General features: G+C 41.1%; 9 protein-coding genes across 14 annotated transcripts; 5 read left to right on the top strand and 4 right to left on the bottom strand.

Moving 5' to 3' along the window:
- Nucleotides 1-43,294: 43,294 nt before the first annotated feature.
- LOC139450486 (uncharacterized) lies at nucleotides 43,295-73,709 on the bottom strand. 2 transcript variants are annotated; one of them, XM_071232198.1, is made up of 4 exons: nucleotides 73,533-73,709; nucleotides 48,335-48,535; nucleotides 47,714-47,839; nucleotides 43,295-46,534 (listed from the first exon to the last, which is right to left on the bottom strand). In XM_071232198.1, exons 1-4 carry the CDS (start codon nucleotides 73,702-73,704, stop codon nucleotides 46,332-46,334), a joined length of 702 nt encoding a protein of 233 aa, XP_071088299.1. In that variant the 5' UTR covers nucleotides 73,705-73,709; the 3' UTR covers nucleotides 43,295-46,331. The 2 variants fall into 2 exon arrangements, with proteins under 2 accessions (XP_071088299.1, XP_071088300.1); XM_071232199.1 differs by lacking the exon at nucleotides 73,533-73,709 and adding an exon at nucleotides 55,196-55,635.
- A 259-nt stretch (nucleotides 73,710-73,968) lies between these two features.
- LOC139450071 (ubiquitin-fold modifier 1) lies at nucleotides 73,969-79,161 on the top strand. Its single transcript, XM_071231711.1, has 5 exons — nucleotides 73,969-74,007; nucleotides 74,091-74,147; nucleotides 75,242-75,299; nucleotides 76,126-76,198; nucleotides 77,857-79,161. Coding segments are annotated over exons 1-5 (258 nt in total). The 5' UTR covers nucleotides 73,969-74,005; the 3' UTR covers nucleotides 77,925-79,161.
- A 1,564-nt stretch (nucleotides 79,162-80,725) lies between these two features.
- Nucleotides 80,726-108,824, bottom strand: LOC139449451 (coronin-7-like). 3 transcript variants are annotated; one of them, XM_071230851.1, is made up of 27 exons: nucleotides 108,733-108,824; nucleotides 108,020-108,092; nucleotides 107,175-107,274; nucleotides 106,167-106,247; nucleotides 104,682-104,752; nucleotides 104,016-104,202; nucleotides 101,776-101,900; nucleotides 100,156-100,242; nucleotides 99,333-99,415; nucleotides 98,490-98,544; nucleotides 97,433-97,490; nucleotides 96,555-96,697; nucleotides 95,735-95,830; nucleotides 95,471-95,626; nucleotides 94,915-95,170; nucleotides 93,977-94,155; nucleotides 93,312-93,420; nucleotides 92,043-92,129; nucleotides 91,702-91,844; nucleotides 90,764-90,868; nucleotides 89,868-89,953; nucleotides 89,200-89,338; nucleotides 88,835-89,041; nucleotides 87,402-87,537; nucleotides 87,184-87,275; nucleotides 86,299-86,385; nucleotides 80,726-85,842 (listed from the first exon to the last, which is right to left on the bottom strand). In XM_071230851.1, the coding sequence occupies exons 2-27, from the start codon at nucleotides 108,080-108,082 to the stop codon at nucleotides 85,834-85,836; spliced, it is 2,940 nt and encodes a 979-aa protein (XP_071086952.1). In that variant the 5' UTR covers nucleotides 108,083-108,092; nucleotides 108,733-108,824; the 3' UTR covers nucleotides 80,726-85,833. The 3 variants fall into 3 exon arrangements, with proteins under 3 accessions (XP_071086952.1, XP_071086953.1, XP_071086954.1); XM_071230852.1 differs by lacking the exon at nucleotides 108,733-108,824 and adding an exon at nucleotides 108,563-108,619; XM_071230853.1 differs by lacking the exon at nucleotides 108,733-108,824 and adding an exon at nucleotides 108,422-108,455.
- Nucleotides 108,825-109,073: 249 nt separating this feature from the next.
- Nucleotides 109,074-139,868, top strand: LOC139449817 (protein tumorous imaginal discs, mitochondrial-like). 3 transcript variants are annotated; one of them, XM_071231358.1, is made up of 12 exons: nucleotides 109,074-109,244; nucleotides 111,164-111,312; nucleotides 112,474-112,557; nucleotides 124,027-124,126; nucleotides 124,929-125,068; nucleotides 126,516-126,668; nucleotides 128,692-128,904; nucleotides 133,786-133,914; nucleotides 134,851-134,966; nucleotides 136,337-136,434; nucleotides 136,671-136,783; nucleotides 137,690-137,778. In XM_071231358.1, the coding sequence occupies exons 1-11, from the start codon at nucleotides 109,079-109,081 to the stop codon at nucleotides 136,766-136,768; spliced, it is 1,446 nt and encodes a 481-aa protein (XP_071087459.1). In that variant the 5' UTR covers nucleotides 109,074-109,078; the 3' UTR covers nucleotides 136,769-136,783; nucleotides 137,690-137,778. The 3 variants fall into 3 exon arrangements, with proteins under 3 accessions (XP_071087459.1, XP_071087458.1, XP_071087457.1); XM_071231357.1 differs by having other exon boundaries at nucleotides 136,668-136,783; XM_071231356.1 differs by lacking the exon at nucleotides 136,671-136,783 and having other exon boundaries at nucleotides 137,690-139,868.
- Nucleotides 139,869-168,012: 28,144 nt separating this feature from the next.
- LOC139449818 (uncharacterized) lies at nucleotides 168,013-231,545 on the top strand. The gene is made up of 26 exons (XM_071231359.1): nucleotides 168,013-168,079; nucleotides 197,787-197,930; nucleotides 198,331-198,387; nucleotides 208,267-208,425; nucleotides 208,666-208,863; nucleotides 214,431-214,574; nucleotides 215,165-215,308; nucleotides 215,586-215,723; nucleotides 220,390-220,489; nucleotides 220,763-220,830; nucleotides 221,077-221,372; nucleotides 221,738-221,825; nucleotides 221,910-221,986; nucleotides 222,227-222,263; nucleotides 222,518-222,618; nucleotides 222,843-222,971; nucleotides 223,460-223,605; nucleotides 224,029-224,164; nucleotides 225,140-225,286; nucleotides 225,451-225,472; nucleotides 226,172-226,206; nucleotides 226,456-226,575; nucleotides 227,636-227,752; nucleotides 228,017-228,153; nucleotides 228,276-228,408; nucleotides 228,886-231,545. The coding sequence occupies exons 1-26, from the start codon at nucleotides 168,013-168,015 to the stop codon at nucleotides 228,955-228,957; spliced, it is 3,012 nt and encodes a 1,003-aa protein (XP_071087460.1). The 3' UTR covers nucleotides 228,958-231,545.
- LOC139450212 (fucolectin-6-like) lies at nucleotides 198,981-202,355 on the bottom strand. The gene is made up of 4 exons (XM_071231885.1): nucleotides 202,274-202,355; nucleotides 201,081-201,224; nucleotides 199,471-199,686; nucleotides 198,981-199,198 (listed from the first exon to the last, which is right to left on the bottom strand). The coding sequence occupies exons 1-4, from the start codon at nucleotides 202,353-202,355 to the stop codon at nucleotides 198,981-198,983; spliced, it is 660 nt and encodes a 219-aa protein (XP_071087986.1).
- Nucleotides 231,546-237,642: 6,097 nt separating the features above from the next.
- On the bottom strand, nucleotides 237,643-246,088 carry LOC139449718 (carbonyl reductase [NADPH] 1-like). The gene is made up of 8 exons (XM_071231231.1): nucleotides 246,033-246,088; nucleotides 244,265-244,346; nucleotides 243,729-243,907; nucleotides 243,385-243,497; nucleotides 242,516-242,644; nucleotides 241,418-241,559; nucleotides 240,774-240,837; nucleotides 237,643-238,174 (listed from the first exon to the last, which is right to left on the bottom strand). The coding sequence occupies exons 1-8, from the start codon at nucleotides 246,054-246,056 to the stop codon at nucleotides 238,080-238,082; spliced, it is 828 nt and encodes a 275-aa protein (XP_071087332.1). The 5' UTR covers nucleotides 246,057-246,088; the 3' UTR covers nucleotides 237,643-238,079.
- Nucleotides 246,089-251,636: 5,548 nt separating this feature from the next.
- LOC139449623 (carbonyl reductase [NADPH] 3-like) lies at nucleotides 251,637-259,612 on the top strand. Its single transcript, XM_071231099.1, has 8 exons — nucleotides 251,637-251,797; nucleotides 252,831-252,912; nucleotides 253,614-253,792; nucleotides 255,828-255,940; nucleotides 256,590-256,718; nucleotides 257,695-257,839; nucleotides 258,497-258,560; nucleotides 259,163-259,612. Exons 1-8 carry the CDS (start codon nucleotides 251,756-251,758, stop codon nucleotides 259,258-259,260), a joined length of 852 nt encoding a protein of 283 aa, XP_071087200.1. The 5' UTR covers nucleotides 251,637-251,755; the 3' UTR covers nucleotides 259,261-259,612.
- Nucleotides 259,613-261,649: 2,037 nt separating this feature from the next.
- LOC139449624 (carbonyl reductase [NADPH] 1-like) lies at nucleotides 261,650-274,673 on the top strand. The gene is made up of 8 exons (XM_071231100.1): nucleotides 261,650-261,784; nucleotides 264,100-264,181; nucleotides 265,928-266,106; nucleotides 267,466-267,578; nucleotides 269,802-269,930; nucleotides 270,357-270,498; nucleotides 270,963-271,026; nucleotides 272,273-274,673. The coding sequence occupies exons 1-8, from the start codon at nucleotides 261,758-261,760 to the stop codon at nucleotides 272,368-272,370; spliced, it is 834 nt and encodes a 277-aa protein (XP_071087201.1). The 5' UTR covers nucleotides 261,650-261,757; the 3' UTR covers nucleotides 272,371-274,673.
- The last annotated feature ends 384 nt before the right edge of the window (nucleotides 274,674-275,057 follow it).

Raw genomic sequence — 275,057 nt, 5'->3', positions numbered from 1 at the left:
CCAAACAATTGTCAAGAAACCCGTAGTTAAAAGTCAATTATCAACCCCCCTCAAACCCTCATGATGATACCACTTATCACCAAACAGCTATCGACGCGTTTTGCAGGCATCTGGCCCGTTTTAATGGTTCACACTTTAATATCTCTGAATGAAATGGCAATTCATCATCCAGCCACTAGAAACCTAAATCACATGTTAACAAGTGGTGATTACTTTGCGGCTTTGTTTTGAAACGGCTGCTGAAACAATTCCGTAAACCGGTTCGAGCAGGTCTTTTCACATCTTTGACTGAAGCTTTATAAGGAAATATATATTTGAAATACTTTTAATTTAAAACTATGGTGCATTTGATTAAAGGCCCAAACGTATCAAGAAATTAAATCATTCTACTCTGTTTATAAACAAAGTAGTTGATTTATATTTAATTTGTAAGTCAACCAATATTCACTCGCCCCGTTTAAAAACATCGAATTTCACGAAAATTGTACTTCTATTAAGGGACTGCCACCTTGTTTGGGGGGGGGGGGGGGGGGGGGAGGAGAGTGTAGGGGTGGTGAGATTGGTCTTAGGACTGTATCATATTTTGACACACACACACACACACACCCCACCCCCACCGCCACTCCCCTTTTTTGGTAACATTTTCTTTTTTTACATGCCCCCAACCTTCCCCCCATACACGTGCCTTTTTTTCATGACGTTCCTTCCCTATAACAAATGGCCAGTCCCTAAATAATGTTTAAATTTGTAAAGTAATAATTGTTCTTGAAAAACAATACATGCGTATTTTTTTCATAGCCATCCCACCCACGCCCACCCATAAATTTAAGACCCCCGTCCTTCAGCGAGTCATTTTTTTGTGGTCCCCGTCCCCCGTAATGAATTACCAGTCCCTAAAAAGATATTTCCAATTGCTGATACATTGACGATGTGACATACATACCATTTACCCCAATGACGACAATCTTTGCCCCAAATTAGCTTTTTGTTTTCAGAGGTCGTGTTATTTGTTTACATGTGTAAATGTGAAACTGGTGGCATATTTACTTTAATGCATCCGTAAAAGGTTGTGTCATGTTGTGGACATTGATTTATGGTCATCAGATTGTGGACTGACATTTTCGTAATAATGAAAAGTCGACAGTCTGTGTGATATCACAATATTTATTTCACATGGGACGCGAGGCCGGGTTGACGTTTATGTACTGGAATACCCAGACTGGGACATGTCGATGATGTCAATATAGATTCTAAAATTTTGATATTTATCCAAAAAAATATTTCATCTCTGTAGATGTTACAAATATCTGATGATCGATAATGCGTCAGTGCAATGGCGCGGAACAGAACGCTGATTGTCCATACACACGTATAGAGTTCTTTGATGAATTGATGTTGTTAAATAGTAACGCATTCCTCCAAAGTTTTATCATTATTGAGAGAAACTGTTTGAACAATCGCGTAAAAAAACGCTTTCCTAAAACATCAAACTCACAACAAATTACTACTTCAAACAAACTTATGATGCCTTTCAAGTTAGTGTTTTTGTGCTGTAATACCACGGCTAATATTATTAACAGAATTTTAAAAAAGTGATTTATTTTTATCAAAAATATCCCCGACATTAAAGGGTAAGGAATATCTCTCAACTTAATGACCTCAAACAATCCGATTTATGTGATGCTCTGAAGTGCGCCATCTTGAAACGGCGCCTGGCAGTCTCTGAAGGTTTTACTACTGTATTTAGTTGTGTTAATCCCGCGACGTCGTCGTGACGTTGTTGACGTAGCTGTCAATGGTTGTTCTCCAGGGTGGAGGCACATATATCACTTTGAGGTGACAGGTGGATTTCACGGCAGGGTTAAGAACAGGTTTAAATTGGTTTAGTGTGTCAGCTGCATGGATAAACGTGTTGTACCAAAGTTTGTTCTGTTGTTCCGTGATGCACGATAAACTTTGCCTTGTTCCACTTGTAGGTGGTCATTCCCCACGTTGTACATTGTTTCACATCCATTTATCGTGTCCCTGTGGTGCTATTGCTGGTGTACTGCTAAAAACCGCGTCAAACCAACTTGTAGGTGACGTGCTGGTTGGCTTGTTGTTTTACGCCACACTCAGCAATATTCCAGCTATATGACGGCAGTCTGTAAATAATCGAGTCTGGACCAGACAATCCAGTGATGGATATCATGAGAATCGATCCACGCAATTGGGAGCGACGACAAGGTGACATGTAAATAGCTTACACGGGTATCATATAATACTTCGGACCTTAAGTTTGCAGTGTTTCGGTGACTGTTTTCAGCCTAGTGACGTTGTAATAACGTTTCTAATTTTTTTATCAAATCCAATTTTATAGTGTATGCTTTCTTTTGTAATTGTAGGGCATTGTGTCTAAATGGCGATCTGCTTTCCCTCGTTCTGATATTGCTGGAATCATGCTAGAAGCGGCGTAAGACCATACTCATTCACTCTAAATGACGAAATGTACGATACAAAAGTGTGCAGAGTTGAGAAAACACGAGTTGATAGAACACACGAGTTGATACAGTGACGTGACGATATGTATAGTGACGTGACAATGTGTACGATATGTATACAGTGACGTGACGATATATATAGTGACGTGACAATATGTGCGATATGTATACAGTGACGTGACAATGAGTACGGTATGTATACAGTGACGTGACGATATATACGATATGTATACAGTGGCGTGGCAATTTGTATAGTGACGTGACAATATGTGCGATATGTATACAGTGGCGTGACGATATGTATAGTGACGTGACAATATATACGATATGTATACAGTGACGTGACAATTAGTACGGTATGTATACAGTGACGTGACGATATGTATAGTGACGTGACAATATGTGCGATATGTATACAGTGACGTTACAATGAGTACGGTATGTATACACTGGTGTGACGATATATACGATATGTATACAGTGGCGTGGCAATGTGTACGACAGCAGAGCTCCAGATAAGCTGCGTATATGCGTAAAATACGCATCAGAAATGCAGAAATACGCAGTAAAACAAAATCCAAGCGTATCAAATACGCAACGAACATTACAGATACGCTACAAAAATATAACTTGTGCGTATCATCAAAATATTGTGAAGTAACTCTGCGTATCGATTAGCAAATCAACAACTTATTTTGAAATTATAAACCGGCATTCCGTCAACCTTGCCAAACTCCACGATGACAGTTACATCATGATCGTTTGCCATCACACTTTCTTGTGGAAGTATCGTGGTATTTTTGAGTCCTATAAAGCTCTCGAACCCACACAACACCAGTTTGCAGGGACTAGATGAATAGTGTTTTTAAATATTGAACTTAAATACCCACATGTGTAAAAACTAGTGGGTAACAGAAATTTGAATACCCAGATAGAATTACTGATACCCAATGATTTTAAAATGCATGGGTAAAATACCCACAACACCAAAAGCTTATCTGGAGCTCTGCGACAGTGACGCGGAAATATATACGATATGGATACAGTGACGTCACAATAGGTATTCAGTGACGTGACAATATGTACAGTTTATATACAGTGACGTCACAATATGTACGAAATGTAAAGAGTGACGAGACGATAGGTGTTTATTAAGTTAATGTAAGTTACTGTGGTGTACTATGTAGGACGTGTGCTGCTAAGTGATCAACACACCCGACCGACCCGCTGGTGCAAAGTTCCGATCTTAGACAAGCAGCATCCAACTCTTATTTCCATCACAGTTGTTAACCTCATCACCTGACCGAAAAGTCAATCGTTCCTAGCGCCCTCAAGCGACTCCTTGCAGACGCGCCAACTACCAGCAGGATCATACAACGTACACAATGCTGAATCAGTCACTGACACATATATGATTAATTCCCCCAGCGCCTCGCCGTCTTTCCAAGTTTGCTTTTATGAGACATCGGTTCAACATGGTCAATCGGCACGAATCGGATGTTTTCGGAACTTATTAAGTTTATCCAACGTCTCGTCCCTCATCTTGTGCACAGCGATAGCTTGTCACGGAGAACAACAAAATGTTCCATTTCTCTCAGCCTTGGTTGAAGTACTCAGGCCCAGGGTGAGTGAGTGAGTGTGGGAATTCTGTTGCACGGCGGCCTTGAGGTGGCAGCAGGCATGTTAGGCCGAGAGTCACCAACCCGGATTCTTAACGTACAAACCACTTACGACATTCGTCACCACTCGCCTTTTTTCCGTAACCCGCATTCGGCTTGTCCCGGAATAACACGAGTTGGTCACGAACGCACTTACGAAAGCTTGTTAATACATCTACATACTATAAGGCTTGTCACAGTGACTATCAAAAAATAGTTAAGATGCATTTGACACGTGTAATGACTAACGACACGCTTTTAAATCATTACAGATGAATAACTTTTCCATCGACATTTATATTTCGGCTAAATTTCAAGACTGCTTGAATGTGATGGAATATATATCTGTCATAAAATAGTGCGTCGCTTTGTGAAACATTAGTCAGTAACCGAACAGTGTAGCACAAACGTTCATTGTACCAATGTCCTTGAGAACCAAACTCGACCGAGGTGTTCCGAATGCATCGACCGACACAATTTGCTCAAAGATTATGTTAGTTCCGACGTGAGGGATCGGTCGATCTCAATTAATGAAGCCAAACAACTCCGGGTGAGTTTATTAGATTACTCCTTTTCAGTATCGTTATTATGTGTTTCTTAGCTGAACCGTTGGCTTAGTCTTGTCACGTAGAATGTTCCTGGATAGCAGGAACAGATGAACTGAAGGGCGAATGGACAACGTCTGGCGTGAAGTTTTATTTATAGATAACATGGAATGAAAAAAGCATTTTCTCAATGATAAGAACGTTGTTCTGACAGATTACTTCACATACTGATGCTAGTTCCTTCTCTTCTGTTCGCTGCGATCGACTGAAACCACGTAGACATACGCTTGCTTGATAGATATTCCCGGAGACGTCAGTCTTGGCGTTGAGGGGCGGTTGGGTAGTCTAGTGGTAAAAGCGTTCACTAGTCGAAGCCGAAGAACCAGGTTCATTTCCCATGTGGGTATATTGTGTGAAGGCCATATCTGGTCTTTCCCGCCGTGATGTTGCTGAAATATTACGGAAATCGGCGTAAAACCATACTCACTCACTCACTTGGCTTGAATCCCATAGTTGTTTTGATTATGATCTTTGGAGTAAGCACCATACCCGTGCTCACGCAAAATGTTGAAACTCACTGATATGATATTTACATGTTTTAATCCATTTTACTCACTCACTCACTCAAATGAAGAAACAAACACATTAGAATAAAATACTTAGCCAAAGATACAGGAATTGGGTTTGGTTTTCAATGTATACAATCCATAGATTTACTTCTGATAGAGATATCCATGTGTCCTTGCTTGATGTATTTGCGATTGCTGGTCATACAAGAAGTGGGCCAACGATGGTGTTCGACCTTTGTATTGCTATCAAACTGATACCTTACTTAGGAACTTTACTAAGCAGCCAGACCCGTTATTCCCTGTTACAGGGAATAATATATTCTCATTATTTTGTAACTATCTATCTTTAAACCCCAGCATCGCAGGTCTCAAATAATTCAATATATTAAATTAATCATTTAAGAAGCTTCCCAGGATAACCAGAACCCGTATCAGTTGCACATCTTACAAGATGATAAACCTCGAACTGTAACTAATGAGAAAGGTGAACGACCTCTCCCAAACACCACATAAACATGTGCTTTAAACAGGTGTGGAATGTTACTACAGATTCGTATTGCTGGACACAATCGAACGCTCTTTAACATTTTCGTGTCCGATAGATCCCCCAAATGCGCCCTCCTATTCCTCAACAAGGCTTCCCCTCCAAATAAAGACGCTCTTTGAAGTGTGTTGACACGAAACGCTACACCCTGGTCTAAAACAGGCGACCATCGATCTCAAATACCTGTTCCGCTTTGGTCCTTGTATAATCTAAGTTCTGTTCCCTTTTTCTAAATTTGTCATAAAATACTTCACCTCCTCCAAGATGTGAAGAAAGCTTTCCGATTCTATTCTCTACACCGTTACATAACTCAGACATATTAACAAGGTGCTGCAAATCTCGCGTTGGCGTAAGTTCAGACGAGACTTTGTTCTCTTCCGGAGGTGCGTCAGTTTATCTCCATTTGTGACACCAACCAGTGACGCTGATGCTTAGATGTCGGTTCTGCCAGTTTTATTGTAGCATGCCTCATTCATTGTTGTCTGCGACATTCTGTTTCGTCTGTTACTTTTATTGTGTGCCGGGGTGAGCAATGTCGTCACATGCAGTTAGTGTCACATGTAGTCAGTGTCGTCTTCTGTATGTCATCTACATTCTGCCGTTCATCACTTAGAGTGTCGTCTGCTGTCTGTCACCTGTATTTTGTACTCTGCCAGCATTGACAGTGTCGCCATCAGCAGTTAGTGTCGTCTGCCTTCTACATTCTGTCGTCCATCACTTTTGGTGTCGGCTGCTGTCACACGTAGTTTGCATTCTGCCAGCATGGACACTGTCGTCATCAGCAGTCGAGGGGCCATCACTCTCCTATGTCATGACACCAGAAATGGACAGCTGGGTCATCGAACCCGAGACAGGCGTGACGATGCAACACTTAAACCACAGGGCTACTCCACCAACACTAAGTCAAGGATCACTTGATTCAGGATATGTCTTACTCGTGTGTAGAATGAAACATCTGATAATGCAATACACGATTTGCCATCACGTTACTAGGTCAAGCTGACTAACCGCCCTCTACGACGAACATTCAATATATTACCGATAATCATCATGATTTCTTTCCTCGCATGTAAATCACGACGTATCGCTAGATTTCTTTGCACCATTGTCGTTACAACGTCAAAGTGTATTGATCCAACAATCTCAAGTACCCATCATATAACAGTTAACCAAGAACAATCGAGCCAAGTCGTCGCGGAAGTTTAATAACTCGGATGTTGAACACTGTCGAACGTACACCAGTACACGTATGCTTTATTCGTCGACGATCGAGCAATGTGTTCCCTTTCTTCTTTCAGTTTCAACGCTGGTGCATGTTTTATACAACACAGGTCCTTGATTTCAATCCGAGCGTATCTAGCCCAGAGACAGCTATGGGTCTGAGCGAGAGCTGTTATCTGGAGTGCGGTCTAGAGCGTATAATCGGCCCTATTCACAGGGTCCCAGATGCCAGGACTGGGAGGGGGGTAGAACTTGTTAGTCACCAATTGTTGAAAATCGTGGCAGAAGTTTGCAGATGTAAGCTCGTTTACTTTGTTCCGTTTGAAAAAACTATATTACCACACACCAAACTAAGGGCTGGTTTTTAATATCTGTGAACACTCGGCAACCTGAATACAGACTAATGATCACACGCTTCTAGCTGCAGTAAACCTTCACGCCACAATGCCACATTGCACTTAGCCTTAGAGATTTTGTACAAGGCCATAGCTCTCAGGAGCCTCAATCTTTCCCCAAAAAATCATTCCCGCTCCATATGGTTCTTCCTATCTCTTCGTCTCTCAAACCCAATAAGCTCAACTCCGCTCCTCTCAAATCAACACCGCTCAAATCAAGTCCTCTCAAATCAACACTGCTCGAACCCGCCATATTCAAGCCTATAACACTTACATCCATCCTGTTCAAATACAAGTCACTACGCTCAAATCCAAATCTCTCCGAACAATCCCCTTAATTAAACTTCTCCACTCACATCCATTCGATCCTACTCCAATCCGCTCGGGGGTAAGGGTGGCCCAGTCGTCTAAGGCGCCGCAATTCTCTGTGCAGAGATACGCGAGCCAGAATACCACATTCACCATGATTTTGTTTCTAGGTATGTCAACACTATGTATCCGTGCTAGTGGGTTTCACGTCCAAGACCCGCATCATTTCGGAACCCATGCTTGTCGTAAGAGGCGACTAACGGGATCGGGTGGTCAGGCTCGCTGACTCGGTTGATGTATGTCATCGTATCCCCATTGCGTAGATCGATGCTCATGATGACAATCACTGGATTGTCTGGCCCAGACTCGATTATTTACAGACCACCGTCATATAGCTGGAATATTGCTGGATGCAACGTTAAACAACAAACAAACAAACAAACAAAGATGCATAAAATACACATTGTTTCAGAAAAGTGAAGCAAATTTCGTCCGATACTCCTCACTTACACACCATGGACGCTCTACAAACAGCGTTATCGGCACCCACCTGCCCCCGTATCAGGTGCCCCACCCCCCTGCCTACACACGGAGATATCTCACTTATAGGTGCAACAAACCACTAGTCGGATATCCATCACACCAGATCACGTAACAGCGAGCATCTCACACCCGCGCGGCCGTGGCGTGAAGGAGGTGCGCAAGTTGATAACAGGATCGGCTGATAGTGCCGGCTAGACCCACAGAATGGACGGGGAAAACCTGAGGAACACATTCATCAGATGTAACCCCAATCGGTACAGACTGCACCATGGTGAAGAATTCTTTGACTTCGACTGAAACTAGGAATCTGGACAATGTCAGCTTATGAGGCTGTCCTCGTTTGGCATCGAAGGTCGATGACGTAATGGGCAATTATTTTATTCGGATACATTTTCCAGGAAACGTACCATGAAACTTTGGAACTCCCCTGTGTACATATTAACTCTGCCGTTGATTCGGAGACATGTAGTTTTTGTTCAAATAGTATAGAATCTGTTTCCCATGTACTGGCAGAATGTAGCAAAGTGAAACCCATATGGCAAAAACTGGAAGAGTGGCTATCGGATGAGATTCAGGTTAAACCCACATTAACAAGAAAAAACATTCTGCTTGGATCTCATCAGCGACACAACGATCCTATAAATGTAATTATTTTACTTTGCAAATTCGTAATTTTTAATGCAAAATATAGATATTCAAGACAGGTACCGAACTTCCAGTTTCTTAAAAATGAGATTTACAAATAGTACATGCTTACAAAATACACAGCTCTCATAAGTAATAGTATCGATAAATTCTACAAATTTTGGTTATCTTGTCATCTTTTTTTTCCCACACAATAATTCTGTTCTCAACTTTTGTTTACTGCCTATGTTTACTAAGCCTATTACATTGTATAGCCCATGTGTAAAAATGCAACAGAAATAAAGTTAAAAAAACAAACTCTGCCGTTTACCACCTTTTGCATTAATAAGTCGAAAATGCGTAATTGTTTTTTAAATCTGCAAAATCATCAATTCTTCATACGAAGATCTTGATGTTAAAGCACCCATCAGCGAAACCACTATGATAAGAAACACATTTCTTCATGTTATTAAAAAGGAGCAACGGGTTTGTTTTCAAGGAAGGTTGTATAAGCTCTAACTGAATGATTTAATTGGGGTTATTTTTGGCCCACAAATTCAGGTCCGTAGGTCGAAATAATTGGGGGTCCTCAAAATGGTATGCAGGTACATTTTTTAATGAAGTAGGGGCGGAAGTATTTTAGATAAATTTTCAACAAGTTTAATTGTAGTATTTTAATCAATTTAATTTTATTGATATTGACAATTAATGAGTTTTTGTTAAACATTTTACATATTTCTGGAATAAGAAACCCACTGCTTTCCATTTTTTATGTGTTTCCACATTTTAGTTTTTGAGCTCGGCGAATTTGTAAACCAAGTTTGTTTTAAAAGCCTGCCCTTACGCGACAATGCAAACCTGTAAACAGAGGCTTGCTCCCACTCTCGTCGGAATGGAATCGTTCCGAAGAAAAACGACCCGCCGAAACAATGGACATAGCGCATTTTATTTTTAGGTATCAAGTTATATACAGACAAAGTCGTCCTCAAAATAGCATGCATCCCCTGAAGTTATTCTATAAGAGAGCACTCGAGTATTAAGGAATTTATTAATTTCAGCCTCGAGCTGTAAAGGGCATAGGTATTTGTTTTATGATATATATGCTCTGTGTGTACTGGCGAACAGTTTGTTTGTTTTCCTTTCAATAGAAAAGTCTGTTTTCTAAGAATAATGATAAGATTGAAGACTTACATCGAGTCTCGTGTTTCCTTGCAGCAGTAATTTGCTAGCCTGTCGTTGTCACTTATACAAAAGTCAAATACCACATATTGCACGAAATTACCGCGAAGCACCTGCTGGTATGAATTTTTGGACTGTCTGCAGTAAATACACCGAGCTGTGAAATACACACGTGATCAAATGACGGCCTCTCATTGGACAATAGCCTCCAGTCGCGGTTTTCAAGGATCGTTAGTTTCAGAGTAAGATTAGGAGTTAATGTCCAGCGGATCAGTCATCCGTGAATTCCGGCCATACTGACCGCTGTGTTTATGAAGTTTGAATGTGAGAAGATGGCTGTCGGCTGGCTGTGAGTGATACACTCTTACGTTACAGCTGTGATAACAGAAAGAGCCCATCTGCCATGACGCCCAGATGGTCAGTCCTTTCATCAACTGACCATCAGCAGCCGGAATCTGACCGGTAGCGTCGTCAACTCGCTGGTGAGTCGCATCCGTTATCTCCTGAGTGGTCAGTTACAATTACTGAACAATACGGGGTGTGGGGAAATCCTTTGTAGAGCAGCGAGCGTTCGTCATACCAAGAAGCGTAGACACGGATATGTTTCAGAGTCAATATTGTCTGGTTCTACACAAACATACAGGCATACACATATACTGACCACTGGCACATCAGTATGTGTCCATACAGGGGGTGCACACATAGAGGTAGTCCTGCACCATGACCGTGGAATATATTTATTTTATGAAAAAATAATAATCTAGATATGCATACAAAAGCAAGTCTAGCCAGCTCAAGCTAGCTCTATTCCACATCAGCATAGGGAATTTTGTTTATTTTTAGAGTCAAGAGTGAGTGAGTGAGTGAGTTGGGTTTAACGCCGCTTTTAACAATATTCCAGTTATATCACGGCGTGTCAGCTTAATGTGGGAGGAAAGCCCGAAGTGATGCAGGTCTCAGACGTTTACCACTTCGGTGAAACCCACGAGCACGGGTATGGTGCTGACAAACCTAGAAACATAATTGGGGCGAACCGGGATTCGAACCCTCAATCATAGGTTTCTGGCGTGCCCAAGGGACGCAACTCTGCACAGCGAATCGCGGCGCCTTAGACGACTGGGCCACCCGTGCCCCCTTTAGAGTCAAGAAGAATATTGTGTAATATAAGATTTCAGAGACTAAATGTTAGTCTAACATAAAGGATATTATTTGAGTGTTCATTCTATGTTTACGACACGAGTATCGTTAACATAGTATGACATGAACACGAATATAATGTTCTGTTTATTACGGAAGACTATGTCTACATGTATACAGAGACGGATGTTAGTGTTTACCTATAAGCACAGCAAGTGGCAACAGCAGCGGAACGACAAATTGTCGCATCACGTCAACAATCTTCAGCTATGACGTCGTTTCTAATGTGACGTCATTCCGATCTGACGTCACAATAAGATTCGAATGACGTCAACAATGCAATCCGCTTGACGGAAACAATTCGCTGTTGTCTCGTGACGTCATATGACCCAAGGGAACATGGTGTTTTTATGAACCCCGATATGTTTGAGCTCGTAGACAATAATTCTCTTTCAGACGTATTCCGTGGTAAAAAAAAACATGCCTTCGAACATGTATGGTCGAACACACAGAATTCGGTAGACTAACGCTTAGCCTACTGAACTATTACAGTTTTTGAAAGAAACAAAAACTTTCATAGTTTCATAGAAACAAACAATTCCATTTAAATTGAAAAGGAACCCGACTGAGATGGGAGATTCAGAACCTGTGGAAAATCTAGACTTGCTTCATTGCTGACTAGCATGGCAGTATGGGCTGGACGGAAAGGAGTCAGTGAGTGAGTGAGTTGGGTTTAACGCCGCTTTTAACAGTATTCCAGTTATATCACGGCGTGTCAGCTTAATGTGGGAGGAAAGCCCGAAGTGATGCAGGTCTCGGACGTTTACCACTTCGGTGAAACCCACGAGCACGGGTATGGTGCTGACAAACCTAGAAACATAATCGGGGCGAACCGGGATTCGAACCCACAATCATAGGTTTGCACAGCGAATCGCAGCGCCTTAGACGACTGGGCCACCCGTGCCCCCTGGACGGAAGGGAATATACTATGGGTCAAGGACAATTGGACTCAGCATTCCATATATATACAGACATATTCGGACACACAGGGATATATGGACGTTCATGAAACAGATATGTACGAATGTTCTTGGACACGCAAAGAAATATACAGAGTCGCACAAGGATACACGAACATTTTCGGACACATGAGATTCACAAAATTTGCGGCGTTGAATGGCATCACTGAAATTAGAACTTACTTCAGGCAATGTAAGTGAGCTTCTGGGCTTTGACATGCTATTACAAATGTTTGTCTTGTTTTGTTTTATGTGTAAATCACATGGCCTATTCATATGAAAACATTTGGAATTATTCCATCTTCGCTGGATGTACAACTACGTGGTGGTACTGCTTGGACGAGGAGAGGGTACCGGGCTCCGTTCCACAATCCGATCCTAGCGTAACTCGTAAGTCTATGTTAAAGTATGGAAGTTACAACTATAATTTATGCTCCAGGCTGGAGTCGAGTCCGACTCACTGACCGACACTGACTCCGAAAGAATAACTTTCTCTATTGTTTGTACTTCCCCCAACGAGCAGAAGTCTGGCGATTCATCTTCATTTTAAACATCAAAACACATATATTTTGCTCTTAAAAAAAGGACCCAAGCACGCAAACCCTTTCTTCTTTTCTCTTTATTTATTAAACAGAAAATTTACGTATAGTTTTAGAATTGTTCACCTCCATCATAACTAAAATTCATATTCGTTTTTTCTCCAATCAGGAGTCGCAGTGCCCCAGACGCCATCATGGATTCCGATCGTTGACAAAACAATAAAAACTAAACTCGCTGTCCGCATTTGTGTGAGATTTCGGCTTTGATGAATGAAATGATTTGTTTGTGTGGACATTTTATTTGAGTAAACGCCACGTTGAGTGGTCTTTATCCCGCAGTCTATTGATTGCGGCGTCATGATATCAATGATATAGTCTACCGATTTGACATGGGAATATTTCTGGTTTTATATACGACAGTAGGTTTCGAAATGGCAAATGCGTGTGATTATATTTCGATATAGGATCTACTTTGGCTGCTCTGAGAATGATTCAATCTTATTATACAATTTTCCGGGCTGCTCTGAGAATGATTCAATCTTATTATACAATTTTCCGGGCTGAAAGGTCGCGCAAGGCAACCATGAGTGGGTGTTTTATCAACCAGCGGAAAAAGAAACCTGCTTTCAAGAATTTGTTGCTACTGGATATATATATATATATATATATATATATATATATATATATATTTGAGTGAATGTGTTGGGTTTTAACGCCGCTTTGAACAGTATTCCAATTATATCACGATGTGTCAGCTTTATGTGGGAGGAAAGAAAGCCCAAAGTGATGCAGGTCTCAGACGTTTACCAGTCCTGTTTTGTGAAACCCACGAGCACGGGTATGGTGCTGACATACCTAAAAATCAGGGCGAACCGGGATTCGAACCCGCCTTCATAGGTTTCTGTCGTGCCCAAGGGCCGCAGCGAATTGCGGCGTCTTAGAGGACTGGGCTAGCCGTGCCCCGTAAATATTTTTGTCTAGTATATTGATGGGCAGTGGGGTAGTCTATTCGCTAAAGCGTTCAAAGATCCGGAATCTATTCCCGAACTGGTTCAATGTGTGAAGAATATCTGTGTCCGCCCATATCACTTGATATGGAATGTTGCCAAATCATATTCACTCACTTATGCATGGTGATAATGATATGGACTATGTGTCCGGCTTGTAGAGTGGTCATTCCTCCAGCTATGACCATCACAAACCGCTTGTCAAGATAGTCATTGGTGTAGTGAAGTTTGCACCATGACGGTGGAATTTATAGTTTTTAGGCATTTATTTTTACTAAAAGCATAGGCAAGTCTAGATCAAACTAACCAAGTCTAGTTTGCTTGAAAACGGCAGATGAGGAAAGGTTCTTTCGAAAAAAGAAAAGAAACAATTTTAAGACATGTTTTCATTGACTAAGTGTTAGTCTATAGTGAGATTGGCTGTACCATTTACAGTGTGAAACAAAAGTTACTTTCTTTTTCCATAGCAGAGTAGCCAATCGTGATGGTATAACCATCTTTGTATATTATACAGGTATTTGATTTGGAACATTTTTCTTGTTCAAATTGAATTGTGTATTCCGTACTCTTCATGGACCGATAACTTGATGGAGAAGCTGTTTATATTTAGCTCCACCTTAAAACTGTTTCAGGGCAAAAAACGTTTAACAAAACATGTTTACATGTGTGGGCTTACTGCGTGTATCTCTGCGTACACCACTGGTGTGTCACAGACTGTAGTGGTGGAGTTTAACGGCGTAAAACAACACTCAGTTATCCAATTTTCGAGTGTATACTTTCTTTTCCCCGGGAGTATAGCTGGTCCGTGTCCAACAGCTTTAGCCAGATGCACTCAGTTACACGCTCCGTTCGCAGCCGGTGCATTTAACTCATGGCTTTTTAAGTTTCTGATTGGACAATAGTTCTGTCACTGGCGAGATACTCTCAACAATGACAGAAGGTCGTTTCCCAAAACCTTTGTTTCACAACCACTGTCTCAAGGTCACCTGACCAGCGTTACATGGCTGCAAGATAGCTGACAAATGCGGTAACCGAAATATACATTCATTCATGTTGCAGTTCTAATCAATACCTTACAACCTTACCCTAACAAGAAATGTTTTTTTTATTGTATAATCGCGATTACCCAGTACACTGCGACCATAAACCCATTCGTGCTTCTACCCAATTCTAATGAAGCTTGTCAAATGTGTTTTTTATGTTTTTTTCTCCTCTTTACCGCTTACTCAAGAGATTCAAGACGCCATTTATCGCTTGAATCGGAACTCGGAGTGATGTCCTCATTTTTGTCCGTTTTATTGGCTAGGTGTCTGTAGTCCATTACTCCTGTAAGAGAAGCTATAACCGTAGTTTATGGTCTTCATAAGAGAGAATGTAGGACAATTCTGATCTTATCAAAGAAATGGGTTTGTTGGAATTAATGAATTAGTCAAAGTACCTTGCGACTGACGTAAATCGGTTCCTGAGTTCAAGGGTGATAGTGATTTAAAAAAAATTAAATTCTTTAGGGGTATTCTCCCTAAGACAATAAAGACCTGCACATTATTTAACTGAATATATGAATTATGAGCAGGGCCTCGTTCCACAAAATGATCTTAGCGCTAAGGCCGCCATAAGCCTATGTTACAGGGGGCGGTTTGGTAGCCTAGTGGTTAAAGCGTTCGCCCGTCAAGCCGAAGACCCGGGCTCGATTCCCGACATTGGTACAATGTGTGAAGCCCATTTCTGGAGTCCCCCCGCCGTGATATTGCGGGAATATTGCTAGCAACGGTAAAACAATACACACTCGCTCACTATGTTACAGTATAGGGATTATGATCGTCTTAGCGCTACGACTGTCGTAGGTCTATGTTAAAGTATTGGAGTTACGATCGTCTTGGCGCTACGATTGTCGTAGGTCTATGTTAAAGCATGGAAGTTACAATCGTCTTAGCGCTAAGATCGCTTTATGGAGCGACCCCAGGTTCTTGTTGTGAAGTTCTTTTATGCTTTAATATCGGTATAAGGTACAAGTATCTCGTCGACATCATTGTCCTATGATCAAATGTATGTTGCAGTTACATATTGCACGTGTTCATCTCTGATTTGTCATAATCCACTTTTCTGAAACAATTTGCATTGATTACATATATTTCATGTCACGAGTTGATCGCAGCATCTGATTAAATATCTGGCTAATAATGTCGGTATCTAAGAACACCATTTGCCATTATTTTGTTATAATGGCTCTCATATCTTGTAATCGGAGAGAATCCTAGAATCGAAACCATGGAATCCAACCTCCAACCTCCTGGCCATGTGACATGCCGACCTGTGGAATTTCCTGCCAGTGGATATGGAGCGTGCTACATCAAACACATCTTTTCGGGCATATTGACTAAAGACTGTGCATCATCATCATCATCATCATCATCATCATCATCACCATTATTATTATTATAAAATTTAATCAGTTTAATCAAAGGCAAGTGTTAAAGGAAGGAGACATACATACACTTCTCCAATATGTGTATAAAGTTGCAAACACACGAAGACTCATGCCGCATACAGAACATCGAAAACACTAACGATACCCTTAGAACATCGAAAATCATAGATCACAGCAAAAAACGGCTCAGAAACACTAAAGATATCCTTTGAATATCGAAAATCATAGATAACAGAAACAAAATGACCCAGAAACACAAAGGGTTATCTTAGGATATCGAAAATCACACATTACAGCTAAAAAAGGCATAGAAACTATAAAGGAATCATTAGAACATCGAAAATCAAAGATTACAGCAAAACACGACAGAGAAACAATAATGGTATTCTTAGATTATCTATAATCACACATTACAGCCAAAAAACGGCACAGAAACTTTTTACGGTAAAATGTAGACACAATTCTCAAAAAGCAGCTCTGAGACATGGTCTCGTAGGCGTGTTCCATACAGCCATCCATAGCCACTCCCCCTCGCGTCTAGCCCGGGGGAAGAGGCTGAGGGGGATATGATGGGGGTGACGGTGAGGACGTACCAGCCAAAGTCAACAGATGCCAGGTATGCAACAATTCTCCCATGCTGTCGCTAAATACCTCCCGGTCAGCCCCGGGTTTAGAACTGTTTTGAAAAGTGGTTTGGGTCGCGGTAGTACGGAGTTAATTATTTGAAGGGGCGTTTACCTTAATTCTCTATTGTTTTCTGTGGTCTTCCCTCCAATGTGAAGAAGTGCTATTTTAAGCTGCGCTTGGATTGATTAATACCCACTGCGGTACCAAATCGCGTTGTGTGTAGCTGTATTTTGTCCACATCAGTTTTACGCCCTTTTTGTATTTTAAAGTGTTCGATCATCATGAAATGGACATTATTTTATTCAATGATATTATTTTCAAATTTTCAAATTGGTTTCACGGTTAATAATCCCCCGGGAATATAATGCGGGCGATATATTCATCATCAGTTGGCATCTTCTGATGTGTAATCACGATATCAATACACAGAGCTGAATAGTAATGTACACGAAATAAACTGAGTGTGCGTGAGTGTGAGTGTGAGTGTGAGTGTGTGTGTGTGTGTGTGTGTGTGAGTATGTGTGTGCGTGAGTGTGTGTGTGCCTGTGTGTGAGTGTTTGTGTGTGTGGCTGCTTGTACTAGTCCAAATTTCTACTGGTTTTATGGTGCCAGCCCACTGATATACCATGTCGCACTTCAACATGGACACCCTACTCAGACACATACTGACTCCGAGCAGACCAGTCCTGGTTTTATCCCCAGGGTAACAAAAAGTACTTCCGTTAATTTCTTCTGGTTAGACGCTGTCTGGGATCGGACCACCGACCTCCCGCTCTCCGGGCAGACTATCCTCTAGACCATGGGTCTTACAATCTCAGTGAAAAAACATGTTTCAACAACATGAATCAATCTTGTGGGAGTGCCTATTGGTCCGGTCGTAGTGCCCCTTTAACTCAGTATTAGCGTGAAGTTGTCCGACTCCTGTGCCTCTGTGGCCACGTATTGATTTCAGCGATGTAACATGAATAATCACTTGTTGGAACTTAATTCCCCAGTTTTCGCCAAGCCATATTATCCACTACCGCTCTTCAAACGAAATATTTATCCTAAATACCCTCTCGGCGATGCTTGCTGTGAAGCCTTTCTTGTAGAGGAGGAATTCAATCACCGTATCATCCGTTCATATATCAGCCACATTGATAATTGCTACAGCGTTTGAAGGTCACGTTACGCAAGTCCTCTATTCAAGCGTCTATTATCAAAATCATAAAAAACTTTCCAAATGAATGCCAAGACTGACAACTTGAGTATTCTCAGTCAAACTGGTTTGTTGTTGCTACGCGCAGCCATCTTTGCGCTACAGTAGTTTGTAGACGGGTATCCAGTCAAGTTTTCAGCATCCGTGAGCCGTCATTTCATTCTGAATCAGTGACATGCCCAGGCGGAGAGTGTTGATGACGGAATCAGATTGAATCGACATCCTATCGAGTAACTGTGTGATTTTAACTTAAGGGATTATACTTACTTTAAATAGATACGCATTTCCATAAATCTATCACATTTTAATAATCGAATAAGCTCAGAGCCTTTTACGCGAAAGCCTCGGGAGTGTTTCAGATTAGATTGTCTGGCAGGTTTATCGTTCAGTATTCACATTTGTGTCTTAATCTTTCACAAATTATCTACCCCAGACATTAACGCGTCACCGGCCATTTAAATATGAAATATTGCTGTCAAAGGTGTCTTTATCTACGACTATTGATCAAAGACTCGTTTAGGAATGATTTATTTACTCAAGAGTGACATGTATTTCACTCTATGGTGTTCCGCCCGTCACCATCACGAGGCAGTTTCCATTATAAAAACGTGTACATTTCAATATTGCTGAAATTGACAACCCTGAGTAGACAAATTTGAACAAAACGTGAAGTTTGACGCGTTGTTATCTTTGACCAGATGGATCCTGGTCCACGTGTGCCAAATTATGAGTTGGTGGTTGTTGATATCATCACACTAGCCTCGTTCTGGATCCTGAATCAGCTGTTTTCAAGCCCTGGTCTGACTTGACGCTTTTTGTGAGACATCCATGATCTGATATTGTTTGTGTGTTTCAATGATAACCCATTCTCTCATTTCACTAATCAGCACAGTGTGGAAATCTGTGTTGATAAGGTCTCTATACTGCGCATGTACAATTTAAGCAGATGCCATGTTTTGTGCAGGTTGGATCACGCCCATATTGATAGTTTACCTCCAAATCACAGCCTTTCTATTGCTGGTTTACGTTCACAGCACTGTTAAAGCAATACATTTTAAAGTATCACGATGTGAACAGTTAGTTGCTTTGTAGCGTAAGCTATCATTTTTGCATTATTAGTTTAACAGATATATAATGTTAGCAAAAAAAAATCTCGTCAGATCAAGTAATCACAGCGTTGCATTAGCAAGAGAGAACCTTTCACACATGACCTTCACCTTAATACTTATAATCAAATATGAATTTTGATTAACCTATCTTACTTTCAGAATCTGAGCGATAACGTATCTCTTTTCTTCAAACGTTCATTAATGACAATCTTGCTGGTGTTGAGTCGACTCTCCACAACCTCATTTGGAATGCTAACAGAAACTTTCATTTCAAGAGATACTTTAAGACAGCACGTATTTCTTAATGAAAGTGTAGAGAACTTGACCTTTGCCTCGAGCGATAACCCAGGCGCAGATAACTCCACGTACCCCAGTTAGTATGTGAGTGAGTGAGTGAGTTGGGTTTAACACAGTACATCACTATTCCTGTTAGTTATATATGAGTGCTTGTAAATGGATCAGTTTGTGGACATCTAGTACTACCCCTTTAGTTTTTCCTGGTTTGGTGTGGACAGACCGAGGATCATGAAGACTAACAATAAACGGATTCGTGTACGTTAGCTCAAACTAACATTCTCAAAATGGTATCCTCCCAGGGAGCTGATAATTAAATTCGAGAGATCACTGATCCATTGACCAGGGTAATAATAGTGTAGCGCTTTGAGCATCCACTTGGTGAATGGAATCTGGCGCATTATACTTGCACTTATTAATATTTACAGATTAAAATAAAAAATGCAGCAAAGAGGGTTTGGGTGATCCTGGCACAGTCAGCTCAGGGCCCTTGCCCCCTCTACACGCAGCCCAGACAGCGAATAGGACTTCTCCCAGAAAGCGCTGCCTAGTCAAACCAACCCAGAACCTTTCGGAGAATGTGAAGACTCCCCAACACCGCAGCCTGCTATATTACCCAGATTGTCAGAAGGGCTGTATTCCTGATAGCAAACGCGGGTACTCTCCCAGTGTCAGTCAACAGACTGGGAGGTACCAAACCTAAGGCACCGGGAACAATTGGGAGTCGGACAACTTGGTACTTGCAAGCGTGACATTTCGAAAGCGAGGTCTGCATATTTGCCATGTTTTCTGAATCTTGTTAATCACATTGCTGTCAAAAGGGACAGAAAAATCAATGATATAAATGATTTCATTGGATTTATCAAAAAGGACAAGATCAGGTTTGTTGGCCTGGATATGTCCGAGGCTGTATACAGGCCTATTCCAAAGGATTTTGTATTCATCATTTTCCATGACGCCCTCTACATATTCCGGGTCGTACCATGGGTGGACCTCTGTGTCAAAACCACAAGCATTGCGAAGACGGTAGTAAAATGATAGAGCCACCCCATCATGTCGCTTAAGATACTGTGTTTGTGCCAAAGCTGGGCATCCACTGACAATGTGTTGGGCAGTCTCATTAAATTCATTACATAATCTACATTTTGATGCAAAATCACACATTGACGGTATCGAGTGGGAAGTGACTGGTCCTGAGCAGCAAACAGAAAGCCCTCAGTTTCACTTTTCAGGCCAGACGAATTCATCCAGGCGAAGGACTCTGCAGGATTGCTGATCTTCTCAACACACTGCACATAAACCGTCCAGCAGTACAGAACCATCAACAATATCAACACCGACATTGAGATTATGTCCCACATCCTTGTTCGTTTTAGAAAACTGTGGAATGCCTTGTTTTCATTATGAGTCTTAACATGCTTCACAAGAGAATCATCAGACAAATAGATGTGTGCAAAACTGCACAAAACAATTCTATCATGAAAAGCCTCCACATTAATCAAACCACGCCCTCCCATCACAATTGGTAATTATAAGTGTTTGGGGGAAGAGTGGGGGTGGTGGGATCTATTGTCTGACATGATTCTTCGTGTGAGGGTGTCAATACCCTGAATTTCTTGTTTCGTCCAATCAACAACACCCAAAGAATACGAAATGCAGGGCACAGGATAAGTATTTGTGGCTTTGTATAAATTAACGAATATGATTATTATTTCAATAAGTTCAAAACGAAATGCCTTTCAGTTGCTTACAGTGTGTGGCGTGGGGATTCCGGACTAGAATAGGCCCTCAGCAACAGAGAGGTGGGTTAATGGATCGGGTGGTCAGACACGTTGACTTGATTGTGTGTCAACGTTCCGCGACGGCGTGAATCGTACATCATATTATCCATCAGTGGATTATCTGGTCCAGATTTTTTTACTTTCCGTTGTCGTATAGCTAGCATCTTACTGAGTTCAGCGTTAAGTGCAAAGGTAGGTTTAATTGAGGGCCCCGGAGAGAAGATATGAAGTCACCATACGATACAACAGTAATGATACGAAGCTAAGAACGTGTGAGTATTGTTTAACATGGGAATATTCCAAGTGTTATAAGTAAAATTAGAAAGGACAAATGCATGAGACAAAATATGGATATTGTTTTTTTCCATCTATTAAAATTTGATTTTATATTACTATTTTAAGGGGCCGAAAGGTCGTACATGAATGGTCGTATTAATAATAATTATGATAAAATAATTCGCATTTTCCAGTGTGAAGAGTAACATGATATTAAGAATTCATTATGACTGAAAATAGTCAATGTGATGATATGAAGGGGCAGTTGAGTAACAAAGTGGTTCAAGCGTTAGCAGAACCCGCCGAAGACCCGTGTTCGTTTCCCATGTTTACAATGTGAGAAAGCGTCCCTTCCTGATATTGCTGTAATGTGAAAAGCGACGTAAAACCATATAACTCACGTGAGAATCTCAGCATTCCGAATAATCTATATTATACAACTTATAATAATTATTATCACATCGCACAGAGTCTCTGGCATTGTGAGCCTATCCGCAAAATACCTAGAAAATAGCTGCGGTTTTTTTCTGTTTGTATAAGCGACCCAACATAAAACAACAAATATCGGCTTGGCGCCTAAATCTAACATTTCTGCAACGGCGGCATGTATCTCACAATTGTGTTTTATTTGTAAAAGAAATGCTGCATCCCAACAGAGACTAGCGGTGTCTAATGAGATGTCAGAGGTCATCAGAGGTCGCCACAAGACAATTGACTCAACATCCCATTCAACAGAGCTGCACGATGTTTAATGCATGAAGCAGTTTCTTCAAAGCTTTGAGGCGACGACCTTTGAATAAGAATGGGAGGTTTGCTTATGTGGGATCCAGTGGCTCGTCATATGGCATTAAAAGGACGCTAATTCGCCGAGAACAAACGTTCGGAGCCGGAAACCAATACGATATCTCCAACTGCAAACCATTTCCGGAATTCCGTCGTCATTCACACTTCACGCGCATCTGTCTCGCGCATCGTCTGCTTGCTGTCCGCCATATTTGCTGCACATGCTTAGACTCTCATTTTGATTGAAACATGTCAAATTGTTTGTTCTCTTTTGTTAGCGATGACCATTCAGTTTGGAAACAGCTGTGCACGGACAGTGGTCAGTGTTTGGCCAGGCTCGATTGGTCATCTGTATTGTTCCCGCCTCGCTTACCCGTAACCCCTGACCTTTGAGTCACTGGCGCCGAAGAAAATGCACTTGTATCAAGTGTTTACCCTCTAAGTGTCCCTGCCCCTGTCTGTCTGCATCTCACTAACAGCTAAGTGCATCTCTTGGCTTTCCCCCCGACATGCAACTTGTTCAGCTACTCTGTATTGATACATTCTAATCACAAACACGTCTATTTTTTTGTTATTTAAGGTAAATAAGTCAGCGAGTAACGACGTTTTAAAACAATTAAAATAAATCCGAACTTTATGACATCCGGTGAAAAGTGGACCGCGGATTATGACCGGCACGTGTCAAACGTAGTCCGATACATCCGCTAAAACAAATAGTTCCATGGTCAGTTAATATGCTTGGCCATCAGACACGCATTCTTAAAATGCCGGACAATATTCCGCACAAACCGATGCCTGAGATAATGGCGACTGGTGGCTGATTTATGAGTCAGGCGATGAGCAACATATACATTAACGATTCCTGTTTCCCCAGAGGACCGGACACATGCCTCAAACAAAAAGGGAAACTTTATCGTCTCACAAAGCTTACAGCTATGCAATACACAGAACCTCTTGTGTGGAGGACAGGAGGCCTGACTATAAGTAGATTCAGAGTCCGTATGAGAGTCATATGGGAGACCCCAAGACGAACACCTTGTCTCTGAAAATATAAATATTTTTTAGAAACAAATAACTCCATTTAATTTGAAAAGGGGACCCTGGAAATGGGAGATTCAGAATCTGAGAAAATATACATTTGCTTCATTTAGGGCTTTTGCATTACAGAAAGGGTTTGGTGGAGAGGAAAATAATATGGTTTATGGACTGTGAGACAGACGAGGAGTTGGACTGAAACCCCTTGTCCTACACAATTACTACAGAACATCCGCCTTTAATTTAATAAAGGCCAGTCTCAATTAATAGCAAATAGGCAAATACAGCTAAATATGAAATCAGCGTTTGAAAAAATGTTTTTAAAATAGACATGTATTGTGTAATAAAATATTTCATACGAATGTAGGTTTAGGAAACCCCTGGTCTTTGTTACCCCTAGGTATGACATAAATATAATTGTCTTTGTTCCTGAGATGCGTACGTCGTAAGTAACATTGGAGTCTGTTTATTTAATATAACTGCTATCGGCTATGTTGGCACGGCGTCTTCTGCAGTGGCATCTACGGGCAGAGCTGACCTGTTTTCTCCACGCTCGCCGTGAGATGACCCATGATAAAACATTTCTGTGTGTCAGGGCAACACTATTAATATTACAGCAATACTATTACATTGGCCATTCTATCAAATATGTCATGAGGACTTATCGGTTGATTCTCAAGAGACCGGAGTCGGACATTAAATGTTACAGTCAGTTTGTAGTGTATACACAGAGGAACGGCGGCCATGTCGTTACCGACGCCGCAATTCCTTGTGCTGGGTGTATTTCATGCGCAAGATCTGCTGATTTCAGATTTCATCGAATATGATATTTGGTCTGTCTGCACCAAACCGGTTATCGTGAGCAACACCCAAGTTTGTTTGTTCGTTGTTTAACGCTGCAATCAGCATTATTCCAGCTATGTGACGGCGGTCTGTAAATACTCGAGTTTGGAACAGACAATCCAGTGATTGACATACGCAGTTGGGATACGATGACATGCATCAACAAAGTCAACAAGCCTGACCACCCTGTCCCGTTAGTCGCCTCTTACGACAAGTATAGTTGCCTTTTACGGCAAGCATGTGTTGCTGAAGACCTATTCTAACCATGATCTTCACGGGTCTCATTGCAGTGAGTATGCCTCGTACCATGACGAAATACTGATCCATGCAGCATGACATTTAACTCACTCACTCACCGTCGATGAGTGTGTATATATACCTGTACAAACTATGCTATTCCTTTAACAATGTTATATGCATGAGAAAGAACATACACTCACATTGGATTTTAATATTGGTTAATATCTGTAATATTGCTAAAAACGTCGTAAAAACCGTATTCACTCACTCACTTACTGAAGGTCTTAACAGAGGACTTGAGCGTTAATCTTAAAACGAGAACAGGGATGTACAATAAATGTCATCTTCATCTTATAGCGTATACACCATGGAACGATGGCTCTGTCGTTACAGAGGCTACAATTCAAAACCATATGTCCGTTCTCGTGGTTGCATCAAAATGGTCCGCGACCAAGTACTATTCAATGAAGCATAGAGTGTAACTCCCTCACTCACTCACCGCTTACGGCAATGTGAATTAGTGGCTCATGCTGTGTCCTTTATGTTTCTTATAATAATCCAATCAATGTATGTTCGTCGGTGGGGAAGCCTAGCGGTTAAAGCGTTCGTTCGTCTCGCCGAAGGCCGATTCGATTCCCCGCATGAGTACACTGTGTGACGTCCATTTTGGCAGTCTCCCCCTTCGTGATATTGCTGGAATATGGCTAAAGCGGCGTGAAACAATACTAATATATGTATGTCTGCCACAGATGAAATAATACCTTTTCATTCTGAATCCACATGTGCTGAGATTAAATATCACTGTGATGAAGATGTGAGCAATTGTTTTTTCCACCAAAACGGAGCTTCAGTAAACGCTTACTAAAGCTATCATACATTTGTTCAAATACACACTTAAGTCGGGTAGCCTTGTTCGCTCCTCACGCCGAAGACCCGGGTTCGATTCCCGACACGGCGTAAAACCATACCATAAGGCACAATTCACAACGCAGTCCACCTTTCCATGTACTAACATGAACTCTGTAAGGCGCCATTTACTCCGAAGAGTGAAGTCCCTTGGTTGAATCCCAGTGTCGCCACCTTTATAAAGCTTAGTTTGTCGGCGCCCGTGTCTGTGTGGTCTCATGCGGTGATGTCGGCATCAATTTTGACTTTCTTCCCGAATCAAGCCAACACAACACATGCACAAAAGTAATCTTAGCGCTTCAATTATGATAAAACCATACAGATTGCAGTATAAGATCATTGTGAGCTACAAACTTGGGGTAGCCTAGTGGTTAAAGTGTTCGCTCTTCACATCGAAGACGCGGGTTCGATTCAAATATAGGTGCATATTTGTGTGTCCCCAACCTCGCACTCATCATATGCTGAAACTAGTGTGAAACAACATACAATCGGCTTAGTCTGCGGATATGTTGGTATAGAATATTAGTTATATACGATGTTGTTTTTTGTACACACCATACATGTGCGTTTTTCTATCATCCAAAACAGGAGATATGGCTTGGGAGAGATCAACCCATATCTACATCGTAGATATCGCTGCAATGAAATTGCACCACAATGCTTTGGAGACCACACTCGTTGATATATTTGATATCAAAAGACACTGAGGTGAGATTCTCTGCATCCTTAAGTAAGTTTTTTGTTCTAGTTATGTTACTCATGAATATGCAGTTACCTATGCGTGAATGCCTGTACAAGTCGCGGTAAATAACCAACTACCATGTTCCCTCATTTGTAAGGTAACGGGGGCACGGGTGGCCCAGTCGATTAGGCACGCCAGAAACCTATGGTTGTGGGTTCGAATCCCGATTATGTTCCTAGGTTTGTCAGCACCATACCCGTGCTCGTGGGTTTCACCCAAGTGGTAAACGTCTGAGATCTGCATCACTTCGGGCTTTCCTCCCACATTAAGCACCCCGCGATATAACTGGAATATTGTTAAAAGCGGCGTTAGACCCAACTCACCTTTAATTGTGACAGAATTATGAAAATGGTATTGAGTACGCATACATTGCACTAACGCCATGTGTGCCTGTGGGAGGCTTTGACTTAACGATCCTCAAAAAACTATCTACCTGAGCAATAAATGATTAGAGACAGATTTGTGAGTTCCGGTAAAGGTTATCTCCCTTGTCTACATGTAAACGGCCTTTAAAATGACATGCTTTCCGAGATCTGCGTACAAACGCAAGCTCTTGTAACTCGCTGACAGGTTAAGATAATTACGATAGGAAAGCTTCCCCCAAGTCAGCGAAATTGATTACTACATATTTAGCGATTGCAGTACAGTTGCAAATTGCACATCCGTCATCTTTAACATTCAAACTGTTTCCACAGTATTTATAACCAGATCTGCGATAAGTTACTCGACAAGTGAAACTATTATCCAGAAAGCATATAATTAGTTTACACAACGGGTAAACAGTCTGTTGTCGAACATATAGGAACCTCCTAGTCAGAGATGTACATTTCATCACGTGATAGTTGTATATATCTACATGACTTGAAATCGACACGTCGTAAAGCATGTGTGAGCTGTTGACGGGATTGTTACGCATGTGGTTGTGAGTGTTAGACATGACTGTCAATTGCGTTTTGATTACATACGTGGGAAAGACATGTTGTTTATGTTGTCTTCATGTCAAAAAGTTATTTCAAGTACGCTGCGTCTCTGGCGTACAAGATTTAAGTTAATTAAACAGTTAATTCTTTCTCCGACGGTGCTAGTGATTAATGACATACACCTTGCATTTAAACAACTGATGAAAATATACACGGGAAAGACATTATCTAATGTAAGGAGATAGAAATAAAAATATATCAAAACATTTTAAGTATTTACATATGAGCCAAACTCTTCGCTTAATGACAATTAGGCAGTGGGAAACTTCAAAATGTCTTTGCATCAGTCAGTATCCTAGACTAAACAACGAGAGGCGCGCACAGCTTTTTGAAGCATACTTAACATTGAGACATTTGGAAATTTTATAGGTGAACGGGTATGCGAAGTGTAAACTTGTTGCAGCATAACTAACTCATATCGTGATGAAGAAATCACGACTACCAAACGCGATGCGTTTCGCGGATCATTCACGTTCGTACAGCATTCATCTTATGAGATAAAAATGCACCCCTTCCGTCTGTTACAGTGTACTGTATTGGCGCTCAACGTGAACATTCCTAGATCAGTTTTCCCCAACTAAACCCGACCAATCTTTAAAGTAACAGTCCTTACCTTTTCGATATGTCGAACGACCTTTTAACCTTGTGCGTGTGTGTGTGTGTGTGTGTGTGTGTGTGTGTGTGTGTGTGTGTGTGTGTGTGTGTCCGTGCGTGCGCCTGTGTGTGTTTGCGTGTGAGTGATTGAGAGGGTTGGTTTGGGGAGGTTTTTTGTGTGATACAAAATATGCTTGTGTAACTGCTTTAAGACACGCTACAGGATATCTTCGCTTGAAATTTGTTTTTCTAAATCTAAGCCTAATTATTTTTCAAATGTTGCCTTATTTATTAAAAGAAATTACCCCCAACTGGCATGTTGATGGATCAGCAAAAATCAGTGGATAGTCAGATACAAAACAGAAATTGCTATAATAACCAGCTTCAAATTTAAACGAAGTACATCGAGCAGTACACTAAGACCTATGCAGTAAACTACGTTTATAACGAACACGCTTATAACGAACTAAAATTCGTGGCCCCTTTGAGTTCGTTATAGCCGTAGTTTACTGTATTATTGTAATTTGATACCTCTGACTCACTGTTATCTTGTACGATTCAAACTAGAATTGTGTGCCATTTCTTTTCAAAACATTTTCAGATATCTCAAACTATGCCACATATTTTACATGCAATGTACACCTACATGCATCGTCCCTGACTTTGCATCATATCACAAGATGCTTCTTCTGTAATCGAAACATAAATCCTACCACGTCTCTAATTAAATCGTCAAGTCTGAAAAGAAGGCAGACACTTAAACAGACATATCAGACACCAGACACTGAATACAGACCTGGGGTATTCGCACCGACACGATAAGATGCCTCTATCTTTAAACATCTTCTGATATACAATCAAGTTTGCGTTAAATTTAAAAAAAAGAAATTTTTAAACATGTCCTCTGTTCTGCCCCCATCCCGTGAGATTCAGCACGTTCCACGGGCCTGCATCTCTGCATTTCAGGTTTTTCTTGGTCATTGTTTACTCTCCATCTCGCTGTTGCTAACACATGCTGTATATACAGGTATATTCCTGGCAGCTTCGGCTTTATTCACAACTAAACGTTCGGTGCTGATAAATGCCATATTTTAATGAAAGAATGGTAGCATGTCGGTCACCGACCTGTCGTCGTAACAACGTTGTTCGTGCGAGAGTCATCGCTCCAATTGGTTTCTGGTTATAGACGATATGTTTCAAGAACAACTGCAGTTCGGTGCGTTTGTTGTTTAACGCCACAGTCAGTAATATTCCAGATATATAATGTCGGTCTGTAATAATCGAGTCTGGACCAGACAAGCCTGTGTTTGATTTTGTGAGCAACGGTCCGCGTGTTGGGGTACAAGGACACGCTACCCATGAAGATCTGGGTTAGAACAGGTCTTCAGCAGCCCATGCTTGTGGTAAGAGGCGACTAACGGGATCGGTTGGTCAGGCTCGTTCAGGTTGGTGCATATCATCGTATCCCAATTGTCTAGATCGATGCTTATGATGTCAATCACTGGATTGTCTGGTCGCAGACTTGATAATTAACAGACAACCGTCATATAGCTGGAATGTTGTGGCGTTAAACAACAAACAAAAAAGACACGCTATCAACCAGGCCACAGAGCCTGACTGCCCGATCCATGGAGTCGCCTCTTGAGACAAGCATGTGTTCCTGGGGACCAGTTCTAAACCTGTATATCTCAGGAGTATCAGCAACTGGGCACGGGCGGCCACGGACTCTCAATCGTGCGACTATCTGATTGCAAATTACAGACTACCAAGCTACTTCTGATTAGGGACAAATGGAGTGCCGATACGTGGAACTAGTCCCGAGGGCGAGGAAATTGGCCTTGAGGGTACAGTTGACATCTCCTTACAATATGTTTCAAGCAACGAAGTCAAGGCAAAAAAACATTACATATCTCCCACAAGTGTCTCCCACAAAAAGTCTGCTATTTCGATGTCTTTAGTCTTAATACATATTTCAAATTTCTTGAAGTGAATGGATACAACGTTTTTGTCATTGCGTCTACTGTAAACAACCGTTTTATCGAACTCATAGGGAGCACTAATTTTAGTTCGTCATAACAGTAGTTTGTTATGAGCATATATAGAGCATACATACAGCACATGGCCGGCACCAAAGCATAGTTCGTTATATCCGTCAGTTCGTTATAAGCGTGTCCGTTATAAACATATTTTACTGTAATTAGGTGTTGCTTCTTATTATTGTAATTACTTTCGCCAACATATTTGACAAGTTAATAATTAATTGCCATTCGCATTAGTACTTATCACTTCACAGTTATCCCATGGTAACCCCGGACTAGCGCAGTTGATCCAACTCAGCCCATGCTCATACCACTGGTGTATGTCTGGTCCAGACTCGATTATTAACAGACCACAGTGATATAGACGACATGTCACTGACTAACACAACACTCACTCACTCACTCCATAATATGGAATGGAGCAGTATCCACATGTAAGGGATGTCTCACATAACGCTAAACAAGCAAATATACAAAATGCAACAACAAAATATAATGATTGAGACATTGTGAAAATACATTTCTAAGCAGGAGTTTGTTTGCACTCGAGACACATCAGAGACGAAGAATAAAATTGATGTCAGATTTTTTTATATATTTGAAGTATCCAGTTTATTCATAATTCAAAATTTAACATCTCCTTCATAATGAAATTGTACATTTGTGCTTCTTTAATAATATGTGCAACAGAAAGCCACACGTCTTCATGTCAATATCGTGTCAACAAATGCCGAGACTAATATAACTCTTGAGCATTACCTCTCCACAAAATTCTACGAGAATGGTAAAAACGTTTTTATCTTTACAAGAAGCATATCAGCCACTCAAAGCAAACATCTCTTCTTGTCCAAATTGCCAGAAGCATTAAGCATTCCATCCTCGAAACCAGTTGGACGGAGTTCTCATGAAATTCAATTCTTAAATTCGTACAAGACATCAACTGGATCATTTCAATAGCTGGTAATTAAAATCCGATTAACAGCGGAAATCCGGACGCTGAGAAAACTAAATCGGTTGAAAACTTAAAAAATAATACCCTCAAATTCCGTGCGCTTGAGCTTCTTCCGAGCAGATTTTGACCGACATATTGCTCCCGCGGAGCAAGCCAAGCAGCACTGCCCATCAACGTGATAGTGAACATGTCGAATATCCTTATCTCCGGTGATGAAATAATTGTCTAAACATTTGCGGTTAAGTTCAAACAATTTTCATATGTAGGCTACGCTTTTATAAAAAAATGTCTGTGATGCTTACACAATAAAAGGAGTCAACATAAATCATGAGTTAATGCTACGATGACAGAGCGCATCACGGGGGAGAAGTAGCCACACTGAAGGGCATATTTCAAGTACAGGGCCCCTTCTTTTTATTTTAAATGTTAAAGAACTGTGTTTTATTTCAACAAGATTGAAGATCTTAGGTTACGGATTTTGAAAACAAGAAGATAACCTTTTCCAAACAAACATTACATAAAAAATATTAATGTCTAAACGAACGTCCCCAAAACGTGGTAAGTGAAGTATGTTTGAAAGATTATTACGGTTTCGACAAGGTTTGGCTTGGCAAGAATGTAGAGGTGAGTTATGATACATTGGAAGATACATGGATGTCACACGGGATTCACACACCACCGACAATACATACGTCATCATGACCACACACACCGGTATAGGACAACACTATTCTTAAAATACCACACACAACAATTTTAGAAATCAGTTACAAAATAAACTTTCAAAAAATCTAAGTTGAAAGTTTTTATATGTCTGTGATATGTATTGTGTTTATACGTGTTTCATGCAGGTCCGCTCTGTTTCTAAACTCGCTGTGGACACGTCCTGTTCCTTGTCTTGTGTGCGCACGGGTGGCCCAGTCGTCCACGGCGCCGCGATTAGCTGTGCAGAGTTGCGTCCCGTGGGCGCCCCCGAAACCTATGATTGTGGGTTCGAATCCCGGTTCGCTCTGATTATGTTTCTAGGTTTGTCAGCACCATACACGTGCTCATGGTTTTCACCGAAGTGGTAAACGCCTGATGCCTACATCACTTCGGGCTTTTCTCCCACATTAAGCTGACACGCCGTGATATAACTGGAATAATGTTAAAAGCTCACCCACTCTAAACTCGCGGTGGACACATTCTGTTCCTTGTCTTGCTGTGAACCCGTACTGCGTCTATGTTTGTTGCGAGTCCTTTCAGTATATATCTAAACTTTCAGCAGGTACACCTTGGTTTAACGTTTCCTGGTTCCCGTACTGGATGTGAGGTTGTCCTGGACACGCTCTGTTCCCACTCCTGCTGTGTATCCGTACTACGTCTAGGTTTGAACCACAATGCCTTTTAGAAAGTGGTCGAATGTAACAATTGTTACATTTGGGATAACATTTTCCTAGTAAAGTAGAAATTCTAGTACTTGTTTCTGGTCCACTCGTCCACTAATGGATTAGATTGCTGACTTTGTGTGCGACTATAGGTGCCTCACTCTCTGAGAGAAGGGGTTCGAATTTGTACTTTACTAAGAAAGTGTTATCCCAAAGTTTACATTTATTACATGCATCTTGGTTTGCTGCGGATCCGTACTGCATCTTTACTTGTTGCGGATCCGTACTGCATCTTTACTTGTTTCGGATCCGTACTGCATCTTTACTTGTTGCGGATCCGTACTGCATCTTTACTTGTTGCGGATCCGTACTGCATCTTTACTTTTGCGGATCCGTACTGCATCTTTACTTGTTGTGCATCCGTACTGCATCTTTACTTGTTGCGGATCCGTACTGCATCTTTACTTGTTGCGGACCCGTACTGCATCTTTACTTGTTGCGGATCCGTACTGCATCTTTACTTGATGCGGATCCGTACTGCATCTTTACTTGTTGCGGATCCGTACTGCATCTTTACTTGTTGCGGACCCGTACTGTATCTTTACTTGTTGCGGATCCGTACTGCATCTTTACTTGTTGCGGATCCGTACTGCATCTTTACTTGTTGCGCATCCGTACTGCATCTTTACTTGTTGCGCATCCGTACTGCATCTTTACTTGTTGCGGATCCGTACTGCATCTTTACTTGTTGCAGATCCGTACTGCATCTTTACTTGTTGCGGATCCGTACTGCATCTTTACTTGTTGCGGATCCGTACTGCATCTTTACTTGTTGCGGACCCGTACTGTATCTTTACTTGTTGCGGATCCGTACTGTTTCTAAACTTGGCGCTGGTCCTTCTGCATCAAAACTTGCTGAGGACCCATAAAACATCTAAACTTGCTGCAGTCGAATACTACACCACAATGTGATGCGTACTACACCATAATGCGTTGCGTACTACACCATAATGTGCTGCCTCCTACGTCATAATGTGCTGCGTACTGCACCATAACCTCTCGCGTAATGCGATGCGGACCAACGGTCGGCCAAGATGGCTGATGTAGATATGCGAGTTTAGCAGAATGTTAAAAGTTCTGACGAAACGAACAAGCAAGTGACACAACCTGCAGTCGGGGGGATACGCAGCACACCCTTCCACAGAACCACGACAGCGTTTCCCAGACGCAGTTACACCGACACTCAACTGAAGCACCCATTGCGCAAGACGAAATTGTTTCAATGCACAGAGAGACGTTAATGTTACTTCCCCGCCTTTATCACCGACAACTAGCAGGTTGTAATACGACGTCCCCCATGTTTCTCCGAGCTTTGCTTTCATCTTATCTTTTCCTAAACGTGCGCCAAACTGTACAACGCATATTCCCGCCATTCAGTTGCCACGTTCATGTTACGCGATAGACTTTGCGTCAGACTACACAGATGGGACGATAGCTAATAGTACACAGGGAAGCCGATATGAAATGTTTAATTACAAACACGGGAACAATTATTGTTAACCTGCTTCTCCCAACCCAGGGTCAAGGACGAACCGCAACCTTCGCCAGGCAGTCGTAGTTGAATAAAGAACCAGTTCATCATACAAACTTACTTTTTAACCTTCGAAATGGTAAGTGGTTAAGTTAATTTAAAATAAAACATTTGAGTCGGAATCGTGGATGCCGCCTTTATTAGAAGTCGGGGGCGTTTGAAGTCGCCTCATTTTGGAGGCAAAGCGGCGTCAGGATAATACTACAGGGGGGGCTTTTTAAAAATTAAATTTGTATTTCCATGTTAATATCACACGTTACATCTGTCTTGGATACTGCATATCGTGTAAAGGGAGGGCGTGAGCGAGTATGGTTTTACACCATTTTAAGCAATATTCCAGGAATATCACGACGTGGGACACAAGGAATGAGCTTCACATATTGTACCCTAGACTAACATCTAGTCTCTGAAATGAACATATGGTACAGAAAAAAACAGTTGTTCAGTTATCGTAATAAAAATATAGTAAAAGGAGCCCAGTGACTCTCTTCATTTTCAGATTTTCTGATACTGCAGTGATCTAGACTTGCCAAACATTATAGATTTGCATGGGCTGTATTTGATATATTTGTATCAGGGTCTGTAAGACAGACTAATTGTACCCATGTGGGGAATCGAGCCCGGGCCTTCGGCGTGACGAGCGAACGCTTTAAAAACTAGGCTACCCGACCGCCCCTTTTGACAATAAAGTGATATTGAGCTCCGTTCCATTAAATCTTAATATAGATATGTTTTAACGTTGTAGCCAAGTAGTAAAACTATCATCAACAGAACAGTATGTACTCGAAGCCGAACATTGTGTTGGTCAGGACATACATTTCCACAGATACCAAGCCTTTCAGACACAGCATCAGCACTGTGTTTCAAGACAACCAGTGATTAGTACGTTTTGGAGTACCGACGGGGCAAAATATTTCTTTCGGGTATTTTCTATAAAAAAATGTTGTTGTGTTAAATATAACTGGCGTTCGATTGGTGTTGTAATGTAACACAATAACATAATATTCACATCATGACATATGCAATTAAGTTTTTCGATTTTGAAAGTTGAAAACTCCAATCAAATATTAGATAAATATATTATTTTAATTGCTCGGCCGTTTTCTCTTTAGAGGATAAGAAAAGAAATAGAAATTGATCAAATGCACAACAAACCAGACAGTCCATTGATTGCAGAAGTAAATACGTATACAGATGTACACGTGACTGTAAACAAAGATCCTACACTTTAAACATGAACATCTATTTTTTACGTTTATGCTAAACAATATAAAACAACATTGAGCTTGGCAAATGTACCTGTATTATTGTTTGGCCCCACCCTTGATGATTGGATAACAAAACATCCGAAAGCCATTACATGGAACAAAAAGGCTTTTGGTGAGACACCAACTGGCCCTCACACATCCCATGATCTCCCAAGAAGCTGCAGGCTGCAGGTCTTCAGAAACTACCACTAAACACAAGGCAATTTAAGCACCCCTTATGCGGTGCTTAAAATAATCTGACACTCAGAAATTGAGAAAATTCATCAATTCTTGCATAAACGCAGGGCTGTAACGTTGTTTGCGTTGCGGAACGCTGTTAGTTTATTTAAAAGTTGAATCCAGTTTAGAAGTTTTTTTGCATGCCAGATGTGAGGAAGCGGTTTTTTTCTTTTATTTTTCCCGCGGAAAAGAATGCTGAGCCTTGTGTTTTTGATCACGTAACAAGATCGTCAGAACAATGAATATAAGGATCTCTCGAGGGTCTGTTGATTGAGGCGTCAGGTTTTAGCACGTACGCCATAGAGTGTTGTAACACACTGAATGTAGACAACGAGTATTGCAAAATATGTAGATACAAGTCTGAATGAAGATACGCATGTATTTCTGTATGTGAGGTAGGCAGGTGAATGTATGCATGTTGGTTCGTGTGTCTGTGCATGTAGGTGACTATATATGTATTCCTATATGGCAGTGCAGATTGTTATAAGCTTACATGTTGTGATTGTCAGTGGCAGTAAATGACTGAACCGTCCGTACAATATCGAGCGCAGCAGTGGCAAGATTGTAAAAAAGGTGTGAGTTAGAGTTACTTCCCTTTGGTGGTTGACAAACACATGGCAGACGTGATCGATCGAGAGGTTTCAGAATGGACAGTTTCTAGAGTGTTGGCTGTACCTATATAAGTGTGACACAAGACCCTTTTCGTGTATTTTCGTGCATGTGTGTGTATGTAGGAGCCTAGGAGGTAGGAGGGTGTTGGGTAGACAGATAGGTAAGTAGTACGATGTGGGTAGATAGATAGGTAGGATGGCGTGCGTGTAGATAGATAGATAGGAGGGTGTGGGTAGATAGACAGGTAGGAGGGTGTGGGTAGATAGATAGGTAGGAGGGTGTGGGTAGATAGACAGGTAGGAGGGTGTGGGTAGATAGATAGGTAGGAGGGTGTGGGTAGATAGACAGGTAGGAGGGTGTGGGTAGATAGACAGGTAGGAGGGTGTGGGTAGATAGATAGGTAGGAGGGTGTGGGTAGATAGACAGGTAGGAAGGTGTGGGGTAGATAGATAGGTAGGAGAGGGTGTGGGATAGATAGATAAGTAGGAGAGTGTGGGTAGATAGATAGGTAGGAGGGTGTGGGGTAGATAGATAGGGTGGAGGGTGTGGTTAGATAGATAGGTAGGAGAGGGTTTGGGATAGATAGATAGGTAGGGGGTGTGGGGTTGATAGATAGGGTGGAAGGTGTGGGTTGATAGATAGGTAGGAGAGGGTGTGGGGTAGATAGATAGGTAGGGGGTGTGGGTAGATAGATAGGTAGATGGGTGTGGCGTAGATAGATAAGTAGGAGGGTGTGGATAGAAAGCTAGGTAGGAAGGTGTGGGTAGATAGATAGGTAGGAGGGTGTTGGGTAGATAGATAGGTAGGAGTGTGTGGTTAGATAGATAGTTAGGAGAGGGTGTGGGTAGATAGATAGGTAGAAGGGTGTGGGTAGAAAGATAGGTAGGAGGGTGTGGGTAGATAGATAGGTAGGAAGGTGTGGGTAGGTAGATAGGTAAGTGGTAGGACGTGGGTAGATAGATAGGTAGGAGGGTGTTGGGTAGATAGATAGGTAGAAGGGTGTTGGGTAGATAGATAGGTAGGAGGGTGTTGGGTAGATAGATAGGTAGGAAGGTGTTGGGTAGGTAGATAGGTAGGAGAGGGTGTGGGGTAGATAGATAGGTAGATGGGTGTGGCGTAGATAGATAAGTAGGTTGGTGTGGGTAGAAAGACAGGTAGGAAGGTGTGGGTAGATAGATAGGTAGGTGGGTGTGGGTAGAAAGATAGGTAGGAGGGTGTGGGTAGATAGATAGGTAGGAAGGTGTGGGTAGATAGATAGGTAGGTGGTAGGACGTGGGTAGATAGATAGGTAGGAAGGTGTTGGGTAGGTAGATAGGTAGGAGAGGGTGTGGGGTAGATAGATAGGTAGATGGGTGTGGCGTAGATAGATAAGTAGGTTGGTGTGGGTAGAAAGACAGGTAGGAAGGTGTGGGTAGATAGATAGGTAGGTGGGTGTGGGTAGAAAGATAGGTAGGAGGGTGTGGGTAGATAGATAGGTAGGAAGGTGTGGGTAGATAGATAGGTAGGTGGTAGGACGTGGGTAGATAGATAGGTAGGAAGGTGTTGGGTAGGTAGATAGGTAGGAGAGGGTGTGGGGTAGATAGATAGGTAGATGGGTGTGGCGTAGATAGATAAGTAGGTTGGTGTGGGTAGAAAGACAGGTAGGAAGGTGTGGGTAGATAGACAGGTAGGAAGGTGTGGGTAGAAAGATAGGTAGGAGGGTGTGGGTAGATAGATAGGTAGGAAGGTGTGGGTAGATAGATAGGTAGGTGGTAGGACGTGGGTAGATAGATGGGTAAGTAGGAGGGTGTGGGTAGATAGATAGGTAGGAAGGTGTGGGTAGATAGATAGGTAGGTGGTAGGACGTGGGTAGATAGATGGGTAAGTAGTAGGGTGTGGGTAGATAGATAAGTAGGAGGGTGTGGGTAGAAAGACAGGTAGGATAGAGGGTGTGGGGTAGATAGATAGGTAAGAGGGTGTTGGGTAGATAGATAGGTAGGAAGGTGTTGGTAGATAGATAGGTAGGATTGTGTGGTTTAGATAGATAGGTAGGAGAGGGTGTGGGTAGATAGATAGGTAGGAAGGTGTTGGGTAGATATAGAGGTAGGAGGATGTGGGTAGATAGATAGGTAGGAGGGTGTTGGTAGATAGATTGGTAGGATGGTGTTGGGTAGATAGATAGGTAGGAGGGTGTGGATATATAGATGGGTAGGAGGATGTGTGTAGATAGATGGGTAGGAGGATGTGGGTAGATAGATAGATAGGATGGTGTTGGGTAGATAGATAGGTAGGATGGTGTTGGGTAGATAGATGGGTAGGAGGATGTGGGTAGATAGATTGGTAGGAAGGTGTGGGTAGATAGATAGGTAGGAGGGTGTGGGGTTGTTATATAGGTAGGAGGATATGGGGGTAGATAGATTGGTAGGAGGATGTGTGGTTAGATAGATAGGTAGTATGAGGGTGCTGGGTAGATAGGTAGTAGGATGGTGTTGGGTAGATAGATAAGTAGAAGCGTGTTGGGTAGATAGATAGGTAGGAGGATGTTTGGTTAGATAGATATGTAGTAGGATGGTGTTGGGTCGATAGATAGGTAGTAGGAGGGTGTTGGGTAGATAGATTGGTAGGGGATATAGGTAGATAGATAGGTAGGAGGGTGTTGGGTAGATAGATAGGTAGGAGGGTGTTGGGTAGATAGATAGGTAGGAGGGTATGGGGTTGTTATAAAGGTAGGATGGTGTTGGGTAGATAGATAGGTAGTAGGATGGTGTTGGGTAGATAGATAGGTAGTATGAGGGTGTTGGGTAGATAGATTGGTAGGAGGATGTGGGTAGATAGATAGGTTGGAGGATGTGTGGTTAGATAGATAAGTTGGTGGGTGGGAGATAGATCGGACGATGACTGACTAGGTATGGTTTAATACCAATTTTAGCAATATCCCAGCAATATCACGACGGGGGACACTAGAACAGTGCAGTGGGGAATCGAACCCGGGACTTCGGTGTGATGAGTGAACGCTTTTTTATACCCCACCGCCCCGGTAGACTGGTAGATAGATAGTTAGGCAGATAGATAGGCAGTGTGTCGGAGGGTGGATGGGTAGATGGTAGGTCGGGAGACGGGAGGGTTGAAAGGTAGAGTGGTAGGAGGGTGGATGGGTAGATGGTAGGTCGGGAGACGGGAGGGTTGAAAGGTAGAGGGGTAGGAGGGTGGATGGGTAGATGGTAGGTCGGGAGACGGGAGGGTTGAAAGGTAGAGAGGTAGTAGGGTGGATGGGTAGATGGTAGGTCGGGAGACGGGAGGGTTGAAAGGTAGAGTGGTAGGAGGGTGGATGGGTAGATGGTAGGTCGGGAGACGGGAGGTTTGAAAGGTAGAGTGGTAGGATGATGGATGGGTAGATGGTAGGTCGGGAGACGGGAGGGTTGAAAGGTAGAGAGGTAGTAGGGTGGATGGGTAGATGGTAGGTCGGGAGACGGGAGGGTTGAAAGGTAGAGAGGTAGTAGGGTGGATGGGTAGATGGTAGGACGGGAGTGTTGAAATGTAGAGAGGTAGTAGGGTGGATGGGTAGATGGTAGGTCGGGAGACGGGAGGGTTGAAAGGTAGAGAGGTAGGAAGGTGGGTCGGTAGATGGTAGGTAGAAGGATGGTTGGGGTTGGTGAGGTGAAATTGACTACATGACTACCCACTCAGACACAGAAAACTGACTCCGAGCATTATACAAAATCCTTGTTTCAGCCCCGTAGGAAGGAGTGAGGGTAGATGGTAGGAAGGAGAGAGGGTAGATAGGAGATAGGACGGGTTCAGTAGGTAGTCCGGTAGGGAGGTTTGTTTGTTTGTTTGTTGTTTAACGCCGCACTCAGCGATATTCCAGCTCTATGGCGGCGGTCTGTAAGTAATCGAGTCTGGACAAGACAATCCAGTGATTGATAACATGAGCATCGATCCACGCAATTGGGATCGATGACATGCATCAACCAAGTCAGCGAGTCTGACCACCCGGTCCCGTTAGTCGCCTCTTACGACAAGCATTGTCGCCTTGGTTGCTGAAGATCTCTACCCCGGATCTTCACGGGCCGACAAGGAGGTAGCAGGGTGGGTGGTAATGGGTGGCAGGTAGGTAGATGGAAGGGGGAGGGGGAGTGTATAGGTGGTTGAATTGGTAATTGTTTGGAAGAGTATAATTCTTCACTTTAAGATGAATTTCCACAAACAAGGGTTGTCTCAAGTGGTCATCACAAGATTTGTCAAAGATTAACTTGCACGTGTTTTTATTAAGTGTGAAAATGAAGCTCCACTACGCTACTTATCGCTATAATGAGCCTTCTGTAAAATACGCCCACCGATTCCACACAGCCCATAAATCTATTAGATAAAAAAACGTAAACAAAAGCGATTTAGAGCCTGATTATATCCAGAAGTAACAGCCTCGCCAATAACCACAGGCGATGAAGCAGCAGATCTGGCCGTGGTGCACAGCCCAAGTGTAGTGGATGTTTAAGTCCCTAGTTACCTCCCCTGGTGAGATACATTCGCTCACTTCCCGTAAGTCTCCGATAAATATCGACGATGTCCGAGCACTGGTAGTTCGGATGTTCGGTAAATGAGTGAATGAATGGAGGGATGGGTGAATGTGGTGGCGTGTGATCCTGTATACCTCGCAGAGGTCATTAGTCAGGCAAGGTTGAGCTATGGATTGTTGAATGTAAATGGGTACATGCATGGGTTGTTGATCGAGTGAATACTGTGGGTGAATGCATTTGTGGGTAAATGAGTACACGAATAGATGGATGAGAGGGTGGATGTGGGTAAATGGAGAGTGAATGAGTGTATGTGTTTGAGTGTATGTGTGGGTAAATGAGTGAGTGAATGGGATGGGTGTGGGTAAATGAGTGAGTGGATGGAATGGGTGTGGGTAAATGAGTGAGTGAATGGGGTTGGTGTGGGTAAATGAGTGAGTGAATGGGGTGGGTGTGGGTAAATGAGTGAGTTAATGGGATGGGTGTGGGTAAATGAGTGAGTGAATGGGGTGGGTGTGGGTAAATGAGAGTGAATGGGATGCGTGTGGGTAAATGAGTGAGTGAGTGTATGTGTTTGAGCGTATGTGTGGGTAAATGAGTGAGTGAATGGGATGGGTGTGGGTAAATGAGTGAGTGAATGGGATTGGTGTTGGTAAATGAGTGAGTGAATGTATGTGTTTGAGCGTATTTGTGGGTAAATGAGAGACTGAATGGGGCGGGTGTGGGTAAATGAGTGAGTGAATGGGATGGGTATGGGTAAATGAGTGAGTGAATGGGATGGGTATGGGTAAATGAGTGAGTGAATGGGGTGGGTGTGGGTAAATGAGTGAGTGAATGGGGTGGGTGTGGGTAAATGAGTGAGTGAATGGGATGGGTATGGGTAAATGAGTGAGTGAATGGGATGGGTATGGGTAAATGAGTGAGTGAATGGGGTGGGTGTGGGTAAATGAGTGAGTGAATGGGGTGGGTGTGGGTAAATGAGTGAAAGAATGTATGTGTGAGAGTGTATGTGTGGGTAAATGAGTGAGTGAATGGGATGGGTATGGTTAAATGAGTGAGTGAATGGGATGGGTGTGGGTAAATGAGTGAGTGAATGGGGTGGGTGTGGGTAAATGAGTGAGTGAATAGGATGGATGTGGGTAAATGAGTGAGTTAATGGGATGGGTGGGGGTAAATGAGTGAATGAATGGGATGGGTGTGGGTAAATGAGTGAATGAATGGGGTGGGTGTGGGTAAATGAGTGAATGAATGTATGTGTGAGAGTGTATGTGTGGGTAAATGAGTGACTGAATGGGATGGGTGTGGGTAAATGAATGAGTGAATGGGATGGGTGTGGGTAAATGAGTGAGTGAATGGCGTGGGTGTGGGTAAATGAGTGAGTGAATGGAATGGATGTGGGTAAATGAGTAAGTGAATGGGGTGGGCGGGGTTAAATGAGTGAGTGAATGGGGTGGGTGTTGGTAAATGAGTGAGTGAATGGGATGGGTGTGGGTAAATGAGTGAGTGAATGGAATGGATGTGGGTAAATGAGTGAGTGAATGGGGTGGGCGGGGTTAAATGAGTAAGTGAATGGGGTGGGCGGGGTTAAATGAGTGAGTGAATGGGGTGGGTGTGGGTAAATGAGTGAGTGAATGGGATGGGTGTGGGTAAATGAGTGAGTGAATGGAATGGATGTGGATGTCACTTATTGTATTACCGTGTATTTTTCCAACGAACAATTTCAGCCAAATGGCTAAAACTCCTATCACTATGAACTAATCTCTTATCACTGCGCATCCCCGAGTTATTCGTTCTCCAGTTGCAGCAAGTTTTATTTCAACACACTTGTAGTTGGTTGTGTTTGTGTGTTGACTCCTTGTCATTGTAGCAAGTATATGACATCAGCTGATGTGTAAACGCGAGAGGGCTGTTAATATTTTACGCCTACCAACGTTCAATCTGAGTCCCTATGTTCGACCCAGAAAGACCTCCGTGTTAGTTGTGAACACCAAACCTCACTCAACATTACAATTGCATCAAAACATAGGCCGCTTTGTAGGTCCATTTGAAGCGCCAGTAAAATACACTTTGCCAGGGCGTATCTGTCTAGGTTCGGTTTTCAGAGAAGCAAAGTGTGCAGTTTGTGTCCCGCACAGACCTGGTATTCGGACGTATGAATATTATATATTGTCAAAAATGGAAAAATGGATCCGAAAAGATAACATATGTCGCAATTCGGTTACAAACCTATATTTCAAATTTACCGCAATAAGTACATTTAAGGATGAAATTGTTACGGCTAAATTGGATAAAACAAGAATTTATCATAGACCGCTAATTCATTGAAATTGATATTGCGTGGTGTATATAAGACACTTATCACCAGTAGTCTCCTGGGATTGTTTTGTAACATCTCTTTCAACAAAGACAATTGTGTTTTTTTTTGCTGAAGCTATAAAGAATTCAAAGAGGTCTTTACTCGTGGAGATCCGGGTTAGACATGATCTTCAGCAACCCATGCTTGTTGTAAGAGGCGACTAACGGGATCGGGTGGTCAGGCTCGGCGACTTGGTTGATGCATGTCATTGTATCCCAACTGCGTAGATGCCAATCACTGGATTGTCTGGTCAAGATTCGATATTTACAGACTTCATACGGTTGTTATATTGCGCTAAAGTCCACTGTATCCCATTGGGCTAACATTGTGTGTCATCGTGTCCTAACCAAGTAGATAGTTGATCTTGAAACCTGCAACTGATTCCAATACTTTAAAGCTTACGCGATAAAGCTGTAATATTACCGACAACGGAGTAAAACCTCGTTCATGTTCATGAAAAGCATATACAGTGGATGGTTAATATTGTTTTGTTAACTGATATCTCTGGAGTTGGATTGAATGAAGCGTCAATGTAAATCACTCGCTGTATTATGACTTACGTTTGTTTTGCTTGTTTGTTGTTTAACGCCGCACTCGGCAATAAGTCTATAAGTAATAGAGTCTGGACCAGACAATCCAGTGACTGACATCATGAGCATCGATCTACGCAATTGGGATATGCATCAACCAAGTCATGACGTATGAGAGTGAATATATGAGATACACGTTCGAGTAACATTATGACTTTACTTTCAATAAAATGAGAAGACGTAATTTTGCAGCGACACATCATATAATTAAATAATATTTTAATATTCATCTGTACATAAACAATGACATATAGACAATGTACACTTACAGGCGATGAATACACAACGTATACACAATGGTCACGAGTAATCAAATATACATCAATGTACATACTTTGGCACCATGGAAATATTGGATAACATTATTGCATTTTGATTTCGGTGATAACACTTATATCTATTTACACGCAGAACTTATAAGATAGCTTATTATAACATACATATTTCAACATTCGGGGTAAATGCTGAAACCGCTTGTCTTAAACCTTTCAACAGCAGCAACGCACAGAAACCAGCACAGGAGTGTGAGGCGTTCAACGTGTGAAATGACTATCCATACCATTCTATCATTCTGGGCATAACACAGTATCATTTCATATACTGGTATGTAAGAAACATTGTTATCTAAATACCACAATACACGTCCATCATAAATATTTTCGAAGTGCATAAGGAACTTTATTATTTCAGGTTGAATAATCATTTTCATCCAATAATGGTTTCCACAGGAGATATTCAAAGTCGGGTATGTTTGCATATCTTCAGTAGGAGATACATATTTATACCACCGTTATGATACTGTCATTAACAGTTCATTTGTCATAAAAAACTGTTAATGATAATTAGGATCTCCACTCGTGTCATTTGATATCAACCATATCAGCACACGGCAAAACAATAAGTAGAATCCTAGCCTTAGCTATGTGGGCTGACTTATTTAATATGAGTAGGCAATTATAGCTGAACGACCCTCTACAAACTATCCTAACAGGGGTCACCACGAATGGGCGTCACACGGTGTACCCACGGGGAAAATCAAACCCGGGTCTTCGACGTGACGAGCCAACGCCTTAACCTTAAAGATAGCCCCCTCCCTTTCTCGACGTGAAAGACACAGGCGGAGATCCTATATATGATCGTAAAGTTGTTTTCCATGATGGCGTGTAACGTGACAACACGGGGACACGGGTGGGCGTGACGGTAACGGGCCTGATGTTTTACATGTGACCAGTCAGCTCAACACCTTAGAAACTGACGTCATCACTGACAGAATTACTCCCACCACAACCACTACACGATGTTCTGATACAAAATACAATTTTGCAATGACTACGAATATTTTGCGTTTAGTTCAATATATGGTTGAGAATAGTATGATAAAATGATAGATTACAAGAAATTAAATACATAATAGCTACTTGCTATCTACAATTCAAATACATTTTATGCATATTAAAAGACAACACAGTTATGACAGCAGGTCAGCAGTAAGGTCTTCGTAATACAGAGGCTGGACGATGATGATCAGATTAATTCAATTATATGGCAATGGATCGATCAAAATGTTCTTGACATAGAAGTGTATTGGAAATAATATTTATCTGCGTTTCGCCTATGTGATTAATGGACTTGGAACAAACTAATGATAGATGAGAAAAACAGTTTGTACATTACATTGGTTCAATATGTTGAGGCCAATAAATCATAGTCTGAAATAAAATTACTTTTAAACATGGACCCACACCTCTGTTGTTACTACTAGCTCGCCTCTAGTCACACGACTGCCCTCTTGAACATGGTCATGGAAAGCAATTCTTTTCTTGACTGCTGGTATACACGCTAGATAAGCCATAACGATAAGCTACTTCCACTCATCTCGAAATCTCGTATCTCGAAATATCTGGAATTAACCACTGTGTACCAACTGGTTCTTCATAAAATTCCTCTGCCTAGGACTTCGGTTATGTCGAAGCTTAATCTGCCTTGTCAACGTTCTCGTTCAGCGACAATTTGACGCTGGTCCAGACATTGCCCTGTTGTGAGCACATCGTGAAGACGAGTCTGCTTTAAGTGACCACACAATACACGTGGCAGTGACGGCCCATCACAACTACTACAGCATCATACCTCAATATTATGGCCTGTGTTACAAACCCGTGTCTTACAAACAGCTCTTATATACATTCACCATTCACACACAAGCTCCATGGCAAAAACTATGTGAATACAAAAAGGGTTAAACGTTGAAACCGTCATTTCCCATAGCATTACAAATGCATTTCTCCTATTGCAGTAAGCAAGACCAAGATGTCGGACTTGAGAAAATATGCCTTTTCCGTCTGGATTTGATTCTGTGCTAGATAAACGCTGATAGCGGTTGTTTGCCAACATAAAAGACTAGTGTAACGGTCCTAATTACCAGAAGGATAAATCATCACAATCTTATTAATAGCAGGTCTTCGTGATCACTACCGCTTTCAACCTTTGTTTAGAGGTAGCGAGAACTAAGATTTGATTTTAATGAGATTGGCATAACCACGAATCTACACAAAATGTCCGGAAATGCATAAGGGATAGAATGCACATGTACGTATAGTATATCTGACGCACAGGTTTGGGGGCTGTCTGAAACGTTTTCATGTGTTTGAGTGAAATATTTGGTAGTTAATAGTTTATGATCTGCGTATGTTTGTTTATTGTTCAACGCCGCACTCAGCAATATTTCAGCAATAGGACCTAGACCTGTCAATAATCGAATCTAGGTCCGACAAGCCAGTGATTGGTATTAGGAGCAACTATCCAATCATCAAGCTTGTTTGTTGAACGCCACATTCAGCAATATTCCATTTATATGACGGCGGGATCCATTAAGATGCCTCTTACGCCACACAAAGGTTGCCGGGGCACATAACAACCTAGAATCCTCTGAGGGATCTGCTTATGTCGCTGTGAACATATCAGCTTACAGAAAATATGGAAACAGTCTTCAGACAGCCTCCATGTACACAACAAAATGAAAGGACACGTCCATATCCATTCTCACATCACAGAATTTGCATGCACATTTACGTCACAACACGTATGACGTCATCGTACACGTGATGACCATATATCAAAATTGCACGTGTGACTGCACGTGAGTGCATGAATACATTATCACCCGATTCTAAACCATTACTTATTCAAATAATGTCTCTTTGGTATAACTGGTCGTATTATCACCTGTGGAAGTTATAGGCCTATGCGTTATTTACTGAACAATAACGCTGGCATTCTTCGAAAGTTTTGAAATTGTTGCTGTTTCCATCACAGCCGCCATAAATGAACCTGCCACACTCCATCGTCTCCACATTGAAATAATACCTCGGAAATGCAGCTCGGCATGTTCCGACAATCTTCGGTAATGTACACCGCTCGTCTAAACCTTCAGGACCAGGTGTAACTGAAAACACAAGGAGCGGTGTGAAAGAATATATCATAACTGTTCAGTCATACGGAACATGATCACGGCCATGTTTGTTTAGAACACTCAACATAGACAGCGTATGCCTTGACATTCAAATCTGCTCAACTGACTTCTCTGTTGTGAAGTTAATACGACTGAATAAATGACTTGTTTTGTGGGTGGGTGGGGCAGCCTAGTGGCTAAAGCGTCCGCTCGTCACGCCATGGCCCTGGTTCGATTCCCCACATGGGTATAGGGTGTCCATTTAGGGTGTCGCCCGTCATGATATTTCTGGAATATTGCCAGAAGCGGCGCAAAACCATACTTATTCACTTGTTGTTTTGTCAGCATTATTCAAGCTTTACTCGGCGTCATGAAAACAATAGAGTGACCGAAATCTTGCGCGAAGATCCACACCGATAGGGGTCCGATGGCATGCAATCTGCAAAGTCACAGAGCGTGACCCCATGATACACATTAATTACTTGACTTATGTGACAAGCATTATGCTACAGCATAGGGACATTTCTACCTAGCGATCGCAACGGTCATGTCTCTATCACGATATATAAGATAGCGAAAAAGCGCAAAGAACAATGAAGGAGTGTTAGATTACTTGTAAATAGTGAGTGAGTTCGGTTTAACGCCGCTTTTAACAGTATTGCAGTATCGCGGTGTGTCAGGTTAGTGTGGGAGGAAAGCCCGAAGTGATGCAGGTTTCAGACGGTTACCACTTCGGTGAAACCCAGGAGCACGGGTCTGGTGCTGACAAACCTAGACACATAATCGGAGCGAACCGGGATTCGAACCCACAATCACAGGTTTCCATGTGCCCAAGAGACGCAACTCTGCAGAGACGCAAAATCGCGGTGCCTTAGACGACTCGGCCACCCTTGCTCCTTACTTGTAAATAAATACCATCGATAAATGTACACATGGGCTACCTCATAGTCTGTCATACAGACCCTGAAACAAATATATCCAATATAGACCATGCAAGTCTAGATTACTGCAGTATCATCTGAAAATGAAGAACGTCTCTAGACTCCTTTTTATTATATTTTGAAACTATAATTTAACAACTGTTTTTTCAGTAAAATATGTTCATTTCAGAGACTAGATGTTAGTCTAGCTGCCTATATGTCAGCAGCGATTGGTCTGTCATGAATGTCTCACCTTTTGTGTCACTATAAGGACCGGATCCGAGCTGACCATATTTGGGTTCATAGTCATCGAGGGCGACAGCTTGCTCGGGAATAAATTTATACTGTAATTCGTTCTCACTCTCCATTCGTTTCCTCGCTGAAACATCACAGTGTAAAAAATCCATTGGTGTATAATCTGCCACCTTAGTCTTATCTCTTCACAACATGACACAAAAAAACACACAACAACCCAAATGTACAAATGTCGGATGAAATGTTTACAGGTGGAGACAATTATTTACATATCAGCAGATATAAATGCGAATCCTAGTTACATATCTTATCTAAATTTTGTCCAGACCACAGTCTTAATGAATCGCCATAATAAATATGATAGACGGCTCCTGTCAAAGTAACAGTACCTATTTAAAGAATAACCAACGAGCTACTAAAACATTATGAATGTCTGTCCCACGTGAAAGGTTAGTGTGATCCCTGATTGTATTTCTGAGTTTCCGGTTGGTTATCACATATCTTACATTTTTCATGTCGCTTCAATTGACCAATCAACATTGAGAATATCTAAAATGCACATGTTCAAATAAAGGGAAGTTATTCCACTCCTTTCTTTCCTCAAAGGAAAATTGCTTACGTTGGCATTCCCGTTGTCCTATGGGGTCCCACTGCACTTGTTTATGAAAAGGGTCCGGTACAGCCAAACACGTGATCACCGACGCACCAACCAAATAGTAGCCATTATCACATCGCACATGCACAGTGGCGCCGAGGCTGAAGTCAGTGCCGTCAATGAAGCCGTGGTCAGGTGGTTTTGGAGCATCGCACTTCCATGTATCTGAAACAAAATGCGCCCACTTAATGAACACATATCAACTGGAACGGACTTTCCACGAGTTTTACCCAAAACAAATCGTTCACTGGTCATGCTCGGATGTTCTGAAATACATGTATTCTGTCCTTTCAAGGAAACCACAATCTGACTGATACAACATTCTGCCTCGAACATAATTGCCAGCACCCCGCCCCAAATTCCCCAAACTATACTATATTACAAGGTCGCCCAATAAGAGGAGTCTCGTGATGTACATAATGAAGCACAATCAGTATTGCTGATACAAAAACTAAAACAACGCTCATTTAGTATAGACTAATAACTTTAGCAATCGGTTTTACACACATGCAGAAAATCAAGATAATTATTTTCATCCTCAGTTTTTGGTATCGCCCAATACCCGCCCTTGCATCAGCGGTAATACATGTACCGCATCGCCATTGAACATTATTGGTAACTACCCGGGTGCGCCACAACCCCTCTCCGTAATACTGCACTTGAATTGTCCAGCGTTACAACTGCTGCTGGCGGCAAGCTCCGCCAGGGTGAGAGATGTATGCAGGGTCGAAGGTCATGTCTCCAGCAGGTGTCTGAGTAAATACATAACGACCACACTACGCAAACACGAAATCGCGATGGGAAGAACCAACGACAAGCGCCACGAGGGGAGAAAGTGGCAAAATGTTGTCTTAACTGGCTTGTTAAAATTGACAGCACGTAACTCATTTGGGGGTTTGTTGTTGGAGAGTTTGTAATCCCGTCAGTCACGATGTATTAGCATCAGCGACGAACAGACGGTGTGACGTCACGCCAAGGTAACGTCAAGGTCACGGCGTGACACAAGTCTGTGCTACTAGGACTTGACAGGGCCGTGTTAAGTGACCTTTGCGGACTTCTCTGCACTGTCTCCGGTTGGCCGCAATGGACGGCCAACACAGCTGTGCAGAGTCCAGAAGCAACGACGCATGTTGCAGTCACTCCGGCATTCCTTCCTCAGCGGAAATGCCCTGGACATTTCAATTCCGACAAGACACAAAATGATTCACACGAAACATATGTCCCTAACCACCTCGAGACACTATCACGTTAACAGACTGCGCTACTTCCTAAAAAATAACGACCGACGTTTAAACTGTTAAATGAAGTAAAACGTTTTCCCTGCTTGTCTAAAATGATATAAGATTTTGATCCAGTCACTGCTGAGACGTGCATTGTTCCTTCCCCTGAGTGGCTTTAAACAATCTATTATTAACCCATGTTGGGGGCGATTCTTCACATGGGTACAATGAGTGAAGCCCATTTCTGGTGTGTCCCCGACGTGATGTTGTTGGGATATTACTCAAAGCGCTGAAAAAACATACTCAGTCACTTCCAACAGTAGATTAATTTGCTGTATTTGTATATATAGAATACCCTGCCCCATACTGTCACTTCCAACGATACATTAATCTGCTGTCTCTGTATATATATGGGACACGGGTGGCCCAGTCGTCTAAGGCGCGGCGATTCGCTGTGCAGAGTTGCGTCCCCTGGACACGCCAGAAACCTATGATTGTGGGTTCGAATCCCGGTTCACCCTGATTATGTTTCTAGGTTTGTCAGCACCATACCCGTGCTCGTGGGTTTCACCGAAGTGGTAAACGTCTAAGACCTGCGTCACTTTGGGCTTTCCTCCCACATTAAGCTGACACGCCGTGATATAACTGGAATAATGTTAAAAGCGGCGTTAAACCCAACTCACTCACTCACTTTCTGTATATATAGAAATGCCCTGCCCCTGAGACTCGAACTCGAATATTATAGCGATTCTGTCTCCGGCCTCGAACCCGCAAATATATCATTGCCGGTACTGGAACCCGAATATGAAGCCATGGACTGTTCGCAGGGATCGATCACGCATATGCTCTGAATTCTGCAATTCTGTCTCAGGACTCGAAACCGCTAATATATCATTGCTCTGTCCCCGGGACTGAAATCCGAATATATAGCAATTCTGTCTCAGGACTCGAAACCGCTAATATATCATTGCTCTGTCCCCTGGACCGAAACCCGAATATATAGCAATTCTGTCTCAGGACTCGAAACCGCTATTATGTCATTGCTCTGTCCCCGGGACTGAAACCCGAAAATATATAAATTCTGTCTCAGGACTCGAAACCGCTAATATGTCATTGCTCTGTCCCCGGGACCAAAACCCGAATATTTAGCAATTCTGTCTCAGGACTCGAAACCGCTAATATGTCAATGCTCTGTCCCCGGGACTGAAACCCGAATATATAGCAATTCTGTCTCAGGACTCGAAACCGCTATTATGTCATTGCTCTGTCCCCGGGACTGAAACCCGAAAATATATAAATTCTGTCTCAGGACTCGAAACCGCTAATATGTCATTGCTCTGTCCCCGGGACCAAAACCCGAATATTTAGCAATTCTGTCTCGGGACTCGAAACCGCTAATATGTCAATGCTCTGTCCCCGGGACTGAAACCCGAATATATATAAATTCTGTCTCAGGACTCGAACCCGCTAATATGACATTGCTCTGTCCCCGGGACTGAAACCCGAATATATATCAATGCTCTGCCCCAAGGATTCGAACCCGCATGCCGCAGTGCAATTTAGTACCCACTATAGAATAGCCTAGAGTTCGGCCACTATAGATACTTCTACAACGTGTGACACGTTTGGAAAGTCAAGCTTCGGAACGCAACAAAATATAATTGGGATCATAAAAGTAATATGTCTTTAACTTTGTTAGAAATAAGTACACACTTATAAATGTGTAATAGCTTTTGAATTTTTCAAACGATACAAATCAGGCGCCGGTCGAGTAAACTCGTATGTGGAACGAACAACAGACATACTTGATATGTGATATCTTTCACAAACAAATATCACTCCGGATATTTCAACCGTCAGAAAGAGAGCTTGTGTACGTATGTCTCACGAAAACAAGATGGAACTTTGTTACTGATGTAAATATATACATACCACAAATTGGTTAGTTATAAGTTAGGAGTGAAGCAAACATTGTCTTTCAGTGCTCTAACGGTGTTTTAACTGTTGCAACAATCTAGAATTGACGCACTTTGATCGGAGGAGCTGCCAGCATGCCCGGAATGTGATGTGTGTACGGAAGTGTCTACCTCCGTCCCTGTCCCCCCAAAATAGAGCAGCATGTTGCGTTGATGAGACGCTTGTTTGGCCCGTGTCTCTGATTGTGTTCGTGATGTATTTTGTTTTTGTTCTTCAAAGACTTCCTACAAATCCACAAATAACGCTGTAAACACCTAGAAAGAAAAATGTGTCTGCAGGTGACGAGTGTGAAAGAACTTGCACTTTCTCCTGGCACACAAAGCCTTTCAGTATAGAGTACATGACGATGCTCGCAAAACTCGGTCTGTGTGATTTGATTTTACAACCAATTCTCATCAAAATTTGTCGAAGTGAGTGTGAGAGTGTGTATGGATTCACGCCGATTTTAGCAACATTCCAGCAATATCATGGCGGGGATAGCAGAAATCACGTTCAGTGACGAACAAACGCTGTAATTACTGGACTTCCCCATCGCACCATATCCCCATTAGAGCATCTTCCCGAGGCAAGGGGGTTAACTGACAGTAAGAGTCCAGTTTCCACCCTTGCCGAACTAGGATGGAATTTCCAGGCTCGATTGACCCGTGAAGATCCGGAGTAGAATAGATCTTCAGCAACCCATGCTTGCCGTAAAAGGCGTCTACGCTTGTCGTCAGAGGCGACTAACGGGATCGGGTGGTCAGGCTCGCTGACTTGGTTGATGCGTGTTATCGATCCCAATTGCGTTGATCGATGCTCATGATGTCCATCAGTGGTGTCCAGACTCGATTATTTACAGACCGCCGTTATATAGCTTGAATGTTGCTGAATGCGGCGTTAAACAACAAACCAACCAACCAGGCTCGATTGAAGCGTCACTAGTGGTTATTACCAGTTTTGTCCCTTCTATATCCCGCCTACTGACCAATCAGATTCCATCTCTCGTATCACCTATATTGTAATAAAGCGAGTCTTAATTCTCGAAGTACATCTAATCACGTGAGCACCTTGATTAAAAACATGGATTTGGTAAATAGCTGTTGACGCCGAGTTGGCGGTATACATGTCTTACAAATCCTGCAATCGACCGAAATCTGCACGGGAGTTGACGAACCTGATGTCGATTTCGTTACGTGATTTTTATTGGACTATGCAAAGACTCGTTAGTCCACCCAAAAAATAACTCCATAATTCCAGCCTAGTTCGGCAAGTGTGGAAACCGGACTTTAATAGTCAAAGAACTCCCTTGCTTCGGGAAGATGCATAAACGCGCCTGTTGTTCATCTCATATGTGGTATAGGAATAGAATAGTTTCTTACTTACGCTGGCTGTGTGAGAGAATAACGACGGCAGAAGGTATGTTTACATTATCGTGGTCATCGCTGGAAATTGATAATAATGCTTCCTTACAATATCAATAAATGGAGTTTTATGCTATTGAAATGTTGCATATAAGTCGTGACCGAAAATCACTGGTTAAGACACTATGGACATGGCACCTTTAGGATGCAACACAACCAGTGAGTCCTTGTACAAACATATACCAAAACTGAGGTACATATTACGTGTGATGGAGTTCTTTGATATATAATTATGTACTAGGGAGTGTCGATGAAAGCACAAACTGAGCTTGTCCAACTCTTGTGAAAGTAGTCAGGTATACAGAGCAGGTGCGTGAGTGTGTGGTCAGATGTAAAAACGCAAGCCGCATTAGAGGCCATTTGTCATCCACTCTAAACGTCAGTAAATTACACACTAAAAAGCATTACATGAAAACCCCAGTACAACAGCAAGTGGTGACGGCGTTCATTATCAAGACTCTTGAGTTGTAATGCGTATCAAATGGCCCTTCACATCCACGTTACCCGTGAACCAATAGGTGACAGGATCCCATTGTTCCCGCAGATCGGGAGATATGCAAAATAATGCATATGTTCCCATAGTGCGTTTTAAAGTATACTATGTATGAATTCATTTACAATAGAAGGTATTTCATGAACCATCCTTTCTAGTTTAGTCATAGAAAAGGAAGCCAATATGATAAAAGCATTGATTGCATCATAATAACTATCTATAGTACCCTAATGTTGAGAACACCTGACGTAGATAACGGGACAATTAACAAGGAAATACTACCCCATGAAGAAAACCACCTTGCGGTAGATCACATATCCCGGACCATATGGTGAGGGAACGCCAGTATCTGACTTTCTAAATTGGTGTCTATGAGGGCAATTGAGTGCGCTGGGTGTTAATACGACATCGGCAATGTCGGGGTATACAAGTGAGTAAGTGAGTGAGTGAGTTTGGCTTTAGGCCGCCCTTAGCAATATTCCAGCATTATCAAGGCGGGGGACACTACAAATGGGCTTCACACATTGTACCCATGTCGGGAATCGAACCCTGGTCCTCGGCGTGTACAAGTGAGTAAACGAGGGAGTGACTGAAAGAATGATATTTAACGTCGCAGTCAGTAACAATCCCAAGTATGTTACTGCGGTCTGTGTCATTCAAAACAGGTTTTTTATGACATGAGCATCGATAATTCACAAGTCAGGTCAAGTATTGTACTTACTCAAATAACCGCCTGTAAATAACAGCGTCTGGACCAGGCAAACCAGTGACTAAAAGCATGATCCACGCAAGACTGGGATATAAACACTGTACCAAAGTGGAATCGACCCCGGATTCTTAAGAGGCAAAAAAGGCCACTAACCACTAGTTTATGTGTGCACTGCTTTCATCGACCATTTCCAAAAGTTGGGCTGTTCTTGCCACATGTGTGAAATGAAGTACACTGGTCTAATAGTCAGCGCCACAAATCCCAACGAACTCTAGGATGACTTCACTTCTGTCAGGGGGACGAAGGGACGGGTTCAATTCCCCAAATGTGTGAGGCCCATTATTGGTGTCCCATTGTGATATTTCTGGTAAATCGATAAACGTGGTTTCAAACTCACGACTCGCCTCCGTTTCATGTTTGTTCAGAGATTGGACGTACCAAACATGACATAAATACTTTTACTCTGCTTTTAGCCCCTGAATTGAAATAAGGCGCTCGTTTTCAAAGACAATGTGGCATTTAAAATTGCGTTGTAATGGCAAGTGTGGGTGGAATATTTGAATTTTTCAGATAAAGGGCCCATGTCAGTAAATGCCTGGAGTGAACCCTGTGTGTGTATATATATATATATATAAAATGTCGTCCAAGGACAGTTAAACAATGTGTCTCATATACCCGATGTGTGTCTACTAAAGTGATATATATTGATTAAAAGGACGAAAACGTGTGCGTGACAAGTAGCTAATGGATTTGCCGACCCCATTTGTCGCGGAATTACGTGAAGTTGTCCAATTTTAGAACGTGTCAAATGCACCAAAACAAGCAGTCTTCATACACAAAATCAAAACGGTAACCCAGCATTGTCGATATCCATACCGTCTATCATTTCAAATATGCCAAGTAGGCAAAATTCACAAAGTAAATACGATGGGTAGGAGGCAGCATAACTAAACAGAGACTACTGGGTGTAATAGCCGTGTCAACACGTTTACCTGAGCGTAATCAGCACAGCCGTGTCAAACTTACGTATTGGCGTCGGCGAAGCCATACACACCATCAACATGGCACACATATAGGTAAGGTCTCGCATGGTTCTTCTCTATCAGATCTCAGTGTGGGTCACGATTTCACAACTCTTCTCCAGATTGCCTGCCAATACTGCGTCCCCTCGTCTTAGTTGAGAATTTTCACCTCTTTATAATTGAATATATCCTAAACGCGCACAGATGAAAGGTGTTTTTTTCTTACACGAATTAAACTTGTAACTATCTGTTGAAATAGATCCAGTTCTAAATAAACCCGGTGCGGTTTTAGCAGTTGGAATATCCACGCAGAAATTCCGCACTAGTGTATACAAGACTGTCCGATGATGATGTCAAGCTGTCTCTCAATGAGGATGGTTTACAAGGTTCGAACAAGGCGGAGTTTGTTCGGTGACAACTGCAGTGGTCCCGCCAGCTGCTACGTTCACTGTTAACTGTAAGGTAGAATGGTTGTGTATAGATAGTGCGACGACAATGTCTTATCTGCATTCAGGTGATAGTATGAGAAACCACAGCTTGCTTCAACCACGTGATATCGGCCGACCAGACTATCATAACCCCATATTTAGTCACCTGGGATGTCTCAATAACCGTTGGGGCGGTCGGGTAGCCTAGTGGTTACAGCGTTCGCGCGTCACGTTGAAGACCCGGGTTCGTTTCCCGACATGGGTACAATGTGTGAAGCCCATTTGTGGTGTCCCCCCGCCGTGATATTGCTGGAATATTGCTAAAAGCGGCGTAAAACCATGCTCACTCACTGACCGTTAACAAGGTATGCATCCTGTTAGGCGGTTCGACGACAATACCGTCGATTCTTTTGGACCGATTTCAAGACATCAGTATATCCAGCAACAATGTTGGTTTGGAAAATATAACTTAGCAAAATTGTGTTTTTCAAGTTTTCTGTCACAATTTATAATCTTTTTACAAATTCCAGACCCTTGTAACGTATCCAACAGTCGGCCCTTGTTAACACGGTACGATCATCTGACCAGCACGGTACCCCGAAGGAGTCCCATCTGGGGAATCCCGTCACCAGCAAACTAAGCTGGTCGTAAGAGGCGATTAAAGGAATCGGGTGGGCAGAACCGGAGACTTGTTTTCTTGCGTGTCAGATCTGGGGAAGAATTGGTCTTCAGCAACCCATGCTTGACGTAGGAGGCGACTGTGCTTGTCGTAAGAGGCGACTTACGGGACCGGGTGGTCAGGCTCGCTGACTTGGTTGATGCATATCATCATAATCCAACTGCGTGGATCGATGCTCATGATGTCAATCACTGAACGGCCTGGTCCAGACTCGATTATTTACAGACCGCAGTTATATAGCTGGAATATTGCTGAGATCGACGTTACACAACAAACAAACATACACATCACAAATGTATATCGCACTTATTCTGCTGTCCGTAGGGCGGTCGGGTAGCCTAGTGGTTAAAGCGTTCGCTCCTCACGCCGAAGACCCGGGTTCGATTCCCGACATGGGTACAATGTGTGAAGCCCATTTCTGGTGTGCCCCGCCGTGATATTGCTGGAATATTGCTAAAAGCGGCGTAAAATCAAACTCACTCACTCACTCACTGCTGTCCGTAAGGTGAGGCAAGGGAGGGCAAGGACAAGTAGGTTGATAACACGGGCGACTCTGGACAAGATCACAGCTACCTTTGGACTGTCGGGCAATATATCACATGTGATATCAGTGCATTACATTCAACAGATCATAACGTTCTTTAGTGTTGTTGCATATTACCTACACGCATCACTGACACATGTATGTTCAGTAAAGTACAGGTCTATCCTACTTGATGCATTTAGCAAGAGTTTGAAAGTCGGTTACATGTAATGGTACATATGGTTATTTATCTATCCAATTCGCATGGACTGGACAAGCGACCACTCCTTGCAGTGTGGTATATTCAGGTGGGATTTAATACGTATGGTCAGGTGACCCACTACCTGTGAAAACGTGAGGCCTGAATTGAGAACTTTAAGACCAGGGGGCCATATTTTCAGAAGTTGAGTGTCATATTTGTGTTTACGGATCACTGATCAGGACCCGCTTAGCAATGCATTTATCATTAAAACACATCATGTAGAGTGGGTATCGACGGAACTCTTCACTGGGCACAAATATGTGTATCTTTTTTAAATAGGTTGTACGGAACAGACGTATCTGTCATCATAATCAAGTCAAGTGCTTCAGTATTAAATTACAGTTTGAGATCCTTTGTTGTGATAGCAAACACAATCCCGACACACTTTTAAAACCAATGTGCTGGTGCACAAATGATTTTGTAGCCTAATATACAGGTGTGTAATTCAACCTTCGTATTTACCTTAAGCACATTATAACTTGCGATTGTTTGCATTGAACATACGGACGTACTTTCTTAAATAGAGTTGGGAAGAGCGCTTCCTTGACTTACGGTCAACTCAGCGACAGATTTGGTGTCGAACATGGTACAGAAAAAAACAGCTTTTACCGTACAGATAACATGTAAGCAATCCATCTTGCCATTGATAGTCTATTTCAGCTTATAATTGCTTTTTGACTATTGGTCTAAGGAGCGTGATTAAATCAGGACTTCCTAATTGTTAATCACATTACACCATTTCTGATCAGATTTAGGGTCAATAACCCGTCGAAATTATGAACCCGACACGTCATCGGCATTGTCCTGGCGCGGATTCCGACGACGGTGTACAATATCCCTCCAGTCTGCACAGAGTAAACAGAGAGGTAGCTGATATACCTCTGCGCTGATTAAACCCACATACCCAGCCTTGAAATATTCATAGGATACCTATTGGTACATGGAAACTCGCATTATGAATAGCGATGCGGTATTTAGGGTACTAAGGTGTGGCAAATGGAGCCCTTCAGGCACGGGTTGGGTAATATCCCTTTGCTCTAAGGATAATGCTGGTATGTGGCTTACCGAGATGGCGTTGACACCACCCTCTGCCCATGTCACGTCGAGGGCGTACACCGTGCGATACCTGTATGTAGCGGCGTTAGGCTCACGGTGAGCCATAGGTAAGCTCTGCCGCTGCGACATTGTAGACGTTGGGAATTTACAAGTAAAAGTTGGACGAAATAAGTTGGCGAGAAAAGACGAAATTGTTATCTTATCTCGGAGTTCATAAGATCTAATAACATCGTAATCGACATCGTAAGACTTAAGTGGAAAGAGAATCGGTTACGTACAGGATAACATACTCGTTTAATTGTATACTCTGCAACGTGGCGTGGGTCTGTTGCTTAAACAAAATGGTGAACAAAATATTATTATTAAAAAAAAGTCTATAAAAAAATGAGAAACAGGTGACGATGAATTTCGAATCCGCGGAATACTCTGGCTAGTTGTGTAAGCCAGTTCTACTATTAAGCAAGTTTATTTGGAAACAACAAGCTGATGCCCCCAAATTGGTTCAACCGACCTTCCCCGATGCTAAGTCACACCCTTCATCTCGGTTAGAAACTGTAAATGTCCAATTCATATGCATCTGTACATCTTCGATTTTGTTCTGCTAAAGAATAGAATGGAGATATAACACACTGGATTATCGAGGAGGATGCACACATAGCACACACTCAAACTGTTCGATGCTTTAATAGGAGTGAGGAATTAAGAGGGATCTATTTGTCGTACGTTTTACATGTCCACCATGATGTGACATATATACACATTCCAACAAATAAAAAATCATTTGAACTAATAAACAAAAAAAAATAAAAGTTTGATTATCAAACAAAAGTAAGTCGGCTATTAACTATACGAACATTCAAATTCAACAGACGTCCTTGGCCAAAGCTAACAAACATGTAAACATTTTTTTATATCTTGAATCATTTACTGATAAGTTTCTTTATACACTGATAATTGGAATTGGTTTGTAGTTTAACGCCGCACTCAGCAATATTCCAGCTATATGACGCCGGTCTGTAAATAATCGAGACTGGACCAGACAATCCAGTGATTAATATCATGAGCATCGATCCACGCAATTGGGATCGATGACATGCATCAACCAAGTCAGCGAGTCTGACCACCCGATCCCGTTAGTCGCCTTTTACGACAAGCATAGTCACCTTTTACGGCAAGCATGGGTTGCTGAAGACCTATTCTATCCCGGAATCTTCACGGGTCACCTCTTACAGCAAGCATGGGTTGCTGAAGACCTATTCTACCCCGGAATCTTCACGGGTCTAATTGGAATGTACGGACTTGATATGTAACGATAGCTTGGACATGTTTCTGAATCCACCCCTAACTACTGAATACAGTCATGGGGAGTATACTGATTAACGGAATGTATAGCAACCCAGTAAGTAATCACAAACTAGTATACAGTCATGGTTATCAGATAATTCAATGTATCAGTCAGTGCGTGGAGGTGTCTCCTACAGCCCGGCGGCCCTGTCTGATATGATTACCGCTACTCTACAGCGGTACACAGTCAGTGCCAGCACCCCCATCGCCGCCATCCCGTCCCTCCACGGACCCCAACACACTATCACAATCCTACAGATTACACGGACTGTCTTGTGTTACACATCATATGCATTAATTCGATTCGTTTTTAATCTTTAGCTAAAATTAATTTTTATTCTGATGGGACTGACTTATTCAAAATACACACAAATTCAGACACGATCCCAAGTCCGTTTTTTCCGAAACTTGTAAACCTCTTAAAGGATTACAGAAAACACTTGTTGGAAGTGAGCTGTGGACGAATTGGTCAAGTCACGGTGTCTATCCGGAAACAGTGAAAACCCGCCTTCCGAACCAATGGTGTTGGTAACCTTCATTTAATGAACACTATTTCATTAACATGATTCGTTAATCTGGAAATTAGTCATTCAATATTGTTTTCAACAATATCCCATCATCATGACAACAGCTTGTTAATAATCAAGTGAGTGAGCATGGTTTTACGCCGCTTTTAGCAATATTCCAGCAATAGCACGGCGGGGGACACCAGAAATGGGCTTCACACATTGTACCCTTGTCGGGAATCGAACCCGGGTCTTCGGCGTGAGGAGCGAACGCTTTAACCACTAGGCTACCCGACCGCCCCGTTAATAATCAAGCCTGGAGCAGACAATCCTGTGATAGATATTATGATAAAAATAACGATAGCACCACGACATCCCATTTAGGCGCCTCTTACGACAAGCATAATTGTAAGTTGTTGGGTCCCATTCTAACGCCGACTCCCCGTGGGGGTGTTGTCCGCTGTATGTAAGGGGGCAATATAGTCTGAACATATAAAGGTAATTATAACAGACAATGATATGCCTTTAATGTCCTAAACTGTGAAGGGTCTTGGATCAGTACTAATATCCCGAGACTAGCACGACTTACACCTCCGTTGTAAGTGGCTTACAGAATATAATAACAACAATAACCATAATAATAATATTCAGTCTGACTGTGCCAGGATAACCCAAACCCTCTTTGTTGCACTCATTTATTTTAATCTGAAAATAATAATAATAATAATAGTAGTAGTATTATATATTAAAAAAATAATAATAAAATGGCTTGATTCTCATTCGATTCCGTGCTCGACACTAGACCTACTCAACAGTGAAGGGGACAGACTTGATAAGTAAAACTACTGTATGTTCCAGCGGTGTCAAACCATTTACATTTGACACAACTGAAAGGAGAGAATATTATACAGCAGCCACAGAAAGTACATGACAACAAAGATATAATCTAAAAATATTCAAATAACATAAAATACTTAAAGGAAATTCAGCAAAATACAAGGCTCCAATTGATACATATAAAAAACACGTAGTTCTAAAGGGCATTCATCGCCATTCATTTTATACGAATAATCCATATTAAATTCCTGTTCCTTTTTTTTAATAATAATCTTTCACCTGTCGTAATTGTACAGCCATGCACTCCATGCGACCCAGTGGTAGTACTCGGTGCTTGAAAGGATATTCAGAAACTCGTATACAAATTGGATCTCATTTTGACGGCTAAAATTTAATTTAAAACTGTTCCATAATATGAATAGCATAGCCTCACCTCGCACTGCTCATTCTGTTTTTCACACTATTAAAGTCCTTCTTCTCCCACAAGGCGAATGTTTGTTTAAAAACTTCTCATCACCGCCTTACGTGTTTTTCAACAGCAAAAATAAAACAAAAATATTTGCATAACCTCTTAAAAGCAGGATAGGATATTTTTCATCCCGTGTTTGTTAGTTAAGTACTCTTGTCAAATCCGGCGATAAACCACTTAAAGGACATATGCTCGAAGACATTCGTCATTCTTAAACAGCGTTATATATTCATGGCCACAGCAGATAATTCACACCGCCACGGAAGGACGTAGGTAACTGATGTGAAACACGCCGACAACAGACGCCGTACATTCAATTGCTTAGTTCCTGAGTGCATACACATATTATACGTGTACACACGCTGTTTCTCTTCAAATAAATATAGTGATCACTCTAGACTGACTTGTTCAGTGACATAGAGTATGAGATTTCATCTGCAATACTGTGAGGACGATTTTTTATTTGGATCCCCCCTGTTTATGTATGAAATGTGAACCTTATGATAATCAATAATTCGGGTCTCCGGTAGACCGTACTTCCTCGATTAAACGCCCTGATGTTTATTTGTCTCGCAAAGTAATCGCAAAGATAATAATTGGGAGAAATCCGAGCTTAAAACCTACCCGGCGTTTTTTCAAGCCAATACGGTAATACCAATTAGATCCCGTATCACTGCACGGTGTTCTTCTCGGTAAGCTGGTATTCGGTATCATTCGTGTCGTAAAATTCACCCATGGTTTCTGTAGCAGCCAATCAAAGAGCAATATAAGTTTTCCAACACTAACGTTTCCAACATAAGTGTTGTTGTTCTGGGTCTTTCTCTTCCAATCAAAGGGGCGGTCGGGTAGCCCAGTATTTAAGGCTGCGCTCGCCACGCTGAAGACCGGGTGCGATTTCCGACATGGGTACAATGTGTGAAGCCCATATCTGGTGTCCACCGCCGTGATATTGCTGGGATATTGCTAAAGACGGCGTAAAACCATTCTCACTCACTCTTCCAATCAAAACCACAATCTTTATCTCTATTTACCAGGCACATATCATGTTACACGTGGCGACTGGAGTACATCGAAATGCTCAAGGCGTGAAGAGTTCAACTGACAGTAATATTACTTAATAGAACGCCTTTGTTCTTGGCTGAGATTAATGTGGGACTAGTCCTAACCTGCACCACAATAGGCCCGTCCCATGTAATTATTCACCACCATTCCAGATATCAGTGTTCTAGGTTAGCGTGGGTTTTTTTTACCGGCTGTCAATCTTAACAAGGACATTCTGCCCGGCACATGTGACCTATCAGAGCTGTCCTTTCGATACTGGTGCTTTAATCCAGGTATTACGGCAGAGGAACGTCCATGATACGCGGCAGCATGGTCGACAATTACGACGACGTGTTTTCCGTTTCAAAAGACTCAGTGTTTTACATGTTACCTGTACGTATGCCCATTACATTCAGTTCCTGTGTAATACGGTCATGTATCTCCCAGTCTGTCAGTGTTTTAATCTACGTACTACGGATAAAATGCACGTTCCTGTTGATGCAAGGGAGGGATCTAGAAAGACAAGGTCGATAAGGATCGGAGCCTGAAGTGGACAGATGTAACACTGCCTGACTCTAAGACCCGTTACTAATCACCGGATCGGATCAATGCCACAGGCCTTCCCCTAAATCTTGCCCAAGGGATCAAACTCTCAAGGGGTTTAGTAACTGGACGCGACTTTGAACGGTCAGCAAATAACCCGTCAATTTGGTAGCCAATACCCAGACGAATGGCTTCGTATCTTTGAGCCACAGTAAACGGACCGTCTTTTCGGCGTGGATTGTATAACTCGATCTCAAGGTCATCTTAGTGACCATTTTATCATATTATAAAAAATCATTGTTGTACTACATAAATGAAACTAAAGTCGATGGGGTCGAGCGTGTTAAGATTTACTCGTTTGAGCTTGAATATTGAATCATAAAAATTCCCCCCAAAAATAACTGAACCTGTGTTCCTGGCAATATTGTCACGAAAACTGTAATGTAATTGGTATTTAAGATTGTTTTGTTTTGTCTGTTGTTTAACGCCGCACTCAGCAATATTCAAACTATATGACGGCGGTCTGTAAATAATCGAGCCAGGACCAGAAAATCCAGTGATTGACATCATGAGCTTCGATCCACGCAATTCGGATACGATGACATGCATCAAAACCAAGACAGCGAGCCTGACCACCCGATCCTGTTAGTCGCCTCTTACAAGCAGAGTCTCCATTTGAGCAAGCATAGGTTGCTGAAGACCTATTCTACCACGGATTTTCATGGGTCTGGTCGTAAAGAAAAGCCCGTGTAACAGTTTATGAAAATAGTTAAAATAGAGACAAATTGCAATTGGTGAGTCAATGTTGTGTGACGCTATTTTTCTTTATCTGTAGGTTATCATATTATTGCGTCCTAACAGCCCCCTGCTTATCGTGGCTTATCATCGGATCAAGAAAACAAATCACCGTTGAAGCGACATTAATCAGACTTCCCATTATATCATGAATTAATTTGAAACGTAAACAGTCCGACAAAATACCTTAGCAAAACATCAGCTCGGATGTCACAAGACACGTGAAAGCACCCTCCCCATGGAAGACCCTGCTATTAATGTATGACTCAGAAGCACACTGGTCACTGTCGGTGCCGGGGTGTTGTGAATGGGTGGCGACTCGAGGCTGTTAAATGGAGAGTGGCATGTCATGGTCTTTTGACCCCGGGGACAGGGGGTCGGTAAACTGATACCCTGGTATACAGACATGGGAGGTGTCACCTGAACGGGTAGACAACTGCTCGTCCCGTGCGTGGGAAATCAGTTCTCAATGAATACCTTATAAACAAGTACATGAACGAATAGAAATCATACTTGTGAAACGATTTTGGTGTTCAATTTGAAAATGTTGTTCGTTTAGAATAAGAAACAACTACCATTATTGTCTAGATGCTCAGTCAGTGATACTCAATAACAATACACGTCAATCATAATATGTGGTCCACATCTTTGTGGAGCGTCTCCGTGGTCTACTGGTAGAGCGTCCTCCCGGGGGGCGGAAGGTCCGGGGCTCGACAACCGGCCGCGTCCTGCCAAAATACGTTAAAAGATGGTACTTGTTGTTACCAACCCGTGAAGATCCGGGAAAGAATAGGTCTCCAGCAACCCATGCTTGCCGAAAATGGCGACTATGCTCGTCGTGAGAGTAAGAGCCTACTAACGGGATCGGGTGGTGAGGCTCGCTGACATCGTATCCCAATTGCGTGAATCGATGCGCATGTTGTTAATCACTGGATTATGTGGTTCAGACTCGATTATTTACTTACCGCCGTCATATAGCTGGAATATTGCTGAGTGCGGCGTTAAACAACAAACAAATAAACTTGTTGTTACCCTGTCTGGCTCAGCATTATGGGGCTGAAATAGCGACTGGTCGGCTCGGAGTCGGTGTACTGTGCCTGAGTGGAGTGCTCATGTTTTACTGCAGCAATGTATCTCAGTGGGCTAGCACTATAAAAATCGGCATTAGCCCGGACTAGTACAAGCAGACACACACGTGCATGCAGGTCGCTACATAAGTGCAATAATCTTGGACGCAATGTTAAACCCCATTTCACCTCACCTCACCGCATCTTTTTGTGTGATGAATGAACTCCATGTAGATAGGAATAAGTTGTTTTTTGGGCTGTGGCTCTTAGCTATCCGTTGAGGGTGGGTTTCATTCACTGTAAGTACATTGGCTTGTCTGCACCCAAACTGTCTCAAGGATTTCACCACAATGGTAAACCTCCAAGAGCCGTGTTACAAGATTCTCTCCGCAAATAGTGGCTGAATTGATATGATTGAAATACTGTGAAAAGCAGCGTAAAATTGATCATTTAAAATCTATTTCTCACGTACACTCATTGTTTTCAGATGTCACGGTTACGAAATAACTATAAATGTACATTTTAGACACACAAACAGAGGAAAGCAAATGAAACGCCCTTTTAAAATTAATTAGCAAATGTCAGTGTACTTGTGACAACATTACATTGTCAGAATACATATTGGACGTGAAAGTATTTAACACCAAACGTGTGGACAAATGCCATTTATTAGATAGTCTGAAGAGGATAACTAATGTAATTGAGAACCTAATCCAAATTTGTATCAATATAATGAATTATCGATAAAGAAATATCGTATTGCCTACTATTACCTCGTTGAACATCTGTTAAAGTTAGGGGCGGTCGGGTAGCCTAGTGGTTAAAGCGTTCGCTCGTCACGCCGAAGACCCGGGTTCGATTCCCGACATGGGTACAATGTGTGAAGCCCATTTCTGGTGTACCCCGCCGTGATATTGCTGGAATATTGCTAAAAGCGGCGTAAAACCATACTCACTCACTCTGTTAAAGTTATCTTCCAAAGACTAATGAACTCGATCTGTTTCCATGCATTTCCTTTGAGTTGAACAGCGGACTCTTAATGGAAATAACACACAATTGTGTTTCCAATCATATATGATTCTCCTTGACTTGCTCCTTGTAAATTCCGTTTGCACATTTGGCTTGTGCGTTTCTACATGGAGATCACATAACGTATACCATTCGAGGTTTGACCATGTCTTCTGTGAACCAAGCAACCTTCATTCAAAACAGACCCAGTAGATCATGGTACATCTGAAGTGTTTGTGAAGTAAGCACTCGACGGTCAGGGTATCCTTCCATCACAGTCTCTTTCCGTTATTTCGAGTGCCCATCTCTATGCACCAGTCACACCTGGGTCTATATTCTAACATGCAAAAACATAGTGTGGTGTTATATTTAGAGACAAGTCCACCTAGTACACATGTGTATGTAAATGATCTCTCTATTTAAGAACGCGATAGCAACGCTTGTTGTTGACCATATTGCACTGGGGTTATTGCGTACACACACACACACACACACACACACACACACACACACACTATATATATATATATATATATATATATATATATATATATATATATATATATGGAAACACGCTTATCCTGGAAATTCCTGTTCTTAGATGTTCACGAGTAAGTAAAAGACAGTGAAGAGGAATGTTTTAACGCTGCTTTCAGCAATATTAAAGCTTTATCACAGCGACCTGTAAATAATCGAGCCTAGTCCATGGAAACCAGTGAGTGAAAGCATGAGCATCATCCCACACAGTCGGCGAACGATCTGCTAACCGACCGAGCCAGATAAACCGTCCCACACATTCGGCGAACGATCTGCTAACTGACCCAGCCAGACCACGCAACCTTTACGACGTCAGAACATACATGTTCTAGAGTTGAATTCTGACCCGGAATGCTTACGGTAAAAGTATAATACGATAAGATACGCATTATAGCTGAAATAGAGTTCGCACACAAAAGTACTATCTATGTCCGTCATGAGACAACCAAACACTCTGGTGTGTCGAAAAAGATGCAAGTGTCTCTTTGCCGGATGCGTGGTCATCTAGTAACGGCTTGTGTGCGATCTCCATGTTCATTTCAGCTATTCTGGTATTCATGTGTACAAATTCAACTAATAAAATATACAACGGTTTATATCCATGTTACCGTTTTTACACCGTTTCATTGGTAGACCTGATCGAATTGAATTGATGTGCATTACGTGAGAACATGTATACTTCAATACCAGGTTGTTAGTGTATGACACCCGTGAGGATCAGGACGAGGATAGGTCTTCAGCAACCCATGCTTGTCGTAAGAGGCGACTAACGGGATCGGGTGGTCAGTCTCGCTGACTTGGTTGATGTATGTCATCGTATCCAAATTGCGTGGATCGATGCTCATGATGTCAATCACTATATTGTCTGGTCCAGACTCGATGATTTACAGACCGCCGTCATAGAGCTGGAATATTGCTGAGTGCGGCGTTAAACAACAAACAATCAATGTTACTCTATTCGATTAGTGCATGTGTGTACTGTGTGAAGTCTTTCGGAAATAAGTCTCACACAATTAATAATGTCTTGCATGTATGGGTAATGCATAATAACTGTCAATCAGTACAGACAACACAACCACCTGCATTTGCACCATTATCACAAATGATATAAACTGTGTGGACTAATTCGACATAGCTTGAGCGTTTCAGTTTTGAGAAGAAGTCTGTGATTCCATTACTCGTTCAAGTCGGCTGCGACCAAGGTGTAAAGGGTCAGACTTCCCAATTTGGGTCTTATATGTATGTACAAAAATATCAAGTTCATTACCACGAAAGTGAGAAGGTATTCCCAAACCCAAATGTTCTTCAGATGAGATCGCGAACAGAATCAGTCCGTATGTGTTAAGGTTACGCAACGCAAGATAAGCGAAGAACCATACTCTATCAAAAGAACGTCATTGCTGGTCTGGCACACCTGTAACGATGCCTCTAAATGAAACGAGATATGGCTGTTTTGAGATTGAATATTAAACATTTACACACAAAACAGTGACGTCGAGATTGGTGGCGCTGGTAAAGGAATGAAGAAAGTCAACAATGATTGGATGGTTACTCTGTGCGGCATCGTATCGAATGGGTACTCTGCGTGTCGTATTCCAACAGATCATTGCTCATGCTGTTATCGCTGGTTGGCATGATCAAGACATATTTGTACAAGATATGTCCTGGTAGTGCTAACAATTGCGTAAAACAACATTCACTCACACGCATTTTCTAAAATGTGAAAACGTAAGTTATTACATTGGTGTAAGAACAGCTTGAAATCTGATCTCTGTAAACTGTAACTTAAATCTAGTTTATATGTAGAATTTGTTGTATTTGTTGTATTTTGAGTCCGAAACGGACGTGTGCCGATAAAACATATTTTGTTCGAAATACTAAAGGCAATAAAGAGACTTAAGAAATTCAACTCCAATTACATTAATTCAATAGCAAAGCAAAAATAAGAACGTACCTGTAATGACATACATGGTCTACTAGTCCAAACCAAGGCCCTGTGAAATACTATTGGCTAATTTGGAATCAGGAATTCACATTTTTTAACATAATGCTCACAAACAAACAATATTCCTGCTACATAATATTAAGTATTAGTTCATTCCATGCTTTATGTTAACACGTGGTGATACAGTGTTCTAAAACAACAACAAACAAAAAAAACACATTATTATACATTTGCCGTGTTCATAGATTGGGAAAATAACATTACCCTAAACAATATTACTTTTAAAAAAGTGAAGTTGGGATTGGATCATAATACAAAGTTTAAGGGGATGTCTGAACGGTGTCATCTATCGATCGTGTACAGAATAGTTGGGCCACGAATTGTCTTTACACATCATGTGACTCAAACACTGCCTATAACTATGAACCTGCAAGATATGGTTACTTGGCATGCCGTATTTCTAAAAGGTAATTCAATTAACAGCCTGTGACATAATAACATGTTTCCACATCTAGTATGAATTGCTACGTGTACGTTCTATACTGTTGAGTACGCTGCCAGTCCGAGACAAAGGCATCTCAGTGATGCAACAGGTACCCCTGTATGTCTTTCCTCACCGAGAATACCAAATGCAGTTTGATCTTCAGCAGTCATGGTAATTACATTCGTAAGAATATAACATGTTTTAAACAAAGGAATCTGTTGAGGAAAACAAATTGAATGAAAACAGAAGTATAGAAGTATCGAGCCGTTTGTTATTGCATCACATGTAAATGCAAAGCATACAGAAAGATGGAACCGTTCGTTGAGCACCATCTTATACGGCGGTGCTATATATAGGTAGTACTATCAGACATGAGTCGACTGTATATGGTAGCATGTGCATCCATATATATTCACCCAACGTCGCTTCATTCGTGTCTTGTTTTCATTTTAACATTTGATCCGAGAGCAACTAAATTTAAAGGATTTTTAAATGAATATTAGATAGAAACAACAATAAACAAAAAGTAAAGCGAGCGGTACGTTAATACGGAATGTGTCGGACTTCACTTGCTTGATACTGCAGGGGCTTCATTTTGCATGTCAGGATATAAATAAGAATATACAACACTCTGGTTAAAATCAATTGTATGTATAAATACATTGTCAAAGGCTTTTGCCTATACAAGCAAAACAATTGGGCTTGCAGAAAACCTAATATGCTTTTCCTGAAACACATAAACAGGAAAAGTCCGCACATGTCAGTTGTCCACATTAATTTCTATATGCACACTATTTCTTTTCATAGAATGCTTTATTTTAAAGAAAGGCTGCCTCATAGATTATACGAATGGGCGTTCTTTCTTCTGGTTTTGCCTCTTATTTGCAATACATTATGTACACAGCGACATGATTTTGACAATGATATCATTTTATATGGCATTACATTTCCGACTTGAGTTGTGATGTGTAAACATATATAGGTTTTGCAATAATTATAAATGTTTATGAAACTCCAGCCTAGTTGTGTATGTGTGCTATCATTGCACTCGTGGTCAGAAGTGGTCCAGTTTGATAAGGACCGATACTGCCTGCCTCTTACACGAGCAGTGCCTTGCTCTGCCTGGAACGATGCTGTTATCAGGCAAGCTGGATACGATTGTTATCATCGATTAGACAGATATACAACTTACATACGCTACCAAGAAAACTGGTGAGCCTAAAGTGCACCCTCTAACTTGTGCTTGCTATGGGACACAGCCGGGATACAGATAAAATAAATATATTTGTCAATTAACATTACTACGTGAATATTTTACTGTTATACTAGTAGGAATGGTTCATAAAAGATATACGGAGAATAGTTCAAGGGAGAGAATAGTTCGAGATTGGTGATATACTTTTGAAGAATTGCCATTTTGTGCAATTTTATAAAGAAAATCTTCCGTATTTGCAAAACGATATCATTTGACAATTGTTTCAGGATTTTTGTCTTGAAAAAAAGATATTAACGAAGCGTAATTCCATGTTTCAAGGAGTGGTATTAAGTTCAGGTTTACGTTTTTAGCTCGTTATGCGACAATGCCGATTCGTTGTATGTATCTTAATCCACTGAGTTAATATGTACAGAAAATAAGTAAATATATTCACTGTCAAATATAATGTAGTTTCTTGAAGTCGTTTGTATAATGTTTAATAATCTTTGACAGGTATATAGAAATAGTTACACAAGAATCACGTTTTATGTATGACAATTATTTTAACAGGCACATAGCGTTTCAGAGTGTGTTCTTTTTACCTTTCCTCGAGTGCACTATTCCACTGATGAAGGAGACATTCTGAAACACTGTGTGCCTATCAACAATCTTAAAAAGTTGACATCCATAATATTGGTTCTCAAAATGTTTAATGTTTTCAGGTTATAGTTCGCCCAACTGATAAGAATATGTTCATCAATATATACTCAGTGCATATATATCGCTGAATTTTGTTGGTGTTGAAATTGTAAAAAAAACCCTTCTTTTTCAAATCTATGGAATTATGTCAAAATAAACCTGTCGCTATATTAACGTCTTCTTGACATCTGTGATCAGTGTACAAATGCAATACAAACTGAATCCACATATTTAAAGAACTATTTAAAATAACATATCCAGGAAACCTATAACCACTGATTAATGGTCATGATCATGAAGTATTAGATTAGTGTTAACTTCGTTACAATTTAGGCAACCCTTACGCATATCCACGCTCAATACATTACAATGTATACTTAAAAATGGTGTAAATAATTTCAGAACTAGGTTTTTATACTTTCGTGCTATTTACACACTATTCGTAAACTATTGAAATAGTTAACGAATACCACGAAGACGCTCAAGCCAACAAAATCGAGTACGTGTGAGAGATCAATTGTGATTTAAATCTTGTAACGTTTCGTCATCTTTAACAAATAACGTAGTGTATTCAACTGAAAACGGACGAAATTCAGTATAATGAAACATTATGACAAGCATAACTTATATTAAATGTCAATGTGTGGTGTAAAGATAAGGACCAACATCATTTGTCAAAATATTCAATCGGTATGAAAGGTCCTTGTCACCATTTATACCACGCGTTTAATGAATATAACCTTTGAATATTATACCTATAACCCGTCGGTTTATTTTAAATTTCCTATTTTCTCTTTTGAATCTACGAGCGATATTTATGCATAGAATGTGTACGATTCATGCTACAGTGAATAGAGGGCTGAAACCAGTTCTTTGCTCTAGAAATATAACCTCGCTCTCGTTTGTTTTTTACATGTAACCTCCACTCTCAACTCCGAAGAGATTTATGAACGAAAAGTTTACTAACCTAGAAATAAATAATACCCATGTACTTCACTTATCCGTGTGTTGGTATAATATAGAATATGTACGTGCCCGGTCTATAATCATATCTTATAGAACGTAGTGTTCCCCAAGAGTTGAACGGGGTCTTTCATTGATGAATTCTCATCTCACTGTGAAACTGATGACAGGTGCAGTTTCGACATCCATGAATAAGGAAGGTATGAACAACTATATTTTTCTGTGGAGTTATGTGTATGAAGGCAACTGACGATATTGACGGGCCAGTTGCCTGTCTCATAAGCGTGAATAAGATATATATCAATATACACAAAAAGTCCTTTCAGTGTCTATATCCACAAGTAAATAGAAGAACTCATCAATTGCGGTGTGGGTATGAGAGCCGTGAACGCTGGACTAGTGACAGGCACGGAGTGGCTCAGGCGGAGTTAGGTTGTGGTACACACTGCTCCGATCCTTGTCAGAATAAACGGATAAATTAGTCGCTAATAAGAGGCATGTTGATCATGCTTGTTAGGATTTGGGGAGTGGGTAGGATTCACCCCAAGGGAATGAGAGAATGTTGATCCATGCGGTGCAGGTGAGCTACGCAATCATGTGAAGAAAATGAGAGCGTGGAATAGTGACATGCTCTCCGCGCGTTTAAGACCCCCCTCTTTTCATAGTCACCAACCGTCGCAAGGGAAAACTAACAGTACCCGGTACATGGCATTACCTTACTTACGAAGCCCGAAAAAACGAGAACACGAAAAAAAGTGACGGGGACACCTGTGGGTATAGTTTCAAACGGGGACACCTGTGGATATAGTTTTAATCGTGGGAAATGAGCTTAATAGAAGCTATCATCATATCGCAAATGTAACATTATCAAGTCCCCGCAAATTTCTGTCTGCTCGTAACAATTATTTTAATACTCTTGCATCATGCAGTAACAAGGTTTTTTTCCTACTTTGAATAAGAAAGATAATCTGAACCATTACATATCGGGGATTTCAGAACTAGAACACGAAATATGTTATAACACTTGTTTAAAAACAATAGCAAAATATGTACTTTCTGTTCAATTACCCATAAGTCCCAAATTAAATTACCAATAGACTTGTCAGAAACCTATTACAAGTAGACCAATAAATACTAAATAAATGATATACGGGAACAACACTTATATACTATATACGTGTGACAATAATTAGTCTTATGCAAAAGAGGGCTGCATGACAGAAACAAAAGAAAGGGGACAGTTTCTAAAACTATATCCCTCCGTGAAAGAGGTTTGTGATATAGCATTGCTTTACACCTGATGGGATAAAACCAAATATTTACAATCGGCATGAGCGGGTTAGGCGGGACTAAGCGCGAGACGAGGATGTGAGAGATTTGTGCCCATTGAACACTGTTCGTCTCTCGCGGGCTGTCACCACCAATTCGACCCTGGCGCTCCGAGTACCTCTACCCAGGCCATTTATCAGAGCTTCTTAGATAGTACCTGCGGGTGTCATGCACAGGCGGTCAGTCCGTTGATAACAATCGAGAGAATCCTCTACGTGCATGACCCGAGACTTCTCGCGAGCGTGTGCCCGCAAACAAACTTTCGCGAATTGTCACTTACCGATATCGCAACTTCAACGCGCACCTGTCGATTACATTCAGCAAATATTTATCAACATAATGACAAGAAAATCGAACTTGGGACAGGGTTATACCGGATCTTAACTCAAGTATAACCTATGATCACATTTCTTATCTGTATTTGTTAACTTCAAAGGGTTTGATAAGAAAAGCCTCGTATTCGTAAACTGATTAGAATTGACACAAAGTTGAAGAAATTAGTAATGTTATTGTCTTAGTTGTAAAGTATGAACAGAATATGTAAAACTAAAAAAATGTTAAACACACACACATACACACACACACACACACAATGACACATGTTGCTTGCAGACGACGTGGATTCACTTACCTGTTAATTTTGAAATATCCTTTTTGTAAAGTGGTTCTTCTGCATCTTGGGCTTTAATAATCTCCTCGCTTCGTTCTAATATATTCTGGTGATATTTTTCCTCCACTAATTGTGCAAAGGGAAGTAAACAAACGAGAAGAACTAAGACGGTGGGTACATCCCTTCTCGCCATTTTGAGATAGCAGACGGCTAGTGTGGTCACATGATCACTTGACAGGTGTTTGTGTAAACTTTCGTCGCCAGGTGGCGCTGTCACGTGACCTTTGATCTTCGGTCGAATGTTTCATTCTATGTTTGCTTTTCAAAAATAGGTTTTATTTTGTTTAAGTTAGTAAGAAATAGCTGGAAAGATATTACATAACACGTTTTTTTCTCAGTTTGTATATTGGGCAAGATTTGCCTCCGGGGTTCTTCCGGGTTAGACGACTACTTCCGGTATTGCATGGTGTCGTGTCCAGTCGGCTGCTGTCAAGATGTGAGTATGTTTGCAGTCTGTTTGTCCCCATGAGGTTATGAGACCGTGATATATTTTATGAATTCCATCTTTTGTTGTTTCAGGTCGAAAGTTACTTTCAAGATCACTCTTACATCGGATCCAAAATTGCCGTACAAAGTGTGAGTAGGCACCGCATGGGAAACAATGTACACATCTGTCCGGTTTTCGATCACATAAAAAATATAATTCTGTGAGCATGATTAACTTTATTTCGCCGAAATATTCATTTACTATTCTTCTTCTAATGTATATCAGTCACTGATACATGATAAAAAGTTGAATTATATCCTGATTGGATAATCAGTCCAATACTGTTACAACATATGGCAATTTGTTTCTAAATAGGACAATTCCAACTGTAGACACGAAGGTAAATGTGATACTGCCCAGGCCATTCAGTGCCCCAAATTACCTGCGAATCTGCGTGAAATGCACGAGTAACTTCCCCGTTACCTAATTACTATTGAGTTGCTCACTTACAAGGAGACATGAAAATTTGAGAAACCCACAGTGACAACACTATTGGTTGATTAAACAACAGATGAACTTTTTCTAAAATTATTAGAATACCCAATAGAAAAAGGATTAAGATACCCAATAGACCTAAACACCGTGAAAACGATTAGAGATGAATTGATTTGAATGTACTCATCCAGCAGAAGTTACTAGAACGAGTGTTTTTCATATGTTTATTCACTTCTTTCTCACTCTGCACATACTGCCACTCGTCGGTTCGGGCAGACACGTCAACCTTTCGAGCATTGTAGTGTTTCTGCTGATTGTATAATTCATTTAAAATTGTAAAGCCCAAATTGAAGGATTTTGAATCTTTGAGTTTTTATACCATGTAAACAGGACAGGCAGCAGTAACTTTCTATAGCTCAAGTCAGTCTCAATTTCCGATTGCTGTGGACAAATATGATGATTCTTTGAGTGTTACCATGGTATCTGTTGAAGTGGGATTCCACTTATTTGAGCAAATGTCCCAGACGAACGTCACTTAGCAGTGCCAAGGTGACTCAATTCCCAGAGTCGCATAATTCTTTATCCTCTTGATAACACTGGGCAAAAATGGCACTGACATACATTGCTTTCTTTCATGATCATGAGGATGATCTATGGACCCAATCAGTCCCTAATTTCTGTTGACATGTTTCACCCTAGCAATAGGAAATGAATTTTTTGTTATTTATCCCATTGATTTCTGTTGCAGTTTGAGTGTACCAGAGGGGACACCGTTTACAGCAGTGTTGAAGTTTGCAGCAGAAGAGGTATGGCCATATATCTGTCCTACACAACCATTAAGGGAGGTACCCGTGAAGATCTGGGGTAGAATAGGTCTTCAGCAACCCGTTCTTGCCGTAAAAGGTGACTACGCTTGTCGTAAGAGGCGACTAAAGGGATCGGGTGGTCGGCTCACTGACTTGGTTGATGCATGTCATCGTATCCCAACTGCGTGGGTCCGTGCTCATGATGTCAATCACTGGATTGTCTGGTCCAGACACGATTATTTACAGACTGCGGTCATAAAGCTGGAATATTGCTGAGTGCGGCGTTAAACACCAAACCAAACCATAAAGGGAGCACGTTGTTTGCAGGGTTTTATCGGACAGAAAATATTACATCCCATACACATAGATTGTAATTGAAGGTGACTAATTGGTAGTGCCCCATGGGAAGACGGAGTACGTCAACATGTACATAATATAACTAACGTTTCTATTCTCAAATCAAGTCAAGAACTCTGTTAGCATGGTTAGACATAACGGAAGATAATGTTTATGAGTTAATTTCAGATCAATAATTAACATGACTAATACCTATAATCATAAAAACACTTATAACATGATCTATGTAAATAGGCTTGAGGGTTTGTAACATATACAAGGTATGGATATCAAGGATTTACCTTGGCCGTACCGTTTGCAAGTCCTTGAAACTCTCAGCTATGATGGTGGGGCTCCCTGGCATGTAAACTGGGCCATAGTGTGACCAACGACAAATGATAAGTCGAGCATCTACAAAGCCTTAAATTTGTGATCTTGATTATGATGTACCTCACTGCACCCTGCCCATACTGACCCGCGGATGTTTCAGTTCAAGGTTCCTGCTCCCACCAGCGCCATTATAACGAATGACGGAATAGGAATCAACCCAGCCCAGAGTGCAGGTAGGTGTCATGGCTGTATACCAGGAGACAGGAACTTGTTTTACTTGTCCTATCTCACTCTATGCATTCCTCATTCTGCCTTCAATCATCAGCATGGAAACGTCCATGATCAAAGTTTCCAGCTTCAAAGCTTTATTTGCCCAGCCACCCATGCATCACAATGGCAACCACCCCAGTATCTAGGTCATGCACCCGGATCTCTTGCAGCACGCTGTCCTCGATCTGGTCCATTGACTGCCTCATCATTCTCTTTCGTAGTGCTTCAGTTTGCGCAACAGCTCCCTGGATGTACTATGAGAGAATGGAGATACAATGGGTATGGAGGTAGCTGCTATTTTTAGAATTTAACTATACATCATTGGAGAAACTTAGAAAGCGTTTTGTGCAAATATAGGTTAATATCTTTTTATCCGAGGAATATGACAATTTTACATGGACTTGTGAAGGTAAATTCAAATTCAGCATTATGCTCTACTGGAACTTTACGGTTGGTTGAACCATTGATATAAAGCTGTGCATTTATCGTATGAGTGATCATGGTGTAACCTAAAAATCAGGAGCAGTACGATTGCAGTATCCCACTTAGAAGATGACAATGACATTGTACCAGTTCTTGGGCTTTGATATACCTGTTGAAAGGGGCACTTATGGCCCAGTCATCTCAGGCACTGCAATGTCCTGTGCATGGTTGTGTATCTTGGACAGACCAGAAACCTATGAACAGTGATTTGAATCCTTGTTCGCCCCGATAATGTTTCTGTTGTTGTCGGCACCATTCCAGTGCTCGTGAGTTTCACCAAAGTGGTAAGCATCTAAGACTTGTTAACACTTCAGGCTTTCCTTCCACACTGAACTTGCACACCGCCATATGGATGTTGTTCCAAGCAGTGTTATACCCAACTGACTCACTCACTTATATACCTGTTGTCATCTGTGACGTGATTTGTGTTGTCTTCAAAACTCAGGATGCATATTGATACCAGTCGTAGTTGAGGTTCCAATCAATGAATCCCTGCTACCAAAATGGCAGCGATATGGCTGTCACTGTATTTGTTTTTGTTTTTGTTGAATGTTGTTGTAAGACTCCTGGTTTGGGCTGTGTTTCATGATTGATGTGTACTGCAATACATTTTTCAGAAGAAACATATTGCAATATTTTTTCTGTTCCACTGTTTCCTTATTATTTGTATGCTTTTTTCGAAAATCTATACTGACATTCATTCACAAATGTTTCCCTTTAAAATTTATTGACAAAATGATGAAAACATGCATTGTTATCTCCCCTGTATCCATGACTACAAAATCGTCTTGACTGACCATGCTGAGTAATATTAACTTAAGTATGTAGAAAATGGGATCTGCATGTACAATCACTGTCACACTTTATCCCCCAATATATCACAATACAGATACCTGTATCACAATATATTGCCATACAATTCATGTTTGCCAATACACAGCTGTATCAGACACTGCCAAGTACCGATACACTGTTCACTGGATAAATCGCCTTTGGACATGTTGGAGAAACAATGCTGTCAAAGAGTTAAGCATGTTTAAGTGTTGTCTCTGATTTAGACTTGTTTTGTTATATCTGAGGGAAGATATTTTATCTCATGTATACATACTTCCTTTTCATTTTATCCTTTATTCCCCAGGTAATGTGTTCCTGAAGCATGGCTCCGAGCTGCGATTGATACCCCGCGATCGTGTAGGTCATCAATGAATGGGCAACTCAACATAGTCTCAGAAAATCTCATTCTCATACAATAATCATCTTCTGCTCAGTGTCCATGGTAACACAGCATCCCAGTATCCACGGCAACCCAATATCTACATGGAGTCCTACACAACTGACACCATTGTTGATCTTTCCATGTATTTCAGATTTTAAGTGTCGACCCAATGTGAACAAGTCTATAATGATTCATTCCTTTGTCATGTTAATTTGCTATTGGAGAGATGGTGCCTTCTGAAGGAAACATATTTTTTAGTCATATAACTTATTTTTTAGATGTTGCAAGTGAAAGTAGGACAAGATGAATTGATGGTTGATGTGTTTCAAAATTGTTGTCGAGATGGGGCAGTGAAAGTGTTCTGTGGAAAAGTACATTATCTAGTCATTGGGCCAAACTTAAAATATCAAGAATTATTGTTAGTCTGCTTCCTCATGTACATATTTGTCTGAGGTTTCCTTAGGTTGTAGATTTAAGAAGTTGTAAGCTGGTGAAAACAGTTTAGGAACAGTGGTTATTGTTAAGTCTTATAAGCTCGAATTTGTTCTTTTCTGTTAAATATTACAATTATATATTTAGTTCACAGCACCTTCATTTATGGTATTTGTTATATTGTTTATCACTATCAAACAGTGACAGATGTCCTTCACCTGTTGTTACTATGGTACACTTATGTGAAATGCTAATTATGTGTTCATGTCGCCTTGTTACACCAAACCACAGTGACACGATAACAAGGTGGCTTTCATTGTCAATTTGAAATCAATATTCTTGTAAATTTATGAATGTATGTTTAAAGATTAAGAGTTAAAGATGTATTACTATCACTATTTGTTTTCTAATGTTGGAAATGTGAGTTAAAGGTCTAGGTTACAAGAAGTGTTTGTAACCATGGATACACTGTCAATACGTTTGTTTGTCACTGTGCGAATAATTCCATTTCCCTGTGTTGTGTTGCATCATGGCGGTAGCATGACGTAACATGATGGCAGTAGCATGACAGTAACATCATGACGGTAGCATGACGGTCAGTATGCCTGTCTGTCCAGAATCTTCCACCGAGCACATTGATCCGTTATGTCACTGTCTTTGTTTCTTCATAGTTTAAGTTGTGAAAAGCAGCCAATTGTTTTGTTCAGCAGCACCAAGCATTTTTCACATGTTCACCATGGATGCTGACTTTAGATAAATGCAGGGTGTTGGTCCCATTTCAGTAGTCACTGTCTGTAGTTTTTTATTTCCAAATTATTTATTACTGTGCAGAGTAGGCGAATTTTAGAACATGGAGACAACTGTAGTTTAATCCCTTTGCTTTGCTCCATTCAATACTTTTCTGTGTTAGGATCTGAGGATACCGCCATATCTGATTTCTCTATCTCATAAATAAATATAATCCAGAGACAACGACTGCCCCCAAAGGCCAGGCCAATATGATGCTGTGTCTCATGAGCGATTAGGGGCAGTGATGCGGCCAGGTGGTTACAGCATCAACTCATCACCTTTACAGCCAAGGTTCGATGCCCCTGATGGTTACTACGTGTTAAGCCCACTTCTGGGGAAACCTTGTGGTTAAAGGGCAGACACAGTGAAGACCAGGATTTGAACTCTGTCATGAGTACCATGTGAGATGTCGTTTCTATTGCTAAAAGTAGCGTAACACTCACTCACCCATAGGGACGGCAGGGTGAGTTTAACACGAGGGACATTTCAAACACCATCTTCATCATGTGGGGGGACACAGATGAGATCAATATTGAGGGATGAAAGAGTGATGAGAGCACATTGTCAGTCGTTGGAGGCAATCACTTGCCAGTGGCTTCAACTGCGAGAGATACTGTTGAAAAAGTCACATTTATGGAGGAATATTTCATCAAGTGTATACTGTGGCTAAAAATCAAATAAAATCCGAGAATAACAAAAGAGTAAACAAAACGTAAACGTTAACAAAAAGGTACAGGAGAGAATATGTGGATGTAAACACGTTTCGGAGTATGTGCTTACTCCATCAGATGAAACACGTGTAAAATGAAGAATATTGATATTGAGCTGTTTCAGATGATCTGTTGGTTTGTGATACAATCTTGCAATGTTATTTATTCAGGTAAATGTTCAAATAAATGTACATATAAAGAAATAAATGTCAATTTTAAATATTTCCTTGAAAGTGTTGTCATGATTACATCTCTTCTACATGATAGTGGAGCATGATTGGCTGAAGTAAGTTGAGGTGAAATGGGGTTAAACATCGCGTCCAAGATAATTGCACTTACTTAGCGACATGAATGTGTGTGTGTGTGTGTGTGGCTGCTTGGACCAGTCCGGACTGATGCCAATTTATAGTGCTAGCCTGCTGAGATACCATGCCGCAGTTTAGCATGAATACCTCACTCAGACACAGTATACCGACTCCAAACCGACCAGTCCTTGTTTTAGCCCCTTAATGCCGAGCGCCAGACAGGGTAACGACAAGTACCATCTTTTAATGTCTTTTGGTACGAGGCTGCCAGGGAACAAACCCTGGACCTTCCACTCTCCAGGCGGGCGCTCTAACACTAGACCACTGTGTGGTGTCTCACTCGTAGGACTTAATTCGGGATAATGGTAACCGGATTAAAATGTTCCCCGCCAGGATGTTGCAAAAACATTTCACTCAGTGGATATTTCCAATACAAAAACACATGAAAATCCTCCATATCTCCCCAGGTATTAATGTATCCATTAAGGCTAAAAATGCACCATGAGTACAACACAACTTGCCAGAAAAACAAGTCAACAAAATGGTTTTGCATGAAGTTTGTATTTCAAGATGAGTGAACTGTTACTACATGTGCAGTGGGACTTGTAGCTAACAGAAATTGTCCCAGAATTCATAGCTTCATCAGCCTTGTTCAGCGATATTCTCATAAGACCAAGAGTTATATATCGATGATATATATTAATGTATGACTTGTCTATCTTGGGAGCCCAGCTTAACAGCCGTATAACCTTGGTATCATTTGGGATAAAGACAAGATGCCTCAGCAAGCCTGTGGTTCCTATTGCAGTGGTTTCTTATTGTTTTCCATCAGTGAATATATACTACTCAAAAGAACTCAAAGAACACCTGATTCTTTCATATTACTATCGATAATCTGTTTTATTTTAGTTAATCTGTCATGCTATGACAGACCGTTTACTATCAGTAATGTTCAGCCATCTTGGATTTTCCAACACCTACTTCACATATTTCACATGAAAATTCTACTACAGAAATTTGTTATTCAACACTATTTTGTGATATTTTATCATTAATTTTTAATTGTTTGATAGGCATTACTATGAAGTTGACAGATGACAAAGTACTCACAAGTTATGTAAAACAACTTCTTTAATACTGTAAAGGCGACGTTTTGGTATAGATCCTTATACCGTTGTCAAGCAAGGCTTGTAAGGAACTATACCGAAGCGTTGCCTTTACAGTATTAAAGAAGTTGTTATCCATAAATTGTGTCTACTTAAATAATACATTTTGATGTGCAAGGTGTTTAATCTTTATTAATCTTTTATAAATCATGTTCTTGACTTTACTGATAAAGATTATAGTTTAAATTGTTAACAAGGTTTGGCCTCTAAGGTTTGAAGAGTAGTCGCCCTTTGACCCTTAATGTCAGGTACCCAGAATAGTGTGATGTGTATACCACAAAGTGTAAACGTTTTGGCATAATAACTTCGGTATGGTGTCTTTAGTTGCCGTATTCAGTGTCATATATAGTTGGCACAAAAATGTTTTTCTGCTAACCTAATATGACACCGTATACAGCAACACCATAACTAATAATATCCAACTGGTCTTGAGTTCATTTCTGACTTGTGATTATGTGAAATAACTAGATTTTGGGAAAAAACAAGAAGTCCATCCTGATTTTCTCTTTTCTTGGATTACCAGACTAGTGGCCATGTCTACCCCTCCAGAATAGGTCCCATGCTTGTTGTAAGAGTTGACTAAATGGAAATCACGTGCCCTATCGAACCCCCATGTAATGGAACACTGACCATTCAATCCACCACTGGTTTGACAGTCTAAATGTTGATTATATACAGGACTATATACTAGACTATTGACCACTGCAGCATAACAAGCAAACATCATATGCATTTATATAAACCATACTCTCCTTAAATGGACAGAGGGGATGCTTATTAAAACCAGACATAATTTGTTTTCAGAGTGCCTGTAAGTGAAACAAGCTCAGACATCGATGAAACTAAACTTTTTCAGCAATAGTTACCAGGCAATTTACGAAATCCTTCTACACAGTTGTTTTCTGTAAAAATATCTGTAATATACACTAGTAATATACACCATCATATAAATTCTTTGACTAAGTATGGCATCATATGGCGAATACGGTATTAAACATTATACAGATTGTAGACACAGAGTGTCGGTGAAACCTGTAAAAGTTAATATCCCACCAGACCATGAATCATGAGACCAGCTCACCTTGATTCCAAACCCAAACCAGTGCACCTTGGCACTGCTAAGGGAGGCAACTCTGTACAGCAACCCATGACCAGCGCACCATGGCACAAGCTCCTTCCTAGTGTGTGACACCTCCGTTACACTCTGGGTATTGAGAGCTCCGCGAACAGAATTTGGCTGTGAGGAGCTTGACCATGGCACTGCTAAGGGAGGCAACTCTGTACAGCAAACCCAATACCATTGTACCTTGGCACAAGCTCCTCACAGCGATAGCCCGTTCTGGGAGCTCGAGAGTGTAATGAAGGTGTCACGCAACTGGGAAGGAGCTTGACCTTGGCACTGCTAAGGGAGGCAACTCTGTACAGCAAACCCTTGACCAGCGCACCATGGCACAAGCTCCTTCCTAGTGCATGACGCCTCCGTTACACTCTCGGTATAGAGAGCTCCGAGAACGGGATATCGCTGTGAGGAGCTTGACCATGGCACTGGTAAGGGAGGCAACTCTGTACAGCAAACTGAGGCACAATGGACAACTGGGCAGACTATAGCCCCAGGAGTTTACAACAGAAACAAATCCAATGAACTAAAATAAAATGATTATGAACATAAAGACACTTGTCTTGATTTCTATAAATATTGAAAAACAAAACTAGTAAAGTGAAGGAGGTTAACATAAACATACTTGAGAACAACAACACAGCATTCATTTCTTTGAGTGAATTTGGTTTAATGCCGCTTTGAACCATATTTCAAGTATTTTACTGTGTGTCAACTTAATGTGTGAGAAAAGCCAGAAGGGTTGCAAGCAAGACTAAGACGCTTAGCACTTCGGTGAATACAGACATGATCCTGACAAACCAAGAAACTTAACCAGGGAGAATATGGGATTCAAACCAGGGAGAATATGGGATTCAAACCATGATCAGAGGTTTCTGAAACGCCTAAGGGAAGCAACTCTGCAGAGTGATTACAGTGTGGAAGAAAACTGGGTAGAAGGAGAAAAAATTATCATGTATGATAAACATATGTGTAACAGGATTGTCAGCAAGTGGGATCACTGTATACTGAGCACTTGTTTATAAATCAAAGACAAAATGAAAACGTCACATCACATGAAAACAACAACCACATAATAAATTGAGTGCACATGAATGAATGAGTGTCAACAGAAAATATGAAGGTTTCTTAAAATATCTGAATGTGTACAAAAATATAGTAATACTGCTTGTGAAATCAGGAAAAAATGGCAAAAAGTTCTCATGAAAAAAACCCAACCTATGTTCATTTCCATATACAACGTTTAGGCATGATCCATTTAGTTTCTTCTTTCACAAATCTTTTGTTAAAAAACAAAGAATCAGGAGCAAATTCTTTTTGTAAAAACCAAAGAATCAGGAGCACAATTTTAAAGAACATATATAATTTACAATATGCCAAACTCAGTATTTTTAATTTTAAGAAAATTCTACTTATGCCAATCAGTACAACAGTAAAACAAGGAAACAAAATGGCCTGGCCTTCATATTAAACAAAACTTCCCCTGAAGGTGGTAAACAAAAGTAACAATGAATTCATTAAAATATTCCATGACAAGATATTGCACTATATCAGCAAATTCTGCTCATGTGACGACATCCAGTAAATTATGAAGGAGACCCATCCAGCATTATCAAAACCCCAAACAGCATGAAACTTGTGTCTAACGTGATTTCCATGAACATATTCATATCAGAATAATAACAAAAATCTATACGCTAAAACATGGGATGAATATTCAATAAAAAATGCTGACCTTTCCCTGAGAATTCTCAAGGCCATATTCAAAACAAAGGGACCTTCTCCATAGTTAATGAAAACTATATTCTCAGACAGACAGGCAGACAGAGATAAGAAACAAGTATTATTTCTTAAATTCAACTCGAAAAGCTTTCTCTTGTGTGTTGCACACATATCGAATTGTCTCCCTTTCTCCTCAAGCTACAAACCCACATGGGTATGTAAACAAACTAGTCACTTTACAAGCATTTCACACGCAGAAGGATTAGATACATAGATTAGATGTTGCACATTATTTATGTTGTGGAGTGTTTTACTTTAAACAGTTATATAAATGTTCTCAAACACTGAACATGTTCATGATTTTATAAGATTTTGATAGGACATCCTTCTATATAGAATGTGAGGTCTCAAACTGAGAATTTGAACAAGACATCCTTCTATATAGAATGTGAGGTCTCAAACTGAGAATTTGAACAAGACATCCTTCTATATAGAATGTGAGGTCTCAAACTGAGAATTTGAACAAGACATCCTTCTATATAGAATGTGAGGTCTCAAACTGAGAATTTGAACAAGACATCCTGAAATAAAGTGTAACAAATATACAAAATATAGAAATATTTTTTTAATGTCATAAACAATCAAACTTCTTTTGACCCATTTCTCAGAATGACAACTTAAGAAGGTGATATTTCTTATGAGTTGGAAGCTTGTCATCATAATAACAATATTCCTTAGATATTCATGTGATGTGACCAATAAGTGGAATGACACAAACTGAGACACATGTCACGTATCACCCGTTGAGGGGTAGCTTCAAGGAATGTGAAAAAAATATAGCTGAAAAATAGAAACCTGAGGATTTTTGAAGCTATTTGCAGCTGTACGACACGAGACATTTAGAGAAATGAAGATGACTGGGAGTTGGAACGAACACACACAAACCATGCATCCAATGCCCAGTATATATCATCTGTTTTATCTATTAATAAGGCTAATAGTCTTGGTTTTCAGGCATCGCCTACGTCATGATAAAGTCTGCTGCATGTTTTGTTCTTATTTCCATTTTAAACAAAATATAAAAAATTCTTTAATATTCTGCGTCTCGATAACACTACCACGGCAGTGAAATGCTGCAATACTTAAGAACAACATGATTTCACCAAAATTATTGTAAACAAAATTTGGTTACATACTAGCTTGAACATAAAAAAAACCACCGAAATACCGCCTACCCGCACAATATTTTCAAAAGCCATTGCCTGAGAACCAATTCTTTTATTTTTTTAATTCTTATATACCTGTTGTAATCTGTGACATGAAACAAGTTATGATATTTTTTGTAACAAAACGACATAGTCAATACTTTAACAGTACTGTTTATGTCCATGTTTTTTCATGATCCTAGTTTTTGAAACAAATTATATGAAAATATGTATTCATCTTCATTTCATAAAAACTTGGAAACCACCATGCTGAAAAAAACTATCCTTACATAAGCACACATATTGTCATATTTCACACCTGTACAAAAAATATGGCTGTATTTTCCCCGCATACATAGATGAGAGTATGTTCACACTGCTATGCTTTTCCTCGTCTCAGTGAACGCTGGGGTGAACCCTGAGATAGCTGCATGTTCCAGGTTTGCATCCTCATCAGTCATCCTGGAAACCAGAAATATACACCATGTCAACATTTAATTCACTGAAAACATAATTGCAAGAGCTACAAACCTCTTTTAACAACTTCCACTTCAGTATTTCCACTGATAATCTCCTGTGATCTATCACAGTTATGCTTCCACAATGGTGACATGACCAGGTGTACTAGTTTTGATTCTTAGAATTCCCAGTTTGTGTTTTCATTTTTCCCAGTCACTGGCTTGGTCTCGTAAATTTTGTCTTTTGTTTGTTGTTTAACTTTGCACTCAGCAATATTCCACTTATAGAGTTATATGATGATTGCCTGTAAATAGTCGAGTCTGAACCAGACAATCCACATTTGGATAAGGCATGTGGCATGTCATAAGAAGCATATATAATTGTGGTAAAAGGAAATTGTTTTCTCAAGCACTGAGTCCAAGTTGGTGGACAAAGTCCAGACAGCAGGAGGCTACTGACCCACTCGTCGTCGTCCACTCCCTCGGCCAGGTCCTGGGGCATGGGGGCGTCACTCAGACCCAGCTTCTTGTCCATAGCACTCAGCAGCTGTAACACAGGAGGGATGACATAGCAACACACAGGCGGGATGCCATAATAACACACAGGCGGGATGACGTAATGGCCTAAATATAGAATGATGCGATTGATGTTCGGGACTGCCAAGTGGCCAACATAGGCCGGGGATACTGCATAGACTGAGTGTTTGTTTGTTTGAAATCGTGAAGACACTATCAAAGAAGTCACCAAGAATGACTACCCAACCATTTTGTTGCCTCTTAAGACCACCATAGGTTCCTGGGGATTAATTCTAGCCCTGAATCCCCACGGGGGCATAGAGTTAGTAAGTCTTATTTTACCACACTTCTCGCAATAATCCAACAATATCACTGCAGATGACACCAGAGAATGGCTTCATATATTGTGCCCATGTGTGGAATCAAACCTTTGCGTGACAAGCGAACACTTTAACCAATAGTGAGTGAGTGAATATGGTTTTACTCCGCTTTTAGCAATATTCCAGCAATATCACGGCGGGGGACACCACAAATGGGCTTCACACATTGTACCCATGTCGGGAATCGAACCCGGGTCTTCGGCGTGACGAGCGAATGCTTTAACCACTAGGCTACCCGACTGACTTTTTAACCAATGAGCTACCCTATAGAACACTGTGTTGATGCTCATCTAGGAAGACCACTCAGTTGAGGGTTGGCTGTAGTGTGGTGCAACCCAGATCATATACACTATGAACCGCTGGTGCCCAGTGAGGTCAGGGAAGATGGTGCTCCTGTGTGGAAGGATGGATACAGTGTCCCCCTTCCATGCTGACAGGTCACTCCTTACCTCATCCTTCTTCTGGTCATCCGTCTTGTACGTGCTGGCGTTGTAGCTCTCGAACTTCCGGGCCTTGGGGGCCTCGGCTGGGGCCTCACTCACTGAAACACAGACAATGTTAGTTACTGTCACCTCATTACACCTGCCCTCATAACTGTAGGACTTTATTAATAGGAGGCCTCATTACTCTGCTGTTGACAAGATTGACCTGCTGTTCATCAACTCACATAGTTTCATGTCCGTCGGTCTGACACTGATCCTGGGCTGCTTCTTGGTGGATCCAGCAAACCACTCTGAACTGGTCATGACTGGTTCCCATGTCACGCGAGTATCAGGAAACAGGTCATCTTGGAAATACTCAGTCTGGAGTGAAATGAATGAACAGTGATGAGAGAACAGTGCAACAAGACTATGTGATGAGAGAACAGTGAGACAGGGCTAGGTGATGAGAGAACATTGAGACAGGACTAGGTGATGAGAGAACAGTGAGACAGGGCTAGGTGATGAGAGAACAATGAGACAGGACTAGGTGATGAGTGAACAGTGAGACAGGACTAGGTGATGAGAGAACAGTGAGACAGGACTAGGTGATGAGAGAACAGTGAGACAGGACTAGGTGATGAGAGAACAGTGAGACAGGACTAGGTGATGAGAGAACATTGAGACAGGGCTAGGTGATGAGAGAACAGTGAGACAGGACTAGGTGATGAGAGAACAGTGAGACAGGACTAGGTGATGAGAGAACATTGAGACAGGACTAGGTGATGAGAGAACAGTGAGACAGGACTAGGTGATGAGAGAACAGTGAGACAGGACTAGGTGATGAGAGAACAGTGAGACAGGACTAGGTGATGAGAGAACAGTGAGACAGGACTAGGTGATGAGAGAACAGTGAGACAGGACTAGGTGATGAGAGAACAGTGAGACAGGACTAGGTGATGAGAGAACAGTGAGACAGGACTAGGTGATGAGAGAACATTGAGACAGGACTAGGTGATGAGAGAACAGTGAGACAGGACTAGGTGATGAGAGAACAGTGAGACAGGACTAGGTGATGAGAGAACAGTGAGACAGGACTAGGTGATGAGAGAACATTGAGACAGGACTAGGTGATGAGAGAACAGTGAGACAGGGCTAGGTGATGAGAGAACAATGAGACAGGATCAGGTGATGAGAGAACAGTGAGACAGGACTATGTGATGAGAGAACAGTGAGACAGGACTAGGTGATGAGAGAACAATGAGACAGGATCAGGTGATGAGAGAACAGTGAGACAGGACTAGGTGATGAGAGAACAGTGAGACAGGACTAGGTGATGAGAGAACAGTGAGACAAGACTATGTGATGAGAGAACAGTGAGACAGGACTAGGTGATGAGAGAACAGTGAGACAGGACTAGGTGATGAGAGAACATTGAGACAGGACTAGGTGATGAGAGAACAGTGAGACAGGACTAGGTGATGAGAGAACATTGAGACAGGACTAGGTGATGAGAGAACAGTGAGACAAGACTATGTGATGAGAGAACAGTGAGACAGGGCTAGGTGATGAGAGAACAGTGAGACAGGACTAGGTGATGAGAGAACAGTGAGACAGGACTAGGTGATGAGAGGAAACAGTGAGACACTACAAGGTGATGACAATCATCAACAGGGTGTACCTTTACTCTGGGAACGGTGAAAGATAAGGGTTCAATGCTCGACTTGGTGAGGCGCCACGCAAAGGCAAACTCAACAATTCTCGGATCACAGCTGGGTTTAGGCATGAAAGACAAGGCTTGTGATTGGTTGGGTGTGGTGAACCCAGACACAGGAAACAGGTGAGGCTCCTCCTCACTGATCTCATAGGCATGGACCTGACGATCTCCCTGAAGATACAAGACAACATGTAAGTGAGTGGGTTCGATTTAACACCACAACAGTATTATAATTATATCATCAACTTGATGTGATAGGAAATCCCATTATGATGCAAGTCTTAGCGAAAGAATGCTGTGAAATGTTTCCCTCAAGCCGACGTTCTTACCCGACCCTGCAGGAAGACAATGGAGCTGTCTTCATCATAGAAGGGGATACGTATGGAGGGAGATATGTCGAGGTTCTCCCGCGCCAGTGGCTCTGTCAGATCAGCTGCATCATACAGGATAACTTCTCGTACACTGTTTCTGAAAGACAATGATTTTCTGTGTGACACAATATCCTTCGTGTTAAGTAGTCAAACAAGTGGATTCTCAGATCTGCACATATTCCCTATCTTGGGTAGTTCTTGCTCTAGCACAGATGTCATGTTTGTTGGTTATTATTGCAGCAATATGTCGGCCATTTGACAGGGGCCTGTAGATATTAGTCTGGATCCGATTAGTGATTGATATAATGAGCCACGTCCCATGCCGTCATGTATGATGACACACAATCAACTAGGTCACCGAGTATGACCAGCCGATCCATTGAGTCGCCTTGTATGAAAATACATTGGAAACCCTACTGGTCATAAAGAGGCTAGACTTACATGAATATATCCAACTTAGACTACTTCAGACACTGGCTTTCTTCCATAATCATAAGTCACTGGTCTGAAATAAGTTGTGTGACAGTTGAAATTGACATATGACACACAACCTATCACAGACTTCTGACCCGACATAGATTAGAATCCTACAAAACACATCTTCTTAAACCTGTTCCCATCATTACCTGTCAAAGCCAGACACAAACAAATATTTCCCTCCAAGGGCCCACGTCACCCTCGCACCTCGACTCCCTGCTGGCCCCGGGCCTTCCTGCAGACAGACAAATATTTGTATTCCATCATGGGGAAACACGATAAGAATGAATGAGTTGGAAAAAAAGATGAAACTGCTGAATGAGTTGGCTACAGAACTATATCTGACAACATATTGAGGTCTCCCTTTCACCCATCTGCAAGTGCCATTCATACAACATGTACAAAGCGTCTACTTGCTTACTTGCTTTCTCAATCTCATTAAAATCATATCTTGGTTCTCGCTACCGCTAAACAAAGATCTGAGAACACCCCATTACGTCACGTCAGACCGCCCTCGCGCGAACTTTGACTGACCAATGGAATGACTGACAAGAAGTCGACATTAGCCAATCAAAAGGCAGTTTTCTCGTGCTTTATGGCACTAATTTCAAATTGGCGACTACGCTTCGAAACATATTACGACAAATTCTCGATTAAAAATTTGAAACCTGAACAAAAAAACATTCTGGAATGGCTAATAAATGGTCCAGATTGTATGGATTCAGTCGTTAAGTCCGTAACTATCGTTCGGAATACCCTGTGTTAAAGTTTTCAAGGTTGCATGATTAGAAATCACATTCTGACTGTCACTTACATGATCTGTCACTTACATGATCTGGTAAGCAACGCTCGATTGGTCAGATGAAAGGTTCATTCTGACGTGACCCCTAATGGGATGTCCCCAGATCTTTGTTTAGGTGTAGCCAGAACTAAGATCTGATTTTAATGAGACTGCTTGCTTTCTGAAAAAACTTTGCGTCCCATAAACAAATCAAGGAAAGATGGCAGATTCTATTCTGTGCTTATTAAGAAACTGTGTACTCACTCTGAGTGGCTGTGAGCTCTTCCTGGGTTCAAACACTCGGACTTTTCCATCCTTGCAGACAGTGGCACACTGATCTCCATCCGGACTCCACGCGAAACAAAACACCTGACAATCAAACATAATACATCAAATACAGCTGAAGCTCAACATGAATGTACTGGGAGACAAACAGGCTGTACTTCCCCTGTGGAGATATGTTAGCGTTGCAAGATGTACCTATGTAGATTTGACGGCACTGAAATGAATTTGGAATCTGAAACAACATACAGTGCTATGGGATATAAATTACTATTTCTGAAGGTCAATCAACTGGGCTGTGTTAATCAGAGGCATGTTACTGTGATTTGAAGCCTCTAATTTATCAATAAGGCTAGTGTGTGCAATGATCATTGAAGGAACAGTATTTCAATGGTGAAGATATTGAACTGAAACTTCATCATTTCATGATCTTCTGGGTCTAAGCTGACACTGTGATGACCATTACAAACAGTCGGGGCATACTGTACAGATAGGACAAATGACCCCCCTCTGTCCTCCTGTCTCCTTTCCTCTTCTGCCTTCCACCCTGCCTTCTGTCCTCCCCTTACTTCTGTCCCCTCTCCGTCCTTCTGTCTTCCCTTTACTCCTGTCCCCTCTCCGTCCTTCTGTCCTCTCCTGCCTTCTGTAATACACTGACAATGACTTGATGGCATCACTACTAGAGTACAGACAATATGCAGATGACCCTTGCTGATGGTCAGAAAACTAGACAGGGACAATACAGCAGAGCTCCGTCACTCCTGTCAACACCCAGTCTGTTGTTATCTCAAGTTCCTCCTTCTTTCCCCTTCCTCCTGTCTGCCCTTTCTGCCTCCCCTTTCCTCCTCCATCTGCCTCCTGACTCCACCCCCTTTCATCTGCCCCTCCTTCTCCCCCTTCCATCTGCCCCTCCCCCTCACCGCGTCTGTGTGTCCCTCCAGCTGCATGACCTCTGACCCGTCGGTCAGGTCCCAGATGCGGACCGTCATGTCGTACGACGCAGACACCAGGATGTCTCGAGCCAGGGGGTGAAAGCGTACAAAGTAAATCTTTTCCATGTGGCCTGAAAAACATTCAGTTAGTAAATAACCACAGGATTAATTCTGACAAACACAATTTCATTCATTTATAAAATGGACTTAAATAACACTTAATAAACCCATAATTCTATTCAAAATGAAATACTCTCAATAGCAAAGATATTTTCACATATTCAAAGAATTCCTTGAGTGTTTTACTAAACCATAATGTAATAATTCACCTCGAAGATTCAAATCCACATCAGTCATGTTTTCAGTGATGCCGTTTTCAGGAATGGTCCAAATTCTGATCTTTGCATCATCACATGCTGAAAGTGGAAGATCGAAGGTTTACAGAGAGTAGCACCGCAATTCCTTCCAAAGTAAACAAACGTAATTTTATCTTTCAAAAACTGGCTTCCACAGGAGATATCGCCAAAGTGAGATCAAGCAATATCTCTTAGGAGATAATGAAAGTCAACTTCCATGACAGTGCTTTGCAGACCATCATGACATCACTGGTTACCACGACGACACAATCAAATGACATCAGACAGTGCCATGCCACTAAAAGCTGCAGGTGGCTATCAGTACTTTTTCACACAAGACACTGGCTATTTCTGTCTACATAACTGAAAAAATTAGAAGAATGATTTTGGATGAAAAATAGAATCTCACTCTTGTGAAAATTATTGTCTCAATTTGTGTGATTCAAAAGGAAGTTGGGTGAGCTTCACTATATATGCTAGTCAAGGCTTCTGTTATTAATGGTTTCCAGATTTGTTAGTGACACATAGTATCTGTTAGGAGAGCTAAGAAAGACATGTCTGATTATTTTCTTTACATCTGGAACTTACCAGCCTGTATAAAAATGTCTGGAATGCACAGGTTTGATTTGCAAAGCATATTGCTACCTTGCAAATGTTATAGTGTTAGGTGATCCTCTTGTTTATCACTATCATACAACAGGTGCTACAAATGACATAACTTAACCGTGAGACTGGGTGTGTGAATGCTGATACATTGCTCAAAATTATGCATTAAAGTCAAGGGATCCTTGTCATGACCAAACCGTTGAATGTTTGAGATTGAGGAGGTCTCAAAATTTTAATACTACAGGAGAAGACCTCAAACCTTCGATCTCTTTAGGGGCATCCATGGATATCCTGCCACCTGAAGATCTTTCTACTAATGTGTGTTGAAGGAGCCCTAAACCCTACTTTCACAATGCATACTGTCATGATGTTTCTTTCTGTCAGAGTCTGAAGTTTTAGTTGTTTAAAATCAAATGTTTACAAACTTGTTTTTAATAGACACGTCTAAGAACAGGTCTGACACTGTGATTACCATTACATACAGTCTGGGGCATATTGTACACATAGGACAAATGACCCGCCTCCGTCCTCCTGTCTCCCCCTTCCTTCTGTCCTCCAATCTTTCGATGTCCTCCCCTGCTTCTGGTCTCCCCCTTCCTTCTGTCCCCACCTTTTGTCCTCCCTTACAACACTTACCAACTGCCAGTCTGTGGTTATCAAACGGGTCCCAGGAGAAATCCATCACCTTGCTGCCATTCTGCAGGGCCGGGATCCCTGAGTCCGGGAGTCGCCGGGGCTGGTCCAGCTACAGAAAAACCATCCTTTAGTGTGAATATATAACTCACTAAACCAATGTCAAGATTAATTGTTTTTCTTTGCAGTTTGAAGAATGAGTTCATATTTTGTGAGAAGGGTAACAACCAGTGAACAAGTAAGAGTTTTACTATGTGTCATCAGTACTTAGGTCATATTATTTTGGCCTGTTAATGTGAGATTATTCATGCCTACACTGATGCCAGTTGTACATGTTTACCACTTCACTGCACAGGTGCCAATAAGCAGTGTGAATGTTTAATCAAAGTCCAATCAATTCTTGCACGTAAGGGAGACAACTCTGGAAAGGGTGCACTCTGCTACCCACGCAAAATAAAGTACAGTGGAACCGTGTTGTGTGGAAGTAATGGGGACCTTAAAAAAAGTTAGACTTACCTATTGTTCAAGGCATAAGGAAAATATTATGCTTAATTTGGATAATTTGGACTCCCAAATGAGTTTGAGAACAATCAGGAATTTTGACACATCCAAGTTGGACACAACGAAGTTTGACTAGTCCTCAACATGGACAGTTGCCCCGGCCTCACCTCCAGCACCATAATGAGCCCCCCGGGCCCCTCCAGTGGCACCGCACAGCGCTGAGTGTTGGCGGCAAACATGTCACTCTCCCCCGACACCGTGGTGCTCACGTTCCGCAGGTTCTCAATGTGACGACTCTTGTGCAGCACCTGACCTTTCAAGTGCCGGAACTTGGACTTCCGGACACCTGTGAAGAATATGTACATCTGGCATATCACTCAACAGAATTCACATACTTTTTCAAAGGCATCAGATAATATGTTCGGACAGAAAAATTTAAATGTCCAGTAAGCAAAATTTTAAACCGGACATTTGAGATTCCCAATCGGACATGTCCGGCGCATATGACCATTTCTGGACCCCTGTATGATACCATATCGATATGATCTCATCCAAGGGTTCTATTATTGTGGATTGTTCTCCATATCGCCGACATCTTCCCTAGGCAAGGGAGTTAACTCACTGTAAAAGTCGAATGTCGATTTCGTTATGTGATTTTGATTTGACTGCATCAAGTCCAGCCAAAATATAATTCCATTACTCCAGCCTAGTTCAGCAAGGGTGGACACTGGACTTTTATAGTCAGTTAACTCCCTTTCCTCAGGAAGATGATTAGCTGAGGGTATTGGTTGTTATCATCAGGGTCGGGGCATCTTGGGTAAGGGCGGTGACATAAAATACAAAATAACAAACAAAAAAACAAACAAACAAACTAATCCAGAAACAACTACTACACATTTGCAACTTAGATGAAACCTACAAGCATAGATATAGTGCTGTGGTTAAAGGATTGTTATCAGGACAATTCTGGGATTCAAACCAACATCACATCCTGGCATCAAAAGAACACCTCAACAAACTCAGATTCCACCACTGGCCCTAGGAAGGTGTTGTCTGAGTAACTTCTAACAAATCTGTCCTGAAATAAGGAAACCATTCCACCAACCTGTAAACACTTTAGTCGGTTTAGGGGGTTCAGCATTTTCTGGGGGTTGCGCTGCTGCTGCAGCCATCGCCTGGGACGACCTGCCAGAGTTGCCTGCCCTTTGAACATCTAGCTCAGCTTTCACTGGGGTCTTGTGTTCCGGGGATGATGGTCTCTGTTCTGCCTGTTGTGGTGGTGTAGAGGGTCGGGGCTTTTCTGGAGATGGTGTAGGCTTTTCTGACATTGGTTTTGGTTTTGTAATGACTGGCTTGGGTTGCTGAAAAGGGAAAACAAACCATTTACAAATATAATAAAAAAATATTTGTCTAGGCATTGATATTTTAAACAAAACTTCCATTAAGTTTCCCCAAAAATGTAGTCATCTGAAACTCAATAACACACTTAAACATGTTAGAATCCATTGTGACTGTGACTTGGAGAAGAAAATAGAAATATTGTTGTATCTGGAAAATTATCAGAACCAAGATCATTTCAAAGTATAAAGAAATTTATTTAACTCAGTTTTGCCAGTTTGAGAATTCAAATGGATGAAGCATGCTTCTAATTATGGCCTTACAGGTGAGTTTTCTTTTGGCGTCTGACTCCCATTGGTTATATGTGATGCTGGTGACGAACTGGAACTGGTTCGGGCAGAACTACCTCCTGTCAATAAGACAGCTCGGCGGTTGAAGTTGTTCTGCTTCTTGGATGGATCAAGACTGATCAGTGATATCTGTGACATGGAAACAAAGTCATCTGTGAAATATGAGCAAGGGTATCAATCAAGTTGATGCTTATGTTAACCACAATTAGTGAAATTTCATTTGAAAAATGTCCACACCTTGTCATTTTGTCCTGAGAACCACTGGTCAGCCGACATGGCGGGGTCCATGGATGATGTCGGAGGGTAGATGTCTTCATGGTAGTCTCGGTAGGACTGAAAGCACAAAGGACACTCACATCACTGTCACAGCCAGTACAAGCATATATGCTTATTGTCAGTCTCACATATGGGAAGATTGTTTGAGCTTGACTGAGAGAGGTCCGACTCCAGATACGGTTATGAGCCATTGAGTATTTACTCACATGTTAACATTCAGGGTGGTGGGATAGCCTTGTGGTTAAGTGTTACAATAAGCAGTAGCATCTTCCCAAGGCAAAATGGCTGCGCCTAGTCAAGAATTGCTGATTGATAATCAAGATCTTTATTGTAATAAAACGGGTCTTACCCCTCTAAGTGCATCAAATACCTTATTGCATTATTTAGCACAAATACGTAGCTTATCTGGAGCACTGTTTTGTTTGTTTGTTTTCTTGTTGTTTGGCGCCACACTCAGCAATATTCCATCCTTACGATGGCGGTCTGTAAATAGTTGAGTCTGGACCAGACAATCCAGTGATGGACATCATGAGCATAGATCTACGGAATTGGGAATCGATGACATGCATCAACCAAGTCAGCAAGCCTGACCACCCAATGACGTTAGTCGCCAACTACGGCGACAAGCATGGGTATTTTTAACCCAGAATCTTCACGGGACATCTGGAGCGCTGAGAGGCATTGAATGAGAGTTAATGATCTGATGTACATGGGGTTACCGGAGGCCTATTCTGACCCGGAACTCCCACTACAGCATATATACTGGAAGTTGACCACATACCTTCCTGGGCACAATGTACGGTGTGGGTATGACGGCGTTGTTGACGAGGCAGAGAAGTCGGTTCACCTCCCCATTCATCACATCCATGGCCCTCTTGGGTACAGTACACAGCCCCTTGACCTGCTCCGTGCGGTCAGTCGAACCTGAGTTTACACGCACACTGGGGTCAGAGACAGCATTTCATGTTTAGCATCTATTTTGTGTTCTCATACTAATCACACAATCTGTCATACCTTTCCTGCGCCGTGTGATGGTATTGGTTGATAATGAAAACTGAAACTGAAAAGACCTTGCAGTGCAAAGACAACCAGAACCCAGTCTGTACACGAAATGTTTCAGTGCATTCTGTGTGTTTATTTTGAATGAAATGAGAAGATGTAATACTTTAATATCTGAATATTCCAGTCAAAATATCTGATCCTGCACTCTAACATACAAGAAACAAAACCAGCATCTCCACAAAACCTTCACACATTTACAAACAGACAATGACAGCGCAAACAAAATCCATGATTTTACGCTAAAACAAATAACAGTCTTAGTTCTAAGGCCTGGCCCCCATCATCATAAAGACTGCCGCACATTTTGTTTTTAATTCCATTTAAAAAAAGAAATCTTTAAATATTCTGTGCATCGAACAGACGAAATGATACACTACTTAAGAACAACGTGATTCCACCGAAATTACAAAATAATATATAACAAAATTTGGTTACATACCAGCTTGAACAACCAGCAAACACTGCCTGCCTGCACTATAATTGTCAAAAGCCATTGCCTTAGAACCAATTCTTTCATTTATTTAAGCCTTACACTGTCATTCAACAATGTTTTAGTCTAGACATATGACAGAGTTTCAGTGATGTGAGGTGTCTCACCCTCCGTGATGTAGGGACTTTTGTCTGTAAGCTCCAAGAACCGTATCAAGTTGTCGCCCTGAAATGAAACACCAGCTGTTAGGATACACACAAGCCTGGTCTGGTGCCAGCAGTCATATGTCCTGCTGTGGCATACTACATTTGTCCTTCAGGTCATTTGTTTGTTGTTTAACACTGCATTCAGCAATATTCCACCTATATGAGAGCTCTCTGCAAAAAAATAAGTCTAGACCAGACAATCCAGTGATTGACATCATGGGCAACGATTTAAGCAATTGGGATATGGTGACATACATCAACCACATCAATGAGCCTGACCACCCGACCCGTTAGCCGGCTCTTAGAAGGACAGGTTGCTGAAAACAAAGATTAATCCAGATCTTCACCTGACCAGGTGTCACCCTGTACAGTTCCATAAAGAATTAGCCTATGATGTAAAGAAATTTGCCAAATGTTAAACATATCCATAGTAATTAAACATTAACAATTACAAATTAGTCATTTCTTTGTCTGACTCACTGGTCACCAGGAAAAAGTGAGTGAGTGAGTGAGTGAGTGAGTGAGTGAGTGAGTGAGTGAGTGAGTGAGTGAGTGAATCAAACCCGGGTCTTCAGCGTGAAGAGCGAACGCTTTAACCACTAGGCTATCCGACCGCCCCACAAAAGGGAAGAGGTGGTGAAAGAATTCTGTTTCTTTTCAAAATCAGAACGAAGCCAAATTTCTCTGACTGTTATCACAAACTGTTCATAGGAATGCACTGGCAATAAACAGACATTTGAGTCATCGATTTTACTACCATTAATATCATGGCCGAGACACCGGTTTTCTACCATGTCTACAAGGTAGCGAAGTTTAAAATTCTCTTGCCTCATCAATCAGCACAATAAATCAGCTAAAAATTTAATTTGGCTAAAAAAATTATATAAAATATTTTGTAAAATCTTGGGCCAGTCACAATCAGAACTAGTTTATTCTGAAGATACATGTTCTTATAAAATTATTTGTAAGCATATATATTAAAATAGCCAAGGTGAACTAGTCTACACATGACACCCACCTTGCCTGTGATGAACACCATGTTGGTGTCCGGGTCAAAGAACGGCATCAGAATCCTGTAACACAGACACCAGCATCAGTAAACTAGCACTCACAGTGCATCATCAGGACTCTCCAGTATATAATAGCAGGATAAGTGAGTGAGTGCTTGGAACAGTTTGTTGTTTAAAGCTGCACTCAGCAATATTCCAGCTTTATGACGCTGGTGTGGAAATAATCAAGTCTGGACCAGACAATCTAGTGATTGATATCATGAGCATCGATCCAAACAATTGGGATACTATGAAATGCATCAACCAAGTCAGCAAGCCTGACCAGCCGTTAGTCGCTTTTACGGCAAGCTTGGGATGTTGCAGACCTATTCTACCCTGAATCTTGGCGGGTCGCTTGGAACAGTATTTCCCTTATATCACAGCATGTCAGTTCAATGTGGGAGGAAGGCCTGAACCAGCGCCAGTCAAACACCACACAGTATTGTTCTCATTCAGGATCATAGGCAGGACAAATCTTGGATATGATGCAGTGATCGCAGCAGATTCTGGAACAGTTTTAACAGCAAAGTCCACCTAGACCACTCAGGCATCCATGCCCTTAGAATAATGAGAAAGTCTGGTTTGTTGGTAATTCAAAATATATTCCAACAGTCTAATTGATTCATAAAACTGTTATCAATTCAAATATGCATCAAAATAATTTAGCAAATTTTCAAGAATTAGTAATGTTAGCACCAAGGACTGAATTATAACTTGATAATGTTTCAATGTTCCAAATAAAAATGAACATGTTTGCTTCAATGCTGCTGGCTCCTCAGTGAAAGAGTTGCATAGTCACACACTGCTCTCACCCAGTGGACGTGTCGAGAGATATGGAATGTAGTGTACTGGAGAAGTTACGGGTATCCCACAATCCTATGCAGCGACTTCTAGACTGAAAAGAGAAGGTGTGATTGTCAAAAAGGAAATATTAAAACAGTGGGACAATAAATCTCCTGAATAGGGGTTCCCCCTCTTCCTTCACCGACTCTCCTCCAAGACAGATGAACCTCTTTAATCCAGACAGTGTTGTTCACAGAGACTGGATAATCAAATTTCATGACAAAAAGAAATCACTATTACAGAAAAATGTCTTCTGTTCGTCTGTCTCACAGTCCCTGAACCATATATCTTTCCCATCTTCCAGCCTTCCTTAATGCAAAAGCCCTAATGAAGCAAGTGTAAATTTTCCTCAGGTTCTGAATCTCCCACCTCACTGGGGCTCCATTTCAATTTAAATGTAGTTGTTTGTTTCTGTCAAAATTATATATTATCAGAGACTAAGCGTTAGTAAAGTCTTCTGTATGTGGCAGACTTTTCAAACAGAATTGTCTGGAAAGCTGGCTTCAAGATCAAAAGGATTCAGACTAATGATGTTTTACTGTACTTATTTGGAAAACGCCATGTTTTGTCAATCTGAACAATTCTGTCAAGTTTCAAATGTGTATTGAACAATTTCATTGGTTCAGTACAGATTTACTATTCCTGACTGTCTCAAAAACCGTTCCATGTCATAACAGAATGCCTGTCTACTTGAACTGTTCCTTGCCTCAACTCGGCATATTCTGACAGCAACAGTCAGTACAATCTGTATCAACTACGTGAATTTAATAATAAACATCTGATGTTACTTACTGAATCATAACCAGTTGACATGACGACGTCCTTGTCTCCCAGCCACAGGACCCTGGAATCTTTGATGTTTCCATGACCTGGAGTTTCCTGAATACAATCATAGAGACGTTACAGATGGCGCTACATGTCGGCACAACTACTGTAGAAAGACAATCTGTGTTTCCAGATAATCAATACAAGGGACAATAATGTCATAAAGCCTATCAAACTGCTTTATAATGCTATAGGTATAGGACTGGGGTTCCATCGAAATCACAGAAAATGACTACCATACATCACATCTGCAGTCCAAACTAATCTGATTCAAGTCAATCCAAACCAACTATTCTTGTCTGCCGAATCAAATGTAATGATTTATGTCAATGTAGAAAAATACCCAAATGCAACAAAGACAATGTCTCAACTCAATCAATCTCACTAAAATCAGATCTCTCATTCCAACATACCTCACTGCATGGAGAGCTGAGGAGACCTCCATAGGCAGTGTCAACTTTCTAATCAGACAATCAGCGTTAAGGCTTCTGAATTCTCGGTATGATAAAGTGAAGTAAGCAAGACATGCATATCTGATATCAGTATCTCGAAAACAGACATAATTGGGGAGATCCGAACACAAAAAAATAAAGCCATGCTGTTATATTGTTGTGGATCGTTATACATCCTGTAGTGTCTGAGTGCTGTGGCCTCTACACCTCAAGAGGGTGTACTGTCAAGATTATACTTGTGTTCAGTGGTGGTTTTCTTTTCCCATGATGAATACTTCCAAATCAAGATGATAAGGGAAACATTTTGTTTTGTTTGTTGTTTGCACTCAGCAATACTCCAGCTATATGACAGCGGCCTGTGAATAATCAAGTCTGGACCAGACAATTCTGTGATTGACATCATCAGCATGGATCCACGCAAATGGGATACGATGACATGTATATAAACCAAGTCAGTGAGGCTGACCACCCGATCCCGTTAGTCGCCTTTTACAGCATGCATGGGTTGCTGAAGACCTATTCTAGCCCACATCTTCATGGATTGATAAGGGAACGAAGACAATTTTTTTTAGAACCCACACTGTCTTCATTTACATTGGGGGGTCAAAATATGCTCAGGTATCACCTGACTTGACCTTCTATGGAGGTGTCCTCCCATCTATGTGAGTAAGTGAGTATGGTTTTACGCCGCTTTTAGCAATATTCCAGCAATATCACTGAGGGGGACACCAGAAATGGGCTTCACACATTGTACCCATGTCAGGAATAGAACCCGGGTCTTCGGCGTGACGAGTAAAACGATTTAACCACCAGGCTACCTAACCACCAGGCTACCCGACCACTCCTCCTCCCATTTTAACGCAGGCAGGTATGTAATTTAATGAGATTGTAACTAAGATTTTACAGTCCTTACAGGATTCTTCAAACAATAAAATAATACATACACAATAAAACAAGATGTACTTATTTGCAAGATGATCATTATTATACAGGGTATATTTTCATTTAAAATATTATTTTTCTGTTCCTTTTATTATAAGAAATATTGTTTCAGGAAAAAAACCTCAAATAAATCCAAACCATGTTTTGTGCCGACATTACAAACCAATTACAACCTAACAGGGAGAAAACATACCTGCGATATGGAGCCAGCCCTAGGGTCAAATATCCTCAACGTCTTGTCCTTGCAAGACGACAGAAGCAGTGACCCATCCCCCTTCCATGATATGCTCTGTACCAGGTCACCGTGACCTTCTAGTGCTGAAAGGTCAAGGACGACATGTAACAAGGACTTCACTGTTCTCACCATGTTCTGCTGTGTTCTGAGACAGGAGGAGCTCATTAAGAAGGAACAGATAAACAATCAAGACAAATTCAGCAAGGATGACACTGACCTATCAGCTCTCTACTCAGGGCTCGAAAAATCCACTCATCCGCTCGTATTGACGAGTGGCACCATATGTAGGGCGAGAAAGAATTGAAGAAACGTTCGTCCTACCGGGTGAGTACATATCTTATTTGTATTCATTTCGTCCCTAATTGTTTTCAATAAAATATGCCGGTTAGTTTCGAACCTAACATACGTTTTCATCTCTCACATGTTCTACGTAATAACAACTAAATGTGTGTCGCTCCTATCATAAATAGACAACATATTCAGCAACTGTCTGTTACAGAAATAAACAGGTAGAGTGTTTGCGCAGCAGGTATTGAAACTAGTTTTTATACTTACCGGCATTATAATTGTTGTAAGAGACTTGTTACTGACACTTAAATTTCAAAGCAACAGAAAAACAAGTGATTTGGTGAGGGTAATGGCTGACAGACGGAATTTTTTTATCAGGAATGTGGTTGATGAGAAAAAACATGATTTAATTAAAAATTGGCAGAGAAAAGGAGATTTTTGAATAAACCAGTATGGCTGAAAAACGAAAACGAACTGTAGAAGACGCTTGGTTTGAATGGGCAGAGATGAACGTAGATGGTGGGGACTCTTATAAGATTTTACAGGGCAAGTGAAAACATTGCAGACGAGTACAAAATATCATCTACTTGCCCTGCAGGAAAAGTTTAAGAATTTTTCGCCCCCTGTTTACACTTGTTTAAAGTGCCTTGTTATCACATTATAGCCACTTGATTATTTTCCAATGTAACATTGGACCCCACTGCTAGTATATTGGCATCTTCCTATAGCAAGGAGTTACCCCCAGTAGCTGACTTTAACAGGACATTCTGTTCCACCCTTGACAAACTTGGCCGGAATTGTGGAGGTACATTTTGGCTAGGACAACTGAGTCTATGCATTATCCAATCAAAATCCCATAACAATATTGACACCCGTTTCATAAACAACATGGCAACTGCCGTGCCAAATCATTCAATTGCAGGATTTGCAGAACATGTGTACCATCAACTGAGCATTGACACATATTTTCCTAATCTTTTCGTGTTTATAAGCAAGGTGCGCAAGAGATATAATGCACTTCATGCTCTAAAAGCCATTTTATGACAATAAAGATCTTTATTATCATTGAGATCATCTTGACTGGGCACAGTCATTTTGTTTTAAGCAAATGCAAGTGATGATGTGAGAGCCTGAGGTGGAATCTGATTGGTCAGCAGGGGTCGACATAGTGGGGGAATAACTTGTAATAGCCACTGGTGGCGCTGCAATCGAGTCCAGAAATTGCTGCCATATTCGGCCAGGGTGGAAACTGGACTTTTAAAGTGAGTTAACTCCCTTGCTTCAGGCAGATGGTATATTGGAAACAGAAATAGTATGTCAACAAACCAGAAGTAAAATATGTGAGTTAGTTTTGGCATTTTGATCACCCCCACTTCACCTTTAACCAAACTCCAAAGAGAAGTGGTGTTCATCATACTCCAGAGATAAACATACTGTGTTTTAAATGTGGGGCTGAGTCACCTGTAGATTTAACCATGCTAATTTGAATTTGGAAGCAGATGTGCAGTGAGCTCAATCTGCAGGTTACCTAGTTCAACATTAAAACACAGTATTTTTATCTCCATTCTACCATGACTAAATATACCATGAACTCAATTGTGTTAGTGAGTGTATTGACTGAAGCGGCAAGGATTGAGTCCAATGATTAATAACGGTAACGATTAGTGTACCTTGTGCCATAATGAACAGTTGTAATAGATTTAATAAAAAGTTTAAACATTTTAAACAAACATTTGACATAAAACATGCAATTGATTATTCAGACGTACAATCCATCGTATCTGTACAGGGTTCCAATCAATGATTTTTCATTTAATTTTCTCTCCTTTTCAGTAAAAAGCAAACCTAAGTATGGGACACAGGGAGTTCAGCTTGAAGACGATGATATCATCAGTGCGGTGCAGACTAACCATATTTCTCCTGAGACCTGCAGACATCATAGACTCGGACAGATCTGTATGCAGACGCAGCCAGAACACCGTCAGCCATCGGGTGCCACAACACGTTCTCGATCTTCCTCTCTTCTGATGGCAGATTCACCACTGGGTTGCTCTCACTCTCAAATCCAGGGTCTTCTGGGAGAAGCCAGACCTTCAACTAAAGTCAATCATAGAACATCAATAACCATATCAGAGTCTTTGATTTTTCATTTAACCATAATAATATAGGCTATTGTAGGAACAGTCTGAGTACATGGAGTTTTGTGTGTCCCGTGTTAGGCTTTATACCATGAGCCGGCGACGAGGGAAGTATTAGACACCATGTACCCAGAGTGATCCTGCTACAACACATTTATTCTTCTGACATGTTTTAACCTGCCATTGTAAAAGAATTAAACAATTCAAAATTGATAGAAAACAGCTGTACACTTGAGCTGAGGTTAACTTGTGCAGTGTCACGTGACTTCCATTGACTCAGAAAAAGCATACAGCTTCTTGTGTCGAAGCGGGGTGAAAGGGATTTATTCTGCTTCTGAGAAATCCATGTGTAGCCTGACTTGCTCGCGGCGGGTATAAGAGATTTATTCCCCCAAAACTGAATGGTTATTGGTATATGGACTGTTGAGGACTACTCACTGATTGGTCACTTGAACCTGTTGCCAGGAGGTAATCGTCAAATGGGGAGAAGTCAAAATCTGTCACCAGGTCTGAAACACACCATTCACATCCATGAGGCACACTTCTGTGGTTGGAAGAAATACCTCATTGCCATACTTAACTGTCAGCTGAAATAAACATTTCTAAAACTTTTCTTCATATTTTTTGCTAACTGACACTATGAATGAAAGAATATTACACAAGTGTAACATGACAGAAATATGCACTTGGTTTTCAGATTTGTGAGTGAGTGAATTGGGTTTAACGCCACTTTTAACAGTATTGCAGTTATATCAAGGCGTGTCACCTTAATGTGAGGGGAAAGCCCGAAGTGATGCAGGTCTCAGATGTTTACCACTTTCGTGAAACCCACGAGCACGGGTATGGTGATGACAAACCTAGAAACATAATCGGGGTGAACTGTGATTCTAACCCAAAATCATAGGTTTGTGGCGTGCCAAAGGGATGCAACTCTGTACAGCGAATCGTGGCGCCTGAGAGGACTGGGCCACTGGTTTTCAGAATAGAGTGGAACATGATACTAAATGGTAGATTCTTATAACAAAAATTTTCAATCTGATTATCCATGCATAACAAAAACCTTGACTGGCTTACATGTGACACTTACTCTAAAGACTTATGCTCCAATGACTCTGTTGTGTACAGTGTTTGAAATTAAGGGGTTCTTGTGTCCTTAAGGTGAGGTGTGCTCTTAGGCCTCTTATGATATCTATAGTACTTCACTCACGCCACCTTCATGTGGAGGAGAGCCCAAAGTGATACACATCCAGATGAGAGCAAATTTGGTTATTTACTTGCATGTAAAGAGAGAAGCCATTGAATAACAATAAGCATATATTACACAGTGTTTGATACCAAAGTGTGGGTTGTTGTACTGTAGGAACTTGTTTCACTGACAAATATTGAAAAATCTTCAGTGTAAGCCATGTGATAGATCACTGAGAGGAGCTAATGAACACTCAATGAGCTCATCAACCCTGCTCCTTGGCTGACATCACATGGCATTGTTTTGCTGGTGTCTTGTAGCAAAATTTCACAAATTACGTCATAGGGTATTGTGAAGTGATTGTAAACTTTGTGTGGCAGGCCTGTTCCTCACAGCGATAATAGCGCAAGTCTATTTTAAAATATGGGAGTTACGATAACCATAGCCTTACGATAACTTTGTGGAATAGACAAAAAGTTATAAACAGCAAGTAATAAATAAAATACTAAACTCGCTCCCATGTAAAACCAATTTTATTAAACTCCTGAATAGTTCTGGTATCGGATTTAGTATTATATATGCATCCCATAAGAGCAGGTATGGTGCTGACAAGTGACATACTCAGGGGGATTTAAACCACATTTGGGTCCTGGCGTGCCTAAGGGAAGTAACTGTGCTTAGGGAATCACAGTCCCTTAGATGACTGGGCCACATGTAAACATTGCAGGTCCACTCACCTCCATGTGCGTGTAGAAGTGGTATCTTCATCCCCTGCCTCCCTGTACAACTCAGTGGCAGAATTCCTAAACTTCCTCCACCTGGTACAGAGAAATCTCTACTGACGCGGCTATCTCCAAAACATATTTTCTTTGTATCAACAAGGCCAGACTAGATAAATGACTGTCACTGTTCAAATGTATTACCTATGTACCCGACCCTACCCGGGTACCCACTGTAGGTCTCAATTTGGGTACAAAATGTGTGATTTGAGAATTGTTTACCGGAGCCCTGACAAAAGCTGAAGTTGACAGAACAAGATATGTCTTTAGTCAAACATATAAAAAAGTCAGGAGGAATGTGTGCAGAATCAGAAAGACATGCAACATTTAGTAACTTGCAGTGTAACCATGGAGTTTGATTGTAATCGTCATTAAACAATATATCACGTGACTAACCATGGATCTGGGTAGTCCTGTGGGTACCCAGGTCCTACTCAGGACCCACCTGACCCGAATACCTGACCTAGCTGTCCCAGCCCTACACTATACCTCTTGCCCCTGCCCCCACCCCTGCAACGATAAAATATACTAGATATGATAACCTGTAACAGGAAATTTTAATGTCCACTATCCTCTTAAATCAAACTTTGCAGTTTCATTGACATTTTGACTTTGTTTGTTCAACTTTATCTGACGCAAAAGGGTAGCATCATAATATTTTTTTGTAAACTTTGGTTGCATTTTTTAAAAGAAATTCCAGTTATTATACAATTTAACAATACAAGCTCATTTTATCATATAATGTAGGAGAAGAAAAGGAAAAAAATGTTTTAAGATATTTGTCTAATTTGGGAAGAAAATTCTCTAAAACATGTAACTCAGTTGGTCTGGCCAAAATTGTCAGTGAGCATATAAGAAATTTTGTTCACTGAACTGATGCACATGGTTTAATAGGTAAATGACAGTATTCAAATATTCTGACAAGTGATGTCTATTTATGCAATATGTAACACAACATGACCGTACCTGTGGAGTCGACATTGAAAGCCATGTACTCTGCACTGGCTTTGATGTGGTTCCCTTGAGAGTTCATCAATGTTCCAATTGGAAGTTCGGATATCCATTCCTGGAAAACATTGTCTATTTTTAGAAAAAGTCAGGTGTAGAGAAGGTGTTTTAAATGTAAATCGGCTTACTATGAAGAAAACAATCACTTGACTTTAATCAATTTAACGTTTGGTTTTGGAATTTAAGAAGTGTCTGAACCCTCTGATGTTTGTAGTAAGTGAGTGAGTTGGGTTTAATGCCCCTTTTAACATTATTCCAGTTATATCACGGCATGTCAGCTTAATGTGGGAGGAAAGCCCGAAGTAATGCAGGTCTCAGACGTTTACAATTTTCGTGAAACCCACGAGCACGGGTATGGTGCTGACAAACCTAGAAACATAATCGTTGTCAACCGGGATTCGAAAACCACAATCACAGGTTTCTGGTGTGCCAAAGGGACACAACTCTGCACAGGCCACCTGTACCCTCTCTGATGTTAGTAAAAAAAATATGTTATCAGTGGGTAAGTTAGTTTGGTTCAACCAGGGATTTACCATCTTCCTTCAAGTCCTGGAGACTCTCTTTAACAATTTTGGGGGCAAAGGCATTCATGAACTAAATACATGAATGTATATGTCACTTTTATTACAGATGTATAACATGCATTACACATATCATTACATTAATCACACATATCAAGCACAAGAATAACTCTAGTATGAGAAGTGAAAGGTGTTATTTGTTACAGTGTTTGACTTTCATGTACTATGAAAACACCACAGATTAGCTTGATTGCCACAGCATAGATATGTATGTTTACAAACCTCCTTCTTTGGAAACTTTGGGACAGAATTCTTATATTTTGATGCCTTAAACCTCCAAGCCATGGTGAATATTCTGCAAATGAAACACAAATATTTAGAACATGTGTCAGTGCCAAATAAATCGATACTTTTACCTCAAAAACATCAAGAATATTTCAACAAGTCAGTGCATAATAAATGTGATAAATGCTAATACAACAATCATATATGAAAATGTCCCAAACAAAGAATAAACATACTTAGGCTACGTGTACATGTATAAAAAAAACAATAAATGTAACATTTTTCAAAACTTCACCCAAACACGAATCCGTCCGATGGCGTAAATAGGTTATAAAGTATGATCTGGAAACTGTTTATATTAATTAGTCAGTAACATCAGAAACTAGTGCCGGAGTTCACCTCACGTTAAAAGTGATCAATTTGATGATTCAACAGATGTCAAAACGAAAAAGCCCGGGGCACACCGAGCTGAACGGTACTAATTATGCAGAGTTTGGGATAGGTTTCGTAAACGAGGAAGTTTCGCGGTGTCGATCTAACCTGTCGACTGATAAGCAACCCAAACGTCGATCGCTTTGTTTTGACTTAGTGTATTGAAACAGGTGTTCGGGGAAGGGGGCGTGTCCTGTTAGATGGGTTAACTCATGCGAATAAAGTCATGAGTGGGGCGAATCAGTTCACCTGCTGCTAAAGTTAATTTGAAACATTACCGTTGTATCTTATTTTGACACAGCTAGAGTTTTTTGCTGATGGGGGACCTCTATCACAACAACAAGGAAATGTCACATGCACCGATGGTTGTTTGAAGTTTCCGGTTATGAGTTCACGCGAGAATATCCGCATGTATGCGAGAGAGCTCCGAAGGGAAACACCTGAATGTCGTTCGACGTATAATTGGCGTTTTTAATCTATGAAATATTAAATATTTCATTATGCATTGTGTATAAACATTCTTTGATCCATTCAATTACACAAATATTCTTTTGATCTATATCTAGTATAAAATAAAATCACCTGACTGAATCTAATCCCTTCGAGCATCATCTAACAGAAAACATGGCGGCGCTCAGACGAACATGCGCTGAGCTGACTCGTCGCAGTGTCAACACACAGAGTAGCAGCGTCCGTTCATGTCTTCAGTTGGAGCACAAAACGCCAACTCCGTTACCAGTCAGATCATTATCATATGCATCGTCGTTTAGGTCTCCAAATGTTACAATAGGTATGATTTGATTAATGGCCATTGTTCAGTTTTCGTTCAACGAAATGTTGATCAAACTTGAGGATAATTTGTCCTATTCATTTGTTTTGAGGCGTTTGTCGGATGGTGTATTCTACGACATTGATATTTTTTCTTGTGCTCAATCATGTAACCTCCTTGCTGTTACATGACTGCACATTGCACAACGTTTGTCCTTGCAATCACAGAATTGCGTCATTCATCATAACGAGGATGGGATGATGAAAAGTTGTCTGTGTTTGTTTTTAAGAGATACAGTTGAGCTTGGTTAGGATTGATGGTTAGGATATAATTATTCAGACTTATTCTACAGATTATGAGACGGGTAGCTATGACATACCCGTGCATCCCAGAAGAACTTTTTGTCATCCCTCCTGGAACTCTTTGCAGTGGAATAAAACAAAGAATGAATCATGCAATGATGCACACAAATACTTTCGACAGATTTGACAAAACTGTAGCTGTAAAATTATAGATGTTTACTGGTGCACTCTTGCTATCCGACCTCAACTGAAGACAACAGTGATAGACCCTCCCGCAATATGTATTGCGATATGATTTAAATGAGTTGGTGTATTAAGAAAATATGTAAATGACATATTTGTTTGGGTTTTATATATTATGAAATAAATTAAAATCATCCTAGTACAGAGTGACCGCCTCTTCGCGGTTTGGTGGTAGAGCATCTGCTAAGAGAGCGGAAGGTCGGGGGGGTAGGATCCCTGGCCGCGTCATAAAAGATGGTACTTGTTGCTTCCTTGCCTGGCACTCAGCATTTAGGGGCCAAAACAAGGACTGGTCAGTTCAGAGTCGGTAAACTGTCTGAGTGAGTTGTTCATGTTAAACTGTGGCAAGGTATATCAGTGGGCTAGCACTATAAAATCAGCATTAGTCCGGACTAGTACAAGCAGCCATACACACACACATGCATGCATGTCGCTATATAAGTGCAATAATCTTTAATGCGATGTTAAATCCCATTTCACAACCTCATCTCCTGGTACAGATAATCTAAAACGTACTGCTGTTTGTCACTGTGTTACCTCCCTTGTATGCCACCATGGTTACAATGGCATACAAGAATTTTTACTTTAAGATCATTTCCAGCGAAAGGGGTGTTATTTGTGAAAGCTGGTGCCAAATATGCATCAGACTCAAGGAGATTGTTACTGTTGTGTGAATCATGGCAATGTATTCATGACCAGTAGATGTATGATAACGAAAGCACAGCAGTAAAATGATATGGTTTGGCTGCTAGGTTCCTGGAGAGGCTATAGAAGGCTTGTTGGCTCAGGCTGTGGCTCATGCATCACTGATCTTGCGTGACGCTTTGATCCGTAGGGTTGGCCTTGTTAGGGTTAGGACAAGTTTCCCCGCACTATGAACTACGACCTTCTATGTCCGTATTCTACACTATGAACTTTGACCTTCTACACAATGAATTATTACCTGCTACACCCTATTTTAACACGAAGAACTATGACCTTCTATGTCCGTATTCTACACAATGAACTACATGTGGATGTCCTGATATGCCTACAGCATGAATCAATACATTTCAAAATCCTGTCCTTATTCCATGTGGCCTGGCTAACAAGATAGTGTTGCTTCAACCAGCTTGTGTTTATCTCACATCACTGCTTTAGGCTCGTTCTAACAGTGTTAGCATTTCCTTTGAAAACTAGCCAGAGAAGTTATCAGATAGGCTATTAAAATACGTTTGTAATACTTTGTAAATTGTTACAGAATTAAAATATGAATCAGTACATTGGTGAGGCGTATCATATCAAAATTTGTGATGCATCCATTAGTGGTTGAAGGACGAAAACTCTAATGAACTGTGACCTACTATGTCTTTATTCAACGCTATTAACTTTGAATGCAAGGTCTCTACTTTGCAGGTTTTGGTCAAACAGTTCGGAACTGCCCTCAGGTGACCTCTGTCCACTTTGTCCACACATCAAACACTAAACACAAGCGCGATTACTATGATGTGCTGGGAGTGGATCGGTCAGCAGATGCTGCAACCATAAAGAAAGCCTACTATCAGGTAACCATGGCAACTAGGGATGGCATCAATGGATTGTACCCAATTGAAATATGTTTTGCAATATGACTTTGCCAAAACTCATTGATTATATTCTTATGTGAGGCCTTCAATCCCAAATTCAGGTTATATTTTTCAAATTGGGTCCTTCGTTCAATTTATGGTCTCTCGCTTTGGTGATTTTACAAATCCCTGAATTTTTGTGTTGATACCTGGAGTTTATTTAAAAGAAAAAAAAATATTTCAAAGTAATCATTCTTTTTTTTAATATTATAGTTATTATTATTATTAGTAGTAGTAGTAGTAGTATGTCATCGATACCAATTGCGTGGATCAATGCTCATGTTGTCAATCACTGGATTGTCTGGTCCAGACTCGATTATTTACAGACCGCCGTCATATAGCAGGAATATTGCTTAGTGCAGTGTTAAACAACAAACAAAGTAGTAGTAGTAGTAGTAGTAGTAGTAGTAGTAGTAGTAGTAGTAGTAGTAGTAGTAGTAGTAGTAGTAGTAGTAGTAGTTACTTTTTTTACAGGAACTTTATATGTATTGTCAAGAATTTGGAACAAGGTATAATATTCCTGTACATATGTTTTTCTGCTTCCATTCTATACATTTGTACGTCATGGACGCATGATTCTCCCTGATGGTTGTTGTAAATCAGTATTTCAACTCAATCTCCTTAACCCTAAGGGGCAAGATAATTATTATTAATAAGACATATTTTGAAATATACTAGTTATTAAATATCATGAATATAGTTGTTTCGGATCCATGATTTGATACATACCAGATCCTAACAGTCTTCCAAATAACCATGTTTCCAGTTTACTATGTTCAGGATCATTGATGGTGGCTGTAGATTTCCTGCATTCCGGGGTAGAATAGGTCTTCAGCAACCCATGCTTGCCGTAAAAGGCGACTATGCTTGTCCTTAAAGGCAACTAACGGGATCGGGTGGTCAGGCTCGCTGACTTGGCTGATACATGTCATCGACCCCAATTGCGTGGATCGATGCTCATGATCTCAATCACTGGATTGTCTGGTCCAGACTCGATTATTTACAGACCGCCGTCATATAGCAGGAATATTGCTTAGTGCAGTGTTAAACAACAAACCAACCAACCAATCATTTCTGGTCAATTCCTCTGTCTTCCTGCAGCTTGCCAAGAAGTTCCATCCTGACGTCAGCAAGAATGACCCCTCTGCTGCCAGCAAGTTTCAAGAAGTGTCCGAGGCATACGAGGTTTGTACGCCCAGATTTTGAAGATTGGTTATCCATGACATGTACACAGCATTGCAAGCATGGTAAACAGGAAGAGAAAATCACTGTTCTTAAAATCTTACTTTTATTCTACATTTGTGAAAATCTGGTTCAGCTGATCACTAAACAAGGAATTTATTCCTTCAAGCTGAAGGGTAAGCTACTGAACCTTTTGGTCTTAATGGTGTGATTGGTAGCCTAGTGTCTTAGAATTCGTTCATCACACCAAAGACCCGGGTTCAACCCACATGGGTACAATGTGTGAAGCCCATTTCCGATGTCTCTCCTGATTTTGCTGGAATATTGCTCAAGGAGGAGTAAAACCATACTCATTCAAATTGGCACTTGGCTCTGATAAGCAGCAATCCATCCAAGGATAACTCAGTATTTACTCTCCAAAAAATGAAATGTATAGGTGGTAACAGTATTTTTTTCAAAGTAATTTTTGTAGCTGGAAAATGCTCCATGGTCATGATGGTTCCACTGCTACGTGAAAATATAATTGTTTTCTCAAATCATACTGTTAGCAAAATGAATTTTGAAAATTGTCATATCAAGACTAATGAATAGATCTCCGTTGACGTGAAGCTGGTGAATCACAAGTATCAGTGGCATGGCATTTCCATGTTATAAAGAGCACAATTTCCAGCCCTTGGGCAGGATACAGGAACCTGGCACACCCTGTGTCACCACTGCGCCCAGGATCACAACAAATCCCACAATATCCAGGTTTTTCACCTTCGATACAGGCACTCACTGCAACATAAATTCCTGGTTTCATCGGACTGCCTCCATGGTCTAGTGGTCCGGAGAGCAGAAGGTCCGGGGTTCGATCCCCGGCCACGTCATACCAAAAGAAGTTAAAAGATGGTACTTGTTGTTACACTGTCAGGCGCTCAGCATTTAGGGGCCAAAACAAGGACTGGTCAGCTTGGAGTCAGTTTATTGTGTCTGAGTGAGGTATTCATGTTAAACTGCAGCACTATAAATCTGCATCAGTCAGGACTAGTACACGCAGCCACACACACACATGCACGTCGCTATATAAAAGTGCAATAATCTTGAACACGACGTTAAACCCCATTTCACCTCCCCTGCTGGTTTCATCCCATATTTGCACAGACTGTCCATTGTGAATTGTTTGATAGGCATTTCTTAGAAGTTCTTAGGAGTTGACTGATGACAAAGTAGACAGGCTTGCTTTGACAGTGGTATAAGGATATGTACTGAAACATCGCTACTGCAGTATGATAAAGCGTATCTTCTTTGCTGTCCATGATGGTTAACAAGTTGCTGAAATCTGAGCAAGAAGGCCCAATGTTGGTGTTATTGTTTCTCAATGTAATCGACTACTGTCCGTGGCTGCAGTGGTGGCGATTATATCATCAGTGGCTTCCCGAACACATCCAGGGTAACTCAGCAGGTGTGCATTATCATGACATTCTCTTTCAGATTAAATCCTCCTTGGGGCACTTATTGCATTTTCCTGGCTCAAGAAAATCTACATGACATAGTTGTAACCATTTTCCTTAATAAAAATTGTTACCACACAAAAAACTTTGTTTTTGTATGATATACGTCCACCCTTATGGTGCCTCACCCTCCACGGCGCGTCACGCCAAGGGAAGCAACTCTCACCCAAATCACTTTCCTTATGTCATCTGACTAAGACAGACGTGCTGTTTTTTTCAAGACAAAACAAAGTACAAGATAATCGTTCGTACAAGAACCATGGCAGACCAAACTGTATGTATGGTACATTTCTTTCATGCAAAGGCGTAATACATCGCATTGTGAAGTTATAAAGTTGTAATTATGTGACACGTGTACGATACCTTTGAAAACAAAGGCCGTAGTAGCGTCCATTTTGTAGTGCCACGTATGATACATGTAACACCAGGGCCATCAAAAACGGCTTGGGTTTTTTAATGTTATATCATCGGGCTTTAGCCTACAATCTTTTCCTTTAATAAACCCAAGGTGGTGTGTTATTTATTTTTAAATTACACTTACCTTTTTTACGGGTTTTTTACACCTTCGCGCGTAACACGCCCACTTTGGTGTTATAATTATACTACGACATTGGCTATTAGTATCGCGTTACCAATCGCATTCTAAATTACGCCTTTGCTTCTAGTTGCACAATTCATGCACGTATCTTTCCGATCTTTCAATCGCACTGATACACTTTATTACCCTTCCCGCCAAACTCAAAAATTACGGTCTTTTTTACAGACCTTCAAACTGTGTACGGGGTGCTCGGCTTCGATTCCCCCCCAAGACAGGCATGATACTTGCATAAAGTGTTTGGCCGAAGACGGGCATGACGATGGGTCATGCCTGATCTGTGTTGCATTTACACCACGGGCGCAAAAAAAGAGGAAGGTGGACCTCTTACACTTTAAGGGTCTATTGAAGGCGGGGGTGGACATTAGATCGGCAAAGACCGCCCCCCCCCCCCATCTAAAAAAGTAAGAAGGGGAAAAAAAGCAGCTGAGACTGTCTCCTCCGCTCCCTCCCCGGGGGCCGGGGGAGAAGGCTCTAGGGTCCCCGTCACAATCACTGCACCCTCTCCTGCACCGTCTTTGGCAGACATCTCTGCCTTGTTGAGGTCGCAGATGGCGTCGATGATGGAGGAGGTAAAGTCTCAGCTCCGAGAGGAGATGCGGACCGAGCCTTCCCCGTTGTCGGCGCCGGACGCGGCTTCGAGACCTTGTGATATGCCCGGTGTCGGCCGAGGCAGGCCACTTGGTCTCGGGGACGATCTCAGACCGGGCTTCGGCGCCGGCTCGAGGTCGCTCCCCAGCGGAGGGGTGGCGGGCACTGGCCCGTTCACTACCGACGCACAGTTCTCCCTAGCGGAGCCAGACGCCTCTTCCGAGGCCGAGGCTTCCTCTAGCGGATTGCTAGCCCAGAGCCAGGTGGGTTCCCTTGAACCCCCGGCACCTCGGGACTGGAACTCGGCTTCGGGCCGGGTGCAGCCCGGGGATGCGAAGGCCCAGGCCTTCGGGCGTCCCCTTCCGACTTCGTCTGCCTCTTCTCTCGGGGAAGAGTCGATTAATTTCGGCTCGGAATCGAGAGAGGAGGAGTGGATGGAGGAGGGGGGAGACGACTCGGAGACCTCGGGAACATTTTCCTTCGTTTCCTCGTTGAGGCATGTACGGGACAAGATTGTCCAGGTACTGCCTCAGGTGGCTGCGCCTATGCCCCAGTCGGATCCGACTGAGTTCCGCCTTCCGGGGGACGCTTTTGCTCCGAGCAAGGCGCCCCAGGTGCGGCTCCGTATTCTGTCCTCATTGGTGCATGAAGTCATCAATCCTCTGTTGTCGGGTGCCCGCAGGAAGTTCGACCTGCCCGAACTTATTAAGCGGTACCCGTTAGCAGAGGATGGTGATTTTGAGGTACCGGTGGTGGACGAATGCGTCTGGACCTCCGTTACCCTGGGGGGGTCTTCGACCCCCAACTTGGCTAAGGTCAAGCAGGGCCGGCGGTTGCCACCCTTTCCCGCGTGCGGTACGGAGCTGAAGGCTGCTTACGTTTGCTTCGAGGAGCAATATCGTAACGCATGTCAGCAGCTCCGGGTGTCCGTACACTCTGCTTATCTGTCGGCCGTACAGAGGGAGTTAGCGGGAGAGGGGCCGGCCGACTCTTCGGAGTTGGCCGCGCAACTGACGGAGGTACATAGTCATCTTGCCAGGGACGCTATTCGTAGCTGTGCCTCGCAGATGATGTGCGCAGTCATGGGCATGCGCAGGCTGTGGATGTCGGTATCCAAATACTCGGCTTCCACACGCCAGGATCTACTTGCTTTGCCATATAAGATGGGTGCCACCCTCTTCCCTGGGGCTCAGCAGGTGGTCCGAGAGGCCGCACAGTTGTATGCCTCCATCAAGGATTCTAAGGCCTTGTTGGAGGTACCATGCGTTAAACCGCGTAAGCGGACCTCTCCACTTGCTTCCTCCTACGCTGATGCGCCGGGTCAGAAGTCTGCACCTGCTTGGAAGCAGCCGCTTCCTTCAGGTAAGGGCGCCGGGAGGAGCAAGAGAGGCAGGGGCCGGGGCAGGGCAGCTGGTCGAGGCCAGCAGCCTTTTCGCGGGGCCGGGAACCCATCGGGTTCCCATTAGCGCCCGAAGTGCCCCGGGCGGACCCACGGTCGCATGTTATCGAACTGCCGACAGCCGGGGTCCACTGCCTCAAGCCGGATGTCCCCGTAGGCGGCCGACTGGCTCTATTCCTGCAGGAATGGGAGACAGTCACATCCAATCCCTGGACCCTGTCCACTCTAAGGGATGGCCATTTGCCTCAGTGGAAACACCATCCGCCCCCCTTCTCCGGGATAAAGCACACTCCGGTGCCTGCTACCCTAGAGAGGGCGGAATTCCTCCGTGCCGAGGTCGACGCACTTCTTATGAAGGCTGCGATCGAACCGGTTCCCGTGGGACAGGAAAGCGAGGGCTTCTACTCGACATATTTCCTAGTCACCAAAAAAGACGGAGGGTTCAGGCCTATTCTCAATCTGAGAAGGCTGAACAAACTTATAGAGGTACCGTCCTTCAGGATGGAGACACTGCGCTCGGTGATCTCAGCTGTCGAGACCGGAGAATGGCTAACGTCAATAGACCTAAAAGACGCCTATCTCCACGTACCCATACACCCCGAGTTCAAGAAATACCTCAGGTTTTCTTTCGACGGGAGGTGTTATCAGTTCAGGGTTCTACCATTCGGGATCGCTACGGCCCCGAGGGTGTTCACCAAGCTGATGTTGATTCCCGCCCAAGTGGCCAGGTCAAAAGGTCGGTTCTGCCATCCGTACCTCGACGACTGGTTACTAAGAGCTCTATCACAATCCCTGAGTCAGATAGCTACACAACAAGTGATAGATATTCTGATCACTCTAGGGTGGATAGTCAATCTCAAGAAGTCAGATCTGAGCCCTACTCAGAATCTAGTCTTCCTAGGGGCGAATTTCAACACGGTGAGCGGAACTGTATCTCTGTCACAAGATCGCATTACCAAGGTCAGAAGTGTTACTTCCCAGTTCCTTCTGTCCGCCAGTCACACTGCTCGTACATGGCTCCAGTTACTGGGCAACATGGCGGCGACAGTGGATGTGGTTTGGCGGGCGCGCTTGAGAATGAGACCCATTCAACAAGCGCTCCGTCGACTTTGGGTGAACTCGGAAGATCTCGAGACTGTTCTCGAGACTCCGCAGTGGCTCAATGCACACCTTCAGTGGTGGACCGAGGTCGGGAATCTGTCCCGGGGGCTCCCCCTCGACACTCCCGTGCCGTCTCTCACAGTTCAAACAGACGCGTCACTCTCCGGCTGGGGAGGCGTTCTGAACGATCACACTGCCTCGGGACTATGGTCCCAGCAGGAGATCAAACTGCATATCAATGTGCTAGAACTGAGAGCGGTCAGGTTGGTGTTCCAATGTTCCTGGATCTGCTTCGTGGCCAAGTGGTGCGTCTAGAGATGGACAACCAAACGGCGATGACTTACATCCGGAAGCAGGGGGGAACGGTGTCTCCGTCGCTTCTCCAAGAGACGTGGCAGTTCCTCCTATGGTGCGACTCACACGTTATCAGGGTGCTACCTGTTTATCTCCCGGGGGTAGACAACGTCCGTGCGGACGCTCTGTCTCGCCGGATCCTCGCTCCTCACGAGTGGAGGCTCGACCCGGGGATATTCGGGATTATCTCCCAGTTATACGGGTCGTTCCAGGTGGATCTGTTTGCGTCTGGGGTGAATCACCAGACACCAACGTTCTGCTCCCGAGTCCCCGACCCGAGGTCGGTGGCACCGGACGCCTTCCAGCTAGATTGGACGGACAGAATTCTGTGGGCATTCCCCCCAGTACCTCTGATTTCCAAGGTCCTGTCTCAGCTAGCCACTCAGCCTGCGCGACTACTTGTGCTCCTGGCACCCCTTTGGTCGGCGCAGAGTTGGTTTCCAGTCATACTCAGGTTTCTGGCTCAGCCTCCTGTTCTATTACCTTTACGACCGGACCTCCTATCCCAGAACGAGGCCCTCCACCCGAATCCCAGGATTCAGTGGGTGGCTTGGCCACTGTCCGGAATCGCCTCCAGGAGAGCGGTATTCCTGCACGAGTTGCAGACACAATACTGGCTTCGCGGAGGGATTCGACAAACGTTCAGTACGAGGATAGATGGGCCTGCTATGCGCGCTGGTGTGTCGATAGAGGGATTGCAGATCCCTTTTCTGCAGATCTCGTAGCCGTACTTGAGTTCCTCCAGTCGCGACTAGATGTCGGCCTGGCCGCATCGACAGTCCGGGGGTACTCTACAGCTATCGCTGCCTTTCACGTCCCCGTCGACGGGGCACTTTTGGGTGCGCACCCATTAGTGCAGCGTTTTTTAGCAGGTGTGGACAGGATCCGACCGCCTGTCCGGCGGATCAGTCCCCCTTGGGAATTGTCAATCGTTCTTGATTGGCTGTCCGGTCCTTCCTTTCGGGATCTGTCGTCTCTCTCTCTTCAGCTGTTGAGCTGGAAGACGGCGTTCCTTGTGGCGGTAACGTCCGGCAGACGGGTAGGCGACATTCACGCAATGTCAGCCGATCCCGAACTAACTGTCTTTCACCGGGACAGGGTCAGTATTCGCCTGCCGGACTCTTACCGTCCTAAGGTCGCACACGCCTTCCACGTGACGGCTCCTATTGAGCTACCTGCTCTTTCACAGCCTTCTTCGTCGGGGACCACTACAAGACATGCTCATGTCTTGGATGTCCGCAGGACCCTTAAGTCCTATATCAGCAGAACTAAGGGTATCCGTAAGGATAATCAACTATTTTGCTGTTATGGCGGTAGGAAGGCTGGCTCACCTGCGAGCAAACAAACAATCTCCAGGTGGATAGTCTCTACTATATGTACGGCGTACACACTTCAAGGCAGGGACCCCCCTACCAAGTTGAAGGCTCATTCGGTTAGAGCAGTGGCTACGACACAAGCGTATGCCGCGGCTCTGCCCATTGAGGAGATCTGCTCCGCGGCTATTTGGAGCCAGCCGAGCACGTTCATCAAACATTACCAACTCGACAAACACTCAAGCGAGCGTGCTCGGTTTGGTCAGTCAGTTCTCCGAACTGGGCAAAGTTCTACATCTCTAGCCGATTGAGCCTTTGAGATTTTAGACCGCCCGGACCGGTTATAACACTGCTCAGTAACGGTCCGGATTTTATCTTCTACGGTCGATACAATACCAGCCATTACCACTCGATAATCATCGTATTTGCACATGCACTCCTTCGATTACGGCGACCCTCTGGCCTAGCTCTGTGCGGGTTTATAGGCTCTCGTGATCTGTGCCCCAATATCACTTGTTCAAAAAAAGTGTGGGGGGTGGGGGGTGTGTGTGTCTCGAGTTCTCGATATGATAAGCCACAAAGAATGGCTCTTTTCATGGTGTATGGTCGATAACGCCCTGTCTCCAGCCCCCGCCTTTCGACGGTGGTGCCTCACGATAAGGTTGGTTCCATTTATTGAACTCTTGTTTATTCATTGAAATAATCAAAATACGATGTATTTATGCACGCTTGTTGCTGACGGATGCCACTTCCTAGATTATCTTTAGGAGTCTATCTTGATGCAATAAGTGCCCCAAGGAGGATTTAATCTGAAAGAGAATTTTACAAACCTGTAGAGGTTATGAATTCTCTGATGAAATCCTCCTTGGGGCACGGCCACCCGCCTCCCCACATTCCGTCAGCATTAGACATATGGAAAGTGATTTGGGTGAGAGTTGCTTCCCTTGGCGTGACGCGCCGTGGAGGGTGAGGCACCATAAGGGTGGACGTATATCATACAAAAACAAAGTTTTTTGTGTGGTAACAATTTTTATTAAGGAAAATGGTTACAACTATGTCATGTAGATTTTCTTGAGCCAGGAAAATGCAATAAGTGCCCCAAGGAGGATTTCATCAGAGAATTCATAACCTCTACAGGTTTGTAAAAAAATTTTCCGTCCTCATGTTGTCCTGGCTTGCAAGCACCAGGCTCCATTGTTCAGCATGACATGGCAGGAGGTGTCATGCAGTCATTCAGGCCAGTGCTGGACACACACAGAGCAAGTGACGTAACCAGCACATGGAAGGACTTCACCATTAATGGTTGATGAACTCTGTCATTTTAAAATTTTCCAGACACACACTTGTCCCACATACTGTTTTTAAAAACTTGTAGAAGTCACTGAATTAATATCTTAATAATGTGATTTAAAAAAAATAATTTTTTCTTAGGCTTAAAAAAATTAAATGAATTTGTTCTCAGGCAATGTTTTTTTTGACATGAAAACCTAGTTGCACCAGGGGCATGTTGACATGAAAACGTAGTTGCATCAGGGGCATGTTGACATGAAAACCCAGTTGCACCAGGGGCATGTTGACATGAAAACCTAGTTGCACCAGACAAAATAAAGTTGCACTCTTGTCCCATAAATTTATCAAAGATGAAACATAAACTGAATACATACATCACAGATCTCTGATGACTGTCATGATTTTACATCAACGTTGCTATAAAACATAATAGGATGTGCATGTAATCTTGTACTACCACAGTACAGAGTACATAGAACTTCCATCATGACGACCCTGCTGAACAGGAACCCCGTGTTGTAACAGCGCCATGTTTTGATGCTCAGTTAAGTATGTCAGAACGGTGTGAGTCCTCAGATTCTCCCCTACCAGCCCTTGTTGTATAGTGTCGAAACTAAGTCCAGGAGTCTTTATAATGATAGCAGGGGGTACGGGTGGCCCAGTCGTCTTAAGGCGCCGCGTTTCGCTGTACAGAGTTGCATCCCTTGGGCACGCCAGATATCTATGATTGTGGGTTCGAATCCCGGTTTGCCCCGATTATGTTTCTAGGTTTGTCAGCACCATACCCGTGCATGTGGGTTTCACCGAAGTGGTAAACGTCTGAGACCTGCATCACTTTGGGCTTTCCTCCCACATTAAGCTGACACGCCGTGATATAACTGGAATACCGTAAAAAGCGGCGTTAACCCCAACTCACTGACTCACTCACTCACTCACTCACTATAAGGATAACATATAGCAAAACAAAAATATTTACTAGTCCTTATGATACCTTAACTATTGGGCAGTTTGGCAAGGACTACAGGACTAGTCCCAATTTCTAACGCTGTTGTAGACACTTAACCCCAATTCTCATTGGTAATGTTTCAATGATACCAGAAGAATGAAGTATATAAACACGAGGACAAATGCCCAAAGTGTTCAATATCATATTTGAGTAAGGTTTAAAGTTTTTATGAGGCTGGTAGTTAAAATTACATGATATGGAGTTATCCAACGGATCAACAAGTGCTAGTGTGGGAGTAATTATGTGCCCCCCTGAACATTTGTTCTGGGGGAATCAATATATTTACTTGGAGTATTGGTTCCTGTGAACAATATACACGGGATGAGGACTTCCCTCTGTTAATTTCTACATAGGAATTTTCCGGAATATTTATACCTGGGACAATTTTCATCACTACCACTAGTGCTTGGTTCACACGTAAGCTGAAGACCCGGGTTTGATTCCCAACGTGGGTACAATGTATAATATGCTTGAATATTGCTAAAAGCAGCGTAAAACCGTACTCACTCATTCATTCGCTCGCTCTTCCTACATTGAATTGACATGCTGTGATATAACCGAAAAACTGTTCCCTGCAGCATAATACACAACTCACTGTCTGCTGAGAATATGTATTGATAATGAAGAAGTATGGCCAGTGCAAACACCAGATTATTGTCCCGGCTCACCAGATGCAACATACTGCAAATCCCTGCCTGAAACATCTTGTACGATGATTACTTTCCCACATTAATTGTTTTTGTGATTTTTTACCTGGGAGGGTGTTTCTTTTTAATTTATGCAATCATGAACACTATTCATTCCTGACAACAGCTGATTCAATGTAACAGTAAGTCACTGAAGTCCCGGCAGGCAAATGTAGCTTGAAAGGTTGCTTCCCTTTGTTGTGCCAGGATCTGCTACTGTTAGATAATGATTTAAATCTTAGATTCGGGTTGAATTCTTTTTTCTCTCATCAGCACCATCCCCACCATCCCCACATTTAGCTGAGAAACTGTTGAAATCAGCAACACACTCACTCACTAGTGCTTCAAGATGTTGAAGCATTTGTGCACAGAAGTTAATACTAAATTATCTGTGTACAAAAATGAATTAAATTGAATGTTATAAATGGACGAATGAATTATTTATCATATTTTTTACCATATGGTTATCATCATTGAGACATGAAACCAAAGATGACTAGATTACATGTACCGTATTCCATGTAATAAGCACCCATGGCGCTCTCAAAATTAGAAATAGGGGGCTCTTATTGGAATATTATTTTGGTGGAAAAAAACAGAGTTGAAAGTTCGCAAATTTCGTGGTTTATGCTGACAACCTGAAATGTTTATATACGACATATATATTTTTCCAGGATTTAATTGCCAATAATTAAGGGTGCATATAACACACAAGTGCATATTATACACGAATAATTAAGTCTTGTGTACGTTGATCGGAAGGGGTGCTAATTGAGATTGTTCACTAGCCAATATATTAGCAAATATTGCCGTAGGCACTTATTAGAGCGGGACGCTTATTACGTCGAATAAGGTAATAACTCTCACAGCACAATGTTTTGTTTTCAGAAATTCATTTGTTGGTTGTCTCGAACCTGAGATAACTTACACGTTTTTCCAGGTCCGACAAGTTCCACACAATGAGGTTCGACTGTAGCACCATTCATTCTTGGACATTAGCATCATCCCGAGGCAAGGGAGTTAACTGACTATAAAAGTCCATTTTCTCCCTTGCCGAACTAGGTTGGAATTATGGAGTTATATTTTGGCTGGACTAACAAGTGTATTATCCAATCGCCCGACGAACTAGAAATCTGGTTCGTAAGCAACATGGATTTCAATGTGCAAATTTAGGTCGCCTGCAGGATTTGCAAATCTTGTGTACCGTCATCTGGGCATTGACAGATATTTTTCAAATCTTTCATGTTTTTAATCAAGGTGCTCAAGTGATTTCATGCCCATCGTTGGGTAAGACACGTTGTATTACAACATAGGTATTGATTATCAATCAGATCGTCTTGACATTTTCTGAAGCAATTGGAAGTGATATTAGAAATGGAGTCTGATTGGTAAATAGGAGGGGCATGGAAGGGACCTAACTCGTAATAGCCACTGGTGGCGCTACAATCAAGCCTTGAAATGCCAAACTAGTTTGGTAAGAGTGAAAACTTTCATAGTGAGTTAACACCCTTGCTTCAGGAAGATAGGAAATTTCTGTTACACTGGATGTACTTCCATTTTGAACTTTTTAGGAGGCAGGGTTTAGCATGGGTTAAACCCCTTTAGTGTGTACTTGATGCTGATGGCATGTTTTGATGTGTGCAGGTCCTGGGAGACACCTCCAAGAGACAGCAGTATGACACATTCGGGATGGCTGGGAGCGGAGGCAATGCAGGACAGAGACAAAGTGGATTCTCCAGTCAAGGTAGGATATGTCTGAAATGTCATCCCTTTGCATGTATCACATTTTCATTCCCTCATTTGATTTTGTTATCCATTGTTACCAATCATTTTTATAGTTAACCTACGAAGTAGTTGGGCACATTGGTGGCCAGTTTGCTGTGCAGAGTTGCATCCCTTAGGCATGCCAGAATCCTATAAACATGGGATTGAACCACATTAATTTTTCCCCTCACTTGGTGTATTTTTGCTGCAAATAGCTTCGAGATTGCTGATGCGAAGTTTACCAATAATCACTTACCCCCTCAGTAGACCGCTGACCCGTGAAGATTTGGGCGATCCAGGATTTAATTTGGGTCAAGTTATTTGAGTGAGTGAGTGAGTGTGTTGGGTTTAATGCCGCTTTGAACAGTATTCCAGATATTCTTTGGCGTGTCAGCTTCATATGGGAGGAGAGCCTGAGTGATGCACGTCTCATGTAATTTGAAATGAATTACTTGCTATCACAATGATTTGAACAACAAAAAGCATAAATACCAAAAGACGTTAAAAGATGGTACTTGTTGTTACCCAGTCAGGTGCTCAGCATTAAGGGGCTTAAACCAGGACTGATCCGGTCGGAGTCAGTATACTGTGTCTGAGTGAGGTATTCATGTTCAACTGCGGCATGGTATCTCAGTGGGCTAGCACTATAAATCGCCATCAGCCCAGACTAGTACATGCAGCCATGCACGTGCATGCACATGTTATATAAGTGCAATAATCTTGGACACAACATTAAACCGTATTTCACCTCACCTCGCTCACTCGTCTGTATTCTCTTGCAGGGTTTGAAAACTTTCATGGCTCTATTGATCCAGAGGAGTTGTTCAGGAATATTTTTGGTAATGCTGGTTTCCGGATGTCTGGTTTTGGCAACATGAATGACTTCGAGGAGTCCAAGTTTGGGTTTGCTCCAGCCTCAGAAGTAAGTATATATTAAGGTTGCAACTTGCAGGGAGTCACTGCAGAAAGGGGTGTTGATGGGGTAGCCTAGATGACCCATCGTAGACTTACAACTATCATACAGGACCAGTGGTGAGATGACTTTGACTTGGAGGAACACGGCCCTGTGGTCAAATACGCAACGCAAATGTGCATCCAGTACACACAAGAGTTAAAAATGGACGCAGAAAAAGAATGTCCCGAAGGACACACAATGATATTCATTGTACCTACAGTGCAACAAGAGCACTAATGGGCGTCTGTCATTTCATCCATCAATCATGACCACTGTCCACATGATCATTGATTCATTCCAGGCTCTGAAGTAATTATCGAATTAGACAGTACACTACACCATTTCATTACTTTACAGGACCCTCAAATTTTCAGCAAAGACCCTTAAAAATAATAATTGCAGGTCCCCTGAAACCCCGCTTTTGTAAGCCAATGTAAAACTATGAGTTGTCACTTCTTATTGTGCCGGAGGAATGCCTCCGTAGGCTAGTGGTAGAGCGTCCACCCGGAGAGCAGAAGGTCCGGGGTTGATCCCCGACTGCTTCATAACATAAGACGTTTAAGATGGTACTTGTTGTTACCCTGTCTGGCGCTCAGCATTTAAGGGGCTCAAACAAGGACTGGTCGGCTCTGAATCAGTATACTGTGTCTTTGAGTGGGATATTCATGTTCAACTGTGACCTGGTATGTCAGTGTTATAGCACATCGCTATTAAAGTGCAATAATTTTGGACGCAACGTTAAACCCTATTTCACCTCACCTATTGTGCTGGGGGAACTGTAGTGGGATGCATCGTAAATGGAAATGTCCAGGAGGAGTTTCTAGGGAACGCATTTAATTTTTCGTGTGTAGAACTTGTAGGTTATAATAACTATGCAACCAACTTAAACATTTAGCTCTTAGCTTTTTTATCACATCCAGGATTTAATTTGGGTCTTGTAATTTGAGTGAGTGAGTGAGTGAGTTGGGTTTTATGCCGCTTTGAACAATATTCCAGTTATTCCTCGGCGTGTCGGCTTGATGTGGGAGGAGAACCTGAAGTGATATACATCTCATGTAATTTGAAATGAATTGCTTGACATCACAAGGATGAGAACAGCTCAGAGTGTTTGTGTCACTTTGTTCACTAACGGGATCGGGTGGTCAGGCTCGCTGACTTGACTTGGTTGTTGCATGTCAACGTATCCCAATTGCATGGATCGGTGCTCATGATGTCAATCACTGGCTTGTCAGGTCCAGACTCGATTATTTACAGACCGCCGGCGTAGACCTGGATTATTGATGAGGGTGGTGATAATAAACAAAAAACAAACAAACAAATCAACAAACACAACTGTGGCTCATGAGCACCTTTTGGTGCCAGTTGAGCACAGGCTCATGTTTGAGAAACCCATGGTTTGTTTCTCTACTTCCAGATAATGATGGACCTGACGTTTCAAGAAGCAGCCCGCGGCGTGAACAAGGACATCAATGTCAATGTCAAGGACGTCTGTCCCAAGTGTTCTGGGAAGAAGGCAGAACCTGGGACAAAACCTGTCAAGTGCCATTTCTGCAATGGGACGGGAATGGTAATTTAAATAGATGTATTCCAATAAATGGAACAATTTATCAGTTATAGCTTCCACATCTGACTTAACTGGTGATGTCCTCACACACTAGCTTCGTGGCAAAGAACATCTGATTCGTTCATATTGCTATGGTTAATCTGTCCTGCCATGCCCTTAACTATAGCAGGGCTGGGATGAGTCCATATTTACTACCTCACGGTTCACACAAGGAATTTTCTGACATGGGCCCTTTTTGTGAAAACTTTAAATAATCCAGAGGTACGCCCATACAGCACAATGTTAAAATGCCCCATTATATTTGAAAATGAGGGCCTTTTTCAAATTTAGGGGCACCTAAGGCCCCAATCTAGAATTATCCCTGCTACCTGGGTACCGATCCCCCTATTAACCGACCCTGTCTGGGTACCGATCCCCCTATTAACTGACCCTGTCTGGGTACCGATTCCCCCTATTAACCGACCCTGTCTGGGTACCAATCCCCCTATTAACTGACCCTGTCTGGGTACCCATCCCCCTATTAACCGACCCTGTCTTGGTACCCATCCCCCTATTAACCGACCCTGTCTGGGTACCCATCCCCCTATTAACCGACCCTGCCTGGGTACCTCCTGTAGGTCTCAAGAAATAGGTACAAATGTCCAATTGGGAATAGTTTGACCATGCTTTGTCAAAATGTATTTAGGTACTCGTATAGAACGATCTTGTCATGCATACACTGAAGTTGACTGTAGTTTTATCTTCATGCAAACATATAAAGTCAGAAGGAATGTGTGCATATTCAGAACGAAATGTGAACATTTGTTACAATGTAACTATGGACTTCTAGATAATTTTTGCCATTAGATGGGTCCGAATAGTCCTGTGGGTACCCGGGTCCTACTCAGAACCCCCCTGACCTGAGTACCTGAGGTACCTGTCCCAGCCCTAAACTATAGTAATATGAAACAATTAGTGTTCTTAAACATAGCTTCTTTCCTAGACTATGAAGGCACTCCCACCAGAACATGCCAATGCAGATCTGTTATATAAAAAGTGTCATAATCAAGGATTGACTTGTTTTGTTCATCTCTTCAGCACGCTCAGGTATTGCAGTCTTTTAGTAATACAATAGTGGCATCATTTAGCATTTGAAAAGTTAGCTTTTCAGTATAATTTGTCATAGGTACTTTTGGCAGGTATGTTTATCATGTTTATTACAGTCTACCTGCAGTTTCATTTTGATAACTATGAGTGAGTGAGTGAGTAAGTGCGTATGGTTTTACGCCGCTTTTAGCAATATTCCAGCAATATCACGGTGGAGGACACCAGAAATGGGCTTCACACATTGTACCCATGTCAGGAATCGAACCCGGGTCTTCGGCGTGACAAGTAAACACACTACCCGACCGCCCCTGATATGAACTATGAACAAAGGCTAAAAAAAAAGTCTTGGTTCTCAGGCACCGCCCGCATCATCATAAAGTTCGCCGCATGTTCCCTTTTTATTTCCATTTTTAAAAAAAAATGATATCCTGAAATATTCCAAGTCTAACGGGAGTCAAATACTGTATTCCAGTAACTTTTTAAAGCCAGAAATATCTCTGGTTGGCATCCACACATCCAGATTGTACTCAAGTCAATATGGCTGAAATACATATAGCTAAAAAAATAGGAGTCCTGGTTCTCAGGCACCACCTACATCATCATAAAGTCTGCTGCATGTTTAGTTTTTATTTCCATTTTCAAAAAAATATAAAAATCCTAATACTTAAACACAATGCACAATAAATATTGAAAATGGAAACAAACACAAAATATGCAATGAACTTTTTGATGATGTGGGCAGTGCCTGAGAACCAAGACTATTACTTTTTTCAGCCTTAAGTGCCTGAGGCATGTGAGACAAGATGCGGAAAGGTGTGACACGAAAGTTTTCCTTCAGTCTTTGTGGAGATAAACTTATCATGCTGCACCTCAGAGCTAGAATATTTCTGTATATTATGTCAGTTTATGATAACATATATAATGATTGCACCTGTAACAGGAAACAATCAACACCGGGCCTTTCATGATGCGAACGACATGCAGACACTGCTTCGGGAGTCGTGTGTTGATCAAGACGCCATGTACGGAGTGTAACGGAAAAGGCAGCCTCATTATGAGGAAGAGAGTCACAGTTCCTGTCCCAGCAGGGGTGGAGAATGGACAGACGGTTAGGATGCCTGTTGGCAGGCAGGAAATTTTTATTACATTCAAAGTAAGTGTGGCTGAGAATCTCTTTGCTGTTGTGATTGCTGTTGCTGTTGTTTCACTTGTTTCGGACAGTAACTTCTGCAGATGGTAATTATTTTGCGAGATTTGTATTGATTGTTGAGTAGCCGTGTCAGCAAGTTAAAGCACATTCCAGTGTTTCTCTCATTCACTAACCTCCAGGGAAAGTCGAAGTTAATCATGTTGATTTAGTAAATGTACCATTGAGTATGCATTACACATGCTTTGTCGTTGTCCAGGTGGCCAAGAGTCCGTGTACGACTATGTGTTGTCGTTGTCCAGGTGGCCAAGAGTCTGTGTATGACTATGTGTTGTTGTTGTCCAGGTGGCCAAGAGTCTGTGTATGACTATGTGTTGTTGTTGTCCAGGTGGCCAAGAGTCGGTGTATGACTATGTGTTGTTGTCCAGGTGGCAAAGAGTCTGTGTATGACTATGTGTTGTTGTTGTCCAGGTGGCCAAGAGTCTGTGTATGACTATGTGTTGTCGTTGTCCAGGTGGCCAAGAGTCTGTGTATGACTGTGTGTTGTTGTTGTTCAGGTGGCCAAGAGTCGGTGTATGACTATGTGTTGTTGTTGTCCAGGTGGCCAAGAGTTGATGTACGACTATGTGTTGTTGTTGTCCATGTGGCCAAGAGTCCGTGTATGACTATGTGTTGTTGTTGTCCAGGTGGCCAAGAGTCGGTGTATGACTATGTGTTGTTGTTGTCCAGGTGGCCAAGAGTCGGTGTATGACTATGTGTTGTTGTTGTCCAGGTGGCCAAGAGTCTGTGTACGACTATGTGTTGTTGTTGTCCAGGTGGCCAAGAGTCGGTGTATGACTATGTGTTGTTGTCCAGGTGGCCAAGAGTCCGTGTATGACTATGTGTTGTTGTTGTCCAGGTGGCCAAGAGTCGGTGTATGACTATGTGTTGTTGTCCAGGTGGCCAAGAGTCTGTGTACGACTATGTGTTGTTGTTGTCCAGGTGGCCAAGAGTTGATGTATGACTATGTGTTGTCGTTGTCCAGGTGGCCAAGAGTCCGTGTATGACTATGTGTTGTTGTCCAGGTGGCCAAGAGTCGGTGTATGACTATGTGTTGTTGTTGTCCAGGTGGCCAAGAGTCGGTGTATGACTATGTGTTGTTGTTGTCCAGGTGGCCAAGAGTCGGTGTATGACTATGTGTTGTTGTTGTCCAGGTGGCCAAGAGTCGGTGTATGACTATGTGTTGTCGTTGTCCAGGTGGCCAAGAGTCGGTGTATGACTATGTGTTGTTGTTGTCCAGGTGGCCAAGAGTCGGTGTATGACTATGTGTTGTTGTTGTCCAGGTGGCCAAGAGTCGGTGTATGACTATGTGTTGTTGTCCAGGTGGCCAAGAGTCTGTGTACGACTATGTGTTGTTGTTGTCCAGGTGGCCAAGAGTTGATGTATGACTATGTGTTGTCGTTGTCCAGGTGGCCAAGAGTCCGTGTATGACTATGTGTTGTTGTTGTCCAGGTGGCCAAGAGTCGGTGTATGACTATGTGTTGTTGTTGTCCAGGTGGCCAAGAGTCGGTGTATGACTATGTGTTGTTGTTGTCCAGGTGGCCAAGAGTCGGTGTATGACTATGTGTTGTTGTTGTCCAGGTGGCCAAGAGTCGGTGTATGACTATGTGTTGTCGTTGTCCAGGTGGCCAAGAGTCGGTGTATGACTATGTGTTGTTGTTGTCCAGGTGGCCAAGAGTCGGTGTATGACTATGTGTTGTTGTCCAGGTGGCCAAGAGTCGGTGTATGACTATGTGTTGTTGTCCAGGTGGCCAAGAGTCGGTGTATGACTATGTGTTGTTGTCCAGGTGGCCAAGAGTCGGTGTATGACTATGTGTTGTCGTTGTCCAGGTGGCCAAGAGTCGGTGTATGACTATGTGTTGTCGTTGTCCAGGTGGCCAAGAGTCGGTGTATGACTATGTGTTGTTGTCCAGGTGGCCAAGAGTCGGTGTATGACTATGTGTTGTTGTCCAGGTGGTCAAGAGTCGGTGTATGACTATGTGTTGTCGTTGTCCAGGTGGCCAAGAGTCGGTGTATGACTATGTGTTGTTGTCCAGGTGGCCAAGAGTCGGTGTATGACTATGTGTTGTTGTTGTCCAGGTGGCCAAGAGTCGGTGTATGACTATGTGTTGTTGTCCAGGTGGCCAAGAGTCGGTGTATGACTATGTGTTGTCGTTGTCCAGGTGGCCAAGAGTCGGTGTATGACTATGTGTTGTTGTCCAGGTGGCCAAGAGTCGGTGTATGACTATGTGTTGTCGTTGTCCAGGTGGCCAAGAGTCGGTGTATGACTATGTGTTGTCGTTGTCCAGGTGGCCAAGAGTCGGTGTATGACTATGTGTTGTTGTCCAGGTGGCCAAGAGTCGGTGTATGACTATGTGTTGTTGTCCAGGTGGTCAAGAGTCGGTGTATGACTATGTGTTGTCGTTGTCCAGGTGGCCAAGAGTCTGTGTATGACTATGTGTTGTTGTCCAGGTGGCCAAGAGTCGGTGTATGACTATGTGTTGTCGTTGTCCAGGTGGCCAAGAGTCGGTGTATGACTATGTGTTGTTGTTGTCCAGGTGGCCAAGAGTTGATGTATGACTATGTGTTGTTGTCCAGGTGGCCAAGAGTCGGTGTACGACTATGTGTTGTTGTTGTCCAGGTGGCCAAGAGTCGGTGTATGACTATGTGTTGTTGTTGTCCAGGTGGCCAAGAGTCGGTGTATGACTATGTGTTGTTGTTGTCCAGGTGGCCAAGAGTCGGTGTATGACTATGTGTTGTTGTTGTCCAGGTGGCCAAGAGTCCGTGTATGACTATGTGTTGTTGTCCAGGTGGCCAAGAGTCTGTGTACGACTATGTGTTGTTGTTGTCCAGGTGGCCAAGAGTCGGTGTATGACTATGTGTTGTTGTCCAGGTGGCCAAGAGTCTGTGTATGACTATGTGTTGTTGTTGTCCAGGTGGCCAAGAGTCGGTATATGACTATGTGTTGTTGTTGTCCAGGTGGCCAAGAGTCGGTGTATGACTATGTGTTGTTGTTGCCCAGGTGGCCAAGAGTCTGTGTATGACTATGTGTTGTTGTCCAGGTGGCCAAGAGTCTGTGTATGACTATGTGTTGTCGTTGTCCAGGTGGCCAAGAGTCGGTGTATGACTATGTGTTGTTGTTGTCCAGGTGGCCAAGAGTCGGTGTATGACTATGTGTTGTCGTTGTCCAGGTGGCCAAGAGTCGGTGTATGACTATGTGTTGTCGTTGTCCAGGTGGCCAAGAGTCTGTGTATGACTATGTGTTGTTGTTGTCCAGGTGGCCAAGAGTCGGTGTATGACTATGTGTTGTTGTCCAGGTGGCCAAGAGTTCGTGTATGACTATGTGTTGTTGTTGTCCAGGTGGCCAAGAGTCGGTGTATGACTATGTGTTGTTGTCCAGGTGGCCAAGAGTCCGTGTATGACTATGTGTTGTTGTTGTCCAGGTGGCCAAGAGTCCGTGTATGACTATGTGTTGTTGTCCAGGTGGCCAAGAGTCTGTGTACGACTATGTGTTGTTGTTGTCCAGGTGGTCAAGAGTCTGTGTATGACTATGTGTCGTTGTCCAGGTGGCCAAGAGTCTGTGTATGACTATGTGTCGTTGTCCAGGTGGCCAAGAGTCTGTGTATGACTATGTGTTGTTGTTGTCCAGGTGGTCAAGAGTCGGTGTATGACTATGTGTTGTTGTCCAGGTGGCCAAGAATCGGTGTATGACTATGTGTTGTTGTCCAGGTGGCCAAGAGTCCGTGTGTGACTATGTGTTGTTGTTGTCCAGGTGGCCAAGAGTCTGTGTATGACTATGTGTTGTTGTCCAGGTGGCCAAGAGTCTGTGTATGACTATGTGTTGTCGTTGTCCAGGTGGCCAAGAGTCTGTGTATGACTATGTGTTGTTGTTGTCCAGGTGGCCAAGAGTCGGTGTATGACTATGTGTTGTTGTTGTCCAGGTGGCAAAGAGTCTGTGTATGACTATGTGTTGTTGTCCAGGTGGCCAAGAGTCTGTGTATGACTATGTGTTGTTGTTGTCCAGGTGGCCAAGAGTCGGTGTATGACTATGTGTTGTTGTTGTCCAGGTGGCCAAGAGTCTGTGTATGACTATGTGTTGTTGTCCAGGTGGCCAAGAGTCCGTGTATGACTATGTGTTGTTGTTGTCCAGGTGGCCAAGAGTCCGTGTATGACTATGTGTTGTTGTTGTCCAGGTGGTCAAGAGTCGGTGTATGACTATGTGTTGTTGTTGTCCAGGTGGCCAAGAGTCTGTGTATGACTATGTGTTGTTGTCCAGGTGGCCAAGAGTCTGTGTATGACTATGTGTTGTCGTTGTCCAGGTGGCCAAGAGTCTGTGTATGACTATGTGTTGTTGTTGTCCAGGTGGCCAAGAGTCGGTGTATGACTATGTGTTGTTGTTGTCCAGGTGGCCAAGAGTCTGTGTATGACTATGTGTTGTTGTCCAGGTGGCCAAGAGTCTGTGTATGACTATGTGTTGTTGTTGTCCAGGTGGCCAAGAGTCTGTGTATGACTATGTGTTGTTGTTGTCCAGGTGGCCAAGAGTCTGTGTATGACTATGTGTTGTCGTTGTCCAGGTGGCCAAGAGTCGGTGTATGACTATGTGTTGTTGTTGTCCAGGTGGCCAAGAGTCGGTGTATGACTATGTGTTGTTGTTGTCCAGGTGGCCAAGAGTCTGTGTATGACTATGTGTTGTTGTCCAGGTGGTCAAGAGTCGGTGTATGACTATGTGTTGTTGTTGTCCAGGTGGCCAAGAGTCGGTGTATGACTATGTGTTGTTGTCCAGGTGGCCAAGAGTCTGTGTATGACTATGTGTTGTTGTTGTCCAGGTGGCCAAGAGTCGGTGTATGACTATGTGTTGTTGTTGTCCAGGTGGCCAAGAGTCGAGTGTTCCGGCGTGATGCAGCTGATGTTCATAGTGATGTTACTGTTAGTCTTTCACAAGCCATCCTCGGAGGTACGCTGCGCATACCAGGGATATACGACGATATACTGTTAACGGTAAGACTGCATTTCTGCTATGCTTGATCAGTTGCTTCCCTTAGGCATGACAGGATGATATGACCATGGGCTTGCCCTGATCCTTCTTTCTTGGCGCTGTACCTTTGGGTTCCACCAAAGTCATGGACATAATCAAGGGCTTTCTTCCTACGTTAGGGGACACAGGTGGGCCAGTTGTCTTAGATGCTGCAATTCGCTGTGGAGAGTTGCATCCACTCGAGTTCCAGGGCAATGGGGTAGCCTTGTGGTTAAAGCATTAGCTCGTCAGGGCAAAGAACCGGGTTTGATGCCCCACATGGGTCCAATGTGTAAAGCCCATTTCTGGTGTCCCTCCTCGTAATATTGCTGGAATATTGCTAAAAGTGGCTTAAGACCACACTCACTCACTCACTCACTCATTGCAGAACATTAAACTGACAAATTGTGAAATAACCGAAAAACTGTTCACTGCAGCATAATACACAACTCACTGTCTGCTGAGAATATGTATTGATAATGAAGTAGTATGGCCAGTACAAACACCAGATTATTGTCCCAGCTAACCAGATGCAATATACTGCAAATCCCTGCCTGAAACGTCTTGTACAATGATTACTTTCTCACATAAATTGTTTTTGGAAAACATTTTAGCGGGGATGGTGTTTTTTTGGAATTTATGCCATCATGAACACTATATATGCCTGAGAACAGCTGATTCAATGTAACCGCAAGTCACTGAAGTCCCAGCAGCCAAATGTAGCTCAAGAAGTTGCTTCCCTTAGTTGTGCCAGGATCTGCTACTGTTGATAATGATTTAGATCCTAGATTTGGGTTGATTTCTTTTTTCTCTTGCCAGCACCATCCCCACATTTAGCTGAGAAACTGTTGTAGTCAGCAATACCCCAACTTCTAAACTTGAGATGTTTGCTTGCTTCTATGTTTACCGATATTGTCCAGATCCCCAACGGCACCCAGTCCCACGAGAGGATACGCCTGCCAGGGAAGGGAATCAGCCGTGTCAACAGCTACGGCTACGGAGATCACTACGTCCATATCAAGATTAAAATACCCACGTGAGTAGTAGATTCCAACCAAGATCCTTAATACCTTAACCTCACCTCACTCTAATCTCCAACACCCTTACCTCACATCTAATCTCCAACCCCCTTACCTCACATCTAATCTTTTGTGGGGCGGTCGGGTAGCGACATGGGTACAATGTGTGAAGCCCATTTCTGGTGTCCCCCATCGTGATATTAATGGAATATTGCTAAAAGCGGCGTAAAACATCCTTACCTCAGATCTAATCTCCAACACCCTTACCTCACATCTAATCTCCAACACCCTTACCTCACATCTAATCTCCAACACCCTTACCTCACATCTAATCTCCAGTACCCTTACATCAAATCTAATCTCCAACACCCTTACCTCACATCTAATCTCCAGTACCCTTACCTCAAATCTAATCTCCGACACCCTTACCTCACATCTAATCTCCAACACCCTTACCACACATCTAATCTCCAACACCCTTACCTCAAATCTAATCTCCGACACCCTTACCTCACATCTAATCTCCAACACCCTTACCACACATCTAATCTCCAACACCCTTACCTCACATCTAATCTCCAACACCCTTACCTCACATCTAATCTCCAACACCCTTACCTCACATCTAATCTCCAACACCCTTACATCACATCTAATCTCCAAGCCCCTTACCTCACATCTAATCTCCAACCCCCTTACCTCACATCTAATCTCCAACACCCTTACCTCACCTCTTATCTCCAACACCCTTACCTCACGTCTAATCTCCAACACCCTTACCTCACGTCTAATCTCCAACACCCTTACCTCACCTCTTATCTCCAACACCCTTACCTCACGTCTAATCTCCAACACCCTTACCTCACGTCTAATCTCCAACACCCTTACCTCACGTCTAATCTCCAACACCCTTACCTCACTTCTAATCTCCAACACTCTTACCTCACATCTAATCTCCAACACCCTTACCTCACGTCTAATCTCCAACCCCCTTACCTCACGTCTAATCTCCAACCCCCTTACCTGACGTCTAATCTCCAACACCCTTTCCTCACATTTATTTGAGTGTCTAATCTAATCTAATCTTTGAATCAACACATGGTATGCAGTAAGAACATTCTTATATGATGTGGATAAAGAGGCTTTCATGTCAGGCTAGTCTGTCTTACAGACCCTGATACAAATATATATCAAATACAGCCCATGCAAGTCTATAATGTTTGGCAAGTCTAGATCTGAAAATGAAGAGAGTCACTGGGCTCCTTTTTATTATATTTTTATTAAGATAACTGAACAACTCTTTTTTTAATGTACGATATGTTCATTTCAGAAACTAGATTTTAGTCTGATGTCAGGCTTGTTTATGTGAACTTGCGTATCTTGCCAGGCGCCTAAGTGCGGAACAGAAAGCTCTGATCCTGGCATATGCGGAACTTGAGAAGGGAGTGGAGGGGACTGTTGATGGCATCGCTAGAACACAGTCAGGTAGAAGGAACACACCTGATTGTATTTTCTTCTTTTTATTGTTTATCGTTATAATTATTTCTATATTACTCTTAAAGATCGACTTGGAATATTTTCAGTATCCTGTGATTAGCCAGTTTAATCTTGTTCAGTACTCAAAATTACTTTAACCACGGATCAGGAACATTTTCTCATGCATATCTTTCATCGTATCTTCACATTAAATAGACAAATCCTTCTTTTCTGTGTTTCAGCAGGAAAGAAGGATGGAGGAACGAGTGATAGTGAGAAACATGAGGAGGAAAAAGACGAGGGGGGATTCCTCGGCAAAATAAAAAAGACCCTTTTTGGATAACACTGGCTTTTCATAGTATGAATAGAAATACTAACCTGTAAATTCTTTATAATATACACTTTTGACTGAGTTGTATTTATTTGTATAGATAAGAATATTATCAGTTCTTTATGATTTCCTTGTTCCTGTTTCTTTTTCTGTTTAAATTTACCGATACAAAGATAATGTTGAAATGAGGATGACCAGACCGACATTGTTGGACTTTTAATGATCATGTAGGCAGAAAATATCTGTTCTGGTTTCACCAAAGTTTTGCAGCTTGTGTTAAGGAAGATTTTCTGTCATGCAGATGGAAAGTGTATCAATACAAAACAATACAACTAGAATGATATGTAACAAGTACAAGACTACGCTGTCATTGTAATCAACTCAAATAGACTCATTGTGGACCTGGCTATAAAAGTTCAGTTTCAACCCATGTCGAACTAGGCTGGATTGTTGTGGCTCGATGGTAGTGCCAACAGTGGCAATTAGGAGTTATGTCCCTTCTGTGTCCCTACTTTTGACCAATCAGATTTTACCTCTCACATCACTCGCATTTGCTTCAAACAAAATGGCCTCCCAGTCAAGTTTGTTTTGTAATAATACGAGGTCTTACATCGTGATGTGTATAAAATCACTTGAGCACCCTGATTAAAATTATGAGATTTGGAAAACCTCTATCGTCCTCTATTTATGGTACACATGCTTTTAAAAACTTGCAGTTGACTGAAATCTGCACGATTAAATCCGATGTTGTGTCTAGGTCATTACGCGATTTTGTTTGGACTATTCAAAGACTCATTATTCCAACCAAAATGTAACTCCAGAATTCCAACCTTTTTCGGCAAGTGTTTTAGGAAGATGATATCACCCCGATACAGGTATTACAATGTCTGTATGAAATTGTGCCATTATCCTTCACACACTGCCCTCCTCCAGGTCTACAAGCCATCAATGACCAGAGAGGACTTGTGGCTCAGATCAGACAGGCACTGAGAGGACTTGAGGACAAGACAGCACAGCTGGAGGACAAAAGGACAGATGATAAAGGAGATGATAAGAAAATTAAACAGGAGGACAGGAAGGAAACAAAGGGCAAGAAAGAGACATTTCAGGATAGAGTTGACAACGAGAAAGAGACAGTTCCGGGTAGAGTCAAGGACAAGAAAGAGACGAGTGAGGACGACAATGATGATAGTGATGATGAGGGGATGAAGAAGAAAAGCTCCAGCTGAGAGATGCTGCATATAGCAATATTGATACTGCGTACAGCAGTATTGTAAAATATACATTGCCTGCCAGCAACACAATTTGGAAAGCCAATCAATACATTTTTATCATGAAAAACATCATAGTATTTCTGCTGCATAAAGAGCTGATTTCTCGAACTTACAAAGAATGTGCTTGTCTGGATTACAGGAAGAATTCTTTCGTCATGTGATTGTATTGTCTTGACTTTCATCCAGAATTTAAGTTGTGGTCAGGGATTTGCTAATGTTCACATAAAAGAAAAGTAGGCTGCTTCCAGTCCAGAACACCAGGGTTTGCATGTTGCTACTGGTTTCCCACCTTGTGTAAGCATTGAAGCTCCATTTAGTGCGTTCTCATTTGTTTCCTTTCGTGCTGTGAGCCTCCCTGTGCTGTTTCATCTATGTCTCCTCCACATCTCGATGCATCAGTTAGTGCAGTCATTGTGGCCAGAACCTGTAAGCAGTCATCTGTGATTCTATTTACCGTATTAACATGGCAAAGTTTGAGTCTTGACAAATGACAGCTATACTGAGATCATTTGGAAGCTGTTTTTACATATGGGATGCTTGTTAAGCCTTTGCACACATCAACACAACTGATAGCCCATTTTAGAGTTATAAACCTTCTCGAAAAACCTTGACAAACCTTTTTTTCGTTCCAGTTATTGTGAAGGGAAACACTTTTTTCATGGGTTACATGGGTCTGTAGTCGGAGATTTCTGCCACCCGATTACAAGTGTTACTCTCATATATAACCCAGACAACCTATATGCATGTTTTTAATTTGAGTTGGTGAAAAGATGATTCATTTGTCTAATCTACCAACATTGTGAGCTGAAGGTGTTGTACAGGTAAACCTGTAAGTAGGAATGGTAGTGTCCATACTGTGCTCAGAGATGATGTGATACTGAATGCAGAGATGTTGGGATCAGCTGCAGAGATTCATGTCCTACAGCCAACTCATGGCAGAGTGCTACTTACGTAACCAATTTCTCGTTTGAATGGATGGATTGACAAGCTTGTGAGATTTAACCAATATTGGGCATTGGGTTAGCTATGAGGGTGAGATCTTGGATGCAGCTGTTAGAAGCAGCCAAAAGCATCGAGGATCAGCCATTGGCTATCCCAATGTCAGTTATCTCTTATGACAAGCATGGATTTTTATAACTGAAACTGATAACTGAAATTTGAAGATTCTTATTCTGGGTTATTTGTCAGAAAATCCTTGTCCCTTATGCTTAGATAGTGAAGGAACATCACTTTGACTGAGAACTAATACATTGCTCATAAGATACAAGGCAACTGAAACAGAATATTTTAGTATTTGTAATGGCTGAGCTGTTAATTATTCTAACACTCTACATCAAGAGTCACCGATTCTGCTTTCATATGCCTGGAAAAAAAAAGAACCACTTGTTAATATTTCCATATAATAGTAATGTTTTTGAAAATCATATACAGTATTAATTTTCTGACTGAAATAGGTAAACATGTTCTTTAACTGTTTCATCAGTTCATGGCAAAAAATACCATTTCAGTTGCCACCTGTGCTTGTTCCGGTTCAGAATAGGTCTTCAGCAACCCATGCTTGTTGTAGAGACTAGCATGCTTGTCGTCAGAGGTGACTTATGGGATCGGGTGGTCAGGTTTGCTGATTTGGTTGATACATGTCATCCCAACTGCGTGGATGGATGCTCATGATATCAATCACTAGATTGTCTGGTCTAGGCACGATTATGTACAGACCACCGTCATATAGCTGGTATATTGCTGAGTGCGACGTTCAGCAACAAACAAATCTATATTTTAAGTAAACCAGTCCATCTAGATGAACAGTAAGTGTTCCTTTAGCAATGTTTCATCAGGAATCTGAGAGAATCATTAAAATGAGATAACTCATGTAATGTTATCAAAAGTATCATCGCAGTACAGGACCAGCAACAGGGCTCTGGGTTTATGTGACAAAGGGAATGTTACTTTGTTCCAGGTATGTGTTCTTGTGTTATACCTTGGCATAGAATGTAATGGCTGGCTTCTGTCTGGGACTGGCAGCTGGTCCTGATGCTGATGTATGAAGTCAGTTGTGATGTGGTACATACAGATCTGTGAGCCAGTATATGGGATTTGTTGTTGTTGAGTTTGCATAGTTAATAAATGTATGTGAGTGTGAGAGAAACAGATGTATATCATTGACTGTGTCATTGCATTTAATATATGCAAAAAGTAAATGCATAGAATTGACCGGTAGTGTTATGTTGATTCTTATCAAAGCAGTCTGACTTTGATCAAGGATTATCAGGGACTTTCACAAGTCTAAATCCACCCAATGTATTTTGCCCCTTCCTGTCTAGGCTGAAACACTGCACCACTCCAAAAACAGCAAGTTCAAACAGCAAACCCCTTCACAACTGCTGTATAAACCCAGGGGAGGTCCTGGAGTTACTTGAACCAACCACATTAGACCAAAATATAACACAATATAACACAGAAAATACACCTGAGAAAAGCTATTTCGAAATTTCTAGCAGGATGCTTGCTCCTAAAGTCGACTGTATCAACTGGTAGAGCTTGATATTGCTTTGAAATGTTTAGCCAAACCAGAAACAGACCTCACAAGATCGGAAGAGAATTTGAAATTTGCAAACAAGGAAATTGATACTTAAAACGTAAATAAAATTCTCAGACCAAAATCGCTATTCCTAAATGTGCCACAATATTTCAAATTGTGGGAAAAACATATTTTTTTAATTACCTGCAAGTAGAAATTATGTTTTTTCAAAGTCTTTGTGATGTTTTTTGGAAAAATGAACAAACTGGGGAAGAGGAAACAGGATTGGAATACGCATGTTTTCTCCCAGACAGCTGTCATCCAAAGTCTGGCTGCCCAACGTGAGTGAGTATCGTTTTACGCCGCCTTTAGAAATATTCCAGCAATATCACGTTGGGGGGCCGCAAAAATGGCCTTCCCACATTGCACCGATTTGGGGAATCGAACCCAGGTCTTCGGCTACCCGACCGCCCCTTTGCCTAACGTGAACAATCATTAGTTGTTCCCATTCACAAGGTCTCACGTAACATAACCATCATATGAAGGCGTCACTACATTTATTGTTTGATCAAAGAACTTGGTACACGTCACATCAAATAAAGTTCCATATACGACCAGTACGTTTACTGAGAAAGAAATCTGCCAAAACCTCGCATCAGTACTATCAATTTGACTCGAAAACCAGAAGACCTGCCTTTTTCTCGTTTGTACTGGATTCCAAAACTCGATCCATGGAAAGAGATATACCCTTGGAAAAATGTCAAGACATAATTAATAATAACATGTCATCATTAATTTCAACGTTGATAGAATAATGATTATGACAAGAATTGTTCAACCATACACAATAGAGGAACTACCCCATGCATTAAACAATCGAAAAAAGGAACAGCCCGCGGTCTAGACCTAACCTCATACCAAATAATTAACCAACTCCCCACATAAAAACCCCACGTAAAGATTCCGAGGTAGAATAGGTCTTCAGCAACCCATGCTTGCCGTAAAAGGTGACTATGCTTGCCGTAAAAGGTGACTAGCGGGATCGGGTGGTCAGGCTCGCAGGCTTGGTTGAAGCATGTCATCGATCCCAATTGCGCGGATCGATGCTCATGATGTAAATCACTGGATTGTCTAATCCAGACTCGATTATTTACAGACCATTACAGGGTCTGACGTGACCCGTAATGGGATGTCCACAGATCTTTGTTTAGCGGTAGCGAGAACTAAGATCTGATTTTAATGAGATTTGAGATTTCGACCAATATTCCAGTTGCTCCAGCCTTTGGTGTCTATATTTCATAACTTCTGGGGTACAGTCGAGCATGCGCTTTCTACGAGGATGTCAAAGAAACTCTTACAACTCTTGCTCAAAAGTTGTTTGGTCAGGGTAACAACATTCAAGGCCCCAGAAACGTTTTTAAGACGTTTTGTGGAAGACATGTTGAGGACATTTCTAACCTTTGGCGCAAAAGTGATAAAAAGTATGTCTGACGCAATCCCTAGTTTGACTTGTACATATGTTCTGTGTGTTCAGGTCACTTAACGTGCCTTTGCACATGTTTGTGACGGGTGCACGGTTGGAGCGGGTTTCGCTCACCTTTTCGCGATCACATGGTATGATCTCTATGATAGTGATTCATAAACACATGTTTATGACATAATCGCAATCGTACACTGGAGATTCCTGATTATAATGAACAGGATTCTTCAGCGTTAACTACGCCACTGTGTGATCCCATTGACAACATACTTCTGCAGTTGTATTTTCAATCAATCAATAACTTGCTTCTATTGACATATACAACAATAAACAAGGAACACGAACAAATGAGACACTTATTGTTTCACTGCAGTCAACTTGTGTCTGATATGGCTCAACGACTTCAAAGGTGCAACTGCAAAAAGCAGGGTTTCAACGATACAGCCAAATGTCCTAAACCAAACGAATGGCAAGACTTCTTATTTATTATAATTGCAGCTTATTTCTGGTGTACATTGTAACACCGTTATCAAGCAAGTGATACACCCTGTGTACAAATGATTTTGCATTAAGCAGAAAAAGTAGATGGGCCGGTTATACTTCTGACATTGATGGTTAAATATATTCTCATTTTATTGATCAAGGCAGTCACAGATACGAATTGGCTTCATGACAAACAATGCCTAAATGTATTTATTTGTCTTTGTTTGTACGATATACCTATTTACTTACTCCATTTGCGTTATACAAAAGGATGTTCTTGCTGAAAGGTTAAAAACCTAAGTAGGACGAGACTAAAATTAAAGGCGGGTACCGCTGCTCAACATACCACTCCAAACCACCAACGGCGGCACATGAGTATATATATTCACACGCAAAAGAAACGCAAGTCGAGTATGCAGTATACATGTTATTTATTTTCCACAGTAAAGACAAGAAATACTAATAGGGCAAGATTGACTGAAGACAGTTTAATGGATTAGAAGGCAGATGACATAATTGCTTTTTTTTCAAATGTTAAGGGCTTACACAGTTTTGGGTCAATACCCAAAATGTCAGTCAATACTTGGTGTGACCACCATTAGCAATGATCACTGCCACACATATCCTGTACATTGAGTGGATCAGACGATTTGTGAAGGACCTAGGAATCCTCCTGCACACATCCAGAGCAGCTGTGCGTAGTTCATCGGCAGTTGTAGGGACTGGGCGCACATTGTGCAGACGCCTTTGAACCTCATCCCACAAGTGTTCGATGGGGTTCAGATCAGGGCTGAGGGCTGGCCACGGTAGAACACGGATGTTGTGTTGTTGCAGAAATGATAGCTCTGGCGTTGTTGATGTTGTGCAAAAAATGGAACCACGTGGGGTCTGATCACTTGATCGATATACCGCTGAGCAGTGACGCCGTGTCCCCGACCTTGACCAACATTCAGAAAGCACATTGGTCCAAGTCTCGCATTAAGTCCAATCCCTGCCCATATCATGGCGCTAGGTCCACCATGGATCCCTTTCAAGTACGTTTCTGTCAGAGAAACGATCACCTCGACGCTGCCAAATTCTGACTCTTCCGTCTGCATGGGAGACACAAAAGCGACTTTCATCAGAGAAGATGACACGCCTCCACTCAAGATGACGCCAATTGTGATGACCCTGTGCCCACTGAAATTGTGCTTGTCGATGCCGTGGTTGGAGAACAGGACGACGTGCTGGTCGGCGACATCTGAGGTTGTTAGAACGGAGACGTCGGATCAGAGTGTCCCGGCTAATGTGTCGATTATGTGTTCCTATGGTCTGTCGAGCACTTTCACGGATGTCGCTGGTGTTGACGGGTAATCTGTCGATCTTGTCGAGGTTCGTTTTTTTATGTTGCGTTTTTACTCGGGGCTTCCAACATGCAACCAAAAATATTGATAACCCCATCAGGCTTCAATACATGCTAAACTCGTATCAATTTATGGTTCCGTGTTTGTTACCTATTTGCTTAAAACCACTTGCGTTTCTTTTGCGTGTGAGTATACATATATTCATAATACAATTTAATAACAAGATGGTAGACATATGCAAAATGTTTTGTTTGATTTTTCAAGTTTATTTAACCGGTGTACAATACATGTGGACACATTTAGTCCACAATGTTACATATGTTAATCAGGTTTGGCCAGATGATGAATTTATTAGTAATGTTCTTTGTTTGAGGGCTTTACATCTAAAGAGATAATGAAACTCGTCTCCAACTGCATTAGAGTTACATACTTGGCAATGTCGATTTCTTCTTGGTACAAACCCCCATTTTTCTGAACAATAGAATGGATTGTCTGATGCAGATGCGAATATTACAGGTTGTTGTCATAAAGCTTGAATACTGCGTTATAAAAGCTAAGGTTTGGCGTTATAAAACAATCCAAACCAAACATATGCAGCATTCATGGTAAAATATTTAGGAACTAAGCAACACACGGGGTGCCATTATGAACTACGAGTATTGATGTCTTTACTATACTATGTATATATTTCTCTATACCTACTACACATAGAAAGTAACCGCCTCCGTGGTCTAGGCATAGAGCGTCCGCCCGGAAGGTCCAGGGTTTGATCCCCGTCAAACCAAAAGACCTTAAAAGATGGTACTTGTTGTTACCCTGTCTGATGCTTGGCCTTAAGGGGCTAAAACATGTACTGGTCGGCTCGGTGTCTGCTAGGAGTATACTGTGTCTGAGTAGGGTATTCATGTTAAACTGTGGCATGGTATCTCAGTGTGCTAGCACTATAAATCGGCATCATCCTGGAGCAGTACAAGCATCCATACACACACCCATGTGCATGCACGGCGCTATATACGTGCAATAATCTTGGACGCGACGTTACACCCAATTTCACCTCACCTCAATTTAGGAATCTACTATTTATAAAATCAAACACCTGTTTTCATTTCAAACGACATTGTCATCAACTGGAATTTATTTCTGTCCTCTTAACTCTTAGCAAATACTTTCATAGTGATTCTTTTGTTTTATTTTGATGAACATACTGTGGTTTCAAAGTAGAGCTGCGAAGAGTAGTCAATACTTTGTCCTACTCGCCTACAAGTCGGACGGTGAAATTCTCAGAGGAGAACATTGCTCCAGATTGTGGGTTACCTGTAGATTGAACCGTGCAAAATTCATTTCGGAACTGTTGTTGTTGTTGTTGTTGCATTAAGTGTTTAAGAGGTCTCCTTCTGGCTAAGCAATTTCGGCTGACCTGTCCCTCTTTGGGACTCCTGAGTGTGAGTAGAGTACACATTTCTATTGAGTTTGGTATTCATATAATTTCTGTTTTTGTATTGATATGATTTCGGTTTTCGTAAATTGATATAATTTCATTTTTATCCTTGGCTGTTCTGTTTATAAACGTTCGAGTAGCTGTCCATCTGTCAGAAATAGAGATTTTTTAAAATGTATTTTGTCCTTTCATATGCTAATACACTTCCCACAACAACAAGTTTGAACTGAGGGGCCCTTCACTATTGCTATAAAAGCCATGGCAAGGTTCAGTTCGAAAAAATACCTGACCAAAGCGGCTCCAGGAAAGGACACTCGTCTCTAGATCATATTCTAAGATTGGCAAATGAAATAAAAAAAGCTCAATTAAGCTGACAATACCAAGCCGCAGTATTTCTGGACGTCAGCGAAATATTTCAATAACGCCATAAAATAGTTGGATTAAGTAAAATTGAGTTACATTATGTGCCAAGAAAATTGTAAGAACACCTGCATGTATTTGCGAAACAAAAACATAAGTTTTGAGTAAAGGAACATTCTCGCCCATGGGCCTGCCCATGGGCTTACCCATGGGCCACACTTCGCCCATGGGCCTGCCGACATAGTATAAATATCGAGTTTATGAACAATTTTTCTTCATTTTTTTTCTTCCTTGGTATGTTCCCATGAAAACAGCATGTTCAATTTTGTAAATACCTTTGACCGAGAGTCGACAAAAACCGTAGAGTTTCTGGACTATTGGGTTTCCAGAATTAAAATGGGACGTGTTACGTATATTTTGTTTCCCAAGTATATAAGTTGAATGCTATTTTGTTCCTCATTCCTTCTCGTAGTACTAGGTTTGTACAGCAGTAGTAGGTTGTCTCTTTCAACTTGCTGCTGTCGGAGTGGTGCGCTGTATTAGCCTTGGAAAAGTCAAACTGCATTCAGGAGAACTTTAAAAAATACCCATGCACATAAATTGTACATTATGTTGGCTTTATCTTCGTGGTTGATTCTTGTAAACCGCCGTGTAACTAAGATTTTTGAAAATCAAAACGCACTTTTATTGTTTTCTTAAATATTCTGGATCGAGCAGTTCTTATTCAAAGGCAAACAGTTTCAAAGGAAGCGTTGATAAATAATCCGGTTGAAATCGCTCAGACGACTTACTTGACACATTTCACTAGTTGTTTTTTAATCCGCCATTCAAGCAGACAAGCTAATTTTAATTCCTAAACCAGGCGATACGAAGACAATTACTGGTGTAATTATCAACTGGAGAAACACTGTCACGTGTCATGGATGATACAGCCACAGTATAAAAACAGGCGGATAACCCACTTTTCATCGGCAATGAACTGACTGCACTCGTCAAAAAAAAGGTGATCAAGCCTCATGTCATTCTAATACAGGAGACTAAACTCAGTGAAAAAGCCAAATTCACACTACCTGGGAACACCCAATATAGAAAAGACAGAAAAAGACTTATGCCTGGCAACAAGGGAGGAGGACTAATCACCCTTGTCCACGACAGCTGTACCTCCAAAAATATTGAAGCAAACGTAGGAAACCTTGAAACCCAAGTAATCTCCCTAAAACTGGCAAATGGCAACGAATTACGCATAGCTAACATATATCACAGGGTTACCCATCAAACGAACATGGAAGAGCTAACAAGACTATCTCAAATAGTAGGCAAAAATGGGATAATCCTTGGTGACTTTAATGCCCACAGCCCTCTTTGGGAAAACAGGAATGATTCATGCAAATACGGCAAAATGGTAGAGAAATGGGTTGAGGACGACAATCTCATAACTCTGAACAACGGCAGTCACACACGTTATGACCAAGTCCACAACACGTGGAGTTCAATTGATCTTACAATTGCCACCAAACACCTCGCCTCACATTGCCAATGGCAAGTCCATGACGACACTTGGGGAAGCGATCACCTTCCTATACTCACCTACATAGGTAGCCCACCACAATTAGAGGAACAGCCCGATCCTCAGCCCATATGGAACTATGTAAAGGCTGACTGGCCTAAATTCAGGAAGGAATGTATATCATTCAAGTCCTCAGAAATTGCCTCGGATGATCCTGATCTTTTTTGCCAAAATTTCACCTCAGCAATTATTGCCGCAGCTGAAAAATCAATTCCAAAAAAAGATCACACAACTGGCAAAACGCCGGTACCATGGTGGAACAGGGAAATAGCAAAAGGTAGGAGAGTGAGAAAGAAAGCCCTAAATAGGTCAAAAAGGGATAAATCAGCCTTTGCCCAAGTCCGAGCAGCCAGGACGAAAGTAAGACAACTCATAGACGATTCTAAAAAAGAGTCATGGCAGACCTTCTGCAAATCCCTTAATGAGAAAACAAATGCTAAAACAGTCTGGAGCAAAATACACGCAATCAGGGGTAAGCGGAAACCCACAAAAATTCCCAAGTTAGCCAACGCCCATACAGTCAAAGAAAAGGCCAACATTCTAGCTGAGCACTTCTCATCTGTCAGCAGCAACACAAATTGCAGCGGAGAATTCAAACAGGAAAAAATGCTTATGCCTAAGATCTCAAAACGGCCGCAAAGCAAGCATCTGGTATACAATATACCATTTACGGTGACAGAGTTTGATGATGCGATACAACAAAGAAAAGGCACAGCACCTGGTCTTGACACAACCAGCTACGAGATATTGAAAAACCTACCTGATCAAACCAAAGGCTTACTCACTGAGTTGTATAACACGATATGGTCCAAAGGAGAAGTCCCAAAAGCATGGAAACATGCTGCGGTTATCCCGCTGCTAAAGCAAGGGAAAGAAGAAGCCCTACAATACTCTTATCGACCGATCTCACTCACCTCAAACATGTGCAAAGCCATGGAAGCCATGGTTACAAAAAGGCTCATGCATCATCTTGAAACAGGCAATCACATAAAACCTGACCAAAGTGGCTTCAGGAAGGGACACTCGTGTCTAGATCATATTCTAAGACTGGAAATTGAAATAAAAAAAGCCCAATTGAACAGACAATACCTAGCCGCAGTATTTCTGGACTTCAGCAAAGCCTTCGATATGGTATGGCATGACGGACTCCTCTCAAAACTATCACAAAATGGAGTTGAAGGGAACATGGCAAACTTCATAGACAGCTTCCTGCAAGACAGGTCGCTCTCAGTTAAAATAGGGAACAATCGATCGGATCCTATGGCACTGGACAATGGCACGCCACAAGGCAGCATCATAAGCCCAACCCTGTTTAATATCATGATCAATGATCTTTTTGACCATGTCAACTCTCCTACCCAAACTTCTAAGTTCGCTGATGATGGAGCAATATGGGTAAAGCACAGAGATATCTCACAAATCAGAAAAAAACTCCAGTCAGCCCTGGACGGAGTAGATCAATGGTGCAATAAATGGGGATTCACCCTTTCAAGTGAAAAAACTGTTGGAGTTCTATTCAAACGCCGGGGGAAAGATGCTATGATACCCCGTGTCTCCATAAAAGGCAAACCTATCAAATTCGAAAAATCTGCAATATTTCTTGGAGTTATCCTTGATCAACACCTCACTTGGCGCAAGCATATAGAATATGTGGAAAACAGATGTCAAAAAGACCTGAACGTATTACGGGCAATTTCAGGCACATCTTGGGGCACATCGAGGGACACTCAGCTGGACCTCTACAAAGCTCTTATCAGATCAAAAATTGACTATGGTTGTGAGGCTTTTCATTCAGCATCAAATACTGTCTTGAGGCGCCTAGACAGAATACAATACAAAGCCCTAATGCTGGCCACAGGCGCAGCGACAGGCACCTCACTAGAAGCACTACAAGTAGAAACGGGAGAACTCACATTGAAACTAAGAAGAGAGCAGGCAATATTATCGTTCTGGGGACGAACATCAAACCCTTTGGTTAAAAAGATGTGGCAAGACAAAAACGCTCGAGATGAAGCCCTAGCTCGAAAAAATCCCTCACTAAAGCCATCTGGGATATTAGTACGTGAACTCATTCGAAGTCACCATTGCGATGACATTCAGCCTCCAGAAAGTCACTACAAAGGGTTACACCCTCCCTGGACTTTACAAACTCCCAAAGTTGACACTGCTTTAACATCAGAAGTCACTAAAAGAGAAAACCCAACCCTACTACGATCAGTAGCTATCACTAAAATTCAAACTACCTGGGACAGCTGGGCCCATATATACACTGATGGATCCAAGAATCCTATCAACAACAGTGCTGGTTACGGGATCCATATCCACAGCTCCAAACCCCAAGCACATTCAGTTCGCTTGCCTGATGGTCAGTCCGTATTCACGGCTGAATTGGAGGCAATTCATCATGCACTCAAACTCATACCGGAACTCCCGGAAGCAAAGGCAGTGGTCCTATCAGACTCGCTAAGTGCACTTCAGGCCATCAGTGGCAGAAACTCAAACTCCAGGCCAAACACAGTCAACAATATTCTATACGAATATACAAAACTATCGGACCAAGGGCAACAGGTGGAGCTGTGTTGGATCCCCTCTCACATAGATATTCATGGAAATGAAAAAGCAGACTCACTGGCGAAGCTAGCTATAGACAAAGCGGATATACAGCCTATTCCCTTTAGTAAACTAGAGATAAAAAGCAAAATCAAAGCCTCCATAGCAAAAAGATGGCAAGCCCAATGGGACGCAAGTAAGATCGGCAGATGGCTATACAAAATTCAACCCAAGGTCTAACAAAAGCCAAACTCATACTCAAATGAAAGGAAAATTGAAACTGCTATCTCACGCCTCAGACTTGGTCACAAAAAGCACTTTGACAAGGTTTGTTCATCTTGCAATCAGGCTGAAACCATTGATCACGTGTTACTAGAATGTCAAGACCATGCCCAAGCCCAGGCTAGGTTAAAACAGGAATTGCAGTTAGATCCGCTATCTGTCATAGATCTCCTAAAGCCAAGAGATGCAATAGCGAAGGCCAAACTAACTCTATTTCTGAGAGATGGACAGCTGCTCGAACGTATATAAACAGAGCAGCCAAGGATAAAAATGAAATCATATCAATATAAGAAAATAGAACTCATATCAATGCAAAAACAGAAATTATGTGAACACCGAAATCACAATAGATATGTGAACCCTTCTCACACACAGGAGTCCCAAAGAGGGACAGGTCAGCCGAAATTGCCTAGGCAGAAGGCGACCTCTTAAACACCTAATGCAACAACAACAACAACACTTTTCATCATATCGACATGAACACAGTGGCTGACATATTCATCCCTGCGGTCCATACAATGCTAGAAAACAGCTTTTCTGCGGACCTGGAGCGTGCTGGGGTGGTTCGATTTTCATCTTCATTCGACCTTAGCACTCACGAAGAGCAACCACAACGTGGTGAGTGCTGTGTAACGCTAATTTCTCTTCACGGCTATTCTACATGCCAGGTGATGGTATAAACAATGATGTTTCCAAGTTGTATGCTATTCCATCTCGCTAGCCTAGGTATTGTACAGCAATATAACTTGCCGTTGAGGGAGATGCGCGGTTTATTAGCACAAGCAAGGTCTGAATGCATTGAGGTTAGCTTTTCCAAATACCTTCTCAAAGGAACCTTAATTGTACCGTCTTTTGGCCTACTATTCATGACGGTGGTAGGAACTCCTCAGAAACATAAATTGAATATCATGTTGGTCTAATCTTCCTGGTTGATACCTATAACCAATAACCTACCATGTAGCCGTTTCTATAACTAATCAATACATTTCTATTTTGTGTTCCAAGTGAATGCTATTTTCTAACTTATTCCTTCTCGTAGTACTAGGTTTGTACAGCAGTAGTAGGTTCAACTTGCTGCTGTCGGAGTGGTGCCCTGTATTAGCCTTGGAAAGGGCAAACTGCATTCAGGTGACCTTTTAAAAAATACTCATACACATAAATTGTAAACTATCTGGTAACTAATATGTTTGAAAATCAAAACGCACATTTATTGTTTTCTGTAAGATTCTGGATCGAGCAGTTCTTATTCAAAGGCATACAGTTTCAAAGGAAGCACTTGCTTTGATAACTAATCCGCTTGACATGGCTCAGACGACTTACTTGACACTCGCTGGTTTTTTAATCCTCCATTCAAGCAGACAAGCTAATTTTAACGTGTCATGGATGTTACAGCCACAGTATAAATACAGGCGGATAACCCACTTTTCATCCTAGATCATATTCTAAGACTGGAAAATGAAATTAAAAAATCTCAATTAAACAGACAATACCTAGCCGCAGTATTTCTGGACTTCAGCAAAGCCTTGGACATGGTATGGCATGACGGACTCCTCTCAAAACTATCACAAAATGGAGTTGAAGGGAACATGGCAAACTTCATAGACAGCTTCCTGCATGACAGGTCGCTATCAGTTAAAATAGGGAACAATCGATCGGATCCTATGGCACTGGACAATGGCACGCCACAAGGCAGCATTATAAGCCCAACCCTGTTTAATATCATGATCAATGATCTTTTTGACCATGTCAACTCTCCTACCCAATCTTCGCTAAGCTCGCTGATGACGGAGCAATATGGGTTAAGCACAGAGATATTTCACAAATCAGAAAAAAAACTCCAGTCAGCCCTGGACGGAGTAGATCAATGGTGCAATAAATGGGGATTCACCCTTTCAAGTGAAAAAACTGTTGGAGTTCTATTCAAACGCCGGGGGAAAGATGCTATGATACCCCGTGTCTCCATAAAAGGCAAACCTATCAAATTCGAAAAATCTGCAATATTTCTTGGAGTTATCCTTGATCAACACCTCACTTGGCGCAAGCATATAGAATATGTGGAAAACAGATGTCAAAAAGACCTGAACGTATTACGGGCAATTTCAGGCACATCTTGGGGTACATCGAGGGACACTCAGCTGGACCTCTACAAAGCTCTTATCAGATCAAAAATTGACTATGGTTGTGAGGCTTTTCATTCAGCATCAAATACTGTCTTGAGGCGCCTAGATAGAATACAATACAAAGCCCTAATGCTAGCCACAGGCGCAGCCACAGGTACCTCACTAGAAGCACTACAAGTAGAAACGGGAGAACTCCCATTGAAACTAAGAAGAGAGCAGGCAATATTATCGTTCTGGGGACGAACATCAAACCCTTTGGTTAAAAAGATATGGCAAGACAAAAACACCCGATATGAAGCCCTAGCTCGAAAAAATCCCTCACTAGCAATCTGGGATATTAGTACGTGAACTCATTCGAAGTCACAATTGCGATGACATTCAGCCTCCAGAAAGTCACTACAAAGTATACTACATCGATTTCGTTCAGATATGTACGTAGGTGTAGCTAGGGACACTGTACGACATGCCTTCATTCCCATTAGGACAGTTCTAGTTAGCTTAATTTAGTTAGCCATACATGCAAGATGTCCAAAAGGCTTATGTGGCGAATTGTACGGCGTGCGTCATCCGTCATGCGAAATCTATTCACAATCCAGTACAATTTATTCAAAAACTATGTCGAAAGACAGCATTTATAGCTCACCTGGTACGAAGTTCCGTGGTGAGCTTACGTCACCTCCCCAAGAACATCGAATGATCGGTTCCTAACTGACATAAAATTCTCTACAGGCCGTATGCCTAATGTTCTTTTTCGCTATTTTCAACCAACAATGGTCTTACCACAGGATATGCTAAACTGCTATAGAAAAGGTATAGACTTCATATCCGAAAAATATAAACTTTAAGTGGCTATATTTGACTCGGAACGGTACTTGGTACTTTTTAACCAAACATTATTGTCACGGGAATTCCTGTCGTTTGTAATAGCATATGATTCTGGTGTATGCTTAACTAACATATACGTCATACTGCAACAAAATTTCCATTATTTTATGCATTGAACTCTGTTAATGGACCATTCTAACAACACAACTTCATCTACAACTTGGTCTGATTGCTTGGGCTGAGTCCTCCTCACCGTCATTGCGGTATGAGGCTAGCAACGAGGTTAACGAGTATCGAATAAAAGTTTGATAAGAATCGGATTCAAAGGGTTAGGGGTCATAAACCCTTTTATGAAGCCTGAATATAACAACCAGGTGGTCGCTGTGGAGGGCGAATCTAAAAGTCATTTGACAAAGTAACGATCAATTAAATCTGCGAAGTTTCACGAAAGTTCGATAAGTATTTCTTTCATATTGATAACCCTTAATGTAAAAAAAATGTTATCTATCACTTCAAACCTTAATGTAAATTTCTTTACATTAAGAGTATTTTTTACATTAAGAGTTTTAACAAGGGTGAACCCACAACTTTTCATGTAAAATATTTTTACATTAAGAGTATTTTTTACATTAAGGGTTGTAACAAGAGTTAAACCGCAACCCTTAATGTAACATTTTTTTACGAGTGTTTGTATATTTGTCCATTTAGTTCATTTAGAAATCATGTTGCATAAGCTGCATTTGGCTTTCGATAGATATGTAAAACGTATGCCTTTCACACATTTCAAGTTATAGGCCTAACCACAAGTAATAACAATGTTACATTTTTATCATGCATGTCAAATATCACATGCTACGCTGATAGATTCATCCAAAGTTATTTTATTATAAACTACCTCCCTTCTTTACAATGGAAAAAATGTTGATAAGTAGTGAAGTCCATATTGCATTACCACCCTTTGTTTCAAGGGACGCTTTAAAATTGTCCAGCATTTTTTATCCCACTTTGGTGCTACACATGTATTTGTGTATTCGGTTTGTTTATTTGTGTTTAGGTTGTTGTATTTTATTATCAAGTTATATTGCATAAGAAAAAACACCAAATACGTTTATAAGCTAGGCTGTGCATACTACGCGAACCACTTTTTACATTTTGTAAACCTAGGTAAACCTAGTCATTGGGTCATTGCATCTGTAGCCTCCGTCACTACTTGTAATCTCTTTGCACAAGGAGCCTTTAGTGTCTTTATCATTGCATGACGATGATAGTCACGTGTTTGTTATTGTTACTGTGTTTTCTGTATATGAACTATGTGTATAAACTATGTTAATAAGAAAACACTTGACGCCTCTTGTTAGTCCAGAATTATTTACTCTAAATCTAATACATATCACTCATATTTTGTATTACTTAATTGCATGACGATGATAGTCACGTGTTTGTTGCTGTTACTGTGTTTTCTGTATATGAGCTATGTGTATAAACTATGTTAATAAGTGAGGTGAAATTTGGTTTAATGTCGCATCCAAGATAATTGCACTTATATAGCTACGTGCATGTGGTGTATGTGGCTGCTTGTACTAGTCCGGAAAAAACTGATGCCGATTTATAGTACTAGCCCACTGAGATACCAAGCCGCAGTTTAACATGAATACCCCACTCAGACACAGTATACAGACTCCGAGCCGACCAGTCCTTGCTTTAGCCCCTAATGCCGAGCGCCAGACAGGGTAACAACAAGTACCATCTTTTAACGTCTTTTGGTATGACGCGGCCGGGGATCGAACCCCGGACCTTTCGCTCTCCGGGCGGACGCTCTACCACTAGACCACGGAGGCGGTCTCGATGTTAATAAGAAAACACTTGACAACTGTTGTTAGTCTAGAATTATCTACTCTAAATCTACAATATATTCCTCATATTTTGTATTACTTAACATAGATATTTTAAACATTTTTTTTATTTATTGCTTTTTGAATAGTATCACATCTTAGCAATTATATCATTATTATATACGATCACTTGCGCTCCGTCAATAAACGGAATCAAAACTCTGTGCGCACGGTTTCCTTCTCTGTTCAAGGTCCCCCGAGTATACAGTTCCCGCTACCAAGTAAGGGCTTAACTGACCATCACAGGAAGAGGCCTCATACGTTATCTACCGTTACGAAGTCGTGAAAAACATCAAGGAACGTTTTCGAATAAACCAATCAATCTATTCACCGCGACACACCAGCAAAGTGGGGCGTTTCCTAGAGCTATTCATCTCGAGTTGACGAGTTGTGGAGAGTAAACATGTAAACTTCCAAATACATTTATTCCATTTAAGTGAGTGAGTGAGTGAGGTTCTACGTCGCTTTTAGCAATATTTTAGCATTATCACGACGGGGGACACTTGGTACTTGGCATGACGAGCGAATGCTTCAACCACAAGTCTACCCGACCGCCCCTTTTCTAATTAAAGTAATGTAACTGAAGAAGTAGCTGAAGACATTTTTAGGGAAAACATATTTGGTCTAAATAAATGTTCATTCTAAACGAGTTTAAATATAAATAATAACGAACTTTGTTTGCATCCATTACGTCACTTCCTCTTCCAATCTCTTACCATTTTGTCATACATCTACTTCTTATGATGTCATCAAACCTTTAATCTCGTCATCACGTGCGTCAACTTCCTTTGCATACTGCAAACAATTTCTCTACAAGGTCCATACTGTAATTCTCTTCTTTCGTCTAACATTTTCTTTTCTTCGCCAATCGACGCGAACGTTTCGGATTCTCTTCACAAATCGTTACTGTTCGTCTTCTGAGACCGAACAACTCATGCAAACGCTTATAATAGAATCAGCAACCCATGCTTGCCGTAATAGGTGACTATGCCTGTTGAAAAAGGCGACTAACGGGATCGGGTGGTCAGACTCGCTGACTTGGTTGAAGCATGTCATCAATCCGAATTGCGTGGATCGATGATCATAATATCAATCACTGGATTGTCTCGTCCAGACTCGATTATTTACAGACCGTCGTCATATAGCTGGAATATTGCTGAGAGCGGCGTAAAAAAACCAATTACAATAGAATCAATTTTTTTACTTCTTTCTTTATGCAAAACTCGAGTTTACCTAATTGAATGGATACGTTAATAAACATAGTGTTTCTTATGTTGAGTGACAGTGTATATTGAGGAGATAAATCAATCTTGTTTTGTAATTTGATAGTAGATGTCTTATATTTCAATTTGGAACCGAGCGCTTTGGCCCGAGGTTTCAAATGTATGAATAAGAGTTTTGCATTGATGTAATATCTTACACTTCCTATACTATATTTGCTAACTGTATGATAGCAAAGCGTTGGCGAAATATAATGCCCTAACATGAACCTGATAGCTACTCAATTAATGCCTATTTCAGACTTATATTTTCTGTATGGGTAAAGATGTGTGACGAAATGGTACGTTTAATGATAACAACGTCTTTATGTACACACATGTGTAATAATGTTCGTATATCCACATATGCTTACACGGGTAAATTCTTCCATCTCTAATCATTTTCCCATATGACCTACATATACTTTTATAACTTTTGTTGATCAAGAGCATGCATTTAGTTCAAGAATACTGTTTCCATGTACCGGACAGTGACAGAAGATACATCAAAGTAGATCTACTGTTAAATGCAAACTGAACACAAAGAATAGACAATCTCCGCTTCTACATAAGGATTTAACCTTGGTATGTATATGTGTAAGTACATGGGAATAGACTGTGTTGGTCCTTTAATGTAAATGTAAATTATTTGTGATGCTTATTATAGACAGATATTGAATCAAAACTGTATAATTGCAGGGTGAGTAAGCTTACTTTAAATAGAATTTGGAAACTGTATCAGACTAATAAATATTTACTGCATGTAATAGATGTCTATTTTCTATACCGTTTCTAAGTAGCTTATCCCGTGCTGTTAGATTGGCCTTACAAACATCAGCATTTAAATCACTGTTCCTAAAAACTGTTCCTAACTCACACAGATTATCATATATGTCCATCAGTTCATCAAGGGCATTACAGTATACAGAGTTTAACACATTTGTAGATGGTAGTCGACTGGCTATTACATAAACATCACAGTAGCCTGTTTGTGACAATTTAACGCTTATTGCATAATCCGAGCTTATAGCTATTGGAATAGCTTTCCGCTTGGTGTGGGTATTAGTAGCTAACCCATCTGACCCTCGTGCACAAATAGCAGATGAATAGTCCGTGAAGGGCTCAATTGAGTTACGTTAAACAATTCAAACCGACATTATTTTGCGAACAATTTCATTAGCGTCCATTCCAATTGTGATGCGTAATGTACGTAATATTTGACCCAAACCCAAAGGCCAATATCGGGCCAATAAACTGTCCAATATCAGGATATCACTAAACTTCACATGACCCAAAATGACGAATGCAAATTTTGATCAGAGTCTTTTGTTGTGCTGTATTGCATTGTAACTCAAAGAGCTCAATTATTCTAATCATGTCCTGGTGCTAACATGTCAGCGCTCGATGAACCACATTTCAAACCCCAGAATTGAACGCAATATAATACGTTTACAGAGACCACAAGGTGAGGTCTAATAGCTTTTCTACATGCACCCCCATAAAACACTCAATGAACATGATAAGAGATTCACCGTCACCACACACAGTACACAGTGATCGCTCCATCCTCTCACGGATGACTTCCTCCCGGGTACATCACTTCTTTGTTGCCCACGATGGCGGTTGTAAGGATTCTGATTGTGTGACAGATACAACATTGTACATATTTATTTTATTCACCTTCAGTATCTGCTTTTAAGTGTTCAACTTTTATGTTTAATCATTAGTTAAGATAGATTAAATGTAGTTAATGTGTCCTTCATGTTGTAAGCCTTAACAGACCCAAGCCATGACGTGCTCAACTGATTGGCCAAGCTAACCCTCAAAGTTGACCCATTGAATGAATGAATGAATGAATTTCTTTATTTCCTCCAGAGTTGAATCCGAAGATTTTACATGGGCAAATACATTATTTACAATACATCAATGAAATTACTTGACAATATACAATGAAATCATGTTATACACTGCTATGAATAAATAATTTACAATGTACATTTTGATAGCAGTAAGGTATCTAGTAGATATACATAAGGTGTTTCTTTAAATTCCATATGAAGTGGCAGAAAGACATTATGATGCTTTGCCAAGTATCGTAATCAAGTTCGTTAGTCAAGTCATGGACATCTGCACCGAGAAAGAATGATTGGCCAAGCTAACCCTCAAAGTTGACCCTTTGTCTCACTGCATGTTCTCAGTCTGCACACATTTCTTACACAGACATGTTGATAAGTGAAATGATCTAAAATCAGGTTAGTTTAATATGTATGTGTATATTTGTATTGATGTTATTGCAGTTAAATGTTGCAGTATATCAAACCTATAATACTAAACTCAACTAAACGTGTTTAATATTATCATATTCTCAGTTACAATCTATTAAAGTAAATGTGGTAAACAAGACTTATAATTGTAAGCTTTGGTAATTACTAATATATCACTTTTCTGTCTCTTTATTATTGTATGTATGAGGAAGAGTGTATGTGTTGTTTTACGGAATAGGACATGTTTTAAATGCTTTTGTGATCAGTTCTGTATAATATACAGTCTGTATCATACGTGATCCGGAGAAGTATTTTAACGTGTATGTAAATAGTTGTACAAGTCATTGTTATAAAAGTATATGTTTTAATCAGATATCCGGAATTATAAGTTGCTGCGCTATTCGGGAAGACACCCCAGTCTCACCCACAGGGTAGGCACATTATAACTTGTATGGTCAGTTTCTATATTTGTGTAACACATAAGTGTGTCACACCTGTAAAGTCATCTATATGTATGTATTTTGGAAGAGATTTATAATCTCTTTACACTTAGATAATATATGAATAATTATTCTGTTTGCTTCTTACATCAGTTAGCAGATTATTGTAAAGTATAACAACTAATATATGAATAAGATGTTTTTGTAATGTAAAACGCTTTGTAATACTGTGATGTCGATGACTGCATTATGTATATTGTTAATATTACGTATCATTCCTTTAATATGTTTCAGGGTATATATACTAGATACTAGATAGATACTATATGACAAATCCATTGGCGGAATAAACGTCTCTCACCCGTGTGTTTGCCTATCACTCATTCACTGCCCTGCTGCGATTGTGTGGGTGGTTGTCACTGACTTTAATGAACAACAACAACAACAACGCAGTATTCAGGGGAAGTAACTCTCTTTTACTTACAGTGAGTGACTGAGTTAATGCTTTACGTCACATCGGCATTTACTTACAGAACATCACATGCGATATGAGCATGATATTGAGTGAAGCGCCCTATAATATTCAGTTGAGGCCCAGTTATGACTCATTCACGTAACATCCTCCTTCTTTTAAGAAAAGACAAACTGATAACACAATAAAACAATAGCAAGCAGCCTAAATGACCATTTAAAGGAAACTACTAAATAGTCAACTTTTGACAATGGACAAGATAACTGAATTCAGACACACCCATTCTAATCAAGCATTTAACTCGTTTCAACAATCTGACAAGTAGCAATATTGATTACAAATTCAGTTTGGCAACAGGTTTCACGACTCTTCCTGATCTTGTTGTATATTGCATATTGTTATTCGACACTGGACTGACTGGATGGACTGATACTTTAGGAAAGTTAATGCCATTTTTCACACACTTGTCACTTTCGACATTAACAAACTCTGGCATATTGCACTGATTGGGAGTTTGTGCACATCTTGTCTTTCTGATACGTTGTTTCGTCTCCACCTGTGACTTGATATGTTCTGGAACCAAGTTGTTTGGTAACCACAGCTGGTTTCCACTCTTTCGTCGTATTGTTGACTGGCAGCATTCGTACTTGTTCACCCTTTGAGAGTGATTTGAGACTTTTACCAAAATCATTTCTTGACAAAGCCATATTCAGTTTCCGAGTGTCGATGAGCTTTTTCTGACTGTTAGGAATTGCAAGTCTAGATTTGACTGTTGGCAACGTTGTTCTGGTACGTCTCTTTAACAGTCTCTGAGCTGGACTTGTGTCGAGTCCTTCAGTTGGAGTATTGCGGAGGTTGAGAAGTCCTATGTATGGATCTTCACTTGCTGCTTTGCATTTCTTCATGAGATTTTTAGCAGATTTTACAGCTGCTTCAGCTGCACCATTTGATTTACTGTTCCAAGGGCTTGACTTGTCATGTTGAAATCCCCATTGTTCAGAGAATTATTTGAACTTGCCAGACGTGAATTAAGGACCACCATCTAATATGATCTTCTCTGGACATCCATGTATCGCAAAATGATGTTTAAGTTAAGTGCCGACTGCTTCAGATGTTGTGTTTACACCAAGATAATCCACTTCAAAGAAAGAACTGTAACAATCAACAGTTACCATGTAGTTGTGACCTTGAAGTGAGAATAGATCACAACCAACCGTCTCCCACGGTCGTTCTGGTGTTTCTCTCATGTGCAGTGCTTCCTGAGGTTGTTTACTGCTGTAGGTAGCACACACATCACACGATTCCACATATTGTCTGATGTCACTAGACATGTGTGGCCAGTAGATTAGAGATCTTGCTCTCCTTAGACAGGAGTTCACACCAAGATGTCCTGCATGAACTTTCTGCTTCATTTCTTGACGAAGTAATGTAGTAATCACAACCCGTTCACCTCGCATGATGAGACTATCTTGAACTGTGAGCTCATCACAGAAAGGAGAGTAAGGTACAACTGTAGGTGGTAAGGCAGTTTTGTCGTTTGGCCATCATTTCATTATGGTATCCATGAGTTGTACTAGAGTTGCATCCTTTTGTGTTGCACACCTGATGTGCTCCAGCTGTGTCTGCTTGATGTCACAGAAAGACACGTTTTTGACTTCCGTTGTTTCTGTTTCTGGAGGTTGGTCTATTGGCCGACGTGAAAGAGCATCAGCGAATGGAATGTCTTTCCCTGGTTTGTATACCAGCGTGATGTTTATTTCTGAGTTCCCAGAATTAGTGACTGCAACCTCGATGGAGCCTTTGACAATGGTTTACTAATGATAGCCACCAAAGGTTTGTGGTCAGTTACTACAAAGAGGGGTCGGCCATAGGTGTAATAGTGAAATTTCTCAAGTCCAAAGACTGCAGCAAGTAGCTCCTTTTCTATCTCTGCATATCTGGTTTCTGCGTCAGATAGTGATTGGCTCGCAAAGGCTATAGGTTTACCTTTCTGGAATATCACTGAGCCCAGTCCATTTTCACTAGCATCATTTCCAAGCCACAGCTCTTCCTTTTAATCATAGTACATGTATGCAAGTACTGGTGCATTAGTGATCATGTTCTTCACATTGTCGAAGGCTGTTTGTTGTGCTTGACTCCACACCCATGGTACTTCTTTCTTTGTGAGGTTCCTGAGACACGTTGTTTCTTCTGTTAGGTTAGGCATGAATTTAGCGAGATAGTTGTTCATACTGAAGAAACGACGTAGTTCTTGAACATTGTGAGGTTCAGGAAATTCAGTGATGGCTTTCACCTTCTCTGGATCAGTCTGGAGACATTCACTGGTTATGTGATGTCCTGTGAATGAGATCTTGTCGAGCTTGATCTCCATTTTGTCTTTGTTGAGACGAATTCCTTTTTCAAGACATCTGTCAAGTAGGCAGTTCAGAGCACTATCATGTCTCTCATCGTCTTATCCATGGACCAGTATGTCGTCTGCCATACATTCAGCACCATTCAAGCCTTTCAGGTTTTCCAGGAGCTTCTTCTGGAAAATTCCTGATGAAACTGATAGACCGAATGGGAGTCTAAGCCAACGCTATCAACCAAAAGATGTCTGGAACGTAGTGATTAAGCTAGAATCATGGTCTAACTCAACATGCCAATGCCCTGAAGCCAAGTCAATTTTGGAGAACACTCGAGATGAACCTAACTCATGAAGCTGGTCTTCTAATATTGGAAGCATGAAATGTTCTCTTCTGAGAGCTTTGTTGAGCTGCTGGGGGTCAAGGCAAATTCTGGAAGCTCCAGATTTCTTCTCAGTTATGGCTATCTGATTAACCCATGGTGTCGGTTCATCAACTGAGGCTATCACACCTAGACGCTCTAGTCTCTGTAGCTCTGCTAGAAGTTTCTCCTTCAGACTTACAGGTATTCGTTAGCTGGCATGATTACTGGATTTACATCTGGATCTGTTTCCAAGTATACTTCACCTTCAAATTTACCAATCTTCTCATCCCATAGAGGATTTTACTTTTCATCAAATTTGGATTAACTTGATACTGCAGCTACTATCTCCATATTGTGTCTCTTCACATCAATTAACTTCATCTTGCAAGCAGTTTCGATTCCAAGAAGAGGTATCAAATCTTCTTCAACTACTATGAAGTTGATGGAATATAGACTGTCATTCTTCGGATTCAGGACTGCAGCTTGGTAAGTTCCAATAGGAGTGAGTGGTGTCTTGTTCCGCATTAGCAACTTATGGTCAGTCGTGACAATTCGAGTCATGTCTGTCACCTTCTGTTTCGGGATAATATTTGGTGATGCTCCCGAGTCGACGAGGAATATTATTGAGATATTGTCCACTATCATTCTGCATTTGATAGATTTGTGAGTATGCTGTCATTTCCGGTCTGGGTTTCTACTGAGCAGATCCAATGGAGACCATCTAGATCACTGTTCGAATCTTCTGCAACAGCATTCACATTTCCTGACCTGCGACATTGAACAGCAAAATGGTTACTTGCACCACATTTACCACATTTCTTTCCCCATGCTGGACATACACCTTTCTTCATTTCATGAGAAGTCCCGCAGAATTTACATTCAGCTACTTTAGCTTTAGTATGTTTAGAGTGTTCATATGATTCTGGTGATTGTTTTGTTTTCATCTCAGTTTTAACTGGTTTCTTCTTCTGGTAACGAAAGGAGTTTACTGCTTCAGCTTCAGGTTTGTACGCATCAAACTGTGTTTTTGCGGTCTCTGCAACTTTACAAATGTCAATGGATTTTTCTATGGTAAGATTTCTCTCCCTTAGAAGCAATCGTTATGTTGATTTTTCTCTAATCCCAAGAATTATTCTGTCTCTCAGAATAGAAGTTACACATGTCTGGCAGTAATTGCAGGTTTTGATTTGTGACCTCAAATTAGCATTGAAAACTACCCCCTTCTTTCTGAATGATATTGTTGAATTTATAACGTTCATGTCTCATTGACATCTCCAATAATGAATTCACCAAATTTGTCTGTAATTTGTTTCATAGTTCTGGCATTGTCTGGTGTTTCAAACTCAAACCCATTGTACGCACGAAGTGCTTCATCCCCTTAACAGTTGAGCAGTGATGCAATCTGGTAGTCGGCATTGTCACCCATTAGTAAAGGTCCTGGGGGGTTTACGCCCGATAATAACTTAGGTCTTTGCCCCTGTTCTGCGCGTTTATTTTCGTCATTGTCACCCATTGTCATGATAGCATGTGGATATAGCGTTTTGTCAAATATTTACAGAAATATGTAAGACAATGTCAGTATTTTAGTCTAGAATGACTCACTGTATCCTAATATCACTGTCTATGACGTTTTCACCGCTGCCACCATGTTTCGTGTGGTTTTTAAGCACTTGTAATAACACTGACTTTAACGAACAACACAATATTCAGGGGAAATAACACTCTTTTACTGATAGAACATCACATGTGATATGAGCATGATATTGAGTGAAGCGCCCTATAATAATCAGTTAAGGCCCAGTAATGACTCATTCACGTAACAGATAGTTTACCCCACTACCTGTTTACTAAAATGTGTCATGTTTAATGCATTAATATGTTGTATAACCGTATCACTGATCAAATACCGCGGAGTGTTCCTCTTTGATAATGGGTATATTCTTCATAATCTTGAGATAAGAACATTTAGGATTATTCCTGAGCGTATATTTAACATTCTCATTATCCAAGACTGTACACAAGTCGTAGAAACGTTCGGTTCGATATATACATGTACCTTTGTAACTGACAGTTGTGCAGTCGGACCACAGCTAACCGGTTATGGCCTGTTATTTTTTAGTGATAATGCCTCGCCGAGTGAGACGAGTCGACCGGGCGCCAGTGATCGAGGTACAGACCTAATTACTGCGTGTGTTTGTGCGTGTGCGTGTGCGTGTGCGTGTGTGTGTGTGTGTGTGTGTGTGTGTGTGTGTGTGTGTTTAGTAGAAGATGAAATTCTTTGCACCCAGTCCGTTACTATATCAAAAGAAAGGTTAAACTATTCCAAGTATTCCAAAAACAACGGTCTACCACAATGGTACAAAAGCATGCATCGCCAAATCAACGAGCCTGACCACCCAATTTGGTTAGTTTCCTCTTAAGACAAGCATGGGTTGCAGAAGAGCAAATAACCCGGAAGTTGACCTCCATAAATCTTCTTTCTTATACATATATTACTTTTCAATATGGTGATCCTCAGCAAACCTTGAGTACTATATACCATGAGTTGGGTTTTGGAGGTGAAACCGACCCAGATGGTTTATATTAAGGGGACTTATATGTTATAGATTATGAACGACAAACGACAATATGGTCAATAGGCCATAATGACATATAAGATCATCATCACACATAAATACGGACAGTTTATCACTCACAGTGTCTTATGTGTGCGTGCGTGCGTAGCTGGCTATATACAGATAGGCTAGCTTATCTCAACATGTGCCCAGGTCTGAGTTCTGGCTCAGTTAACAATACTATGCAGCAAAGTCACACTGACATTTGTTTCCAATAACATACTCAAAGCAAGATTTCAAATACAGAAAAGACTGAGGATTTCACACTTCATATGCAATGTCTCAGCTACATATTGACGAGATCAGTGTACAGATAATTACACCAGTCGACAAAGGTCAGTATTAGCAACATATCACATATTGAAGTAGAAATGACACTAGTTCAAATACTAAACCGTTCCACAATCTCTTATATCAAAATCAAACTGTATGCTTTTTATGTATGTAGAGTTAGAGTTAACCTTCCTTAATCGGGTCTTACGGTACATCTGCTTTAAGTGTGATGCCCCAGCAGGATGCTACTCGTATGTATGAAGAGAAGACACCCTGTTATTTAGTAGTTACTATATTAAGGGAATAATTCCATGAATGTAAATTGCGCGTTGGGTCCTATTACCAACAATAATCAGAAGTTTAGTATCTTTTTTGTGGTTTTTAAACCAACAGCCATAGTGGGCTTTGTAATTATTTAAACGTTTAATCAAATCCAGACAATGGTACTTCGGATCATCATGGAATTAGTACATTGTACAGGCTGGCCTTCACCATATGAAGGTTCATACTCCATGGAATTCATAGTCAATGACACAATGTTTGATATGACTATGCACATGCCTACCCCGCAAACCCCTCAGGGGACTCAATTGTATTAGAGGCACAGTTTGCTCTGTAGAGTTGTCGGTCAACAAACTGGAGACATCTCGGGCTTCCTTCCCCAGCATTTATCTGACTCACATCATCTGACAACACGTTGCTTGTATATTTCGCATATAATGTAATATAATAGAATAGAATAGAATTTTTGTAACATTCTTGTAATACCTAATATGCTCATTATTCACATTCAAGATATACCGGTTACATTTAATGTACAAATAAATTATATTATGTTGCCTTTGTGTTTTTATTGTTGTTCCTTTATACTTATATTTATTGAGCTTTCTTTATCCTTATATTTACTGAGCTTTACAAGCATATCAAATGTTATCATTGAGACATGGATAGGGTTGGCTATACGATACCTGATCAGGAAACCCCCTCCTTTGGTAATTTTGTGTTCTGGCCTTGCAATTACGGTATTGAAGTATGTACAGTATAAACAGTACCGAGCATAGTATAAACACAAACATGTAAATATTTTGAACAGCTCCTCCTCTATTACGATATGAAATAGCACATGAGAAGAATTATTGCCTGAATATCTCAAAGGGGAATATTTAGTGTCAATAATACTGAGCATTCAGTGTCGTGAAAGCAAGGTATGACTTTGTTCACGTTTCAGTGCAAACGTTCCTGACCCTGTTCAATAGGTGCACATACGCCACGGTTTTAGATAGCTATGTAATATGTACATAGCAAACATTATTCACCTTTCAAACCAATGATCATAGACGTATGTTGCGTCAGCATTGCAGAAGTTCTACTGCCTGACGCACTCTTGTCTGGTGTAACGCAGCTCTTGTTCCAAGCGTTTGTATCTCGATGTTTCATAATACATGGGTTGTATACGTAACCGTGTATATAACAGGGCAGTAAAACAATGCAGACGCATGTTCGATTTAAATACTAGCTTGTTCGACTGGTTATGATAATGTATATAACACATGAGGCTAAATTGTTCGAGTGTAGCAGCATTCCGATATTTTTACATGTGCTAATAACGATTGTCAATGCTGATTGGTCAGGTGCAGTCATATGACATTACTTTGAAGACAATAACTAAAGGGAATCTGTGCACTCTATCTGCTAATAGAATAAGCAGCTACAATAAAAAAATTTTTTACACATTATGATTTCATTATAATTTCTCACTTTCAACATATTATTGCATACAATAACGTAAGTAATAAGGATATAGTACTTCATTCTTCTCAACTTGATAATGTTTTTTTCACACAAATATTCTAACCGAAACTTTAGTAATTGTCTTGTATTTAACAGCCATCTGCGTGAGTTTAAACACAGGCATATCTATATAGAGTTTGTCTGTGTGTCAGTTTCTGTTTGATAACCATGTACATTCATTAGTATTTACACTGATGTATTTTTAAACATAACCACCTCCACAATAGCTAGACGTGAGAAACTGTTGAGCCTGGATATCAGCTTGACATGTATCTCTTAGATTCGTCTAAGAATGTGTTGATCATTTGGGAGTCACCCGTTGCATTCACACGAACACAGTTTATCAGGACGATATAAACATATATGGGGATTATAACGTTAACTTGACGAAAAACATAAGCGTGACATTTAGTTTATGTCCGTTCATAGTAACATCCTCTAAAACAATTAAATAAAACGAACTTTGATGTAGAATATGTTCCAAACAATCAGTAAACGCTCACTTTTGTAATGGCACCATATATGTATAATGATGTGTTCTTTCCTCTCAGTCTGAGGGCATTTGTTTATAAGTTAGTGTCACATCGGAGGAATGTGTGTTGTTTGCTGTTTACCCTATGTTCATACAGCAATGATTCCTTTTTAAGTGCAAGTATTATATCCGCTATGTTAACTTTAACTGGTCCATCAAATTTTAAACTATGCCAACCATCTGTTGTTATTTATGAACAAGTGAATTTGCATCAATAAAACTTGCAAGGGTTTTGCTCTTATTTTGTTCATTTTTACCTTAAAATAGAATCAAGGTTTTATCGTTGCGTTATATTCTATGGTTTTATAGCAATATTCACACTCAACAACTTCAATTTACCATGGATCCCATTTTGCTATAATGTTGTACTTCCTTGTCCCTGTACATGGCGGGAATAATGAGGTTAACCTGTTGCGAGATGGTGTGTGGTGAATAAACTTTTGCCTTTTCCTTGTTGAGAGAGGAGAGATTTCTGTTACGCCTGAACATCCGAGGATACTATACTGCGAAACACACACGGTGTGTTAATATTAGAAATACTGCCTATATATGTGACTGTATGCACTTGTCGAAAGAGTGTATACGGTTTTGTTTACCATGTATAAGAGATATGATGACATGATAGTAAGAATTGTAAAGGTGGAATGGAAGCTCCAAATAAAGATAAAAAATGTATGTACGTATTTTGAAGTCAATTGAAAATCAACCAGCTTCCCTTTCAGCCTTGTCCAGAAATCATTTTAATGTTAAAACTTCCTGGTTCACAAACATGGCGGGCGTGAGGTGGTTGATACTTACTGCGGCTGTGTCAGGGTGGTGTATTCAACTCATGCTGGGTAGGTAACGCTACGACATTTGAACTTGTGGGTAATTAACATGACACTTATTTAGCTATCTTTGGAAAATATGTATATGACACACATATTAATAACACAGGTAGCGCTTTGTATAGTAAGGACTCACATGTATGAAAGGTACGCAGAGGTTTGCCTTAGCTGATACATGTATGTGTACAAGGTTTAACCGTCGACAAACGTGTCACTAAATTCAAATTCCCAGTGGGACAAACTATGATACTCAAGTATCTAATACTCACACTACAAGATTTTTCCGAATGGATACTTAACATGTCTATTGTTTAATTATCTTTGACAAATATGTATTGACCTTTTTCATACTTTCGCCATCTTGTATCGAAAACGAGGCTAGGAGAGCATAGCTCATAGGGAACAGACAACATGTTGTGCATTTCACTGATGGACATTCAAACAAACAAAAAATGGCATCCTCTGTATCTAATACAGAAGATATTTCACATTTAATCATGAGGTCCAACTAAAATATGCCTGTAATACACTGGAATTAGCATTTTGCTGTCAGGATCCTGGAAGTGAATCGAAAGGTGCATTTCGAGATACGTATTTCAGAAATAGATTGTTTTATCAAAACCTCGTCGGCATATAGGTACAATGTGACAGTACATTCAATGTTTTGTATCGTAAATGAACCGCATAACATGAAACAAGTCAGTGTACTTTTGCAAATTTGCTTGTCAATGCGTGGCTTGGCGAACTCGAGATCGTTGATCATGTTTATTTCACGTTTCATAGTGGTGTTTGCTGCACAACGCACTATCGTTTTGCCATGAGTCCAGTTGACAAAAGACACTTTTTCTGCTATGATTTTCATCTTAACATATTACGATGTAAATGAAATTAGTTCACAAACAATCTCATTAAAATCAGATCTTTGTTCTCGTTATAGCTAAACGAAGATCTGAGGACATCCCATTAAGCGTCACGTCAGAACGACCTTTCATCCAACCAATCAGAGCATCGCTTAGCAGATCATGAAAGTGACAATCAGAATGTGTTTTCTAATCATGCAACCACGAAATATTTAACACGGGGTATTCCGAACAACAGTTACGGGTTTTATGATTATAACCATACAATCTAGGCCATCTATGAGCCATTCCAGAGTGTTCTTCTTATCAGTTGTAATTTTTTTAATCGAAAATACGTCAAAATATGTTTCGAAGCGTAGTCGCCAGTTTGAAACTACTGTCGTAAAGCTTTAGAAAGCTGCCTTCTGATTGCCTATTGTCAATTCTTGTCAGTCATTTCACTGGTCGGTCAAAATTCGTGAAAGGTCGTTCTGACGTGACCCGTGATGGGATGTCATCAGATCTTTGTTTAGCGGTAGCGAAAACTAAGATCTGATTTTAATTAGATTGGTTCACAAAATAATTCGTGTGTCAAAATAAATATTCAGAAGGGGCGATAACTCTATTCAGTGTGTACAATGACAGATGATACTTTACTTGTTCTTCAAACATCACTTACTTTACTGATTATTGCCGATTGAGATTGCACCGTGCACGACGAAAGTAATAATGTGTTAACTGTTTGAAATAAGTTAAAGGGAAACTAAATTTGATAAATATAAATAATGCATGAAATTGAAGAAATATAAGAATTGATACAACCACCAACTTCTTGAACACCCTCGCCTAATCCTGTATGATGATAGGTAATTGTATATCAAAGGAAGCTACTAATACATTTATCCTGAATAGTTTTAAAATGTCTTGATCAGATATGAGTACAGATAAATTATAAATGTACAAATTATGTTGATAGAACAATCTGGATTTCTATTTAACAAAGAAAAACAAAACAAACTTTTCATGTCTTTATTTCTCACAATATAAGTTTTCAAAACTTAACATGGACCGGGTGTCTTTGTCAGTCAAAAGCACCTAATTAAATTCCAGGAGAAAATAATGTCTGTGTCTGATTCAGTGTCTGATAAATATTGGCCATATTGTTTTGTGAGTGAATAAGGCTTTTCACTTCCTCGTCCTATTTAGGTGAAATGTGACAGGAAGCACATTTGTTAATTGAATGAATATGGCTTTTCACTTCCTCGTCCTTTGACAGGACGCACATTGTAACCAGTGTGTTACTGTCAGTAGAAAGCTCCTCCAGACATCCGCCACCGGATACTAGTACTTCATTCTGTTGACTCGCTGGCCTGAAATGTATAATTCAATAATATTGTAATAATATTTCTCCTTCAATACACAAAATTATAAACAATGCATATTCACCTTCTCTCAAACTATTGCTTATTTAGAAAACAGCATTCTCCTGAAATAGAGAAATTTAAGGAAATTAATCACAGTGTGTAACATTACATGCTCCTTTAGAACAATCTTGAAGGCATCAATTCATCTGATATGTCTAAAACTCAAACAGTATATTCTGTGTAAACAGTAAACTCAACAGATGCATCAATTTAATGACAGTGTACTACAGTTCTTTATATCAATGTCACACAGAAATTCACTCTAGTTTTAATGAAACACGTTTTGATATTTGTATTATGTATTTAATAATGAAATACTTTGTTTAGTCTGACCATGCTGAAAACATACTTTCGCTAGAGTGAAATAAATAAGATTCTTATTATAATCAGGTGAAATATCACGTTTTGTCACACCTACAGTCAGTCTGCCTCATTGACACTATGGTTCTCTGAGTAAGGTCATGAAGATCACAAAGAAAATATAAGACTTGAAATTATTTTGTCAAATGAAATGTTTATCTCTTCTTGTGGTTTACTAAAGTTTATATCTTGACTTGAAAATATTAACTTTGTCAGATCACAAGATGAGATAGGTTCATGCTATCATCGTTATTTGACATGGAAAATTTATATGTATTTATTTATTTTTTTATTTCTCGTTTTGATTGAATTATAATAATTATCAAAATTATCACACCACTTGACTTGATTGATATAAACTAAAGTTCTAAAGATTGTTAACAATAGTAAAATATTACATCATAACAATATAATTTTTGCAAAATGACACAGTAAGCACAGCTTTATTCTTACATATAAATTGATATGATTAATAATCAATAATGCATGGCAATTGCTTTCACAAAAGAAATCATTTTGTTTTAAAAGTTTCAAAACATGTTTGTGGACATAAAACCAGATGGGTTTTACAATTAAACAAAGGGAATAAATGAGTTATGATTGCAATACGCATAGGAATTAAAAATAATTCTGTTTATACTTTAAGTTTATAGTAATGTCAATACCAATTTATGCATTTGAAATATTTGAATACAAACTGTTAAAGTGTTATCTGTTTCTATAAATTATATAAAAATCACATGTAGATTGAACATTTACTGGCCATTAATTAGTTGGGGTTTTGTTCATTTCATGACATGATTAATTTGGTACAGTAAAGTAAATATCATTTTGGTAGAAATATTGTTCACAAAATTGCAGATCAAACTGTACTTTTCTTCAAATATTTACACACCCTTTATGTTATAATTCAGTTGAAATATTACACCTCATGCTATCTAATCTGTCAACATTGACAATCAAAATAACAACTGTTCACAATCACAACAGCACAAGAAGATCTAATCTAATAATTTATTGGAATGCATTTGAGTCCATTATAATTTTCATCAAATACGCAACTGATGCAAAATTCTGATTTGTTACGATTGTAAATTCTCAGTAGGTTACAATTTGATACATTATATCAACATATCAATTTAGTTAGTTTCAGACATATATCTAGATTTGGTCAAAAGGTCAATATTTCGACTTCAAATACAACACACAAAGTTATTTAAACTCACAATAAATAGTTTGGCTTAATGGTGCGTAAACAATGAATTATCAAGATCTCTGTAGCATTTGCATTAAGTCTGTTCCGCTACCATAAACTGCACTGGGAGTTACCAGGTGGACATGGATATTTTAAATTGAATCCATAACAGAACGGCCCGACTCAAATTTATATCGGTAAGGAGACCAGATAACAGTAGAATAGTTTGTCAATGATAAAAATAAGAATAATGTTCAATACTTACGACAAATGTACCGGGATGGTTAAATTGTCAGTTTGTCCCGATTGCGTGCCTTGTTGACATCTCCATGTGTTTCATGTGCTATCCAGCCTTCACCTTCTGCTCTCCAAGCCTCGCTTTCAAACCGGAGGTAGCGAAGTGTGAAAAAAATCAATAGTAAGGCTTTACAAACATGTATGAAAGGTTAGCAGGGTTTGCCTTACTGACACATATGTACGTCCATTACCTCGACAAACGTGTCACCACACTGCCATGTACAGTAAGACGAATTGATGTTTGTATCTGGAAATGGTGCTACAAAAAACCTATCCTTTTTTACAGCTCATTGTAACAATCAACGTTAAGAGCTACAAGTAACCTATTAAACGTTTTTCAGGAACTGATAAATATTTTGATATCAACGTATTTGTGTGTGTGCGTGCGTGCGTGCGTGCGTGCGTGCGTGCGTGCGTGCGTGCGTGCGTGCGTGCGTGCGTGCGTGCGTGCGTGCGTGCGTGCGTGCGTGCGTGCGTGCGTGCGTGCGTGCGTGTGTGTGTGTGTGTGTGTGTCGAATTGCTTTGGTAATGTTTGTCAGGAAGAATATTGTCATTAAATCATCTCAACTAGGACAATGAGAGGGACAGGCAACCAGAAGAAATAGTTATCGATATCCCCCACCCATTTAGATATTATGGTTGTTTGTAAATTATTATAGCACTAAGCAGTACTCCAGCTGTATTACGGCAGCTTGAAAAAAGTCAGTATAGTGATTGATAGTATGAGTAACGTTAGTTTTGCACTATGCTGAATACAGAGTCAAAGTACTTGATTGTTTCTAGAATAAAACCTTCAATTCTATATTCTATAACAATGTGCACAAAACACAGCTTCGTTTGGGTTATGTAGTAGCACAGGGGCGAGGGTTGTTCAACGCTGGTTAACTCTTAAGAAGCAGTTACGTCAGTGTTAATTAAACGAAATGATTATGTTGTTTCTGGAAGCATGGATGTCTTTAGCGGTTGGTTAAATGCCCGTTACACTTAACATACCTTCCAACCTCCGTTAAATACTTTTTAAATCCTCAGTTATCTTTTAAACAGACTGTTGGCCAAACACACACTTGGTATGTAACTATACATAAAGAAAATAGTAAAGCACACCCCTATTTCTGAACTATGACAAATGGCAAAAATCATGGCATGGGATGGCTGACCACAGGAGCTGTGCGATACCAATGTCATCGGATAGAACAAACATTTAACAACAAATAAAGAAGATATTGGTGAGTTGTGATTGGACGCCTTATGACTCGTCTAGCCCTGTCCTGCTGCTTTTAGTCGGTTCCTGGCGGTTCAGGTGTTAAAACCACAGCTGTTTCCGACGTGTACTTTTAAAAAACGGTTCTCGGCGTATGAGACGAAGAACGTCCCTGTCCTCGCGATATGTCGCCACAGGAGGTCTTCCGGATCTGGGACGGTGCTATACATCACCACTCTGGGCATGTTTCCAGACTAAACGGCTTACGACAGTGTGATGACACCCCAAATTCCGACCAATGGCATTACAAGACATTCCTGCGTTATGCATGCCGATTATTTGCCATCATCTGGCGCTTGATAATCGCCTTTGTGCCATGGTCACACAATGTCATGGAATAACTGTTTAAAAGCGAGCTTAAGAATGCAATTTTAACGTTTAGATATACTGCTTTTAGATATACCCGCATGCTGGACGGGCATACCATGCATGACACGTGAACAGTCTTCACGCATAACTGATTACATCATCTCGAGAAAACCTAATTCTTGCAGTAATTATATCTTTCATGACTGCTACTAATATTGGGACCAAACAATAATGAAATATATTAGGGTCTGCTTAACTTTTTTCTTTGCGTATATAATGCTACCTGGTTTGTTCTTGTTGCATGGCAAGTTAATATTATATTTATTAGGGGCATGGATGGCCCCGTCGTCTAAGGCGCCGCAATTAGCTGTGCAGAGTTGCGACCTTTGGGAACACAAGAAATCTATGATTGTGGGTTCGAATCCCCATTTCGCCCCGATTATACTTTTAGGTTTGTCAGCACCATACCCGTGCGCGTGGATTTCACCGAAGTTGTAAACGTCTCAGATCTGCATCACTTCGGGCTTTCCTCGCACATTAAGCTGAAACGCCGCGAAATAACTGGAATAATGTTAAAGCGGCGTTAAACCGAACTCACTCACTTATCTTTATTGTTGCTTCAAAATGCATATTTGGCTGTTGGAAGCTCAGGTAAAAAACAAACGAAATCATTCAATGCACCAATAACTAGAACGATCGTTACCTTGAAACCTTGTAAAAGCCTTTAAGCCAAAGTGTATTACTTTGCATGAAACATATCATTATTAGCGGATAACTGTTTAGTTTTAGGGTTGACATTAACAGTGTTTATAAATACAGTCGAACCTTGTTATGTCGAACTTGGTTGTGTCGTAATCCTAGTACCCAAGTACCCAAATTAAAGGGGCACTGATCTAAAGCAATTCCAGGGACCGGTTGTTGCCTTTGTTATTGTTTTTTCCCAGTTAGTATCCGGATGTATGGCAGAAATCTAGACTAGTTCACTACCTCTGCTGCGCCATTCGTAAGCGCATTAGTCAATTTTACAGGTAGTAATAAGGGTGTGTGGTCACATTGATCAACAAAATGAAATACAGTTTTCGAGATAATAAGGAAATGTAGGTATATTTGTGGGTAGCTTTGGTAATGGTGACAAAGTTTTGATAAGTCACTTGCTTGGTAATTTTGCGATTTTCGTTTACACTATTTTTACTTGCAACACAAAGTAAATATTTCACCTGAGCATTGCTTTTTTTTTATAGTGTGTATATTTTTTTACAGTCAAAATGTGTAACATTTTATAATTTAATAAACGCCTCAATATTCAGTTATTTTACAAAGTGACTGAAAAAACATTTCCATCTGTATTATTATGATAACGAATTCCAACCATTTTGATGTTTAATGTCATCACCAAGAAACTGAAAATGTTACGTTGAAAAGAACATTTCTATGTTGTTTGGCATCTAATCCTACATAATAATCTGTTGTGATGTTTTTAGGCCCTTTTGATCGTCTTAATCGATTTTAGTCAATCTGGACAGATTTTTCAGTCAAAATGACTGAAATATTTACACATTTTATAAATTGCCTGAGAGAATCACATTTTACAAATTGACGTTTATATATACAGCTTACAAAGGAAAAGACTTGTGAAAACAAAGTCTATCGCGCATTTAAGAATTTCCCAACCAAGACGTAGGGGAACAAGAACGAATCGGTTCAATGCTACAGCAAATGAAGGAAAACAAAATGCAAATACCATAATTACAACATTCCAAATTTATGTGTATAGATTTTAGGCAGCTTCCTTGTTCGAGGAATGTATCCGTGAATATCCACACAAAGGAACAATATCCCACTTGTCTGCAGGTGTACAAAGAAACTTTTTCGATGTCACGTGTCTCTGTAACAATCAATTATTTTAAAAGATATATATCGTTTCGGGATAATATAACCCGTGTTCGTATCTCAACTAATCACTTAGATTGTTTCAGGGGTTTCACATAGGTGTCAAGTCTAAAGGGTCGGCTAAAAAAGCCCACTAGACAACTATTTTCATAACGTCCACGGTTCCTAAAAAATCCATTGAGTGATAGATAACCATGAGCAATCAATCCACGTATTATCAGTTAACACTTTGAACAAAGTATGTTGTTTTTACATCGGCACTTCACGCCATGATATGAGTGTATTCCCTTTGTTTTAGTAAACCTTGACATGTAAACACTCACTTTTGACATATCCACCGTGCAAGATAACAGCGATTTATCAATCAACGTATTTTCTGTTAATCCTTTGATGACTAGGAACGATCCGTTGATTTACAAAAAAAGTAAATCAACTGATCAGTCACCTCTTGCTGGTCTGTCATGTGCATATTACATAACACACATTTCACCTCACTTCAAACCTGGATTTAGATTGAATTATTACCCCAGACACAATAAATGCCAAATGGGAACCTTTGTCAGGTAATCTAAGTGGTGCTACCGCTAATTGTACCTGTAATAAATTCATTAACTGGGCATCAAGTGAATGACGACAAATACGCAAGTGTAGGGTTATAGAAGAAAATGGGGATGACAACTAGGGAGTAGTAATCGTATTATCGACGCAATCCGAAATCCAAAAATGATTTCACTGCATGGATCCTTTTTTTTATTTTAAAACTATAACCATCTGGGGTATTTCCAAATGACGACATCCGATGAGCTCCGCCGTTCTTTTTGTCTGTTTGTTAAGGCTGAAGAAATTGATTAACATGCGCCCTTTGTCGAAATCTTTTTCGATCACAGTTAACCAATCAGTGTTCCAAAATGCGTAAAACAAATATTGCCTCCAGCCTCCAAGTATTTTTAGCTGTCCTTGCAGACGGTAGCCCAGTCTCTGGTCACGCTCAGTTGCGTTGCGTCTCATCCTGGTACTCACGGGGAAAAACAATAACAAAGGCAACAACCAGTCCGGGGAATGGCGTTAGATCAGTGCCTCTTTAAGCCTCAATTCTCCTAATGTCCCGAACCATGGATAACTCGAACTTTTTCCAGGTCCCCATGGGTTCAACGCAATTGCGAATCTGACGAACTGACCCAGGATCTGCCGTTTGTCGAAAGATTGTGACATTAGAACACCTTGTGATTCCGCAGGCATTGTGAAACAGCCGGTCTGGGTTGTAAGAGAAAGACAGCTTAAAGAACTTTGACAGAACGTTACCTTTACCATTTAAGGCAATGTCACCTGTCGGAGAATACTAACTATATCAAAACGTTCGGGTAGAATGTACCATGTTTGTGCCTTACGTTTTGTTTCGTAGCGAGTCATATATAGTTATACAGTTGTTCTTGTATTTACATACGACAGTTTGCTGATGCGCCTCTTTTCACCTGGTATCATCACTTGTTGATAGTGATTCATAATCAGATGCCCATGATGTAGTTTGAATTGTACAACGGACTCTCCCTTTAGCAGATAATTCTCATGATTATGAAATTGGTTTTGTCGCATTTATTTTCATTTTGACACTTCAGTCTGCCCCTTTTTGGGGGACTCCAATCATCCTTTGTCATACACATGAGTTTCTTTTGTGATAAATATTTTCTGATTATTCTCTCTTCGTTGTGTAGATATTCTAGGAACTTTCCCGCTGCATCGGGACCTCTGTAAATCATGGGCGGGTTTGTTTTCCCATCATACCTTACAACTATATATCCAAACCCACAAGGAATATGTTCTTGAGTTTTGTACATAAAACTATGTTTCGGTCGGTATTTTCTATAGGTAAGTGCTTCGAAATCAGTGTAAATTATGTTCGGTACTGGCATTTGATTACAATAATGTTCAAATTTTAGTATATTTTTTCCCTCTTCAGGCATATCAATCCTGATAGCAGTGTGTCCAACACCTCTGCAGTCTTCTTTATGCACTTCTTGTCTGCTGTACCCATACAGGCATCTTTCACAGAAATATTTCTTTCCTGCTTGTTTTGTTTGATCGCATAATAGCCTGCTTAAACTCTTTATCCACGTATAATGATATTTACCATCTTTTTTTATCAGAAATAAATTGATTCTGGGAATATGTTCTGGGGCGGAGCTCATCCTGTGTACAACAATTCCTTTAGAAGAATGTCCAAAAAAACATTTATCAATTTGTTTATATAGAAGGTCTATCAAGATTTTTGTCTATGGGGAACAATGCAGATCTTATCATCATTCTGAAACAGTCATCGCCTTTTTTTAACATTAATTATGTTTTTTTCTTTCTTTTTATAATACGAGGGTAAATCTATATAAGATCTACCTTTGAAAGTCATATAATTTTCTATATCTAAATATAAACTATTGATTTTATCCACACCTCAACCCGAACCTCTATTAGTCCATTGTTCTAAAGTTTCCTGTATCCGTTGAATTGATGTATCTAATGATGTGCTTATAGTATCAGATTCGGTTATAACTTCTTGATTACTTCAGAAATAAGGTTCAGTATATTCAGCGCTATCGTCTGCATTACTTTTACTCAAGGACATTTTAACCATCAGCTGGTATTTTATACTTTTAAATCATCTAACTCCTCGTTAATTTTGCTCGATACGATGGGCTTAACATCATTAATATCCATGTTCGAATTAATATCCATCTTCCAACCTCTTAGATAATTACCAACGCCGGCTGTGGGTACAAATCTTAACTCATCAATTGATTGATTTTTATTATCACCAACTGATTTATCACCATTTGGTAAATCAATCAATTCAGCTTTTTTCATTTGAGATAACCTCTCAGCCCACTTTTTTTCGCTTCAGCTTTGAGTTCTCTAACAGTCTGGGGTTTGTTGTATTCCAAACCCAGTATATCAATCAATTCAGCTTTTCTCAATCGAGAATAACCACGTTCTTTTGCCAAAGCCTTCAACTCTCTGACAAAAACCATTGTGATTTAATGGTAGGAGATAAGGCTGTTGCTGATGCATCAGGTGACCAATTCTATGTTCCGCTCGACAGATATGATAACAGATCCTGAATTAGACAGACAAATTCGTAACCAGTATACCGGAAATTTAGCCATTTTGTATGATCGCGTGCTTCGACACCAAAAGATCACCAGGAACAAAAGAGATAAGATGTGGAATATCAATCTTTGAAGGGTATTTTAATGTTGTTCGAGGACCACTCTGAAGCATTTGCAAGAGATACCGAGAAATTCTACAACCCCAAGATTACAAAAGTATAAAACAAAGCCAGAAGTTCACGCGGTCGTGAAAGACCTGTCTCTCAGGGATGTGTCGATGGCTTAATTCCTTACCATGAAGTATGCGCTATGCCTCGATATGCGAACCACCGACGATGACCAACTACACGGCTGTGGGCGAAGAATAGAAAATGCCAGTGAGGGTGTTACTATATTTTACAAAGTCATAATCGGGATGTTTTCGAGCATATTATTATTCTGTGCCCGACTATTAACGTCAATAAAACATAACCATCGAGAGATTGGGTAATGAATGATCCTGGGGTGCACAGAGTTGATCCGGGCGATCGTTTACAAGACTGTTCACGTGTATGTCACGAAAAATACAAAGGAGAATCAACACTTTTCATAATAGACGACTGCAGTGCGAGTAAAATACTTACCAAAAAGAAAGATATGCTTCAATATTTAGCATTCTCCGGAAGACATACTCAGCATAGCGTTTGGGTACTTACTCAAAAATACAACTCTGTCCTGAAAGATCTCAGAGAGCAGACTTCTGCAGTTGCTATAGATATAAGGCTGTTGCTGATGCATTAGGTAACTGATTTTATATTCCGCTCGACTTAGTCACATGCCCTTTTATCAAGCATCCCTAGGCGATCGAATACGAACTCCCTTTTAATGACTACAGCAGAGTAATCAAAGCTGCTGAAGATGCTACTAGCTATTCTAGGGGTCTGGGGTTTGTTGTATTCCAAACCGAGTAAATCAATCAATTCAGCTTTTCTCAATGGAGAATATCCATGTTTTGCCAAAGACCTCAACTCTCTGACAAAAACCATAGTCACTTAATGGTAAGGCTCAAATTTAATAATGCTGATGTATACTCTCAAAATATTGAAGCAAGACCAATTAAAGACTATTATATGATATGATAATATACACTATGGGTTTATATCCGGTGCTCGATGAAGCATCTGAAAAGATGGATACTGTTGATGGATTTCAATTACATCAAATAAGCGACATAAAACATCTAATAGAGAAGGAGATGGAGATGAGACTTGGATTGTATAAAAAGTATCGCAGAGCTGTGAATGCTCTCAGCAGAGTTGACACTGTGCTTGTAACAGCTGGCATGGGACTCAGTGTAGCCGGTGTTGGTTTATTATCAACTATAATCGCCGCGCCTATAGTACTTGGCATGGAAATAGCTGCCAGAGTCTCAGGACTGGCAGGTATAGCAATAAAATTCATTTCTCGTAAGTTGCAAAAGAAAGCATCAAAACACGATAATATTCGGATACTTGCCAATGCAAAGATGAACAGCATTGAGGACCATATTTCAACAGCAATGGCTGATTGTAAGATATCCGAGGAGGAGTTTCGTTAAGTGCTGTCAGAACTAACCAAATACAACGTAATGAAGCAGGAGATTCGATCCAATTCTCATAAGACCAGTGGTATTAGCGAAGACAAGAAAAAAAGTTCATAGAACAGGGGGACTCTGGCAAGTGTGGGTTCGAATCCCAGACGGGACTCAACCCAAAAAAGTACTAGAATCTGTACTTTACTACGAAAGTGTTATCCCAAATATGACATTGTTAGATTAAAAATAGATTGCTTGATCACGTTGGATCACCTTTAAACGAATGCTTACATAAGTATATAATAATGGAGCCAATCAAATGGTGAGAATTACCACAGGGTTTATATTATATCAGTGATGTCAAACCAACCAAATATGGTCATCAATTGTTTCTTTCCAATTTCGAAAATGAGTATATAGTCTGGTCTCCTTGTAAAATGAACGAAGAACTTAGTAAAAATGTTGAATATCACTTTGTTCAAAATAATGGTATGCGTATGAGTGGAAATAATAGAGAATATTTCCATTACAATTTAGTTTAATCTCATGACGATCGTTGAATATCATCATTATTTTGGCATAAAAAATTCCCTCTGTAGTAGCAGTAAAGGGATATATACTGAACCAAATTAAAAACTTCACAATCCAAAAATTTTAACATGTTGACCAGTTATCATTGTGGGCCCTTATTGTTTATTTAAACAGTAATGGCCACGTGTTGTCTTCAGATAACACCCGTTTTTGTGCAGGTGAATCGATCAAAACCATGTGCACAGCACTATAGTGGCAAAAGTGTTTTTTCACGTGCAGCTGGTCACGTGGTCATAATACCGCACGTGTTTTTAGCCATACTTGTTTGCAGTCATTGACAAAAAAAGAAAAACACAAGAAAACAAAAGTCTTTACAGCCATTTGTCCGCCATGCCATCAGCATGTTGCAGACGAGAACATCCGTAGCTGAAGATACAAGAACAATGGGTTGTAGTCAACGGACTGTTTATGATTTACAGATGCGTCTACAGCAAACGGGTACGATCGGTGATCGCCCTCGGCCAGGTCGACCACGTGTGACGTCACATGCAGAGGATCGCCAGATTGTCTTACGTCACCTCCGTAACTGATTTTTGATAGCTACATCAACCAGAAATGAACTGTTATGGGGTAGACTGAGTGCGCAAACTGTTCAAAACCGTCTGAGAACTGCTCACCTTCATGCACGACGGCCATACTGAGGGCCAAATCTGACTCAATTACACAGACATCAACGTCAATTGTGGGCACAGCGACACTTACGATGGACTCAGAGGAATTGGAATCAAGTCATCTTCAGTGATGAATCCCGATTTAATCTTCGATTTGCTGATGGTAGGGCGAGGGTGTGGAGGCGCCGTCATGAACGTTGCGCCCACTGTTGTGTACAGGAAGTTGACATATTTCGAGGTGGAAGTGTCATGGTGTGGGGTGCTTTCTGTGGCAATGTGACCCCACACAGCAATTTTGACAAGGAATTTCCTTCAGAATGCGGGAGTTAACGTCATGGAGTGGCCGTAAAGGTCTCCTGACCTCAATCCCATCGAACATGTCTGGGATGCTCTTGGCAGAAGTCTGCGCACTCTCCAGAACCAGCCACAGAACTTGCAAGTTCTTGGCACCATTTTGCAGCAACAATGGTGTCGTCTTCCCAATTATGTGTTCACAAGCATCACAAGTTCCATGCGGAGGCGTTGTGCGGCAGTTGTCAACGCACATGATGGCCATACATGCTACTGAACTTGTGTGCAATCAGATTCTCGTGCTTGGGACTTATGATTTAAACTGTTGATGTTATTACCGAATACCTTAGGTGCTTGGAACAAATTATGGTTATCACCGTTAATTAAAATCCTTCTTTGGACATTTATGATTAAAAATTACCTTTTCTGATACATTTGTCCGTTGTATATCATATATGGGATTTTTTTTTTAAAATGTGAAGTTTTTAATTTGACTCAGTATAAATATGGCTCCCGTGGAAGTGAGCCAGAATCACCATTACCTATACTACTCGCTTGATTACGGCGGGGGACGGCAGAAATGGGCTTTCCACATTATACCCATGTGGGGAATCGAACCAGGGTCGGCGGCATGACGAGCAAACCCTTTAACAACTTTGCTACCCCACTGCCACTATGGAAAATAGTACAGATCGGGTGTCACTCAGCTCGATTCTAACAAGTATTGTACTACCAACAAAAATAAAGGTTAATTATTTGAATATAGACTTCGTTTAGTTGCACAATACTGTGGGGTTGCATCTGAACGTAAGATCTAATGGCAATGAACTTTCACATCATGCATGAATATCGCCTGATGCACGTTCACACAGGAGCCAAAATGTAAGACTCACAGTCACCAATACAACTGAACTGGGCACACGCTTAAAAATGCTTCCAGGAACACATCAAGGAACATACAAAAAGGCGAGAGAGTGGCAGGCCTAAAAGATACGATGTAAAGATCGAAGATGAGACAAGATCGTCTCAGTACGTGTATACATTATTTGCACTACGCAATAAATATATTCTGCTCCTGTTTTCAAACGAGAATTCCATGCAATAACAGGAAGGTGAATATACCGTAAAAACAGGCTATCTGTGTCCCCGTTAAAGCAAGGTGTCCTCTGAAGGGTGTGACCCTGACAACTATTAAGGTGGGATAGGCATTGCACCATGTTTACAGACGAATCAAGAATTTGACTCCGATTTTTAACTGCGAGATAATAATACCAGAACACTTCCTGCCCTGTCACCGATTACCTCCGACGAGAAGGCTTATATTAATCTACACTCCCGATTTTCTTTTTAGACATTTATCGTCATTACAACTTTATGTTTGTCAGTAGTAGTATATAAAAAAAGATGTCTTCATTCCATAAAGCAGAGATTGAGAAGGCCCTGTCACCCGACTATGACATCCAGGTGGAGTTTGTCTTCAGACCACAGGGCTTTCGACGGTATGTGAGGATCAGTTAGGTTCCCCAGGTACACTGACTCACTCTCGGGAGCAGCTCTGTATGAGAGGACTAGTTTTAAAAGTTTGTGGAATATTGTAGGCAAATGTGATCTTGTAATTTGGTCATAGTTATGATTCTTGCCACACTGTTTGTACTCCATGGAGATGGCTGATGAACAAGAAGGAACCACTTAGCGATTAATTACAATATTCCAGTCTTGATGATACATGTGAGAGGTCCGATAGTTAATTGGTTTCTATGTCCAGGACTGTTTCCCATATTCGGCAGATGAATTTTAGCTGCTCTTGAGAAGCTTAGGGCTTGTTGCTCCGTTGACATGGTCTTGGTGAAGATAACACCAAGATTCTTCACTCTGTCAGATCACCTACACTTTGTGGCATACCACTTTGCTGAGGTGATGCCTGTAATGTAATTACTGCAGAACGGTTTGTTTACTGTACTGAGAGTCTATGGACTTTATGTTATTAAAACATTATGTAGCTTCTTTTTTAACTTGTACCACCTTTTGAATGACACATATGTTAATAAATACACACATTGAAAGTTGATTGTTATTCTTTGTTGTTGTTGAACACGGATTGAGTGAATATCTTACTGTATTGATAATCCTACAGCTATATCCGTTCACTGGTTTCACATAACCACAAGGATTTATGTCATTACATTTGGAAAACAAACAAAAATTTACCTGTTAACGAGAGATTTATTTCATTCAAACACGAAAATCAATTATCAGACAATGGCAGTAACAATGTAAATTGACAGATTATTGATCAGTGTCTGTATCATCATCAACATCTGACTTTTCATGCTCTAGATCTTCAGCCTCAGAAAGATCTACATGAGATAAAATGTCTTTCACAATATGTTTCATCCACTGGTTGATTTTAGTGGCGAGTTCCTTGGGATCTGCATCAGGGTCCAATGCCCACACTTTCTCCAGAATAGGTTTGAAAAGGGGTCCATACCCAAAGTTAGCGGTCATATCTGATAGCTTTTGAGAGTCGATCTAGGAAAGTTGATTCCCAGCATTTCTTGAGCTTGTTTTCACTCCATCTCTCACTTTTTCCTTGATCTTCATACTCTTCTCTTGACTTAAAGACATCATCTTGACAGTAGTTTAGTGTTTGTTCCCACATGTATTCTAGGCCTCTAATCTCCCTCTCTTTATCTGTGTCAGTGACTTTGGGGGATGCTACAGTAGATAGGACATTACTATTGTCATGAGCTTCATCCATTCTATCAACTTTAGCTCTTTTCCTCAAAGGTTCCCCACCATTCTCAGGGCACCATGATCTGACATGAGGCTGGAGGTGATGATTATTTACAAACACAATACCATTCTCGTCACAGGAAGGCATTGTTGTATCACTAGTGTCGTCCTCTGATTCACTGTCCAGTGGAGCGACTTCTTCCGAGATGTGGTCTATTCTTGGGATTGGCTTCAAATGATACTGGTTGACAGGCTGCTCCTCTTTTATAGGCTGTGGTGTGTTGGCTGCTTCAAGTACATGAGGTTGTTCTTCCTGATTCCAATGTAGAAGGATGCAGGTCGATTGTCAGATTGCCATAGGGTTTTTCAACAGCTTCTTTATACGCTGACATAAAGTGGTCAGTATTGTTTGGATAGATGTGCCTGGCAAACATGTTGACTTGATGTCTGTCCACAGGGGAATTAAAGAGAGTCACATAATGAGAATTCAAAGCAATGTCACGTGATTCCTTGCCTCTTGGAAACAGATTTTGCAACAATAGGAAGATAATGACATTCTTATGGTGAAAGGTTCGGGTGAACAGTTCTGCGATGCGTTTATCATCTTTAGCCTCTGACATGAGTGAGTGAGTGAGTGAGTTGGGTTTAACGCCGCTTTTAACATTATTCCAGTTATATCTTGACGTGGCAGCTTAATGTGGGAGGAAAGCTCGAAGTGATGCAGGTCTTAGACGTTTACCACTTCGGTGAAACCCATGAGCATGGGTATGGTGCTGACAAACCTAGAAACATAATCGGGGCGAACTGGGATTCGAACCCACAATCATAGGTTTCTGGCATGCCCAAGGGACGCAACTCTGCACAGCGAATCGCGGCGCCTTAGACGACTGGGCCACCCGTGCCCCCATAGCCTCTGACATGAGGTCATCCAGTACAATCACATTGTTATTCCGAGCATCCAGATAGTTATCCTCATGCAGGTTGTAAGGAATTCCCTTCACAAACGTCACATAAGGTAACTGTCCACTGATCATCTAATACAGAGGCTGCCACTCCGTATAACACCAGATAATGTTATTGGGTACTGGTTTGATGCGACTTGCCACTTCCACTTGGACCCACCACCACGGCATTGGATGGAATGGTAAACTTGAACTGTTCTGCGTCCTTAGGAGGTGGTGGTGGTGGTGGAGTAAATTGTGGTGGTGGTGGTGGTGGAGTAAATTGTGGTGGTGGGGGGGTGGTGGTGGTGGTAGTGAATGCTTATTCCTTCTATGTCTCAGCATAGCATCTTTCCTAGAAAACGGTTTCTCATAATCAGGACAAGATGTGGACTCCATGACGTGTAAATGAACATTTTCTCAAGAGGAATATTCTTATATACTCTGAAGATTAGTCTCTGTGATCCAACTGTTAAACTTTTTCGGATAGCCCGTCCAATTCACAAACACCTCTTTTACCATCAGCTCACTTCCTCGTCTTCAAAACCTTCTCCACTCCCCACACAGTGTCTGCAGTCTTGTCTACTCTCTGTAGTTCATTTGCATAGAAACTGCCTTGGACCGGATTGTCTGCCATATCTTTCAACTGATAGATGGCTAAACCATCTCTGTAGTATCGCCTCCTAATAATAAAGATTTCCTTTAGTCCATTTTTCTTGATAGTCTCTTTGAAATGTATGTAAACTTTAAACTTGAAGGGTTTCTTCATTGACTTCTGTGTGATTTCAACTTTCGATTTTACTGGTCTTGTCAAAGTATCAATATATTGTTCTTTCCATACCAGAGCTTCATCAGTTTGATTAATATCTGAGAGTGATAGTTCATTCAATGATCTGTGAGGTCTGTGGTTATAATCCCGGACGAGGTCTTGTAAAATATTCAAATAATGATACGTTTGTTTGAATGTGAAATATATATACATTGTTGTCTTTAGGGTCTGTATTGCTCTCTCAGCATAAGAAGCCTTTGTTTCATTCTGTGTGACATAGTAAGTGATGCCCTTGTTTCTTAAAAAAGACCTCACTATCAAATTCTCGCCCTTTGTTTGATCGTATAATTTGTGGCAAAGTAGCATGGGAAAAAATCTTCTTCATGGCCTTAATGACAGCACCTGGTGTTTTATTTTGACGGGTTCCACATACAGAAACTGTGTAAATACATTGATAGCTATGTGGAAGTATTTCCCACTGTCATTTTTCGAGGCTATATTAGATACATCAGCTAAGTCGATATCCCATCGAGTTTTGAGGCCTGAAGCCACCACTCTGTTCCGCTTGAACTTGTATCTTAAAGGTCGCTGTAGCGAATAGTCGTCTTGGGAAACTAGCCACTTCTTTATGTGATGCAAACTGATATCAAATTTACCTTCCCTTTTCACAATGTGATATAACTTAGCAGGGCCAGAAAAGGAAGCTGGATGTTTGGTATTAATACTAATAAATACTAGACAAAAATGCTTTCCATCCATCAGCAGGCATGGTTACATGAGAACTGAAGCCTAAACAATATAAATAGAGCTTTAATATTTATCAACTGCATAGCCATTTATAAATACAGAGACGGGGCTTGGTTTCATTCAATAATATAAACGTGCTTGTATGTTTATGTTAACTCGTGGATACAGAGGAGTGCCTTCCTCAAAATTGTGTCTACACAACTGATTGCCTTCAGTGGACAAGGGTGTTATGTGACCTAGTTCATCACAGCATTTTGTTTACACAGCTGACAGACGATTGGCTGTATGACCTTGCTTTCACGCTCTCGACCGGTTTGAATGTACTTTACGGGCTATTTTTAGTGTGACGTCAATTAGATTGTCATGCCTCCGTGCTTTGGGTCAATGGGTGCAAAACGTCCCTGGGGCAGAACGCCTAATGTGCTTTCATCAATATATTGTCAGAGAGCCTTTGTTGAAATTCGCATAAAAACATGTCATCTCCCATGTTATGCAAAGTAACTTGCTTAGTGAGATAGGACTCGAAGCAAGCCAGAGCAGTAATAGTGATGCCGGTAAGCTCCTTGTTCGAAATTATAATAAGAGGTATCTTCTCTATAGTGTGACTACATCAAATTCCAAATTACAGAAGGTATATGTCCTAATAAAAAGATAATAATAAGAGATTGTAATACTCTCTACATAAAACTGATAGAAAGGTCATTATGATATTGTTTGTTGAGACTATTGTTCAGTTGTATTGTTTTGTCACAATGATAGACAACAAACCACTTCTTTGAGAATGAAAAGGTAAATTGATGAAATGGAATTGTGCTTATAATCTTATTTCGTTCCATAATAAAGTACCTTGTAAAACAGTGTTGTGAGAGAAAAGTAAAAATGGCTGTGGAAAACATTAGTTGCGAAAATAGTATATATATTATGAACTCTTTCTCAAAGGAGACAGCAAATGACCGATTAAAATTTAAATGCAAGAACTTTCAACGGATCACTTATATCAAATTGACATTCTGCTTTAAAAATGCGCGCTATAGACTGCAAGCAAGCAACACTTTACTGCAGAGATGGCGCCCCGGCTGAAGTCGATAAAGTTGAGGTAAAAGAACGCAAACGAAGGGTCCTGCTTATATTCCCACTGCTCGTAAACATACACGGACATTCTGTGCAGGATTAATTGTCTTGCCCAGTCTTGCTTGACAACGGAATAAGGGTCTATAACAAAAAGTCACTTTTACAGTATTAAAGAAGTTGTTATCCATCACCTGTGTCTCCTGTGTGTGCAGAATTGTTTTGTTGTTGTGTAGTTTGCAGTGAGTGTCCTGTTTTGAAGGTGGATGGCCTGCGTGTAGCTTTCATGGGCTGATGTGGTGATGTCAGGGTCTCTCTGATCTGGGGACCGCAATATGGTGACACGTTTTTGCTGATATCATCCATAGTTTGGTAATTGTACTCTGGCCAAGCTTGAACTGTCTTGCTACTTATGAATGCATCAGGTCTTGCTTTTCAGTTTCACAAGAAAAATATTTATGCATAATGTTCACAAATAGTAACTATTTAAGACATAAAAACGTCGTGTGACACATCTATAGCCATGTTTTACATTGGTCAGAACTATGTTATTCATATGAAGAATGAGTGAAAGGTACAGCCATGAAAGTTCTCTGTTGAAATGTGTTATATGATTACAGCAGTGTGATAAACTCATATAAGAGTACATAATACGGCAAGATGGGGGTCAATATTGACGTATTAAGGCTTACAATAGGAACATTCATTTGGCGAGACCCATGACCACGGACGATCCCATGCAACCCGGGAATAGGCTACACTGTGAACACAAAGTAAGCCTTCTACTGGCTGTGTTGACACTAACACTAAATTGTAGAGACTGGGGATATAGAAACAAACCAAAGCAAACGAATAGTCAGTCGAAAAAGGATGAAAACCCAGTTACCCAAATTACTGGTGACTTAGTATATGAAACACCCGAAGAGCAAGTAACATTAGCCAATGTCGCTAAAACGCCCAATGGAATAATTGACCGGAAACTCGAGTTGTTTACATCAGGCTTCAACGATAAGTCATTGCAACTTACTGATGAGGACATACAACTGACATCTGAACTCCATCGCAATGTGAAGATGAACAACACTGAATAACAGGAGTTATGAATCGTGGAAGGAAACTGAGGAGGGCCTGAGACATTTCACGAAAGAAGCACTGTAACTTGATTCATCTGAAAATATTAGAATATAGAAGGCACACATGATGACCATTATCTCACCACCGTCCAGTTACTGTGTCATTTCTTTTCATTTGAAGACAACCATTCTGTCTTGCATGCAGCGAACCAGGTACTGAGAGGATGGTGCTTAATTATAGAGTTTCAGAGACCTTAGTACAGATAAGATGAAAACGTTTTGTTCACATGGAGAAGACAGGAGAAAAAGGCAGGCTTCCATATGTTAACTTTACTCAAGAACAAAAGTTCCTGTGACACCAATATTTTAGTGTATTTTTCAAACAAGTAAAGTTTGGTTTTCAATATTGTAGTACATGAATGGAATCAAGTCACAAAAACGCAACTACTTTAGAAAAAAGCATTCCATGCAAAAGTTGACTATTATGCAAGCCCCATGCATTTCACAACCAAAGAATGGGTATAAAAACAAGTGCGTTATTGGGATTCCATATGCATTGTTTAGCATTGTGCTGACAACAACCACTCAGAAAAACAACAACATTACCCAATTATTCAACATTACAAAATGCCACGCCTGTCCGAAAAAGAGCGTTTGCGAGCTATTGGTATGCTTGAGTCAACGTGATGTTGCAAGACAATTTAACGTCCATAGAAATACCATTTGGTGTTCATGGCAACGTTGGCAACAGACGAATGCAGTCAGAGACCATCCTCGGAGTGGCAGGCCACGTGTAACCAATAATCAACAAGACAACTGGATTTGAACAACGCACCTACGAAATCGATTCCAGCCAGCAACAGTGACTGCAAGAAGCATCCTTTGCCTTCGACGAATATCTTCACAAACAGTACGTCGTCGCCTCAGATGTGCAGGGATTGTCGCCAGAAGACCCGCCAGACGTCCCATTTTATAGGAAACCACCGTCAAGAACGTCTACAGTGGTGCAGACAGCGACTACGTTGGACGGCCATGCAGTGGGGACAAGTTCTATTCACACTTGTTTTCACCTCAGCCACAGTGATGGACGGATTCGAGTGTACCGACGTCGAGGTGAACGTTACGTCAATCATTGTGTTATGGAAGAAGATGGGTTCGGGGGTATGGGTGGGTTTACAGCAAGACGGAGGACCCGTTTGATAGTGGTAGAGGGAAATCTCAATGGACAGCACTACAGCGACGAGATCATCGGCCCTGTTGTTCTACCGTTTTTGCGTCGTCATGGCCCAGGCATTACCTTTCAACATGACAACGCCCGGCCTCATATTGCTCGACTTGTTCAGGATTCTGTCAACAATAAAACGTGAAAGTCATCCCCTGGCCGGATCGCTCCCCTAATCTCTCACCAATCGAGCACATGTGGGATAAGATTGGTCGGCGCCTTCGACGTCACCCACAGACACTCCAGAACTTCGAAACATGCCCCAGGCGATATGGACAGATATCCCACAGGACTTTGAGCGACGCCTGGTCCATTCCATGAGACGAAGATGTGTTGCTTGCATCGCAGCCAGATGTGGACACACACGCTATTGATTTGTAAATTGCCATTTTGGCATGTTCATGTTTTTTGTTATGAAATCACGCATTTTCTGAAGTCAGTGTGGCACATTACACCATTTGAACACTTACAGGAGTCTTTTATCTGTTGCAAACCGAAATTGTTTCAGATTTGGTAAAAAACATAACTTTGCATTAAATCTTATTCAATGTCACAGGAACTTTTGTTGTTCAGTTTATAAGATTATTGATAGGTTGATCATCTCCTATGACTAAGACGAGGATGACATTGTGAAAACCGGACAACAAAAGAAGAGAACTACAAAGAATAGAAGAGTCGATTCTGGTTAGGAAAGTGGTCATCTCAATGTGATGCACTGACTAGCATATGTACAGTACATGGAACGTACACTGACTTCCACCTAAGTTGTCATTTGTTGCCGTGGTTACTTTATTACTTATCATATTGTGTTTGGCGAAACATTGGTGCCTTAACAATGACATTATAAATACAATACAATGCATATGAGTGCCATGTGTGTGTGACACAAAGAGAGAGTCATGGCGGTAGTGTGCTCTCCTTCAGCTTTTGTATTACAGGGTATAGAGCAATGGGAAAGTTGTTTGGTTGTTTTAAAATAAAGAATAATGGTTAAAAAGCATTAACATTTTATTGGATGTGTCTACATACATCCAGAAAGATCCCCCAGATACACCAAAGCAGATGACAATGGTATTGACATTCTTGAGCAGAAGCTATTACATATTTACTATGGTGATTGGTAAAAATGTATTTTGAGTGGAGACTTCAATGCCCGAACCAGAACTTTAGATGACTTCATTCTAGAAGCTAGTTCCCATTATCTCCCTAAAGAAGTATATGTCTGATTTGTTTACTCTTGAACGATCTACATGTGATAATATTAATGAACTGTTATAGATACTCACTGATTGGCTTTGCAAAGTGTTTAACGTGAATACTATAAGTGAAAGAAACATCTTGTATTCCAAGTAATTATAACATCACGGCATACTCGGTACACGCGTTGTGGAGGAGTTTTTAGTGAGATGTTTACCAAAATAGTCTACTTAAAAGTATGCCTATTGTGTGTAGTAAGAAATATCAATAAGGAGTAAAATTTGTAAGATTGTGCATGCTTTAACTCTAACTTGTGTGCCAAGATACACACTTTGTGGTGCTGATATAACAAACTATCATAAATAATATGGCTTTGGAATAAATTCATAAATTCCTTATAGTTTCAAAGTTAGCAATCATACTTATGGAATACATTCTAAATTGTTTAAGAGACTCTTTTAATATCCTATTTAAAACCATTTTTCAATAAGATTGTGGACACTGTTGTATATGAGTGAGTGAGTATGGTTTTACGCCACTTTAGCAATATTCCAGCAATATCAGGGCGGGAATCAAACCCGGGTCTTCGGCGTTACGACCGAACGCTTTAATATTAGGCTACCCGACCGCCCCTATTGTATATGAAAAAGGGAGAAAGTTCTATGGATATACAGCTATTTCATTTCTTTGTAGATACTAACACTGTTATCAAACAAGTGATAACAGAAATGTAAAGTAGGTAGGTTTTATACATGTATATCATTGGTGTTTATACAAGGTTGAATGATGAAAGATTGATGTCAAAAACCTTCCAACTTCACATTTCTGTACATAACTTGCTATCATATTTATGTTTTGGTTAGTCAAGAGCCTCATCTTCCAAATGGAATTCTTTTTTCCCATCATATTTCAGACTGGACACGAGTGACACCATGTTGTTAGACATACGTATTCGAAAAAGCTGTCATAATGAATGTCCAGGTGTATTCATGGGATGAATGTCGATGTAAGGAGTTCTGTTATAGATTGTATTCTGACAGTTGCAGGCAAGACATGATATGTGCAATTGACATGATAAGTTGAAACTTATGAAGAAGTATTTCCAAGCTTGTGTTACAAGCTGCCTAAATATTTAAGTGGAATGCTTGATCTTCTTGGAGATGCTTCACGGGAAAATCGTATAATATAGAATGGCATAATAGTTAAAAAGGGGCCCCGGTGAGCAATTCGAAGGTACAGAAAGTGTAAAGTTCAACTTCATTAATCATTTTTGACGATCTTCGCAATAGAAAGACAATCACTGGATATACCCGTTACTTCACTGAAGAAAAAGCAGCTTCATATCTTAGAGAGATCACTTGATAACAGTCATTTACTTTAAAAGCAAGTGAAAATCATACACATGTCACTTCCGGTTCCGGTGGTGCGCGCGCATCCTAGATGGCGGCACTTCCGGTTCCGGTGGCGTGCGCCTCCAAGATAGCGACATGTCCGGTTCCAGGAGGCATGCGCACCTCCAAGAGGGCGGCACATCCGGTTCCGGGGAGGAGGCCATAAGAATCGCACATAAGAGCCTCCTCTTTCATTTTTTCTCTTTTTTTTTAAAAAAGAGCAGTGGTGGTGGAGGGAGGAGGAGGGAGGATGGAGGAGGGAGGATGGGGGAGGGAGGGAGGGAGTTCGTCTGTAAACTCACCCAACGAATGGCCCAGCTCTGAATTCGTGTCGTGGGGTCGATGAATGTAAATGATGCTGTCCATGTCAAAGTGAAAGACCCTGCGACCAACCAGGGCGAGGGTCTCGTACAGATTGAGACGTGTTTGTGCGGTGACCCAAGCAGCTATGGCAACATTGAAATGAGAATGATGGGTTTGGAATTCTTCCTTTGGAATTTCTCACCATTTGTTCGTTGACGTCGGTGACATCCTAGATGGTATTTTGTTCATCTCTCCACAAAGTAAAGTACTGCGCAGGGTCGTTCATATAGACGTTCTGACTATAGTCTAACCGTTGTCCGAATGCCTTCTTTGTCAAAGATCTCCTGTATGTAAGCATCGTGATCGGTACATCCCTCGGGGTATAGCTCACTTCGAGCTTCTCCTTGATATGACAGTTGATAAAGGAGTCAAAGAGTCCTTCTTGCTGGGTGTCGGGGGCAAGCTGTGTAAAGGTGTTGAAATGCCAAACGTCGAAGATCTAAAGCACCTTGTAGCCATACTTCTTCACGGCTTCATGGAGTTCTACGCTGGCGTACGTTCCCACCCAAGACCTCTCTTCGTCCTTGTGCTTGCAGGGTGAGTCTGACCGGGTATCGGCACACATGCGGCACAAAGGACAGAGCAGTTTACTACCCAAATTGTAGGGTAGGAGCGGATGGTAGAGTCGTTTGGGGTGTAGGACACGACATTGGATAAGTCCTTTCAGCTCAAACAACGTGTCCACAGGTGGTTGATGGAAAAGGGTCGGGTGTCCCGTGGGAAACGCTCCGGTCTTACAAATGTAAGGATAAAGTGAACAGATATCGATATACTTCATGGGTTCACCTCCTTGGGTTTCGTAGCATAATCGAGTGGCATTGGTTAATCCTCCATAGAAGGGGTTGCAAGGATTGAGCGGACAAGGTAAGTGGATACAGTGGGGTCCCTACAAGAAAGCACACAAAGCAGAACCCTCCTGTTTCCTTTTTTTAAACTCGCATTCCCACAGGGTGACGACCCGTTTCACCCCAGAGTGTTGGTTCAAGAGAATCAGGTGGTAGCGGGTGTCGGTATAACATGCTCCCATCGACGTGCCCAGTATGGGATGAGGTTCTCCACTCTCGGTCTTGTGACATTTCTGACACCCATGCCAGAAGCACCTCAGCAATTCGTAGATGGTGCCTGTCCCTGGATCGTAGCCATCCACACTGTACTGATGTTTACCCTCTCCACACGTGAACTCTTTTTCACCTCCATTCCTGTTGTGCTGGAGTTACAGATCGGGGTCAGTCTCCATTAGATAACTTAACCAGTTCATACAGCCTTGGGAGTAGTTGGTAGCCTTGAGTTGGAAGAATGGCTATGGTATCAAGTTTCAGATCGGGTTTTCGGAAGGATTTCATGGTGAACGAAGCAGCTGTCATCACCTCTACAAAGGGATCAATGCGAACCGTCCTGATGGCGTTCTGTCGGAAATCAGTGCATCCATTTCTCAAAATGTCGACATCACTCTGACGGTAGGCTAAGAGTTCTTCTTGCAAGTCAAACAAGGCTCCTTCTTGACTTTTCTTGGTATGCCATTGGAGGAAGGCAGTGCATTCCGTGGGAGACATGCCATTGGGATCGTACATGACGGCTGGTGGATAGGGACCTCTGTAGGTCTGGTTGGCTTCGGTTTTGCAAAAGTGTGGAAAATACACTTTCTTCAGTTCATTCAGTCCAAAGGTTTTTGGAAATGCTTTCAGCGGGTAGGGTAAGTGCAGATCATAGGATCGTGCAATTACATAAATGAGCTCCTCCTTCTCGGGCGGGTGGACAGAGGTGGTGTTCTTGTTCTTCGTCTTCTTCGTCGTCTCCCCCTACTGCTTTAACGGGGTGGCCGCGTCGGCCTCCATGGCATCCTCCCCCTGTACCTTCTCCTCGTCCTCCTCCTGGGGTCATGAACGTCGCTGACGTTTTGTCAGGGGATGGCCTTAGGGGGTTCCATCTGTTTTCTTTTGCGTGTGCTGCACTCCTCCTCCTCCTCTTGGTTCTTCTTCTTGGGTTTTTCGGCCAGGGTCGTCAACCAAACACACACATCACGTTGCATGGTGGGACCTCGACGCACGACCCTCCGGCTGGGACCATAACCTTCTTCTCTCCATGGACGGTATTTGCACAACTCTTTTGTTGCTTCACCGATGCATCTTCCACATCCTAACTGCACCACGCACCCAAATTTGGGATGTGCTCCCCCGTGTCTTGCATGCATTCAAAATCATGGAAGACATATTTGACGTTGTCTCGTCGGTTTGGGTTGCAGCATTCTTCCTCTTCTCCCTCTTCCCTCCCCTCCTCTTCTTCACCGTGGGCTTCACAGAGGGGAGTCATTTAACAGCGGTGGTCTGGGGTCATGGGTTCTCAACAAACTAAGCAGGGATGTCTTTCATCTGAGCAATTGTGATGAGCCATTGGGGTCGCCAAGACGCGGACAAGATGAAAATAGGTCAGGCACCTGTGAATCTATTGACAGGCGCTGGGTTTTCCCTCTGACGGTGACTGGAGATGTTGGGTGTAACACTGTTGATTTGGGAACCAGCATTGACATGTCAAGCAAGGGATTCCGTGCTCCTCCTTTGCCCCCCAATAGCTGAAGTGGAGGCAGCGGTTGCAGCGGTATTGCTTGGTGCAGGGATGGTGATCTGTTCTCGTCAGTCTCTTTCTCTGGGTTTCCTATTCTTGGGTCAGAGGGTTGGGCTTCTGGGCATAATGCTGTGCCACCACAAGGGCCCTTGCCAAACAGCATTGACCTTCATTCTTAATTCGTACAATACCCTTTTTGCATTCTAAAAATGCTTCAAGTCCAACAATGGTTTTCAGACAGCCACTGCCTGATCCTAGCCGGTCGGGATCTGTACTAAGGTCACAACCATGGTGGCATCGACGTTCAGGCCTTTGTTGGACTGTTGGTCTTTTTCCACGATATGTAAGATATCTACCCCATGGAGATCTCCAAATCAACAAAAGGGAATCCGTTTGGGAGTGTTCAAAGCGGGGTGATCGAGACCAATACGATCTCCCTTCTAGCCTGACATCTGTTGATAGAAGTCATCGATCACCCTGTCAAATAAAGATGGTAGTTCTATAGGAACGCGGTCTTGTGGTACGGTTTCCAAGTAGTCTGGGTTGAATGTTATACGATACCTATGGTTAGCAGTTCTTTACCGTCTGGATCGTGTCGTGTCTTTCCTCTCCAAACGGTATGCATCATTCTGCTTGCTCGTCATGATGGCAATGAGTGCCTGATGAACGTCTGCTCTCCTTGATTTATAGACAAACCTTCCCCAAAACAGGATCGAAATCTGACCAATCAGAGGGTCGAGTTTTCGACCCATCAGAAGACAGCACCCGAGCCAAGTTGTGCTTTCTCTCCCATAGAAAGAAAATTCCTATGGAAAAGAAACACAAGTGTCGGGTCGTTTCAGAAAACCGAGGTGCAGGCCAGGCACTGGAACGGACCAATCAGCATGCCGCGTTTTGGACCAATCAATGTGCAGCGATTTTCGATCCGGTTCTTCTCCTATAAAACAAGAGAGCAACCACTCGAGTGGGTCAGTGTCACTTGTGAAAAAAGAAGATCATCATCATCATCACATCGAGAATGGCAGAGACAAAGAAGAGCTGTACGAATAAGTGTGAGGGAGATGTGGTGACTGAGAGTGAAGATGCTTATGGATGCAGCAGTAAGTGTACCGATGTTTGTGATGGGATGTCGCCGCTCAGTATCACACCATCACCCTATAATCTACAATTTGAATGAAGGCTTGAATGGTGTAGCATGGCTGGCTGCCTAGGAGGACGTTTCCTGTGTTCCTGTTCCTGTTCCTGTTCCTGTTCCGGTTCACGTTCCAGTTCCCGTTTGTTTGCTGCTGTTGCTGTTACTGCTGTTGTTGTGGATGGTTCAGTCGGGTTCCGCTTCCTGTTTCCATCAAGCTTTTCTTTGCAGGGCACCCAGATGACATACCCAGATGGCACCAATTTTCTTGTGTGTGTGTACGTGTATGAGAGTGGCATCACGTTTGCATGGAGACACGAGTAAAACACCACGTATGTCTATCGATCTCTCTCTATGCTTATCCAGCTGAATATGATAAATACTATTATTGATAAACGTCTGTTTGAAGACACACACATGACATCCACTACTTTGACTACCCTCAAACCAAAACAAAGAACCCACCTCCTCCTCCTCCTCCTCCTTCCTCCTCCTCCTCCTTCCTCCTCCTCCTTCCTCCTCCCCCGCCTCACTCCTCTCTCCTCTATCCTCCCTCCTCCTCCCTCCTCCACAACCACTTGGCCTCCTCCCGGTAACCGGATGTGCCGCCCTCTTGGATGCGCCCGCACAATCTGTTGGACATCTGTTACATTTCAAGTATGCCCTCAAGAGCAGAAGTGTACACATTGAACGTGAACCTATTTGTAAACTGATAGTAAGCACTTAATTTATGTCGGTCAATGGCCTTTCATAACATTTTAATTGGATCACCTGATCTAAGTTTGATGTACATTATACAGGGACCACCTGTCAAGAAGGAAAGTTCGGAGACACCTGTAGCTACTCCTGTCACTGTACTCCGACCTGTAACCAGACAACTGGAGTCTGCAACCGTGCATGTGATCCTGGATGGTTTGGTGGGAATGGGCAAACCTGTCAGAGAGGTGAGTTTTCTTGCCACAAGTGTGTGTGTTTGTGTGTGTGTTTGTGTGTGTGTGTGTGTGTGTGTGAGAGAGAGAGAGAGAGAGAGAGAGAGAGAGAGAGAGAGAGAGAGAGAGAGAGAGAGAGAGAGAGAGAGAGAGAGAGATGAAATGGAAGGCACCTTATTGCTTCCATGACACCTGAACGCTTGGCACCTTCGTTACCCTCCCGGAATAAAAAACTCCTCTGAGAGGAGCCTGCTTGCAGACGTTGATTCAGGGACTTCCAGGACATACATGTTGTTTTGTTTTTTTTTTGCAAATGTCACTGATCCAGCAAGATCAAATTCCTAGGAAGTTTAAATAGTTACTTTTCCCTCATATAAAATACAACGTTAAAGTTAATTAAACGTTTTTATTTAAGGGAACGTTGCCTACAGTAAGACAGCAACTTCGTCCGCAACTGACTATGCACGTAACGGCTGGACTGCAGACAAAGCTGTTGATGGGAACCGGGACCAGTATGTGCACGGAAACTCCTGTTTTCACTCTCATTCTGCGGACACTACTGAACCATTTTGATTACACAGCCGGATCCCGAGATCCCGAGTGTTAGTCAGTGATTCAAAGCACGGCGCTAATTGACTTTTTATAGTTTTATTATAGTCGTCCAGTGCACAACAATACGCTTGAATTACCATAAGTTGAAGATGTTCTTTAAATAAATCTTGAGTGTTGGTGTTGTCATGTTGTTAATGCGTATGCATAGACATTTTGGCATATATCAATATTCACGCGAAAACAGATTTGCTACCAGTTTCAGACTGGACTGTTAACAAAAGAAAGTTGTTATGGATTAACATTACATATTTAACGTGGGAATAAATAACATACCACACGTTTTTTTATTAGATACATGAACTTTCTATAACATTTGACCTCGCTTCCGCTCGATGAGATACCACAGAAAGTCCACTCATGTCGTAAAAATGGTATCTAACGAGAATGCGTGCAGTATTATCTACAGATCAAATATATGCTAGTTTAAAGGCAGTGCCTACGCACAGTTTACTGCTATGAGAAATTATCCATACCATAAATCTCGGCCTCACAGAGATTTAGCCGTATGCTGTGTGTGATGGTGAAGTATCTCCCTGTGCCGTCACACGTCACGTCGTACACGCTCTGGATTGTTTCATGGGTGTAAGAGGGGAAGGTGTAGCACGTGACGCCGGGTGTGGAGCTGCTTGAGTTACTCAGTGTGAGGACAGCAGTTCCGATCAATTGAGCATCTAAAACATGCAATGAAAGAAATGATTTACTGACACAGGATGACAATGTGCTTTTGAAGAATGACATATAGCTAATCACACGACACTTGTTAGAATGCAGTTCACTTATCATCTTGCTGCTGAAACGTGTGAACGTCAAATAAGATCATGTGACCGTATTCAGTTGAACGTTTCCAGAAACAGGTTGTTCCAGATCGGCGTGTACTAAAATGTTTTGAGTGGCGACATAATATCCTGCAAAATCAATTAACGCTGTCTGAACTGATACATACATCCTATCCGGTTGTATATCCTGACGTCATGTATCCTGTACTGCTGGCCAAGGTCCACTGTCCACATAGCTTTAGAGTCCGCAGAATGAGAGTGAAAACAGGAGTTTCCGTGCACATACTGGTCCCGGTTCCCATCAACAGCTTTGTCTGCAGTCCAGCCGTTACGTGCATAGTCAGTTGCGGACGAAGTTGCTGTCTTATTGTAGGCAACGTTCCCTTAAATAAAAACGTTTAATTAACTTTAACGTTTTATTTTATATGAGGGAAAAGTAACTATTTAAACTTCCTAGGAATTTGATCTTGCTGGATCAGTGACATTTGAAAAAAAACAAAAAAACAACATGTTCCAGACATCCGGAAATTGTGAACGTTTGCAGGATATATCCCAAAGTACACTGTCTCACACTCTTGTTAAAGAATCAAAGGTCCAATTTCAAACCACATAAAATATCGAATTACAGCCTGGTTACTCGGTGACGGGCGAAGCTGCTGTCTTGAGGGCAACGTTTCCTTAAACCAATATAAGTATGAAGATAAATTAACTTTAATATTGTAATTCATATGAGGGAAAATCAATTGTTAAGGAAATTGATCTTGGTGTATCCAATAGATAAGTGATTTTTTAAAAAGAAATTTAAGAGTTACTGTTACAGACATGTGGAAATTGTGAATGTTCCAAAGGATATATTCCAAAGGAAAACTGTCTTAAACCTTTGTTAAAGAATCGAACCTCCAATTTCAAACCATTGTAACATCAATCACCCAAGTTATGGTGTCAGCAACCGTGTGGCTTTCAATCGACACAACTAGTGGTAAACTTTTAAAGGTTTGATATACAAACTACAGAAGGGGTAAATGTGGCATTAACTGATTGGATGAAAAAAATGGGATTGAAGGCTTTTGACATTTTACTGCATATTGTTACAAGGTGATTCCCCGTGTTGAGACATGAAGGTTAACCCAGAAATCAGCACAGGCAGAAAAAATCGCGAAATTAGTAAATAATCACACAAGATAATTGAATAATCAATCCTTTATATTGAAACATACAAGAGGCAGTTCAATGGGGCATATATTGGGCAATAAAAAACAGTTCCTATTATATGTTAATGCACTCACGAATAAAGTCACTGTCGAATGTCTTGAATGTGAAAATGGATCAAGAATTGTGTTGAGAGCTGTGGCAAGTAGACAGTGTTTTATTTTCAGATAGGTTACCCGTCGACACTTGGCAAGTATATACATAAGACGCAAGTCAGGTTGTAGAAGGTCAGGAAAAGACCTCGTCACGTTTTTATATGTATACATACAGTCTCCCAGAAACCATTACCTCGCGAAGATACTCACCTGAGGTGGTACGTATGTCCTGGAAGTCCCTGAATCAACGTCTGCAAGCAGGCTCCTCTCAGAGGAGTTCTATATTCCGGGAGGGTAACGAAGGTGCCAAGCGTTCAGGTGTCATGGAAGCAATAAGGTGCCTTCCATTTCATCTCTCTCTCTCTCTCTCTCTCTCTCTCTCTCTCTCTCTCTCTCTCTCTCTCTCTCTCTCTCTCTCTCTCACACACACACACACAAACACACACACACACACTTGTGGCAAGAAAACTCACCTCTCTGACAGGTTTGCCCATTCCCACCAAACCATCCAGGATCACATGCACGGTTGCAGACTCCAGTTGTCTGGTTACAGGTCGGAGTACAGTGACAGGAGTAGCTACAGGTGTCTCCGAACTTTCCTTCTTGACAGGTGGTCCCTGTATAATGTACATCAAACTTAGATCAGGTGATTCAATTAAAATGTTATGAAAGGCCATTGACCGACATAAATTAAGTGCTTACTATCAGTTTACAAATAGGTTCACGTTCAATGTGTACACTTCTGCTCTTGAGGGCATACTTGAAATGTAACAGATGTCCAACAGATTGTGCGGGCGCATCCAAGAGGGCGGCACATCCGGTTACCGGGAGGAGGCCAAGTGGTTGTGGAGGAGGGAGGAGGAGGGAGGATAGAGGAGGGAGGAGTGAGGCGGGGGAGGAGGAAGGAGGAGGAGGAAGGAGGAGGAGGAGGAGGAGGTGCGTTCTTTGTTTTGGTTTGAGGGTAGTCAAAGTAGTGGATGAAAGCGTTCTTTCAGGAGAGATGGGTGCCTTTGAAAAGGGCCGTTTGATCATGAAGAAGATTACTTCTCCATCCACATAGCTGCTGTGGTGCAAAGGCATGGATGGCCTGCCACCTGTCTCCTGACAGGAGCCTTAATGGTGTGACATAATCGCCTCATGTAAGTATCCTTGTGATGTGCTTCATGTCTCCCTGCAAACATACTGTCACGCGTGTATCCATGCAAACGTGGTGTCATGTGTGTGTCTTCAAACAGACGTTTATCAATAATAGTATTTATCATATTCAGCTGGATAAGCATAGAGAGAGATCGATAGACATACGTGGTGTTTTACTCGTGTCTCCATGCAAACGTGATGCCACTCTCGTACACGTACACACACACAAGAAAATTGGTGCCATCTGGGTATGTCATCTGGGTGCCCTGCAAAGAAAAGCTTGATGGAAACAGGAAGCGGAACCCGACTGAACCATCCACAACAACAGCAGTAACAGCAACAGCAGCAAACAAACGGGAACTGGAACGTGAACCGGAACAGGAACAGGAACAGGAACAGGAACACAGGAAACGTCCTCCTAGGCAGCCAGCCATGCTACACCATTCAAGCCTTCATTCAAATTGTAGATTATAGGGTGATGGTGTGATACTGAGCGGCGACATCCCATCACAAACATCGGTACACTTACTGCTGCATCCATAAGCATCTTCACTCTCAGTCACCACATCTCCCTCACACTTATTCGTACAGCTCTTCTTTGTCTCTGCCATTCTCGATGTGATGATGATGATGATCTTCTTTTTTCACAAGTGACACTGACCCACTCGAGTGGTTGCTCTCTTGTTTTATAGGAGAAGAACCGGATCGAAAATCGCTGCACATTGATTGGTCCAAAACGCGGCATGCTGATTGGTCCGTTCCAGTGCCTGGCCTGCACCTCGGTTTTCTGAAACGACCCGACACTTGTGTTTCTTTTCCATAGGAATTTTCTTTCTATGGGAGAGAAAGCACAACTTGGCTCGGGTGCTGTCTTCTGATGGGTCGAAAACCCAACCCTCTGATTGGTCAGATTTCGATCCTGTTTTGGGGAAGGTTTGTCTATAAATCAAGGAGAGCAGACGTTCATCAGGCACTCATTGCCATCATGACGAGCAAGCAGAATGATGCGTACCGTTTGGAGAGGAAAGACACGACACGATCCAGACGGTAAAGAACTGCTAACCATAGGTATCGTATAACATTCAACCCAGACTACTTGGAAACCGTACCACAAGACCGCGTTCCTATAGAACTACCATCTTTATTTGACAGGGTGATCGATGACTTCTATCAACAGATGTCAGGCTAGAAGGGAGATCGTATTGGTCTAGGTATCGATCACCCCGCTTTGAACACTCCAAACGGATTCCCTTTTGTTGATTTGGAGATCTCCATGGGGTAGATATCTTACATGTCGTGGAAAAAGACCAACAGTCCAACAAAGGCCTGAACGTCGATGCCACCATGGTTGTGACCTTAGTACAGATCCCGACCGGCTAGGATCAGGCAGTGGCTGTCTGAAAACCATTGTTGGACTTGAAGCATTTTTAGAATGCAAAAAGGGTATTGTACGAATTAAGAATGAAGGTCAATGCTGTTTGGCAAGGGCCCTTGTGGTGGCACAGCATTATGCCCAGAAGCCCAACCCTCTGACCCAAGAATAGGAAACCCAGAGAAAGAGACTGACGAGAACAGATCACCATCCCTGCACCAAGCAATACCGCTGCAACCGCTGCCTCCACTTCAGCTATTGGGGGGCAAAGGAGGAGCACGGAATCCCTTGCTTGACATGTCAATGCTGGTTCCCAAATCAACAGTGTTACACCCAACATCTCCAGTCACCGTCAGAGGGAAAACCCAGCGCCTGTCAATAGATTCACAGGTGCCTGACCTATTTTCATCGTGTCCGCGTCTTGGCGACCCCAATGGCTCATCACAATTGCTCAGATGAAAGACATCCCTGCTTAGTTTGTTGAGAACCCATGACCCCAGACCACCGCTGTTAAATGACTCCCCTCTGTGAAGCCCACGGTGAAGAAGAGGAGGGGAGGGAAGAGGGAGAAGAGGAAGAATGCTGCAACCCAAACCGACGAGACAACGTCAAATATGTCTTCCATGATTTTGAATGCATGCAAGACACGGGGGAGCACATCCCAAATTTGGGTGCGTGGTGCAGTTAGGATGTGGAAGATGCATCGGTGAAGCAACGAAAGAGTTGTGCAAATACTGTCCATGGAGAGAAGAAGGTTATGGTCCCAGCCGGAGGGTCGTGTGTCTACTTAGTGCAAGAGAAATCGGATGTGGCCAACCCAGTCACCAGACTTTAACACTATTGAACACATGTGGAACGAGCTGCAGATGTCCTTCACGATGGCCTGACAACTCTACAGGAACTTGGCAATGCCCTTACAGACGGGGAGGGCAATTTGCCTGTAACCATTCAGACACTTGTTAGGTATTAGACGACCGTTGTGCCAGGCTGTGATCGCATCACATGGATCATATACGCCTATGAAGAAGACGAGGATGACATTGTAAAAATCGGACAACAGAAGAGAATGGAAGAGCTGGTTCTGGATAGGAAAGTGGTCATGGTTCCAATTACTTGGACACATCTCAAGTAGCTAAAACCTATGCCATGACGAGCATATGTACGGGGGGAGGGTGTGTGTGTGTGTGGGGGGTGTGTGTGGGGGGGTGTCGGTTGTAAATTAAAAATAAACTTAGAGAGCATTTAACTGTTATGGGGTTTGTCTACATATATCAAGAAAGATGCCCAATATACACCAACTCAGATGAAAATGGTATAGATAAGCTTGAGCAGAAGCCATTATAGTTTTACCATCACTTTGGTAATTGGTAAATTGTATTTTGAGAGGTGACTTAAAAGCTCGTATCAGAACTTTAGACGACTTCATTCTAGATGATAGTTCCAATTATCTCCCTTTACCTGAACAACATACGCCTGATTAGTTTAATCTTGATCGATCTACATGTGATAATATTAATGAACTGTTATGGATACTCACTGATTGAACTGCAAAATGTTTCACATGCATACTATAAACGGTAAAAACATATCTGGTATTCTAAGTAAGTAAACCTTCGTGGCACACTCGGCTACACGTTTTGTGGACAGGTTTCTAGCGTCAAGTCAGATGTTTACCAACATAGTCTACTTTAAAGTATAGTCTCGTACAGCATCGGACCACGTGCACATGCCTATTGTGTGTAGTTCGAAACATCAACAAGGAGTATAATGACAATGTCCAGGCTTAAAGGCTAGCTTGTGCGCCAAGGTACAAATCTTGTGATGCTGATATTACAAATTATCTTAAAGAACTACCGGCGATGGATTACATTCATAAATTCCTTAAAGTTTCCAAGAAGATGTCAATGTGGCAATAAATTATATGGAATACATCCTGAATTCTGTAAGTTCAGTCTTTTAATATCCTATATAAAACCACTTTTCAATAAGATAATAAGATTGAGGACACCGCTCTATGTGAACAAGGGAGATATATTTATGGATATGCAGCTATTTCGTTTCGTTTCGCGTCGGTGTAGTTATTAACACCGTTATCAAGCAAGTGATGTACAAAAAAGTGAAGTAGGCAGGTTTCATATAATATTATGTGGATAATTAATGTTTATACAAGGTTGAATGACGATACGTCACATTTCTGTACATCACTTGCTATCATATCTGTGTTTTGGTTAGTCAAGAGCCTCATCTTCTAGATGGCATTTCTTTTTCTCTTATATTTCATACTGGACGCGAGTGATATTATGTTGTCAGACATACGTGTTAGAAAAAACTGTCTTAATCAATCAATGTCCTGGCTTGTTCAAAACAACCTCAGCTCTACGTCTGTCGTGAGTCTGTGTTAAGGTATGGGAGTTACGATCGCCTTAGCGGTTAGATCGCTTTGTAACAACGGCATCCAGGTGTATACGAGGGACGAATGTCGATGTAAGGAGTTCTGTAATACTTTGAATTCTCACTTGATACTTGTGCAGAAGTATGGCCAAGCTTTGTTACAAGCTGCCTCTACATTGAAGTGGAATGCTACGTCTTCTTAGAGATGTTTAACGGGAAAATCGTATAATATAGAATAACATAATAGTAAACAGGGGGCCCGGCGAACACTATAAAGGTACAGGATGTGTAAAGTTCAGCTTCTTTAATCATTTTCGAAATAGATATACAATCACTAGATATGCGTGTAATTCACTGTAGAAAAAACCGCTACATTACTTTGAGAGATCACTTGATAACATTCAATTATTTTGGAAGCAAGTTAAATTCATACACATGTGTTGTATATATTAGCCCAAAATTGGTACGTATATCTTCAAGAATTGTTTGAATGAAGTTTATGATGCTATGGATAAAGCTGCACCTCATAATGAACTGGAGTCCGCAATTAAAGAACAAGAAATACTTAATGGTATACTATCATCACAGAAGGGTAAATCATCAGGTATAAATACTGGAAGTGTTCACATCAACATGTTAAATAAGTACTTCATTCGATGGGACTTGTTCAACAGGCCAGTTTCCACGTGTTTTGGAGTAAAAGTGTGATGGTAATTCAAGTTTTTGAATGGCAAAAGATATTATCGTAATAACTACAGGGACACAAGATTAATTTGTGTTTTTGAAAAGAAATCGTCAAGAGTAACTAACTGTAGATTAAAACCTTCGTCCAAAAATACTAACAAAATATGTAATAGACAAGCAGGTTTTTACGCCCGGACATACATCAATTGATTACTTGTTCACACTGACTGCTGGTATAGAAGAATATTTTAAGTATCTTTAAATTTAACAAGAGCAGTGTCAAATTTGACGTCAAATGGAAACGGTCACTTTTAAATCTTCTTAATGTGGCTTGGACATGGGGAAAATTCCTCTGATAATATACTTCAAAATAAGTAATTAAAAAAATAACCCCATCATTCTGCGTGAATGCGAAATAAGTGGTCATCAAATATTACGTGTACAGGTACAAATACTTGGGCTGTCTCGAACCTGTGACTCGGTCGCTTTGACTTTAGAATTTTATCTCGAAGTGGGCATTTGTCACATCAACAGCTTCGATAAGTGCAAATAAGCAATTCACATAGTTGTTGGAAATTCTCCCATATACAGGCTGTGGAATCCTGAATAAAGAAAAAAACAGAGATCTCTTGTCTAATTTGGTTTCGTCCACAGAAGTCATGGGCATTAAGTGCAAACAGACATCTGTCCCTGACATTTTATTGTATGTTTTTTAATGTGTTTTTTTTTATATAAATACCAACTCCACGTGCAACTCATTCAGCTGTTGTCGTTCCTACACGTAATACATGTACACATGTACACATGGACATTTGTCACAATTTAAAATCTGTTGGGCATCTGCTTTTGAGCAGAACATTAACATACTTAAAATGATCGTGAACACATTATACCTAATAATATGCACTTCGTTTATGTCCGCCAATAGCCTTTTATACAATAAACTTTTGAAAATGAATTTGAATATTCACCTGATCTAAGCTTGTTGTATATAATACAGGTACCAGCTGCCCAGGAGGAAAGTTCGGAGACACCTGTAGCTACTCTTGTCACTGTACTCTGCCCTGTAACCAGACAACTGGAGTCTGTAACGGTACATGTGACCGAGGCTGGTTTGGTGGGAATGGGCAAACTTGTCAGAGAGGTGAGTTTTCTTGCCACAAGTGTTAGTGTGAGAGAGAGGTGGGGGGGGGGGGGGGGGGGGGGGGGGGAGAGAGAGAGAGAGAGAGAGAGAAAGAGAGAGAGAGAGAGAGGCGGGGGCCTTCTACGATCTGACTTGCGTCTTATGTATATAAGTGCCCAGCGTCGACGGGATACCAATCTGAAAACACTGACAACAGCTCTCAATACAGCCGCAGCTCTCAATACAATTTTCCATATATTTTCACATTCAAGATATTCGACAGTAACTTTATGCAAGATATTCATAGGTGCACTGAATTATTATAGGTCCTGTTATTTATTGCTACTGCCAGTTATTTGGCCTCTTGTGGATGTAAGCTTAATCATATTTGTTTCAATATAATGTGGTAACTTTTCAATGATCTTGTGTGGTTAATTACTGATGTGTTTCAACATAGGGAATCAGCTCGTAACAACACGCTGTAAAACATTGAAAATGTTTCAAAGCCTTGCATCCCATTTTTTCATCGAAAAAGATGACACGACACTCAACCCATCTGTAGTTTGTATATTAAACCTTTCAGAGTCTACCACTAGTTATAGCTATTTTAAAACTACACGGATGTTGACACCATAACGCGACTGATCACATGATGTTTGAAATGGTTTGAAATTAGATCTTTGATATTTTAAACAGAAGTGTGTGTCCTTTGGGATATATCCTTCAAACATTCACAATTTCCTCATGTCTGTAACAGTAATACCTAATTAATTGTGCAGATATCACTTATCTGTTGGATCCACCAAAATCAATTTCCTAGGATTTAAGTAGAATCTTTTTCCTCATACAAATTACAATGTTAAAGTTAATTTATCTTCGTACTTGTTGGTACAAGAGAACGTTGCCTTCAACAAGACAGCATCTTCGCCCCAAACTGACCATGGACATAAAGGTTGGACTGCAGACAAAGCTGTGGATGGGAACCGGGACCAGGATGTGCTCCACAACTCCTGTTTTCACTCTCATTCTACGGCACCTAATCCCACGTGGACAGTGGACCTGGGACAGCCGTACAGGATACACGACGTCAGGATATACAACAGGGCAGATTGTATGTATCAGTTGGGACAGCGTTGATTTTGCAGGATATTACAAAAAATGTTAGTACACGCCGATCAGGAACAACGTGTGTCTGTCACATTTCAACTAAATGTGCTCACATGGTCTTATTTGACGTAAGATGATAGGTGAACTGTATCATATCAAGTGCCATGTGATTAGCTATTTGTTATTGTTCAAGAGCACATTGCACCCTGCGTCAGTAAATCATTTCTTTCATTGCATGATTTAGATATTCATTTGATCAGGACTGCTGTCCTCTCCCTGAGTAACTTCAGCAGCCCCACGCCCGGCGTCACCTGCTACACCTTCCCCCCTGACGCACCTCAAACACCCGACAGCGTGTACGACATGACGTGTGACGGCACAGGGAGATACTTCACCATCACACACGGCACAGGGCTAAATCTGTGTGAGGTGGAGATTTATGGTATGGATAATTGCTCATTACAGTTAACTGTGCCTTTTGATTAGCATATATTTGATCTATATATAATACTAAAGCTCGGAACTTAAAACATTAATTTCACGAGTGACATATTTTCCATAATCACTCGTACCTCATGGGTTATTCTGTAAATATCCAATGACTGGGACTTTTGTCATGTTTGTTCTCTTGAAGTGAACGTAAAGTGAAAACATTGATTGTGATTCTCCTTCATGAAAGTACTTAATCGGATTCAAAAATATATCTATACGCGGACTAAAGCTACCGGCACAACGATGCAGCAGTGCGTGACAAAGGCTTTCATTGGCTGATATGATGCCTTGTTTCAGCGTTTACTATATACTCCTTCTTGTGATGCTAATCAGCAATACAGATACGCCAGGAAGCAACCTAGAGCAAATCTAGAAGTGTTGCTATTTATGTTAATCAAACATTGTGGGCACTGTAAACGGAGGATCAGAGAGAAACAAAGCCCTGTAATGTGATTTATAGAAACTGGCAGACTGGCCAACGCCCAACCAGTGAAATTGCGCAGCGCGTCAAACACCGGACTACGTTTTAACCCAAGTGGTAGATTATTTGTTCGGGGACGATTTCAATTGTCATTTTCTTATCCTCTCTTTATGCTGTTTTCAAATTAAATGTTGGTCAAGCATTTGCAGAGTACGGGGGAAGGGCTTATTGTGCAAACAGCCACCATATATGAAGCCTCTATATATAAAGTCTCTGCCTTTGCTATATTTTCGTTTCAGGCTTTTGAAGGGATGGACAGTACTGTAGTGGGAAATTTTACGCGCCGCTTTTGGTGTATTAAATACGATATTTGCATTAACGATGTCACAGTCTGTCCAATTCTGCAACGGATTTCCCTCTCAGAACACTTTAAGATTTCTCGTAGAAATAGAATGCAAAGCTCTTACAAAATAGCCAGGATCTCAACTGACAAGGTATGAAGTTTTAACATCCTTAGCTACGTTTTAAATGGGGCGAATTTGAACAAAATCTTAAAAATCCTACAGTCATCAATTATTCTATATCGATTCTTTTACTGATTCTTTTGAATACAAACGGAGTTTCAGTTTGAAGACTTTGTCTTGCAAAAAGAAATCAAATATGTACCACATTACCACTTACTCATGAAAATCTTGCAAGATATCAGAGGTGGGGTGAACTGAGGTTGAACGCCACGTTCACGATAATTGCACTTATATAGCGACGTGCATGCACGTAAGCGTGCGTGCATGTGTGCATTCGTGTGAGTGTGTGGCTGCTTGTACGTGTCCTGACTTATGCTGATGTAGTTGTGCTCGCCCACTGAGATACCATACCACAGTTTAACATGAAAACCCCCACTCAGACAGTATACTGACTCAGAGCCGACCAGTCTTTGTTTTAGACAGATGTGATACAAGTGAGGAGATTCAGTCAGTAGGGTGAGTTCTGGAGACTGTAGACCAGGGTGGCAGGGAAACAGGTGTGATACAGGTGAGAAGATTCAGTCAGTGGTGTGTGTCCTGGAGATTGAAGGCTAGGGTGGCAGGGAAACAGGTGTGATGCAGGTGAGAAGATTCAGTCAGTGGTGTGTGTCCTGGAGATTGAAGGCTAGGGTGGCAGGGAAACAGGTGTGATACAGGTGAGAAGATTCAGTCAGTGGTGTGTGTCCTGGAGATTGAAGGCTAGGGTTGCAGGGAAACAGGTGTGATGCAGGTGAGGAGATTCAGTCAGTGGTGTGTGTCCTGGAGATTGAAGGCTAGGGTGGCAGGGAAACAGGTGTGACACAGGCGAGGAGATTCAGTCAGTGGTGTGTGTCCCTGAGACTGTAGACCAGGGTGGCAGGGAAACAGGTGTGATGCAGGTGAGGAGATTCAGTCAGTGGTGTGTGTCCCTGAGACTGTAGACCATGGTGGCAGGGAAACAGGTGTGATGCAGGTGAGGAGATTCAGTCAGTGGTGTGTGTCCTGGAGATTGAAGGCTAGGGTGGCAGGGAAACAGGTGTGAAACAGGCGAGGAGATTCAGTCAGTGGTGTGTGTCATGGAGACTTTAGACCAGGGTACCAGGGAGACAGGTGTGATGCAGGTGAGGAGATTCACTCAGTTTTTGAGACCGGGTGACACTGATGGGGCAGGATATGCTCACCTTTCCGCAAAAATCTGTAAACAGCACTAGTTCATAGTGATTCATAAACATATGCTTATTATATTCTTGAAGTCGTAAAATGTTTCAGTAGAAATCTTTTCATTATTATAGAAATGTTTTTGTTGCTTCTATTTACAGTTATTGTATGTTGAGGGGCAATAGTGTAAACTATGAAATTTTAAATGATTTATTTCGTGAGACCTATGAGTCTGTATTTCAAAGCCTACATACATAGCAAACATTCTGACAAAATCATAACATTGGTTTAAAAAAGACACATTTGAGCCCCCAACATGTTTTTAAACTTAAAACGGATCGCAGAAACACAACATAGAAGAAAAGGGTAGCCGTAGTTGCGCTGTCAATATCAAGTTAAAGATGTGTATTACATTTATGGCCTCCAGCCAATAAACATAGGATTTACATATAAAATGTTTCGAAAAAATACCTATTTTTAAATAGCATGTTTGACGTATAAAGAAAGATGTAAAGTGACAGCATCCTTTTTGAAGAGAGGTACAAGGTGCCTTGACAGAAAGCGTGCTGGTATAAACGTATTTCTTAGATCACAATAAAAAGAACATACAATAGTAACGTGTAATTCATTTTCTATAACTAAATGACATAATGGGCACAACCTCTTCTAAGTTTCAATGGACATTTTTCATGCCCTTGCCTCTATAGTTGAAAGGATTGATATTTTGGCATTCCAATTTAACCAAACTCATTAGTCAAACTAAATAAAGTTTGGTTGTCAAACCGTGAGGTCACAGAACCCTAAATGATGAACATCAGAGGCCGCAGATGTAATCACAGTTTGGTAGGAATTAAGGAACAACTGGACAAACACTTATTATATTTGATGAATTAATTTAGAATTTTCAGCCCTTACCTCGAGACCTATGTTCATTACTGGGTTACAGTTTGAAAAATAAATAGTTTATAATAAAACAGAACGATAACGTTCTGTCTTGGAGTTCTACAAATAATAACAACAACTGCAAAAGGGACAGCATAAACATGCGTGTATTAATATTTTGTAATGTGTTCATGCCATCTATGTTCAAACACTATGTTAAATATTATTGAGCCATCGTAAAATGTGCTGCTGCCTGATGATGGCTTTCGTTTCAGATTCATGGGAAAGCTTGTTCATACATTTACACAATAAACATTTAGAAACAAATACCTCAAATGTTATCCTTTAACATTTAAGACTTGATCTTATAACAAGTCATCATCCTGCAAAATAGCAATGACCTTTTTTAATCATATACTACATTGTGAAAGACAGTTTTCCGAAGTTGAGAAGAGTGATATTTCATTGCAGTGAGGATAACACTTAATATTTCACTGCAGTGAACATAATACTTGATATTTTACTACTGTGAACATAACACTTAGACGGAACTATTGTCATACAAGAATTACCTCCCCCCAAATTGTCTCCCTTTATAGTAAGTGACTGGCCCGCACACAAACTGTTGACTTCCTTTTAAAGCTCCACATTGACAAGGCAAAATAATGACAGATTACTATTTATGTGGTTAGGGTTGCTTCATGCTGTTTGTTCTTCACTTGAAAATATTTCGTTATAAACTGTAAATGTCGCTTTTAAACTCGTCAATCGAATGTAACTTGACCAGCGTGTATTATTTTTGGTTGAAGTTGATTTTGGATATAATCATATCTATTTGGATGATACAGAAAATTCGTGACCTTAATAGGTTTTGTTACTTTTGTTTATTTTTTTAAAGATTTTGCAAACACGAAACTACTTTTTTAGTCATAAATACAAGGGTTGTGAACCGTCCCTGTTTGTTAGGTATGGAGAATGTACGTTTCAAGCTTTTATATTAGTAATGAAATAGTTATATTTTCCCGTAGACAACTACACAAAAAGTCTGTAATAACTAGGATAGGATACGAAGATGTCTCGAGGTACATATTTTCACTCGTTGCTCCTCCGTCACTCGATGAGAGAAACATGATATTTCACTCGAAATCTCCTCTAGGTAATGATTTACGATTTGGTGATTGCTCCACAGTGTGCTCAAAAGGAAGCTATGGGCCGAAGTGCAGCAACATTTGCACAGATAGGAATTGTGCAGGAGACTCGCCATGTGATCACGTAAGAGGGACATGTGTTTCTGGGTGTAAAGCTGGATGGATGGGTGACGACTGCATAGAGGGTGATTATCATAGTTTCATTTTTTTTAGAGATTGAAACATGTCGAAAGTGTAGTCAAATGTTAGACCTACCGACTCTCCTTCATGAGTGACTTAACATACTATTCCAGCCATAAAAAAAACATTTAGCACTGTAGTTTTGCAATGTGTAAATGACATGGTAACTTCTCCACAGTGTGCGCGAATGGAAGCTATGGACAGAAGTGCAACAACTCTTGTATTGACAGAAAGTGTGCTGGAGACTCGCCCTGTGATCACATAAACGGGACATGTGTTTCCGGGTGTGCACCAGGGTGGATGGGTGAAGACTGCAGAGAAGGTGACCATCTGAATAACCATTTTAACGTTTTACTGACAATCTTTCAACAGTGTTATTAGCCTTTAAAACATGTGGTCGTATAAGTAATACTTGTGAAGAAAGAATATATATATCTGTAGCATACAGTGATGTATGGTACCAGTGAGAACTGTTTGTATATAAGCGAGGTTTGAGATATAAAAACACCATTCATTAAAATAATGTACTTTGAAATCAAGCCTTTATATCGAGTCGAATGGAAACTGTTGCACCCGATCATATTTGCAAGAAGATGAGGGCTGCATAAGTTTTATTCCACCTATATGACGTTTGCTTCAATCAATTCAGTCTGGACCAGGAAAACTATTAACTAATAGAGGGAGCAATGTCTCACGCCATCGGGTACGATGTCCGGCTGTCAATCAAATCACCGAGCATTATCACCCTCTCATGGTCGCCACATACGACAAGCATAGGTTGCGGGGACATGTATGAAGAAAACATATTTAACATAAATAGGCCAAATGTACCATCATGAAATTCGAAAGAATGTATCATTTTGTCCAAAATCCACGTGTGTTCTACAATGCATATGACAGAGATACTAATTGATACTACTATATATACATGTTGAAACACAACTTATCAACCAAACACTATGTTCAACTCTATTTCACCCCTGTATGGAGCCTGGTCATGGCATAAGTTTGAGATGAACAGAAACAGATTGTTCATACATTGCAAACAATACCGATTTAGTAAACATGTCACCTTCTGTTTATTCTGTTTTAACTCTTGCAAGGCCTTGAACTATATTTGACAGTATTTGAGCCGGTGTTAAATACGTTTTAACAGATAATAATCATAACAATATATAGCAATCTATTTTTGTACTGTGTTCATGACATTAGGATTGCTCCGCAGGGTGCTCAAATGACAGCTATGGACAGAACTGCAGCCACTCTTGTACTGACAGGAAGTGTGCGGGAGACTCGCCATGTGATCACATCAGAGGGACATGTGTTTCCGGGTGTGCGCCAGGGTGGATGGGTGAAGATTGTAGGGAAGGTGACAATCTGAATGAATATGTTAACGTTTTACTGACAATCTTTCAACAGTGTTCTTAGCCTTTAAAACATGTGGTCGTGTAAGTCACTCTTAGTGCATACAGTGCTGTACCCAACAAGAAATAATACTATAAAAAAACATTCATTAAAATGTATGCTTTAAAACAGGAACATATTATAACCTGCTCAAAACAATGTTTATTTCGAGCTGATTAGAAATCACACAGAACGTTTTGTGGATAGATTTTGTATTACAGCCAATCTTTTTTGTGTTGTAGCCAATCATATTAAGCAAGAACAAGGTTTTGATTTGCATCAGCAATATTTCAACAATATGACGTTTGCCTGTTGATGATTGAGTCTGGACCAGACAAACCAGTAATTGGTTATAAGGACGCAATGTCCCACGATGACAAGCAGTCACTAATAAAAGCTATAAAACCATTTCCATAAGCATAAGAAATATCGATTTTGTTTAAATTCTACAAATGACTAAAATGCATATTAATATGATTTTGAATTTGATAATAAGCATAACAATAATTAGCAATAAATTTGTAATATGTTCGTGACATTGTGACTTCTTCACAGCATGCTCAAATGGAAGTTATGGACAGAACTGCAGCCACTCTTGTACTGACAGGAAGTGTGCAGGAGACTCACCATGTGATCACATAAACGGGACATGTGTTCTCGGATGCGAACCAGGATGGATGGGTAGCGACTGCGGAGAAGGTGTTTATCGTTATTTACCTTTTGAGTTAAACATAGGAACACATATATCGAAAGTGTATTTCTCGATGTGTTGGGTGAGTTAACATTGACAGTCGCATTGGCATTATTCCAGCGATATAACACCTATCAAAAATGATGAGAATATTCACTGTTTATATCTTGGATAGTCTAAAACATATGTAACATATTGAGATGAACTATTACTTAAATCCATTTATATTGTCTATGTCGGGTACAACTCATATGGCAGTTTAATGTTTCCACGATAATGTTCCAGTGTGTAACGCTGGACGTTACGGGGCCAACTGTGACAAGACATGCGCCTCCAGACACTGTGTGGGGAACTCTTCCTGCAACTCAACAGGGCACTGTGACACCGGGTGTGAGACAGGGTGGACAGGAGCGGACTGTACAGGTAATGATGTTATATCACCAGGGAAAAAGTGCGTAAAGAGCGTGGCAGAGGGTCAGATAGACAGATATATACATGCATATCGGAAGAGGTTATATACACATGTATCATATTGATTTCATATTGACTTTTGGTGTAATCAAATGGACAATTAGCATGTTCTATTTACAAGTGTACACTTGACAAAGTAGACACAAATTATGGATAACAACTTCTTTAATACTGTAAAGGCGACGTTTAGGTATAGATCCTTATACAGTTGGCAAGCAAGACTGAATGAGACACATAGTACAGAATATATATAGTATGTGGAGGAATAACAGTAAGAACAATAGCATACATGAGTGGGAAAACTTGAGTAAGTAATGGCAACAGAAGGATGATGCTGTCAAAACATGATGGGCAGCAAACACACAGGTGGAAGCTGTCCACATACGCCGCCACAAGCCATCAATCAACTGAGATCAAGGCTATTTCATCCCATCCCTCAGACGGTTCCTTTGACCCGGGTTCAAAACGCACGGGATTCGGCATCCAGATCAACAAACCCCAAAAAGAAACAATCTCATATAGGCTCCCAAATAATCAATCAATTTTCACAGCCGAATTAATGGGGAAAGGAAAAGCCCTGCACAGCGATTAAGTAAGTAGACACCAAAAAACCCTAATCCTTTCAGACTCATTAAATGGGCTCCAGGCCATCAAAAAGCAAAAACACAAAAAGTGTCCAAAACTAATACAACAGATAATTAAAAGCGCCAATAATCTATGTAAACTAGGTTGAGACATAGAAATAGTTTGGATCCCTGCACTCGTTGTTGTGTTTGGCAACGAACACGCAGACAAAGCAGCCAAATCAGCACTAAAACAAGAAGAAGTAAACATCAACCAACCAATATAAAAAAACGAAATAAAAAGTATCACAAAGGAGAAAATATTCCAAAAGTGGCAATATAACTATCAGAAATCTGATTGCAAACTAAAACACCTGCTACAAAAGCCACTCAAAAAACCAAATGTCCATCATAATATCAAAATAAATGACAGAGTATAACTAAACTACAAACAGGCCACGCTAAGTAAAACTCCCACCTACACCAAATAAAAAAACATCAAAACGGTAAATGCCCCCAGTGCAACTTAGAAGAAACGCCTGAACATGTAATACTATGTTGTACACAATTCCAGCAACTCAGAACAACACACCAAACCACACTAAATTACAACAATCAAATGACACTAGCAACGGTACTAAACCCCCTAAATTACTTAAAAACCTTTAAAGCAATAGGCATATATCTAATCAAAACAGGCCCACTTGGCCGCATTTAAAAATAAAAGTACAACAAACAAGCTGCCAATAAACCCTAAAATTCTAAATCTATAAAAACACACAAACTCCCTTTAGCCCCCACCCCCTCCCTTCTCCACCATTTGCATGGCATATCTCAAAATTCCAAATTTGTTCTCAAAATTAAGTAGGCAACCCTAGAAAGCCCCACCTAGGTTCCCTCATCTTTTCGGACATACCCTTTTCGACCAAACACCAAATGGTCTGGCGGGCCCGTGCACGAAATACGCATATGTCGGAAAGCGCACGTTAGATTCATAATTTAAGTAAGTAAGTAAATCATTCGATCTTGCTTGACAACGGTATAAGTCGCCTTTACAGTATTAAAGAAGCTGTTAACCATAAATTGTGTCTACTTTGTCACCTTCAACTCCTAAGTAATGCCTATCAAACAATTGTACACTTGCTTACAATTAATACATAGTTTAGCATAAGCAGCTTCAGATGACTTCATCCCACTTTTTAACTGCACTCCCAATATATATCATGCATATTAAAAAGACGAAACTTGGCAAAACTGTTCATAAAGATTGAAATTAAAATGTCAACTGTTCTTAAAGTAAAACACAAGACTAGTCTCTGAGAAAATAGCATCACAAGTCAGTATCTCGTGTGTCCGCCATGTGCACTGATGAATGCCGTGCAACGTCGATACATGGAATGGATGAGGCGGTTGATGAAGGCCATAGGCACTTGAGCCCACACTGTGAGGAACGCCTGACGCAGTTCAGCTGCAGTTGTCGGCCTTGGTCGGACGTCATTCAGCCGTCTTTGAATCTCGTCCCACGGGTGCTCAATGGGATTTAAATCGGGACTGAGGGCAGGCCACTGCAGGTTTGGATGCCATTCTGCTGTAGAATGTCTTTTGTTGCTCTCGCAGTGTGGGCACTGCTGAAACTCGTGCTTTCACCCCACACCATGATACTCGGACCACCCCACGAGTCTCTCTCAACAACACAATCATCCAAATAACGTTCCCCACGGCGTCTGCAGATTCTCTCTGCCATCTGCTGTTGAGAAACAGTAACGGCTCTCGCCAGAGAAGAGGACTCTTGTCCACTGCTGGTGGAGCCAGTGCTGGTGCTGTGTTGCCCACTGAAGACAGTTCCGGCGATGACATGGTGTCAGAATGGGTCCTCGGTGTGACCTGTGACAGTGGAGGTGTCTGCTCGTCAATTGTCGACGCACGGTGTCCGCACTAATGTGTCGCTGGTGTCTCCATGGTCTGTCCGCAGCATCTTGAAGATGCTGTCGCACAATCTGACGATCCTGACGTCGGTGGTGATCCTTGGTCTTCCACTACGTGGTTGTTCATCTGTAGTGTTGGTGGTCTGGTACCGTTGCTTGGGCCTGTTTATGGTCCTAATGTTTACAGTTATCAATTATCTTAGTTTTTCACATACTAACCTCGTTCTTTCTGCAAAAGTTTTAACAGTACTTATGTACACCCCCGCATAGACAATTAGATTTCTCTTACCAATGTACAGATGTTCAGGCGACACTGACTTGTTACTACATCTAAAAGTAGTGATCGATATCACATGGTAGTTTAACTGCCACTTCTTTGCCATTTTCTGAAACGTTTAGGAGCATTTGACAACCTGTTGTGTAACAGCTGATCAAGGTCGTGTTATCTGCTGACAGTATTCCTGGCATGGGCATTGTCCCCATGGGAGACATAGTCCACAACCGGAACTGCTTAGCTCATGAAGTAAATCGTTGAGTAAAGAGCCATACTGATATGACACAACTCTGATCTACACTCTGTTTAACAGGGAAAACATCAGATTTGAAGCCGCCAAAGCTACCACATTAGCACATAGAACTGTAAAATAGACGTAGAATTCTCCATAATTTACCATTGATACCAAATTTATGTAATTTATAAAAGTGACCGTCAAATCAAACACGATCGTAGGCTTTCTCGTTATCGATAAAGGCACAATAAACTGGTTAGGTTTTTTTCGATAAAAAATGAAATACCTTCTGGAAGAGTGAGGGTCGCCGTTTCAGCACCAGCTTGTTTCCTAAATCGAGACTGTAGGAGGTGAGGAAAGGCTACTTCGTCACTTTCGTCAATGTTTTGATTCTGCTGAGAAGCATTCTTTCGAAAAGCTTACTTGTGACTGAAGTTAGTGTTATGCCCCTGTAGTTAGATGGATCACTTTTACTTTCTCCTCGCCCCTTATGTACTGGTAAGATTTCGCCAATATGATACACTTTGAGTATATATATTCATGTTTAATAATAGCAGTGAATAATACCATATTATGCTTTAATAAAGGTTGTCCCGCGTACTTAATATGTTCTTATATCTTAGATAGTCTAAAACGTATGTAAGGTCTTAATATGAACTATTACTTTAATCCCTTTATATTTTCTATGTCGGGTACAACTCATATGACATAAGTACATAATTACCTATCGCACGTTTGTATCATTTTGTTAGGTTGTTGCACTCAAGCTATTCAAGCTATATGACGACCGCCGGTAAATCATGGTCTGGACCATTTGTTGTATATATGTTGCATGTATGCTTATAACGAACTACGGTTATTACGAACTAAAATTAGTGGTCCCCTCGAGTTCGTTATAACCGTAGTTTACTGTATATGTGTTTATGAGTCACTATCAAAGAGTGATGATACCAGGTGTTCGCTACAAATGTGAGCGTATCATTCCCCATCAGTGGCACCCGTCACAAACACATGCAAAGGCAAGTCAGTTGTTCACCTGAAAAGAGTAGGGAACATCTGATAAGTCAAAATCGGGAATTGCATCTGACATAATTTGTTTTACTGAGGCCGTATATGTTGTAACCTTGATCAAACAATTTCTGAGCAAGAGTCGTATGACGATCTTTGAAATCTTGGTAGAAAGTGCATGTTCGACTGTACCTCAAAAGTTGCAAAATGTAGACACAAAGGGCAAGAGCTGTATGAATATTGTTTTACAAAAAGGGAAAGTTGACTATTAGACAGTTGAAGTCATCCTTCTTGTAATACAGTCCTGTGACTCTGAATCATTATGCTCAGATCTAAATATGAAACAGATGAAGCTATATCACTGGTCTCCTTTATTTCCAGTTCAGGTGGATAAATCAGTGGAAGGGAATTGGCTATTTGACCATTATTGAACGATATCAGATCACCAATATACCTGAAGCTTAGGTTAAACTTCTTGGCCAGATTACCTTGTTTTGAAGCATGTCACAAGCTTTGAATGTTTTTCATCTTACAATGTTTGCATGTCTGACATATTTTTTATAAACATTTTCGTTTCTTTGTGTATATGTTATACTTGCAGTACAAACCCAAGCTTCTACCTCCCCGGCTGTGCCTGTCGCGGCAGTTGGTGGTGCTGTGGGCGGCTTTGTCCTGTTGGTCCTGGTGCTGGTCCTCCTCCTCATCATCATCTGGTCAGTTTCCCCCGCCTGGAAACATTGAACTAAATTGCTCATCAAAGTGTAAATAGGATACTTGTGACCATGTGCTTTTACTTGCCTTTGCAAGTGTTTGTGAAGGGTGCCACCTGTGGGGCAGATGCGCTCAGCTTTTCATTACTATTTGATAGTGATTCATAAATGCTCATGATATTGTCTGAATCTTATAATCGACTCTGCTTTATACGGATATTCTATTGGATATGGAAAGGGTTTTTTTCGCTTTATTTAATTAATTATTTATAGGAGGAGAAGAAACACAGGGAATAAGTCTCCAGTATTTGATGAGACGTCCCCAAGGAATAGAAAGCTCCAAGGTAATGATATGTTTGTCATCCAGCTTATGCATTATGGCCATTGTTGATTAACTTTCGTATTATATATATTAGTTATATTGCAGTTGATACTGTTTTACAGTCGTGGTAGCGCTGAAGATATGATGTCGATTGGCATACACACAGCTTTTAAACTTGCTAGGTACGTGTCAATATTGACAAGATTTGTCATGGTGTATTACATGCGTTCTTTGATAAAAGTTACTCTTCTGCTGTTCATGGTTTCAGGTGATGATAACGTTTACATGAATGTTGGGTTAGAGGAGAACGAGTCCGTGCCCACGAAAGGACACACTCTGACAATTGGTGACAAAGATCACGGCCATCCAGATCATCCACAGGAAGCTGATTCCCAGAGTGCGGCCAACCAAGAGGAAGTTAACATACATCCGAAGGGGGAAGCAGTACCGGGTGTCTCAGGATGTAACTATTACAACTTGGGCGACCTTCGTCACGTGATTGCATTGCCTTCTCTTGAGGCAAGAGTACGTGAAATTGAAAATAATCCCCAAGAGGCATTCGAGGTAAAGTTGTGTTTTATTGAAGGACAAATGTCTGTATAGCAGTCCTCTTCCTCAAACCAGTGTGGAATGTTGAGAAGGATAACGATAATACAAGTGCAGGTCATTTATTTCTGAGTAAAAATAATAAACAAATAACAAATAATCCCATGCAGGATAAATGCACAGATGTTTATAGTTGTTATCGTACGAAAAGTTTTACATGTTCTTTTCAGTTGACGGTTTTCGTGAACAGTGTTTTCCTCAAGTTCTTTTCAGTTTGCCAAGATCACGAATTTTGTGAACAGTATTTTGAGCAGGTTCTTTTCACATTTGCTAAGATGTCGGTGTTTGTGAATACTAGTAGTTAGTTACTCTGTATGTCTTAGCGCTTGCCAGACGGATTTACCCACAGCTACGGAGAATCTCAGAAGGCAGGGAACAAAGGGAAGAACAGATTCAAGGGATACTATCCATGTGAGTATGATAAGACATGCTTGCCTGTCCACTTGTTAAATATAATATGGGTTCCTCCTGAACACGCAATGTTCCATTTCCTAGATGACTACAACCGTGTGGTGTTGCACGACGACAGTGACGGCAGCAGAGGCGACTACATCAACGCCAGCTACCTAGATGTGAGTTTTGATTTTTCATTATTTAAATAGCATGGTTATGAAGTTGTTTTCTCGTTCTTGTCCTTGTTGAGGTTACATACCAATTCCTGTAATACAGTAGTACCATGAGCCCATGTTATGGAAATACACACAGTAAATGTCCACTGCTCGTGTGTTACATTCAAGCATACAATTTAGAAGTGAACTTAAAACAAAACATTCTAGTTATGAATAACATCGTTTTTATCATGTCTCTTTCAGGGATATAAAACTGATAATCGATACATTGCAGCACAAGGTAGTACAAATGCTTATTGACAACAGTCGAGAACCCGACATTTGAATAAACGCAATTGATAACAACATTACCATTATCCAATAAATGTGTGTCAGTCTAGATGTATACATTCAGTGTGAGGTAACGGCTTTATACGTTTTGATATCTATAACCACACGGTGTATTGTTTAATCAAATAACAGTAGCTGTGTCATTGTCAGAATGATATTTAAGTCAGAATGATATTTAAGTAACGATAATAACGCTTGTCATAGGTCCCTACAAGTCGGACATTGTCGAGGATTTCTGGAGGATGATTTGGCAAGAAGGTTGCACGTCTATTGTCATGGTAACAGGGTTGGTGGAAGCCGGCAAGGTAGGACAGGATTTGTTTTAATCATGAGTGGTTTGGGGAAAATGTTTAGAAATTATTGTGTGAATTTTGAACTTAAGTGCTTTGGCGAATCTTCAGTGCAATATCTCAATAGCTCACGTTACTTATTTATAACCTATTTCTATACAGACAATATTTAATCATATAATAGAGCACAGCACTGAACACATTCCCCACATTGGCACGTTGTTTACATTGGTTCACAGGTGAAGTGCCTACAGTATTGGCCTTCGGAGAAAGGACCAGAGAAGTTTGGTGACGTTATGGTTACGGTGGAAACAGAGACACGACTAGCCAACTACACCATCACCAAGTTGGCTATTGAGAATGAAAAGGTGGACGTGAATCAGTCTGTACATCCTTGGTCATTAGCATTAGTTATATTTTCATTCTAGACATTGGAATCGGGTTTGATATACATGATAGAAAAGAAATAAACACAAGACTACAGGTACAAAGGGAATAACTTTGAGAGACATACATGAGTAATGAGAAAGTAACATGTTTTTATATTTACTGTTTAAACTGTTAAAACGAATTAAACAACTACCCAAATTTCATGTAACAATCATTGAATAAATGTAACCAATGTGTGTGTGTGTGTCTGATTGTACTATGATTTTAGGCGGAAATCATAGTGCTAGCCCACTGAAATGCCATGCGGCAGTTTAGCATGAACACCCCGCTCAGACACAGTAGACTTTACTCCGATTCGACCAGTGCTTGTTTTAGCCCCTTATTGCCGTGCGCTGGGGATCAAACACTAAACCTATGATATTACATTGTTTAAATATCCCTTTGGGACGCTTTTGACATATTTCAGGAAAGCGAGAGACGGGATGTCTACCACCTTCACTTTACCAGCTGGCCAGATCATGGTGTTCCGGACACTGCTGCCCTGCTGGACTTCATGTGGAGGGTCAAGGTCATATATGGACAACAAACAGAGCCGATAATCGTTCACTGCAGGTGAAAACACTACACCGATAAAAGGGATGCCTCTGTTTTCATGTATCTATCTATGTCTATACATCTCTACATGAAATTCACTATTTTGACTTGAACCATATGACATTTCTTACGGAAAGGGTTTGTCGGATTTATATACACTTGTGTGTATCCATTGCACTGATTAATAAAACGTTACATGTGGCAATATTTAATTATGCCGAAAGCCTTTTTGTAAAGACACTCATTCGATCTTCACTGACCCTAAGGAGAACAGAACATATCAATTGCAGACTATTGTATAGACAGAGAAGATGTAGCTGAAACAGAATTTTACCACAGACAACGAAACACGTGTTCCTGTCTAATAATGTGTAGAACCAATTAATCCTCCCCTTACCATAATTCGCATGCTTCAGTTGATTTACTGTCTCTTGTACTCAGTGCTGGTATAGGTCGGACAGGGACGTACATTGCTGTCGAGAGTCTTGTGGAACAGGCTAAGACAGAGGGCGTTGTAGACGTCGTCAGCTTCGTCTCCAACATGAGAGGGCAGAGGAAGAACATGATTCAGACAAAGGTGAGTACATGTAGTCGTGGTTTCTTATTTTCTACTACATGTTATGACACAAGGGTCATCAGAAATTGTTTCAATGAGAACTTTAAGGAATGCAAATACAACACTTTCATTTTTTTGTTTAAAATCGTCCTAAATGCCGATATCTAAAAGTCACAATGGCATAAATTAACTTATTTTCTCTGAGCATCTGTGTTTCTCTCGTAAAATACAATTCACGATTTATTTTATACTTCAGTGTGAGTGGTCCGAAGTTAACAAAAGTGTTTTTTTCATTGATGTGAACATAACACTTGATATTTCACTGCAGTGAACATAACATTTAATATTTCACTGCTGTTAAGAAAACACTTTGATGGAACTATTGTCATACAAGGGTTAAATCCCCTCAAAATATCTCCCTGTATCGTAAGTGTCTGGTCAGTACACACACTGTTGACTTCCCTTTTACTTTAGTTGATCATTGACAAGGCAAAAAAATACTTAACCAACCAATCTTTCGCTTCCGACAGCGGTCTCGTAAAAGACTTTTTGGTTAAAGTTGATTTTGTATATAATCATATTGATATTAATGATACAGAGACCCAAAATAAATTTCTTTTTTTACTTTTGTTTATAGTTTTGAGATTTTGCAAACACAAAACTACTTTGTCGAAAATACAAGGGGTGTCTGATAGGAAGAATTTACGTTTATAGGTTTTACATTTGTTAGACAACTACACAAAAAGTATATTTAAAAAGGATATTCCATGTGTCTCGTGAAATATCCTCTATTTATTATTGTCATATAAATGTACGCGTTTCTTGGATTATTTTATGTGTTACAATTGCTGCAAAATGATAATAATATCTATTTGAAAGAATCGAATATTATATCATCGTGATGTAACTGAAACACATTTCAAAGCAACGTTACGCCCATCTGTCTCATTATGGTATTGACTGTAGTAATTATTTAAACACTTCTACACCCTCCAGGAGCAGTACCTGTTCGTGTACCAGGCGGTGGCGAGGGCGGTGACAGAGGGTGACACGTCATTGGATTGTGACGTCATCAAAGATATGAACCTGGATGACGTGTCAGACTTTGCTATGGGAAATAGGACTGTTCAACAACATATCAAGGCAGGGGTTAAAATTTATATCTGTGATGTTAATCATTCTCGATCATGATGGCTTTGGAAAGAAATGTTGCAATAACAAATAACATATCATACATGCATTAGAAACGCCAGATAACGAATCAAGTTACTATTACTACATGCTAAAACCTATTCATTCTTTTGCAGGTCTTGCAAAGTAAATTTCAAGGTATGCATACATCCATTTCAATATAGCTAATAAAATCATTTCATGTTGTGACATGTTAAATGACAGGCTAAATGTTATCCATCTAGTTGATACGAATTGGTGACATTATGTTCAATAAGAAACAAAAATGTATCTGATACTTTTGTTGTGACGATGAACACATGGTTTGTCATATTTGATCTTCTTTATGGATCTAGGCAATGCCAATTCTATTATAAACTGATGCATGTTAGATAGCTCTGAAACTGATTTGTAATTTTCCTTCTTCAGTATGTTTTCGAGGTAGTTTGTTGAAGGTCATTTATGACCACCGCCTTGTCATGTTTCACTGATGTACCTTGACGCATGTAATTGGTCACGGTTCTTAGTTTAAAACTTGGCGTCTTGAACTAAGCATCGTCCTGTGTACCATACAGAGTGTTCTCCAAAGGACCCAATGGAGACATTGCCAGCTTTAAGAAAATTGTTTCAATTAATGGAAAAAACTTATGATGATGGGTTTGAGATTCGTTCGATTATATTTCGAGGTTTTTCAGCACCAAACCCGTCCTCGAGGGTTTCACCAAAGTGTTAAATGTCTAAGACCTGCATCACTGCGGGCTTTCTTCCTACACCAAGCTGTTACACCGTGATATAACTGAAACCCTGTTCTAAGCATTGTACTAGTATGCTCTTAGTCTGCATGTGATTCGCTTCCAGACCAACCTGACGATTCATCCTTAACGACTGTACCAGTAAGTACATGTACTCCCCTATATGGCAGACTTATTGTCAACACACCTGTCATTGGTATGCCCTGAAGTAAATCATATCTCATCCAAAAGATGTTCTTAGTTTTTAACCGAATATTTAATAAACGAAGAAAACAGAGAAAAATAGATTGTGTGTGCGTTAATTACTATATATTTTTCATCTCGTATATACTCTTCAAATGAAATCACATTTCCGCTTCAAATTCATCAATTTTCTTTTATATCCTCCAGTCATATACATCGCGGAATGGTTTCGTTATCATGACGTCACATCCGAACAAAGAGGAAGTGTGGGAGACACTTTACAATAGTGACTGCCGAAGTATATTCACGTACTCGACACATGATCAGGTTGGTTAAAATTAGATAAACATGTAACAGGTGCATGTGTTTTCATATTATAAGCTATCAAGTGTTTAAGCTTTACTGCTTTTAGTTTGAAGAGGGGGAAGGGCATGTAGGAAATGAATGCATCAAATTGTTTTGGTATAGTGTATGAGTGTAACTATATTTCTCTGTAACATAAAACCAACGGATGAATGTGGTATCCTTTGGGGGGTTTTCGGGCAAATATAAAAGATGGGATAGAGACATTTACCACCTTCAGGATTTAATACAAACATGGCTTCGCCCTTGTCTATCACTCATCGAGTCTTTATTGATCATCGGAACCTTGAACACATTACTTTATAAGTGTTACCATTATAAAAATACAAGTCTAAGATACCGAACAACAGTGTCTGACAAGGGCGTAGCGGAGGTCTCGGAGTTTAAAGAACTTTGTTCACATTGATTAATTAATTTTCACATATTTGCTTGCAGTGATTTCCAGAATTAAAACAGTGGGATTTGCCTTGTTCCATTTTGTCGTTATATAAGCCATCTCACTGCATTTGTTAACTTTATCACAAACCAGGCAGACGGGACATCGCATTAATTGGAGTAACTCCTCGTTGGCAAAGGGAAATTACTCTAGCGGGAGGATGGATGACATAAAAAATAATAGCAGCTACGCCACTGTCTAAAGCACTTGGATTTTGGAAGTTTCAGTTGGAACTATATTAACTGTTGTCATTATCCGAGTGACTAATCACTGATCGACCTTGTGACTAATATATCAATGCGTATATTCCCGCAAAACTGGCTCTTGTTTAAGTACTGCCTCTGAGTGCCGAAAAAAACTTTTTTTCAGGATATAAATTTAAGAATGACATTGTATGAAAAAAAGGTTATGACGCGTGGCATTTTCTTATATTAGGAATAAACTCGCCACATAATACAGGACATTAGCCATCCCATAGCACACCCGCGTGATCACCTCTATTTACTCTATAACCATGACATAACAATGTAGCAGGGTACATCGTATCTAGAAACTAAATAGACCAACTCATAAATGATTCTCTTTCAGTATTATCTACCAACAGCTGAAACTTCAGTGACAACGAAGAGGTTCGAAGTGACTGTGTGCAGATCTACCCCATTGTCTGACAACATCTTACTGAACACGGTTGAAGTAAGATTAAAGGTACGCGTTCTTAACAAAATAAGTAATCCAGTTCTGTTTTAAACCTTGGTATTTAATTGGTAACTAACCTGGGTCATTTAATCTAAACACTGATGTCCCTATAACATGGATGTTTTACTTTACTGGCTTAATTCATTACTTGTTATTATAAAAGAATATTCTGGGGTAACCGGCTTCTAACGTCATCTTAACTGTGTATAGATAGATTAGGTAAGAACTAACAAGCTTTCTTCAAGCAATCCCATTCTACATGTATTCTTCCAGGATAGTGGCGAGGTCACTGTTATACAACACTACCACAACACCGGGAGTGCACGTGACGCGGAACTTGATTTGCTTATTGATAGCGTTCAGACATGGACCAATGACCCGGAACGAGTCTGCAGCATGATCATTTCTGAGTAAGTATATACGGAACCATCTAAACACTTGATCACCCCAGGGACATGTCCTTTCTGCAACAAAACAACTACACTGTCACCGAATACATCACATGTCTTAAGTACGACTGTGTGTATTTCAGCTGTATGAGCGAGTGTCGACTCCTGGTGCTTCTTGTGAACATCGCCAGCAGACTGCAGGACGACGGTAGAGTGGACGTCATCAACAACATGCGACAACTTTACACTCGTCTGGGAGGTCCACCATTCACAGAGGTAGACGCAGAGATCTTCGCTGATTAGAGACAGTGTAGCCTGCGTGTAGCTTGACTTAGTCATGACATTACTTCGATCCCCGATGGGGTTTGACGTAAAAGAGCTAACACAAAACCTTGTCGGCTGGAAAAGTCAGAATACTGTGTCTGAGTTGAGTATTCATGATACACTGCCGCGTGGTATCTTCGTGCCGTGAGCCAGCACTATAAAACGCCTATTAGTCTGGACCAGTACAAGCAGACACACATGCACACACACACATAGGTAAATGCCCGTCGGTATATAAGTACAATAATCTTAAACACGACGTTAAATCCCACTGCACCTGACATGTCATTGCAGTTTAATAAATATCTATTTTATAATGGATATGGAATCGTTGTTTAGAATATATTGGCACCCTCTGTTTACCATGTTCTCCACTAACATCGTCTGAACACAGCCTGTGTCATAATATCATGTAACCTATTATTCCAGGCTGACGTGAGACTATGTCTGGAGTTTACTCAGCGGCGACTGGAGACACGCGGAGTTTACGCCAACATGTGACAACAAGAACCGAATGTTCCATGGATGCGACTGTATGAAACAGTGGCCTAATGGAAACGTTCAATATTATAGACAAACTACGACATATCACAGCTTACCAATAATCTGTAAGACTGCAACTTTAAGGACATCATACCGTCAATATAAGAAACACACCGGAAGCTCCATCCTTGAAATCCATTTTATTAGGGAAAATAATTTTCATAGTTTTATTTTTGTTACATTCACAATATTTTTATGAACTTGATATTTTGCGTTGTATTATTCATGACCTCTTGTTGCAAGGCAAAACCTGGTTTTCTGGTTGCACTCGTAGCAAATTATTTTTTATGAAATCCATATGCACATCTTTTTTATTTTCTCTTTCCGATTTGTATGTGATATATTGCTGGTAAAGCGAATGAGATTTCTAGATGCACATGGACGTTATTTCTCTATTATATATTATATATATTATGAAAGTCGCAAAGTATAAAAAAACAATTTGATATCTTTGTAAAAACGCAAAAAGAGTGTGCACGGATTTTTTAGAATTTGATATTTATTGCAAAGAGATTGATTTGATTTAACGAAATTACAGAAATATGGACAGGTTCTTACAAATGTTTTGATTCGATTCTTGTGAATACAGATACTGAGTATGCATTTACTTTGTGTTTTACTAGCAAGGTAACTTGGCAGAAGAAAGCTTTTCCAAAAGTTTTAAAAATTTAAACTGGCTGCAATTTAGGTAGCAAATATATTTTGATTGGACAAGCGATGTCACAACATTTCCCAGAATTATTGTGAAATGTCTACAAATTAACACTAAGGCTGGGTTAATGTGTCAGCTAAAACAAATACCAACCATACGTTATTCTGTGTAACCCAGAATCATAACTCTTAGTAGAGTAGACATCCAGTTGTCAGCCTCAAATAAATAAGGCCTCAAATAAAATGTGGATTTTATATGATCACGCAGTTATCATTTCATATACTAAGAATACGTTTACCTCAAATACTTCCGTGGCTTTTCTTTTATTTTTAGGTTTCATTTTCGTTCCATCTTCTATAAGTGAATGGGCGTGAGTTGTAAGTTACTGAAGACATAATTTCATCTGATATTGCTACCGGGGCGTTTTCCATGAACAGCATTACTTGGCATATTCAACGTTTTCATGAGGCACTTCGCATTTCGACACTTAAAATATCACTTACGATGAGTAAGAAAAGGAACGTCTTCACATTATGGATGGAATGCTGACAAAACACGGATCATAATCAGGACGAATCTGTGATGCAAATTCGCGATCAACGGATCCTGGTGCGACTAGGCTCTCGTTCATCCGATTCTAAAGGCATAGGCTACTTGGCAACCCTTTGCTCTTGAAGCAGGAATATAAGAATGAATTACCGAAACGTTTGTATTTATTTTGCCACTGACCTAGAATAGGTATGAAATATAAGCGTCCATTATTATTTATGTAAACTGTATCTGCGAAGTGAAAGTAAAGGATATAGCAATGTTTGTATACATTATGTTTTGCAAACTACGATGATGTACGAATTATCACCACCTCCACCACCACATATTTCGTAACTTCAAGATGTATTTTTGAAACAGAAATCAACCACTTATTCAAATCCTAGTTATATCCATTGTCTGCTGAATCAGTATTCCCTGTCCCCAAAATTTAACCCAGTGATTTGTTTGTGAGAGTTTTGGTATCTTTACCGGCAATAGCATTCTCGTCAAAGTTAAGAGTTTGTTTTTTGTTGTTAAACGCCACACTCAGAAATATTCCAGCTATATGACGGTGGCCAAAGTTAAGAGGCCGCCATGGTCGACCTAACGCCTTTTCCGTTGTTTATGACATGGTCCCGACATGGCTGGGTATACATCATGTTCTGCTTCATTATTATGATATCAATATATAATCCACATCACTTTTCATGCTATATATTCAATCAAGTATAGTTACTTCCCTTGAATAAAGTTTTATCTTTACAACCCTTGAAGGAAAAGAAATTCAAACTGATGTTTTTAATAATCGCCCAGTTCGGGCTTGTTTTAGCCCCTTGATGCCGAGCGCCAGGCAGGGTGACAACAAGTACCATCTTACAACGTCTTTTGACATAACGCGGCCGGAGATCGAACACCAAACCTTCTACTCAAATGGGGTCGGTGGGGTAGCCTAGAGGTTAAAGCGTTCGCTCGTCACGATGAAGGCCCGGGAGCCATTCCCGACATGGGTACAATGTACGAAGCCCATTTCTGGTGTCCCCAGCCGTGATATTGTTGGAATATTGCTAAAAGCGGCATAAAGGAAAATAGAGGAAAAACTTCTATATCAGATAATATTATGACCTTATAACAATTTGGTATTATTGTATAACTATTATTACATTGGTTGATAATTCAGTAGAGTATTGTGATTAAATGTTTCACGGGAGGATAAAGGCTTTTTCATATGAAGTGGGTGATACCGTTCCTATTGTGTCTCATTCAAATTATAGCCAGGAGTTGTATCGCTATCAGTCTTGCTGCATAGTTTATGTGAAAATCAAAATCGATAAAGCATTATGTCATCAATATAAGAGAGAGAGAGAGAGAGAGAGAGAGAGAGAGAGAGAGAGAGAGAGAGAGAGAGAGAGAGAGAGAGAGAGAGAGAGAGAGAGAGAGAGAGAGTATGGCTTTATTGTTTTATTCCTCGGATGTTTTCTTTGTTCATAATTTGATGCAACGTGATGGCCAACATGCCCCTGTAAAGTCCTGGTTGCAGAGATGTAAACAGCAGTACTGCTTGGTTGGTCAAATAGTTATTCTGCAGTGAGTTTGTTGGTAGGGTATTCCTTATTTCGGTTATGTGTTAGCAAATTTGGGATTATTAAACATCCAGCCTCAACAGTATCATCCTCGTAAAATTCCAAATATGGATCTTGGTGTCTGCAGCCAGGATTAGGAAGTGCCGTCATGGAACAGTTTCATTCACATCTAAGTTCTCATGTACCTTCTGCTTATCAACACGAAAGGTTAACGACACAGAATCATCAGTCTCGAATGTCCACCAAAACAGATACAATAAGTCGGAAAAAAGAAAATAGTGACCAAAAATATATGATAACACCTGGTCACTTTGTACACATGCATTATAAAGCAATGAGATTCACATGATGAGTAGATTAGCCAAGATGACTTTATTTGTGTGAGTTAAGGCGTTTGTATTTCTTTATATACATATTATGTCACATGTGATAATGTTATATCCATCGTTTTTTCACTGATAAAATATACTAAACTTTGCTAACTGTATTATAACAAAGTGTTGGAGAAACATAAGTGAAGGTATACACACATATGTAATAATGTTCATATATATGCATACATATATTCTTACACGGTTCAGGATTAAAGTACCGTGTTCGATCAACTTAACCTGGTGATAGAACGTAAATGCTTTCATCTACATTCATTTCCATATGATGTATGTTTACCTTATACAATAACATAAACACAAATACATGCGAAATCACCTGATTTGATTATTATACCTTTCTTAAAATAGATCAGGTTTTCAATCGTATCATACACATTTTCTTTCCAAATAGTGTGCATACGGCATGTTGATGTGTTGATAACACTTCACTAGAGGAAGCTATTATAAGGGGCGTGACTGATTCATCACATGCTCCATTGCTCAATGTACAATGCTTTCCTGTGTTATTATTGCAGGTTTGTATGTGTAAACATGTTTTCAGGGTTCACACTTCCTCTTATATCTTTGTCCCCAGTGGGGTGGCTAGCTTTTATACTAAATAAACCAATGAAAAATCATTTGTTCTGGTTTGATTCATACCTAAACCGTGAGACTTACCTCACTGTTTTACTTTCCTTTGTCAACAGGTATTTAATAGGTAATTAACTTGTTCTGATCGCGATATAGCTGCAATATTGCCGATGCGATGTAAAGATTCAACTCACTCACTCACTCTTATATCTTAGTTATCTGGCTCTGCCATGTTGATGTCCACATGCTTATCCTGCAAATCAGTAAGTAGTCTGTCTCCACTAATATAATCTTTCAAGTAAAACGATGTATACACGTAAAGTGGCCATGGTCTTCACGGCCTTGCACTTTTGCGTCAACTTATTGAACTTATACGAACAATATGCAATCAACATTGATTCACGTAAATTTAAGCTTCATGCTTGTCATTGTTGTTTATTCAGATGACACTTGGTTCTTGAGCTTCTAGACCATAATGGACCATGCTACGGATCATAACTATGACAACCGACAGAACTGTATATTCACATATGAAAGACAGTATGGACATTGCCTCAGTGAAGATAATATATACTCCGTATTTAAATTTCCAATGCCAGTTAGTTTTGGTTTACCAAACATCCCCTGTTGCCCTTCCATATCTAGTTATAAAAACTGGTTATTCTGTCTGACCAGTTACTACCACAACACAAATGACGTGTGCCTAGATGGATGAAGAGTGTGGAGAGTGCGTTCGTCTGATTCCTGTGACCAGTGCAACACACAGGGAATATTTCATTTTATGAATCTAAAACTAATTCCTAATCTAACACTCAGGGAGTTGTGTGTGTCTGATTCATATGCCGAGTATGCCATGGAGGGCGTGTGTATGCATTTGCCATGACTTACAGGACACAGAGGGATAATACGTGTGTCTGATTTATATCATTAATACATATAAGTACAGACGGAATGTATTCACACCAATAAAAACATAGACAAATAAATTATTCGTATCGTGCCAAAACTTGTCTAAATCTATGCTCACACAAATAATCATGTACCTTCATTAAGTTCATCAGCGAATATTCGCTGAACTATTGTTGTAAGTAAAGTAAGCGTCCAAACAGGATATATGTCTAATGGTCACACATTTGGATAACGCATATCGTATGTGCACCTTTGCCGTTAACTGAACTTGCTGTTGCAGATAGATGTTTGTGTCTGCCTTTTGAATTGTCTGTTTTACCTGTCAATTTCAAAGCATGGCGCCTTTTGCATTTCCTCTGTCTGTTATAGAGTTCCAACTCCATTTTGACATTTATTGTACACAACAGACGTAATTCAAAATTAAAATCTAGTTTTTAGTTTCAATAAAATCATTGATTGCTCTGGTGTCACTAAGTTTTTGTTTACATGCAATTGTGGCATTGCTGCTGTGCGGCGTCAGACAAAATAAGCTACCTTTTTTATGCAAATTGTGTTTAGCCTTTTCGCGAGCACCTGTGTCATGATTGATTTTCAGTGGTCCATTCATATTTTTTTATAAGGAATAAGGAGATACATTCACTGACATATTCTGTCTAAGTTGTGAGTGAGTTTGCTTATGTTTCGGGCACTGATATGGTTTCGGCAAAACATGTCACGAACAAGCGTGAGAAGGTTCCAGCTGATCAACAACTCAAACACTGAGTAAGTTTAAAATGATTTGTATATTCACAGAGGATGATTATTCCCAAATAAATATGGTTAATCAATAGAAAAAGCGACAAAATCATGGTACATGTATTCTGTTTCTCAGTTGGCAGCTGATGTATGGGTATGACTATCCACTGAGGGCAGTCACTGGCGAGCTTGCAGCATGCCCTGAGGAAATTAGCACACGGTGACAAGCTAACGCTGAGCATGCGCATGCACAATGGGCATGGAATGGGCAGACCAAATTTGGAATGTCGCTACAGCATAGTAGACTTTCGCTAATAGCAGAAATTGATAAGAGTGGGGCGATTACACTCACAACCACATTGAACATTCCTCACTCATAGTAATAACACGGATCGTCAGCTTGGTATGGTATGCTACTGACAAGTATACTATTATAGATAAATATAAATAGACTAGAACCAACGATAATATGTTTATGACATATCTAAGGGATATGCACAGTGATAAAGCTGTAAATTACAGCCATTAGTAGAGGTATCGCTTAGAATGTCACAGGGAAGTATATTTGTTCTTTTTGATATCTATTGAGACCAAATCATGTTACATGTTAGAATTAATATACTTCCTCTCATGTTGAGTTTTATTGTTTATTTATTTTTATAAACGTATACGTACACGTGTTTCAACCTGATAGCGTACTCAAATAGCGTGTACCTGTATAATGTGATGGCATTACATCTTAACTTTTACCCAACAATTGGAGGAAGTTGTGCTTGTTCCTGGTAGCTTTTATCCCCATCTGTGTAGTGCAGCTTGACTTTGTGCTATTACGTTGATGAAACAATCCGAATTTACAATTCAGTTGTTCCCCTCTCTCGAATACAAACTGTACAGTAACAATGTATTATGTTTCATATGTATGCTTTCATCAAGTCAAATAAGTAAGGAAGTATATCTGTCGTAGAAGAAAGTATGAAACACATGACGCAATTCTCACCACTCAGCCGATTAGGTGCCACGGGATTCTCCAATGACTTCATATAACAACTGTAATGCAATGGTCGTGTGTATCTCATAAATCTTATTAAGATGGTTGTCTCACTCATTAGTTCCATACCACAGAGAGGGAGAGGATCTGATTCCCAAGTCCAGCAGAAAACATGGTATGTTTGCCATACGAGTACTATAGCAAAGTGATCACGGACGTGTATAATTCATAAACTGACGAAGGTAGACGTTTTTTCGCTTTATGAAAACCAACGACATGTGCGGTGATCTTCAGTAGTGCGAATATTGGATTCGATCCACTAGCTCAGCCTAGTGATGCTTTTGACTCTCCCGGATGCAATACATGACCTGCTGGTGGTTGGGGGACATGATACACGATGTGAAGCATTTACGCTCCTCATATTACGGAGAAACATTCTACCTTCTACCCAGGCACCCAATCATAACATACCAACACAACATGTTACTGGGCCTAAAACGAGTGCACCATGTCAAAGTCATGTATTGAATATATCCTTGAACCTAAGATATGTTTTGAAAGGTGAAAAGCATTGGCCACCAAGCGTAAATTTTGTTTGAACTGTTGACAGAAGACAAACTTAATATTTTTTTTAATATGAACTCTGAGTTTTCGCTGCATTTACACGCAAGGTAAGTGACAAAGGAATACGCGCATGTCAAATTAGTGTACAATGTATGTAAGCAGCTTTCAACTTTTTCCCCATCACAAGTGTACATTTACTCGTGTAGCATTACGTGCAGGTGTCCCCAGCTAATAAGTCAAGCAGAAACAACTTCCTGGTTGTCAAACATGGCGGGTATGTGGACATTGACTGCCAGCGTTGTGTTGTTAGCCTGTTGGATGCATTGTCAGTGTTTGATTGACATTCTAAAAGCTCGTGGATAAATAAGAGAAACATAAAACTTTGTGGATGACAACTTCTTGTTCATTGCATATAGCCACGTTTCGATGTAGAGTCTTACACCGTTATCAAATAAATTAGGTGTCTCAGGTAAGTTGTAGGCAATGTTGTGTTGTCTTTAATCTGGTCTCCTTATTCAATCTATGATATGATGATACGGTCTCACTTCCCTTATTGTAACACTGCTGCCGAGGTCAGTTTCAATCAGACGCCATCGAGCAAATAAGACCCAGTTAACATTATGCTTAAAATAACTTTGAAAAGGAAAAATGTTTGAGCACAGCGTAATGCAACGAGTCATCTCTTTGGGTGAAGCCACCTGGAAAGCCACCATTGACAGTGAAAGTCTACAATAAATGCACGCCTCCGTCGTGTAGTTAGTTGAGCGTCTCCGTGGAGAGCGGAAGGTCGGTGTTTCTTCCCTTGGCGGGTTCATACCAAGACGTTAATAGATAGTACTTGTTGTTTCAAGAGCATTTTCGTTGATTCGGGTGTCTTAAACTGAGAAGTTAAAGATTATATCTCACATATTTCAATTGAAAATATCTTAGGCAGGCGATATGATATAAGAAAAACGAACTGTTCTGGCTACTGGTACTGCTACCTGGTTTTTATTTTACTTATCTTTGATTGGAAAGTTTTAAAAATTGGAAAATATAACACACACACACACACACACACACACACACACACACACACACACACACACACACACACACACACACACACACACACATTATGCGTCTTAGTTTTCCGGATTGAGGATAGAAGTATTACAAATTTGAAATTAAGTAATATACATTATACGATAGTTTTTAATTACAACCTCTAAATCCTCACCTGACTGTGTTCTGGAGTTGCGAGAACATACGCCTAAATAACATACAATTTGTGTCGAGTTTTGATCGGCATTCCAGAAGTTGGTGGTCATGAGTAAATAAGAAACCATACAACTTAATGGAACTTCTGGTTCATTGCATTTAGCAACGTATTGGTGTAGATTCGTAGACCATTGTTTCCTGATAAAAGCTATTTCGAAAGTTCTACCAAATACCATACACTTCATACACCAGATAAAAACGATTTGATTGTTCTACCTCTTTCAACGTATTCTGCCATTTATTTTCAAGGCTATTATCCAGAACCCCCCTTTCCTATCAAACCCTTCGGTTATGGAGTTCTGAAACGAGGAACAAACTTGGATGTATTCTCTACTGGGGATTGTTTTCTGAAAGTGGTACAATGTGTCACATCTTCGTTTATTCACTCGTATTATGCCTCCAAATGTTAAAGCATCCAGCGGTATATGTACGTACGTCTTAATGAGTAATGAAGTCTTGATATATAAGTCAATATTTATTGAAACGAAATTTAAACATACAGACACATCTATTTCAGTATAAAGGCAACTATTCAATAAGTCATCATGCAATATTATTGTCAGGGCATTTCTTATTTTTTTTCACTTTATACAAATACGTAGAGGTATTACATAGCACGTCATATTTTTCAGATGACCTGACTGCAATAAAGGAATGCAAACATAATGACCCAATGTGTAATCCTGTTCACAAACCAGTAACACGTGAAATCCGCCTTCAACGTGAGTTCTCCCTGTCGTTAGACAAAATCGACATAATCTCAGTGCACAGTCTATTTTTGGTGGAAATATTATTATGACATCATGAAAAATATCCTCCGCCAAGTGTTTTCCGAGCACATTTTTTCTGCAGTGGCTGAGTGAAGTCACGACAGAGGTTTACTGCTTCTGGGTTCCGTGTCACCAGTCCTCGGCCTTTTTGAGACGACAGAACTGTCCCTTTGGTGTCTCCACATCGAGGGGTAGCAGAGCTAAGAAGACCGGCGTGTCGGCGCCTGCAAGACGGGGAGGAACCAATTACCACTCACTCACTCTACTGACTTCCACCCTTCAATACAGTGTAGAACACACTTGTCCTCAGTCAACTCTACTAGTGTCTGTCCTTCAATACAATGTAGAACACACAGTCCTGTCCTCAGTCAACTCTACTAGTATCCGCCCTTCAATACAGTGTAGAACACACAGTCCTGTCCTCACTCAACTCTACTAGTATCTGTCCTTCAATACAGTGTAGAACACACAGTCCTGTCCTCAGTCAACTCTACTAGTATCCGCCCTTCAATACAGTGTAGAACACACTTATCCTCAGTCAACTCTACAAGTATCTGTCCTTCAATACAATGTAGAACACACAGTCCTGTCCTCAGTCAACTCTAGTAGTATCCGCCCTTCAATACAGTGTAGAACACACAGTCCTGTCCTCACTCAACTCTACTAGTATCTGTCCTTCAATACAGTGTAGAACACACAGTCCTGTCCTCAGTCAACTCTAGTAGTATCCGCCCTTCAATACAGTGTAGAACACACAGTCCTGTCCTCAGTCAACTCTACTAGTATCTGTCCTTCAATACAGTGTAGAACACACAGTCCTGTCCTCAGTCAACACTACTAGTATCCGCCCTTCAATACAGTGTAGAACACACTTGTCCTCAGTCAACTCTACTAGTATCCGCCTTTCAAAACAGTGTAGAACACACAGTCCTGTCCTCAGTTAACTCTACTGACACCCGTCCTTCAATACAGTGTAGAACGCACAGTCCTGTCCTCAGTCAACTCTACTAGTATCCGCCCTTCAATACAGTGTAGAACACACAGTCATGTCCTCAGTCAACTCTACTAGTATCCGCCCTTCAATACAGTGTAGAACACACTTATCCTCAGTCAACTCTACTAGTATCCGCCCTTCGATAAAGTGTAGAACACACAGTCCTGTCCTCAGTCAACTCTACTGGTATCCGCCCTTCAATACAGTGTAGAACACACTTGTCCTCAGTCTACTCTACTAGTATCCGCCCTTCAATACAGTGTAGAACACACTTATCCTCAGTCAACTCTACTAGTATCCGCCCTTCGATAAAGTGTAGAACACACAGTCCTGTCCTCAGTCAACTCTACTAGTATCCGCCCTTCAATACAGTGTAGAACACACTTATCCTCAGTCAACTCTACAAGTATCTGTCCTTCAATACAATGTAGAACACACAGTCCTGTCCTCAGTCAACTCTACTAATATCTGCCCTTCAATACAGTGTAGAACACACAGTCCTGTCCTCAGTCAACTCTAGTAGTATCCGCCCTTCAATACAGTGTAGAACACACAGTCCTGTCCTCAGTCAACTCTACTAGTATCCGCCCTTCAATACAGTGTAGAACACACAGTCATGTCCTCAGTCAACTCTACTAGTATCCGCCCTTCAATACAGTGTAGAACACACTTATCCTCAGTCAACTCTACTAGTATCCGCCCTTCGATAAAGTGTAGAACACACAGTCCTGTCCTCAGTCAACTCTACTGGTATCCGCCCTTCAATACAGTGTAGAACACACTTGTCCTCAGTCTACTCTACTAGTATCCGCCCTTCAATACAGTGTAGAACACACTTATCCTCAGTCAACTCTACTAGTATCCGCCCTTCGATAAAGTGTAGAACACACAGTCCTGTCCTCAGTCAACTCTACTAGTATCCGCCCTTCAATACAGTGTAGAACACACTTATCCTCAGTCAACTCTACAAGTATCTGTCCTTCAATACAATGTAGAACACACAGTCCTGTCCTCAGTCAACTCTACTAATATCTGCCCTTCAATACAGTGTAGAACACACAGTCCTGTCCTCAGTCAACTCTAGTAGTATCCGCCCTTCAATACAGTGTAGAACACACAGTCCTGTCCTCAGTCAACTCTACTGGTATCCGCCCTTCAATACAGTGTAGAACACACAGTCCTGTCCTCGGTCAACTCTACTGGTATCCGCCCTTCAATACAGTGTAGAACACACTTGTCCTCAGTCTACTCTACTAGTATCCGCCTTTCAAAACAGTGTAGAACACACTGCCCTGTCCTCAGTCAACTCTACTGTCATCCACCCTTCAATAAGGTGCAGAACACACAATCTTGTCCTCACTCAACTCTACTAGTATCCGCCCTTTAATACAGTGTAGAACCCACAGTCCTGTCCTCGGTCAACTCTACTGGTATCCGCCCTTCAATACAGTGTAGAACACACTTGTCCTCAGACAACTCCTATGGTATCCGCCCTTCAATACAGTGTAGAACAAACAGTCCTGTCCTCGGTCAACTCTACTGGTATCCGCCCTTCAATACAGTGTAGAACACACTTGTCCTCAGTCAACTCTACTAGTATCCGCCCTTCAATACAGTGTAGAACACACTGTCCTGTCCTCAGTAAACTCTACTGACATCCGCCCTTCAATACAGTGTAGAACACAAGTGTAGAACACACATTCCTGTCCTCAGTCAATTTACTGGTATCTGCACTTCAATACAGTGTAGAACACACAGTCCTGTCTTCAGTCAATTCTATTGCTATCCGCCCTTCAATACATAAGGCCGAGAGTGTTGTGGATATTTACCTTGGTCGATGGTCAGCGGCCCTAAGTGACTGGACATGTCTGTGTCTACGTGACCAGGGCAACACTGAAATACAAGAAACATATACTCCATGCTGCAAACATAGTGTTCATATAGTTCATATTGATAACAGTGTTCATATAGTTGATACTGCTGACATAGTGTTCATCCAGTTTATCCTACTGGCGTGGCGTTCACCCAGTCCATACTGCAAACAAACTGTTATTATACTTCATACTGCTAACAAAGTGTTCATATACTACATAAACTCACCTAGAGTTAATATACGTCATACTGCTAACATAGTGTTCATATACTACATAAACTCACCTAGAGTTAATATACGCCATACTGCTAACATAGTGTTCATATACTACATAAACTCACCTAGAGTTAATATACGTCATGCTGCTAACATAGTGTTCATATACTACATAAACTCACCTAGAGTTAATATACGTCATACTGCTAACATAGTGTTCATATACTACATAAAATCACCTAGAGTTAATATACGTCATACTGCTAACATAGTGTTCATATACCGCGTAAAGTCACCTAGAGTTGCTAACATAGTGTTAATATATTTCACACTGGTAACACAGTGTTCTGGCGACAAGATAGGTTAACTGGCGACGAGACTTACAGCATTGACAATTATATCCTCTCGTGGGTCTGCGGCAAGTTCTCGCGTGAGTATAAACGCCATCACTGTCTCGCCGATCTTTGACACTCCATAAGCGGTGTTCGGCCAGCCCCGTTGTTCATGAGATCCCGCGGCAGTGTCCCTGGCGTGGAAAACTTAATGCACTCTATGATTGTTGTTTAACACCGCACTCAGCAATATTCAATCTTTGTGATGGCGGTCTTTACATAATCGAGTCTGGACCAGACAATAAAGTGAGTGATACCATGAGCCTCAATCTACACCATTTGGATACGAATACATGCATCAACCAAGTCGCCGAGCCTGACAATACGATCCTGTATTCGCCTCCAACGACAAGCATGGATTGACGAAGACCGATTATAAACCGGATCTCCACGGGTTATGTCCCATATATAGTACAGTAAATGAGTAGGCCTTGATTTAACGTGTTCGTATGTTAAAGTTATCCTTCAGTCAAAAGAAATTATTTTTCTATTAGTATTGTATGAGTGACCAGTGAGTGAATGAATGTTATCTCACACGATGAACGCTTTCATGTGCATATTTTACATCGTGTTTCTAATCGACTCTGGACCAGACATACCAGTGGTTGACAGTATGAGCATTGATCCGCGCCATCACACATTATCACACGGTCCTTTTCTCATCTGAACTTTCGTAAGAGAACCCAGTTCCGATTCTGACCATCCATGTTGGAGTTTATGTAAACGAAGTTCGATATAACTGCAATGCACCCATTTACGTAAATATTTACGCGACGACTTACATACACCACACGAAGGGACAGTATATCCCAAATTAATGCATGATAGGAAAATAACTTGTAATCCGAAGTTTTGACCAATGATCGAAATGTGCGTATCATTTGGCCGTCAAATTTGCACATTTTATGCAGGTCTTGATTATAAATGGGCATTCAAGTAACTATGAGTATGTATTAGAGAGGCGTGTAAATATGGTCGTCGTTTTCATGTCTTTTATCTTTTCTATGTGAAATAGATTTACAGTGTGACAGTGAGCTCTTTGCAATTCCGAGAGAAATAAACGTTCTCTGTGTGCTGAGGATGCACTCACTGTACAAACTCCGCCATCAGTGACTGTAATCCTTCCATGGTCAAGCTCGGATCTCGGAACTGCGCCTGTCGTTCGGAAGAACATTTATCCACCGCCCTCTTAGAAGCCTCGCTGGATACTATTACGACCCTGAAACAGAGATGAGTCTTTCCACACATTCTACATTACCCGATTAAAACGTGTGCACTCAGAGTAACCTAGACCTGGATCATTCGAAGTCGATTTATTTCGTGTCAACGGAGTGGTGCTATTAGACCACACTGGCTATGAAGATAGACGGATTCATTGAAAAACGACCTTTCCGGTAAATGGAGTACATTTGAATGGCGTTTCACAGTCTGTTTAAAACGAAAAAAGACAATGGATATTTATTGATGTAACTCGGGTACTCTTGTAATTAACGAACTACCCTCGTTAAACTTAGGTCACTTCTGGCGCTGCCTGGGTATGGCGACACATTGGTAGTAAAATCCGATTTAATGGTCAGCCAGTCAACCATATCTTCTTAACGCAACTCTCAGCTAACCCACCCCTCCCCACACCTCTCCACACAACACCACACAACCACTGTCCCAACACCACACAACCAACACCATCATAACCATACAGACAATGCCTCCTTGAAGTAGGAGCAGAACTCCAGGTAGAAGTAGCAGTAGTAGGAACTGTAGTAACAGTAAAATATATGTACGTAGTAGATGTATTTGCAGTAGGAGTAGTAGTAGTATGAGAAGTAGTAGTAGCAGTAATTGTAAAAGTAGTAGCTTCTTGTTGTAGTAGCAGTAGCAGTAATTGTTGTAGTTGCAGCAGTAGAACAGCTGCAGTAGTAGTAGTAGTAGTAGTAGTAGTAGTAGTAGTAGCCTACCAACCTGGCGTGAGGTCGAAAGAGGGGCGTGAGTGCCCTGGTGACGCTGAGTGTCCCTGTAAAGTTGCATCTGACAGACTCCAGTGCCTGCTCTGAGAATGACGCGGGTGACTTGGCCTAGGAAGAGAACTTGATTTCAAGAGGTATCACACAAGCACATAATGTAACTGACAATGTGTCAGTTACATATATGACTCACTTCAAAATGTTATCATATCATCTACATGACCTGCATATATGTCGACGGTTTTCACCACATGCAGCCGGTGTAGGAATACTCGCCATCGTTCACACGGTACAATGCATGTACAGTGAATCCTACTCCATTGCTATTTTACCGTCGTGTACCTTGTAAGCAATGGCGGCGTTATTGATCAGGACGTCCAGGCCGCCGTAGTTGTCCTTCAGGAAGGTCGCGAGGGCGGCCACGCTGTCGGTGTCAGTGATGTCCAGTTGGTGGAAGCGAGGCCGGAGTCCCTCCTGGTTGAGGTCAGTGACGGCCTGCTGACCCCGGTCAACATCTCGAGCTGCATGAGATATTGTCATGGGTATAAATATAAATGTCGTATCCCCGGGATGGAGTTGTATGATTGATATGAGAGATTGACTGGGGTGTAACTTCAATATCCCCTGGATAGAGTTGTATGATTGATATTAGAGATTGACTGGGGTGTAACTTCAATATCCCCTAAATAGAGTTGTATGTTTGATACGAGAGATTGACTGGGGTGTAACTTCAATATCCCCTGGATAGAGTTGTATGACTGATATGAGAGATAACTCTTATGTATGAGCACACGAAACACTTTACGATTGATAGCCTACATGAGCTGTGCAGGTCAACTGTATTTAAATTGTGATCCTCTCTTTTTACTCCTACTCACCTGTGAGTATCACGTCACCGTCAAACTGTTTGCACAGCGCCCGAACAACACCAAACCCCACCCCCTTGTTGGCTCCAGTCACCTGAAAACAACGCAAATAGATCACGCCGGGTATCGATGTTTGCTTGTTTGTTGTCTAACGCCACACTCAGCGATATTACAGCTATATGAAGGCAGCTTATAAACAATCGATTCTGGATCAGACAAACCAGTGATTGATATTATCAGCAACATCACACGCCGTCGGGGATCGACTGAGCCCCGTACGACCAGTATATTGCTGGGGGTCCAACCCCGACCCGAGTCCCCACGGATGTGTCTTGCTTCATGTGAGTTTTCAAGGTTACATGTTGGTTTTTTTCCTTGTTCAGCTTCGTGGACGTATGCCGCGATTCGCTGTGCAGAGTTGCGTCCCTTGGGCACGCCAGAAACCTATGATCGTGGGTTCTAATCCCGGTTCGCCCCATTATGTTTCTAGGTTTGTCAGCACCATCCCGTGCTCGTGGGTTTCACCGAAGTGGTACACGTCTAAGACCTGCATCACTTCGGGCTTTCCTCCCACATTAAGCTGACACGCCGCGATATAACTGGAATACTCTTAAAAGCGGGGTTCACTCATTCGTGGACGTATTTCTAGAAGTAATATCTGCATGCTCAACTCCTACAACAACCTTATTGCATCAAACTTAGTAATTCTCGGCTACATCTAAACATAATTATACATAGAACTATTAATGTATTATTAGTTACTGGCAAGCACTCGAGCTATTGTATTAAACGTCCATTAGACCATCATTAACCAAATCCTCCTTACTGCATAGGGCTTTCATTAATTATAACGTGTCATTAAATTTTGGTTTTCACCTTAATGTTTCCATGTTGTTAAATGCACTCTTTACCTGCCTGTCTAATGACATCGTTCCGAAATATAGTTTGTTTGTGAGTTGATCAAACGGAAAACCGGAGCGTGCCCGAACATCGCTATGAATTCAGTTCTTGTGCGCCCCAAGTGTGTTAGTTTGGGTTTTGTCTTCCATCGTCATGAAAACGTTGGTCCCGCTGATTTGAATGAGACGTTTAATACAATTACGATTTATACAACGGTCCAACCATCAGCAACTCTCGGAGATACAACAACGACAGCTACGACAACGCATCTCCTACACGACGAAGCAACACATTACTGGCCTGTCCCAAATGCATTGTGACCTTGTCAGCAAGGACCGCCAGATACCATCCTGACCTGAATGGGGTGATTAGAAGTAGAGCCTCCGGGGCCAAGCTTTCTTTGAACTGTGCACTCTATATTCCATAACTATGACCCGCAATACCACTTACAAGTTTAAATATTTTTGCTGTTTGCTGTGACAAATTATGTAACGCGTTTCAGGCTAACATAACGAATATTGTTAAACAGTGGCATTGGTCGCGTGCCCCTGTAAAGCGTAGATACAATAACAACACGCCTCAAATGTTAACATACAAGTAACTGTATTCAAGTATAATCATGGAATTATATATAGGTATATTATATAATAATAAATCAACTCCAAAAATTATATCATTATAAATAAACTCTAAAAGCTGTAGTTAACGCGGCTATAACAATTGAGCTGAAATATGACGAGGAAACGCTGTGTTTTCTGTTAAACAGGACCATGTGTTCCTCCATATATAGAAATATATTATTCCTAAAAATTTGAATTGAAGATCTTTAGGGATAAGACACACAGGTCAGTACAACTAAACAAGAGGAAGGTAAACCTACCACGGCTACACGCTTGGACGACATGACTGCTTCTTGTGACGCCCAGGTGAACCACTTATGCCTGTCCGAGTTATCAATCCAGGTCAGCTGATAAGAGGATATCATCATAGCGACCCGTGAAGACCCGGCTTCGACAAGGTCTCCAACCCATGTTTGCCGTAAAAGGCGACTATGCATGTCGTCAGAAGCGATTAGCGGGATCGGGTGGTTAGGCTCGCTGCCTTGGTTGATGCATGTCATCGTAATCCAATTGCGTGGATCGATTCTCTATGATGTCAATCACTGGATTGTCTGGTCCAGACTCGATTATTTACTTATAGTTGGAATATTTCTGAGTGCGGCGTTAAACAACAAACAAATAAAAATAGTAGCGTGCTAGTCTTCGAGATTTACACATATGTATGAAATAGAAAAAGCTAATTCGTTTTGACAAAAATGAGATTACAAGAGATATGGAAGCTGGATTATTCACAAGTTATTAACAGCTGTTGATATTAGGGATGAATTGACCAACAGGAAGAATATTTTCTCCCATGTACTGTGATATGGCATCATATGGTATTAGAGTTTAAGGGCTAGTTGCATCATTAAAGGTCGCTTCATGATCTTTTTTTTAATTTAAAACCGCATGTCAACACTATTTCATTTCTGAAAAGTAAGTACTAATTCCATAAAACAAGCAGATCACACAAATAAAGAAAGCCGTTAATGGTTTAATAGTCAATGCAAAATGCATCAATATATTGGTCTTCGGGATTATATGAATTTTACCCACATCACAAAATATTGTCCACTGATCTTAACCATGAAATATGTAGTGTAATTCGAGGAAATGTAGTACTGCACTATATAATTTAAGTCTGATATGATTGTGGCCGGTTTCACTGTCTCGGGAGTATTTACATCACATTGTACAGGGAAGACCGCTTTATCAGTGGCACTGTTGTAAGCATTTAACCCACAGTGTCCAAGACAAAGTCATGTAATTATAACGTCCCCCCGTTTCTTTCGGCGAAGAATTGTCCTATTGGACAAACCGCATACAAATGTTGACCAGTAGTCCCAGCATGTCACAACTGTTTCCAGCTTAAGGCAAAAAACGTTGTCCTAAAATCGTGATGTTGGGGTCGAAATTCAGATTCGGTTCCTGCAAGATTTTGTCTCATTTCCATTCAGCAGCCCAATATGAGCACGTGATGCATCTTCAGTTCAACAATGTATCCAGCTTTAACAGTTCATGTGCATTGTCACTTCGTGAACCACTGATACCAGCTTCAATATCTTTATCAGTTCATGTGCAGTGTCACTTCGTGAACCATTGGTACCAGCTTCAATATCTTTATCAGTTCATGTGCAGTGTCACTTCGTGAACCATTGGTACCAGCTTCAATATCTTTATCAGTTCATGTGCAGTGTCACTTCGTGAACCATTGGTACCAACTTCAATATCTTTATCAGTTCATGTGCAGTGTCACTTCGTGAAACATTGGTACCAGCTTCAATATCTTTATCAGTTCATGTGCAGTGTCACTTCGTGAACCATTGGTACCAGCTTCAATATCTTTATAAGTTCATGTGCAGTGTCACTTCGTGAACCATTGGTACCAGCTTCAATATCTTTATCAGTTCATGTGCAGTGTCACTTCGTGAACCATTGGTACCAGCTTCAATATCTTTATCAGTTCATGTGCAGTGTCACTTCGTGAACCATTGGTACCTGCTTCAATATCTTTATCAGTTCATGTGCAGTGTCACTTCGTGAACCATTGGTACCAGCTTCAATATTTTTATCAGTTCGCATGGAGTTAGTAAATGTAACTGCCTCGTGATCATACCCAATAACCCAAAGAGCCTGGAGGATTCAACTGTAGAGAAATGATCATTTAGTTCGAACTCACTCGTATCACGGCGTGTCAGCTTTATGTGGGAAGAAAGCCCGAAGAGATGTAGGTCTCAAACGTTTACCACTTCGGTGAAACCCACGATCATTTGTATGGTGCTGACAATCCTAGAAACGTAATTTGGCGAACCTGGATTCGAACCGACAATCATAGGTTTCTGGCGTTCGCAAGGGACGCAACTCTGCACAGTGAATCGCGGCGCCTCAGACGACTGGGCCAATGATGGCATATGTCCAGGCTTCAGGAATGGTTCCAGAACTCCAACACAGATTTTGTAGATAATTCAAAGAGGAGCAGAATCTCATCACACAGGTCAGCGGTTTGTAATTAGGAATCAGAAGAAATATCAGGTGCATAAGGGGTTTCATACGATCCTTTGAGTTTTCTTAAATCCTTCAGGAACTAGTACTGTTAACTGTTTTCAATTGTTCAACAAGTGACTCAGCCTTCTAAAAACAGGTCACTATGCTGTCATCTACGCCTCAATCGGATAAAGGATTGTACCCTATACCAATACCACTAGTACTTTGGATTCTAGACCAGATAGATGACAATGAAGTACATTTATTTATACTTGAAAATATGTTTCACAAGTGGGAGTGTTTTGCTCCACGAAGGACACGTTGAAGCTCGGCAAGTTTCTTTCTGAATGCAGCCAATCACAAGAGTAGTGAAGTATGACAATCCCTGGTGTAGGCGTGTCTCCTTGCTTTTTTAACTGTTGAAGGTACGTACTTACGGTCACCAAATGCTTGAAAATACATACTGATGTGTTCAATTTAATTACGTTACAGTCAGTGTTACATATCGCACCTTCACTTTGACTCAAGGTCTGTGGGACACAAGACTTGACACGGATGTCACCAGTCGTGCATACATTCAGGGCGACTTTCAGTTGATCAAAAGTCCACGTCACCAATGTTTTTATGAACATCCATCAACAGAAATCTTAGGCCAAAGAAATCTTAGTTTTTGAGCTTCAATGTTGGTTCATCTATCGAAAATGCCACCACATATATTAATGGATGTCTTGGTGATTGCCTTTTTGGATAGAATTATTGTGTATTTTCAGCAATTATGGCATCACTGGACGTTTGTTCGAGGTCAAAACGATTAGCAGTATCCTAATCCGCATCCCGTCTGTTCCAAGTGTTTTACACCGGGCGAGAAGTCACCAAACTTCACAACCAAAACTCGTACCAAATACAGCGACACAAACAACAGCAAATATGGCGACAGCATAAGCCAATTTCTTATGCTGACAGTCATTTAAACCTACCTTGGTGACATTATAACTCTTTTACAACAAAAAAAAGAACGAAATGTGACGATGTGTGAGAGAACGACTGATACATGTGTCACCCCGCCGACAGAAAAAAGCGACCTCCCGCTTCCATGTACTTTCACGAGTTGCCTCCCTTCGAAATAACAACACGTACCCTCTTCACAAGTTAGAGAGTTGGATTTTACGCTGCTTGTGAGAGAAAGAGAGAGGGGGGTAGGTGTATATGGGGCACTGAAGCTCATATGGTATATTAACAACTTGTGTTGAGGTGCTGCGATGACACTAGATCAACCAAGACACACACCAACAGACTTCACACACTTTCACTTTGTATTTTTCTTTCTCTCTTTATTGTTTAACGCCGCAATCAGCAATATTCCAGCTTTATGACTGCAGTCTGTAAATAATCGAGTCTGGACCAGACAATCCAGTGATTGACATCATGAGCATCGATCCACGCAATTGGGATACGATGACATGCATCAACCAGGTCAGCGAGCCTGACCAATCGATCCTGTTGGTTGCGTCCTCAGACAGGCATAGTCGCGTTTTACAGCAAGTATGGGTTGCTGAAAACCTTGTCTAACCCGGGTCTTCACGGGCCGCTGTAATGATATCCCCTTATCAGTTAACCTGGAGTGACAAATAAGAAACAACCGACAACCAACCCAACCTGTATATACTACATATCGTATCACCACTTTTAATCCGTATCAGTTACTCGCATGTTTACTGATGTGTGAGGTGAGGACGACGCTGTCACTGCAGTACGCCATATTGCCTCACACCTCGACCAAACGCCGTCTGGACGTGATGGCGGCCAGCCCTGTCAGGCATTGGAATCAACGACCAACATTTGTTTGGTTCTTACAAGAATCGGTCACTAGGTTACAGGAATCCCACGCTACATCCCAGTATCTTCATCTTTTAATGTTAAGTTACTGTGGCAGGTGTTCCCCACACGGCACGGGGCCGATGTGTAGGTACTTATATGAACACTAGGCTGGGTTACAAAGTCATGCACACCCATGATGTATATCAATCTTTATTATGTGTATCAATCCACATTAAGTATATCAATCTTTATTATGTGTATCAATCCACATTAAGTATATCAATCTTTATTATGTGTATCAATCCACATTAAGTATATCAATCTTTATTATGCCTCAAAGTGAGATTGACCAATCAGAGAGCAGAACTACTGATCCCACATGAGCCCTAAACCGTGAGTAAAAATCCAAGATTGTTGTTACTGACCTAATATGAGACTGTATACCGTCAGTAACAGCCATTTTGGATTTTCCAACACCCACCTCACATCTTTCACATAAAATTTCTAGTACAGAAATTCGTTATTCGACACTGTTTTGTGTTTTAATATCATTCATTTTGACGAGCAAGGGCATTAATATTCGTTTTAGATCACGTTCGGCACTTTATTGAAAAAGATTATAGTTTCACTTATCAACAGGGTGTGGCCACTACGATTTGAAGAGTAGTCTCCCTTTGACCCTTAGCTTCAACGTTTGTAAGTGTCAAGTTTTCATTTTTACATGACATGTGTGATATGGTTACCAGATAGTGTACACTTTTCGGCATAACGAATTCGTTATGGCGTCGCCTCGCCAGAAAAAAATTCTGTTTACCTAATATGACAGCGTGTACGGCAACTAGAGACACCATGACTATTAACATTATGTATATAAATCTATATTATGTATTATTAGTCTATTTGTTTCGTTTGATTGTTGATTTTCGCCACACTCAGCAATATTCCAGCTTATGAAGACGGCCTGTAAATCAGGAGTCTGGACCAGACGATCCAATGATTGATATTATGAGCAGTGATTCGCGCCGTTGGGCTACGTTGACACGAGAGCAAACAAGTCACCGAGCTTGATCACCCGATCCACGAAGTCTCGTCTTATGGTCTGGAATTTCCACAGAGGTATTGCTTCATGTGGGTGGTCAAGGTTATCTCCCTTGTGATAAAATCTTATCGTTGATGAATAGTCTAATCACACACACTAATTGGCTTAGTTTGACGGGCGGTCGGGTAGCCTAGTGGTTAAAGCGTTAGCTCGTCACGCCGAAGACCCGGGTTCGATTCCCGACATGGGTACAATGTGTGAAGCCCATTCTGGTGTCCCCCGCCGTGATATTGCTGGAATATTGCTAAAAGCGGCGTAAAACCACACTCACTCACTCACTCTTAGTTTGACACAAGTCAGACGCTGCAACAGAGACCCCCTTTAAATATCGATGAAACTACACGAATCTATCAAGGTGCACAGACGACCTATGTCTCAGATAAACGGTGTCACCAGATAGTATCCCTTATCAGGGCTAGTTACAGAAATATACTTAACCGTCATCGTTGATTTTCACCACGTGCTTGTTTGTGATACTGCATACATCTCGAGTTTCACAATGTATTGTGTTTTTGGACGTTGGACCAGTGTACGTCGGTGTTGTTATGTGGTCTAGACTCCGTTGTAATCTCAATCGTGGATAACACCAGACGTTTCAACCAAATGAATCCTACGACAACCACTTCAGGGCGGAGAGTGGCAGTGGTATGTACAAACTCATCAACTCGTCGTGGGTCTTTCCGGTCCACTCACTTTATTCTGCCACACAATCATTATACCCCGTGTGGTAACGACGCAGTCGTATTGGATGGTTTCACTGAACACCGCATACCCCCGATCACCCCAGTGCAACATGACGGTCGATTATGAGATAAGCGTTTGTGGCTTATGAACTTTCGGTGTATAATTAGATATCGAGATATAATCATGTGAGGATGGCAACGACTGCAAGATTGTTGAGTGACGTAATAGTCACGTTAACTAGTGAAACTAGTGATTCTTAACAATTCTGGACGAGATGACGCTCCATGTCAGTCTACAACACTCCGCATCCTTTGCCTCATCCATCTTGGAAATACCAGTTTTACTTGTGGAACTAAATCAATATACACGGGTATCAAGTTATACACCGTTTGCATCGAAGTTCCTGATTAAGAAACGATCACATGACAAAATATTTTTCTTGTGAAATAACACATCGATAAAGCCAAACTTTCTAATTCCTTAGCTGACGTATGCGTGAAATAATCCGTGTGCTTAGATTTTGAAAAATAAAGTGATATGATACAAAATGATATGCTATCATGGGTTACCAGCCTTGTCTTCCAAGCATCTCAACATTTGATTCTGACTTATGTTAAATTTGTATGCGCGCTGTTTCAAATGTACTGACGACAGTAAAGCTGATTCCCCTATATCTTTCATTGTTCCTTTATTCGTTTCCATCAGTGTCTTAAATAGGCATTCTTGTTACTTCTTTGTTCTTGAAGAAGTTCTTTGATTATGTTGACATGTGTACGGTGTTTATGAAGCAGGTCTCGTCTCCCTTTCGGTTTAAAATATTGTTTGAAACACAATTAGATGTCGACGATCTAAAAAATAGTGTTTTATTATTTTACCACTTTAAACTCGTTCTTTCGGAGTCGTGTTTTAAAGTATCGCTTTTTGGTAAAAGGTATTGTGATTGCATGTAATGTGGTGAAATACCTTGATACGGCCCCTGTATTTACTGCTTCAGGTCACAGGAGCTAACAAGGGCGTCGGGTTCGGTATTGTCAGAGCATTGTGCAAGCAGTTTGATGGTGACGTCATTCTAACAGGTGGGTACACGGAGAAAACTATTTTACTTTTTTACTTCCAGCAATAATTGGAGCGTGCATGGCTGACCAAGGTCTGGTGCCTGAAGCAACATTGGCGCCGCGGTTAGTCTGTGTAAAGGTATAGGTGGGGCAGTAGGCGGAATGATTTGCTTCTAAACCGTAGGGGCGGTGATCAATCTATATGAAAAAATATAATAGATTGTTAACTTCGCTTCCTAACTTGACTTTCTTATATGTTTTTTTCATTACTGATACCAGTTACCAGATTCCGCAGTACCAAAACATTATTGTTATGATGATATATAATTTGCGTCGGTGGATTCGTATACCAAGTTATAAAAACAACTTAAATGGTCTTTATAAAAGAATATCAACACTCGGCCTGTCTGGAACTGGAGTAACTCACCATCTTCCCCAGCAGGCGAGAGCCCAGTCGTCTTGAACCGTTTCTCTGTTGCATGCCTTGCCAGAAACCTGTATGATCGTGGGTTTGAAGCCAGTAGGCACCTGGTAATGGCTCCAGGTATGCCAGCACCATACCCGTGATCGTGGGTTTAATCAAAGTGGTAAACATCTAAGACATGTATCACTTGGGGATTTCCTTCCACGGAAAGCTGACCAAGTCATGTTGGGATAAAAGTGAAATATTGTTTAAAGGGCGTTAAACCATACTAACTCATTGACTCACTCCCGTCATGCAGCAAGAAATGTTGACCGGGGTCAGCAGGCCGTCGCTGACCTCAATCAGGAGGGACTCCGGCCACGCTTCCACCAACTGGACATCACTGACACCGACAGCGTGGACGCCCTTGCGACGTTCCTAAAGGACAACTACGACGGACTGGACGTTCTGGTCAATAACGCCGCCATAAAATTCAGGGTAAACCCATTAGACTTCGATAAAATATTATATCTATATACACCAAGAAATTAATTAAATACCCCCTGGTTTTGCGACCATATCTGTCTAACAACAAGGTCTCATTCGCGTCAAGTCTGAGCTATGGTAGAGAATTACATGTCTTGTGTACAAAATGAGACTCTTAACACGGAGATAGATGCAAATGTTTAATATTTAACACAGTTGCGATAGTGCTAAAATTAAGCACAGCTGAAAACCACGAAAATTATGGGAATCTGGGAAGTTCTGTGATCAGGTATGGACGACCATTACTTTCAAAAAACAACGTTCGTTGTTCTCTTTCAAAGATAATCACAATCCCGAAAAACAGTAGCGAGTGTAACCGCCATGTGCCTAGATGATTCTACCTACTCTTCATTCCTCCAGTGAGTCTTCTGGTACAACCAAGAGGTAACTGCTGTCACCCGCGATGCAATGCAGCCTCTAAAGCTGCCACATTTTGTACTGGTGGATCCATTGCCTCCAGCCGACTTTCAACTATGTCCCCAACATGTTCCAATGGTTTCAAATCTGGACTCATAGCGAGTCAAGGCAAAGTGTCAGTAGCGTGTCCTTGTAGAAATGCCGTCACGAGAGCGATGTGTGGGTCTAGCATTGTCGTCAATAAACACAGGTGGAGTGGCAAGTGAGTTATTGCCAAAATGTGTCACAACAGGATTGAAGATGTCCTGGATATAACAATCGCCGTTGACACTGTCTCGTACTGTTACCATGTCCAGTTTACAGTCATGACATATTGCTCCCCACACCATGACGGAGCCTCCACCATGCGGGACTCTAGGAACAATATTCCTAGAGGTGTACGCAGTGTTTCTGTGTCTCCAAACCCGCCTTCGCCCATCAGTGACGGGCAGCAAGAATCTGCCTTAATCAGACCAATGGATCCTTCGCCACGTCCTCGGATGCTAATGGCGTCGAGCCATACACCAAGCCTATTGAAGTCCCTGATGATGAGCATTTAACAAGGGACGTCTGATGACCCTTCGTGACTTCAGCCGAAATTATTTTAGCCAGTTTCGGACAGTTCTGGTGGGCAGATGCCTGTTGAGAAGCCATTGTTCTTTCACAGCTTTACTCGAAGTAAAGGGTTGTCGCCTCACAAGATGTGCTAGAGCCTTGTTTTCCCGCACAGTCATCTTTTGGGGTGGCCCTACTCAAGGACAGTCCTTTACTTCACGTGTCTGTCTCATATGTGTTTTCTCATACGAGTCTGCTGATGACAGTATGGTCATAGACAAGTTGACGTCCAATGGCTGTGTAAGACAAACCTGTTATGCATGCCAATACTTTGCCAACGGGGTTCCTCTGACAGCCTCCTGCGTGCCATGGTTACATGTTCACAAGTTACACTTTATATACCCTTACTTGCGTCAAGCCTTTTTTCCTGAAACTCGAGGGTATCATGCTTCACGGTCATGTCTGTGTTTGGGGCGACACAGTCAGTTTTGTTATGACTGTACTCGAGTTAGACTGCAATTCTCTGAATGAGTATCATGAAACTTGATTTTGTTTTTTTCATAAACGGGTAGATCACTGTTCTTTGTTAGGTCAGAGGTTGCTTTATTAATTTCTAGGTGTATATGTGCACAGAACAAGCATCCCCAATTCTCACAATTTATGTACAATAGCAGGGAGTTGTTGCAGTTTAACAGATAGAAAACGTTTTCCCAATAACAGAAGAGAAATAATGTCAGCAATATTTCACGACTCGTAACATACATGTATATGAATTTCAGTATTACTTTATATAGCACTGGTTATAAGCAATACAAAGCCAACCCACCACGTGTTTATGAGACACAACGCTTCTTAAAATAGAGCTGTACGCGTTTGACAACAAAAGTATTAATTGTTTGAAATCATGTATTTAAGATATCTAAATAGTTATTGAAATGCAACGACGTCGTTACGATATCCGAAAGTGTGATATCTAATATCACTACATTTGGGAATATTTGGTCAGTCACATGTTGTGCGAATTACTTTCTTGTAGAGGGAGGCCGGTGTTCCCTTTCCCAGAAGGATCAAGGAAACGGTGGGATGTAACTTCTTCGGAACTTTGTCTGTGACGAGGCGGCTGTGGCCCTTGTTGAGACCTCATGCAAGGTACGTAATACACGAGATCTCACAGAAAGTACAAAATACACGAGATCTCAGACGAAGTACATAATACACGAGATCTCACACGACCTATATAATACACGAGATCTCACACGAAGTACATAATACACGTTATCTCACACGAAGTACATAATACACGAGATCTCACACGGAGCACATAATATACAAGATCTCATACAGGGTACAATAATACACGAGATCTGACATGAAGTACATAATACACGAGATCTCACACGAAGTACATAATACACGAGATCTCACACGAAGTACAGAATACACGAGATTTCACACGAAGTACATAATACACGAGATCTCACACGAAGTACATAATACACGAGATCTCACACGACCTACATAATACTCGAGATCTCACACGACCTACATAATACACGAGATCTCACACGACCTACATAATACACGAGATCTCACACGAAGCACATAACACACGAGATATCACACTAGCAACATTGATTATACAAGGGACCAAGCTACCTCAGGAAATGCTTGGGTTTTTACGTGATAGATTAACAGTTTCCCCAAGAAATACCACTATTCTTCAGGGAAACTAAATACACTGCCTTCCCATTTGGTGATCACTCAGCGTTGAAGTTACATTATCCTCACGACGTTTCAGGGTGGTGAACGTGACCTGCTTCTGTATCAGTTCGACCATCACCGAGTTCTCCCAGGACCTCCTCTCTCAGCTTCTGAAGCCGGACCTGACCATGGCCCAGTTGGAGCTGCTCTTGCAGGACTACGTCAGGTATAGCAGGACTTGACTTATCGCGTTCAGGATAGAATGAATGACTTGGCTTAACGCTGTTTTGAACAATATTTCGATTGTAGCGAGGCCAGTCAGCTGTATGTGAGATGAAACACCAAAGCAGGGGTGTACGGTGCTGAAGGTTGCAAACAAGGCACAATTAAAAACGCGGCAAATCCTTCACAATGTAAGGGACCCGACTCTGCACAGAAAATTGTAGTCCCCCCCCCCCCCCCTTTACACCACGACACCAAAAGTGCCCAACGCTGGAGTCGGTAATTAGACGACGTACATTTGCTTTCAATAGGTTAATGTCATTCGGCGTTTCATGGTATCCTCTTATAAAGTGGGGGCACGGGTGGCCCAGTCGTCTAAGGCGCCAAGATTCGCTGTGCAGAGTTGCGTCCCTTGGGCACGCCAGAAACCTATGATTGTGGGTTCGAATCCCGATCCACCTACCTGTCGTATGAAGTAGTTCAGTCAAAAGGAGTCCTATCGACAATTTGACAGGAAACACTTGGAACGAAAATAGCAGGTAGAGATTTATTCTAAGTCCAATGGGGGAAGTCTGAAGCAGCTATAGAAATATGCACATGCGACTGCGTTATTACCATAATAATGTAGTCTATGCGAATGCACGGGTCGGTGTGTGGTCATCACCTCGGGACAGGTGTCAGGTAATTTCTTCAGGCTTTCGGCCGTTTCATACATGAATGACAACACACGTAAGTTTATCATCATTTTACCTGTAAAAGTAGCTTTTTAGGCATATCACTATCAAGTTGGGATAGGCTAGATTAGGTAGATTTGCTTTAATTTTATATATATAATTTGATTGCCTTATGATTCGCATTTAGTCCGTGAACCCAGAAAAATAACATTTTTCTAGCTTTTCCGACAATACATTTATGTTTTCGCCTGTCGTTGTTTTACTTTCGAGGTGGGTGGCTCACCTACACTATCACCGTGTTTGCAGGAAGGGGGAGATGGGGGGCCACTTCAGGGTAGGATGGCCAACAGACGCCGAGTACGCTGTATCAAAAGTCGGAGTTTGTTTGATGTCTGCCATTCTCAGCAGGGAAGCTGTTGACGACTCGAGAGGGGATATTGTCGTCAATGCGGTATGTCGTATTTGGAGTGGTTGTATAGTATTTTGTATCAGCAGTCGTTATTGTTTTAATTTGTTTTTGGTTTGTTGTTTAACGCCGAACTCCAGCTATATGGCGGCGGTCTGAAAATAATCGAGTCTGGACCAGACAATCCAGTGATTGACATCATCAGCATCAATCCACGCAATTGGGATCGATGACATGCATCAACCAAGTCAGCGAGCCTGAGCACCCAGTCCCGTTAGTCGCCTCTTACGACAAGCATAGGTGCATTTTACGGCAAGCATGGGTTGCTGAAGTACCTATTCTAACCCGGATTTTCACGGGTCATCAGTCGTCATTGTATAGTTCTGGTATTTCAAGTTAATGTTGTGGTAGATGTAACTGGTGTAGATTAATAATATTAAGGATAACCTGGCTTCATTCAGTGTTTAACCGATGCATTTAGCTGGGGTAGACATTGAGTTCGTTGTTAAAGGTCTATTGTGTTATTAAAGGGGAGGTTTGAGAGCCGGGTGGTTAAACGTTTGCTCGTTAACGACGTTGACATGGGTTCGATTCCAAAATGGTTGAGATGTACACATGTATCTGGGATGAAGCCAATTATTGGTGCATCCTTGATAATGCAGGAATGCAGCACTAAAGGTCACCCACTCGCTGTCATTTCAGTGTTGCCCGGGTCACGTGAGAACGGACATGTCTCGCTATGAAGGTAGCCTCACAGTAGATCAAGGTTTGTTTGTTTGTTTGTGTGTTTGTTTGTTTAACGCCACATTCGACAATATTCCAGCTATATGACGGCGGTCTGTTAATAATCGAGTCCGTGCCCATCTTCCCGAGACAAGAGAGTTAATTCACAAAAAAAAGTCCAGACAGTCCAGTGATTGACATCATGAGCATCGATCTACGGAATTGGGATACGATGCCATGCATCGACCAAGACAGCGAGCCTGACCGCCGATCCCGTTAGTCGCCTCTTACGACAAGCATAGTCGCTTTTTTACGACAAGCATAGTCACCTTTTACGGCAAGCATGGCGTTCTGAAGACCTATTCTCTACCCGGATCTTCACGGGTTTGGATCAAGGTCAGTTAGCAGTTTGTGCGGGCGGGCGTTTGTACGAACGCGTGTGCATGCCTGCGTCCGTTTTGTGCATGTTTGCTTTTGTGTTTTGTGATAAAACAAATGCCTTAAAATTGTTGAATTGATTCCTTCCTGATAAAAACTCAGATTCGATAAAAACAATAAAGGGTAACAGACCTTTGTCACACCTAATACATTTTAACATATTTACAGATATAAACTAAGTATATCCCTTTGTTGCATGTGTTTCAGGGGCGGACACCCCCATGTACTTGTCGCTCCTACCCCGCAACGCTGCCCGCCCAAGGGGTCAGTTCCTGGCAGAGCGGACAGTGGCCAAGTGGTGGTGACCGCTGGACGCGAGAGTCAGCAATGTATATAAACAGTTTACTCAGGTGCCAGATGGGCGTGGCTGGGCTCGTGGGGATACCAATTAATCCGCCCAAGCCACACCCACACTCACTATGTATACAGTGAATAACTCGAAGATAATCGAGATGTCCGTAGTTCGAGACACGCGGAATATCTACTTATCTACGTTGGCGTTTAGATTTCTTTTTGTCGTTTTACACAGAACACAAGAATATTCCAGTGTTATGACGGCGGTCAGGAATTAATGGGTGACCAGATAAAACATTGATTAGAATTATAAACAACATCCCCCGTCACCGAACCTGACGACCCAATCCGATCGGTAATAAAAAGCGGTAATTGGCAACTGATGAGTCGTGTTATAATTATAGTGCCTGGCTATCGGCACTGGAGGCAGTGGAGCTTGAGTGCATATAACTGTCTTTATCATCCAAAACTGGCTCCCACTGTAGATATCGCTTGGATTAGATCAAGCGATATCTACACTGTAGATATCGCCGCAATGGAACTACATCACAATGCTTTGCAGACCATTGTGACGTCACTGGTTACCATGACGTCACAATCAAATGACATCACTAATGGCTCTGCTACTGAAGCTGTTAGCAGTACTTTTTACACTGAAGACACTGCTAATTACTGTCTACAAATTGAAAAAGTTGGAAGAATGATGTTGGGTGATAAATAAAATCTCACCCTCGTGTCTTTTGATAACAAATATATCAACACTCGTTGATAAAAGTGTCAAAAATCCTCGGCAAGCCTCGGAATTTTTCCACTTTTATCAACTCGTGTTGATATATTTGATATCAAAAGACACTCGGGTGAGATTCTCTATTTATTGATCGTTGTGGAATGCTGGTGTGTAAAGGCCCCGTTACACTATCATAAATTTTGATAATAAAGTAGGTCAAAGTCCATTTTGACAAAGTCTTTGATTGTGTAACATGCCGTAAAAAATGAAAAGTTTTTGAGGGACTTTGATGGAATAGAAACCGATCCTATTTCTCGTCAAACTTCGAACACATTTTGATGACGTTGATTTAATTTAGCCAATCAAAATGCTATGAACATTTACCCCTTATTAGGCAAAAGTTCATAGAGTCAAGTCAAAATGAACCAACTATTTTGGACTGACGAGATTTTTGAAGAATATAATAGATTTGGTTCAACAACGAGCAGCCATTCTCGGGACAAAATGTGCCTCTGCCCACCCTGACGCCATCTTCCCGATGCAAGAGAGTTAACTGACTTTAAAAGTCCAGTTTCCACCCTTGCCGAACTAGGTTGGTATTATGGAGTTACATTTTGGCTGTACTAACGGGTCTATGCATATAGTCTAATCAAAATCGCGCACCGAAATCGAAAACCGGTTCGTAAACTGTCGTGCAGATTTCGGTCGATTGCAAGATTTGCAAAGCATGTGCACCGCCAACACGTTGTCAAGAGATATTTTTCATATCATTTCATGTTTTTAATCATGTTGCTCGCGTGATGTGATGCACTTAGCGATGTAAAACCCGTTTTATCACAATACAGGTTTTCATTATCGATCAGATCGTCTTGACTGGGCGCCGCCATTTCGTTTGAAACAAATGCAAGTGATACGAGAGGGGAAATCTGATTGGTCCATAGGAGAGGTTGAGAACGGACATAACTTGTAATAACCACTGGTGGCGCTACGATCGAGCCCAGGAATTCCAGCCTAGTTCGGCGAGGGTGGAAACTGAACTTTTATAGTTAGTTAACTCTCTTGCCTCGGGAAGATGCCCCGACGCCGACTTCTCAACATAGCAATGGACAAAATACATTTGACAGCGAAACAAATTTTGTCAGTATAGCATCCATCTTTGGAAGAAAATTCCCGCCAAAACTTTGACGGCCTGTCATAAACTTTGATGAGTGTAAACAGCCCAACTTTGATCAATAAATTTTGGTCAACGTTTTCTTTGATCAAGTTTTTTTTCAACGTTTTTGATAGTGTAACGGGGGCTTATGACATTATTTGTGTAACAATTGTGGCGACGTTTGGATTATATCTCCACCCCCAAACGTGATAACTGTTTGTTATCATCCACACTATATTGTCTCGGTTATTAAAGGGTTTTTTAATCATAACATAATTCGGTCTCTGTTTTATCTTTTAAAAAAACGACCATAGCTGGCTATGGGTGATGTAAATAAAAAAGGCGAAATGTGAAGATAAAAACCAACTCGAACGCAGGTTCTTTATCGTGATTTTTATCACTAAACACCAGTTTTAGATTAAATATGTATATCGTATTTGAGATATTTGAAAAATGAGACTAACGTCTAAACGCCCTGCTTCAAGTCTATATGCGTTACATAAACCCGGATCCCACAATCCCACTTTTCAATCATTCATTCTCAGAAACCGAGGCGTGGACAGCGACAGTGCATATCCGTGTCTGTATATTTGCGTAAGTGGTAGGTATCCACAACTCAACTCCGACTATGGCAAGTAGCAGAAAGGTTGCAGTAGTAAGTACAGATCACTTTCATAACAGCAATCAATTCGAAATGTAGCATTTAGCTTCCAGATTTAAACTCCACCTCATCGCGTCATGCTACATTGAATGGAGCTAGGTTTAGGAGGAACTGGGCAGCTGTATATAAATGATAAAGGTCATGGTAATAGCGGATTTTGTTTAGCGTAACAGATATGGACGAACAGTTTAAGCTCATGGTGGGGTGAAGTAAAAAGTCGAACGGTAGCTGAAACGAATTCTCAAGAAAATTGTCACTAAATTATACGAATGCGAAAAACACTTGGTTTATTATTCTGTCATGACTTTGGAAGATACTTGATCGTATTATTGATAGTTTCAGCCAGTGGTTTCAGAAGTACCTGTGCTACATACACACTTTCCATTCCTCTCATGTTAAGATACATTGCTGTAAAACAATGTTTGGTTATCGTTTGGGAATTATTACAGCCAACTGAAAACAATGTAATTTGTATTACCCTAACACAAAGATGGCAGGTAAATTTTGTGTTTGTAGATTGATCTTTTGTTTCAAATTTTAATGAAGTGCCATCAAATTCACAGGTAACATAGCTCTACATAGAAAATGTGGTATGTTTGTGTATCTCCAAAAATATAATTGTTTAAAGAAAATAGCATGATTTGTAAAAGCAATCAATTGCATGATAAGGCATCAGCCAACGCTTGTTTTGTCCATGAGTAGACAATATTTGCTACAGGGACTGAATGATAAACTATTATATAGAATACAGTTTCATTTAAATCAGATCTTTTACTCCAATACGTACCTGTTTGCATGACGATGTGAGGACACCTCCATATGATGTGCTGGCAGAGCTAGAGATAAGCTATTGGTTATTTGGGTAGTTTACCCAGGGGGGTGATTTTTATTGGGCATCTTCAAGTTTTAGAGGGTATAAAAACAAAAATTACCCAGCTGTTTCTTGACATTTGGGTATTTAATTTAAAACATTTTTCACAACAATTCCTGTAAATAATTTAAAACTATGTCATAGCTACTGATTTACGACACCCAATGTCTGAAGAACATTTAATTGCAAAGGCTCATTACCCTGGAGCCATGACCTCTATATGCCTTGAAACACTTAATTGCTGTTATTTATAAGATGCTGATACTAATTGTTAATCCTCATTTTTGTGTACATCGACCGTCTGCCATCCTGAACGAGATGTGCAAGTATGTTACTGATGAATTACTGTTGACATTTATATTTATTACTTACTAAATGTCAGGTGACCTTGGCTATATAAGCCTTGGTCCAGAGAGATTGAAAAGAAGAGGAGAAAAGAAAGGGTACCCTTAGCCTAGCTAGGGTTAGGCTGGGTGGTCCGGGGCACCTGGACAACAACCACTACCACTATGTGCTGACCTGGCACATAGTGTCTTTTGTATGTATATATCTACATGTAAAAAGTAAAACTGTATATACCGCAAGCCACCATCTCCATGTTGTCACTTCCTACTGAGACCCATACGTCTGCCTCTTGCATATACGAGTATGCAAATTATTCATTAATCAACGTCAGACCGCCACGCGTTGTTAACTATGTGAATAGTAGTATACCCGTCTACGTCTGCTTGCGGCTCCTTCTCCGGGAAGCCATGTTTTGTTAATTTGTTTATACTGGTATATTTTTACTGACTGACATTCTCATCATGAGTTTGAAACGAAAACGCCATGCTTACGATGCTGAATTCAAACTGCGAGTCTTCGCTCTAGCTGATATTTTTTCTCACGGGTTCATAATTCTATATACACAGATTCACAAAATGGCGCTTCGTTGTTGATGGCAACATATAACGATCATTATGAGATTTTAAAAAACCAAGAGAAACACCTTCCCACATTATGAAAGTGGATGACTGGTTTGTTAAATCTTTATTAGAAATAATAATGACTTTTTCAATATAATTACAACGTTTTCCTCTTATATTTTGAATATCTACGAGTACCGGCACATGTCTTGCAGTCCGACTTCGCAGTGTTTTTTGCCTTTCACTTCCTGGTTCGGCTTATCTGCGGGTCATATATCATTTTCTTTCGTATTTCAATGGTCAAGTTAACACCTCAGCTTATCTACGGGGTCGGCTTATCCGCGGTCATGTACGGTACATTATGGTTTGCAATAGAATTCTGTATGAAGTAACTTGGATTTATAATGACCTTATTTCTGACAGACCATTCTTCTGTATCATTACCAGCTTTAAGAAGAATCTTCAGGGTGGCTTAGATAACAATGGTTCAGTGTCATAGAATGTGAAACCAAGGTGGTGAACTTCTCTTCCAGGTGACGGGGTCCAACAAGGGCATTGGCTTTGCTGTCGTCAGAGCGTTGTGTAAGAGCTACGAGGGCGATGTTTTCCTCACATGTGAGTAGTTAACATGTTATCTGCTAGTGTTATTCCTTGTCTTATCTGCTAGTGTTATTCCCCGTCTTATCATCTAGTGTTATTCCTTGTCTTATCTGCTAGTTTTATTCCTCGTCTTATCTGCTAGTGTCATTCCTCATCTTATCTGATAGTGTCATTCCCCGTCTTATCTGCTGGTGTTATTCCTCGTGTTATCTGCTAGTGTTATTCTTAGTCTTATCTGCTAATGTTATTCCATGCTTATCTGCTAGTGTTATTCCTCGTCTTATCTGCTGGTGTTATTCTTCATTTTATCTGCAGTGTTTTTCCACATCTTATCTGCTAGTGTTATTCAACATCTTATCTGCTAGTGTTGTTCCTCATCTTATCTCCTAGTGGTATTCCTCATGTTATCTGCTCCTGGTATTCCTCATCTTATCTGCTAGTGTTATTCCTCATCTTATCTACTAGTGTTATTCCTCATGATATCTGCTTGTGTCAGAGCTCCAGATAACTTTTTGAGCAATAGAGTTTTTACTCTTGGGTTTCTATTTTGATTGGGTTATTACATTTTTCATTGGGTAACAAATATTTGTTCACTCATCTATTCATCACTCTATTGGGTTTCCCCAAAATTAGTGCACATTTTAAGAATTAAAAAAATGAAATAATGTTTTAGATGTACATAACTGTTGTAAATAGGAAAAGTAAATTAGCTCGTAATTGTGTTTCGAAAAAATAAGCTTTTTTGTATGCATGCTGAAAAAGCTACATTGGGAATTTACGAGTGCTGTTTTAATGCATTGGAGTTTTTCATTTAATGCGTGCGTTTCTGTACGCAAGTTGATTGAAAGTAATTGGGTTTTGAATATATTTTGGGGGAATTTTACGCAAATACGCTGCTTATCTGTAGCTGTGTGGTGTTATTCCTCGTCTTATCTGCTGGTATTATTCCTAGTCTTATCTGCTAGTGTTATTTCTCGTCTTATCTGCTAGTGTCATTCCTCATCTTATCTGCATGTGTCATTCCACTGCTAGTGTCATTCCTCGTCTAATCTGCTAGTGTTATTCCTCGCCTTATCTGCATGTGTCATTCCACTGCTAGTGTCATTCCTCGTCTTATCTGCTAGTGTTATTCCTCGTCTTATCTGCATGTGTCATTCCACTGCTAGTGTTATTCCTCGTCTTATCTGCATGTGTCATTCCACTACTAGTGTCATTCCTCGTCGTATCTGCATGTGTCATTCCACTGCTAGTGTCATTCCTCGTCTTATCTGCTTGTGTCATTCCACTGCTAGTGTCATTCCTTGTCTTACCTGCTTGTGTCATTCCACTGCTAGTGTCATTCCTCGTCTTATCTGCTTGTGTCATTTCTCGTCTGTCATGGCCATACATCAACAACTCGAGAGCCACAAGGCAGACGTAACTGAGACATTGCATATATGTTGATACCAGTAAGCTCCAAGATTTAAGTCTAGTTAAAACCAGTTGTCTGAGGTGCTGTAAATAACAATGGAGAGTTGGGCTATGCCATGCCAGGATCTGGTTTGAATCCCTGATTATGATCCTCGGTTTGTCTGCACAATACCTATTTCATGTGTTTTACCAAAGTGATAAATCTGCATCGCTTTTATACCTTCCTCACAAATCAAGCTGCAGTACTGTTCAAAGTGGTATATCAACCCCAGCCTGTTTACGTCTGTGTAAGCCAGTTACTCACGTTTCATTTGGCCATATTTTAATTAATTTTTCTAACAATACTCACAGCTCGGGATGAAGGTCGTGGCCAAGCAGCTGTTGCTGACCTAAACAAGGAAGGCCTACAGCCCAAGTTCCATCAGCTGGACATCAACGACCGGTCAAGTGTAGATCAGTTGAAGTCTTTCCTACAGGCCACCTACGGGGGATTGGATGTCCTGGTCAACAATGCCGGAATAGCATACAAGGTATATCATCTGGTTATTGTGATGCTGGAATAGCATACAAGGTATAACATCTGGTTACTGGGATCCTAGAATAGCATACAAGGTATAACATCTGGTTACTGTGATGCTGGAATAACGTACAAGTTGGAAACATCTGGTTATTGTGATGCTGGAATAGCATACAAGGTATAACATCTGATTACTGTGATCCTGGAATAACATACAAGGTATAACATCTGGTTACTGCGATGCTGGGATAGCATACAAGGTATAACATCTGGTTACTGCGATGCTGAAATAGCATACAAGGTATAACATCTGGTTACTGGGATGCTGGAATAGCATACAATTTTTAAGGTATAACATCTGGTTATTGTGATGCTGAAATAGCATACAAGGTATAACATCTGGTTACTGGGATGCTGGAATAGCATACAATTTTTAAGGTATAACATCTGGTTATTGTGATGCTGAAATAGCATACAAGGTATAACATCTGGTTACTGTGATGCTGGAATAACATACAAGGTATAACATCTGATTACTGTGATCCTGGAATAACGTACAAGTTGGAAACATCTTGTAAATATGATGCAGAATACAGGAGGTTACAGGATATTAAAAGGAATTCTTGAATATGTAAATAGGAAATATTTACGTAGATATCAAGTCATACAATAAGATGTATCTGTATTATTTCTTTTATTTGAGCTATAATCTTAAACGATGGATGAGTCATTAATGATTTTCACTTCAGACTTTACTTCTTTGATTTTCACATTGTTCAGCGCAAATTTAGGTGACTAAATAATTCAATGAATTAACTTAAATAAACCATGATACTTATATGCTTTTCAAAAGATACATATTGCAATATTTTTTCAGTGTTCTACTATATATTGGGTAAAAAAATATAACAAGTTTCATTATTATTAGTATCATTTAACCTAAAGTTTACACAGAAAAATTGATTGACAAAAGGGCGGAAATGGGGAAGTGATATTTCTATTAGATTTAGACTGAGGGTTGATAAGAGGGCAACACTAAGTGGCGAACTCAAGTTAGCACCACCACCCAGCTGCACTTGGCAATGGATATATTGAGCATTTATGATTGAAATTAAACAAACCTTAATCTTCATGTAGTTTGGAGTCGTGATGAAACAAACTTGTTCAGGGTCAAGGTCACAATATAGGCAAATGCCAGTTCCTGAAAAATCAAAGCATTTTCCAATAATTGAGTGTAAACTATAAATAATCAAATCAATACCTGCCTGTCATGTCATGGTTGGGGTGGGGGGGGTGGGGTGTTAAAGAAGAAGATTTTCCCCAAATCTATTTTTTCTCATATCTGTCTGGCTAACAGTCTATGATATTTCAGAATGCCGATCCAGCCCCTTTCGCGGAGCAAGGTGAAGTTTCGTGTAAAACAAACTTCTGGGCCACCCTGGATGTTTGCCGTGTTCTGTTCCCCCTGCTCCGACCTCACGCCAGGTACGACAACAAACCAGCTCACACGTCAGGTACAACACAACAAACCAGCTCACACACCAGGTATGACACAACAAACCAGCTCACACACCAGGTATGACACAACAAACCAGCTCACACGCCAGGTACGACAACAAACCAGCTCACACGCCAGGTATGACACAACAAACCAGCTCACACGTCAGGTACAACACAACAAACCAGCTCACACGTCAGGTACAACACAACAAACCAGCTCACACGCCAGGTATGACACAACAAACCAGCTCACACGCCAGGTACGACAACAAACCAGCTCACACCCCAGGTATGACACAACAAACCAGCTCACATGACAGGTATGACACAACAAACCAGCTCACATGACAGGTACGACACAACAAACCAGCTCACATGACAGGTACGACAACAAACCAGCTCACATGACAGGTACGACACAACAAACCAGCTCACATGACAGGTACGACACAACAAACCAGCTCACATGACAGGTACGACACAACAAACCAGTTCACATGACAGGTATGACAACAAACCAGCTCACATGACAGGAACGACACAACAAACCAGCTCACATGAAGGGTATGACACAACGAACCAGCTCACACGGCAGATATGACACAACAAACCAGCTCACACGCCAGGTACGACACAACAAACCAGCTCATATGACAGGTACTACACAACAAACCAGCTCACATGACAGGTATGACACAACAAACCGGCTCACACCAGGCACGACACAACAAACCGGCTCACACGCCAGGTACGACACAACAAACCAGCCCACAAGCCAGGTATGACACAACAAACCAGCTCACACGCCAGGTACAACACAACAAACCAGCTCACATGACAGCTATGACACAACAAACCACCTCACATGACAGGTACGACACAACAAACCAGCTCACATACCAGGTACGACACAACAAACCAGCTCACATGACAGGTACGACACAACAAAGCACCTCACATGACAGGTACGACACAACAAACCAGCTCACATGCCAAGTATGACACATCAAGCCATTTCTCATTCAGGATTTTTGGTTGCCATGGTTACAACAAAATGATAGGTTCCTCTGTGAAGATTGTTCATGTGATCATTAGTCATGAGATGATGATACAGTATAGATGTAACAGTGTGCCTCATTACACACCTGTGCATAATAAAATACAACACTCTGACTCACAGAAACATGGCAAATTCGTGTTCAAAAGGGGTCCTGATCGTAACCCCAATGCTATGTGGGGGGGTCCCTAGATTATGGATAACGAAAGAATAAACACTGCCATTAGCCATGGGGCAATTTCCCTTGAAAGAAAATGAAACAATTCTGGTCATTCATGAGAAATAAAATATGAATGAAAGTCAATATGAAATTGATAAATGCTTTTTATTTGTTAGATAACAATTGGCTAGAATACCAAATACTGGATACCTTGCTCCATATTGCTAAGGAATGTGCACAATCTCCTTCATTAGGAAAGTTTTTTAGCAGCCTCACTGAAATATCAAAGGATTTGGGGAGCTTGCCCCCTCACAATCTTGACACGTATGCTATTTTAAGTAAATGTCAATTTTTAAACATATCCTACCTCACACTATGCATTTCTCTTTCCTTTTTCAATCCTAAGTGCAAACGTGTCTGAAGTAAAGGTTCTCCAGCTCTAAAAGTTAATTCACTCATACATACCTCTCATAGCCATGGTCACCTCCTTGATCTGGATCATGCACGCTTTGCATGCTGGTTGACCTACATATTGGAATAAAGCTCACTGGGGCGTTAAACAACAAACAAACAAACAATTTAAGCCTGTTCACCAGATTTTAATCAGAGTTGTCTCCCTTAGCTCCATAACAAACTAATGTTCTGAATCTAGGATATGATGGTCATGCTGGGCAGGACATTTTCATTGTGGGAAAGTTAAGGTACTTGGTGTACTATTGGAATACTGATGCTCACCCAACCCCATCCTCACGTATCCAGAGTATTATATCTCCATTCTATTATAAGTAAATTGAGAAATTGTGTGCTTGGTTATTGACGTCACAACTGAGACCAAGCAATGGTGGCGAGTGGATCGTAACGGCAGATGTGATACACTGAATAATCAAGGAAGCCCTGACCATTATCATGTCTCATGGCGTATTGGTTCATGTAGAGATCCTAATATATGGCAATTGTATAGTGAATGTTGTCCATTGTATTGCTTTGGCAGGGTTGTGAACGTCTCAAGCTTGGTGTCTCAGTTTGCCATCACGAAATGTTCTCCAGCTGTTCAAGGTCGCTTTAAGGACCCCAGTCTGACAATGGATGGTCTGGAGAAGATCATGCAGGAGTTTGTTGAGTAAGTCAGAGAATAATATTCATACATTCATCTGATATATAAAAAGGGGGCACGGTTGGCCCAGTCGTCTTAGAGTTGCGTCCCTTGGGCACGCATGAAACCTATGATTGTGGGTTCGAATCCTGATTATGTTTCTAGGTGCATCAGCACCATGCCCATGCTCATGGGTTTCACCGAAGTGGTAAACGGTCTGAGAGCTGCATCACTTCGGGTTTTCCTCCCACATTAAGGTGACAGGCCACAATATAACTGGAATAATGTTAAAAGCGGCGTTAAACCCAACTCACTCACTCACTCATAGTCAGGTTCAGGATCTTCTCAGCCGTACATATTTAGTACTATTCTCTATGATGATATCAGGGGAACTTCATTCACAACTCTAAACAACAACATTGTTTTTTTTGGGACTATGTTTTGTATTTCCAGTGCTGCCAAGGCAGGTAATCACCAGGACCAGGGCTTCCCCAACACAGCGTACGGGACGTCCAAGATCGGGGTCACTGTCATGTCCTTCATCCAAGATAGAGAAATCAGGAAGGACTTAAGAGAGGACATCGTCATCAACGCGGTGAGGGCACAGATTTTTCATAAGTGACTCCCTTGCGACCAAGTTGTTTATCCTCTGGATCATAGACATATGCTGAGAAAATACCCTGCAGTTGGAAAACAACCAATAAGCCAAGAATAAAGCAATCTTAGCAACACAGTTAGTTCATGTACTTCAGAGGTGTAAGATTGGAAGCTGGAGTGTTGTCATAAGTGTCTTTTGATATTTACTAACTTTTGCAACTACTGTAAAATAATAACAAGTTATCTGTCAGTGATTTCAAAATTGTTTGATTTCTATATTGTTTCCTGATGATGATGATGATGATATTTACTAAATTTTGCAACTACTGTAAAATAATAACAAGTTATCTGTCAGTGATTCAAAATTGTTTGATTTCTATATTGTTTCCTGATGATGATGATGAGGAGGAGGAGGAGGATTATGATTATGATTATGATGATGATGATGATATGTTCCTTCAGTGCTGCCCGGGCTATGTGGCAACAGACATGTCAAGTCACAAAGGCACAAAGACCATCGATGAAGGTGAGCAGTTTTGCAAGACATATTCAGAAACAAAAACTAATATTTCTTTGTTTGTTTCTTGTTTAATGCCGCACTCAGCAATATTCCAGCAATAAGACAGCGGTATGTAAATAATCGAGTGTGGACCAGACACTCCTCTTATTGACATCATGAGCATTTATCTACGCAATTGGTATATGATGACATGCATCAACCAAGTTGAGCCTGACCACCTGATCCTGTTGGTTGCCTCTTACGACTAGCATAGTCAATTTTTACGGCAAGCTTGGGTTGCTGAAGACCTATTCTACCCCGTAATATCACGGGTAACCAAGTAATAAGACAAACAGAGATTGGCTGTGATGTAGTTTGTTTTTCTATCCAAGTGTGACTGCCAGTTTCTATGCCATGTCTTTGGCTTCCTTGTGTTCATCTCTTATGGAATCAGAGCAGCTTAGGCCTTTTTACCCATACTTATCTTCCCGGGGGCATCATTGGGTCCAAGTGGTGTGGAGCTGGGTCAGAATAGGTCCCACAAACTAAGTACTTGGCCGCCTGCCTGTGTGGAGTTTGGGCACTGTAGGTTCCAAGGGCAGAAAGGTTTCAATGCTTAATATCAAGTCAGAGGCAACTGGATTGGGAATTGCAGATTTTGTCTACCAATGCTAATAACACACTCCCTTGTGACTCAATGCTCATCTCAGTGAAGTCAGATCTGTTCCTCCTGTATCATACCTCTCTGCATGAAGATCTCCATGGGTCACATCAGGTGAATCAGCCAATCAGTGTTGACGCTGCTAAATTCTTGGTACGAGTGAACGAGACATTTAGACTATATCTGATTTTTGTATCTTAAAAACAAGCAGAAGCAACTATTTCGAGATGATTAGGGCAGCACCAGTATATTGTTGTGAGTATTTTAAACACTGTTGCTTCTGAACACCTGGGCATCTACACCGATAAGAAGAACCATCGAAGGAATATTTGTGATCTCTGAGGATTTTCTTTTGTCGAGGTGGTAAAAAAATGAAGCAGAATAATTTTAGAAAGCTGAAGTCTGTTTGCTGCAAAAACCCACGCATATTTCATCTAGACAAGACGGTCAATGATTGCTCCGAGTCGAGTTCACCTGACCTATAGATCATCTAATCGTATCGGCGTAAAAGATGTAATTGCATTGAGAGTATAAGGATTGTGAACTCTCAGTGTCAGTGATAAACAGAACTTAAAACTGATTAAATACTCAATCATTTGATATTTGTTGCAGGTGCAGACACCCTGGTATATCTGGCTCTCCTTCCCCCCAACACAACGTCACCAAAAGGCAACTTCGTCTCGGACAGAACCATCCAGAACTGGGGATAATCTATGATTATACCTTACTAAACATGCGCACAGATCCAGTATACACTGCTATATGCAGGGATCTAGTATATGCAGAGTTCCAGTATATGCAGAGTTCCAGTATATGCAGTATATCCAGGTCTCACATAGGCAGGGTGAAAAGTTTGCCGATAGTAGCCCTCTCTCAGAGAATGTAGTCATGTTACATCAACAAATAACTAAACGAAGTATACACTTGAAAATTAGATTTGAGTAAGCAATTACAAGCATCAAGTAAAACAGTCGTCAAAACAGATCCAAAACACAAACTGTGATACCCATGTCAGATAATCAATACCAAATTACCATGTCTTGTTTGTTTTTTCGCGTTTAGCCACCATCAAACATGGATGTACACATTCTTTTGCCTGGCATTTTATTTTGGTGTTTTTGTCTTGAAACATATTACTATTTTACATAAAGTTAAAATGGCATGACCTGGTGTATACTTTCTTTTGTCCTGCAGTGTAGTCTAAAGTGGTCCCGTGCCACGGCGTTGTGGTCAGTGACAACCTGATGCTGGAGGCAGATTGTGGACAGGCCTCTTACTCTCTTACCCGTCAGTACATGTCAAGGCCAGAGTAATGCTTATAAGGATTCCAACAATGTGCATTTCAAAAGTCTTAATTCTATTCTTGCAATACTCTGGTGAAAAGATGACCTTCAGTTTTGTATTAACCAAGTCCCTTGTGATTTCAATTCTTTATTCTTGTTTCTTTCATTCTTTCTTATCTATTTTCCTTTTGATCGTTTACACTATGCAGATTTGCAGAATTTGAAACAGATGAGAAGCTGTCTGAGTGTTTAGCAAAACAAACAATTAAAAGTCTATTCGTTTTAAATAATGATTACCTTAAACATGTAATGATAACTTCAAGACTCAGACTGACATTTGAACTTGATGGGTAAGTACGGTAAGATGAGCTAAGGTTGTGCAAGCAGGTGGTTGGGATTTTTTCATTGCCCATTTGTCATTGACAGTTTGTTCCAACCTATCAAATCATCAACAACAGTAGGTTCTGCTTATGGTACAATACATTTGAATCGATTTTTTAGAATCTTGTTGTTTAAGGTACGATTGATGTTAATGATGGTTGTGTTTTTAAGCATTTATCAAGGAGTACTGAAACCTTTCTTTATAAGTGTCCTTATCCATAGCATCTATAATGAATTTCCATCACTGATGGACATTCAGTGATTACATCTCTTTGGTAATCAAATCAATCATAAACTATTATCAGTGACTGGACCATCACTTGTTGGGATGTTTATTGGGTAGAATATGGTATCACTAATGGTTGATAAATACCTTCTTGACAGTACAGTTTTATGCCAGACACTTGCCACAGAAAGTTTACAGATGGATACAGACTGAATGAAATTGTAATCACTTTATTAAGTTGGCTCATATACTTCATTGTAGAGGTCCATGACATAAGGGTTCAACCTTAAATATTCTGGGTTTAGGGAGTTGGGCAAGGATTTTATCCAAACATGTAATTGTCAAAGAAAAGGTTTTAAAACATTATGCTTCAGATTGTTGCCAAACGAAGAAGTCTGCAGAATTATATTGCAAGGTGTTCTTAAACGAAATACATTTTGGCTCATAGTTTTCATTATACCGTATTCGACGTAATAAACGCCCCCGCTCTAATAAGCGCCCATGCCGATATTTGCTAATTTATTGGCTAGTGAACAATCTCATTTAGCACCCCTTCCGATTGATCAATGTACATAAGACTTATTTATTTGCGTATAATACACACTCGTGTGTTACATGCACCCTTAATTATGGCCAGTTACATTCTGGAAAAATATATCTGTCGTATATAAACATTTCAGGCTGTCAGCATAAACCACAAAATTTATCTTCAACTCTGTTTTTTTTTCACCAAAGTAATATTCTAATAAGAGCCCCCTATTGCTAATTTTGAGTGGGCCCTGGGTGCTTATTACATCGAATACAGTATCTGGTTTTGCAGCTTGAGTGGAGAAAATATCCAGTCTCCATACAAAATCCACCCCCGCCCCCAGGATAGCAAATGGATGGTCTCCTAGTGTGAGATCTATTATGGACATGATGCTCTAGTTTTCATCATTTGTACAAGTATGTTCATTAAGTTGATAGCTGTAATTGTTATGTACAATATTTTTGCATGTTTTTACAACCTGATGCAATGTTAAAAAAATAAGTTCATCAAAGGTTCTTGGGTTGATCAGTTGTGAAGATTTGTTTGATTGGTGTATTTGTTCTATACAATAACTTTGTACATTTTGCTGTTGCTGCCAGTTTTTACATTAAAGAAACTGATAAAATTGTATCCTTTTTGGTTTCTCAGCTTATTGCTTATAAAGTCTTCAATGCAAACCAGTGCATGAGCACATGGCCAGCAATATTGCAGCTGTATCCTGATGCCAAAGATGGCACACAATCAGGTTGGAGGTAGTGGGGAAGCCTTGTGGCTAAAGTGTTTCCTAGTCACCTCAAAGACCACATGGGTACAATGTGTGAAGCCAATGTCTGGTGTTCCCTGCCCTGAGATTGCTGGAATATTGCTACAAGCGGCGTAAAAGCATACTCACTCACAATGAGTTTGCAGGTGGTATGGTTGGTGTTGGTATGTTGGTATGGTGTTGGTCCAGGAAGAAGGTCTATTTGCACCAACACA

Source organism: Haliotis cracherodii, unplaced genomic scaffold, assembly GCF_022045235.1.
Source record: "Haliotis cracherodii isolate W230 unplaced genomic scaffold, xgHalCrac1.p SCAF_8, whole genome shotgun sequence".
Taxonomy (NCBI): domain Eukaryota; kingdom Metazoa; phylum Mollusca; class Gastropoda; order Lepetellida; family Haliotidae; genus Haliotis; species Haliotis cracherodii.
This window is presented reverse-complemented; position numbering and strand designations above follow the sequence as displayed.

Excerpts from the sequence above, each read along its gene's own strand:
- LOC139450486 (XM_071232198.1), bottom strand. The coding sequence starts at position 73,704 with ATGGCGAGAAGGGATGTACCCACCGTCTTAGTTCTTCTCGTTTGTTTA. Across the intron at positions 48,536-73,532 it reads GGATATTTCAAAATTAACAG|ATACATGGAAGTGCGATGCT; the intron begins GTAAGTGAATCC and ends ATTTTGTTTCAG. Across the intron at positions 47,840-48,334 it reads AGGACAACGGGAATGCCAAC|CGAGGAAACGAATGGAGAGT; the intron begins GTAAGCAATTTT and ends GTGATGTTTCAG.
- LOC139450071 (XM_071231711.1), top strand. Across the intron at positions 74,148-75,241 it reads CCAAAATTGCCGTACAAAGT|TTTGAGTGTACCAGAGGGGA; the intron begins GTGAGTAGGCAC and ends TTTCTGTTGCAG. Across the intron at positions 76,199-77,856 it reads CAACCCAGCCCAGAGTGCAG|GTAATGTGTTCCTGAAGCAT; the intron begins GTAGGTGTCATG and ends TTTATTCCCCAG.
- LOC139449451 (XM_071230851.1), bottom strand. The coding sequence starts at position 108,082 with ATGGCTTGGAGGTTTAAGGCATCAAAATATAAGAATTCTGTCCCAAAG. Across the intron at positions 97,491-98,489 it reads TGGTGTTCATCACAGGCAAG|GGCGACAACTTGATACGGTT; the intron begins GTGGGTGTCATG and ends GTTTCATTTCAG. Across the intron at positions 87,538-88,834 it reads TCACCGTTCCCAGAGTAAAG|ACTGAGTATTTCCAAGATGA; the intron begins GTACACCCTGTT and ends ATTTCACTCCAG.
- LOC139449817 (XM_071231356.1), top strand. The coding sequence starts at position 109,079 with ATGGCGGCGCTCAGACGAACATGCGCTGAGCTGACTCGTCGCAGTGTC. Across the intron at positions 124,127-124,928 it reads AAGTGGATTCTCCAGTCAAG|GGTTTGAAAACTTTCATGGC; the intron begins GTAGGATATGTC and ends ATTCTCTTGCAG. Across the intron at positions 128,905-133,785 it reads AAATTTTTATTACATTCAAA|GTGGCCAAGAGTCGAGTGTT; the intron begins GTAAGTGTGGCT and ends GTTGTTGTCCAG.
- LOC139449818 (XM_071231359.1), top strand. The coding sequence starts at position 168,013 with ATGGCGGGCGTGAGGTGGTTGATACTTACTGCGGCTGTGTCAGGGTGG. Across the intron at positions 198,388-208,266 it reads AACTGACTATGCACGTAACG|GTTGGACTGCAGACAAAGCT; the intron begins GCTGGACTGCAG and ends ATGGACATAAAG. Across the intron at positions 228,154-228,275 it reads TGCAGCATGATCATTTCTGA|CTGTATGAGCGAGTGTCGAC; the intron begins GTAAGTATATAC and ends TGTGTATTTCAG.
- LOC139450212 (XM_071231885.1), bottom strand. The coding sequence starts at position 202,355 with ATGGCAGAGACAAAGAAGAGCTGTACGAATAAGTGTGAGGGAGATGTG. Across the intron at positions 201,225-202,273 it reads AGATGCTTATGGATGCAGCA|GGACCACCTGTCAAGAAGGA; the intron begins GTAAGTGTACCG and ends TACATTATACAG. Across the intron at positions 199,687-201,080 it reads TGGGCAAACCTGTCAGAGAG|GGAACGTTGCCTACAATAAG; the intron begins GTGAGTTTTCTT and ends TTTTTATTTAAG.
- LOC139449718 (XM_071231231.1), bottom strand. The coding sequence starts at position 246,056 with ATGTCGTCCAAGCGTGTAGCCGTG. Across the intron at positions 242,645-243,384 it reads CTCTTTCGACCTCACGCCAG|GGTCGTAATAGTATCCAGCG; the intron begins GTTGGTAGGCTA and ends TCTCTGTTTCAG. Across the intron at positions 240,838-241,417 it reads AGGATATAATTGTCAATGCT|TGTTGCCCTGGTCACGTAGA; the intron begins GTAAGTCTCGTC and ends CTTGTATTTCAG.
- LOC139449623 (XM_071231099.1), top strand. The coding sequence starts at position 251,756 with ATGAATCCTACGACAACCACTTCAGGGCGGAGAGTGGCAGTG. Across the intron at positions 253,793-255,827 it reads ACGCCGCCATAAAATTCAGG|AGGGAGGCCGGTGTTCCCTT; the intron begins GTAAACCCATTA and ends ACTTTCTTGTAG. Across the intron at positions 255,941-256,589 it reads TTGTTGAGACCTCATGCAAG|GGTGGTGAACGTGACCTGCT; the intron begins GTACGTAATACA and ends ACGACGTTTCAG.
- LOC139449624 (XM_071231100.1), top strand. The coding sequence starts at position 261,758 with ATGGCAAGTAGCAGAAAGGTTGCAGTA. Across the intron at positions 261,785-264,099 it reads GTAGCAGAAAGGTTGCAGTA|GTGACGGGGTCCAACAAGGG; the intron begins GTAAGTACAGAT and ends CTTCTCTTCCAG. Across the intron at positions 270,499-270,962 it reads AGGACATCGTCATCAACGCG|TGCTGCCCGGGCTATGTGGC; the intron begins GTGAGGGCACAG and ends ATGTTCCTTCAG.